We start from the raw sequence: 288,358 nt of genomic DNA on the forward strand, positions 1-288,358 counted from the left end.
ATTTTATTTTGGGAGTAGTTCATCAGTGTCCGCCTCAAAGCCAGTTTGACACACTGTATCCGCCACAGAAGCACCAACTGATATGCATGTTTGCTCCTAAGCATTTCATCAAGGTTTCGGCACAGCAATCTCGATTCCTACATTCAGTTTCCACAACCTTCTGCTGCAACAGGTTGCATGGTGTGCCAGGGTAACTGTGCAGATATATGTCAAGTGGTCTGAAATGATTGTTGGCCAGAGTTCAGACTGCTGAAGATTGGTATGAAGCTTGTGCAACATATATATGTGGTCCAGGCAGCTCGCTGATGTAGCCATAAAGTACATGAACCCCAGCACGTCCCCATGTAGGCAGGTCATGCATCCGGCAAGGCCGTGTCAAATACGATGGTGGAGAGCTCTTGACATGTGTTTTAATTCAGTGTCTGATCATGTGGTGACAGCATGCAGTTGAAGTCACCTCTCAGAACGACATGATTGTACCTGCCCATGAACAGGGGCATCATCTCAGTTCAACAGAATTTGGAGAGGACACGTCTGTTGCTGGAGTCAGATGGAGCATATACATTGATAATTCAGACATCGATGAGCATACGTGCTGTTTCCCTTGCCAAATGTAGAAACTTCATTCCCATAACTTTGATACCCTCTTTGGTTACAATTGCAGTGTCCAGTTTGTGACTGGTACCGGGACAGATATGAGCATAATAAGTGCGTAATGAGTGGAGATCCGACTCCCTTACCTCCTGTAACAAGGTGATATCAATTCCCACTCCCCATAATATGTCACTTAGAAGCTGTAATTTATGCCCACTGCTGATTTTGTTGATGTTTATCATTGCTATATGATATGCCTGTTGAGGGTTCGTTCTGCACAACTCCGCTACATATTCTGCAGCCCAACTTGCCATTCTCTCTCTGAGACATCAGCTGTGATGCTGATGGTGCGTCCGTTGTTCCTGCTTCCTGGTTCTCATGGTCAGCATAATCTGCCAAATTCACAGGACTGTGCACAGGGGCAGCTCAGTACAAGGTTGTAATTTGTCAGTCTTGACTATTGTGTGGTTCAGATTGTTGCACCATACCCGCATCAATAGGTACACACTGTCTTCACTGTCATGGTGAACTCATTTGACTCTTGCTGTATAGGTTCCTGTCCTTTTGCACCACTCACGGCCAAAGTGCTGCGCTGCAGTTTTGCTATTTGTTTGGCCTTTTTCTCAATAAGGGCAAGCTGTCTCATCGGCATCAGAGGTGTGATATGTTATTTCCTGCACTTCTTTTGTGGAGTTTCTGAATCCCCTCTTATCTCATGCACGTCAGTAACCACAACCACTTCTCCTCTTCATATAGGTTCAACATGTGCTGAGACAGTGTGGCTTGGGGCATCTTCCACCGGTCTCAATGGTTGATCCACTACCGGTCCATCCTCACGCTACTGTCCACTGTGGTTCACCAGTAGACACCTGTGCAACGGGGAGCGGTGCTGTAGTTTCTCATGCCTTCTCAACATATGTGAGGGGCCATACTTGGAAACGTTGTGGTTCAGGGCTCTCTCTCACCGGCAATTGCTCAGTTCATCACTGCAGGCACAATGATCGCCCATGACCTTCGCCACTACCGGAGCATGTGCATAGTTGCCCCTCATACATAACAACCACACAGTAGCCACAAATGTATACATAAGAGGGGATGTGTTTCCAAAGATAGATTCTCATTTCACGTACACCACTCAGAACAGGATTCGTCTCAAAGCTCAACCATTTTTCCTCCATATGGGCGAGAACTCTCCTGTATTGCAACAGTGCCAATGTTACTTATTGTGCAGTCACCTCAAATGGTAATTCAAGAACATGTGCCATTCTTATTCCAATACCTGTGGCTCCACAAGGACATTCGCTACATTTTCATCAGAGTGAAGGAACTTATAAGACCTGCCTGGGGTCTGAATGAGTCGGTCACAGTAATCACCATTGATAAGTTTTACATACACGGCACTTGCTACTCTTGTAAGATGAATGCCAATCAGTTCATGAGGATCGAGTTTCACCACTTATATCAAAAAACATTAAACTTCAAGTACTTTTGGTTGGGGAAACTGGTTCTCGAATGTGAACTAGCCATGTTAATGTCGTCTGTGCACTCTGAACGCTACGCAGTTATCACAATATTTACCTCTTTCTCTATGCTGTTTGCTGGAGCTAGGACATAAAAAACATGTTCTCACTGCATGGCTTCTCAAGGCCAACTGAGACTGAGCTACCAAATAACTGATTTGTAGTCAGGTAAAATGATAATTTTCACAAGGAGTTCAATTGCATTGAACTGCACTAATCTTTATTGTAACAGTGGGAGAATATATCTCAGAGGTAAATTAATGTTAACGACACAGTGAAACACATTTTTAATTAAGTTAATGAACTTGTGCATCAACATGGTAGCAATTTGCCGGTACAGTGCAACCACATTTAACGCATCTTCCCTTTCCTGGGAAGACTCAAAAACAACTTTTCAGGAATATTTATACATGTAATTGTACAGTATGGTACTACACACCACTTGTAACCTATTTTCCGAAAATTTAAATTCCAAAACAAGACATTGCTGTGAATTATCATTATGACAGTAGAAGCAGTGAGGTAGTCAATGATGTCACAGGCATCACATGACTCAAATGGAGAGTTTTAGCAGACTTTTAAATTATTTGAATTTCATTTCCTTTTTTGTAGAAGAACACTGAAATTCAAGTGGAAAAAAGCATGTTGGCAGCATAAAATTACACAACTAATCATTGAAGACAATTTCCAGAAAACAAATACACTAGTGTAATGGGAAACTGATGCTTAAGTACAGTAAGCATATTCAAATGTAAGTAAAGTGCAGTGGTGATGCAGATATGAAGTGAGTTGCCTGAGAGAGACTATTGTGGAGAGCAATTGGTTTGTCAGGGCAAGGAACTATGTTAAATTCTAACATTGGCATAATATTTCAAATCTTATCAGATATTCAAAACTAACTTTGCTTTTTCAAAATTTTGTCAGTGATACATTATCCAAAAGAAAATGGAATATTTTTAAAAACTTTCTCAATGTGTAAGCACCTTTGAATCTAATGACACCTCAACAACATACTTTGGGATTTTCTTTCCACATCTTTTTAAAATCATCAATGAAGTTCATTTCAAGTATGTCAATTTTCAGTAGAAAAATCTGTGTAGCTGGCAACTCTGGCTGTACAATGTTATGGCTGAAAATTACATTTCTGAGCACTCGTCAACCATGATGGAAATCGTGTCCATGTCAGTTTTCACGTTGAGTGTGAAGATGGCTTTACTCTCCTTCACTACAAGAAGCCTATTAATAATTCCTCTTCTCTAAAATTGGGAGATGTGTAGAGTAGAGTGGCAAAACATTAACTTTCTTTGCCTGCATGGTTACTTACGCGTAAAGAAATGGAATTAACAAACAAAGAAAATTTGTAGCATACTCCAGTCTGATAACTGATGCTTGACTTAGGACTTCATGTTTTGCACTACCATAATCAGTTTTTGGCAGCTTCATAGTTTTACTTCCTGCAGCAATATGGTAAGTAAAATGTGCACTGCTATCCTGTTATGTTCTTGCAAGTGACATCTAGGACAGAACAGGGAAACTTTAAATCTATTACTATAATTGTATATAAAATTTGACAGTACACGTTGAATATATTGGAAACAAGATATCAATTTTCACCAAATGTTTTGTAAAATGAAACTACGTAGAAAACTATGGAATGGAAGCTGTAAGCAATTTTGTTTCATTAAAAAATATACACATGCATTTTAATTTAAATGTTCCTTTATTCTTTCTTCATATCTTTTACATTAATCTGTTCAAACATTATATGAAAAAGCTAGTTACAACATAATTTTTTGTAAATTTTTCCAGGCTTCCTCACAGTACATGTATTTTTTATACTTTAGACTTAAGATCAGATTAGCCACATCATGCTATTTGCCAATCCTTGTTTTTCATCAGCTTTAGCAATGGGCCCTCATTTAATCATTTTTTTCTGATGACATATGAATACATTATGTTCAATCTGGAAGTTATCACAGCCAGTTTTCTCAGAAATCAGCAGCTATGAAGAAACTTGACGTGACTTCAGTAGCATTCCTGGAAAACAAAAATAAAGTTTTTCACATTTTTACAAAGATAAAATTTCAGAATAGAATTCAATCATTTGTTCAAAATTATTTGCAACTGACAACTGAATTCTATTCAGAAATTTATACTAGAGTTGCTGAAAAATAACAGCTGTGACTAAAGTAATAACGATGGAATTGCATCAGGTTTTTTAAATGCCGGAAAAAGAGTAAAGAAGAATGTGTAAAAAAACTGCCCACTAATTACAAATACATTTTCATTTTATTTGGACACAAACAGGAGACAACTATTTTTAAGCTCTATATTCTTTACCTTAACTTACAACAATTTTAGGTTTGTGTAGCAAAACTATTGTGCGCAAAATAATGGATTGTTAACTTCTATGGTAAATCAATGCATATCAGTTCTCAGGAACAACATGTATTTTGGTAACTCAGCTTGGTGGGCAGCAGAATAATCAAAAGATTTGCAGTCAATCTAAGATTGACATTAAGGATTCTTTTCTGGAGAAAGTCTAATACCATGTATTCACAGTACGTCGTTCTTAAGAGGGAAGACAACCAGATGCAAAAGTAACATCTGTTGTGTACCAAGGTAGTCTGATAAGTCCACTACTGCCACTACTGCTCACAATATACATAAATTATCTTATAGATAATGGATGTATTCCTGTTTGCCTGATGGCAGACATGTACAGGGTGGTGGCATCATTAGAAACTTAATGCAAAAGCCAGTGACACATTCAGGTGATCATTGCCTTATGTAAAGATTACTAGCTTACCCTAACCGCCATAAAGTAATGTGATGCACATAAACAGATGAAAGGATCTAATTTCACTGCACAATTAGTGAAAAGATGCAATACGTATCTACAAGTTTGTATGAGAAGGTTTAACGTGGAATGAGCACACAAATCTAGACATTGGGGAAGCAGATGCCAATCTGATTTATTGGAAGGATTCTATGGAGAATTAATTCATGACATAAGAGGTTTTACAAAACCTTGGTCACTACCCCACTATTAGAGAAATTTTGGACAATACTGAAGGGTACTAACAATCTCTCCCCGAGTACCATTAGCAAAAGGAATGGGACGGGGAGACAATGATACAGAAACATTATGTTTGCAATGCACTACCAAGGTATGGGGAACACCACTAGGTGGTTTCTCTAGAAAATAGCAAGTGGCCAAAGAGACTGGGTGGAAGGCAGCCAATCTTACACAAACCCAAAAGGACAAACCAAGGGGAATTCAAATGTGAAGCCAAGAATTATTAACGGCACACAAACAATACCTGAACAGTAAATTGAGAGAAATAACTGAGAACAAGCATATTACTGTGTGTAAGGAGTAATGTCAGCAACCAGCCTGATGAGCCTCAAGCAGAGGTAGGTGTAGACAGGACACAACAAACTTTCAATAGGAAATTGAAAAAGAATGTAGGAAAGTCATCGAAAAGGAAGAAAGTTTTGTTGTTAGGCAGTTCTCATGCCAGAGGTGTAGGCCAACTTCTGCAGGAGGAATTAGGACCAGAATACCAGGTCACAAATTTTTTCAAACCAAGTGCTAGTCTGGATCAGGTGACAGAGGATTTAGGTTCACTCTGTAAAGGATTTACCAGGGAAGACACCATCGTTATTGTGGGAGGGCCAGGGAATAGCATCGACAGAGATCCTGGATACAGTACAGAGTGTGACCTGGTAAAGATTGCGTCGGCATCAAGACACACTAATGTTGAATTTGTATCTGTCCTGAGACGCCATGACCGGCCTCATTTGAACTCTTCTGTTGGGAGAGTTAATTTGGAGTTGGAACAGCTGCTTGGGTCGGGTGCAGGGGTGGTTCCTGTTGATTCTCTCAGTAGGTGGGACTATACCAGGCACGGCCTACATCTCAACAGGAAAGAGAAGGGGAAACTGGCTGGGGTAATAGCAGGAAATTTAAGGGGGGGAGGCACTGCCATGAATGGTAAAATACCAGTGGTTACAGGTGTTGGAGTAGCACCTTTTTTTAGGATAGGTAAGACAGAATAATGTCAAGTTCTACGAGAGGTCAGGATTGAAACAAATCTTCAGTTTAGGAAAGAAATTAAACAGCACAATTCTAGCACATTGGATCACCAATCACAGCTGTCAATTATAAATTTTCACCAATCACCAGAAATTTTATCTCCACCAAGTTGTATCTCAGTCCTAGGTAATTGCATTGATGAATTAAAGTCACCCAACCCAGTTGACATAATCTGCCTCTCTGAACACCATGTGACCACTGGTATAGGAACTAGGCCTAAGCACAATGAGAAACTCAGACAGGAGAGTACTGCAAATTTTACAATGAGGAAAGGTTCTCATAAAAGTATAATTAAAAATAATGGAAGTATATTTCATCAAAATATTGGGAGTTTAAAGAATAAAATAGATGAGCTTCTGGTTTGTTTAGAAGATTTAGAAGTTGAGGATGAAATAGATATACTATGCCTGTCTGAGCATCACATTGTTACTGGTATGGATAAGGTAAATGTAAGTGGATATAAGCTCTCTGCACATGTAACGAGAGAAAATATGGAGAAAGGAGGAGTTGCCATATATGTCAACAGTTATCTTTGTGCAAAAAGCATAGAAAAAAAAGTTTTGTGTAGAGAAACATATAGAAGCATGTGCCTGTGAGCTTAAATTAAATAAAGGCACATTTATAATTGTAACTGTATATAGGTCCCCATCAGGAAATTTTCATCTACTTCTGAAAAATTTGGACTCCTTGTTGTGCTATCTGTCAGACAGGAGGAAGCAAATTATTATTTGTGGGGACTTCAATGTAGATTCTCTGAAGGAGGGTAATAGGAAAAATGACGAAGTATTACTCGGTTCTTTCAATTTGACACCCATTATTGATTTTCCTACTCGGGTGGTAAAGGATAGCAGCTCACTGATAGTTAACTTCTTTATAGACCAAGATAAGTTTAACCAGATAAATGCTCAGCCTGTTGAGAATGGTCTTTCTGATCATGGTGCACAGCTAGTTACAATATATGACATAGCTCCATTCAGCAATACTAAACAGTCCTCCAAAGTAGTACGTTCAGTCAATGATTTAACAATTGCAAATTTCAGGGAAAGCCTACAGCAGTTAGACTGGGATGAGGTGTACCGTGAACCTGATGCCAATTTAAAATATAATTTATTTCATGACATTTTTGTAAATGCATTTGAAAACTGCTTCCCCAAGAAAATAGTTAAATATACTCGTAAGAAACCTTGTAACAAACCATGACTTACTATGTTGTTGTTGTTGTGGTCTTCAGTCCTGTGACTGGTTTGATGCAGCTCTCCAGGCTACTCTATCCTGTGCAAGCTTCTTCATCTCCCAGTACCTACTGCAACCTACATCCTTCTGAATCTGCTTAGTGTATTCATCTCTTGGTCTCCCTCTACGATTTTTACCCTCCACGCTGCCCTCCAATGCTAAATTTGTGATCCCTTGATGCCACAAAACATGTCCTACCAATCGATCCCTTCTTCTAGTCAAGTTGTGCCACAAACTTCTCTTCTCCCCAATCCTATTCAATACCTCCTCATTAGTTACGTGATCTACCCACCTTATCTTCAGCATTCTTCTGTAGCACCACATTTCGAAAGCTTCTATTCTCTTCTTGTCCAAACTGGTTATCGTCCATGTTTCACTTCCATACATGGCTACACTCCATACAAATACTTTCAGAAACGACTTCCTGACAATTAAATCTACACTCCTGGAAATGGAAAAAAGAACACATTGACACCGGTGTGTCAGACCCACCATACTTGCTCCGGACACTGCGAGAGGGCTGTACAAGCAATGATCACACGCACGGCACAGCGGACACACCAGGAAGCGCGGTGTTGGCCGTCGAATGGCGCTAGCTGCGCAGCATTTGTGCACCGCCGCCGTCAGTGTCAGCCAGTTTGCCGTGGCATACGGAGCTCCATCGCAGTCTTTAACACTGGTAGCATGCCGCGACAGCGTGGACGTGAACCGTATGTGCAGTTGACGGACTTTGAGCGAGGGCGTATAGTGGGCATGCGGGAGGCCGGGTGGACGTACCGCCGAATTGCTCAACACGTGGGGCGTGAGGTCTCCACAGTACATCGATGTTGTCGCCAGTGGTCGGCGGAAGGTGCACGTGCCCGTCGACCTGGGACCGAACCGCAGCGACGCACGGATGCACGCCAAGACCGCAGGATCCTACGCAGTGCCGTAGGGGACCGCACCGCCACTTCCCAGCAAATTAGGGACACTGTTGCTCCTGGGGTATCGGCGAGGACCATTCGCAACCGTCTCCATGAAGCTGGGCTACGGTCCCGCACACCGTTAGGCCGTCTTCCGCTCACGCCCCAACATCGTGCAGCCCGCCTCCAGTGGTGTCGCGACAGGCGTGAATGGAGGGACGAATGGAGACGTGTCGTCTTCAGCGATGAGAGTCGCTTCTGCCTTGGTGCCAATGATGGTCGTATGCGTGTTTGGCGCCGTGCAGGTGAGCGCCACAATCAGGACTGCATACGACCGAGGCACACAGGGCCAACACCCGGCATCATGGTGTGGGGAGCGATCTCCTACACTGGCCGTACACCACTGGTGATCGTCGAGGGGACACTGAATAGTGCACGGTACATCCAAACCGTCATCGAACCCATCGTTCTACCATTCCTAGACCGGCAAGGGAACGTGCTGTTCCAACAGGACAATGCACGTCCGCATGTATCCCGTGCCACCCAACGTGCTCTAGAAGGTGTAAGTCAATTACCCTGGCCAGCAAGATCTCCGGATCTGTCCCCCATTGAGCATGTTTGGGACTGTATGAAGCATCGTCTCACGCGGTCTGCACATCCAGCACGAACGCTGGTCCAACTGAGGCGCCAGGTGGAAATGGCATGGCAAGCCGTTCCACAGGACTACATCCAGCATCTCTACGATCGTCTCCATGGGAGAATAGCAGCCTGCATTGCTGCGAAAGGTGGATATACACTGTACTAGTGCCGACATTGTGCATGCTCTGTTGCCTGTGTCTATGTGCCTGTGGTTCTGTCAGTGTGATCATGTGATGTATCTGATCCCAGGAATGTGTCAATAAAGTTTCCCCTTCCTGGGACAATGAATTCACGGTGTTCTTATTTCAATTTCCAGGAGTGTATACCCGATGTTAACAAATTTCTCTTCTTCAGAAACGATTTCCTTGCCATTGCCAGTCTACATTTTATATCCTCTCTGCTTCAACCATCATCAGTTATTTTACTCCCTAAATAGCAAAACTCCTTTACTACTTTAAGTGGCTTACTAAGGGTATAAAAATATCTTGTAACCGGAAAAGGGAAATGTATCTGACAGCAAGAAAGAGTAGTGACCCAGAAACTATCAAACATTATAAAAACTACTGTGTTATATTAAGAAAAGTTATTAAAAAATCCAGAAGTATGTGTATCATGTCTGAAGTCAGCAACTCTGATAATAAAATTAAAACAATTTGGAATATTATTAAAAGAGAAACAGGTCAACCAAGAGCACAGGAAGACAGTATTACCATCAAATTGAATGAAAACATTATGAACAAAAAGTCAGAAGTTGAAAATATTTTTAATAATCATTTTCTAAATGTTGTGGATATAGTAGGATCCTGGTATTCATTAGAAGATGCTAGGCTGTTAATGGAAGAGGCCATACCTATGCAATTTGATACAATTGAAATCTCACCCACTTTTCCCTCTGAAATTAGGAAAATAATAAACTTGCTTAAAAGCAAAACCTCATATGGAATTGATGGCATTTCCAGCAAAATACCAAAAGCTTGTTCTCAACAGATAAGTAAGATTCTCAGCCACCTGTGTAATAGCTCTCTGGAACAGGGCATTTTCCCTGATAGACTGAAATATGCTATTGTTATACCTTTGCATAAAAAGGGGGATAGATCTGATGTCAACAATTACTGTCCAATCTCCCTTCTAACAGCTTTATCCAAAATTTTTGAGAAAGTGAAGTATTCAAGAGTAGCTTCACATATCTGTAAAAATGAAGTACTAACAAAATGTCAGTTTGGTTTCCAGAAAGGTTTTTCAACAGAAAATGCCATATATGCTTTCACCAATCAAATTTTGAATGATCTGAATAACCAAACACCACCCATTGGGATTTTTTGTGATCTCTCAAAGGCTTTTGATTGTGTAAATCATGAAATTCTGCTAGACAAGCTCAAATATTGTGGCATGAGTGGGACAGTGCACAAATGGTTCAATTTGTACCTAACTGGACGAGTGCAGAAAGTTGAAATAAGCAGTTCTCATAATATGCAAAGATCAGCACATTCCTCAAACTGGAGAACTATCAAGAATGGGGTTCCACAAGGGTCAGTCTTGGGTCCTTTGTTGTTCTTAATATATATTAATGACTTGCCATTCTATATTCATGAAGAGGCAAAGTTAGTTCTCTTTGCTGATGATACAAGTATAGTAATCACACCTGACAAACAAGAATTAACTGATGAAATTGTCAATACTGTCTTTCAGAAAATTACTAAGTGGTTCCTTGTAAACGGACTCTCACTGAATTTTGATAAGACACGGTACATACAGTTCCGTACAGTGAATGGTATGACGCCATTAATAAATATAGACCTTAATCAGAAGCATATAGCTAAGGTAGAATATTCCAAATTTTTAGGTGTGTCCATTGTTGAGATATTAAATTGGAAGAAACACATTGATGATCTGCTGAAACGTTTGAGTTCAGCTACTTATGCAATAAGGGTCATTACAAATTTTGGTGATAAACATCTTAGTAAATTAGCTTACTACGCCTATTTTCACTCATTGCTTTCATATGGTATCATATTTTGGGGTAATTCATCACTGAGGAATAAAGTATTTATTGCACAAAAGCGTGTAATCAGCATAATAGCTGGAGTCCACCCAAGATCATCCTGCAGACATTTATTTAAGGATCTTGGGATATTCACAGTAGCTTCTCAGTATATATACTCTCTTATGAAATTTGTTATTAACAACCAAACCCAATTCAAAAGTAATAGCAGTGTGCATAACTACAATACTAGGAGAAAGGATGATCTTCACTATTCAAGATTAAATCTAACTTTGGCACAGAAAGGGGTGAATTATACTGCCACTAAAGTCTTTGGTCACTTACCAAATAGTATCAAAAGTCTGGCAGACTTAAGAAGAAATTAAAAGAATTTCTGAATGACAACTCCTTCTACTCCATAGAGGAATTTTTAGGTATAAATTAAGAAAAAAAATTATAAAAAAAATAAAAAAAACACAAAAAAATAAAAAAGTTGTTATATTAACTTAAGTATGTTGTTAAATTAACTTAATTATGTCATGTATTGGAAAATTTCACTCATTCCGCATCATTACGAAATATCGTATTCATGATCCATGGAACTAGTATTAATCTAATCTAATCTAATCCAGAAAACTTTGGATGCATCAACACAACCGGCCGTTGAATGCACACACACTTTCCTTGTTGCCTATGCCGCCAGACAGCCTTACCAAGAGACCTGGAGAGTACCTGTGACATCATAAATCTCAGGAGGGTTAATCCTGATACATTCATCTCTAAAACAATGTCCAAATTCAGCGAAAAGTCCTCCTCACTTTAATGGGGTGTAAGGTTGGAAGTGAGCAGACATGCATTTCAGCCACTGAGGCAAGGGGGAACATCGTGCCCTGGCAGTGGCTTCAACGATATCTCAATTTCCAAGACTTCCATCCCTTTGCCACAGTATCTGTTCTCTGCCTTGCTCACTAGGGGCTTCAGTTGCTGCTGATGCACTGAGACAAACAGCAATTGCAGCAATGGAGGAAATGCCTCAACCTCCATGGGGTGCACCAGTTCAGTTGTCACTGCTGGTAATGATGGTGTGGTGAGACATGCATGAAAGAGCTTGGTGATATCTTGTGGGAAAATGGAACCGATATACTCCAGAGAATCACTGAGTGACACACTGAAAAACAAGCACCAAAAATTATCAGGATGTTGTCTGTTCCAAGTTTTAGTTTCTTCAACTTCTAAATTAATTATCTCGAGTCATTTATGTATGTAACAGTCTTTCCCACACATGGCTGGAGCAGAGAGGTCATGTGTTTTGCCAGCTTATACATTTGTGAGCCAGGAGCATCAACAATCAGTCTTAATGGGACGTTATTCTTATGTATCTTTGGTAATCCATAGAGCCAAGGTGGTGTGGCTTCTGTGTTGCACAGGTTCCTCTCTTTGCCTGCCAAGAGAGAAGATGCCTTGATTAACAGATTCCTTTCTGTGTGATCTGCTGCATTGGATCTGCATTTAGTTTTTGGTATGTTGTTAGATCTAATAGGCCCTGGGTCTTCTGCTTGTAATCTTCAGTTTCCATTATGACAGTCACATTTCCCTTATTGAGGAAGATCAACAAGGATCTCAGATTGGCAAAGGAGGAAAGGGACCCACTTTCAATGTCAGGGAATATACCGCGTGCCACATACATGAGGAAAAGTCTGTGTCGGAATGACAGGATGATCAATCAACACCAGTATCACCAAACATAAGTGGCATTGCAGGTTGGTGGAGATGAAGAAATTGGCAATGGCAGAACACGTGCTGTGTGAGACCAATTACATAGTAAAACTTGACAACATGGAAGTTCTTGCTGTGCAGTAGAGGTATTACATCTGCCTGTTCAAGGAAGCTGCAGCAATACACACACAAGACGATAGCTTCAACAAGAAAGAAGAAAGCCTCAAGGTGAATGGATCCTGGGTTCCTATGCTGCAACAGATGACCGTTGCACATAGCAAGGGAAACACCACAACGATAATGACTGTGGAAAAGCCCTTGGATAGTAGGTCCCATGAATGTATAACCTGCGGTTGTGAGCTTGATTTTAGCCCACCATCAGCAATCGAGGATGAACCTTTGACAATGCCAACCACTTTTGCTGCTGAAACATCAGAAAAATAATCAAACATAGATCAGCTGAAGAACCCCAGACAGAAGCCAACAGGAAATTTTAAGAAATAACCTGCCACTGCAACACCCGCAGGCAGTGGGAGTCCAAGTGCTGGTATGTTTCCTGGTTAATAAGAGAAATGACTGCCCCAGTATCCATGTGGAATTGAGTATTAAGAGCACTGATATACAACTGAATGAGGAGTTTATTAGGTGCCTGGCCAGGTTTTGCCAGGATGGGAGTTGGAGCGAACATCAGTGACTGGTCAGGTTCTGCTGCCCACAGTGATTGGCGAACATTGGCGCATCAGCATGCAGTGCTGTTTTCCTGCCATGACACACAGCTGCCCCATGCCATTGCCTGTGACCAGCATAGCGTGTGTAAAAAAAATACACCCACTGGAGACACTCGTAGCATGTCCAACAGTCTGGACAAGGCTTAAGTAAGTATCGATAAGAGTGAATCCAATGCTGAGGGGGAACTTCTCTAATTAACGAAGGAATGTGATCTACATTGAGACGTCTGACTATGTTGCATTTGCTTCTTAAGATACTGAAATCTACTTGTGAGCAAGAGACATTTCCTTGCCTATGATTCCTCACACCCTGAGTATACTCTGGGGAAATAATTTGACAGTATGTGGTGGAGAGCTGAGCAATGTACCAACTACCAGAAAGTGCATTTTGAGCTGCTGCTGACACATCAAACATTTTGGCAATATTTGCTATTATGCTTAACTTGAGGTCAGACAGTTGCTGGTGTTTATCTAACAATTACATCTCTGTTTAAGGAATATGTATGTGAGACAATGCAATTTGTACATTCAAATTTTCATTTACGGATGAGGCCTTGCAAATCCACTCTTCACAATGCTCAAGGTATAAGTGGCACTAAAGATTTGCACATAGGTAACTGCACTCCTGCAATTAATGATCACATCGCAGATGAAAATGAATCACAATATGTTTGGAGCTTATGCATATGTTTGGAGCTTATGCTCGAATAATGTGTGTTGATCACCAGTGTGTGCAGGAAAGTTATTTGTTTTGCATACAGAGTTTATGATTCAAATGAAGCATATCCCCACTCTTGTCTGCTGTACATAGAGTCACTGTGCCTTCAACACTGTGTGTTTCAAGTAGCTTCCACAATATGAATTTGATCCTTACTACCCCAGCAGAAGTAATGTCCATCATAAAATCTTTAAAATCAAAAACATCTAGTGGGTATGATGAAATATCAACGAAGTTAATTAAAGAATGTGATTCTGAGTTACGTAGCATATTAGGCTATGGTGTAACCAGTCATTTATCAGTGGAATATTTTCTGAATGGTTGAAATATTCTGAAGTTAAGCCACTGTTTATGAAAGGAGATAAAGAAATAGCATCAAATTTCCATCCAATTTCACTTTTACCAGCATTCTCAAAAATTTTAGGAAAGTTAATGTACAATTGGGTTTATAACCATCGTATCACAAATAACATACTACCAAAATTGCATTTCAGATTTCCAAAGGGTTCTGATATTGAGAAGGCTATCTACACTTACAGTGAAAATGTACTTAATTTGTTAGACAAAAAATTGCTGGCAACTGGTATATTTTGTGATCTATCAAAGGCATTTGACTGGTAAATCACAATATCCTTTTAAGCGAATTAGAATATTATGATGTAACAGGAAATGCTGCAAAATGGTTCAAATCTTATATCTCTGCCAGGAAACATTGGGCATTATTAGGAAGGAGACACGTATTAAGCTATCAGGCATCATCCAACTGGGAACTGATTACATGTGGGGCCCCACAAGGTTCCATCTTAGGTCCCCCTACTTTCTCTTGTGTATACCAATGACCTTTCATCAGTAACATTACCAGATGCAAAGATTGTTTTGTTAGCTGATGACACAAACATTGCAATAAATAACAACTCAAGTGTAGTCTTAGAAAAATTGGCTAATAAAATATTTGCGCACATTAATCACTGGTTCCTAGCCAATTCTTTGTCACTAAACTTTGAAAAAACACACTACGTGCAGTTCAGAACTTTTAACAGGTGTCCCACGAGTATATGCTTAACATATGATGGAAAGCAGATAGAAGAGGTGGACACTGTTAAATTCTTGGGATTACAGCTTCATAATAAATTCAACTGTGAGGAGTACACCACAGAACTGCTGAAGCATCTAAACAAATCTCTATTTGCAATGCAAATTCTGTTTGACATAGGGGATATAAAAATGAAAAAGCTGGCATACTATGCTTACTTTCACTTCATAATGTCATATGGGATTATTTTTTGGGGTAATTCGTCAAGCCAAGCTAAAGTTTTCCAGGCACAAAAACATGCAATAAGATTTATATGTGGTGTGAACTCAAGAACATCCTGCAGAGGCCTGCTTAGGGAACTTAATGAAATTTGTCATTAAAAATATATCACTTTTTCAAACCAACAGCTCAGATCATGGAATCAATACTAGAAATAAGAATAATCTGCATAAGGATTTAAAGTCACTTACTCTTGTACAAAAAGGTGTGCACTATTCAGGAACACACATTTTCAATAACTTGCCAGCAGCCATAAAAAGTTTAACAAACAATGAAATTTAGTTTAAGAGAAGCCTAAAGGATTTATTGGTGGCCAACTCCTCCTACTCCATTGATGAATTTCTCAGTAGAACCACCTGATTTTTGTGTGTGTGTAAGTATTGTAGTAGTTCTATTATATGTTTATTACCTTAAAAATAAATTTTTAAATTTTTAATTCAGTGCATTAATGCGATCTAATTTCACTTGGGATCTGTGGAATGGTATATTAGCTTATTTGCTTTAGCTGTAAATATTTGTCATGTATTATTGTTTTTCTGACATGTTCTACATCCTGGAGGACCTCCTCACTATGGATGAATTGGAATGAAAGTAAATCTAATCTAATCTTCAGCTGATGTAATGTAGTGGCACAGTCCACCTATTTTAAAGATCTTCTTATCCATGTGCACTTGATAATTTCGTAAATACTGAAAAAAAAAGAATATTTATTCTAGCTGAATGGCTTATGGGTCGTTCTATGTCAAGTTGACCAGTTTTAGTGGTGGTCACCAACCAACCAACCACTCCCAATACAATTAAATTTTTTGAGCAGGTTCAGCAATGTGTTACATGCACACGTGTGAAGTTTTAACTCAGTATCTTCTTTCTTTCCACTTCTCCAGCATCTTGAAGACAGGGGTGCCAAATTTGCATCACCTACACACATCAGAAAGTGCCAAGTGTTGATAACTATTATAAAAACCGCTGCTTTTGCATACTTAAAACAAATTTCTGTGCACAATAAAAATATATTACTGATTAGATTCTCAAATATATTTGGTGACAACTATAATTCTTTAAAAATGGAAGAAAATTCATTGAGATACTTGGAGAGCCCATCTTTAATAAGGCATAAATCATAATTTCATACTTTTATGGATGGTTTCAGCTAAGAATTGGTAATATGACACACAGTTGTGTTGCCTTACTGTTGTCTTTGTGCAATAGCTTCTGTCATTTTCTATCAAAACGTGTGTACCTGCAAATTTGACAGAACTTTTCAGATGCCAAATTTTGGGTAGTTTTGGGGGCCCATATCTCAACTGTATATTATTTATCTGTTTTATCTTGCTATATCTAGAGAGAGTAATCTTTAAGCATCAGAAGGCAGACAGTTTAACTTTTGGACCATGCCTGCTTACGGCTGAAAAACATCACGCAAAGTGATACGTGGTCTACATGCTGGAATATGACTAAACAGTGAGTAAAATCAGTGAAAACTGCTTTTTGGGCCATAAAAATAAAATTTTTGTTAAATACCAATCAACTCCAAGCCGTAATCAGCAATAAAACAAATGACACTCCACAAAGTTAGAACATCAAACACACTTACGACAGGAATAATCCTGTTAACTTTGGACTGAATAAATTGCTGATAGTGTTTTCAGATTCTAAGTACATACGTTACCTTCCTGATGTCGCTTTTATGATTTTAAATATATGTTGCTCTGGTATCCAGCAAGTATCTTTAGCAGATGGTCAGTTGAAGGAAGGGGGCAGGACCATGTAGTGTAAAAACTTTTCTTTAAGTAATAAGTGTAGTGTAGTATACAGTTGAGAAGTTTGTTTTCTTTATGTCCATGTATTCTGGAGTGGAGGGACGTAGTGTACCTGCAAGCTGGGATAATGATAGCAATCTCACTATGGTCACAGTACTGGCTGTCTGGGTAGTTCATTCTGCATTGTTGGGTCCTGTCTTGGAAGAGGAATGGCCATAACATTTGCAGTGATGTAACAGGAATAGGACAGAAACTTATCTATTAGATTTATTTCAATTCTTCTTCTTCTTCTTCTTCTTCTTCTTTTGTCCATACAGATGTACACTACTGGCCATTAAAATTGCTACACCACGAAGATGACATGCTACAGATGCAAAATTTAACCGACAGGAAGAAGATGCTGTGATATGCAAACGATTAGCTTTTCAGAGCATTCACACAAGGTTGGCGCTGATGGTGACACCTACAATGTGCTGATATGAGGAAAGTTTCCAACCGATTTCTCATACACAAACAGCAGTTGACCGGCATTGCCTGGTGAAACGTTGTTGTGATGCCTCTAGTAAGGAGGAGAAATGCGTAACATTACGTTTCTGACTTTGATAAAGGTCGGATTGTAGCCTACTGCGATTGCGGTTTATCGTATCGCGATATTGCTGATCACGCTGGTCGAGATCCAATGACTGTTAGCAGAATATGGAATCGGTGGGGTCGGGAGGGTAATACAGAATGCTGTGCTGGATCCCAATGGCCTCATATCACTAGCAGTCAAGGTGACAGGCATCTTATCTGCATGGCTGTAACGGATCATGCAGCTACGTCTCAATCCCTGAGTCAACAGATGGGGACGTTCGCAAGACAACAACCTTCTGCACGAACAGTTTGACGACGTTTGCAGCACCATGGACTATCAGCTCAGAGACCATGGCTGCAGTTACCCTTGACACTGCATCACAGACAGGAGCACCTGTGATGGTGTACTCAACGATGAACCTGGGTGCACGAATGGCAAAACGTCATTTTTTTTCGGATGAATCCAGGTTCTGTTTACAGCATCATGATGGTGGCATCCGTGTTGGAGACATTGCGGTGAACGCACATTGGAAGCGTGTATTCGTCATCACCATACTGGCGTATCACCCGGCGTGATGGCATGGGGTGCCACTGGTTACACGTCTGTCACCTCTTGTTCGCATTGACGGCGCTTTGAACAGTGGACATTACATTTCAGATGTGTTACGACCCATGGCTCTACCTTTCATTCGATCCCTGCAAAACTCTGCATTTCAGCAGGATAATGCACGCCCGCATGTTGCAGGTCCTGTACAGGCCTTTCTGGATACAGAAAATGTTCGACTGCTGCCCTGGCCAGCACATTCTCCACATCTCTCACCAATTGAAAACGTCTGGTCAATGGTGGCCGTGCAACTGGCTCGTCACAATACGCTAGTCACTACTCTTGATGAACTGTGGTATCGTGTTGAAGCTGCATGGGCAGCTGTACCTGTACACGCCATCCAAGCTCTGTTTGACTCAATGCCCAGGCGTATCAAGGCCGTTATTACAGCCAGAGGTTGTTATTATGGGTACTGATTTCTCAGGATCTATGCACCCAAATTGCGTGAAAATGTAATCACACGTCAGTTCTAGTATAATATATTTGTCCAGTGAATACCTGTTTATCATCTGCATTTCTTCTTCGTGTAGCAATTTTAACGGCCAGTAGTGTATTTGTGGCATTCCAAGTAACAAGGATCTGTTATTAACTGTCATTGTACAAGGAGAGTGCAATACATGTCACATTATTTATGAGAATTGTCATATTTATTTTGAGAATTTGGGCTGTGAATTGGATTCTTGAGTTTCAGCAACACCTGCAGCACTTTGAGAAACAGAGTCTGACCAAGAGTTATTGATGACTGTGAAGAAATAATCAGTTGAACAACTCAATAACAGGGAATTAAAGGTCCCAAACAACTTTACATTATCACTCAATAACATCGGAACACTACAACTACGGGCATGCATAAAGCTGACCAAGGTATCTTTTTGCTCTAGTGAAACTTCACACACATTTCCCACCTAACAAGCACTGTTATACATAAAAGCAACATACTGCCTGGGATCCTCCAGATCCATCACAAGGAGATTTCCTATGGCTGCTTCCAAAGAAATTCCACTCAGCAGAGGTACCAAAGTCCTTTTTATGCAGACATAAATTGATAATATTCTTGTACTGGGGAGCAGATCTCTCACTAACGTAGTGAACGTACTTGATTTCTCCAATCATTATCCTCAAATATTTGACCAGCCTCATTATGAATGCATGATCTGCAGTGGCATCATGACTAAGACCTCTGCCAGGCACTTAAATGTGATTTGCAGAGTATCCATGTAGATGTAGATGAAGGCACTAATAATACAGATGCTCATATTCTGTAGTGCTTTGCCAACAAAGTAAATACAAAGGGTTTAATGTGCTTCACTGCTCTCCCAAAGAAACTCTTGAACAGCATTTTGAATGGTAAGTTAATAATCACTTCACCATCTGCAACATTATTTCAAGTTCCTCAGATATGAACTTTGTTGTTTTGAAACAAAATGGCGGATTGTCAGACTACAAGTTTTTAGAACCTTTTCCTCTATATACTCTCCTACAGTTGCATGCCCTATCTCTAGTGTATTCCTGTCAGTATGAAGCCACTATTTGTTTTCTGCCATTTCTTCTGGATCATATTCTTTGAAAGCATCTGCCAAATAAGCTTCCAAATCAGGTTTTCCAGGGCATTGTTCCTGGTGTTGCAGCATGCAGTCTTTTGATTCCAAACAGCACACAGTATTCTGCATTAGTTCCTTGTAGTTATCATCCTTGATAGGTTCCACAAAATTTTGAGAGAACTGCCAGATGTTTGTAACTTCCTGCCACAATATTTCAGTACAGAGCCTTCTGGCCATCTTCAGTTGATACTAGCGAAAATGCACTGAACTTTGATATTTAACACCTGAAGACAGCCAGACGACTCTGAAAACTCTGCATCAAAATATTGTGACAGGAAGTTACAAACATCTGGCAGTTCTCCCTAAATTCTGTGGAACAATATATATGCTGAGAAAGTTTTAAATCTCACATCAAGCATTTCTATAGGGAGGAACTGATGCAGTGTATTTAAAAATTCGATAAGTTACTTGAAAAAAAGAGTGAGGCTACTGATCTCTCTGATATTTTTATTAAGTTGCAGACACAAGGGTATTATTCCAAAGTTTGCAAAAATAGTGCATTTTATTAATAGTGCTGCTGCAAATAACATCAAACGTAAAGCAAGTATGCCTTTCCTGTGCAGCATAAATTTTATATTGGTGTTTTTCTCTCGTTTATGTTTTGTTGCTGCAGTGTTATTCTGCAGCAGCAGGCTAAAGTGAAATTCTCTGTCCGAGTATCAGTTCTTACCAGTCAAAATTACAAAAATTTAACCCCAAACTAAAGCAATAAAAATTCCTGGAATTCTAAAAAATTCCAAGGTTTTTCCGTTTTCTTCTGGACGAAAAAATCCCCAGGTTTTCCCCTTTTGTCCTGGAGCATATACATCCTGTATAACCAGATACCCTTGGAGGAAGGTTTGAAGTTGGTTATATCATTCATAACAAAATGGAACATGATGCCTCCTTCAGATTAGCTAGAGGTGCCACTATTCTCTCATGGCTAATGGATACCGTATTTTCTGACAAAGTTTAGGTATGTGTACCATTATCTTGATAATTTAATAGCGTATAGTAGCTTGCTTCAGGAGAACATATAGCACCTGCAAGAGGTTTTTGAGTGATTAAGGCAGGCAGGCCTGACATTAAATCCACAAAAGACTGTATCTGCCTGTTTCTCTATCAAGTTTCTAGTGCACGTAATTTCAGGTGAAGGGATTTGTATTGATCAAGAGAGAGTAGATGTCATTAATCAATATTTTTTTAAGGAAGCATAATAGGCTGCTCCACTTAAAGAGTTGTGGAGAGAGGGATGCAAATTTCTTTGGAGGCTTTCACAGGAAGCCTCATTTTTGACACTTAAGAAACCATTAAATTCTGTGTTGGTCTTAGCCCTACTGGACTTCAAAGTGGAATTCATTCTTCAGGTGGAAGTTTTGGCTCTAGGGATTGGAGCCATTTTGTTACTGGAGCTGGAAGGGATAAGAAGGAGATTGCCAATGTCTTGAGGGGATTAAATGAATCATAAAAAAGGTACTCAATTTATGAATAGGAAGCCTCAGCCATTCTGTCTGGGATGGAAAAGATTCAATACTATCTGGGGCATTGAAAATTCATTCTGAAGACTGACAATAAAGCACTCAGTTGGATATTAACCAGACCATGAAAGACTAGTCATAATGGCAGGGAGCTAGGAGAATTCTAATATTTAAGTTCGAAGCTCATTACATAAGGGACTCAGGAGATGTGATTTCATATGGGTCAAGTCATAGGTTTGATTGCGGTGACAGCAACCAAAGAGATAATCAGCTGATGGAAGATGGTGCTTCAGATCCAATGATGACCTTGATTATTACACAAGTGTGTCACCTATTTCGTGACTAGAGAGAAATCCAAGATCAGGACAAAAGTACATGTGACTTTAGGGAGTGGCTTCTGAAAGGTGAAATAATAAAGCCCTACATTTTGAGATGGAGAGTACTATGTTGCAAGTCACATAGGGGCAATGGATTGAAGATAGTGGTTCCTAAGGAATTAGTTCCACTACTGTTCCCATCCTTTCATGAATCATCCATGGGTGGCCACTTAGGAGTGAGTAAGGTGCTTGAGAAGGTACGTCAACAGTTTATATGGTCTGGGATGAATAAGATAATTTGTGGAAGACTATCTGGTTGTGAAGTTCCTGCACTCAGTAAACCAGCACAGAACAGTCCGATCAGATATTTGGCTTTCAAGTTGGCCAAGGAGGGCTTTCAAAGGATGTAAATTGATTTAGTGTGATTATTACCATGGTCGAAGACAGGAAATGATATATTTTGGTTTGTGTGGACATATAAATGTGTATCAGCACAGTTGGTCATTCAGAATTTCCAAGTGATGTTTCGTACCTCTGGGGCTTCACACGCCTTAATCACCTATTATGTGACCTCATTTACTGCCAATTGGTTTAAGGCATTTTGCCTTTGCATGGGAGTCTGCCATGTAACAACAGCACCTTACAATCCCTATTCATCTTACACAGACCACATGAACAGAAATCTAAGATCTGCCCTGATAGCCCTTCATAGCAGTGATCGGAGCGAATGGGACCTGTTAACTGTGATGTTTAACATAGCACTATCCACACCTGCTAATTTGTACCTGGGCTCCCATACAGCAACTCCACTGCATAATTTGTGGTCCACTGGCGACCTACTGCTTGAAAAGAGAAATGCTAGTAGGTGGTTGCAAAATGCATGTTCGCTCGAAAGAATATTAAAGTGACACATAGCAGGGAAGCCATACAATACAACGTGGGCAGCAACCAAATAATTACTGAGTTGATGACAAGGCCTTTATTATGTATTTTCAAGGAGTTCGTAAGCCTCTGAAAAGATGATTAAGAAAATGTTGCCCAAATTTAAGTGTCCCTTTGAGATTAAAAGATTTCTCACCTTAGTCACAGTTAGTAACAGATCTACAAACAGGCAAGAAAATCAGAGCTCACCTTCCTCAGATTAAGAGGTTGTATACAGGGACAAGAAATAAATAAATTGAAAAAAAAATTGCAGATTTTTCTTGGATTTCGTAGCCGAAAATGCACTTTTCCCCAGATAAGAAAATCTTATACCCCAGGTGAAAGTAGATTTTTCCGTGTTAAGTAACGATATACTTTCCCTCAGAGCTGTACAACTTATCAGTTCTTGAATGGTACAAGTTTTATACACTAATGTTGAACTTCCTGGCACTTTAGGAAATGAAACCCAGAAAAAAAAAAAAACAACAATGCGCTTAGGGAAGATCTTTGATCATGGCAACATGTACACTGCATATTTTTGTATTATGAAAGTATAAATATGAATTTCACCAAATTCAACACGGTAACTTCTGAAGCACTGAAATTTAGATTGCAACATGCTTTTGTCAGTCAATCACAATTCACGTCACATGATCTTGCCAGCCGCTGACAGTAGATATTCAGCGCACAGCATATGTGATATCAGCCAGTAGCAACATTATTTAAATAGCATGAACACACAAATAGAAAACGTTGATACTTTAAATTAATATACATACAATGTATACAAGAAAAGTTAAACATGCATAATCAATATTGGTCTTTTTTAATGTGCGTTACTCTTTAAGATACATCAAACACAAATGTGTCAGTAAAATTTTAAATTATGGCATAAATGGTGGGTCTTCTTGGCCTGAAATTCTTCTAGGCAGCTGGTCCTCAAAATATTAAATTTTGAATGAGAGTCAAATGTTTCATATTTTAAGAAATTCATCACACATTCTCACATGTAACATAATTCAGCCTGTGTAAAAGAAGATTTACTTTGAAAGTAATGCTTCTCAAACCACCATTCACAATATTTTCCAGTGACGTGTTAGAAATGTAAACTGTTGTCATGACATGCTCACTGAAAATGGTTTTTTGTTACAAAGTATTGCTTAGTCTTTATCCTAAAGCCTTTGACACATTTTGCTGTTGGTAGATGCTTGTGTATGCACTGCATTTACTTGTAGTAAATAGTGCATTTTCTATGCAATTAAAGTTTTATTTTGCTGTTATTCATTCATTTATGTTTTATAGCTACAGTATTATTCTACAGTAGTGGGCAAAAGTAAGATTCTATGTTAGTGTATTGGTTCTTACCATTCAAAATTACAAAAATTTAACTGAAAACTAAAACAATGAAAAATTTCAAGAATCCCAAAAAAATTCCCAGATTTCCAGTTGCCCTATAGTTTATACACCCTGATTAAACCAAATTCTCCAGGTTAATCTGGTTGTCCTTGTCGGGTTGCTGAACTGAAAGGGTGGGGGGGGTGGGGGTGGGGGGGGGGGGGGGGTGGGGGGGGCATATGTCAAGTGTCACACTATCTTGGTTAGGTTCCTAGATTGGCAATACTTCTTGGGGTTTAGCAACTGCCTTGTCTGGCACAACTCTCTGGTTGAGGAAATATTTACCCAACAGTGTGGATTGCAGAGAGGAACCGTGATCTGAGTGAGCAGGCTTCACAGTACTGGTTGGTCAAAGGCAGCTTGTTAGAGCTGAGCAGACAATAGCCATTGTAACTTCTGGTGGGTGTCAATGTTTCTTCTATGTCAGACACAATGCAGACGCCTTGTACATGCCATGTATGTGGTTAGCTGTGCTATTCATCATTCTTTTCTGAACAGCTACTGTAATCTTGTCTTTGTTAAATCGGCATTATCTGACCACTATTCCTGAGCAGTGCGTCACTATACTGCGTTTATAACTCATGACATTAAGGTGGCTGCTAACAGTGTATTACGTTCACTGTACATGATCCAGATCTCATATTGACTGTGTGTGGTCAGTTGGACAGTTGGTTGGCTAAATGTTTTTTGTACACTGTGGTGAATGGTGATTATGACTGGTCATAGGCACTAGGAGCTGCAAATGTTGTTAATACATTAAGACAAGCTTGTTTCCTGTTTCTAATACTGGACTAATTCACAATTATTGTGTACTATTTCCTTGAATTTTGTATATGCTAAGACGTACCGATGTTCAAGTAACAAGGTACATGTTTATGAGAAGGTGCAGTGAGAGAGGCCCATGGAGCACACAAGGGAAGCTCCTGTTGTCTTTATGACTGTATTATTATATAAACTCACATCTTTCCCAAGGTGCTTTGCACCAACTGTTTTCTTATTGTGGTTTATAATTATGATTTTAAATTTATTTGAATTGTAATTAAATTGAGTTCTGAATATATAACTTTGCTAAAATATCTATTTTAAATGTTTCATCTTTCAGCTCAATATGGTATGGAACCTGCTTTCAAATTGTTTGCTTATGCTTACTGTTATTGTTTTAGGGTACTAAATGCATTTAAATTACATTGAATTTAAGTTTCTGTTAACAATTTGTTACTGATGTGAGCCCATCGATTTTGCTCAGTGGTCGATTTAGAATGCAAAGATATTAATGTTTGGTGCCAGCTAAGAGGGCATGCACCACAGCCATTGGTAGGGTTTTTATCTGACACAACACGTAGTGATGGAAGTGGCTTGGTGATCAACAGAGTGCAAAGCTGTGGAGGGCCAACATTGATATCATATATTGTGTAAATATCGATAGTGGCAGGACAGTGCGAGCAGAGATGGATAGCTGCTGTCAACCAAAGCATGGTTCAGAAGAGTGCTTAAGTCTATTGGCACTGGGCTTATGGACACAGCAATGGGTTTGGTGCCAAGTTGTGATAGAGGCTGTATTTGGCTTTGATTGTGCTTTGTCTGTGGAACTACATCTTCCATGTGATTTCAACATCTCCTGAAATTACCATGTACAGTGTGCTGAGGTATTGGGAACTGCAAAAGGTTATGTTAAAATGGTGCCATTCACTGTGTGTAAAGCTGATGGAAAGTTTGGCGTGCCATGTACGAGTATCACTGATTAACTGTATGAAAAGCTCGTATGCCTTTCTTGGTGTTGCTCTATATTATTATGCTTGTTGGTCCTTGCTTCAAGAGAATTTAGAGCCTTGCATTTAACTGTGTTGCTCTTTTGTTTTTCTCTTGGTTATTCGTGGCCATGTTATTGAAGCAATGTGGCTTTGTATGTTTCAGGACTCCCTTGATTTATTACAGTCCTTCTTGTTGAACAGAGTGTAAAAGTTTTATATTAACTGTAATAGCAACTGTACTTTCATGGGTTATTATGGCTGTCTGTTAGAAAATAAATTGTACCTGACATTTCCTGATTTGTCTAACTGATAGTTTTTCCTGGCCATTAATACCTGGCCATTTCAGTATTAACTCTCTTAAATTATTGTGTGTTCAGCATAACTGGTCAGAGCTGTTCCACATGAGATGTTTAAATTACTTACCTGTTGACAGATATAGTAGCTTGGTTAATACTGTCTGATATTTCCTATTAAATATTTAATCTAACTGCTTTTACTAATCAGTCACGCCAATCTTTGTTAATGAAAAATTTGCATATTTATATACTGATACTGCCAATTAGTCATGGCCAATCTTTTAGAAAAATTATGCCTTGTGTTCTGCTGAAATTATTGGCCTGTTTAAAATTTTGTGTCTCAGCCACTTCATGAAGAGATTTGTGTTATTAATGGTTCTGACTGTTGCTCTTGTAAGGGCGAATGAAATTTTTGTGTTTTGCAACTAACTAAATTTGCTCAAAGGGATTTGAGTTGACCATAGCCATCTTACCTAGTAATAACTACTTTAAATTTATCTTGTTCATGAAAATGTTGGTCAGCCATGGCCATTGGCGTGGGGTGTGGAGCAAGTGTATGTGGTGATACAACTGAGACTGCTCTCTGGAATTAGTGGACTTAAACTCCTTTCAAGAAAAGAGTAATTGTTCTGGATTTGCTTGAGACAAATTTAATGCCAGTACAGATTTAATTGAAAATGTATTCTTTCACACAAGAGCTTTAATGGTAATTGTTTTCTGTTATTAATAGTGCTTGCTTTGATTTCTTTTAGGAAGGAAGTGTTTTAATTATATACATTTCCTGTATTGTTCAAGTATCATCTTATGTACTGTTTACTTTGATGTTAAAATAAATTTGGAAAGATCTCAGTGGCATACCACTCAGGGATCACAATGGCCAGGCAAAGCAACTCCAAGGTTAAGTACCACCCATCAACTTCCCTCCTAGGTCCCTTTCAGTTACCATGCTAAATTACTTATCCAGTTAAACCTGTATCTTTGTGGTGCTCTTTATAAAAGTTGTCAATAAATGTACAAATGTTGTACTAGAAACCAAAGCTCAATCAGTTACACCTTTTTATCGTATGGGCCATAGGGCATGTAACAATATTAGTGCTTCAGCTGAAATACAGACATAACCAGAAGAGATACTGGTTTACAATGACCTAATTAGTTTGGTTTCAATGGCCCATTTGTCTCCCTCTCTGTTTTTATCTGCCATCAGGAAGAATTCCTGAATTTAATAGCCAATGATTTGAGTATGTCATCCAGTGTCCTACAGCTACTGTCCTCTGACTGTTGAATATCGTTGCCTTATTGAGTTCGCCAACTTCATGACTAGCCAGGAAGTCGCACAATATTTGTACGTGAAAAAGTGTGCAATAATGAATAAAATTTTATACCTATGAGAGATGACTCATGACACAAATTCAATTACTGTTAATACTTACTTTTCTTTGCAACAGATGGAAAGAGAAACAATGTTCTTTGTTTCAAACTACTTAAAAGATGGAATGGAAGTATCTACATCTACATTTATACTCCACAAGCCACCCAACGGTGTGTCGCGGAGGGCACTTTATGTGCCACAGTCATTACCTCCATTTTCTGTTCCAGTCGCGTATGGTTCGCGGGAAGAACGACTGTCTGAAAGCCTCCGTAAATGCTCGAATCTCTCTAATTTTACATTCGTGATCTCCTCGGGAGGTATAAGTAGGGGGAAGCAATATATTTGATACCTCATCCAGAAACGCACCCTCTCAAAACCTGGACAGCAAGCTACACCGCGATGCAGAGCGCCTCTCTTGCAGAGTCTGCCACTTGAGTTTGCTAAACATCTCCATAACGCTATCACGGTTACCAAATAACCCTGTGACGAAACGCGCCGCTCTTCTTTTGATCTTCTCTATCTCCTCCGTCAACCCGACCTGGTACGGACCCCACACTGATGAGCAATACTCAAGTATAGGTCGAACGAGTGTTTTGTAAGCCACCTCCTTTGTTGATGGACTACATTTTCTAAGCACTCTCCCAATGAATCTCAACCTGGTACCCGCCTTACCAACAATTAATTTTATATGATCATTCCACTTCAAATCGTTCCGCACGCATACTACCAGATATTTTACAGAAGTAACTGCTACCAGTGTTTGTTCCGATATCATATAATCATACAATAAAGGATCCTTCTTTCTATGTATTCGCAATACATTACATTTGTCTTTGTTAAGGGTCAGTTGCCACTCCCTGCACCAAGTGCCTATCCGCTGCAGATCTTCCTGCATTTCGCTACAATTTTCTAATGCTGCAACTTCTCTATATACCACAGCATCATCCACGAAAAGCCGCATGGAACTTCCGACACTATCTACTAGGTCATTTATATATATTGTGAAAAGCAATGGTCCCATAACATTCTCCTGTGGCATGCCAGAGGTTACTTTAACGTCTGTACACGTCTCCCCATTGATAACAACATGCTGTGTTCTGTTTGCTAAAAACTCTTCAATCCAGCCACACAGCTGGTCTGATATTCCGTAGGCTCTTACTTTTTTATCAGGCGACAGTGCGGAACTATATCGAAAGCCTTCCGGAAGTAAAGGAAAATAGCATCTACCTGGGAGCCTGTATCTAATATTTTCTGGGTCTCATGAACAAATAAAGCGAGTTGCGTCTCACACGATCGGTGTTTCCGGAATCCATGTTGGTTCATACATAGTAGATTCTGGGTTTCCAAAAACGACATGATACGCGAGCAAAAAAAATGTTCTAAAATTCTACAACAGATTGATGTCAGAGATATAGGTCTATAGTTTTGCGCATCTGCTCGACGACCCTTCTTGAAGACTGGGACTACCTGTGCTCTTTTCCAATCATTTGGAACCTTCCGTTCCTCTAGAGACTTGCGGTACACGGCTGTTAGAAGAGGGGGAAGTTCTTTCGTGTACTCTGTGTAGAACCAAATTGGTATCCCGTCAGGTCCAGTGGACTTTCCTCTGTTGAGCGATTCCAGTTGCTTTTCTATTCCTTGGACGCTTATTTCGATGTCAGCCATTTTTTCGTTTGTGCGAGGATTTAGAGAAGGAACTGCAGTGCGGTCTTCCTCTGTGAAACAGCTTTGGAAAAAGGTGTTTAGTATTTCAGCTTAACGCGTGACACCCTCTGTTTCAATGCCATCATCATCCTGGAGTGTCTAGATATGCTGTTTCGAGCCACTTACTGATTTAACGTAAGACCAGAACTTCCTAGGGTTTTCTGTCAAGTCGGTACATAGAATTTTACTTTCGAATTCACTGAACGCTTCACGCATAGCCCTCCTTACGCTAACTTTGACATTGTTTAGCTTCTGTTTGTCTGAGAGGTTTTGGCTGCGTTTACACTTGGAGTGAAGCTCTCTTTGCTTTTGTAGTAGTTTCCTAACTTTGCTGTTGAACCACGGTGGGTTTTTCCCGTCCCTCACAGTTTTACTCGGCACGTACCTGTCTGAAACGCATTTTACGATTGCCTTGAACTTTTTCCATAAACACTCAACATTGTCAGTATTGGAATAGAAATTTTCGTTTTGATCTGTTAGGTAGTCTGAAATCTGCCTTCTATTACTCTTGCTAAACATATAAACCTTCCTCCCTTTTTTTATATTCCTATTAACTTCCATATTCAGGGATGCTGCAATGGCCTTGTGATCACTGATTCCTGTTCTGCACTTACAGAGTCGAAAAGTTCATAATGGAGTTCAGCACTCACCTATGATTTCTTCTTCTGGCTTTCTTACTTTGGAACACACTTTATGTTTGATGCCTCAATTCTGTTTTCCCATAGCACTTCATATACTTGCACACTGCAGATCTGGTTTTTCTGAAACAATAAGTACAGGTAATGAAAAGCTGTTGTTAGTGTCAGTGGGCATATTACAAGTGCTACTACAAATCACACTTCTGTGCTTGTGTCACAGAAGTTTTACAATTCCTTAGCAATATAAATTTTGTGTGCTCACTGTGTTTGCTCTGTAAAAAGTTATGCATCATTATCTGAACGAATATTCTACCTAACATAAAAAATTAGCCCACAGAAGACATGGTCACATGTTCATATAACATTGTAAACATATACACCATCAGAGGGAACGGAAATGAATGAAGTTTCAATATTCTGCGACAAGTAGAATGACCACTACACTGCGTTAGTGTTGTCCACATTTAGTGTTGTTACCAGGTCAGCAGGGTATATAATGAGCATAAACAGACTCCTATGATAAGTGATCACTGAAGAGGACATGGAGATGTTGTGTACTTGTATCAGAGAGCTTTAACAGTCCCTAACAAAGTCTGAAAGGGCCCTCATTGTGGATTTCCATTAGGCTGGCTGATCTAATCAAGCAATATCCAGATTTGTGGGGCATTTGGGTATGACACTGGCCTGTGACCAAATGCTGCACAGTACTGGAACTTGAGGACAGGAATAGTCATTGTCTAGTTTCTGGCCAACCACATCCAACCACCACTTAGGAGGACAGACATACTGTGCACCTAGAAGATCACAGCCTCTTCACATCTGTATTTACGACTGAGAACAATTAATTTACTTCCTGCTAAATTCTGCATCATCGTATACCATTGGTCAGCCTGACTAGGGATTTACTGTCCTATGTATAGGCTGCCATAAACATCACAACACAAATGGTTGTATTTGAAATGTTGCCATGACCAGGAAGCCTGGACTGCTGATAAATGACGCTGCATTCTGTTTAATGATGAATTGTGGTTTTACACTGCTCTGGATGACTACCATCAGCAAATACGTCAGTGACCTAGAGACAAATCCCATTCTTCCAGTGATTGGGAGAGACACCGCAGTGTTACTCATGTCATCATGCAGAGAGGCGCCATCAGGTATGACTTCATATCACAGCTGGTAGTGATTAAGGGAACTCCGATAGCGCAACAGTACATCATGGATGTTCCATGCCCTCGTGCATTACCTGTCAGGTGACAGCCTCACAGTGCCATTTTTCAAGGGGACAGTTCACATCCACATATGGCAAATGTCTCTAAGGAGTAGAACAAGCGGTTCGGCACCTTCCTGAAGAGGCATCAGATGAGGTAAGGCTTGCAACTAGTCGGATTTTAGCAACAGCCAAGCCTCCTAAGTCCAATGTAAGCAGAGTGGAGAAACTGGCATTGAAACCATTGGGCAAGGATGAAGAGTTAGTTGTACTACCAGCCGACAAAGGGAATGCCACAGTTATCCTCAAAGTTACCGATTATCATAAGAAAGTGGCCCTATTATTGGAAGATGCCACATACCGGATTCTTAAATGGGATCCTACAGCAGCACTTAGCAGGAAGACAGGAGAGCTACTGAAGAACTCTGGCCTCCCAGAAGAACTAGTCAAGAATCTACGACCAAGAGCACCAAGGCCACCCAGGTTATATGGTCTACCTGAAGTCCATAAGGATGGGGTCCCGTTGAGACCTATTGTTAGTGCTATTGGACCTCCTACATATCGGTTGGCAAAATACTTAACCAAATTATTAGCACGAATAGTTGGCCACTGTAGCCATCATATTAATAACTCAAAAATGTTTGTTGACATCATAAAGCAGATGAGGATAGGTCCGAATGACATCATGAACAACCTAGATGTGGTCTCTTTGTTTACAAAGGTACCGGTGGATGGGTGCTCATTTCTCTCCTGAAATACTGAAGTTATTTCGACACACTTTGGCGACCACCTATTTTTTGTATGGTGGAAAATATTATGAAATGACTGACGGAACAGCCATGGGTTCGCCACTGTCACCAGCCATAGCTAACTTCTTCATGGAGGATTTCGAAGAACGAGCGTTGAACAGTGCTCCCTTACGTCCATCCTGCTTCTTCAGGTATGTTGACGATACATTTTTAATCTGGCCACATGGCTATGAGGCACTGCAGCAGTTTGTTGATCATTTGAATGGTATACATCAGAACATACGATTTACAGTGACGGTGGAGAAGGATGGGAAGTTACCCTTCTTAGATGTGTTGGTGGAGTGAAAATCAGACGGACGTCTCAGACATTCTGTGTACAGAAAAACGACGCATACAGATTTATATCTAAATGCGCGTAGTTTTCACCACCCAGCTCAGAAGAGAGCTGTGCTGAATACCTTGGTACACAGAGCAAGGACTATTTCGAACAAGGATCGTCTCAGCTCCGAGATTAACCATCTGACAACGGTATTCAGAAAAAATGGATATTCCGATCGTGATACCAGATGTACTCTGGCGAAGAAACCTGGGAAGATTGCTGTTCGAACAGATGAAGAGGACCAACACATCGCACGGCTACCATTCTGCGGTGCAACAACCAGCAAGATCGGCAGAGTCCTGAGCCGGCAGGGAATCAGACCAGTCTTCCGGCCACCCAGGAAGCTTAAGGAGATGTTGCGACCCGTGGAAGATAATCTCGGCCTGAGAGTACCGGGAATTTACAGCATTCCTTCCGAGTGTGGCAAAAATTATGTGGGCCAGTCTATAAGAACTGTTGCCGATCACTGTGTGGAATATCAGCATCACCTGAAAAACAGGTATCTAGAAAAATCAGCGGTGGCTGAGCACAGTTTGTTAAATAAACATAAGATTTTATTCGATGAAACAAGAGTACTTGCTCATGCTTCAAACTATTGGGACTCTGTCATCAGGGAAGCAGTTGAAATTAGACTCTGTGAAAATAATTTCAACAGAGACTCCGGTTATGCACTCAGCAATGCATGGAAATGAGCAATTGATAAAGAAAGAGCGTAGAGGGAGACTTCTCACATTACTCGCACTTCTCCGCCTGTTGCGATGGATGGTGCTGCAAGCAACGCTGGATAAAGCATGCAAAGAAAATCTATGGATATAGAGGCCGCCACCTCAGTACGCGCCATTTTCACCGTGACGTCATCCAGCCAATGAGAAGCCATCCACTGCTTATAAAAGCAGAAGACTCACCGGTCCACGACAGTCAGTTTTACCCCTGACGAAGATGACTGAGGTAGTCATAAAAAGCTTGGGATGTTGTCCAAATTTGATGTGGCAAATAAACCGAGAACTTTTTATGCAAGGACTCCATCGCGAAAGACTTCGTAGTCATGTCTCTAAGCATTGTCAGTGTGATGTTGTGTGCTCCCATGGTCAGCAAGATCTCAAGATCTGTCCCCAGTATGACGTGTGCAACCAGAGTGAGCATCAATTTCATCCCAACAGCAGTTTCCCGAATATCAAGGACCAGTCACTACAGCTGTGGGTCACCTGGCTCAGGAGGAGATACAATGGCTTTATGACACCCTTCCAAACTGAATCAATGCACACATCTAGGCCAGAGGGTATGCAGCATATTGAAAAGTGGGCTCATACTCCAAAGATCATTGTAAATTGGACTAGATTTTGTAATAACTGCCTTAACATCATACAGCCTCTCAGCTTACGAAGTTTCATTTCATTTCATTTCCTCCTCTCCTACCACCTGCTTCACTTTTTTTGTCAGGAAGCCTAATTAACTTCTTTGAATAAATAAGTATTCTCATTATCTGAGCTGAATAGTTTACAATAAACTAAGTTCAGACAGATGTCCCTGATATCATCTTTAGTAGAGATGAGCATGCATGCCCCCTGAATCACAGTGTGCTGGAAAAGTTGTCCAAGGCTGAACACTGTGTAGGAGATGGGCATAAAATACTATCTGAAAAGATGAGAGGTTTTTCCCATACATCTTCATTTGGATATTCAATTATAAAAGAGACAGCCATGCTTACACTAAATCATAATAATTTTAACAATGATCAGGGGTACACACTTAGTAGAGCATGAGATCCATATTGGACAATGAGTGAAACAAAAAGTGGATGCACAATACTCGTAGGGAAGTGGTCCCTCAAGCTATCTGAAAGCACTTCATTGCACAGTGGACTGGAGCTGACAGATGCTCCACAACTCACCTGCTCACAAATGCATCATTTCAGCCTTCTTCTGGAAGGTTCCAAACTCTCCTGCCTCACCTATTTATGCAGAACACACCATGCCAAGCCCAGCATACAGCAGTTACATTGCTCAAGACAACGAATGAGTTGACTTCAGTTACCATGTGTTGTATTTATCGCATAATTTCAAGAAAATCGACTGCATTCAAATCATACAACATGAAACTAGTTTGACTACCCCAGTATCAAGCACGTTTAAATATTCACTTGTGAAGAAACAATACCATGCAACTGATTTTTCCAGTTTTCCAGGATTGGTCAGCTGTCATGCTTCACTCAACTCACTTGCTGTTAGGGTAGGAATGACCAATTTCAGTTTTTTACAGGGGAAATAAAGATAAAGTAATGTTGTATAAGCCAAAACACAATAAAAATAGAAAGTGGGTAGATTCCACATTACTCAAAAGAATGAAATACTGCTTTACTGGAGCACTGGAAGTTTTGTAAGGCTTTTGGTAGACAATGCTTTTGCCTATAGTAAGGTTGCAACACCAGAATACTGTAGGAAAATTCAGAAGTGCCTACAGAAGATTGACAGTTAATGCAGTGGCTTGCAGTTGTCAGCCACACTCAGAAACATATCAACACTTTCATATTCTAGTTTAAAGTGACAAAAATTTCTTTCTCAGTGAGAACATTATGTTGTGAAATGCTGTCCAGTTCCATCAATTGAAGCCATGACAAGAACTGTTTTCTAACATGGAGAGGTATATAACAAGCAAAAACCAGGTGACGTGCTTGCATGCACTTTCACCTTTATGGGTCAAAGTGACATTCAGTTATGCAGCATTGTTTCTTCAACGATGTTATGTATGTGAAATCTGGACTCATTTTGTGTGTCACAGGGTATCTATACATGCTGCTGCAATTCAGACAAGGAAACAAAGAAAGTTCCCAGATTTTCCCCAGATTTCCTGGTTAAAAATACACTTTCTCCCAGGTGAAAACACGCTCTTACCATGTTAAGTGACAGTATATTTTCCCTTATCAATCCTTTGAATGGTTATGGTTTTATCCACAGGCATAGAATTTCCTGGCAGTTTAGAAAACGAAACTCAGAGAAAAAAGACACGTTTTAGAAATATCTTTGATGTGCAGCAACATGTACACAGCATATTTTCATATTACAAACGTATACATTGGAATTCCACCAAACACCACATGCTACTTTCCGAATCACTGAAATCGAGATTGCGATGCGCTTTTGTAAGCCACTCATAGCTCATGTCACATGATCCCACCAGCCGATGACAGCAGATATTCACAGCATAGGACATGTGATGTAGTCAGCCAACAGCAACATCACTGTTAAATAGCATGAACACACAAACAGGGAAAGTTAATAGTTTAAATTAATATACATGATGTTGCTATACGAAAAGCAAAGCTTTCACATATTATATTGGTCTCTAAGGTTAATAAGCTGCGAGAGAAGCTAAGCTTTCGCATATAGTGTTGATCTTTTTTGTGCATGTTACACTTTAAGATATATATCACAAATATGCAAGTAAAATTTTTAATAATGACAAATGTCTGATCTTCAGGGTTCGAAATTCTTCTAAATGGCTCATCATCAAAGTGTTGATTTTTAAACGAGAGTCAAATGCTCTGTGATTTAATAAATTCATCATACATTCTCGCACATAGTTCAACTTACGTAAAAGGATATTTACTTTGAAAGTAACACTTTTCAAACCATCATTGACAATATTTTCCCGTGACCTGTTAGAAATAGGTTCGTTTCAGCAGTTGCCAGAGAGTGCAGATAACAGGCGACACCGCGCTTGCTCAGCTATCACGACATAGGAAGCCTGTATGTACATATGTGTAAAACTTTGAAACATCATACATTATGTCATAAAAGAAACATGACATCAGAGGATACTCCACGAGAAACGGAATTTCGAGAACTATACTAAAATGTGCACATTTAAAGTGCATGTTCATATGTCCAGATTCCCAATGTAGACCTCGACCTGATATTAAGCTTTTCCGTGTGGTTTTCGGGATGTAAATTATCTTGGAACACCTGTACTGTATTATATCGTGTTTGGTTCTTTATTATGTCATAATGCCATACGTGCTAGAAGATGAAAACGTGCACTTGAAATGCAGCGAACAGTTGAAACTAGCCAGTACTGTGGAATTAAACATTTAGTTTAAAATACATAGACTGTCCCTGCGGAAAAGGTTAATGAAAGTCAAATTTCTTTAGCAAACAAACAAAAATAACTTCATTATTCCGCAAGGCGATTAATGCTTGACTGTCAGAAAGGTGGAAATAAAATAAAATCTGGAACTATTAACATATTTTTGCATTCCGTAATTATGTGAATGTATTATAATTCACTTGATAGCTCCTGGTCACAGATATCCATTTTGTTTTCATTTGATGTGACAGAAAACGAAATGGAAACAGCAAAATCACTAAACGTAAACACGGGTCACGTGGAGGCTACCCACTATAACTCAGATTGCTCTGTGCATCAGCCCTGAATCTACGATATTTGCGAACCGGGTCAATACTAAAAAAATAGAATTTTCAAAAATATATTCATCTTATAGTACACGCCTCTCTGAAAAGTCTAAAACATAAAACATATGTGTTCGAAGAAATGAAAGTGCATTGCCACGACTCTTCATAAACCATTCATCTACCGCACATCACTGTATTTCGCTCTGTGTAATTGAATCGTAAATACTTTGTAATGGATGCCACCAGAGTATATTCAGGACAGTGAAAATTGGAATGTCCTGTGGTGCCTCTTCTGCTCCCAGTCAGCCGGTTTGGCAACTTGCCAGTCTTAAAAAAAATCGCGGAATTAATAGCGGATGGAATTATTTGTAATCGGGAGAACAAGAACTCTTCAGTAAATTCGCACTCTTTATTGCCTATTAGCTTATAACTTGCTGTTTTTTGTGACATAAAATTAAATACTGGATACATAAAACCAATAAAGACAAGAGATAAGCAAGAAATTACACATATCTCCAATCCTTAGCACCTAGCATTTTTTTCTCTCTAATCTTGCTACAGCTTTACATGGCGTGTTTTCCTTTCTGTGAAAGAATCTATTACCTCATCAAAGTTTGTCAAACGTTTTACTGCATGAAAAATCGAAATGTCACTATCTAATAGTGAAAAAGCTGTTAACACAAATAATACCCAAGACTAGCGTGGTTTCTCGATCTGATTACGTCTATTTTGTCACTGCCTGCCAGATAAAACAAAATAGGCCTTTCTAATATTGCAGCAGTTTTGTAACACACACCAAATAAATGAGACTGTTTTGGCACAATTGGCCAATTTTATAACAAGACAGAATATAATCCACGAAGTACCAATATCAAATGCCCATTTGGCCTACTACAAGCAAGAAGCTTTATGTTACGAAATAGTTTGACATTTCATTCATACGTACCAGTTTCTCAAGCATGAGATCGAAAAGTAGTATTACGTAATTTTTATATAAATTTGGAATTGTCTTATTCTTCCATAATTTGTGTGATGTTCCTGTTTCTTCTCCTTCCTCGTTCTAACAAACAATCTTGTCATCATCAATTCTGTAGCTATTCCTGTCATCGTCAAAATTTGTTCGCCGATTAACTTCAATAACCCTGCCCGAATCACAGGTTTAGTTATCCCGTGACTATTTCCAGTTAGGCATTATTACGTGTCCGTACAACATGTTTTCTGCGTTACTTCCAGAATATAAATTAAGTGGCTGCCAGCCGGGGACTGTACAACTGGTCCTTACTAGTGTAGCGATCTGGCCAAAAATTTTCTGTTAAAATTTCATTTTCTTGGATACACTGAGAAGATAATATGTAATCTTTATCACTTGTTATTCCTGTCAGTCAGTAGCCTGAATCTACGGATTTCACTAGTAACTGCAACAACGCAATCAATCACATAATCAGACAGTGATTGGCATTCATCCATTCGGCTTTACACTGCTCAGCTCGTATAGCCCCATCCCCTTTTGTCAGTGGAAAGTTTATTTCTAGATGCGACGAGGATTCTCCTGACAGAGACATCACATACACTATGCACACATTCAAAAATCAACTTACGATTATTCAGAAATCAAGTTGAAATGTGTTCAAAAATGTTCAAAAACCAACAGGGAAGAGTTTCAAAATCATATGAATAATCATATATAAAAACAAAGATGAGGTGACTTACCGAACGAAGGCGCTGGCAGGTCGATAGACACACAAACAAACAAACACAAACATACACACAAAATTCAAGCTTTCGCAACAAACTGTTGCCTCATCAGGAAAGAGGGAAGGAGAGGGAAAGACGAAAGGAAATGGGTTTTAAGGGAGAGGGTAAGGAGTCATTCCAATCCCGGGAGCGGAAAGACTTACCTTAGGGGGAAAAAAGGACAGGTATACACTCGCACACACACACATATCCATCCACACATACAGACACAAGCAGACATTGGTCTTTATATATGTCTGCTTGTGTCTGTATGTGTGGATGGATATGTGTGCGCGCGCGCGCGAGTGTATACCTGTCCTTTTTTCCCCCTAAGGTAAGTCTTTCCGCTCCCGGGATTGGAATGACTCCTTACCCTCTCCCTTAAAACCCACTTCCTTTCGTCTTCCCCTCTCCTTCCCTCTTTCCTGATGAGGCAACAGTTTGTTGCGAAAGCTTGAATTTTGTGTGTATGTTTGTGTTTGTTTGTGTGTCTATCGACCTGCCAGCGCCTTCGTTCGGTAAGTCACCTCATCTTTGTTTTTATATATTATTGTTCCCACGTGGAATGTTTCCCTCTATTATATTGATATCATATGAATAATCGATAGACAAACACGCGCTGGATACTAGGCACTTTGTGAAACAAGTTTTTTTGCTCAGGAATATGAATTTTCCCGGTAGCATCTAGCTGCTTGCACAGCCAACAGCCACATTCCTGTAGCCAGAAGCGGGAGAATCTACTACACAAACACGACTCAACTGCACATGCGCAAGAGCCTGCTTGAATCTGCTAAAACGAATATAATTTAAACAGTTGTGACTCACACTCATCGGAGGCAATTTGTTGTTATGTAGCACTGCATAGTCTTCCTAAAGCCTTTGACACATTTTGTTGTTGGCAGATGCTTGCATGAGCACTGTGTGTCGTCGTTGTATATAACGCATTTCCTTCACAATTTAAGTTATTTTCGTTTTTTTCTCTCGTTTATGTTTTATTGTTGAAGTATTATTCTGCAGGATACAGTAATATCCTTTGTTAGAGTATCGGTTCTTACCAGTCAAAATTGCAATACTTTAACTGAAAACTAAAACAATGGAAAATTCCCGGAATTCTGAAAAATTCCCGGGTTTTTCCCAGTTTTCTCCCAGTTGGAAAAATTCCCGGGTTTTTCCCAGATCTCCCAGTTGTCCCGGGTCGTATACACCCTGTGCATCTGTTAATCCAACTGGCATAAAGCAGACTACTCCCCAATTAGTGCAAACAGTGGCCTAAAAGGATCATTGCTACTTTCAGTGACACATGCGTCATTAGTTTGGGGCAGGAAACTCTTGTTCATCTATGACAGGCTATGGTGACTTTAAAATGTCATAATGTTTTCCCATTATTACACAGATGGCTCATAATAGTTGCCTACAGGTGACACCAGCTCATGGCTAGAACTGAATTACAATCTGTTGCAACCCAGAGGCAAAACTAACTGAAGTACTACACAACGCCTTCCTGGAGCCAATGGGGAGAACTTTTCAGCCCAGACTGTAATCAGCTGTCTCAGCATGGAAATTTTAGTCTACACATAACTAGAGTAAATTTTTGTGTATGTGGGGGAAGAATGGGGTGGGAGGCGGGGGGTTTGGAGTGACTTAATGAATTCTAAGCCCTTGCCATGACCCACTTTCCCTTATTACTAATGGATCATTGTCCCCCTTAACTCAAAAGCTGCTATCACTCCCTGCTCAAACTGCACTATAATCTTCAAACAGTACTACTTTTCTGCCCCTCATTGCAAGGTGACACCTCATTCCACCACAGTCCACACTTGCCTGTACAATGATCTGATAATGTTGTGATGACAGCAGACACGCACATTGCGGGCTACTACATCCTGAATTCAGTATCGGTATTTGTGCTCAACTAAATATGGCTGTGCAGTGGCCAGGTCACTCTACTATGCACTCGTTTCATGACTTATTTTCTACAAAAGAACTGTACACAGCATGGGTGGCCCACACGGAATATGGGGGAAGAATACCATTAAAAAGTCTCAGGGCTAGGAATTCACACAGGGCATACAGGAAACAGAGGTAGGGAACCTTATGTAAGTGTCTTAATTAATTGTGCCTGTCTGCAGCTTGACGTGTTTTCTTTACAGTGAGTAGCAATCTGTTTTTTCCAACACTGTTGTTATTTTCTACAATACTCATTCTAAAAGGTGAGCCCCATCACTATAAAACACTTCAAAATAGTGGCCTGTATTTGAATAGCATCAGTTTAGAGTTGGCTTACCGATTTATCCTGCACCGTACACTGTGCAGTGGCAACATCGTTTCCTTTGGTACAGTTGCTCTGTCCAATTTCTAGTTCAAAATTATATAACCTTCCTGCAACAACCTGGAAATACAAATAATTTTTAATTACATAAGCATTGCTGAGTAATATCAAAAATTTTCACACAGTAGTCAGCAGTTTGTGATTGTGCTGAGAGAGATCAAAAGTCTGTTAATGACACTGGCACCACCTGTAAAAGCAGTTGATGTCCAAAATTTAACTTGACAATGTTTCTGATTAAATAATTTTGTGGGCATATAAGAGATTGTACAGTAATAGAAATATGCTTGCACATATTGCAAACTGGGGTGGGATGGAAGAGAAGCAGTTACTTTCAGACTTATGGAAAAGGAATGTATGCAAAATGGGTGACCCACACGGAAGATTGGGGAAAGTACTTTAAAACATTCTGATGGCTAGAAATTCAAGCAGGGCAGACAGGAAACAGAGGAAGGAAACAGACTACAACTATTCATTCTGCAGACCCACAATGAGGAGACCCTCAAAGTGGAACATGTAGGAAAACAAAAATATATAATAAATGTTAAAAAAAAAAACATGTTAATATTTAGTCTAGATATCCTAAGGAAGATGATTGCCAAGGATGTGGAAGAAGCCCCCCCCCCCCCCTACACACACACACACACACACACACAATTCCATTAAATAATTCCTAGGCTACTGTAGCCAAGCATCAGCAAAAACAGTGTGCAGACTTACTTCCACAGATCACATTACTGGACTGAACCTGTGCCTAAATCATTTATTAGATGGCAGTCACACTATATACGATACAGTTAATAGTAAGCACATAACTGGTTCTGCTAAGGAATTCATCAATGGAGTATGAGGAGCTTGTCATCAATAAATCTTCTCCTAAAACTGTACCTTTACAGTTGCTGCAGACTATTGAAAATGTACATTTCTGAATAAGGACAGCTTTTTTAACCAAGCTGAGAGACTTTAATTCCTTGTGAAGATGGGTCTTATTCCTGGTATTAATTCTGTTAACTGAGCTGCTGGTTTGAAAGAGAGATCTATTAATAATCATAAATTTCAAGAAAGAGTGAATATACTGAAAAACAGTAGTCAGTATATCCTCCTCCAAGATGTCACACCAATAATAATTAGTGTCACATACTTTTGTAGCATTAGCTCGGCTTGATATGTTTACCCAAAAAAGATACTGTATGGCATTGTCAAATGAATTCATATTCTAAAGAAAGATCTGCTTCGATGTTTCACCATATCTATTATACGCTCATCTCTAATGAAGTTTTAATAGCAAAACCAAATAATCTTTTGACCTGTCCTGCCTTTATATTCTCATTTTACATATATGTTGTATTGAAATCTCATTCTTGTTGCATAGTGGATATAGTGGGTTCTTCGTCCAAAGTTAAAAGACCATGGAATTGGCTGGAAAAGACTTCATAATGTTAAAGAAATTTTATTAGCAGCTCTTTCTAAAACAGTGTTATATTTGCTATTTATTGCAATATTCATATCATCTGTAAATACAAGAAATTTAGCATCTGGTAATGTTTCTGTTGAAAGGCCTTTAATAAATACAAGAGAAAGTGGGACATCATATGTAATTAGATCCCAGGTCAGTAATACATGAGAGCTTAATAAGCTTAATACAAGAGTCTTTCTTACTGACACCCTTTGTTACCTGTTACACAGATATGATTTTAACCATCTCATATTATTTCATATGATGCCATAATATTCTGATTTACTTGAAAAGATGTTATGATTTATGTAATCACACACATCTGAGAGCTTACAGAGTCTACCAGTAGTGTGTAGTTTGTATGATATATTACATACACTCTCACTGTATTTGTAAATAGTGTTCTCAATACCATAACACTTTAGAAATCCAAACTGTAACTTTGACAATAAGTTATTTGTAGTCAGTGTAAAGAAACTGAAACTTCTCTAAAACTATTGTCAGAACTAGGAAAAGTAAAACTGACTGGAAATTTCAGGATATTTATCCACTACAGAGACCAAAAGATGTAAATGACAAATGCGGAGTTGCTATGGGGAAGAGAAAGCAGGCAAAATTCTGGATCAGCAGCGACATAAAATCCAGAAAGATGCCTCGAGGTCCCTGGATCATGAGAATCCATGTTTGAATTTCAGGGTATCATGACATGGCAAATAAACTAAAGACAAAACAGATCACAGCAGGGAAAAGGGGTAGTCAATTATGATTCCATTACATTATTTATTTATTTTCAACTGGTGTCAGATCATACAGTTTCCAAGCATGTAATCACCTGAATGTAAAAATCCTACATAAAAAGAAGTCAGGTGCTGATATGTATAAATATTTTGAAACAATCAGTTTAGTAAGTCATGGCTGCAAAATGCTGATACCAATTATTTGCAGGGGAATGGAAAAAGAAGTAGAAGCCAACCTCAGGAGAGATCAGTTTGGGTTCTGGAGAAAAGTGAGAACAGGCAAGGCAGTAAGAGCCTTGTGACTTATCTTAGAATATATGCTTCAGAAAGGCAAACCAATGTTTGCAGCATTTGTCAAATTAGAGGAAGCTTTTGACAGTGTTGACTGGAATATACACTTTTAAATTCTGAAGGTAACAGGGTTAAAATACTAGACTGCAGTTGTACTAGTCGAAGGACATGAAAGGAAGCAGTAGTTACTATTCAATTTGTACACTGAGCAAGCAGTAAAGGAAACCAAAAAGAAATTTGGAGTGAAGATTAAAGCTCCAGAAGAAGTGAAAACTATGACATTATAATCTAATGAGAACTGATAAAGGACTTAGAATACTGGTAGAAAGGAATGGATAGTGTCTTGAAAAGAGGTTATGAACAAAAGTAAAACAAAGGTAGAGTATAGTTGCATTAAATCAAGCGATGTCGAGAGAATTAAATTAGGAAATGAGACACTAAAACAGTTTGGCTTTCAAATATCTAACAATGGCCAAAATTAAAAAAAGACATAAAAAACAGGTTGGTATGACAGGAAATGCATTTTTGAAGAAGAGAAATCTGCCAAATTAAAATATCATTTTGAATGTTAGGAACTCTTATCAGAAGATATTTGTTTGGAGTGTGGACTTGTATACAAATGAAACAATGATAAGCTGTTTGGAAAGGATGAGAATATAAGCTTTTGGAATGTAGTGCTATAGAAGAATGATGAAGCTTAGATAGGTACATCAGCTAGTAAATTAGGAGGTACTGAAGTGAACTGGTAAGTGAAGAGATCTATGCATAACTTTACTAAAATAATGGATCACTTGATAGGACATATCCATAGGCAGAAAGGATCCTCAACTTGGTATTGGAGGAAAGTGGCATTTTGCCGTTACATCGTCTTATCTAATTCCTTATGATACTCAGCTTCCTCTTCACAACCTCTATACTGCATAGAATGAAAGAAGAGCCCTGAAAGCTGGCAGCACTGTTGCCAGCTTTCAACTCTCAAACACAAAAAGTTGCTTGTGATACGTTACTGAGCTGCAGTAACACAGAGAAATATACAAAATCACATTACATGGTCGGCAGTGGTAGGCACATGAAGCAGCTACACCACTTCAACTTTAAGGGCTGTTCTTTGTGTGTATAGACTATAACTACTCGTTGCATCATCTGTGGCTACATACCAAAGTGGGCACAAAAATGACTTACATATGCAGACTCAGTTATTGCAGGGATGAGATACCTCTTCTTGGGGTGGGGATAGTGGTTGTGCTGGGCAAGTGGTGGCAAGAAAACACAACTCTGAAATATCTGGAGAAATTTTGAGCAAACTAGCTTCATGTGTATTATTACCTTGGGGAGGGGGGGGGAAGGGTGTGTGTGGTGGTGGTGGTGGTGGTGGTGGTGGTGGTGGTGGTGTTGTGTGTGTGTGTGTGTGTGTGTGTGTGATCTTTAGAACCACTTGGAGTGGGGAGTGAATGTAGGAAGGAAGTGATGAGTAATAACAAATGAAACAACTGATGTTAGTGTTAAATTCACAACTTCCAGGGTCATAGGCTGACTGAAATCAGTTTCCATGACATTTCACCTGTGCGTAAGACTGGAATGAATAGCTAAGTACTGGGTTATCAGCTATTTGTCCATAAAGCTTCTTATGACAAAATGTCTTGATCTAAAAGAATACACTATGGTATTCCCAATCTTTTGCCTACATCTGTGTTTGGCTCTCACTTTCTGGAATAAGAACACAGCTCAGCTAACCTCAAACAGGTGCCAGGCTGAAGCAATCTTCAACCACACCTCAAAATAACTGTCAACTATCCCACTAGTATTACTGTCTCTGTGTTAACAAAGCTCTCACACTGTGACGAAGCACACTGGGATAAATTTAAATCTCCTCTTGTTTTGCCATCTGCCTCTTTAAATTCATTTTTTTTTTTTTCAATTTCAACTAATTACCATGAACATATGTGAATATAATCTGCATTTTCATAAAAGAGAAAGATTGGCTCTTAGTTTTAAAGAATATAACACCAGATCTAATTTTGTGCTTAGTTTTAGATATGTAATTGATTTTCTAATTTATTTCAACTATTCCTACTTAGTATCTTTTGTTATAGGGTGAAATCAGTAATTGTTTCATAACTTAAATTCTATTATTGATGTATAAACAAATATAAATTCTGCACTAGTTATAAACATTTGGAAGACTAAACACTAGTATTCTTAAAGTATCTATTTGTCTCTAGTTGAAAACATGTTAGCAAAACCAGCCCTTCATTAATTCCAAAGCAATTAACAGTTTTGTCAAAAGTATTGTTTACATAACTATATTTGTCAATTTCATGATTTACACAAATAATTCGGCTTAACCCTTGCAGTAAAAGAAACTGTTAATAAGACGGAATTTTTTGATGTAGTCAGTTAATTTAATGAATTAAGTTTTAATTGTAATTTCTGTAAATTTAACTTCGATCAATGTGTAGTTTCAGCAGCTATTATTGTGATAATATATAAGGGCCCAGTTTTTGGCCATGAGACAGTCAGTCCACAGCCGAGTTCCAGACGAGGAAACTGTGTTGGTTAGATCAATAACAATGCATCCATGAAATAAGTGTTACACAATACGCCATGTGTAAAAACAATGACAGTGACTGTTTCCATACGTACGGTACCTTTCTATTCTTCAATAACTGTGAACTTCGTGGTTATGTTTTTACTGCTCGTAGATGCTCAACAGTTAACTATAGTAGCAGTATTTGGAGGTTCATCTGAAAACTATTATGAGGCTTATTGGAAGTTATAACAATAGTGCACTGGCCAAATAACTGCGTATTATCGGGGAGTTGCGAAAAGTGATAATAATAGACTGTGAAATGCAACTATGCATCTGTCAGCTACATCATTTACAGAATATACAACCCATTTTTCAACCAGTGTAGCAATACAGTACGTCAATACCGAGGACAACAATCGAAGATATAAAAGAAGGTGGAACCGCTACAACACCTTGTCCTACTCTCAAATGTAACCTCTTAGCCACCATACGAAGAGTTATTGTGTGAACCCTCCCTGAATAGATTCATCCGTCATCCTACATGGATCCCACATCACTCACCCACAAGCATTTCTTACAGCCACTAAGAATGTCAAACATAAAACTTTGCCTCACTATTTCTTCTCATATCATACGAAAACAATGAATTTGCGTTTACTGAATCATGTTACATCATGAATTTTCCAGCAAATATGAGTTTTAAAAATCTGATGCTTGACTGCACAAAAACCATGCCGAAGGGCCTCTGAAAACCCACTGACAGAAACAGATAGAAAAGATGTAATATATGTCACATGTTCAAGTCAAATGTCTTAAACAGCAGGAATCTCTATGAAAAATCAAGATATCTGCCTATAAGTCACTTGTACAATGAATTATTATTTTTCATGTGAGTTTTAGAATTTTATAAGAAAGAGTGAAGAAACGGTTATATTCTAGAGATAAATAATACTTAATGTGTTTGGGGCAGGGAAGAACTCAATAAGTGGAGAATTGAAAATCCAAGAAATATGAAACTATGTGACAGCTCAAGAACTTGACATTGCGGAAAAACTAAGAGCCAAAAGGAGTAACTGACCTCTCCACATAATGAGATCATAAGTAGACATTCAATTTTTGAAAATTACTTGTTTGTTTTTACAACGTTCTTTCACACTAGTTGGGCAAAATATTGTTCCACTAGCTGCAAAGAGCTTACACAGCTTGCAATTGCTTCATAATAGTAATAAATGTTTCTAATAATAAATATTCTTACCTGTGTTTGAGCACTCACAATCTTAACCAAGACCAGCTTGGACTCTGAATCTTGTTGCTTATCAATTTCGCTTACTGCAAAAGCTGCAGCATTCTTGACACTATCATTTATCTCAGCATCTTGGAGACCTCCTGGAGGGACATCAGGTAGTACCTGTAATTTAAGGTTTGTTATGAAAAAGAGTAAAATGTGTGCAGACTGGAAATAAAATTATCATGACATAATCTATTAAATCGGTAAACAGCTTGCAAAGTAATTAGGAGCAACTAAAACAAAAAGAAATAATTTCAACAGTAAAGAAGAGAGTAATCTTTTATTTATACTAATTAGTACTAACTGCTCGTCTCGTTCTGTCCAACTTGGAAGAGCACTGTATTTCCGTAATCACACGCTTGTTTAGCCATGGCCTGTCCCATATCTTCACATCACAGACTTGGTTATTCTGAAATGACAAAGAAAACCAATGAAAACTTTCAACAGTCATATTCAACAGAGGGAAAGCCAAGGGTAGTTGTAACACTTGGCACAGGAAAATATTTGTTGGACTGGAAAGTTCCAGCCCCACTTTAGGTGCACTCTTGTTAACTGATTTGATGCTACCTGCTGCAACCTCCTCTTTCGTGCCAACCTCTTTACTTCAGATCAGCACTTACACCCATTGTCCTCAATTATTTGTTGGATATATTCCAATCTCTGTCTTTGGCTCCAGTATTTGCCCTTTATGGCTCCCTCTACTCCAATGGAAAATATTCCTTGATGTCTTGAAACATCCTCTAATCTTCTAGCCAATATGTTCCAGATATTCTATTCCTTATCTATTATTTTATGTAAGTGACTTACCCCTAAATATAACTTCCCATTTAGTTTTATTTGCAGACGATATTTGTACTCACTGAACGTGAAAACCATAGAACAAATCCCTTAAAGAGCCAATAATACCCTAAAAAGCTAAGAACACTAATCAAACTAACATAGTCTAAAAATCTACAGTCAAAATCAAATCACTTAAATTATCTATAAAAACCAAGAATTAAGGGAAACAGATTCAAATAAATTTCAGGAACTATTTCTATAAAAAAATTATTATGTTCTTCACCCACAAATTACTTGGCAAACAAGTGAAACAGTCTTGCATTAACAATGACAATATTGTCCAAGTCATCCAATTATTCATTCTTATATGAAGTGACATTAAAAAAATTTTGAATTTGAGAAAAGCTAGAGTAGACTTGATAAGATAGGAACAGATTTGGCAACATAACTAGCACCACACTATCTGTAGTTTTTCCAACAGCCATTGGAAGGAGCATGCCGAAGGATTAACACAGCAATCAAGTTAGTGTTACAATTTTCATTTTCATTAACCCTTCTTTGACACTGCTTTAAAATTTTGTGAAAAATATTATTTTAGTGGTTTTCTTCCCAGGAAATTGGAGTTTCTGATTGAAATGAAGTATCTATATAAATTTGTTTTAACAAATATAGGATTTAGCTCATCAGAAACAGAGCCTAAAGCATTACTTTATTTTTATGTAAATCAATATAAATACACCTGTTTACACTTTATAAAATGAACCTACCAAATCTGTTTGAAAATCTTCCCCTTTGGTGTCCTTGCCAAACTGATGTACATCAGATGAGATGTTCAACATCAAAAGTCAGAGTGATCCGTGACTCCACCGTAAGCAGCACATCTATTGCCTAAATTGGGCAGTGCCCCTGGAGACTTAACATTCTTGGTTTGACACCATGGACTCTGAAGCCAGCTGCATGTTAACAACTGCCCGCATTCTTATTTACTTGGCTTATATGTGCTCAGTTAAGTTTTGTGAATTCTTTGCATTGTTACACTCATATTGTTCTGTGTTTGGACCTGATAGTGCCTTTGGACACATCTTGCTAGTTAGGTACACACATTATTTTTCTCATGAGCTCCACATGTCATAATACTTCATGCTTGTCTCAAATGTTTTTTGTGGTTGCAATCATCTCGCTACAGGAGATATAATAGCTGGTGATGAGAACTCGCTCTTGATGTTAGTGTTGTATATTGTTGCCATCGCTGACAGCATATTTGGAGTGTGGGAGGCAAGAAATGCAGCTGCAGGAGGAGCAGTTCAAACAACAGCAGCAGAACAGTTGCAACAACAGCATGAGCAAATGCAGGAACCCATCCTTTTGCTGTCCCATAGCCAGCGACACACATACAGGCGGCACAGCCTGAACCACCATCAATGGCCCCATTTGCTGGTTTTGATGAGATCCCAGAAATGTGGGAAAATTATTTACTCTATAATGCCAGGTAAGGTGAATCACAGCCAGTGGATCAGAGCATTATGTTGCTGTCAATTAGCAATAGTTTGTAAGAGGTGGTACAGAAATAACAGAGCACTTACAGACCATGAAAAAACAGGATTTTTAGAGTTGTGTACATTACTAATGCACTACTACAGTCAGCAAATGCATGTAGCAGCTGCCCACTTGCAGTTCAATCAACATCGCAAGTGTCCCGCCCAGTTGTATGAGGAGTGGATAGCCAACTTACAAGGGTTAGCATGTAGATGTACACTGGGGTGACGGAAGTCATGGGGTAGCTCCAATACTGTCTCAGGCCTCCTTTTTCCTGGTGTAGAGCAGGAACTCAACATGGCATGGACTCAACAAGTCACTGGAAGTCCATTGCAGAAATACTGAGCCATGCTGCCTCTGTAGCTGTCCATAATTGCTAAGGTGTTGCATATGCAAGATTTTGTGCATGAACTGACCTCTCGATTATGTCCCACAATATTTTGATTGGATTCCTGTTGGGTGATCTGTGTGGACAAACCATTCATCTGAATCGTCCAGAATGTTCTTCAGACCAGTCATGAACAATTGTTGTGAGGAGACATGACATCATTGTTTGGGAACATGAAGTTCGTGAATGGCTGAAAATATCCCCAAGTAGCTGAACATAACCAGTTCCATTCAGTTGGAACAGAGGACCCAGTCCATTCCATGTAAACACAGACCACACCATAATGGAGCCAAGACCAGCTTGCACAATGCCTTGTTGACAACTTGGGTCCATGGCTTCTTGGAGACTGCACCATACTTCATCCCTACCATCAGCTCTTACCAACTGAAACTTTGACTCCCCTGACCAGGCCATGCTTTTCCAGTTGTCTATGGTCCAACTGATATTGTCACAAGCCCAGGAGAGGTGCTGCAGTTAATGTCGTGCCGTTAGCAAAGGCGTTTGCATCAGCTGTCTGCTGCCACAGCCCATTAATGCCAAATTTGGCCACACTGTCCTAACAGATTCATTCGTCATATGTTACACATTGATTTCTCCAGTTATATCATGCATTGTTCCTTGTCCGTTAGCACTGACAACTCTATGTAAATGCCATGCTCTCAGTCATTAAGTGAAGGTCGTCGGCCACTGCATTGTCCGTAACACCTGAAATTTGGTGTTTTCAGCACACTCTTGACACTGGGGATCACAGAATACTGAATTCCCTGACGAATTCCAAAATGGAATGAACCGTGTGTGTAGCTCCAGCTAGCATTCCATGTTCAAAGTCTGTTAATTCCTGTCGTGTGGATGTGATCATGTTGGAAACCTTTTCACGCAAATCACCTGAGTACAAATGACAGTTCCATCAGTGCACAGCCCTTTTGTACCTTATGTACAAGATACTACTGTTATCTGTACATGGGCATACTGCTATCCCATTACTTTTGACACCTCAGTGTAATTTTGAGTGTAAGCAATGCAGCGTGTCCTATGTAGCTCCCTCCTAACTTGCAATGTACTGTTACAGGTGGCGGCAAACAGAGCGTTACAGACTAAAGTGACAACACTTTCAGATCAAACATTAGATGATGTAGCATAAATTGCATAATTGGAGGAGTTAATTTCTGTAGTCAAAATGCATTTCTGGGCAATTTGCAGGTGGCAGGTGACACGTCACTCCAGCAGGATTGGTCCCCATTGGCAACTACTCATATTTTAGCAACCAAGTTGTCGAGTTGGTTGGTCGAGCTTGGTAACAGAATGGGTTCTCTGGTGTCCTGGCACCAGTCTGCTACAGAGGTAGGGGTCACACCAGATTGCAGTCAGTTTCTGCTGCATTCAGTCAATCATGCCGTTCACAGCAGCACAGAGCTCTGTTGTTCCATAGTGCTGGACTCTCACTCACAAGCACAACAGTCTTGCCCTGATTGCTGGTCACTACATGAGAGGAGGTAATGCCCTTTCTTTGGCCCTTATCAAGCCTGCCGTATTCCACAACATTTAGCAGCTGTTTGTAGTAAATGATAGTGAACAGTGGCACAGGACAACTTTCCCATGTTCACAATCGAGCCCCCATGTATGTCAGTGGGCCCACAGTTGCACTGCATCATGGTAGACTTGATGATAGCTGGGTGTTGTACAAAGTTTGAATAAGGCACAGGGGACTCAGCTATTTTGATCACCTTTCAGTGTTCTCAGTACCACATAGTATTTTACAGTAGGTAGCTGATTCCCTTGCACAGACAGATACCAGTCATGGCCCAGTCGAAATCGTGGAGCACCAGATCATACTTTTGGTTGTAAATTCACTGTTTACAGAAAATATTTTTGGACTTGGTGCTCTGGATTCAAATTGGTAGATGAAGTTAACTTCATTTCTCAGGTTGTACAATTTTTGAATGTCAAGCATTGCTGCAGACATTTAATCAACTTTTCAGTAAGGATCTGGGTAGAGCTATCAAATCTGAAGCCCAAATAACTCTGAAACCATCAACAGTTCCAAGTTCTGTCTCACCCACCCCATTGAGTTTGCTATGGAAGACGAAGTGAAAGTAGAACTCGACAGATGGCAGATTCTTGGGGTGGTGTCACCAGTGTCATCAAGCCAATGGGCTAGCCCCACCCCAAAAACCAAACAGTGATGTTAGAATTTGTGGTGATTTCAAGCACACGGCCAATGCACAAAGTGAAATAGAAGATTATCCCATAGTGCATCGCAAGGAATTGCTGGATAAATTGGCTGGCAGTCAGTATATCTCCAAAACTGATCTCAGAGATGCATACTTGCAGCTGCCACTGGATGCCAATTGTTGACAGATATTAATACTGAGTATTCCTCTCTGGTTATACCAGGTTAACCATTTGCCATTCTGGGTAACTTAAGCTCCAGAGTTGTGCTGCATCGTCTATTTGAATGACTTCTGGGTTACTGGCTCCATGAGACAATAGTATTTACAAAATTTGCAGGTGGTTTTCCAGTGACTGTTAGACGATGTGCTCCATTGCAAGCTTGAGAAATGTGGTTTTTTTTTCCTAGAGTACAATACCTGTGGTCCATGTTACGCAAGAGCAGTATCATACCAATGGCAGACCATATTGCACTCACAGGAAATTTGCCTTTTCATATTAATATTGGGAAGTTACAGTCACTTTTAAGGAAGGTAGATTACTGCACAAAATTCAATCTACAGGTTGCTCACTTTGTCATTTGTTGAAACAGCTTCAGAAGAAAGAAGGAAAGTTTGTGTGGTTTGAGGTGTGTCAGTCGGCATTCCAGACATTGAAACATCATCTCTGCTTCACTCCGTGTTTGACCACGTTCATCCTCGGTAAGCCTTTGACTCTGGAGAACGACGCATCTCAATACAGCATTGGTGCCATGATGTCTCTTAGAAATCCAAATGGATTCACATTTGCCTCTAAGATCTTGTAAGCAGCACAGAGCAATTATCGTTAAATTGAGAAGGAGGTACTAACGATTATAAATTGAGTAAAAAAGATCCATGTTTTCTTGTACGGCAATAATCATGCTTTCATAGTCAATGACAGTTGGAAATATTCTACGCTCTCCTTGGCAAACAACTGTCTCAAGTTAAGCAAATCTTTCTACTCATTCATGTAATAAAGTGAACTAATATTTCATCTGTTGCAGTTAAAAATGAAACTTCTCCCAGAGCACTCAAAGAACCCACAGTAGTGTCTAGACAATGTTATCTTGGCTGGAATTTTGAATTGAATTGAATAGATGCAGTTATCTGTTGTGACACACTGTCTGGAAAACACTGCACAAATATTCAGCTAGACATTAATAAGATTTCACAGTGGTGCAAAAGCTGACAACTTCAGAAATGTACAACTGTACAATTCACAAAACAAAAAATATAGTATCCTATGACTTACTACTGTATCAATGACTCCCAACTGGAATCTATAAACTAATGTAAATATCTGGATGTAATACTTTATAGAGCTATGACATGGAACAATCATATAGTCTCAATCATAGCTAAAGCAGGTGGCAAACATTGATTCATTTGCCGAATATTGGAGAAATGCAACCAGTCTACACAGGAGATTACTTCCAAATCACTCAGGCGACCCATCCTAGAATATTGCTCAAGTGTTTGGGAGCCGTACCGAACAAGACTATCAGGAAATATTGAATGTATACAGGAAGGGCAGTGTAAATGGTCACATGTTTGTTTGACCCATGTGAGAGTGTTGCAGAGATACTGAAAAACCTGACCCTGCAGACACTTTAAGATAGACACAAACTGTTCTGAGAAAGGTGGTTGTTGTTGTGGTCTTCAGTCCTGAGACTGGTTTGATGCAGCTCTCCATGCTACTCTATCCTGTGCAAGCTTTTTCATCTCCCAGTACCTACTGCAACCTACATCCTTCTGAATCTGCTTAGTGTATTCATCTCTTGGTCTCCCTCTACGATTTTTACCCTCCACGCTGCCCTCCAGTACTAAATTGGTGATCCCTTGATGCCTCAGAACATGTCCTACCAACCGATCCCTTCTTCTGGTCAAGTTGTGCCACAAACTTCTCTTCTCCCCAATCCTATTCAATACTTCCTCATTAGTTATGTGATCTACCCATCTAATCTTCAGCATTCTTCTGTAGCACCACATTTCGAAAGCTTCTATTCCCTTCTTGTCCAAACTATTTATCGTCCATGTTTCACTTCCATACATGGCTACACTCCATACAAATACTTTCAGAAATGACTTCCTGACACTTAAATCAATACTGGATGTTAACAAATTTCTCTTCTTCAGAAACGCTTTCCTTGCCATTGCCAGCCTACATTTTATATCCTCTCTACTTCGACCATCATCAGTTATTTTGCTTCCCAAATAGCAAAACTCCTTTACTACTTTAAGTGCCTCATTTCCTAATCTAATTCCCTCAGCATCACCCGACTTAATTAGACTACATTCCATTATCCTTGTTTTGCTTTTGTTGATGTTCATCTTATATCCTCCTTTCAAGACACTGTCCATTCCATTCAACTGCTCTTCCAAGTCCTTTGCTGTCTCTGACAGAATTACAATGTCATCGGCGAACCTCAAAGTTTTTATTTCTTCTCCATGAATTTTAATACCTACTCCGAATTTTTCTTTTGTTTCCTTTACTGCTTGCTCAATATATAGATTGAACAACATCGGGGAGAGGCTACAACCCTGTCTTACTACCTTCCCAACCACTGCTTCCCTTTCATGTCCCTCGACTCTTATAACTGCCATCTGGTTTCTGTATAAATTGTAAATAGCCGTTCGCTCCCTGTATTTTACCCCTGCCACCATTAGAATTTGAAAGAGAGTATTCCAGTCAACATTGTCAAAAGCTTTTATCTAAGTCTACAAATGCTAGAAACGTAGGTTTGCCTTTCCTTAATCTTTCTTCTAAGATAAGTCGTAAGGCCAGTATTGCCTCACGTATTCCAGTGTTTCTACGGAATCCAAACTGATCTTCCCCGAGGTTGACTTCTACTAGATACTAACAAAAATTCAAAAAACAGCTTAAAATTATGAATCTAGGAATATACTATAATCCCCTATGTATCACTCACATTGCGATCATAAGGACAAGATTAAATTAATTACAGCAGGCACAGATGCAATTACAGAATCTTTCTTCCTGCGCTCTGTACTTAAATGGAATGGTAAGAAGCATTAACAACTGGTTCAATGGAAGTACCCTCTGCTATGCCCTTCACAGTGGTTGCAGAGTTTGAATGTAGATGTACATAGTCAATGGATAAGTGTAAATGGATTAGGGGTCTTAGCTCTTATACAATGGCTAAGAAAACGAAATTTGATTGAGAGCAATTTGGGGCATTTGTGACCATGGAAGTTATTTGAAACATTTACTGTATTAGACCAACAACTTGTAGACACTTTTAGCCAGTTATGTCAATCATCCCAGTTGCTGTTTTAATCCTGTACCTTATACCAAGCATTCATGTAACTTAAAAAGAAGACTGTCTGGTATGAAGTGTTGTATTAACTGGTTTTCGACACATTATATAAGGAGTGGCTAATAACATACTCTTTTTAATTTGTTTTTTTAATATATTGGTTTCTCACTTTCCTGCCCAATGTCTGTCATCAACCTGTTACAGACATTTGCACCAGAATACAAAACTTCATTCTAAGCCCCAGAAAGGGCCTTATAGTCTGTAAGTAAACAGCATGAAATGGATAGGAAAGGAAACTATTCCCTAAGTGAAGTTAAGTATGATGTGCTAACATATATGCAAAAAAGTAACCAGTACTTTGTAGAGTCAATTGTTTTGATACAGTAGCCAAGACTATGTTTACAGAGAGCCCTAATGTATGAATCATGAAACAGCTCATCAAATTGTTATAATGTAATTGGATTGATAAAAAATCTACTCACAAAGTGGTGGCAGAACACACACATAAAAGAAGATTATAATTAGGCAAGCTTTCGGAGCCAGTGGCTCCTTCTTCAGGCAAAAGGATTGAAGGGGAAGGAAGATGGGTGAAGGAAAAGGACTGGAGAGGTCTAGGGAGATGGGTAGATTTCAGAAAAAACAACCACAACTGCAGGTCAGGGGAGACCTACCAGTTGGGATGAGATGGAAAGACTGGTTGCTGGGGGCTGCGTCGAATGGGATTTGAAATCCCGAGAGGTTAAAGGTGGAAGACAGGGTAAGACAGAGATTACTGCTAAAACATCGTGTGCAAGTTAATAAGAGTGAAAAGCTAAGTGCACTGCATGTAACAGAGAAGGGAAGAGGATGGCAAGAATTAGACAAGTAAGAAAATGAAAGACATAGAAAACTAAAACAGAGTGAAGAAAGGAGTAGTTACTGTGAAGAAATGCTGAGATGGAAGAAATTAACATAAATTAAGGCCAGGTGGGTGGCAAACACCAAGGATATGTTGTAGTGCTACTTCCCGCCTGTGGAGTTTTGAGAAACTCTTGTCTAGGGGAAGAATCCAGATTCCGCGTGTGGTGAAACAGGCACTGAGGTCACAATTGTCATGTTTTACAGCATGCTCTGCAGCAGGATATTGTGTGTTGCCAAGCTGGTATATGACATGTCATTTCAAAGCTGGCTCTCCCCTTGATAGTATATGTTTTGCCAGTTACAGGACTGGAATTGGTGATGGAAGGAGGGTGCATAGGGCAAATCTTGCAGTGGGGATGGTCACAGGGGTAGGGGCCATAGGGTAGGGAGATGGGTGCAGAAGGAGCATAGCGTCTGACAGGAATATTGTGGAGATTGGGAGAGTGACAAAAAGCCATTCCAGGTGTGCTGGGCAAAATGATCACATTTCAAAAAATGATTTTAGGAAGTAATGCCCTTGTTTAAGTAGATGATTAAGGAATTCCAGGCCAGGATAATACTGAGTGACCAGTAATGTCCTCTGAAGTTGTTTTTTGGAGGGGTCAGCAATGCCAGGACTGGATGTGATGGCCCAGGAAATGTGCTTATGAACTAGGCTGGTGGGGTAATTACACCGAGTGAAGGCTGAGGTGAAAATAGTGGTGTATTGCTGTAAAGAGTCTGCATCCGAACAAATACGTTTGCCTCAAATGCCAAGGCTGTGCGGGAGGGAACATTTGACATGGAAAGGATGGCAACTCTCAAAATTTCAGTATCATTCTTTGTTAGTCAGTTGTATGTGGACAGAAGTGTGACTGACTTTTACTGCTGTATCCTACATTACTTTAATTGCCAAGCTAAGTAGCTTACATTTTATCACATAACTTTTTTTCTGTTCACACAGTTTTTAAAATTTTGTCTTTTTTCACAGCTTTCCCAACCAATTTAATTCCAATTTTTTTGTATGATATACATCATTTTTATGGTGAGCAATTCTCACCCACTCATTACCTCTTGTTAACCGTTGTCAGTTCTCACCATTTTTGCATGAATTTGTCTGATTTTTTTCAGAGTGTTTTCCTTGTTTTTCTTCTGTTTTACTATCATTTATCTGCCTTCTGCTTATCTTTTTTGCCACTCCCATGATTTTTGACGCCCTTACTGTCCTGTTTTGCCTTGTTGAATCCCATCACATATTACATCCGTTCTCTTTGGAAACATGCTGAGGTCCCCCATTCTGTTTCTTGAAATCTGCTTTGTTCCTTGGAGTTACTCCAAAAGGCCTAACATTGAAAGTTCCTGTTTCTGGATGTAATCCTATTCTACTCCAGGCTCTTTTACAGTTTCAAATACAGCAATATCTTGCTTCTACACAGCTAATCTGTGACCTATGTGCCTCATCAGCCAATTTCCACTCCACCACACTTCTCTCCTTCTACAAAATCCTGCAGTTATCTGCCCCTCATGTTTCCTTGGATGGTATCAGCCACCAAGCCAACTTCAAACTGCAACACCACCAACACAAGACTTCACCTCAAAAAGCTATCCCACCTTCTCTGAAACTACTTGAACAGTGGCTTTCCCTTCCTGTCCCTCTACAGTTCCCTAAACAGTGACACCATCAATCACCACTCATCTCCTACAAACTAAGCTTGGCCAATCTCCTTACCATCCCAAAACCTTCACCACTGCCTCCCAGACCAATAATAACTCCCACTTACAAGGACCAGTCACAACAGTACAGTGTCCTCGACCTCTCATCTAAAGCACTCTCCCCTTCTGAATTATCTGTATTATCCGCGGGTCTCACTTTCAGCGCTAAACCTACATTTGATCATGCTGCATTGGTGAAGGACCTGCTCTCCTTCACATGTAATGTCACCTGGAAATATTACTTTGCAACCCTATCCCGAAACCTTTCCAACACAGGGTGTATACGCGAACAAGGAAAAAAAATTCCCGGATTTCTCCCGAATTTCCCAGTTAAAAATACACTTTCTCCCGGGTGGAAATATAGCTTTTCCCTGTTAATTGACAGTATATTTTCTCTCGGAACTGTATAACTTATCAATCCTTTGAATGGTTATGGTTTTATACATGGGCATAGAATTCTCTGGCGCTTTAGAAAACGAAACTCAGGGCAGAAAACACCTTTTGGAAAGATGTTTCATGTGCAGTAACATATACACTGCATATTTTCGTATTATGAAAGTATAAATTCGAATTCCACCAAACACCGTATGTTACTTTCCGAAGCATTGAAATCAAGATTTCGATGCGTATTTGTAAGAAAGTCATAGCCCATCTCACATGATCTCACCAGCCGATGACAGCGGATATTCAAAGCTTCGGACACGTGGTGTAGCCAGCCAATAGCAACATCACTGTTAAGTAGTGCAAACACATGAACAGGAAAAGTTAATGGTTTAAATTAATATATATAATGTTTCTACAAGAAAAACATAGGCTTTCACATATAATATTGGTCTCTTAAGGCCAATACGCTGAAAGAGAAGCTAAGCTTTCACATATAATTTTGGTCTTTTATTCACGTATTACATTTTAAGATATTTCACACAAATGTGCAAGTATATTCTTTAATAACGACACAAAAGTATGATCTTCAGAGATATAAATTCTTCTACATGGCTCGTCATCAAAGAGCTGATTTTTAAATGAGTCCCAGATTCCCAGTGAAGTAGGCATCGACCTGATATTAAGCTTTTCAGTGTGGTTTCGGGATGTAAATTTTCTTGGGTACCACTACTTTGTTATCTCATGTCGGGTTCTTTGTTATGGCATAATGCCATACATGCTAGAAGATGAAAACGTACACTTGAAATGTACCGAACAGTTGAAACTAGCCAATAGTTTGAAATTAAACCCTTTGTTTGAAATATATTGACTGCCTCAGCGGGAAAGATTAATAAAAGAAAATTTTTTCAGCAAACTGATAAAAATAACTTCATTGTTCAGCATGGCAATTAATGCTTGACTATTGGAAAGGTGGAAATAAAATAAAATCTTAAACTAATAAAGCATTTTAGCCTTCCGTGAATATGTGAGTGTATTTTAATTCACATGATAGCTCCCGACCAAAGAAATCAATTTTGTTTTCATTTGACGTGAGCGCAGTAGACAAAGAGGAAACAGCAAAATCACTAAATGTAAACACAGGTCACGTTGAGACTACCCGCTTCCCTATTATAACTCAGACTGCTCTGCGCATCACACCCGTATCTACGTTATTTCCGAACCGGGACGATAGTAGATAGTTGCGTCCCTCAAGCGTTTGAGATAGGACGTCAAAAAAAGAAAACCAAATTTTCAAAAATATGTTCATTTTGTAGCGCATATCTTTCTGAAGAGTCTGATATATAAAACATACGTATCCGAGGAATTGTAAGACATGTTATCTGATTTTAAGTGTGCCAAAGTGCAGCGCCACACCTCTTCACACAGCGTTCTTCTATCGCATGTCACTGTATTTCGGTCTGTGGGATTGAAACGTGTGTATTTTGTACTGGACGCCATCAAACTATATTCAGGACAGTGGAAATTAAAATCTCTTATGGTGCCTCTCCTGCTTCCAGTCGGCCGGTCTGACATCCTGCCCCTCTTTTTTTTTTAAAAAAAAAAATGTCAGAAAATTTGCAAACTCTATTCCCTATTAGCTAACAACTTGCTGCTTTGTGTGACGTAAAATTAAGTATAGGATACATAAAACCAGTAAAGACAAGAGACAAGCAAGACAGTACACATTTCTTCAATCCTTAGCACCTAGAATTTTTTTCTCTCTAATCTTGCTACAGCTTTACATGGCATGCTTTCCTTTCTGCAAAAGGATCTGTTACCTCATCAAAGTTCGTCAAACGTTTTGCTACATGAAAAATCGAAATGCCACTGTCTAATACTGAAAAAGCTGTAATTACAAATAGACCCAAGACTGGTGCGCGGTTTCTCGATCTGATTACCTATATTTTGTCACTGTCTGCGAGATAAAACAAAATAGGCCTTTATAATAGCGCAGCAATTGTAACACAAGCCAAATAAACGAGACTGTTTTGGCAGAAATGGTCATTTTTATAACACGGCAGAATATAATTCACCAAGTACCAATATCAAATGCCTATTAGGCCTACTACAAGCAAAAAGCTTTACGTTAGGAAATAGTTTTACAGTTCATTCATACGCTCCAGTTTCTCAAGCACGAGATCGAAAAGCAGTAGTGCGAAATTTTTTTATAAATTTGGAATCGTCATATTCTTGCATAATTTAAGTGATGTCACCATTTCTTATCCTTCCTCGTTCTAACAAACAATGTTGTCAACACTAATTCTGTATCATTTCCTGCTGGTGTCAAAGCTTATTTGCCGGTTAACTTGACTGACTCTTCCAGAATCACCAGTTTAGTTATCCCGTGATTATTCTCAGGTTAGGTGTTATTACGTGTTCGTACAAAGTGTTTTCCGCGCTACTTCCAGAATAAACCTTAAAGCGGCTGCTAGCCGGAGACTGTACAACTGGCCCTTGCTAGTATATCGATCTGACCAAAAGTTTTCTGTCAAAATTTCATTTTCTTGGGCACACCGGGAAGATAATACGTAATCTTTCTTACCTGTTATTCCTGTTAGTCATTTATTCGCACTCTGGTAGTCTGAATCTATGGATTTCGCTGGTAATCATCATTCGTAAACCCAATCAACCACATAATCAGACAGTGGTTCAGTGGTTGGCTTTCTTTCTTTCGGCTGTACTCCGCTTAGCTCGTGTAGCCCCTTCTGTCTGCAGGAAAGTTTATTTCTAGATGTGACGAGGATTCCACTGACAGAGACATCACGTACACTATGCATGCATTCAGAAATCAACTTATGATTAATTCAGAAATCAACCTAGAATGTGGTCAACAATGTTCAAAGTAATACGAATAATTGATAGACCAACGTGCGTTGGATGCTAGGCACTTTGTGAAACAAGGTTTTTTCCTCAAGAACATGAACCATTGATGCCATCTCTTCCTTTACCAACATCCCCCATGTACCTGGTCTGTGTGCTGCTGAACATTTCCCCAGCCAGCACCCAACCAATTCCAAATCTTAATCAACTTTATACTTCTCAACAACTACTTCACCTTTGGGGGGCAGACACACAAACAGATCAGGGGTATGGCCACTGGAACCGGGAAGGCTACTTCCTATGCCAACCTTTTCATGGGTCACTTGGAGAGGGCTTTCCTGGGATCCAAAAAAGTCTTCAGTCCCTCGTTTGGTTTAGAAACATTGATGACATCTTTACCATATAGACTCATGGTGAGGCTGACCTGTTAAAATTCGTGGAATCACTGAATACCTTCTCCGAATGAAATTTCACATGGTCCTATTCCGAATTCCGTGCGACTTTCCTTGATGCTGATGTTGATCTCGCCCTCACCAAAGGCCAGTTACAACTTCTGTCCACACTAAACCTGCTAACAAATAACGGTATTTACACTTAGACAGTTGTCATCCTCCCCATGTCAAATGTTCCCTCCCATACAGCCCTGGTGTTTGAAGCAAACATATTTGTTCAGATGCAGACTCTTGAATAGCAGTACACCACCATTCTCACCTCAACCTTAGCTGGATGTAATTACCCCACCAGCCTAGTTCATAAGTAGATTTCCCGGAGCATCACATCCAGCCCTGGTACTGTTGATCCCTCCGAAAACAACTTCGGAGCACACCACTGGTCACTCAGTATTATCCTGGTCAGGAATGTATCAATTAGCTACTTCAACAAGGCCATGACTTCCTAAAATCATGCCCTTAAAGCGATCATTCTGTCTGAGATTTTTCCCACTACACCTAGAATAGCTTTTTGTTGCCCTCCCAATCTCCGCAATATCCTTGTCACAATTGTGACCTCTGTGCCCGTTTCGTCACATGTGCCATCTGAATTCTTACCCCCATGCACCAGTTTCTCAAAACTCCGCAGGTGGGAACTAGCACTACAACATATCCTTGGTTCTTGTCACCACCTGGCCTTAATTTATGTTAATTTCTTCCGTCTCAGCATTTCTTCATAGTAACTACTCCTTTCTTCACTCTGTTTTAGTTTTCTATGTCTTTCATTTTTTTACCTGTCTATTTCTTGCCATCCCCCTCCCACCTCTGTTACGTGCAATGCTCTTACCTTTCACTGTTATTAACTTGTACACAATGTTTCAGCAGTAATCTCTGTCTTACCCTGTCTTCCACCTTTGACCTCTCAGGATTTCAAATCTCATCCAGTGCAGTCCCCAACAACCAGTCTTTCCTTCTCATCCCGTTTGGTAAGTCTCCCCTGGCCCGCAGTTGTGGTTGAATTTTCTGAAATCTACCCCTTTCCCTAGACCTCCCCAGTCCTTTTCCTTCACCCCTCTTCCTTCCCCTTTCAACCCTTGTGCCTGAAGATGGAGCCACAGGCTCTGAAAGCTTGGATAATTATAACCTCCTTTTGTGTGTGTGTGTGTGTGTGTGTGTGTGTGTGTGTGTGTGGGTGTTCTGCCACCGCTTGGGAAGTGGTTTTTTTTATCTATCCAATGACATTATATTGTCTAAAAATGATTGTTTTCTTTGTTATATATTAGCTCATCACGCTATTAGTTAGGTGCGCATTATGTACTACTGTTTAAAACTCAAGTTGTAGTTTAACATAGTTAGCAGAAGCCTCAAAATGTTCCTGATCGACCTACATCAAATTTTTACACGATGCTCCAATATACATTCGGACAGACAAAGGCCATATATTCCTTACATACATAATATATCAATATGTATATGTAATATATTAAAGGAAATCATTGTTACAAAAAATCTCAAAAATTTCTTGACCAGTTTACATCACATTTTCACACAATGCTCTAAAAAACATTCACACAGAGACAAGCTATATATTTCTTGAAATATATAAAACAAATAAATATATATTTCTATCTAAACTTACTGCATAAAGTCATCATTGATTAATGTTGTAATCAAAAATCACCCAAAAGTACTTGGCCGGTTTTCTAAAGTGTACATACATGTAAAAAAAGTTTTGCGTCACCTCAGTTCCAGGAGTTCCAGAAACTGTACAGGAAATTGGAATAGAGATCAACATAAACATCATTTCCACCCTTTTTATTGCTCATGTTATACCATCATACAGTGAGACCTTCAGAACATGGTGGTCCAGATTGCTGTACACACCGATATCTCTAATACCCAGTAGCATGTCTTCTTGCACTGATTCACGCCTGTATTTGTTGTGGCATACTATCCACAAATCCATCGAGGCACTGTTGGTCCAGATTGTCCCACTCTTCAACGAAAATTCAGCGTAGATACCTCAGAGTGGTTGCTGGGTCATGTCGTCCATAAATAGCCCTTTTCAATCTACCCCAGGCATGTTCAATACGGTTCATGTCCGGAGAACATGATGGCCACTCTAGTCGAGAGCTGTCATTATCCTGAAGGAAGTCATTCACAAGATGTGCATGACGGGGGTGCAAATTGTCATCCATGAAGACGAATGCCTCGCCAATATGCTGTCAATATGGTTGCACTATTGGTCAGAGGATGGCATTCACGTATCGTACAGCGGTTATGGCGCCTTCCGCGACCACCAGCAGTGGACATTGGCCCAACATAATGCCACCCCAAAACAGCAAGGAACCTCCACCTTGCTGCACTCACTGGACAGTGTGTCTAAGGTGTTTAGCCTGACCAAGTTGCCTGCAAAGCACATCTCCTACGATTGTCTGGTTGAAGGCAAATGCAACACTCATCGGTGAGGAGAATATGATGTCAATCCTGAGCGATCCATTTGGCATGTTGTTGGGCCCATCTGTACCAAGCTCCATTATGTCATGGTTGCAAAGATGGACCTCGCCATGGATTTCGGGAGTGAAGTTGCGCATCATACAGCCTATTGCACACAGTTTGAGTCATAACACAATGTCCTGTGGCTGCATGAAAAGCATTATTCAACATTGTAGCGTTGCTGTCAGGGTTCCTCCGAGCCGCAGTAGTAGCCCTCAGGCGGCCTGAGCAAGGCATGTCATCAGCAGTTCTTGTCTCTCTATCTCCTCCATGTCCGAGCAACATCACTTTGATTCACTCCGAGACGCCTGGACACTTCCCTTGTTGAGAGCCCTTCCTGGCACAAAGTAACAATGTGGATGCGATCGAACTGCGATACTGACCGTCTAGGCATGGTTGAACTACAGACAACACAAGCCTTGTACCTCCTTCCTGGTGGAATGACTGGAACTGGTCGGCTGTCAGACCCCTCATCTAACAAGGTGCTGCTCATGCATGGTTGTTTACATCTTTGGCCGGGATTAGTGACATCTCTGAACAGTCAAATGGAGTGTGTCTGTGATACAATATCCACAGTCAATGTCTATCTTCAGGAGCTCTGGGAACCAATGTGATGCAAAACTTTTTTTTATGTGTGTAAATGCTCAGATGGACAAAGGCTACATTTTTTTAATTATGTATGTTATATAAGTATATGTCTGATACCTTGTTAGCAAAAATCTCAAAAAGTTCTTGACTGATATACTTCAAATTTTTACACGACACTCTAATAAATATTCGGACTGACATAGGCTCCGTACTTGTAAATATATGTGGTACATAAATACGTATGTGTTACATGAAGAGGAAATGATGTTAGTAAAAATCTCAAAAAGTGCTAGATCAATTTATTTCCTGTTTTTACATGACGCTCTAATAAACTTTCAGATGGACATTTGTTGTATATTCTTTTAAATATATGTAATGAACAAATATATAATATATTAAAGAGGAAACATTGTTAGCAAAAATCTCAAAAAGTTCTTGTCTGCTTTACTTCAAATTGTTTCATCATACACTACAAACATTCGGGCAGATATAGGCTTTATATTTTTTTAAAAACAATGTATATATTTTCTGCTAAAACCAACAGCAAGAAAGGAAATACTGTGTTGTGAAAAAGTGTGGTTTTATTTTCTTTCTTGCAGTCAGTTTAAACTTAGATATCTGGACATTTAAACCACTTGGCAAACTCTTTATGCTTGTGTATAATTTTAAACAAAAATTATATTTTAAAACAGTATTCTGTTTTGTTTTTTCCATCACAGTCAGTTTTAAGAGGAAATTGGAACACTGTATTCATGGATTATCAATTTATGATTAGGATACTACTGTGGAATCTGAATTGTACAAAACTATGCAATTCCACCCATTCACAGATTAGAACTATGAGAAATACTGTCATAGACGCTACTATCCCCACGGACCTAGCAGATGGAGAGGTCTTTCCTGTACCCCTTATACTAATGATCCCAACAAATTTATGCATTCGTTTTAAGTGACCACATTTCCCAATCAAGGTTTCATTTGCAGTAACAATAAACAAGGCTCAATGTCAGAGAGATGAGATGGACAGAGAGCGAGAGGGGGAGAAAATGGACACAGATGGACTAAGAACTAAGAAAGGAGTGGTGAGGAGATGGAGATTTCTTTCTTTCTTTCTTTTTTTTTGGGGGGGGGGAGGGGGGGGGAGAGACGGACAACGAGTGAGGGGAAGAGGAGGAGATGGAGGAGAACATGGACAGAGAGAAGAGAGAAAGGCAGATCAGGATGCATATACAATTCCCATACATATTTAACAATTTCGAAGCATTGCCAGGTTTATTAGTTACATAAACTGGAATGACTTGACAGAGATTTAGAGCAAACCTACAGGTATTCTCAACAGAACCTGGGAAGCAATATATATAAAGTATGATTAAGAAGGTACAAAAGGAAGAGTCAGGAAACACACATTTGGAATAATCGGACAGTCACGATGCTACAGAGAAATGTTCGTCTTTGGGATGCGGAAAGATTAGGGCTAGAAACTGTGTATACTGTTAAAGATATAAGATGGCGTGTACTCAACTTCACCTACGTATGGGAGAGGTAAAGGGCAGGTGGGCTCACGGAAAGTATGGCATATGTGTAAGTCAGATGAGGTCACAGAAGGAGTGACCTGAACTGTATAATGAATGTGCTGAAGTTTAAAGATTAGGTGACTCTTGTAAGTGATGGCCTATACCTAGGTCAGACCAATCCATGGATGGAAAGTCCTGAACCGTTTTTTATTTATTTTTTTATAGAGGAATTGATAAAGGGACACTTGCACGGAAAAGATTAGAAGGTATTTACACAGTAGTTGACCGTAGAAGAAAGCGTAAGTGCAGCTCTTAAAGAGATAGGAAGCTGTATAGTGACTTCTAGTCACACTGCTGAAGTGTTCTCCAAAACAGTTAAAGGCTAGTAGACTTATCTGGGCATTGGTGACTGTTTGCGAAATTGTAGTGTTTGGTGCCAATTAAACAGTCAACATCCAACTCCTTATGGTAAAAATGAAATTAAACATTTTCTATCTCAATAAATTTGACAAACTTATGCTTTTGTGATCAATGAAACAATGAATATATAAACAAATGGGATGATAGTGCAATAGGAAATATTATATAAAGAGAGTTATAAAATATGAAATGGAAAAGTCATTAACCAGATTCTAAAATGCAGTGAACTACGGTTCATAGATTACATGTACACCTATATTTGGAACAAAGTATGTTACGTATAACCCTATCCTTTGTCTAAGCAAGCTGAATTGCTTGAAGGGGATTTCTTTTTCTTTAAAAATAAAAAGGGGTAGAAATATGGTGACCAGTATTGAAGTGTGTATAAATTGTTAAGTGAAAATTAATTTCTTGGTGTCTGTAAAGTATATAAATTGTTCATAAAGGAATCCAACTTTATTCTACACTACAAAAACGGTACCATACAGAGTGTTTTGGCGCTATTAACTTAAATTACTCAAATTTGAGTGTGGAGTGTTTGCATGTCATGGTCGTCAGTCCGCAACTGAAATGTTTGCCAGTGGTCAAACGGAAAGTGTATTGACTTTTCTACAGTCTGTTGTGGAAAAGTGTGAACAGTATTCTAAAATGCTTAAAAAAATGATGCAAAGCCTTTGCAGCAATCTAGACGGCACTACTAGCAATGAAAGTCATGAACATGTTAGGTCAATGAAACAAGTGCATTGCAGACAGAATGAAAACACGTGTCTTCAAGCAGAAAACAGTCAGTCAATGATACAAAGCCTTCATAACAAGTCAGACAGTAAAGCTAATGACAACAGTCATGAACATGTTAGGTCAATGAAGTGCAAACACTGTGAAAACATTTGTCATTCAGCAGTTAATGGTTGTAGAACTAAGGCAGAAATTGGTGCAGGGAAATCTGAAGTACATACAGAACACAGAAGGCCTACATACAGTCATGTGCTTAAAAACACAATGTGTAATACACAGAGTGTGCTGAAGACAGAACTACCTCCAAGTACAGCAAACTTTACAAACAAACATGTGCAGATAAACATGAACTTCAATTCCCAGATTTCCAGATTTAAAATAATGATATACTCTGATAGCCACTGATGTGGCCTTTCTGGAATCTTACGTGATGATTTTCATGTAAATGCTGCTTCCATTGTAAAACCTGGAGCACCTTTGGATGAAATCTCAAGAAAAATAAATGCTGAAAATATCTCCAGTTCGTTACAATGCACAATATTATTTGTGGGGGGGGGGGGGGGGGGGGTTGCTAATGATGTATATAAAAATGTAATATTTAAAGCCACTAACAATTTGAAAGAAATGTTGAACTCCACTAAAAGAATACCTGTAATTGTCATAGGACTCCTCGTAGACACGACTTTATAACCACTTCTACTGTGAATGATATAATCATCAAGGACAACAGACAGTTTGAAAAGATTTGCAAAGCATTCCAGAACTTACGTTTCTTATCCATAGAGTTCCTTGAGAGAAAGCACTTTACACAACATGGTCTACATCTAAATATTAAGGGTAAGACACCAGTACGCCATAAAATCTGAGACATCATAAATTCAGCAAGGAGAATGACCCCATTATTCTCCCACATCCTTCCTGCCAGTCAACAGCATGCTTCACTGCACAGCAATCATCATCAGAAGCAACAAGACATCCTACGCTACTGACATCAACAACAACAGTGTCTACTAAACCACTTGATAGGCGGGTGATTTTTACTGCTTCAAGCAAAAGAAAAGTGTGACCACCAGGCTACTACAAGGATTATTTATTGAAGACAAGCAGCAACCAAACTCTTGAGGTGAGCAGTATGACAGTTCCCAAGGACAATAAATCATTAGTAATTTTTTACCCGAAGTTCGGGGTATAACTAGTAAAACTGCTGAATTAGAAGTACTTTTGCTTGATCAGCTAAAGGATATTTCAGTTTTTTGTGTGACAGAACATTGGTTAAAGGAACACCAAGCATGTCCTGCTAGAATAACAGGATTTGAAATAATTAGTAGCTTCTGTAGAGAGACTTCTATAGGCGGAGGAATATGCATATCTGTTAAGCAAGGAATTGAATGCTAAGAAATTAAGTTCAGTAACATAAATGACATTGAAAAGTGTTTTAATATTGTGTTTGTAAACTTAAAGAATCCAAAATAATCTTTGTGTGTACATACTGATCCCATCCGGCAACTTTATGGCGTTCTTGGACAGTGTAGAAAAACTCTTTAGTGAATTATGGAATTTTAAAGAAAATATTATTGTAGTTGGAGATTTCAACATAAACCTGTCAAAATGTGTCTAAACTGAACAATTTGCTATATTCACATAATTTATCACCCACTGTCCATGAATACACTAGACTTGGAAAGACCAACTGATCAAACAGTTTTTGACTTGCAAACATTTGATCATAATGTAGAAGTGATTGAAACTGGATTTTCAGATCATGAAGCAATAAAATTTAGTGTAAATAATGTACTCAATACAAATCCCAGGAAAAGTGAGAAATACTTCTACAGAAGAGGTATAAATGAAGACAACATTAGAATTTTTAATACATTGTTAAAAAATTCAGACTAGAATTTGGATAAATATGACAATGCAGATATGAAGTTTGAGTCTTTTTGAGCTTGTTACAAGTATAACTATGAAACAGCATTCTCTCTAAAGAACATTAATGTAAAAACCAGAACTAACACTTGGACAACACAGGGGATAAGAAAATCTGCAGAGCTGAAACAGTATGTAAACTATTACAGAAAAGTGTACAAGAAAGTCATTACAGCAGCAAAAAACTAAAGCAACGATTCATACATAAAAAAAACATGGATAGCAAAAAATGAAATCAGTTTGGAATGTGATAAATACAAACTCCAGCAGAATCAAAGCAAACACTAACATTGTTCTTAACAGTGAAGGCAAAGCTATAATGATCCTTTACAAATTGCCACTATAATCAATAACCACTAGACAAGTTTAGTGCAAAATCTTATAATAAATCAAAGTCACATAAAAGTTAATCATAACATCTCTGTAAATCCTAAAACTTTGGTTTTGCATCCTGTAATAGTACAAGAGGCAGACAATGCAATCAGCAAACTAAAAACTAAATTTTCCTGTGGTTCAGATGTCATTCCTGACAAAGTCATTCAACACAGCAAATATATTGTTCCTCGGCTCATTGATATAATTAATGTTTCTTTCAGCACTGGTACTTTCCATAAAGAACTTAAGCCATCAACAATAAAACCAGTATGTAGAAACAGTGATTCTTATGATGTAAAAAACTACAGACCCTTACCAAAGTTGTCTTGTTTCTCAAAAATTGTTGAAAGTATAATGTACGAAAGACTCTACTTTTTTGAACAAATGTGGAATATTTGCCAATGAACAAAATGGTTTTAGAAAAAACAGATCAAGTGAAACTGCTACATACAATTTCCTAAAACTTGTTCTAAATTCCATTTATCATAATGAAATGAACTGTGGATTGTTTTAGACTTATCTAAGGCATTTGATGTTATTCATCAAAAAATTTTGCTTGAAAAACTATACTGCTGTGGAGTTCGTGGCACTGCTCGTATGTGGTTTAAATTGTACTTACGTGCTACATACCAGAAGTGGAAATAGTTCATGATGGTAAATCATCCTTATCAGGATATGAGAAAGTTACTCATGGAGTACCCGAAGGATCAGTGTTGGGACCCCTGTTGTTCTTGATATTCATAAATGACTTACCAAGTTACTTAACACAAACCGACGCTGCACTGTTTGCTGATGATACTAGTCTCTTTGTTAAAGCTCAGAATGTGACTGACTTACACAAAAAACAGAAATAACAAATGATAAAGTAATTAAATCGTCTATTTATTAATACTTCAAATAACATAATCCCTAACATGATAGCGAAGTTAAGCACGCATGAAATACTACAAGCTTCAAATACTAATTTTTTTAGGGATTTGGTTAGATGAGCATCTTGAATGGGATAAACATATAGAATGACTCAATAAAAAACTAAGTAAATGCTGTTATTACTAAGAAGTGCAGTGAAGAAACAGTGATGAGTGCCTATCATGCATGGTCTATTGAGATATGGTCTCATGTTCTGCAGAACACTCCTTTAATATTCAGAAATGAGCGATAAGAATTATAAAAGGGATTGCACCTACGGAATCCTGTACAGAAATATTTAAAGAACTGAAAGTTATGACACTTCCATCTATTTATATCTATGAAAGTACATGCTTTTTTAAATTCTATCCCTAGCTCTTTTCCTTGAACTGTGATTACCATGACACAGAACTGACTTCCATAGAGAAGTACGAAAGAAATCACTGTATCAAAAAAGTGTACTACATCGTCCCAAAATTTTTTCTTTCCTTAAGACTTAAAAAGATACCAAAGCTGCAAATTTTTAAAAATGAGCTTATGAAAATACTTATAAATGAAAGCTTTTAGTGTTGATGACTGTAAATTTTACAAATTTGAAGACATCCATAACTTAAGTTAAACATAGCCATGTGTCATTGGATATAACGTAAACTTAGAATTTGTTTGGTTTATGTATTGGGTTGTCTGCATGATTTTATACGTATCTGTATGATTTGCTTTTTTTATATACTTAATTATTTGCACGCGTTGTATAGAGACACTATTATTTAAGTTTTTTTGTGTTAATGTATGACACGTTCTATATCATTGTACATGATAAAATGGATGATCAATAAATAAATAAATCTTAAGGAACTCTACATACTGGTAGTAGTACTAGTAATAATAATAATAATAATAATAATAATATAAATGAAAGTACCTATTGTTATTTAAAGAATAATTTTTTTAATGTTATGAGATATTGTAATTAGTTTAGTAAGTTGGGTTACATGACATCCATCATTTCAGTGGGAGCATCTGTGATGTAACATAGTGATTCTATGGTACAACATGTTCCACTTGTAAGCACTTAGGCTGATGAAAGGTGTTTGTGGAAAGTGAAAACGTAGTTTATGTAGTAGTTAAGTGTGGAACATCTCACTGTGCACACCATGATTTGATGTATGTGCAAGTGGATGCAAAAGGAAGTCATCTCAGCATATTGAGAAGGTGCAATGTTGAATGCGCATCTCCACCTGCTGCGGAGGTCCATTAATACTTTGGTGACCTGGAATAGTAATGCCTCTGAAGTAAAAGAGAAAAAGGGTGTGAGAAAGAATGTTAATGGCTGAACAAATGAAGAATACTTGAGAACTGTCATTCGAGTATCTAATGCCAAATCAGTACAGCTGTTGTGAGCTACGATACATTAGTGATCTGTATTATCAGCAGTTGTAAAAGTAATTGTATAGAGAAGACACTGCAATTACAATGCAGAAGAACTGTTGCAAAACAGTTTATGTCATTTAGTAACTTGACTCGATTGGAGGTGTCTTTCAGCACCTGCCCCAACTGCAAAAGGTGAAGTCACATGGCACAGTCTAGTGGCACTGCATAGCAGGACCACTCAAGCAGTTAACTTCAAGAACCATGACCACAAGTTATTTTTTTATGTTTGCCGTCAAGTCCATTTGGTAAAAATATTGCACAATAGTAGTCTGCAGGAGTTCTTTAATGACTTTTTCTCTTTTGGCAATAAAACACAGTCTTTGGTTTGCCTTCAATATTTTTTCTGCTCATTCCAGGTCAAGCTATGAATAACTGTATTTCCTAGATATTTTTCTGAATTTGCATCATTTACCATGTAGCGGAACTTCAATGGTATTCTCTTACTTCTCACATGGAAGACCTCACACATTCTATTACTCAGAGCCAATAGATGTTTTTTTGTGCCACTGAGATATCTTGTGTAAATGATTTTGAGATACATTTTGATGTTCTTTTGACTTCAATAGATGGCAAATGACATTATCTGAATTATTTACATAGATTTTGAACAAGAAATGACCCATCACAGTTCCTTGGGAAATGCCAGCTACAATTATTGTTTCAGATACTAATTCCCATCAGTTACTTCATAATGTGAATATCCTAACAGGGAAACATGGCTACAATCACACAGCTGCAATTATATCCCATAGATACACACTTTTATTAAATACTGCTTATAAGAAAAGATGTACAAAAGCCTTCTGTAGGTATATCCACTTGAGATCTTCTCACAATAACGCTGATGCTTTCATGCAAATAGAGAGGCATTTGTTTCTCATAACAATGAGATTTTTTGAACTAATGCTGGTATGTCATTTCCTTTGAGATAACTTAATGTTTGAACAAATCTAGGTTCCGAAGTTCCACTACAAACCACTGTTTACATACAATGTCATTAGTCACCTACCTAAAACCACAGGCATGTGAATAGTTCAGATTTCAGAAATACTGCCCCCTCTTTCCCCAAAAGTTTTACATCTTAAATAAGCCACTCAGTGACAAATGCACAGAGAGAGCCTGTCATAGCTGTTTTGGCTAGCCAATGTTTTGTGATGTACATCATGAGATACACACATACCTCACTTCTAGGTTTCATAATATTGTGACCTAACATGATGGTCATATTCACTGTTAGGTTTCATGACACAAAATATATAAAAACAAAAAAATCAAAGTTACAAATGATCTGATACAGCAGAGGCACAAGAGGTGTGACATTGCACATTAAAACAGGAAGAACTGTGTACACCCACACTGGGTAATGTGCCCAACTGATTCACCTCAAATAATTATTGACTTGTTACAGATATTTGTAGTCTCTTTGTACCTTTATCATTAGTGATCAGGTGCACATGAAAGAAAGACTAACATCTTTTTTCAACTTAATTGTCTCCTTTTTCATGGGATTAATAGCACATTATAAGAAACAAATTCAGTGATATACCTCTCTTGCTGGTCTGAAAAAGAAATTGCATAGTAATAATGGCTTTAACAGCAGCAGAAAATATTACAAAGGAAACAGAGTAAGCTAAGGAAAGAGAATATCAGAGAGAGAATTTAGAAAACAAATCCAGTCCTCAGAGGTAAAGGGATGTAAATGCCATACCCAAGAGGCAAAGGGATTCAAGTATAATTTCAGCAGTTTTGGCCTTAGACCATATTTGTAATACCCCCTGAATTTGTTGATGTTCAGCTCACCGAATTCTCCCTCAAAGTACATTCTGAAGTTGCTCCACTGTTTGCATTACTACAGTTGCTTTCTCCAATTTCCAGTTTCAAGTGATGTAATGACCCAGCAACAATCTGAAAACAAATATGTGTAGTCAAAGAGTCCAGAAACTTAGCTTTACACAAAAATGTGTAGTTTTATTACATGGTCTACTACTATTACTGTCTATCGGTTACATTAATGACTATCGAAGAATAACTGATGACTGTTACTTACAAGCTGTATAAACAGAGGCCTATCATCATTTTACCACGCAAACAAACAAGTATCATCATCATCATCATATACAAATAAAATTGCCATACTGCACTAAACATACAGAGAAATGACTAATAATTAAAATTCTGAGTTTTTAAAGGACAATAGACCAAACATGGAATGATAATGAATGTTGCTGTAGACTATTCAGTATTCTTGGCTTATTTACAGTTGGGCACAAATATCAGACACAATACATAAAGAACATAAAACACACACACACACACACACACACACACACACACGAGACCACAGCCTCTGGCTGCCAAGGTTAGACCGCGAGCAGCACCACATCGCCAGAGAAGCAAACTGGGGAGGTAGAGGTAAGGAGAAGGCTGGGCAGGGAGAGGGAGAGATAGCAGGATAGGGTTGAGTGACTGTAAAGTGCTTCTTGTGGGAGCACACAGGGACAAGGTAGTGAGGGGCAGGGCATCTAGGTGCCGTCAGGAGGTTAGTTGTAGGGTAGGGTAGGGGGGAGAGGCAGCAGGAAAGGAGAGAAGTGAAAAGACTGTGGGTGTGTTGGTGGAACAAGAGTGCTGTGAAGTGATGGATTGGGAATAGAGAAGGCGACAGGCGGGTAAACGACATTTATTAACAAAGGTTGAGGCCAGGAAGCTTATGGGAATGTAGGATATACTGTAGAGAGAGTTCCTACCTGCACAGTTCAGAAAAGCTGATGTTAGTGGGAAGGATCTATGAAGTTAAAAATAATCTTACCTGAGACTGTGCTCTGAGAATCTGAACCAAGATAAGTTTGTCATCTGAATTTTGCCGATTATTGATTTCAGTCACAGCAAATGCTGCAGCACTTTTTATGTCGACATTCTCAGTGTCAGAATCAAAAAGACCTCCTGGTGGAGTTATGTCAGGTGCCTGTAAGTTCAGTTTTGTTAGAAAAAATTGTAAGAACTTGGAAAAATTGTTCATATATTTACCTTACGATGAAGCTATTTGGAGACCATAAACAGAGAGATGTAGGTCATAGATATGATTGGAGCGGAGAGGGGGAGGGAGATATATATATATATATATATATATATATATATAGAGAGAGAGAGAGAGAGAGAGAGAGAGAGAGAGAGAGAGAGAGAGAGAGCAACCACAAATGGGAAGAGAGACGAGGGGGTGGCCTAGGTAGTCCACATTAAGATATTTAGTGTTTAGCGATTAGAAGTCTATAAAACAGCTGATGCCATAGGCTTATCAAGAGGTAGAATATGATACACTTGGTGAATTGACAAGGAGAAATCTTTCTGAGCAAAATTTACGAGTATGTCAAACTTTCTCCATGTAATGTTTGTGTGTGTGTGTGTGTGTGTGTGTGTGTGTGTGTGTGTGTGTGTGTGTGTGTGTGTGATACAATTTGTTTGATCTGTACGGGAATTGATTCTTAAGGGTACAACACACAAATGAAATACTGATATCTCATATTAATTAGCTACCTATATTTCATGTTAAATTAATGAAACAAAGACATAAGAATACATACAAACAGTCAGTCGAATTTATCGTTTATGTTTACTTCTAACTTACGGATCATGTTTACATTTATCAGTACTTATGATTTTGGATGGGGTCCGCCTTTAGCAATACACAATTTTGTTTTATATCCCAAACATGTTTCACTACAGTTGCAGCCATCATCAGTGGGCTTTTATTTTATGGCTTTCTACCACATGGCATGGTTTTCCTGAGGCATTATGTTTTTATAGTACCTGTTTTCTTTCACAGTTTGTCATGCTTTCTTTTTTCCTCATCTTCTTCACAGTGAAAGTCTGTATATTGAGCTGTTTACAAGCTGTAAAAACATCTTGTCCTCACAACTGGTAAACAGTGAAACAGTGATTGTGACAACTCAATATACAGTAAGAAGATGACGAAAAGAGGAAACATGATGAACTGTGAAAGAAAACAGGCAGTATAAAAATAATACCTCAGGAAAACCATACCATTTGGTAAAAAGCCATGAAATAAAAGCCCACCGATGATGCTGCAACCGCAGTGAAACACGTTTGGGATATAGAACAAAATTGTGTTTTGCTAAAGGTGGACTCCATCCAAAAACATATGTATTGTTAATACAAGCACAGACAAAAGAGCTTCAAGCTCAAGATGATCATTTATCAGTACTCACTGTTCGTCTCGTCCTTGCTGACTTTGCAGTGCAATCAACTTGTGTAACCTCTCTCTTTTTTAGCCATGGCCTGTCCCATACTTTTACAGTACAGATTTGGTTGTTCTGAAATGATATAAACAAGAAAAAATAACAGAATGAAATGAATAATAAACAGGCCCATACTTAGCGAATGAGTGTGGGGGAACCTGTGTCAGAATCTTGCACCACTACTCACAGCAAGGCTCTAGTGGAAGTTATTTTTTGCAGTCCTGCAAATGAAGCATCAAATTGTGTATGTGGCAGACTGTTATGACTGATAGGACAGAGTCTTCTTAGGTTTGTATTGTTGTAGTTTAAGGGAAGGGAGAGTGTGAAACGTGGTGCCAGCACATAGCCAACACTCTTGAATAGCACCAAGAGGGGCTTGGGGCTTAATATCCCCATCCGATGGACAGATGATCAACAGTGTCATGTGCCATCTCTTCATGAGAAACTGCGGAGAGGTTTGGAATTTAACCCAGGACATTGGTAGAGAGACTGGTGATCAGAATCTTTACACCACCACCTCTCCCCCCCTTCGTGGACAAATACTGGCAGTGAAAATTTCATTTACTAAACGAATTTGAACAGGCTTACCTCCAACTGCAGCACCACTGCAAAGGCATGCATTACTGATCTGGGCTATAGAGGTGGTTAACACAATGAAAATGCAGTAATAAATAGGTTTCATATAGCTGCTGTAATACAATGCAAAGGCACATGACACTGGTAAACATTTGGGCTCATATCCAACAGTATAATGATTTTGTTTGCAGCCAAACAAAGGGAAGTTCTGCACATTTTTCAACCTAATTTTTGAAGAGATATTTGCACAAGTGGCCACTTAAGCAATAGGTAAGGCAATAAATGGACAACTGTAGCGAAGTCCTCCAAGACACTTAAATATCTCTTATTTTTACAGTGACAATACATCCAGATTTCCTAAAACATTGTAAGAGTTGAAATAAGGTACAGGAGGATACAGTTTGCTGAAAGGAAATTAAAGTTGTATTGGAAAACATAGACAAGTATAACGACAAACGATGGGAGGTGATTCAATCTCCACCCCTGTTTATTAGGTTTATCTGACAACTTTACTTCAATAGAGTCCTTAATTAAGCAGCCCCAGAAACTTGGTGTTTGCAACACAATACTGGTCTCACTGTATTCTGTTTCACGATTACATTCAAGGCAGTGCTCAGTGACAGCTGATAGATTAGATTAGATTAGATTAGATTAGATTAGATTAATATTTGTTCCATAGATCATGAATACGACACTTCGTAATGATGTGGAACGTGTCAGGTTAATAAAAAATGTCTGTACAAGATATTACATTACACAAAATATTGCATGACACTAATGTTGCTGCAGTCAGATGTGTCACTGATGTTCCTTGGCTCTCTCCTCAACTGTTTTAACAGAGGGGGCAACAACTATTCCTCGATATGTTAGTTAAGTGGAAAACAGACAGATACCTAGCCCACAGGGTATATAGAAAACCTATGCACACTGACCTTCATCTACATGCCTCAAGCTGTCACCATCCATTGCAAAGAAATTTAGTGCTTAAGACTTTTGGTCCATAGAGCTCGATCAATTTCAGATAAGGAGAGCTTTGCTGAAGAATTTCTGCTTAAGACTTTTGGTCCATAGAGCTCGATCAATTTCAGATAAGGAGAGCTTTGCTGAAGAATTTCACCACCTATGAATAGTGAATCAAGAATCATAAAAGAAGGTTGTATACATGGAAGAGGCCTGGAGATACTGGAAGGTTTCAGATAGATTACATGATGATAAGACAGAGATTTAGGAACCAGGTTTTAAATTGTAAGACATTTCCAGGGGCAGATGTGGGCTCTGACCACAATCTATTGGTTATGAACTGTAGATTAAAACTGAAGAAACTGTAAAAAGGTGGGAATTTAAGGAGATGGGACCTGGATAAACTGACAGAACCAGAGGTTGTAGAGAGTTTCAGGAAGAGCATAAGGGAACAATTGACAGGAATGGGGGAAAGAAATACAGTAGAAGAAGAATGGGTAGCTTTGAGGAATGAAATAGTGAAGGCAGCAGAGGATCAAGTAGGTAAAAAGATGAGGGCTAGTAGAAATCCTTGGGTAACAGAAGAGATACTGAATTCAATTAACGAAAGGAGAAAATATAAAAATGCAGTAAATGGAGCAGGTAAAGAGGAATACCAATGTCTCAAAAATGAGATTGACAGGAAGTGCAAAATGGCTAAGCAGGGATGGCTAGAGGACAAATGTAGGGATATAGAGGCTTATCTCATTAGGGGTAAGATAGATACTGCCTACAGGAAAATTAGAGAGACCTTTGGAGAAAAGAGAACCACCTGTATGAATATCAAGAGCTCAGATGGAAAGCCAGTTCTAGGAAAAGTAGGGAAAGCAGAAAGGGGGAAGGAGTATATAGAGGGTCTATACAAGGCAGATGTACCTGAGGACAATATAATGGAAATGGAAGAGCATAAAGATGAAATGGGAGATATGATACTGCGTGAAGAGTTTGAGGGAGCACTGAAAGATATAAGTCGAAACAAGGCCCCAGGAGTAGACAACATTCCATTAGAACTACTGACGGCCTTGGGAGAGCCAGCTCTAACAAAACTCTACCATCTGGTGGGCAAGATGCACGAGACAGTCGAAATACCCTCACACTTCAAGAAGAATAAAATAATTCCAATCCCAAACAAAACAGGTGTTGACAGATGTGAAAATTACTGAACCATCACTTTAATAAGTCACGGCTGCAAAATACTAACACCAATTCTTTACAGACGAATGGAAAAACAGGTAGAAGCCAACCTCGGGGAAGATCAGTTTGGATTCTGTAGAAATGTTGGGACACATGAGGCAATACTGACCGTACAACATATCTTAGAAGATAGATTAACGAAACGCAAACCCACATTTCTAGCATTTGTAGACTTAGAGCAAGCTTTTGACAAGGTTGTCTGGAATACTCTCTTTCAAATTCTGAAGGTGGCAGTGGTCAAATACAGGGAGCGAAAGGCTGTTTACAAAATGTACAGAAACCAGATGGCCAGCAGGTGTGGCCGAGGGGTTATAGGCGCTTCAGTCTGGAACTGCGTGACCGCTATGGTCACAGGTTCGAATCCTGCCTTGGGCACGGATGAGAATGATGTCCTTAGGTTAGTTAGGTTTAAGTAGTTCTAAGTTCTAGGGGACTGATGACCTCAGATGTTAAGTCCCATAGTGCTGGAGCCATTTGAGAAACCAGATGGCAGCTATAAGAGTCGAGGGGGCATGAAAGGGAAGCAGTGGTTGGGAAGAGAGAGAGAGACAGGGTTGTAGCCTATACCCGATGTTATTCAATCTGTATATTGCGCAAGCAGTAAAGGAATCAAAAGAAAAATTCGGAGTAGGAATTAAAATCCATGGAGAAGAAATAAAAACTTGGTAGTTTGCCGATGACATTGTAATTCTGTCAGAGAAAGCAAAGGACCTGGAAGAGTAGTTGAACGGAATGGACAGTGTCTTGAAAGGAGAATATAAGATGAACATCAACAGAAGGAAAACGGGGATAATGTAATGTAGTCAAATTAAATCGGGTGATGCTGAGGGAATTAAATTAAGAAATGATACACTTAAAGTAGCAGATGAGTTATGCTATTTGGGGAGCAAAATAACTGATGATTGTTGAAGAAGAGAGGATATAAAATGTAGGCTTGCAATGGCAAGTTCTGAAGAAGAGAAATTTGTTAACATTGAGTATAGATCTAAGTGTCAGAAAGTCTTTTCTGAAAGTATTTGTGTGGAGTGTAGCCATGTATGGAAGTGAAACGTGGACGATAAATAGTCTAGACAAGAAGAGAATAGAAGCTTTCGAAATGTGGTGCTACAGAAGAATGCTGAAGATTAGATGGGTAGACCACATAACTAATGAGGAGGTATTGAATAGAACTGGGGAGAAGAGAAATTTGTAGCACACCTTGACTAGAAGAAGGGATCGGTTGGTAGGACATGTTCTGAGGACTTTTGTCGCCAAGCAGTGTGTCAGCAGTGCGCAAGTGACAAAGTGGCTTATTTAGCATTCATATATGTGTTGTAGTCAAGTTGAAATTTTTTTGAGTGTTCTTAGCGCAGTCATTTAGTTAAATCCGTCAAATCATTGTGTAGTTTCGTATTTAACAGGGGCAGATTTGCATTTTAATATCTGTGAGGTGTAAAGTCGCGTAGTCTGTCTTTTTTTTGTTTCTTTCAAATAGTCTTTGTACGCTACTGACAGTACAGTTAGCCTTCTGCCGCCGTGCAGTGTGTCAGCAGTGCGCAAGTAGCATAATTACTGCATTTACTAGGCAGTCTTGTATTTTAATAACAGTTAAAATTTTGTGTCGAATTGTGTGCGCTGTCTGTAGATTAGTTCAGACGACCCGCGCATCCCCCGATCAGACTACGGCTGTGGCTGCCCAGTATACTGCCCACATTGAAGCTGGCCCCTCACCCGTGGTAGAGTGGGAGGTCGTCTCTAGGTGTGGCAGTGGGCTAAAGACATTCCAGAGGGCTGAACGGAAGGTCTCTCCAGTTTGTCTGACAAACTGGTTTCAGGCTCTGTATCCAGCTGATACTGATCTCCAGCCGGACATGGCTGCTTGTCCTGTTCCAGAGGTTGCCCTTCAGTCTGCAAGATCCGGGCAGTTACAGAGGGTGGGCTTACTGGTAGTTGGGAGCTCCAACGTCAGGCTCGTAATGGGGCCCCTAAGGGCTATGGCTGCAAGAGAAGGGAAGAAAACCAATGGGCAACCCGTGTGCATACCAGGGGGGGGGGAGTCATTCCAGATGTGGAAAGGGTCCTTCCGGATTCCATGAAGGGTACAGGGTGCACCCACCTGCAAGTGGTCACTCATATCAGCACCAATGATGTGTGTTGCTATGGATTGGAGGAAATCCTCTCTGGCCTCCAGCGGCTATCTGATTTGGTGAAAACTGCCAGTCTCTCTAGCGGGATGAAAGTAGAGCTCACCATCTGCGGCATCGTCGACAGGACAGACTGCAGACCTTTGGCAAGGAACCGAGTGGAGGGTCTGAATCAGAGGCTGAGACACTTCTGTGACCGTGAGGCTGCAGATTCCTCGACTTGTGCCATAGGGTGGTGGGGTTTCGGGTTCCGCTGGATAGGTCAGGAGTCCACTACACACAGCAAGTGGCTACACGGGTAGCAGGCGTTGTGTGGTGTGGACTGGGCGGTTTATTAGGTTAGATGGCCTCGGGCAAGTACAGAAAGGGCAACAGCCTCGAAGGGTGTGGGGCAAAGACAAGACATGCGCGGACCAAGCAGCAATTGGTATTGTAATTGTAAACTGTCAAAGCTGCGTTGGTAAAGTACCGGAACTTCAAGCGCTGTTAGAAAGCACCGAAGCTGAAATCGTTATAGGTACGGAAAGCTGGCTGAAGCCAGGGATAAATTCTGCTGAAATTTTTACAAATGCACAGAAGGTGTTTAGAAAGGACAGATTGCATGCAACCGGTAGTGGTGTGTTTGTCGCTGTTAGCAGTAGTTTATCCTGTAGTGAAATAGAAGTAGATAGTTCCCGTGAATTATTATGGGTGGAGGTTATACTCAACAAGCGAGCTAGATTAATAATTGGCTCCTTTTACTGACCTCCCGACTCAGCAGCATTAGTGGCAGAACTGATAAAATCTGGAATACATTTCACATAAATTTCCTCAGCATGTTATAGTCTTAGGTGGAGATTTCAATTTACCAGATACAGACTGGGACACTCAGATGTTTAGGATGGGTAGTAGGGACAGAGCATCGAGTGACATTATACTGAGTGCACTATCCGAGAATTACCTCGAGCAATTAAACAGGTTTCGAGAGGGTGCGTTTCTGGATGAGGTATCGAATATATTGCTTCCCCCTACTTATACCTCCCGAGGAGATCACGAATGTAAAATTAGAGATTCGAGCGTGCACGGAGGCTTTCCGGCAGTCGTTCTTCCCGCGAACCATACGTAACTGGAACAGGAAAGGGAGGTAACGACAGCGGCACGTAAAGTGACCTCCACCACACACCGTTGGGTGGCTTGCGGAGTATAAATGTAGATGTTGATGTAGATGTAGGCATCAAGGGATCTCCAATTTAGTATTGGAGAGCAGCGTGGAGGGTAAAAATCATAGAGGGAGACCAAGAGATGAATACACTAAGCAGATTCAGAAGGATGTAGGTTGCAGTAGGTACTGGGAGATGATGAAGCTTGCACAGGATAGAGTAGCATGGAGAGCTGTATCAAATCAGTCTCTAGTAGAAGTAGTAGAAGTAGTTGGACTGAAGATCACAACAATAAAAAAATGAACAGTGTTCTGAAGGAATGGGTATACAGATCATCAAATTGAACAGGCATTGCAGTCAAAATCAAGAACTGCCTGAGAAAGAGGTTGAGACTAGGACCAAGGAAGAGAATCTAAAAAATTACTAATCTATCTTATTCAAGCCCCATACCCGGAAAGATCAGTACACTCCTATCGAAATAGGAGCATACCTTCCCACTCAGGAAGCAGTGCATTAAACCACACTGCTAGCCGCGTGGGCCTATGTGGGGCATACCATCAGAACATTTGAGGGGAGATGTGACAAACGTCGCCAACATATCCAACTAGAAAAACCAAACAAACAAATCAGCTCTCTCCGAGCACTGCCTTGAAAATAATCACAAAAGGAAATATGACGAGACCAGTATTGTGGTGCAAATGCCAAGTCTCTGGGCTAGCATTGTGAAGGAGTCTACAGAAATAAAGGAAGGGCACTAAGGGCATTAAATGAGAAAATGACTGAAACTGAGTGCAATTCGTTGCAAACCCAAAGGTTTTTGACGTTTCTAGGCAGGCTAGTGACAGCTCTATAACATTCATCTCATATTGATGGGGGTGTGTTGCAAGAGAGTGACATGTAAAAATAACTGGAAATAACTGGCATTAGAGTAATCCATAGTTTCCAGAGCTACTAGACTAATTCATGGCAGTTCCAATTATTTTCATGTCAACATTTGGTTGAACTGAATGAACTGTACCCTTAGAACCTTCTGGTAGGCAGTAAATTTGCAGAAAAGTAGTTTTCCATCCCTGTGTGTCCTGAATAATCATTGATCTCTGCATGGGCCTCCACATAAATGTACCCAGGAGGAAACATAAATCTACAATTGGCATTTCTGATATGAATCAGTTTGTTAGTTTCTAACGTTATCAAGCCACAAGACGTAAGTCAACATAATGCTTCAATATGCTAAATGAGAGGTTTAGCAGAGTCATGGGAAATCATTTCTAGAAGTGTAAGAGAAGTCTGCAATAAGTGCAAACTCTGTAAAAAGGTGATGGGATTCCAAGATTTCATACTATGATTCAGCGGTCTAAAAATATGGAATTAAAATAACGCACCCATGATAAATGTTCTATTGTTTACTTACAATTTGTTTCTATACTTGTAAACTCACCGATCCTTCTTTCAGACTGCACTCCGAAGCAGGTTTATTGCTTCCTTTGTCACAACTGCTCTCACCAACTTCAAGCTGTAAATGGTACAAGACTCCTGCAACCACCTGAAACAGATTACTTCTAAGCAAACCAGAACAAAATGCAACAACAAATATTATAGTCCACATATTTTAATTATCCCCTTGAAACTCATCTACCTGCAATTGGAGATTACATTTCCTTCAGGAAAAGACACAAACTGTTATATTCTCTAAGTTTTATGGCATGCTTACTTGTAAAGATGTGGGAAATAACAAACCGTCCACATCTTTACCTGTGACCAGCAAATCAGTGAACTGCACAGTAAAAATCACTTCTTACTTAAAGAAATTTTCTTAATACTTGGTAGATTCATTTCACCTATAGGACATCTTTGTGCAGTCTACTGCACACAAAACTCAAGAGATTCTATTGTAATTGCAGCACTGTTATACTGCTCATCAAACACACACATTTTCATCCTATTTTTTATGGTATTTTTGTTCTTTTTTTGTCTGCATTACCTACATAAGGTAAGAACCGTGGACCTTGCATTGGTGGGGAGGCTTGCGTGCCTCAGCGATACAGACAGCCGTACCGTAGGTGCAACCACAACGGAAGGGGTATCTGTTGAGAGGCCTGACAAATGTGTGGTTCCTGAAGAGGGGCAGCAGCCTTTCCAGTAGTTGCAGGGGCAACAGTCTGGATGATTGACTGATCTGGCCTTGTAACACTAACCAAAACGGCCTTGCTGTGCTGGTACTGCGAACGGCTGAAAGCAAGGGGAAACTACAGCAGTAATTTTTCCCAAGGGCATGCAGCATTACTGTATGGTTAAATGAAGATGGCGTCCTCTTGGGTAAAATATTCCGGAGGCAAAATAGTCCCCCATTCGGATCTCTGGGCGGGGACTACTCAAGAGGACATCGTTATCAGGAAAAAGAAAACTGGTGTTCTACGGATCGGAGAGTGGAATGTCATTTCCCTTAACCGGGCAGGTAGATTAGAAAATTTAAAAAGGGAAATGGATAGGTTGAAGTTAGATATAGTGGGAATTAGTGAAGTTCGGTGGCAGGAGGAACAAGACTTTTGGTCAGGTGAATACAGGGTTATAAACACAAAATCAAATAGGGGTAATGCAGGAGTAGGTTTAATAATGAATAAAAAAAATAGGTGCACGGGTAAGCTACTACAAGCAGCATAGTGAACACATTATTGTGGCCAAGATAGACACGAAGACCACGCCTCCTACAGTAGTAAAAGTTTATATGCGAACTAGCTCTGCAGATGATGAAGAAATTGAAGAAATGTATGATGAGATAAAAGAAATTATTCAGGTAGTGAAGGGAGACGAAAATTTAATAGTCATTGGTGACTGGAATTCGAGAGTAGGAAAAGGGAGAGAAGGAAACATAGTAGGTGAATATGGATTGGGGCTAAGAAATGAAAGAGGCAGCCCCCTGACAGAGTTTTGCACAGAGCATAACTTAATCATAGCTAACACTTGGTTCAAGAATCATGAAAGAAGGTTGTATACATGGAAGAATCCTGGAGATACTAGAAGGTATCAGATAGATTATATAATGGTAAGACAGAGATTTAGGAACCAGGTTTTAAATTGTAAGACATTCCCAGGGGCAGATGTGGACTCGGACCACAATCTATTGGTTATGAACTGTAGATTAAAACTGAAGAAACTGTAAAAAGGTGGGAATTTAAGGAGATGGGACCTGGATAAACTTACTAAACCAGAGTTTGTACAGAGTTTCAGGGAGAGCATAAAGGAACAATTGACAGGAATGGGGGAAAGAAATACAGTAGAAGACGGATGGGTAGCTTTGAGGGGTGAAGTAGTGAAGGCAGCAGAGGATCAAGTAGGTAAAAATATGAGGGCTAGTAGAAATCCTTGGGTAACAGAAGAAATATTGAATTTAATTGATGAAAGGAGAAAATATAAAAATGCAGAAAATGAAGCAGGCAAAAAGGAATACAAACGTCTCAAAAATGAGATCGACAGGAAGTGCAAAATGGCTAAGCAGGGATGGCTAGAGGACAAATGTAAGGATGTAGAGGCTTGTCTCACTAGGGGTAAGATAGATACTGCCTACAGGAAAATTAAAGAGACCTTTGGAGAGAAGAGAACCACTTGTATGAATATCAAGAGCTCAGATGGCAACCCAGTTCTAAGCAAAGAAGGGAAGGCAGAAAGGTGGAAGGAGTATATAGAGGGTTTATACAAGGGCGATGTACTTGAGGACAATGTTATGGAAATGGAAGAGGATGTAGATGAAGATGAAGTGGGAGATACAATACTGCGTGAAGAGTTTGACAGAGCACTGAAAGACCTGAGTCGAAACAAGGCCCCCGGAGTAGACAACATTCCATTAGAACTACTGACGGCCTTGGGAGAGCCAGTCCTGACAAAACTCTACCATCTGGTGAACAAGATGTATGAGACAGGTGAAATACCCTCAGACTTCAAGAAGAATATAATAATTCCAATCCCAAAGAAAGCAGGTGCTCACAAATGTGAAAATTACCGAACAATCAGTTTAATAAGTCACAGCTGCAAAATACCTGCAAAATACCAACACCAATTCTTAACAGATGAATGGAAAAACAGGTAGAAGCCAACCTTGGGGAAGATCAATTTGGATTCTGTAGAAATATTGGGGGAAGATCAGTTTGGATTCTGTAGAAATATTGGAACACGTGAGGCAATACTGACCTTACGACTTATCTTAGAAGCTAGATTAAGGAAAGGCAAACCTACGTTTCTAGCATTTGTAGACTTAGATAAAAGCTTTTGACAATGTTGACTGGAATACTCTCTTTCAAATTCTAAAGGTGGCAGGGGTAAAATACAGGGAGCGAAAGGCTATTTACAGTTTGTACAGAAACCAGATGGCAGTTAAGAGAGTCGAGGGGCACGAAAGGGAAGCAGTGGTTGGGAAGGGAGTGAGACAGGGTTGTAGCCTCTCCCCAATGTTATTCAATCTGTATATTGAGCAAGCAGTAAAGGAAACAAAAGAAAAATTTGGAGTATGTATTAAAATTCATGGAGAAGAAATAAAAACTTTGTGGTTCGCCACTGACATTGTAATTCTGTCAGAGACAGCAAAGGACTTGGAAGAACAGCTGAACGGAATGGACAGTGTCTTGAACGGAGGATATAAGATGAATATCAACAAAAGCAAAATGAGGTTAATGGAATGTAGTCTAATTAAATCGGGTGATGCTGCGGGAATTATAGTAGGAAAACAGCAGTAAAGGAGTTTTGCTATTTGGCACGCAAAATAACTGATGATGGTCGAAGTAGAGAGGATATAAAATGTAGACTGGCAATGGCAAGGAAAGCGTTTCTGACGAAGAGAAATCTGTTAACATTGAGAATAGATTTAAGTGTGAGGAAGTCGTTTCTGAAAGTATTTGTATGGAGTGTAGCCATGTATGGAAGTGAAACATGGACGATAACTAGTTTGTACAAGAAGAGAAGAGAATCTTTCGAAATGTGGTGCTACAGAAGAATGCTGAATATTAGATGGGTAGATCATATAACTAATGATGAAGTATTGAATAGGATTGGGAAGAAGAGAAGTTTGTGGCACAACTTGACTAGAAGAAGGGATCGGTTGGCAGGACATGTTCTGAGGCAACAAAGGATCACCAATTTAGTGTTGGAGGGCAGGGTGGAAGGTAAAAATCGTAGAGGGAGACCAAGAGATGAATACACTAAGCAGATTAAGAAGGATGTAGGTTGCAGTAGGTACTGGGAGATGAAGAAGCTTGCACAGGATAGAGTAGCATGGAGAGCTGCATCAAACCAGTCTCAGGACTGAAGACCACCATAACAACAAGAACAACAACAACAACAACACCTTCACCGAGGAGTCAAGCAGTATATTGCTCCCTCCTACGTATATCTCGAGAAGAGACCGTGAGGATAAAATCATAGAGATTAGACCCACAAAGAGGCATACCGACAATCTTTCTTTCCACGAACAATAGGAGACTGGAACAGAAGGGAGGGCCGATAGAGCTACTCAAAGTACCCTCTGCCACACACCGTCAGGACAGTGTTTGCTACAAAATAAAATTATTCAGTAACAAAATAATATAGATTACAGAAAATAAAAGGAAAATAGTGTGGTATATCATGAAATATGAAAATGGAAAAGGCAGACAAGTATAACAACAAACAAATCAAAGTTGGGGGTAGGAAAGCCTCAGAAATTGGCAATTTTTGTAAATGGCTATTTCTCTGGTATTGCAGAGAAGTTGCATCAGAATCTTTCTGAAACACGTGTAGCACCCACAACGACTTATGCAGCAATTATAATGATGATGATGATGATTCCTGCTGTGTCGTCTGAACAAGACACAGCCAGGGGAAAAGCACCACAGGTGCAAAGATGCGAGCTTGTGCCAGTGACAGACACTCGCCAGCAGTTTCAGGAGTGCCACGCGTGGTGCTGAGGATGAAGATATCTACTTCACCTCGGCCAATTGCCGGCCCAAGACAGTCCCCCAATGACCGGACGACAATGGCAGACAGAAGAGCAGCTCTCGCCCACTTGGTTACCGATCACCGTCCAGGGCTGATTTATACAGGGAAAGTCGTTTAGTGGATTCTTAGAAGTGAACTGACAGTAGTTGTACATTACATTTGCTATGTGCTGTGAAGTTTACCTACAAATATTCGCACTTGGCTATTGAGGGCCCCTTTTTGATTACATTACATTCAGTGTTGAGACAGCAAGTCTCAAAAATATGTAAACCTTTTAAACTCATTTGTGTGACTTAGTTACTAATTTGTTGGAGTGTTGTAGAGCCTTTGTTCTCCTGTCTTGTTAACTGGCCCTGGGGCATAGCTGTGTAATAGTGGCAAGCAGAAATTGCCTCAGCAGCGTATTGCCCCAGAAGCCATTTCATAAACTCACAAACTCAGCATACCGTAACACCAGTGGCGTTTCTGTCCACAGCAGTAGCAACAAGGGTTTACGAAATTGGTGACAAGGGTTTACAAAAATTACCACAATAGAGCTTGAAGACAGGAAGACAAGGCAGAAATTAAAAAGATAAAAGATCAGCAGGTATAAATGAGGTTCCACTCCGTATTCTGAAAGACTGCATAGACAGCATATAATCTGTAGTAATAAACACAATGAACGAGTCTTTCAGTTCAAATATTTTTCCAGAATATCTACAGCATACATTGTTTGTGTCCCTACTAAAGGAAGCCAAAGTGGAAAGTACTGAAAATTACAGGCCAGTTTCACTGGTGTCTTCATTCTCAAAACTAATTGACTACATCATTTTAGATGTACTAAACAGTAACATGAATAAATATAAAATAAAACAATCGAAAATCCAGGGTGGAATGTAAGAATCATGAAAAGAATAGTTGCTACTCACCATATAGTGGATATGCTGAGTTGCAGACAGGCACAACAAAAACACTGTCTGGCTGAAGATTTGGCCAACAAGGCCTTCATGGAAATAGACAAAATAGACAAAACACACACACACACACACACACACACACACACACACACACACCAGTGTCTGGCTGCTGAGCCAGACTGTGAGCAGCAGCACAGGATGGGAGACACAATCAAGTGGTGCAGGTAAGGAGGAGGCGGGGGCAGGGAGAGGGAGGGACAGCAGGATAGCGATGGGGCACGGTATGGTGCTGCTTGTGGGAGTGTGTATGGATGAGGTGGAGAGAGGATAGGGAAGCTGGTGCAGTTGGGTGGTTAGACGGATGGCAGAGAGGGGAAGGGGAGATAGCAGAAGAGGAGAGAAGTAAAACGACTGTGGGTGTATTGGTGGAATAGAGGGCTGTGTAGTGCTGGAATTGGAACGGGGAAGGGGCTAGATGGGTAAGGACACTGACTAACGAAGGATGAAGACAGGAAGGTTACAAGAATGTAGGATATATTTTATGGAGGGTCCCAACCTGCCCAATTCAGAAAAGCTGGTGTTGACAGGAATGATGCGAATGGCACAGGCTGTGAAGCTGTTACTGAATGAAGAATGTCATGTTGCTCAGCATGCACAGCAAGGGGATGGTCCAGCTCTTTCTTGGCCACACAGTTTGTTAATGGCCATTCATGCAGATAGACAGCTTGTTGGTTGAAATGGCCATGTAGGATGCAGCACACTGGTTGTAGCTTAGCTTTTAGATAAAATGACTGCTTTCACAGGTATCCCTGCCTTTGACAAGACAGGAGCACAGGATGGGAGAGACAACCAGGTGGTGAAGCTCTTGACAGGGATGATTGTGTTATTCTTAGACTTTTGACACTGTCGGCCATAAAATACTACCAAACAAACCAAGAGTGCTAGATGTAAGAGGAATAATGAACAACTGATGCCAATCTTACCTGGAAAATAGGGTGCAAAAGACAAAGGATGTACACACATATGATGATGATAACACAGTTTTGGTAAAACAATTGTCAGACAAGAAATATACAAACATATGCATCCTTCAGACTTTTGTATTTGGGAGTTCTGTTCTTAATATACACTGATCAGCCAGAACATTATGACTAATGACATACTATCGATACAAACCCATCCAGGTGATAGCAGCATCAGCTGGCGAGGAACTTTCCTAGCCAGACACACACATGGCGCATGTAGTATCAATGAGCGTGCTGTCCGCATGTAGAATGGGGAAAGCACACGATCTATCTGAGTTAGACTGACAGCAGACTGTAATGGCCCAGAGACTTGGCATGAGGATTTCAGAAAATGCATGACTTGCCATGGTTTCAAGAAGTGCTGTGGTGAATATCTTCAACAGGTGGCAAAACCAGGGTGAACCATTTCCCAACATCCTGGTGTTGGGCAGCACATCTCATTTCCGATGTTGGATGTCATAGTCTGGGTGGACTGGTAAAGCAGTGGAGGTGGCAGAACTAGCATTAGACTTTAATGCTGGGCAGAGTACAAATGTGTCTGAACACACAGTGTACTGACCACTCCTAAAAAACGGGACACCGCAGCCAGCAGCCCATGCATGTGCCGAAGTCGACACCACGACATCAGCAACTACAACTGAAATGGACACGGGACCATTACCACTGGACATTGGAGCAGTGGAAGATCATTGTATGGTCTGATTAATCCAAATATGCTCTTCACCATGCCAATGGGAAGGCACAAATCTGTCAGCTTCCACGGGAACAGCTCCTTGACACTGCTCCTTGGGACAGGGATAAGCTGGCAGCAGCTCCATTATGCTGTGGGGAACATTCATTTGCATATCCATGGGTCCAGTGGAGCTCATCCAAGGCGCCTTGTTGGCCAAGGTGTATTGTACACTGGTTGCAGACCATGTACACCCTTTCATGCAGTCATATTTCCTGTCAGCTGTGGCATTTTTCAACAGGATAATGCACTGTGTTACAATGCCAGGAGTGTGATGGAGTGGTCTGGGGAACACAGTGGTGAGTCCAATTGATGTGCTAGCCCCCTCAGCTCACCAGATCTGAAGCTGACTTAACACATCTGGGACATGACAAATTGATGTCAGAGCTCATCACCACCCTCCCTGTAATTTACAGGAATTGTGTGACTTGAGTGTGTAGATGTGGTATCTACTTACTCCAGCGACCTACCAACGCCTCATTGCTTCCATGCCAAAATGACTCACTGCTATTATCCATACCAAAGGAGGACATACTTGCCATTAGGTAGGTGGTCATAACGTTCTGGCTGATTACTGTATATCAAGAACTTTTGACGTAATATTAGATATGGAAGAAAAGTTATCTTCAATTATGACAGCACCATCATAGTCTCTGTACCAATGCTCTCATTAGAGAATGCAAATGAAACCCTCAAGGGTGTTTATGACTGGGCAATTAATATAAGATAAACACACAAATGTACTGGAAAACAGAATGTCATCAGCTTATTATGCTCTTAGAGTTTTTATCATCAGTGTGTAACTGCCAATGTCTTGTGGCGACATACTATTCCTTCATATGCTCAGTTCTCAGCTGCAAGTTTCTTTCTAGTGACTGAGGGCACAAAACACAGACAATTTTTGAGCTGCGGAAAAGTGCCCTGAGGATAGTAACTATAAGCAGTAGTCAGGCTCATTGTACAGAGTTATTTTTAAAAAAATGGGCATGCCTACAGCATCAGGCGAGTGCATCTGCTAATATGTGGTGCATATTTGGGAAAACATTCCAGGGTAAGTATTTCACTAATAGTTCTAAACAACCGCCAGTCTGGGCTTCAATTTACCAAGGAGAAACAAACAAAAAACTCAAAAAGCATATTCTATCAGAGAATAAAATTGTATAATACATTGCCCAAAGAAATTAAAGAGGTTATTAAAATACATCTGATCAAAACGCTACTAAAACATTCTTAAAAAAATTATTCATATTACACAGTTAAAGATTACTTGGAGGTTATTAATAAAAGGCAATAGCTACAATATCCAATTGTATTTCAATACATGACCCCAGTCTTACAAACAGTCATGTGTGAAGATGTAAAGTGCAAGATAGTAATGACTTGTCATTTTCCTGGGTTTGTCCCTTACTCATCATGGAGGGGATGCTGACTCCAAATGGACAGAGGGAAGGAGAGGAAGCCATATATGGAATAAAGTTCAATGTTTTTGGTCCTGGAGCCAGTTTTCCAAACTGCCTGGAGTTAGTGCAAGAGGCATAGTAGCATCTTCATGGCTCTGAAGACTGTTTTTAGTTATTATTCTTATGGCACTCTTCTGCACCTGAAAAACTGTGTCAGTGTTCTGTGCCCTGTCTTCAGCAATTGTCCTCAGTGTGTGTAGCGATGAAGAGTATAACTATGGTTTGTATTATAAAACATCTGAAGCAAAACTGCCTGTAACAGAAAGAACATTGTATAACAGGAACCAACTGAATGAATCAGTGCAGCTATCAAGACAGTGTCCTGTCCTATCCTCATAGAGCATACTTATGTATTTTATGTGTATCTATGTTTTGATCTCATTATTTTCATTGTATTGTCTTGACAATTCCTACTTCATTGTAATATGATCCTTGGTTGAATAAAAATAAACAAATAAATACATAAATGAAATTTCACATTTATTTTGACTTGATTTATTAGGGGCATATAATTGTCAGAGCTTGCTGATTCTCTTTGCAACACTGAAAGTGCCGTCTTGTGTGTAAGTAAACACATCTAAAGAGAAGATGGCAGAAAGATGTAAGAAAGTTGTTGATACATAGGGGTTTATATTTTACTTTGCTTGTAAGAAAAAAATTTACAACCACATTTTGTACATATATCTATTAAATTATTGAGTAGATAAACATATTTCACATGATCAATTGTCTAACGTATTTCACTGGACAATGCGTCAATTACAAAGTGTACAACTTTGCTTCAACCGTTTGCCGATAGGTGGCGACAACGGTAAGTAGCGGTTGAAAGAAACAGATCACAGACGTCGGACAGTTAGCTAGGACCTCTGTCAACAGAACCTCACTGAAACATTAGTCAATTTGTGTCTGCATCACAAAGTTGTTCTTGATTGAAAATGTCAGTTTGCTGGCCTAATTCTCATCATTTTCAGGAGGTGTTACTGTTTTCTTTCAATATGAAGAAAACAGCGGCTGAGTCTCATCAAATGCTCTCAAGTACATAAGGTAAGGATGCTATTAGTGGCCGGCCGGAGTGTCCGAGCGGTTCTAGGCGCTACAGTCTGGAACTGCGCAACTGCTACGGTCGCAGGTTCGAATCCTGCCTCGGGCATGGATGTGTGTGATGTCCTTAGGTTAGTTAGGTTTAAGCAGTTCTAAGTTCTAGGGGACTGATGACCACAGCAGTTGAGTCCCATAGTGCTCAGAGCCATTTGAACCATTTTGCTATTAGTGAAAGAACATGTAGTGAGTGGTTTCAAGGCTTCAAGAACGGTGATTTTAACGTCGTAGACAGACATAGTGGTGGAAGAGAGAATGTTTTTGAAGATGCAGAACTGGAGACATTGCAGAGTGAATACTCACATCAAACTCAAGAAGAATTGGCACAATTAGTGGGAGTGACACAGCAAGCCATTTCAAAACGTCTCAAGGCTGATTCAGAAAGAAGGAACTTGGGTCCTGTGTGAGCTGAAACCAAGAGATGGTGAACGGCATTTGTGTGTTTGTGAGCAGTTGCTTCAGAAGCAAAAACAGAAGGATTTCTGCATTGCATTGTGACTGGGGATGAAAAATGGGTTACTTACAATAACCCTAAACACAAAAAATCATGGGGATATCCTGGCCATGCTTCCACGTCGACAGCCAGGCTGAATATTCATGACTCCATGATCATGCTCTCCATTTGGTGGGACCAGCTTGGCGTCGTGTACTACGAGGTGTTGAAACCAAGTGAAACAATCACAGGTGCTCATTACTGAACGCAATTAATGCGTTTGAGCAGAGCATTAAAAGACAAACGGGCACAATACAGTGAGAGGCACGATAAAGTGATTTTGCAGCACGACAATGGCTGATCCCACATTGCAAAAGAGGTCAAAATGTACTTGGAAACGTTAATATGGGAAGTCCTACCTCACCTGCCGTATTCTCCAGATATTGCTCCCTCTGACTATCACCTGTTTAGATGAATGGCACACTTCTAATCTCGTGAAGAAGTCACAAATTCGATCAATTTGTGGATCGCTTCAAAAGATGAACAATTTTTTCGACATGGGATTCATACACTTCCCGGAAGATGGGAGAAAGTAGTGGCCAGCAATGGAAAATACTTTGAATGATACATGTGTAACCTATTTGTCTCATTAAAAGCTCAAATGTTGGGGAAAAAATGGCAGAAGCAAAGTTGTACACCTTTCATATGTACAGTATACGGTACAATGGTTGTCAAATGATGTAATATTGTTTAGGGTAAACATTATACTTGAAAACAATTCAAGTTATTTATAATTTGATTGTTGTTACAATGCAATCTTTAATAAAATTTCTCATAAGAAGACTAAATTTAGTGTAATTTGTCCATATTACAGGATCTTTCTCTCAGAGAAGTGACCCTTGCAATGCACACGTGATACTGAAGCTACTAGAATTACCTGTCAGATGATTCAGGTGAAACAGAGAACACAGACAGCTATGCACAAGAGCCACATTAGGTTAGTGCCAGGTATGTTGAAGAATTAACCAGACATGACAGAAGTTGAACGTGGTGGTGGTGATGGTGGTGGTTATCGTGGTGGTGATGATAGTTATGAAGTAAAAATGTAAATCTTAGCACACAATATCAGCTTACAGAGAAACTAAAGCTGAGACACACCACTGCCCTATTACTTCTTTAGATGCAGCATACAATTCAGCAAGAAATTACTGGTGTTACCCCTGAAGAGTGTGTCACGTGGTACATACCAGATGAATTACATGACCTTATTACTGAATCTTCAAATAAATATGCCCTTCAGAAAAACAAAGTGTCACTCAGTACTACAACTTATGATGAAGTAACAATTTTATTTGGCCTTCATTTAGCAAACGGTGCTACAAAAACTGCCACATTTGAGAATACACTGTCCCACAAAAAGTGAAACAGCCAGAAGGCATGGCCAGATAGCACTGTAACTCCATACACATACACACCATTGGTGGGTATGTAAATGAGTAGGACTGCAATCCCGTGACACAAACAGCTACCAGAGTGTGTTAGCATTGTTCATTTTTAGCACTGTTATCGGGCCTAATAGGTTATACTAGAGGCATAAACAGAGTCAGGTGTTGAGTGATCATTGTAAAGGTTCCAGAGATGCGTGTTGTAATGGGACACCCTCCTCTAACATTGCCTTTCTTTAATCAGGGTGTATACGCGGACAAGGAAAAAAAAATCCTGGATTTCTCCCAGATTCCCCAGTTAAAAACACACTTCCCCCCAGGTGAAAACAGTTTTTCCCTGTTAATTGACAGTACATTTTCTCTAGGAATTGTATAACTTATCAATCCTTTGAATGGTTATGGTTTTATAAATGTGCATAGAATTTCCCACCCCTTTAGAAAACTAAACTCAGGGGGAAAAAAAACATGTTTTGGAAAGATCTTTGATGTGCAGCAACATGTGCATTGCATATTTTCATATTACGAAAGTGTAAATTCGCATTCCACCAAACACTGCATGTTACTTTCTGAAGCACTGAAATTGAGATCTTACATTATGTCATTAACGAAACAAGACATTGAAGGATGCTCCAAGAGCATCGGAATATTGTGACCCATACTAAAATGTGCACATTCGTATGTCCCGATTCCCAATGAAGTAGGCCTCGACCTGATATTAAGCTTTTAAATTGTAGTTTACGGGATGTAAATTTTCTTGGGAGTACCAGTACTGTGTTCTCATGTTTGGCTCTTTATTATGACATAATGCCATACGTGCTAGAAGATGAAAGTGTGCACTTGAAATGTAGCAAACAGTTGAAACTAGACAATAGTGTGGAATTAAACACTTAGCTTCAAATATATTGACTGCCTCAGCGGAAAAGATTAATAAAAGAAAATTTCTTTAGCAAACCGACAAAACTAACTTCATTGTACTGCAAGGCAATTAATGCTTGACCGTCAGAAAACTGGAAATAAAATAAAATCTGAAGCTATTAACATATTTTTGCATTCTGTAATTATGTGAATGTATTTTAATTTGCTTGATAGCTCCCGGCCACAGAAATCTGTTTTGTTTTCATTTGACATGAGAGCATTAAACGGAGAGGATACAGCAAAATCACTAAATGTAAACACGTGTCATGTGGAGACTACCCACTTCCCGACTATAGCTCAGACTGCTCTGTGCATCAGCCTCTGCTTTACAATATTTCCGAGCTAGGCCAATACTAGATAGCGGTCCCCCCCTCCCCCTTCCTCCCTCGAGCGTTTGAGGTAGGATGCCAAAAATTTGAAAGAAATCGACTTTTCAAAAATATGTTCAGGCACTACTCAACTGTGCATGTGCATGATCCTGCTCGTAACTGCTAAAACAAATCTAATGTAAACAGTTGTGACGTCATGCTCATCGGAGGCAATTTGTTGTTTTGAAGCATTGCACAGTCTTCCTAAATCCTTTGACACATTTTGCTGTTGGCAGACGCTTGTATGAGCACTGTGTTTTGTTGTATATGGCGCATTTCCTTTGCAATTTAAGTTTTATTTTCGTTTCTTCTCTAGCTCATGTTTTATTGCTGTAGTATTATTCTGCAGTAGTGGGATACAGTAATATCCTTTGTTAGAATATCGGTTCTTACCAGTCAAAATTACAAAAATTTAACTGAAAATGAAAGCAATGAAAAATTCCTGTAATTCTAAAAAATTCCCGTGTTTTTCCCGGTTCTCTCCCGGATCAAAAAATTCCCGAGTTTTTCCTGGATCTCCCAGTTGTCCTGGGTCGTATACACCCTGTTAATAGAAACAGCCAATACCAGGAATATTTTCGAATCTTGTATAAGTGAACATTATCTCAGCTGTTGCACTGAAAGAATTTTATATGATTTTGTATATGATGTATTATATTTCAGGCTAAAATTTATAAAAAGAAATTTGTGTGCCTCAGTTGCATTTTTGTGAGTGTGTGTGTATTGTTGACAAAGGCCACTGGCTGAAAGCTTTAATTGTGAAAATCTTTTTGTTGTGCCTATCTGCGACAGCATCTCTGCTATATGGCGAGTGACAACTTTCCTTCTCTTAGTATTCTTACATTCCATCCTGGATTATCCATTGTTTAGCAAGAATTAATTTGTTACAATTGATACATATTATATTAACTCTCTATGTACAGTTAAAATTACTCTTCATTTAGAAATATTTGAAATTACAAAATATCTGGCATACTTAAAATTAATATTATTAATTGCACAATACTGGGAGCTATAAGAAATGATAATGCTGAATACAGGTTAAGACCAAAGAGAGAGCTATACTGGAAAAATGAAAAACTAACTGATGTAATGAGGAAGAGAAGACTGCAGTTTTTTGGGCATATATTTAGAATGGGTCAACAACAGACTAACCAAGCAGATATTCATATTACTCAACACCTACAAATCCAAGCCCGCATGGTTCACAGAGACTGAAAAGATAATGGAAAACACTGGAATTACAATAGACACAATAGAAAACAGAACACATTTCAGAAAGGCAGTTCAAAAGGAAGAATTTCAGGACAGAAAGAAAACAACTCGATGAAAGTGTACTCAAGAAGAAAGGGGACAACGCTCTAAAAGGATGAAAGAAATTTGGAAACCAAGGAAATCTAATACAATGACCAGTAGCCAAAGTTGATTCATCGTAGCCTCCAAATGAGTTATTCGAAAGAAGAAGAAAAATTGCACAATCTAATGCTAATTATTAAATTTATTTCTGGATTCATTTACAAGGTAATGATATAAGTTGGTGATGATTCTTCTTTTGCTGAGAAAGTCTGCAAACTATTTTGAATATCATTAGAACTGCAGATTGAGTAAGAGTAGTGTGCATGCCTCTGATGGAATCTGAAGTGTTTTTATGTTTGGCAATAACAATGTAAATTTCTGTTATATGGAAATGGAGATTGTGACATCAGTGTGATTTAGAAGAATGTGACATAATAAAAAACAGGTGCAATCAGAAATCATGCAAAAGGCTTACTTAAAATTTATCTACTCACCCGGAAACCACAAATTTAAAAAAATTTCAGTCTGAAGAATCTAGCCCTTGACATGACAAACTGCAGCCAAAAATGAGAAAATGATTATAGGTAAATAAGTTCTTTATTCATCTTATGCCTCTTGATACTTTTGAAACAAATCAGTTTTTGTGAAGAGACTAAAACTTTACTGCTGATTTGTGGGAGTGTAACATTACAGAGTACTTGTGTGAGGCACAATTATTAGCAAACACCATGGGGCATAATTTTGAGCCCCCATTTGCCAACTGGACAAACTGTGCAATTTCCAGATCTGACATTCAGATTTGACAGTGGCCTAACATCCGCTTGCATGGAAATGTGAGGGCGGGTGTACTTCTCTTCAAGGTCAGCAGCATCTGACCATCGCAAGGGTGTATCACTATACTGTGCACCGAGCACACCGTATCTCCTTCACACTTGAGCCTGCCATTCCAGAACAAGTAATGGACTCCCTGCAACATTATGTCATCCCAACCCATTTGTTGGAGACTATCGGCAGCTGAACTGGTTAATTACCACACCATGTGTAGGCTGCCATTAAAACCAGAACCCAAATGTCCTTATTTAAAGTGGAGCCACAAGGAATATCAGACTGCTGATGGGTGGTGTTGCATTGTGTTTATCTAAGAATCGTGGGTCTTTACTAACCTGGACAACCATCACCAGTATGGCGATAAACTTGGGAGAGGTCCCATTCTTCCAATGTTTTGGAGGGACACAGCTGTGTTACTCCTGGTGTTATGGTGTGAGGAGTCATTAGGTCTTGGATAGTAGTTAGTGAGCCAACTCTGATAGCACAACAGTCCATCACAGATATACTGCATCCTCATGTATTATCTTTCACGTGACAGTATAATCCCCAGATCTGTCCCTGATACACATATGGGACCAACTCAAATTTCAACTCTGTCCGAATGCCAGTATCCAGAATTTAATGAACTGGTTAAAACAGTTGTGGGCTGGCTTGCATCAGGAGAGGATACAAACCCTGTATGACACTTACACCAAGCAAAACAGTGCAAGCATCCAGGCCAGAGGGCTGCAACAGCACACCGATAAGTGGGCTCATACTGCCAAGTTCTTTGTAAATTTGACTCAGTTTTGTAGTCACTACAATAACATAATGTACTCTCTCAACTTGTGAATTTTCATTCTGTTTCCTCCTCCCCTTCTGGGTGATTTACTTTTTTTGTCATTGTTGTTGTGGTCTTCAGTCCTGAGACTGGTTTGATGCAGCTCTCCATGCTACTCTATCCTAGGCAAGCTTCTTCATCTCCCAGTAGTTACTGCAACCCACATCCTTCTGAATCTGCTTAGTGTATTCATCTCTTGGTCTCCCTCTACGATTTTTACCCTCCACGATGCCCTCCAATGCTAAATTTGTGATCCCTTGATGCCTCAGAACATGTCCTACCAACCGGTCCCTTCTTTTTGTCAAGTTGTACCACATACTCCTCTTCTCCCCAATTTTATTCAATACTTCATCATTAGTTATGTGATCTACCCATCTAATCTTCAGCATTCTACTGTAGCACCACATTTCGAAAGCTTCTATTCTCTTCTTGCCCAAACTATTTATCGTTCATGTTTCACTTCCATACATGGCTACACTCCATACAAATACTTTCAGAAACGACTTCCTGACATTTAAATATATACTCGATGTTAACAAATTTCTCATCTTCAGAAACGCTTTCCTTGCCATTGCCAGTCTACATTTTATATCTTCTCTACTTCGACCATCATCAGTTATTTTGCTCCCCAAGTAGCAAAACACCTTTACTACTTTAAGTGTCTCATTTCATAATCTAATTCCCTCAGCATCACCCGACTTAATTAGACTGCATTCCATTATCCTCATTTTGCTTTTGTTGATGTTCATCTTATATCCTCCTTTCAAGACACTGTCCATTCCGTTCAACTGCTCTTCCAAGTCCTTTGCTGTGTCTGATAGAATTACAATGTCATCGGCGAACCACAAAGTTTTTATTTCTTCTCCATGAATTTTAATACCTAATCCAAATTTTTCTTTTGTTTCCTTTACTGCTTGCTCAATATACAGATTGAATAACATTGGGGAGAGGCTACAACCCTGTCTCACTCCCTTCCCAACCACTGCTTCCCTTTCGTGCCCCTCGACTCTCTTAACTGCCATCTGGTTTCTGTACAAACTGTAAATAGTCTTTCGCTCCCTGTATTTTACCCCTGCCACCTTTAGAATTTGAAAGAGAGTATCCCAGTCAACATTGTCAAAAGCTTTCTCTAAGTCTACAAATGCTAGAAATGTAGGTTTGCCTTTCCTTAATCTATCTTCTAAGATAAGTCGTAAGGTCAGTATTGCCTCACGTGTTCCAATATTTCTACGGAATCCAAACTGGTCTTCCCCAAGGTCGGCTTCTACTAGTTTTTCCATTCGTCTGTAAAGAATTCGCGCTAGTATTTTGCAGCTGTGACTTATTAAACTGTCAACACCTGCTTTCTTTGGGATTGGAATTATTACATTCTTCTTGAAGTCTGAGGGTATTTCGCCTGTTTCATACATCTTGCTCACCAGATGGTAGAGTTTGGTCAGGGCTGGCTCTCCAAAGGCCATCAGTAGTTCCAATGGAATGTTGTTTTGACTCAGGTCTTTCAGTGCTCTGTCAAACTCTTCGCGCAGTATTGTATCTCCCATTTCATCTTCATCTACATCCTCTTCCATTTCCATCATATCGTCCTCAAGTACATCACCCTTGTATAGACTCTCTATATACTCCTTCCACCTTTCTGCTTTCCCTTCTTTGCTTAGAACTGGGTTTCCATCTGAGTTCTTGATATTCATGCAAGTGGTTCTCTTTTCTCCAAATGTCTCTTTAATTTTCCTGTAGGCAGTATCTATCTTACCCCTCGCGAGATAAGCCTCTACATCCTTACATTTGACTTCTAGCCATCCCTGCTTAGCCATTCTGCACTTCCTGTCGATCTCATTTTTGAGACGTCTGTATTCCTTTTTGCATGCTTCATTTACTGCATTTCTATATTTTCTTCTTTCGTCAATTAAGTTCAATATTTCTTCTGTTACCCAAGGAGTTCTACTAGCCCTCGTCTTTTTACCTACTTGATCCTCTGCTGCCTTCACTACTTCACCCCTCAAAGCTACCCATCCTTCTTCTACTGTATTTCTTTCCCTCATTCCTGTCAATTGTTCCTTTATGCTCTCCCTGAAACTCTGTACAAACTCTGGTTTAGTAAGTTTATCCAGGTCCCATCTCCTTAAATTCCCACCTTTTTACAGTTTCTTCAGTTTTAATCTACAGTTCATAACCAATAGATTGTGGTCCGAGTCCACATCTGCCCCTGGGAATGTCTTACAATTTAAAACCTGGTTCCTAAATCTCTGTCTTACCATTATATAATCTATCTGATACCTTCTAGTATCTCCAGGATTCTTCCAAGTATACAACCTTCTTTCATGATTCTTGAACCAAGTGTTAGCTATGATTAAGTTATGCTCTGTGCAAAACTCTGCCAGGCGGCTGCCTCTTTCATTTCTTAGCCCCAATCCATATTCACCTACTATATTTCCTTCTCTCCCTTTTCCTACTCTCGAATTCCAGTCACCCATGACTATTAAATTTTTGTCTCCCTTCACTACCTGAATAATTTCTTTTATCTCATCATACATTTCTTCAATTTCTTCATCATCTGCAGAGCTAGTTCGCATATAAACTTTTACTACTGTAGTAGGCGTGGGCTTCGTGTCTACCTTGGCCACAATAATGTGTTCACTACGCTGTTTGTAGTAGCTTACCCGCACACCTATTTTTTATTCATTATTAAACCTACTCCTGCATTACCCCTCTTTGATTTTGTGTTTATAACCCTGTATTCACCTGACCAAAAGTCTTGTTCCTCCTGCCACCGAACTTCACTAATTCCCACTATATCTAACTTCAACCTATCCATTTCCCTTTTTAAATTTTCTAATCTACCTGCCCGGTTAAGGGAAATGACATTCCACTCTCCGATCCGTAGAACACCAGTTTTCTTTTTCCTGATAACGATGTCCTCTTGAGTAGTCCCCGCCCAGAGATCCGAATGGGGGACTATTTTACCTCCGGAATATTTTACCCAAGAGGACGCTATCATTTATCCATACAGTAAAGCTGCATGCCCTCGGGAAAAATTAAGGCCGTAGTTTCCCCTTGCTTTCAGCCGTTCGCAGTACCAGCACAGCAAGGCCGTTTTGGTTAATGTTGCAAGTCCAGGTCAGTCAATCATCCAGAATGTTGTCCCTGCAACTACTGAAAAGGCTGCTGCCCCTCTTCAGGAACCACATGTTTGTCTGGCCTCTCAACAGATACCCCTCCATTGTGGTTGCACCGATGGTACGGCCATCTGTATCGCTGAGGCGCACAAGCCTCCCCACCAACAGCAAGGTCCATGGTTTGTCAGGCAGTGTATATTGGAATAATATTATGCATTTCCAGAAAGTACGTGTACTCGATTTTCATAGACTTTTGTTGGAAAGAGTGTATTTGAAAAAAAAATTGCGGGATATTGTTGATACACTTGCTGACTATTTTTCTATATAATTGCCGCCCCATTCAATGCATGTGGTGAACCATGGCACAAGCTTCTTTATGCCCTACTCAAAAGAGTCTCACAATATTGTTGAGCATTGATAGTCTCCCCTGAGGCAGAAATCCGACCAAAATGATGCCTTTTCAGTTCCAAAACACGGAGGCCATGATTTTTTTTGCCCTAAATTGGGTTTTGAATTTTTTGACAGTTGTGGAATTGGTGTAATACCACTGTGATGACTTTTTTGTCTCGGGCATGTAATGAGCCACCAAAATTCCATCTCCAATCACAAAGAGCTCAGAAAATAATCACTTCTCAACTCATATTGCTCAAGATACTCATGAGCAGTAATGACCTGATTTTTCTTGTGCTGTTCTGTCAGCTGTTTTGGGGCCCATCCTGCACACACTTTCCAGTACTTCAGCATTCCTTCAAGAGTCTTATATAAGAAAGTTTTGGAAACATCACAAAAATATCATACACTGTCAATTGGCAGTCTTCACAAACAGTTTCCTTTATCTTTTGCACCAACTCATCAGTTGAAATGGAAGGCCTTCCACTCCTCTATTCATCATTACATCTGTTCTGCTTCCACTAAATTTCCAACATGACTTAAGCACACTGATTTTGTTCGTAAGACCTTTGCCATAAACCGTTTTGATTTGTGAAAAAATTTTGGTATACATTGTTCTTTCTACGAGAACAAAGAAGATCTCAGCACATGGTTTGCATCTGGCAGGATTTATTACCAAAATCTTTCGTGCAACCATGTACTACTGTGTTCCTGAAATACTCAACCTGGTCAGGGGATCTCCTCTACCACTCAGTGGTGAGAACCCTCAAAAAACAAAAAACACAGCCCGCTATGGTCACCATACACTTACTTTCTGAAAACGCCTTGTACGTGTAGCACACATATGTTTCAAACAAGGTTTTTTCTCCCCCACATGAGATGTAATTTACACTTGGTAAACAGTTCGGAATGACCAGTCATTTATCAAGACAGGTGTTTCAATATCAGACCAACATACAATTCAGTTATGAAAATGAGCTTACTGTTCCATTTGGGAAGCTAATTTTACATTGTCGTAAACGATTCCATTTCATGGAGTACTACATGTGAGCAATACGCAAGAAGAAAACTTCATCCTTGGGGAATTAAGGCTGGTTCTGTGTCACCCAAACAAGACACAGACAGGGCAAAAGCACCACAGGCGCGAAGATTTAAGCTGATGCCAATGCCATGGAGTCTCACCACTTGTGCGAGTCCCATCAACACCACTGGCGAGGCTAACAATGAAGATATTGACTTTGTCTCAGCCAATTGCCACCCCAGTACAATCTGCCAATGACTGGACGACAATGGACAGAAGCCAACTCAGAAGATAGAAGAGCAGCTCTTGCTCAATTGGTTACAGATCATTGTCCAGGGCTGACTTACACAACTGAACGTTTTTAGTGAACTATTAGAAGTTAATAGACAGTTGTGGTAAATTGCATTTGGTATGTACTGTGAAGTTTACCTACAATTATTTGCACTTAGCCATTGAGGGCCTATTTTGTGTTATATGCAGCTTTGCAGACTTCATTATTCAACAAGTCACAGAGATAACTAAACCTTTTTATCTCATTTATGTGACTTTGTTACTAATTTGTTGGAGTGTTATAGAACCTTTGTTCTCCTATCCTGTTACCTGACACTGGGATAGCTGTGTAATAGTAACAGGGAGAAATTATCTTGATGATGTAATGCACCAGAAGGCTTTTCACGAACTCACAAACTTGGTATACCATAACAACAATGGCAACTTGGCCTCCACAGCAGTAGCTACGAGGCCTTTACAAAACTGCTGACAGGGGTTTAGAAAGTGGAAAAATGGTGCTAACTTATTTCCTATCATATTGAAGCAATACTATTGAAATAAATCACACACATCTTGCCAGGTGTGTCATTCTACTTCTCTGTAAAAGACTATCTTCTTCGGGCTATGAATTATACTTTGATGATTATTTTTCATTAATGGCTTTGTTGCATACACTGAAAATTGAGAAAAAATAGCCAACAGGTATCATGAGGAGGAACTGCTTTAAGCATCTTCCAGTTATATGTATTTGGCAAAGAATACAAAATGAAACCAAGGGACCAATGAAGAAGTCTGGATTATGATTATATAAAATGGCTTGGCAATAAAGGCTCAATGCTGACCTCCAGCTGTGTAGGGATAGGGAACTTGCGTTGCGTGCGTAGATGATATAAGAAAAATGCAAAATATTCTGAAATCCTAAGCCTTGAAAATGCCAAATTTATAACCAAAATGCAATAATTTTCAATTTTTTATAGCAAACTGCACTGTAAAACTCAAAATTCTTTAGATGTTAAGAATAACTGCATTCATTAAGCAACATGAAAGAATTAAACTAAGTTGTACTTGTGACATTTTTTCCACAAGAAACCTACAGGTCCCATGGAGACACTGAATTGTTAAGCAGCACGCCTGTCAGAATACACTGCCTACAGTACATTGAGTACCTTTTATGATGTTAAAAAGAGACTGTTGATAAAATAGGCCTAGAGTAATTTGTGTTAATTCATTTTCTGTGTCTGAAGGGAACAAGACTGCAAAAATCCTTACTGTGTTGGTACAAGTGTAATAGCAACAATGCACTGTCATAAGACAGTAATTAGTTGGTACAGACACTTCCAGTGAGATGAAACAAATATGAATGATGAATTATGAAGTAGCAGACTATCTCTCTGAGGACCCCAAAGTAGAGGCTGTGGTGCTCAAATATTAGCTTATCACAATCAAGGCAATAGCGCAAAAAGTGAGATATCAGTCCTGGGTTAGTTTTCAAAATCTAATATCCTTAATATCTTGCAAGGCATTTCGAACTTGTGCGAGGGTCAATGCCCACTACATTTCTTGGGCTCTCACATCCATTCTTGAAATCGCTATGAATCACAATCCATAGCAGCAAAGCAAGCAGTGGAAATATGTGGACCTACCACTGCAGGAAAAGTATTGTACCCAACTAATATCAGGCAAGGTGATGTTGTTTACATTAATAACTAAAATCATTGTCAATTCTACTGTGGTGCTCAACATGATCAATAGTGTTTTCTGTCCGCCTGGCAAGGCAAAACGAGAAGCCCTAGCAATTCAATGAATTAGAAAAAAGTGGCAACCTGAAGATGTTCTAAGAACATAATAGGTTGTACCACAATAAATGTTTAATGCTCCAGCTGAGCTGGTTTTCATTAATTATTAAAACTAATCACTTTAGTCTTCCAGCCCACAGCTTTTAAGCTGCAATCTCCCTCTTAATTCTATAACATAACTTGGAATTTTATGCAAAACCTTCCAGTATTTCCTTCAAATGTTCTGCCGCTACTGCGCCTGAGGCACCGAGTGAGCTGCCACATTAGTCATCTTACTGGGCTTGCAGTTGGGAGGATAGCAGTTCAAAACCCAATCCAGCCATCCAGGTTAAGGTTTCCCACGACTTCCCTAAATCACTCCAAGCAAATGCCAGGATGATTCCTTTGAGACAGCACAAACAATATTCTTCACCCTTCTTGCTTAATCCAAGTCTGTGTTCTGTCTCTAAGGAATGCATTGTCGACTGGACATTACACTCTGAACTTCCTTCCTTTGCAGCTGAGGCATGAGGTCCATAAAAACATTCAATTATGCCTAAGTTTACAACATAAGGAAAAGATAGATTGTTGCTTACCATAAAGATGTGCCTGTCTGTAAGTTAATGAATCATCTTTACATTAAGTAGAAATCTATGCTTTACTTGTTGACATTCCAACTTAGAGTTTCCTTTGCTTGATTATGCCTAAGTAAGCATTTTTTCGATGTTCCAATTCAGTTAGAATGTGGAGTCTTGTCCTACAGGAGAAGTTATACTGTAAAAATAGTCAACCAGTGTTTATGCTATACCACACTGTGAAGCAATTAGAAAACCATTTAGCAGTCAGGCAGTTACGGTACTCTTACTCTTCCTTCCAGTGAATTAAAATTTGAATCTCAGCTACGACACTGTGATGCCTGCAGCACAATGAATGTAATGACAAATGTTCTCACCTGCTTCTTTGCACTCAGAATCTGAACTAGTGTCTGCTTGTATGCTGAATTTGATGTCTTGTCAATTTCGGTGAGGGCAAAGTCTGCAGCTTTTTTGACACCTTCTTCATTGACATCTGCATCTGCAAGGCCTCCTGGAATCGTCTAGAGAATAATTAACATTCAGTTAGGAACATAAATAGATCACTACAAATGATGATACTGTGACTTACCAAACGAGAAAGTGCTGGTAGATAGACACAATAAAAAACACACAAACACACACACAAATTTCAAGCTTTCGCAACCCAAGGGGGAAAAAGGGACAGGTATACAGTAGCACGCACGCACGCACGCACGCACGCACACACACACACACACACACACACACACACACACACACACACACACACACGTGTGCGAGTGTATACCTGTCCCTTTTTCCCCCTAAGGTAAGTCTTTCCGCTCCCGGGATTGGAATGACTCCTTACCCTCTCCCTTAAAACCCACATCCTTTCGTCTTTCCCTCTCCTTCCCTCTTTCCTGATGAAGCAACTGTGGGTTGCGAAAGCTTGAAATTTGTGTGTGTGTTTGTGTGTTTTTTATTGTGTCTATCTACCAGCGCTTTCTCGTTTGGTAAGTCACAGCATCTTTGTTTTTTAATATATTTTTCCCATGTGGAATGTTTCTTTCTGTTTTATTCACTACAAATGTTGATTTTTATACAAAATTAAATTTAGTAACTAACTGCAAAAATGAGGTAAGTTGGCCTGAGCTATAAAAAGTAAAGTATCACCTTAAAACATAATTAGAAATATGGTAAATGTATAAAATGTGTGCTCAATGCAGGTCAGACTGTTGTGGCTATGACAGTGTAGAAAATAAATTACTGAAATCTCGAACAACTTGTTGATCTCTCTCTTCAGTTTTGCACACAGTGATTATTAGGTATTTATTTATAATTTAAGTAATAAAAATAACAACTCACCAAATAGTGTAGGTGCTGAGTCAACAATAAATATACAAAAAAGTCTGAGAACTTGTTTATGTGACAATAAATGACTCAGCCTCTCCACTATTTGGTGAGCTGTCCCCTTTATTCCTTAAATTATTTATATTACATTAAGTACATTCTTTAATCATTCATATTTATTTGCACAGAAATATTCTATGCTCAATGTTCAATTCTCAACCCAACACAGAAATGGCATACATGTGAATAAACTCTTGATTTGGTTGGGCAGTTGATCTTAAATGTTAATGTACGTCAACTGTGAGATTGGTTGCTGGAGTATTTTCTTTTATCAGCTTTTTAACAAAGTCACATTATGAGTTTCATTCAAATAGATGAACCAGAAAACCAATCAATCATAAAAGTCTTTGTTTTGTACACATTGTCATTAATTAAATTCATTGAGAGTTGGTGAAGGTTTGTAACAAGTTTTCTTTTATTACTATTCTTATATTTTTCAGTCTCAGGTAAGACAAACAGTAATATTACAAGTTTGAAGTTACAAGTATTATCAAGTCATCATCAGATGAAGTATTTTAAAAAAGGTAAAAGGGGATATTAAAACAGAAGGAAACTAAATTATAAATCTACAATTCTACATACAGCTATATGCACTGTAATACATAACATAGTACTCGTCAACTCAACTGGGCGAGAGAGGTGTATCTACTGATAACTCAGTAACAAAACAGCTTTTGGTTGTCCCTTTAAAAAATGCAGACAAAATGGCACACACAGGTAAATATTTTGATACCTGTCTTTATGTTCTTTGAGTTCCAAAACAAAGACTTTTTTTTAAAGTCTTTTCTTATCTGTTATCATGCCTCTCTTCTCCCTGCTTTTTTGTTTTTTCATTTGTTAGGATTCTTTTCAAGGCAGTTTGTACATGTCTAATAATAGTTTGATATGAGTGTTGTTTCATTATGGCAGTTTAGTACACAAACATAGCACCCAGCTAATAGTTTGCTATTCACCATTTTTGTCTGCAGGTCGACATATTCTATCCTGCTTCTGGTGCAAACCTCACTTATCTACACCGGTAGTTAAAAAATTTTGTGGCTTTAGCTTTGAGAAGGCTTTCTCTCTACTAACTTTCATTTTGTGAATTTTTTTATGTCTCTGATTTAAGATTACTCATCTTCTTATCATTATGTAGCTAACTGTAGCCTTCAGTTAGAGCAAATACAATTACATTGTAAATGCCTCTCTGGATCTGTTCAGTTGACAACTTACCATGTAATATGTTCAAATAAGTAATGTTGTGTACAGAAGTTTGTTTGCTTTGTAATTTAGATACCTAGTGTTTTGGTATCACCTTTTAACTTCCTTTTTAAACAGATCAACTGATTCAGTAGTAATTCAAAACTGGTAATATACTACTTACATGACATAAAAACTTTAAAACTGTGCCTATTCTTCCCTAAGGCAGCATACCCAGCCCATATAAGTTTATAACAAGTTTTAGACTTCTGTTTATGACAAGTGTTCTTGTTGTTAAGAAACGAGAATACTATTGTTGTCGTTTGACCTCAACATGAACCAGACTGCAGGAGTGGCAAACAACAGACCCCAAAGGAACATACTTAGAGAGTAACAATGATATTATGACTTTCTTGTTCACAGATGAGTTTCCTGTTAACATTGGATTAATAAGACAACTTACAAACAAATAAAAGTAACAGAAATGAATAAAATACCAGGTACATACAACATCTGAACATCTTGCTGCAGATTAAAAACAATAGCTACACATAGCGAATACTTACAAAGAGCCAAAATAATGTTTAATAAGGGAATAAATTAATTGGTAGCTTCATTTAAATATTTTGGTTGCAATATACCTGTTAATGAGAGTAACATGGACACCGAAGACAACTTTTAAGAAACAGTACAAACTGAATGCATGCATAAAGTGACACTTGGAAGAAATCTCTAAAAATCAGAATAAAAGCATCTCTGTTTCACGGAAGTGAAACATGGGAATTAAAGAAACAAAATGAGAGAACAAATAGTGCATCACAAATGAGATTTTTTATAAAAGACAAGGTGAGTGACTTCAATAATGTGTTTGGGACTGATGATAGCTACAGGGGACTTAATGGTGATACAATGACCAAAGAAGTACATAACTACCGGTCTGTCTCCACGGCAACTACACTTTTATAAATGCGTAGGAAGATGACACAATTGCCAACTGAGACTCTGATAAATTCAACAATTTTATTATTATTTGAATGGTCCACCCCCTAAAAAGCATTACTTGAAAGTAGAAGAAGAAAAAATAAGCAGCAGAACATAACATTACAGAGCTGTTTTAGTGATTATCCACTTGAAGCTGCAACCATAGATGGAAGCTGAAGAAGGGGGATGGGGGAGGGAACAAGGAAGTCTTCATAAAAGCATTAATTGATTGATGATTAAAACTTCATAAAATGGGTGATGCCACAGGCTTACATTTTAATTGGCAAATAAACAATGAGAAAGCTTTCTGAAACAAGTGTAGGTGCACATCACACTTTCTCCATGTATTGTGTGTGTAATACAATTTGTTTGATCTGTACAGGAATTTTTTTCTTAAGAATACAATACATAAAAGCGGTATTGTTTCCACATATTAACTAAGTACCTAAATTCATCATTAAATCAATGTAACTCCAAGACATAAAAACCCATACAAAGAGTCAGTCAAGTACATCATTCAAGTTTATCCGTAACTTACTCCTCCTGTCTAGATTCATCAGTACTCACTTGTCGTCTCCTCCTTGCTGACTTTGCAGAGCAGTGTAAATGTGTAACCTCTTTCTTATTTAGCCATGGCCTGTCCCACACCTTTACAGAGCACACTTGGTGGTTCTGAAATGACAGAAACAAGAAAAAATAACAATGAAACTTAAGCTCTAAATAGCTTTTATATGGCTGCTAAAATATGATGCAAGTGTAGAAGGGGCCTCACACTGGTATACATCTGGGATTGCATCCTGCAGTGTAATGTGAAAGTTGGGGTACTTCCATCTTGTATGCTGTCAAACAGATGTCCTGGTGTGGTATTTATTACGCCTCATATTAAATTCTTTATGTTCTTCAAACTAACTTTTGGAAAACACCTCCACAGTGCCAACATCAGCAACAGGTTAAGATAATAAATGGATAACTTCATGTATTAGAAAGTCCTCCAAAATACTTAAATAGTTCAGGCTTAAGACAGAACACTGATCCAGAGTTCCTAAATTATTAACACAGGTAAAAAAGATAAAGCAGGATGCAGTTTGTTGAAAGAAAATAAAAGTAAAGTAGTACGGGAGAATATAAAACATTAAACTGGAAGAAAACAGACAAGTATAAAAACATACAGACGGAACGAGATAAATAGATAATACAAAGGAAGAAGCAAATTCTGTAAATACTATTTTTATGGTACTGCAGAAAAGTTGTAAGAGCGTTTTTCTAAAACTGATACAGCGCACACGGTTAACTATGTATCCAGCACACTATAACCCCAAAACTAAGTATGCAGTCAGGAAGAAAATATAAAGATTGAAAAGTAATGGATCAGCAGAACCTAGATGGAAGTGACAAACACTTTTCTGAAGACATGTGCAGACAACCTACAAACTCCATTAACACAATAAAAGAATCATACTTTAGGTATTTTCTGCAGAGCAGCTAAAGTTCATGAGCTGTGCCACTAATAAAAGAAAGGTAAAGAGAAAAATATTGAAAACTACAGTTTCACTGCTCTATTCCCATCACCCTCAAAATTAATAGAATAAAACATGAAAGATAGGCTGATGAGTTACCTGAATAAGTACAACCCCCTAATGAAGCACAGTTTAGTTTCTGAAGAAGTAGTAGTAGTAGTAGTAGTAGTAGTAGTAGTAGTATCAGTCATAACAAAAATTACAAAAGTCTTAATTGAAACTCTTGACAAGGACAGCTATATCGCTAACATCTTTTCAGACATGTCCATGGCTTTTGAACTGTTGACAATAAAATAACACTAAATAAAATATAGGTACTAGGTAGGAAAAAACCACAGAATTGTTTTTCCATTTTTCAAAGTCAATAAATGACCACCAATCTAGTTTTCTTAAACTGAGAAATGTGAAGGGAACTTCTGAACATTCCCGTGTGAATCCATAAGCCAGAAGCCAGGAGGAAGCAGCAAGACTACTCTACTTTCGCACATTGAAAACTGCATTTTTCTTTGAGCTGTTGACTACCCTTTCCATTTATAGATCCAGCTTCACATGGCACAAGACTATACAGATTGTCACTCTTCACAATGCATGATCCACAAGTTCTTATATGAATGCTCATACTCTAGAATGAGATGTGATATTTCCCATACCTTCCCAGTTCTTCCTGATGGAACTAGGACTTTGGTGTGTAATGTGATACATCATGAGAATAATGTGCTGATCATGAGGTTCTTCAGTGCCTTGTTAAATAGTTAGCTCATAGTCTATTTTGTGAACAGTAAGTCCGCGAAGAATAAATATGGTTCTTCCTCATTTACTACCCATCAGCTATATCAATGACTGTCCAGACAGATGAGACATGGAGAAAAAATTTCTGATGACAGAAATATTAGAGTCACTGATGAAACACAAGACTTCTAGTAGAGAAGACAAATGAAATCCTCTTGGGTGCTTACAGTTCAGCAGTATGCAACGAATCTATAAGGAACACGGAGAAAAACAGCACTAACTACAGATTACAAAGGGAAAACAACTGTCACATTATACATAAATGATAAATTTGTACCCACTCTATAGTTGAGGTGTTGAGTTGTTGAAAGGCACATAAACAAGACTGACACCATCATTAGATTTCGAACAATGTGTCGGGTAGAGTGGGCAAGGGAGAGAGGAAGCCAGCAAGCAAGTGGGAGGGTTGGGAAGGGTGGTTGATGGCTGGGAGGAAGAGGGCAGCAAATCCATGATATAGGGCATAGGAAGGTGGCACTGGTGAGCTTGTTCTGGTTGCAGGCAATGGAAGTTGTGCAAAATGTGTGATGACATGGAGCAGTTGGTTTGGAGGAGTCATAGGACAAAGTAAGAGGGAGACTGTGGAGAAGAGGCTGGGTATTCAGGATGAGTAAAATAATATTCTTGGTGCAGAGGTGAAGTTGGGCACAGAGCAAAAGCTAGAGGAGATTGTGGAATCAATGACTGTGTTGCAAGAACAATTCCCATCTACATAAATCAGAGAGGGTGGTGTTGGGGGAAAGGATCCAAATAGCACAGCTTGTGAAGCAGTTACTGAAGTTGAGTATGTTATGCCCAGCAGTGTGTTTTGCTACTGGGTGGTTAGTTCTGCTCCTGGCCACAGTTTGGTGGTGGTCATTCTTTTAGGTGGATGGATGATTAGGGCTCAGGCCCAAATACAATATGCTGCAGAAATTACAAGTGGTTCTGTCTCTGATTGGATACTACATGCTTGTAAGAGGTGGATGTTTCAGATAGATCTTGCACTTGTTTCTCCCACATGGTCTGATCCATGTGGCAAGAAATTGGTAGTGAGTGTGGTGTATGGACACTGGACTTCCACTTTGGAGGGGTGAGAAGATTTGAGTAGCATATCTCAAATATCTGTGATTGACTACTTATCATCAGCCAGGTTCACCAGCGCCACATTCATACCCATGTGCTTGCTGCCTCTCCCTCCCAGCCACCAGTCACCTCTCCCCAACTCTCCCTCCTACTCCCCACCTCCTCTCAACCCACGTCCAATGACATAACCTCTCATTTCAACTGAGCTGCTGTACTGGCAGAATGTAGGCAGCCAGGACATATAGCCATGCACGTGTACAAGTGTTCTTTTTTCCTCTGTAGAAAGCTTTGTCTGACAACATTCTCAGTCTGAATCATGTATCTAGTTGTGATTGCGAAAAACTTTCATGGATGAATACTCATAGTGAATTGAAACGGAATGAATACACAAAGACAAAGAGAAGGTCTTCAGCATGGAAACCCCTTAGGGTCCTATCATCAGAATGCAACAGACATATTGCTTCTATTTTATGTACATCCATCTTCTTAAGGATACTGAAACAGCAGCTACTATGTTTATGTGCAATAATAATGCTGCCTTAAGCTGTAAGTATTAGTTTTTCTTTATTTATGAAGGTTTCAGTGTACAGGCCACTGTCGTCAGGCCCGCAGATACATTAAATATGTGACTCATTATAGTATACAAGAAACAAAACCATTACATTATAGTGAAGACATCAACTAGAGAAAGTGTCTCCATTGTAAAAATGTGTAATAATTTTTGGAGAACTAAACAGTCTATACTGCCGGTATGAAGGGTTTTTGAGGACTGTATGCTTTGTGTGTATAATATGACAGTAACAGTCAATTAGGTTACAGTTGAAGATGTGTGTTAGAAAACTATCCAAGTAAGGTAGAAACACTATTTGTAATACCAGAGGAAAAATGCTCCTGTCAGAGCACAAAATAAAGGCAAATATGTTCCTCTTTAAAAGACTGCCAGAAAAGTGGGGAACTAGCTGGTCCTCATTCTGCCTTCCTCCATAAATTTTGATATGTGAACATATTTGCACTCTTTTAACACAGAACATCTTAATTCCTTTTAATCAGTCTCTCTTTGTAACTAAGCCTTCATATTCAGCACCCTCTCTCTTCTAATGTCTCATGGGCATTGATGACAGTCTGTGGACAGCACTGCTACAATCTGCAAGTGCTGCTGTTACTGCTGCAAGGACATGCCCGCTGTGCCCATCTATCAGTGCTCACCTTGGCCTTTTGAAACCAGTGGTGCAGCAGCTCTGCATTCAATCATGATTCATCTGCACTGTTGTACTAACATTTCTACACAACTTTCTACTGGTTCCAAATTTGCTTTGTCTTCAGTTTTGATTTTTGTTTACTTGTTGGACTTATTAATCTGGTGTTCCATTTCACTGTTTGCCATTTTCTTGGTCAAGAAGTTGGCTGTCACACTCATGTTCAAGGAGAAGAGTTTGTTGCTGCCAAATTGTTATTCGCATCAGTTCCATGGGGTCACACTGAACCTTGAGTTCCACCAATACCAAAAGCAACTTGGTCAATCAACCCACTCATCAGTGATGGATTTGCAAGGACTTAGTTTGTAAAACTTTCTATGCAGATTGAGCCAAGACACAGCTGTCCTATTGGCTCTGAGTCCAGAAGTATGCACTGCAGCCCTCAGACTAAACAATCCTTCCTTGTATGATATCTTGAAAATTGCGCATTCTTTCAGGATCACACAGCCACCCCAAGAAGTGGTGGTCCAGCTGCTGTCTTGGGGCTGGAATACTCATAAGCCTTTTTCCCAATGGTAGCATCATGATTCATCAGTTTCAGATGTGCCAGTGGTCTCTGAACAAATGTCACACCCTGTCGGCATAAACAGTGAGGTCTCCCATCAAGTCATGACTGCTTCACAGCACATCTGCATGTGGACTGTATGGATCACTGGGCACACTTCACCCATTCTGGAAAAGATGAGCATGTCCGAGCCGAACTGTCAGTCATCAACAATCTGGAAAGTTAGACACTACTTCACACATGCGTCAAGGGACTGAGCATGAACTTCAGGCAGTTGTTTCTCCTCAGGGCAATCCTTCCATCACTAAGTTGTTTACCACCCTAATAATTGTGAACCAGGATGTCCACTACCAGGTGCACAAAGGAGCTATCGTTTCCTTGATTGACCTACAGACGTATGCTTCCTTGGTTCCCCTGCACTGGCCTCCCTAAATGTTGGGGGATGGGACATGGAAAAGTGGTGGCATGTAAGCATAACTAACATCTGCAGCAATTTTAACTGACATGTTACGTATATGAAGTACTATTAAAAAAAAAAAAGACTGTTGCGACAAGACATCCACAGCCCCTTTAGAGGGTGCTACGAAACTGCGAATGCACTGAAATTAAAAATGAACAATTTTACTGTCAACTCTGCAGTTTTTGTTACTGACCAGCTAGTTGGCAGTGACATTTGTGGTGGCATTTGACTCACAGCAGCAGATGTGGGAGTGGATGGGGGAGGGAGTTGTCATGAAAAAATATTCTAAAATAGTGACTGCTTGAGTGACTGATGGCCTACATTCCTGATGACATCTCACCTTCACTAGAGTGATATGCATGAAAGGGCATTACATGAGAAAATAACTGAAAATGAATAAAATTAGTTTCAATTCAAAGGTTTTTGAGGTTGTTAGGCAGATTAATCACAGCCACAGTGACATTTATTGCCTTTTGATGGAGGTATAGTGCAGAGAAGTGATATATAAAAATAACTGGAAATCACTGGTATTAAGAGTGTAATCTATAGTTTTGGAGTTCTAGACTAATTTGTGACAATTTTTTTTAATTGTATTGATCACAAAGTTTTTTTGAACAGAATTCAGCTATTTAATAGCCATCATAATCATCAGAATCTATAATAGAAGTAAAAGAAAAAAAGCATCACTATATATTACATTATGAGATTAAAAAAACCAAGAGGAAGAAATGATAACATAAATACAATTTACCTATAACATAAATACAATTTACCTACATTCTTGGTTGTGTGTAAGTATGCAGAGTATATACACATTTTTAAATATATAACTGAAAGAAAAATCTATTTATTTTGGTAAAAACAATACGTAATGAAACAAACTGCAAAGCAAATCTAACATGAAGTAACAAAAAGAAGTAAAGTAAAACATTTAAAATAACATACAAGAGACCTATATCAATGAAAATGAGAGATAGCACGATTTATACTGGGAAAGTAGTGAAGTGGAGTGGTCATCACTAGGATGTGCAGGCTACTCGCAGTTCCATGTTAATTTATCTTAGCTGTATTTCTTGTTGTGCTATTCAAGGTAGTGGATGTTCCTGCAGGAACAGGTGCACTGCCCCATATTATGTGTCCACACAGAGCTGTAGATGACAGAAGCACTGCTGACCTCCAGAAGCCTTTGACAGCATGTGATGAGGCTTCACACTAGGAATTCAAATATCAGAAAATAAGTTCTTCAAAGATTTCAAAATAAAAGTTTTGGCTTAAATCACTTTGGTTGTTAAGAACATTATCAGGATGATTTCTCTTACTGCCAAAAGTCTCAACTTCCTCCAATATGCTGAGATACATACTTTTGGGAATGGTGTGCAAAATTTTCAAATTAAGTGTTACATCCATTAGTCTATGTTTTTGATTTTTTAAGCGATCAGCAAATGCTGTTTTATTGCAGTTACATGTGTGTTCCTTAAATCTTATTTCAAAAGTATGTCCTGTCTGCGCAATATACACTCCTGGAAATTGAAATAAGAACACCGTGAATTCATTGTCCCAGGAGGGGGAAACTTTATTGACACATTCCTGGGGTCAGATACATCACATGATCACACTGACAGAACCACAGGCACATAGACACAGGCAACAGAGCATGCACAATGTCGGCACTAGTACAGTGTATATCCACCTTTCGCAGCAATGCAGGCTGCTATTCTCCTATGGAGACGATCGTAGAGATGCTGGATGTAGTCCTGTGGAACGGCTTGCCATGCCATTTCCACCTGGCGCCTCAGTTGGACCAGCGTTCGTGCTGGACGTGCAGACCGCGTGAGACAACGCTTCATCCAGTCCCGAACATGCTCAATGGGGGACAGATCCGGAGATCTTGCTGGCCAGGGTAGTTGACTTACACCTTCTAGAGCACGTTGGGTGGCACGGGATACATGCGGACGTGCATTGTCCTGTTGGAACGGCAAGTTCCCTTGCCGGTCTAGGAATGGTAGAACGATGGGTTCGATGACGGTTTGGATGTACCGTGCACTATTCAGTGTCCCCTCGACGATCACCAGTAGTGTACGGCCAGTGTAGGAGATCGCTCCCCACACCATGATGCCGGGTGTTGGCCCTGTGTGCCTCGGTCGTATGCAGTCCTGATTGTGGCACTCACCTGCACGGCACCAAACACGCATACGACCATCATTGGCACCAAGACAGAAGCGACTCTCATCGCTGAAGACGACACGTCTCCATTCGTCCCTCCATTCACGCCTGTCGCGACACCACTGGAGGCGGGCTGCACGATGTTGGGGCGTGAGCGGAAGACGGCCTAACGGTGTGCGGGACCGTAGCCCAGCTTCATGGAGACGGTTGCGAATGGTCCTCGCCGATACCCCAGGAGCAACAGTGTCCCTAATTTGCTGGGAAGTGGCGGTGCGGTCCCCTACGGCACTGCGTAGGATCCTACGGTCTTGGCGTGCATCCGTGCGTCGCTGCGGTCCGGTCCCAGGTCGACGGGCACGTGCACCTTCCGCCGACCACTGGCGACAACATCGATGTACTGTGGAGACCTCACGCCCCACGTGTTGAGCAATTCGGCGGTACGTCCACCCGGCCTCCCGCATGCCCACTATACGCCCTCGCTCAAAGTCCGTCAACTGCACATACGGTTCACGTCCACGCTGTCGCGGCATGCTACCAGTGTTAAAGACTGCGATGGAGCTCCGTATGCCACGGCAAACTGGCTGACACTGACGGCGGCGGTGCACAAATGCTGCGCAACTAGCGCCATTCGACAGCCAACACCGCGGTTCCTGGTGTGTCCGCTGTGCCGTGCGTGTGATCATTGCTTGTACAGCCCTCTCGCAGTGTCCGGAGCAAGTATGGTGGGTCTGACACACCGGTGTCAATGTGTTCTTTTTTCCATTTCCAGGAGTGTAGAAGCAGCTGCAATCATCATTGTTATTTTATAAACACCTGAATTAAAAAACTGACTGTGCTGCTGGCCATTTTTATGGGAAAATTGCAGTTGTAAAGCATTGTTAGTTCAGAAGCATAATTTGTGAAAATAATTTTCAGTTATATATACTGTAGCCATTGTCAACCGAGATACAAAGGAATTAAAGACATTAGATAACAGGGGCTTATAGTAGCCACAGCAACACAATGGTGTCCTTTCTTTTGGACATGTCCGAAAGAACAGGCAACATATACATAATTAAGGTGAGGACAGCCAATGATCCCTTCAGTGCATATGCACACCATGCTCGTATTCTCACAGTAATCGGTGAAATGCCACAAGCAACGGGGAAATGGGCAAAGGCCACTACACCTGTAGTGTGTGGGTAAGTTGAGAATTTGGATCTGATGGGGTGAGTGCAAGGGCAGTCCATGCATTTTCAATGACCACTGTGTCCAGATGGCATAATGGTTAGCACATCTGCCTAGTAAGCTGGATACCCAGGTTTGAATCCCGGTTCAGCAGAAATTTTCGACTTTATCCATTGATCTAAACCTATGCCCACTGGCAGCTAATGTCTTATAATCCTTCATGGTTTAATTTTCAATTGTTTGAGACATTACCGACATTCAATCACGACATATTTTGTTTTCTTGCCATCAACATTCTTACATTTGTTTCCATATGCTGTGTTCCACTTTTTGGTCTTGTAATAAACATTCATTATGCCTTTACTTTTATATTAATTAGCACAGGTTATTTGTTTAAGAATTTTGAGTTCTTTATCTATTTCTTCTTGTGACAAAGGGATTCGTGCATGTAATGGATCATCAAATTCAAGAATTATTTTTTATATTATGAGGATGGCATGATCATGCACGATCTGTCTGTGGTGGTGGGTTTTCTTTAAGTTAGTAATGTCGAGAAAGGCTAATATCTAACCTCCATATATCATCGTCCCAGACAAGGGCATACTGATCATTAAAGCAAGTTTGCTTATGAGGGAAAGTCAAAAATTAAGGAACTTTTGAGGAAAGGAATATTTATTTATTTATTTAGCCTGGCAAGATTAGGGCCATCAGGCCCTCTCTTACATCTAACCAGGCATTCTACTTATTTTACATTCATATGTTTTAGTAGGCATGTTAAACTACATCTAGTACAAAAAGTGAAATAAACAATTTGAAAGGTACACCTGGAAAAATACATACATATAGAGTTTATATTCTTAGGTCACAAGTACTGTTATAATTAGACATTATTGAAGAGACAGATTTTAGATAGGAGTGCTGGCAGCAGGGAGTATGAGGGAGACTCATCGTGAAGGGAGGAGAAGAATAGAGACGTAATGAAACATAATTAAGGAAATATAAAGGAAAAGAAGATTGCGTGGCTAATAGAGATAGATGAAGAGGAAGGCATCTCAGGAGCAAGATATGAGACGCTAGCTTTGCTATTTGACAGATGAGGGGATTGTCCTTGTACATTAATTTTGTGGAGAACTTTATGAGGATGATAGTAGGAAATGCTTCAACTTCTTCTTAAAAGCAGCAGGAGATCGAATTTTGCGCAAGGTAAGGGGCAGTTTGTTCCAGAGGCGGACAGCGGCAACTGAGAAGGAGTTTGCAAAAGTTTTTGTTTTGTGAGTGGGCACAGTTAGGATACCAAATAAGAGTGACCTCGTGTTTCGATTATGATGACATGACAGGTTTTTAATCTCTGAAGCAAGGTACTGGGGTGCTTGCGCGACGAGGAGTCGGTGGAGTAGACATAGAGTGTGGTAGTCACGCAATTTGTCCGGCTGCAGCCACCCTAGCTCGGAGTATGAAGCACTAACATGATCATATCGGCGAATGTTGCAGGTGTAACGCACACAGGCATTCATGGTTAGCTCTAGCCGTCTTTTGTTTTCACTACTCATGCCTTGTTGAATCACATCACAATAGTGGAGGTTCGGTAGAACGAGTGCTTGCGCGAGCTGGCATTTCAAGTCCTGTGGACATATGTTCCGAAACTTTTTGAGAGCATAGAGACAAGCAGACGTCTTTCGGCACACTGCGACTGTATTCTCCGCCCAGTTGAGATGCTCATCCAAAGTTACACCCAAGTTCTTCACTGTTTTCTGATATGGTATTGGAGTACCGTCGAGCAGAATAGGAGGTAGCCGTTCGCGGAAATCTGAACTTATTAATTTCTGATGGGCTATTAAGATTACTTGCATCTTTTTTGCATTTAGTTTAAGCCCCAGGTTTTTCGCCCATGTCACTACTGAAGACAGATCATCATTCATCTGAGCGATTGCAGTGTTTACATCTTCAGGTCTGACGCTTAGGTAGAGCTGGAGGTCGTCGGCATAGAAATGATATTTACAGGAGGACAGAACCGACGAAATATCGTTGACATATAAAGAAAACAAAAGTGGTCCTAAGACTGATCCTTGTGGCACTCCCGAGGAAACATGTTTCCAGGAAGATTTTTCATTTACGCAGACAACACATTGCTGTCTGTCTTTTAAGTAGCTTTCAAACCATATCATTGCACTATCAGAGAAATTAATCTGTTGCATTTTTCTGAGCAATATGTCAAAGTTAACAGTGTCAAAAGCTTTGCTGAAGTCCAGTAGCGTCAATATTGTTGCCTTTCGATTGTCGATGGCATATTTCAGGTCATCAGTTACTTTAATTAGAGCAGTGTTTGTGCTGTGATGTTTACGGAAACCGGATTGAAATTTGTCATATAGGCTGAATTCATGCAAGTGTTCAGTGATTTGGTCATGAACAATATATTCAAGTGCTTTGGAAACAGCAGGCAGTATGCTAATTGGTCGGTAATCACTAGGCAGTTGCGGGCTTTCGATCTTAGGGATGGGTCGAATTAGGCTTCTTTTCCATGCAGTGGGATATATTCCGTTCACGAGGGAAAAATTAAATATGTCAGTTAAGACAGGTACTAAGATATCGGCAACATTCTTAATCATGGTTATACCGATACTGTCGTTGCCTATTGCATCAGAAGAGATTCTCGTTATTGCTTTTCTTGCCGTATTTGTTGTTACATGTTTTAGATGGAAGGTATCGTTGTTAGTTATCCTGTTTGGGGATTCTTGTGGACGGTAATTATCAGCTGTGTTGGTATTCAGAGGTGCAGAGAAGAATTCATTTAATTCGTTAGCTGACACATGAAAAGTAGTTTCCGATTTTGCCTTTCTGACCCCCAAGCTACGGAGATTCTTCCATAGAGTCGTGGGCGTCAGATCGCTGCATACAAGGGAGCGAGCGTGCCTGATTTTAGCATTGCGAATGCATTGTTTCACTCTGTTCCGTAGCTTTCCATATTCTTCGAAACGCTCGGGTTTCGGATCTGCCTTGAAACGCCTGTGGGCAGCATCCCTATTAGTCATCATTTGACGTAATTAAGCTGTCAGCCATGGAGCAGGAGATTTTCTTACACGGATTGTGCACACAGGTGCATGTTTGTCATAGAGGGCAGTGAGTTTATCACCAAGTTCATTAATTCTGCCGTCGATTGTGGGTTTTCTGATTATTTGATGCCATGAGATTTCTGAGCAATCGGCTGTTAGAGTGTCAAGGTCAATACGTTTCATTTTCCTACAAGTTATGTAACGCGATTTGATCCTTGGGGGCTGCACAGAGTAGGCCAGGAATATTACATCATGTGCTGAGAGGCCAGGGGCCAATGTTTGACCAACATCTCTTAGTTTGTCAGTCTGTTTCGTTGCGATTACGTCTATAAGAGTATGACTGTGCACCGTATGGTGTGTAGGTTGTAATCGAAGAATGTTCATGCTATTGCAACTAAGCAGTCTTCTTAGGTTTATTGCGGAGGGAGTGTCTCTTAGCAGGTCTATGTTCAAGTCACCCATTACGATGACATGTTCGTATTGACACTGAAGTGAATGTAATTCCGACTGGAAGGAACTCATTGAGCTTATTTTTTGCGGCTTGTACACGACGCCAGTCAAGAATTTCCGACTTTGTATATTTATTTCAATGAACATGAATTCAGCCTCTTTTTCTTCAGCAGGATTTGACGTACGTAAGACTTTCGCTTTGAGATCTGTTCGTATATACACGCCGACCCCGCCACCTCGCTTTTTTGATCTGTCTGCCCTAAGAAATGTGTACCCTGGGAGATGAAAAGATGCAGAGGATATGTGTGGTTTCAACCACGTTTCGGATAAGAGGATTACGTGGTAGTTTAGTTGGTTGAAGAGGAGGTTAAGTTCTTCGTAATGCGCAGGTAAAGACTGGATTTGCAATGAGCTGCTAAAAGCTCTGACGCGTTCCGCTGAGCAGCCTGGAGTAGGGTGGCACACTGGTTTGTCCCTTTGTTAGGCACTACCTGCCGCGAGGGGCACTGGCCGCTGCTTCCGCCAAGTGACATAACACAGGGGTGTCCGAGATTTTGCGCGCCCTGTTTGTGACGCCGCGAGTGCCGAAAGAAAGGCGACTGCTAAAGATTTCCTGAGGTTGCGGGAGTACAGAAAATGGATTAGTGGCATTCGGTGCAAGGAGAATATGACCAAAATAGTGACGGCTGTGTGTCACTGTGTATCCTTTGTCGTAAGAAGAGAAAAGTTATTAGCGTATTTGAAACAGCTTAGGGTGGAAATAAGGGAGAAGGGAGTGATTTAAGAGGCCGATGCTGCCAGCAGAGAGAAGTAAGCTTAATAATTAATAGATTATCGTAGGAAGCTAGAATTAAACTGAAATTTACTAAAGTGATACTGGTAGTGATTTTTGTTATGAACAATTTATACCGAAGAGATGGGTGATTAATGAACTAAAGGAGAGACTAATAGTTGCAATAGAACTATTTCAGAACGGAAGAGAATAAACTGAGAAAATGAAAAGAGTATTAGCAGTAACTAAAATTAAGTAATGGTTAGAGCTACAGACACAAAAAAATAGTGAAAAGTTAATACAGTTACAAAAACAATTAGTTGAAGGTACAAATATGGGTATAATTAAAAAATTAATAAAATTACAAGACTATATCTGAGTATTGGGGCTGTTACAATTGCAAATGGTGTTAAGTTTGCACTTTTGGCTCGAGTAGCTTCACTTAATACTATTCAGTTCTGTCAGGTTTGTGACTGTCTTCTTTCCAGCTGCTGTCTTAATGATTACTCTGCCATCCTGAGTCCACACATTCTGAAGACCGAAATGGAATATGGCACTGTTTAAAATCTTCAGCCGTTCGTGTGTCAGATCTTCCCTTATTGTAAGCCCTGTCCTTGCTAACTTCTTCTTCTGGGTAAAGATCTCTGCCCTTTTTCGGTACGAGACAAATTTATTTATTATTGGATGAGGTTTGGTGGCACCTGGTAGTTTTCGTCCCACCCGATGGCTCCTGTCAATGTCTGCCTTTGTCACTTCAACGCCTAATTTTTCACGCGCAACCTGTATAAGCAGGTTGTCCGTGTCTTCTTCCTTATTTTCTACTACTCCAAACAGTCTTAGACTATTTCGCCTTTGGTACTGTTCTAGTTCGTCAGTTGTGGCAGATAGGTTCACTTCCAACTCTCGTGCCTTTTTCTCGTATTCAGACACAGACTTTTTTAGTGCTGTAATTTCGGCAGTATTGGCCTCAACAGTTTCACGCATTTTGGCCAATACTGCTGCCGTTACAGTATCTGATATAGTGCCTGCTATCAGATCGAGATTGTTTTTATCGCGAAGTGCAACGTTTACCTCAGAGCGGACCAGCTCCGCTATACCGGGAGCCGCGGCCGCACCTTCCGCCAAGAGCGGGCCAGCCGCACCTGCTGCTTCCCCACTGCTGGACGCGCTGCTGTTCACTCTTCTGTTTACCATTTTCTCGAAGATATTGGCGGAGCACAGAAAAACAAATAGCACTACTGCACAGAACACTGTTGTTTATTCTAGTGATAGGAAACTAAAACATACATTATTTTTCTACATAACCTCCCTGCACTCCAACACTCTTTGTCAAGCATTTCAAGAAGTTTTTTTATTGCACATGTAAACAATTTTGCACCATATAAGTGACATCTGCATTGGTTGCATATCATCTTCCCTTGAGCACTATCTTTAATGGTCCAAGCATATGAAAATTCACTTGGAGCCAGATCTGGACTGTATGGCCGGTGTTTTAGCAATTTGAATCCCAATTCCTTTATTGTTTTGGCCGTCCATTTGGCAGAATGTGGCCGAGCATTATCTTGCTGCATGATGACATCTTTTCACAGTTTTCCAAGATGATTGTATCGCATTGCAGGTAAATACTAGGAGATAAGTACTGTAAAAATCATTGAATTTATTGAGACCTTTCAAATAACTTTACCTTCAATTGTTCTACTTATAATAACAAAATATACTAACAAAAGAAAGGCGTAACTATGGCAAGCAGCATGGCAGAAATTTTTATTAATTTTTGGAAAATGAGTTCCTTATTTTTAAACAAAGTACTATATATTTTAAAAGACATGTGGGTGATGTAATTTTTCTGTACAAAGACAGAGTGTCTCAAAAAACTGAAAATTATTTTCGAAAATTCGATGTAAAATTAGTCTACCATACTAACAACACTTTGCAATTTGGTCTTTGCCATAAAACAAGCCACAATCGTGGTAAATTTTCTAATTCAGGCATTTATAAAACTATATGTGATGATTGCATCTGTTTGTATATTGGGCAGACAGGACATAGTTTTGCAATAAGATTTAAAAAGCACGCATATACTTGCAGTAAAACAGCACATGGTGATAACTTAAGAAATCAAAAACATAGAATAACAGTTGTAGCACATAATTTGAAGATTTTGTGTCCTGCTCCCAAAAGTAAGCATTCTGATCATGTTCATACCAAGAAAATTGATTTAAGCAAAAGCTACTATTTTGAAATCTTTGAAGAACTTATTTCCTGATATTTGAGTGCCTAGTGTGAAGTGTCATCATGTGCCATTGAAGGCTTGCGAAGGTCAACAGTGCCACTGTCATCTACAGCTCTGTGTGCATGCACAGTACACAGGGCAGTGGCCCAACTCCTAGAGGAAAATACCTTGAATAGCACAACAAGAATTACACTCAAAATGAACTAATGTGGAGTTACGAGTAGCCTGCACTATCTAGTGATGACCACTACACTATCTTTCCAGTATAAATCATGTTATTGAAAAGTTGTCATAATTTACTTAATTTTGTTATTTCATGTCCAATTTCCTTTCTATTTTCATTTTCATTACTTGTTCTAATCACAAAATATATTGGAATATAAGGAACAAACTCAAACATTTCCTCAAAGTTTTTTCCCCCATTTTCTTCCTATATAGTATTAGTTCTAGAGCCATCACAACAATTCAATTTTACAATGATTTTTGTATAAGGGCACATTTGTGTGGGAAGACCCTAAACCTCGAAGGTGTTCTCTAAGTTTTTGAAACAGATGAAAATCAGATGGGACCAAGTCAGGACTGTACAGCGGATGATCGATGACAACGAGCCCAGTGTGGTTAATTTTTGCAGCTGTCACAGTGCTTGTGTATAATCTGGTATTGTCATGTCGAAGGAGGAACGAGTGCTCCACATGTGGATGAACTCTTCCGATTCATGCTTTCAGTTTTCTCAATTACAGCATATTGTTTCTCATGCACTGTCATACTTACATTACACACTGCCATGTTACATGACAATCTGAAATCCTCTAGCAACAGAGAGTTGCAACTCATGTCAGCGAAGTAGGAAAGGTGAGACATCCAATATCTCAATCGACATTGAGAACAGAATAAAAAATTTGGCGGCATTACTTATCAGCACACCGTCACAATCAGTTTTATTTCTTGAACATTTTGCTAATTTCTGATCAGCTATAAACTGTCAGAATTCAAACAGGTTTTTCATAAGGCTAAATATAAAAAAGAATATTTTTTGCCTACTTATATACTAATGAGAATGTTTAGACAACTGTAGTTTTACATGACCCTCCTTTTAATTACTTTGTATAATTATCTGTACATTATACATGTATCAATGACCGCTAGGATACCATTTGCATCATATACATACTGGTTGAATCATGCATGGCAACCCCGGCTGGTTTTATTTTTACATGGTTATGACATACTGCAGTGCAGCAGAGTGAGAGATGTACTGGGTTTATGTTATAATTTTTATTTCTTTTTTTTATCTCTTAAAGTAATAGATAGTAAAGCTATTTCTTTTAATTACGTTGACTATTTTGAGGATGGCTATTGTATCCAAATTGTCATTTTATGTCAGATTCTATTTTGTGGCACTTCCAATGATGTTCATGTGGAAGTTTTGTTGAGTTGAACAAATGGAACTCTTTAGAACCTTCTGGTAGTAACTAAATGTGCAGGACAATATTTTCCCAGCCCTGTGTTTTCTGAACAGTCATTCATCTCTGCAAGGGTGTCCACAGAAATTCATCCAAGAAAGCAGGTTTACTTTATGTTTTAAGTTTGGGGTAAATTAGTAACCAGGCAATGCTGGGCAACTGACAAGTAATTTTATAAAACAGTATAACAACTATCAGACTTGTTTCCTATGAAGAGAGATGACTTCTTTCTTTATTTTTCTGAAATTATGTTTTATGTTTCATTTTATTCTGTTATTTTTCTTATTAATTTCTCCACTTTTAATTTATTTTTATTGTGAAGTGTGTATGAGAAACTTGAGAAAAAAATTTACTCCACAGTTAATTGCAAGTAACATTTTAAAATATGATGCAAGTACAATATTTACACATTACTATGTCAGATATTCCAGTTTATACATTCTCAAAAAATGTGCAAAGGCACGGACACCTGTCACAAAATGTGTGCAAGTAAGCTAATAAGTTGTTAAGTAATGAGTATGAAACTTCATGTACCCAAATAGATAATAATGAAATGTTGTGTTCCTTAAAATTGTTTCCATTGCATCTCAGTGTACATTGCACATTCAATGAAGTGATTGTAAGCTCTAACATACTAATTTCCCTTAATGCAAGGTTATTTGATTACAATAACATCACAGTGGAATTTTGCATGCTAATATAAACTGGCACAAGAAAGGATGGGAAAGTAATGCACAATAATTTTTTTCTCTACTTGTATTGCAGCTAGAATTTTGAAATTTCATGGCAATGTAGTTTGATGTTTAAACTACAGAGAGTATTTTGTTTTCATTTGCAGTTCTAGCAACAGAAGCCTGAGCTATGAAACAAGCATGGCGCACATATTACCGTTGTCAAATTGTGAAGAGCAGCAAAGTGTAGTTTGATATTTGTGGGCTAAAGTGCATAAACCAAGTGAAATTCACAGAGACACGCGTGGCACTTATGGGGACAGCTATATGTGGCATAGCAATGTCTCCTTGTGGTTTGTATTCTTCCACGGGGGTCATGTGAACCTTAGTGATTTGCCACATTTCAGTATGTCTGTAACAGCTGTAGCCCCATACAATGTTGGGGCCATTGAGGCAGCAATCTTGAATGACTGTCACCTGCAAACGTCAACCTAATCACAGCGGTTCAACATTTCCTATGGTGATGTGTAAGGTACTGTTCATGACACATTGAAATTGGGTGCCTAAGACCCTGACAGACAACCACAAGGGGCAGCAAATGATGACAAGCTTAGATGACTTTACACATTACCCTACAGAAGGGCATGACTTTCTCAAATCATTACTAGTGATGAGTTGTGGCTGTACCACTACACATCTGAAACCAAGCAGGCCTTTACAGAGTGGAAACATGCTGGCTCCCCAATATGAAAAACATTCAAAGTGACTCAATCTGCTAGGAAAGTGTTTGTGACAGTGTTCCGGGATAAGCATTGTGTGTCATTGGTGGACTATGCTCAACATGGGACCACTGTCAATGCTACAGCCTACATTAAAACTTTGGTTAAGCTGCATCATGCCCTTCATGACAAATCACAACATTAATGCTGACAGTGTCAAACTTCTTCATGACAATGCTCATCCCCATGTTGCTGAATCTGTTCATGAGAAAATCACCAAATTTGGGTGGGAAGTGTTCCAGCATACAGCATACATTCCAAATCCTGCACTGTTGGTCTTTCATTTGTTTGGTTCCATGAAGAAATTCCTGGCTTCCCTATGCTTTGTGACGGATGTGGAAGTGGCATCAGCAGACCACAGATGGCAATAGCCCAACTAAATGGACTTCTACAAAAAGGGCATACTGAAACTGGTACCACGTTGGGAGAAATGTGCTGAGAACTTGGTGACTATGTAGAAAAGTAGGTAAAAGATTCAAGTTCATTTGTGATTTTTTTTTTTTTTGTTTTGCTCCCTATTGAATCTTTTGGTAATAAACTTATTGTGCCTTACTTTCCGATCTTCCCTTGTATTATATTCCACTGGCCTTACTGGACGACAAATGCAAAACAAAAAGAGAACACCTTTGTGAAGATTTCCCTGATACTTCCTTTCAATCTGTTTCATTGTTGCAAAACTCACCGATCCGTCCTTCAGACTGCATTCTGTAGCAGCTTCGCTGCTTCTTTTATCACAGTTACTATCACCAACTTCAAACTGCAGATAGTACAAGGTTCCAGCGACCACCTGAAGCAAGTTACTTATTAGTAAAACTGATTAAAGTGCGGCGTACAAAGCACTGCTCCAGATCTTTCAATTTATATTTAAAAGTTAGCATCAATTACAACTTCTCACAATTGCAGTAACTACTTCTATACTACAAAAAAATATTCCACGGATTCATCTGCTCACATATACAATGTGGAATTGAGATTTGGGGGTGTAGCATTTGTAATGCACATTGAAGAGCCAAAAAAACTGGTACACTTGCCTAATATTGTGCAGGACCCCTGGGAGAATGAGGAAGTGCCACAACACAATGTGGCATTGACTCAACTAATGTCTGAAGTAGTGATTCAGGAAACTGACACCATGAATCCTGCACAGCTGTCCATTAATCTGTATGAGTACGAGGTGGTGGAGATCTCTTCTGAACAACATGTTGCAATCCATCCCAGATACACTCAATAATGTTCATGTCTGGGGAGTTTGGTGACCAGCGGAAGTGTTTAAACTCAGAAGAGTGTTCCTGATGGAGTTTCATATTGTCCAAGTCCATCACAATGCACAATGGACATGAACAGATGCAGGTGATCAGACAGGATGCACACGTATGTCACCTGTCAGAGTCTTATCTAGATGTATCAGGGGTCCCACATCACTCCAACTGCACATGCTCCACACCATTACAGAGCCTCCACCAGCTTGAATAGTCCTCTTGTGACACATAGGATCCATGGATTCATGAGGTTGTCTTGATACCCATACACGTCCATTCACTCGATACAGCTTGAAACAAGACTCATGTGACCAGGCAACATGTGTCCAGTCAACAGTCCAATGTCTGTGTTGACAGGCCCAGGCGAGCTGTAAAGCTTTGTGTTTTGCAGTCATCAAGGTTACACGAGTGGACCTTCGGCTCCGAAAGCCCATATCGATGATGTTTCATTGAATGATTTACATGTTGACACTTCTTGATGACGCAGCATTGAAATCTGCAGTAATTTGCAGAAGGGTTGCACTACTGTCACAATGAATGATTCTCTTCAGTCGTCATGGGGCCCATTCTTGGAGGATATTTTTCTGGCTGCAGCGATGTCGGAGATTTGATGTTTTACTGGATTCCTGATATTCACGGTACGAGGAAAATCCCCACTTCATCACTACCTCAGATTTGCTGTGTTCCGTAGCTCACGCGTCAACTATAACACCACATTAAAACTCACTTAAATCTTGATAACCTGCCATTGTAGCAGAAGTAACCAATCTAACAACTTTGCCAGACACTTGTTGTCTTATATAGGCATTGCTGACCACAGCACCATATTCTACCTGTTTACATATCTTTGTATTTAAATACACATGGCTAAACTAGTTTCTTTGGCACTTCAAGCTCTAGAATAAATTGATAAGAATGACTGTCAATCTAAGCTGATGTCAGCCCTTTAGAGAGTATTTTATTAAATATATTTTGTATTTTGTATTTTATTAAAACACTCACAGTCATATGCACAAAAATATAGAAAATATCATGATGAGTAGAGACATTCACCATTACAATATATGAACCAGAGATGATTATTGTTTGGTACTGAATAATGAAATGACAACGGGTCACAGTCCAGTTACTGTTGGAAGAGATTACTAAAACAGCCTATCATGTGGTATAAAGCAATTTCCTGTCAACTTTAGCTATAGTAAATATTTAAGGATTTATTAACCATAATATCTAATGTCCCATGTATCCTTTATATTTCTGATGTAATTTTATTTACGTGGATGTAAAATAAGTGAACTCTGAGACTGCAAAGTTATCATAGTCAGATAAATATGGTGGTACTGGCGGTGGTGATGGTGGTGGTGACAATAATAACAATCAGCATGTTACACAGTTTTTCCAGCTGTGATGGACTTTGGAGGCTTGCCCTACACGAGATGATGTAATGTAAAAATATATACTGCCAGTGTTTATACTACACTGAATGATGCAACAATTAAAATACATTATACTAAATGCTACTAGGTTCTCTTCTGACATAAAAGCTGGATGTGTGACATTTACATGCCAGTTAAAATTTGAACCTCAGCTTTGAGAATTCATTGCCTTCAAACTCACAAAACAACTAACAACTGTCAAATGTTTGATAAACATGTTATTGTGGAGAAATAACATAACTACGTATTCTCACCTGTTTCTGGGCACTCAGAATCTGAACTAGTGCTTGCTTGTAGGCTGAATTTGATGACTTGTCAATTTCAGTGAGAGCAAAATCTACAGCATTCTTGACACCTTCTTCATTGACATCTGCATCCGTAAAGCCCCCTACAAGTGTCTACAGAAGAGTTTACATGTAGTTAGGAGCATATATTGCTGTTTGTTCCAAATTAAAGCTACCAAACACGTAAGTCTGAGTTATAAAAAGTAAAAGATCACCTTAAAATCTAAAGGGTAAAAGTGAAATGTATGCCAAAATGTAACCACACTAGGAAAGGTACATTGAGATGTTCATTGATAATTCAAAGTAAGAACAAAATAAATCTTAGAATTGTAAGATTAAATCTGCTGGAGACTGATTTCACCACTATCGGTCCTTATGCATGGCTAATAACAGCATTAGGAAAATTACTAGATAACTAGAAAAATACTTTGAATATGTCTTACTAATGAAAATTTGTGCCAAACCAGAGCTTGAACCTAGATTTCCTAGTTATCACGAGCAATCGCCCTAACCTTTAGGTTATGTAAGCATGCCCACAGGTATCAAATGGTTCAAATGGCTCTGAGCACTGTGGGACTTAACATCTGAGGTCATCAGTCCCCTAGAACTTGGAACTACTTAAACCTAACTAACCTAAGGACATCACACACATCCATGCCCGAGGCAGGATTCGAACCTGCGACTGTAGCGGTCGCGCGGTTCCGGACTGTAGCGCCTAGAACCACTCAGCCACCCCGGCCGGCCCCACAGGTATCGTTCAAACTTACATTGTCACTGGTGTTTCCACCTATGAATCCCTAACCAATCACAAGTACTCCCATGGGTTTTGTAAGAATAGCGCACCTGGAAGAATTGAGTCTTGAAGACTATGGCTTACCTTGACACAAGGAATGTATTTCAAACAAATTAGATTCTCCCAATTCAAATTTATGAAGATCTTTTGCTACTGTCATTTCATGGCATTTTATCTTCATTGTAATGCATGTTATGTACCACATTTTGCAACTGTAAAAAAAAGTCTTGTTTGAACCATATGTACTACACTTCATTTTAAAGCATCTTCAGAGGTCAGATTTTTGGCTTCTTACTATGTGTGGAAGAACATTAGGAATCCGGTATAAAGTTAAATAAATCCAACCACTGCAGATGCTTTGAAATAAATTGAAACACGTTTGGTCTAAATAAGACTTATTACTTTTTTAGATGGTATGTTACCAGTATTACTTGCATAACTGTGAGCAAAAAGACACATATGTATATCTTAGACCCAGATGCAAGACCTGTCCCGTATATCCTCCCACAACCACCTACTCAAGTCCGGTCACACACATCACCTATTCCATCAAAGGCAGGGCTACCTGTGAAACCAGTCATGTGATCTACAAGCTAAGCTGCAACCACTGTGCTGCTTTCTATGTGGGCATGACAACCAACAAGCTGTCTGTTTGCATGAATGGCCACCGACAAACTGTGGCCAAGAAACAAGTGGACCATCCTGCTGCTGAGCACGCTGCCAAACATGACATCCTTCATCTCAATGACTGTTTCACAGCCTGTTCCATATGGATCCTTCCCACCAACACCTTTTCTGCACTGTGCAAATGGGAACTTTCCCTGGAATATATCCTACGTTCCTGTAACCCTCATGGCTTCAACATTCATTAGCCATTGTCCTTACCCATCCAGCTCCTTCCCTGTTCCCATTCCAGCACTACACAGCTCTCATTCCACCATCGCACCCAGTCTTTTTACTTCTTTTCCGCTACCCCTGCCCCCTGCCCCCTGCCTCCCCCTCCCCATCTCTCCCCTGCCCCCAGCTAACCTCCCGACTGCACATAGCTGCACTACACCCTCTCTCCACCTTGTCCCTGCGTGCTCCCCAGGAGCACTGCACTGTCCACCACCCCTACCCCACTATCCCTCCCCACCCCAGCCTCCTCCTTACCCCCACCTGAGACTGCAGTCTTGTGTGTGTGTGTGTGTGTGTGTGTGTGTGTGTGTGTGTGTGTGTATTTTGACAAAGGCCTTACTGGCCAAAAGCTTTTACGTGTGACAGTCTTTTTGTAGTGCCTATCTGTGACTCGGCATCTCCACTGTATGGTGAGTGGCAACTTTCCTTTTCATAATATTATATCTTCATTGTATTCATCTCTCACCATCCATTCATTTCATTTCAGTGCGTGTAATTCAAATGAGAACAAAATGATTCTTCTAGTTCTGAAAGGTTAATAACAGACTAATGAAATGTTGTGCCCATTTGTTGGGTCTCATTTTCAGCTATCTTTATATTCAGTGACTCAACAGTTCTTTTCTAAACAACATAAATGAAAAGCTCCTGCGCTGTTGCAGAGATGATGAATATGTCAATAAAACTTAATTCCTTTACACTAGTCCACCTCGTATATTCACACTAGTCAGCTGCCAACTAGACATATGAAGTAGATTCATTTACAGCAGTCACACTATGTGTGTTTTTCAAATGGATTAAGTGGGATAACAGTTCATCATAAAATACTTTGTCTTTGGTGGTTTACTACCAACAAAAATACATCCAAAGCAAAGCTGGTCAACAGAGCTCATTAACTAGTGAGCAGGTCAGAATTTTCAACTTGTTCACTCCTTCCAGTTATATCCGATTCTGCTTAGGAGGGTAGGAGGCGGAAAGCAAATGGGAGAGGCGGTCATCTGATGAAAGACAGCAGCAGGACATTGACACTGTGTGTCCCAGTATACTGTTGCAGAACTCATCCAGAATTATTACCATATTTACTCGAATCTAAGCCGCACTTTTTTTCCTGTCTTTGTAATGCAAAAAACCGCTTGCGGCTTAGAATCGAGTGCAAAGCAGGCGGAAGTTCTGAAAAATGTTAGTAGGTGCCGCCACAACTAACTTCTGCCGTCGAGTATATGTAGCATGCTTTGTAGACTCAAAGATAAATACTGGCGCCAAAACCTCTGCGTCAATAAATAAATTTTAAAAAAGGTGGAAGACGAGCTTTTTTTCTCCGTCCCGAGTTTCCACCATTTTCATACATTATCCAACAAAGTAAATACAAATTCCGTATTGTTCATCTTCGAATGTAGCAGAATTTCAAAGTACTACGAACATACGACTCGCAAGACTGTTTGGGATGTTTGTCAATATGGCCAACTCTACGTTCTGAATTTTTTCCTACCTGTGAGAAGAGATGGTTGCTAATAGGAACCTGATGCAATGTGAATCACATGCACTATTCTCTTCACCATAAGAATAATACGAATATAAACATTTTGCCATGTATTCTTTCGTGTTTGCTGCTATCTCATTTAAATCCTGTCTGCCTAATAAACTACGAAACTAGAGCGAGACAACAGCAAACACGGAAGAATATACGTATCGTGTCATGTTTATATTCGTATTATCTTTATGCCTAATAGTGATACAGTCAGAAATGAAGCACGGCAACTGAATAGATTTTTAAATCTAAGATGACTAATTTCTGTGCAGAATTTGATGTACTAAAGCAGCGGCCGCAAAGATTTTCAAACGGAGAAAAATTTTCGCCTAACTCTCGTTCAGAACATGTTCTATCATACACAGTCTATTATTTGGTTCTTGTTGATCATTGTCAAAGAAAGCAGCAGTGTAAGTGACAAGAAATAGCAGTCTCTTGCCATTGTTTCGCTAATGAGACGATTCCTCTCTCTCTCTCTTTTTTTTTAATTGTAAGCGGCGGTAGAGCGCACAAAAGCAAGCCATGCCGCGATCGGCGACAGGCCGTAAACACGCACTATCAGAATGCGACAAACAGTGCATGACACAGTACAGTAATGCATTTTCAGCTTACAGTGGCGTAAACACCTATAACAAAGAAAACAGCACTTATCAGATCAAAGCAAAATAAGCAATCGATTCAAACCAGACGAAGCACGTGAAAAAGGAAGGGTACCGGTATAAATACTGACGGAGCGCCTGACGCATAGCAATGGCTACCTGGTAAAGCTTAACTGCTAGGCTTACGACTCGAGCCAAACTACTGTAGCTGTATCGTCATTCATTCGACCTAAATTGTGTCTCATATTACAATGGACCAACTTTGTTTCAATTTCGATGTGCGGCCTAAAACTTTTCTCTCCCCTTGAATTTCGAGTCTCAAATTTCAGGTGCGGCTTAGATTCGGGAAATTTTTTTTTTCCTTTATTTCGAGTCTCATTTTTCAGGTGCGGCTTGGATTCGAGTAAATACGGTATCAAAAAAAAAAAAAGAGAGAGAGAGAGAAGGAGAAGAAGAAGAAGAAGAAGAAAACTGCACACTTCCATTCGAAAAATCTAATTTCATACCTGCTTCTCAGTGGTTAATACTGTTACAAAGAAATGCAGCTATTATTTTACGAGGGCGGTTCAGAAAGTAACCTCCGATTGGTCACAGTGCGGGTTGTGGGGGGAGTAGCAACGCCATCTGTGCGTTCACGCACTCAACAGGTCAGTCGGCATCAAGCCGTGGTCGAGTGAACGTCGTACCTGCGCTAGTTTAGTTTTTGTGGCAGTTTGAAATGTGTGCTGCAATAGAAAACCCCGCCAAATGTGAAGTGCGTGCTGTCATAAGGTTTTTTACAGCCAAAGGATATTCAGCAGCAGCTATTCATCGTGAGCTTTGTGCCATGTACGGACCAAGAGTTATGAGTGAAGGAGTTGTCCGTGAATGGGTATGTTTATTTAAAAGTGGACGAGAAAACGTTCATGATGAAGAGGGGAGTGGTAGATCATCATTAGTGACTGACGAACTCGTTCAGACAGTTGATGCAAAAGTTCGTGAAAATCGACGTTTCTCAATGTCGGAGTTGTCTACTGGTTTTCCACAGATTTCTAAGACTCTCTTGTACGAGATAGTGACAGCAAGATTGGGTTACCGTAAGTCCTGTGCACGATGGGTGCCCAAAATTCTTACCGACCACCACAAAACTCAAAGAATGGCCTCTGCATTAGACTTTCTGTCACGTTATGAGGACGAAGGAGAACCATTGTTAAACAGAATCGTGACCGGTGACGAAACCTGGATTAAGTACGTGAACCCTGAGACAAAAGAACAATCAAAGATGTGGGCACATTCAAATTCGCCTACCAAACCAAGAAAAGCCTCGCAAGATTTTTCTGCCAGAAAACTGATGGCAACGGTGTTTTGGGATGCCAAAGGGGTGTTGTTGGTTGAATTCATGGAACGTGGTACGACCATTAATCATGACGTGTACTGTGAAACAATAAAAAAGTTGCGACGGGCTATACAGAACAAACGCCGTGGTATGCTGACTTCCGGTATCATTTTTTTGCACGATAACGCCCGTCCTTACTCTGCTCGCAGAACAACGGCCCTTCTTGAGTCCTTCAAGTGGGACGTTATCAACCATCCACCTTACATCCCAGACCTGGCGCCAAGTGATTATCACCTCTTCATGCATTTGAAGAAATGGCTCGGGTCACAGCGGTTTGATGACGACGAAGAGCTCAAAGATGCGGTCACAGGCTGGCTCCAGGCACAAGCGGGTGATTTTTATGCAGAAGGAATTTCAAAGCTTGTGAAGAGATACGATAAGTGCCTCAATCGCTATGGAGACTTTGTAGAAAAATAGTGCAAAGATGTAGTTGTAAAATGTATATATTAAAATATTTTTATTTAACTTGGTGTATTTTTTTAAATCAACCGGAGGTTACTTTCTGAACGGCCCTCGTATGATCCCATTGTGTCTATTTCTCCAAGTGAAAGTAGATTTCTACATCTATACTCTGCAGACCATCATAAAGTGCATGGCAGAGGATAAGCCCCATTGTACCAGTTATTAGGGTCTCTTCCCATCCCATTCACATATGGAGAGCAGGAAGAGTGACTGTATGAATGCCTTGTGCATGCTGTAATTGTTCTACTTTAGTCCTTGACATCACTGTATGAGCAATACAAAGGGGGTTGTAGTATATTCCTAGAGTCATCATTTAAAGCCAGTTCTTGAAACTTTGTTAAGAAAGTTTCTTGGGTTAGTTTAGAGCTATCTTCAAGAATCTTCCAGTTCAGTTTCTTCTCTCTCACAGATCAAACAAACCTGTGACAATTCATGCTGCTCTTCTCTGTATACATTCAATATCACCTGTTAGCCCGATTTGGTGCATGTCCAGCACATTTCAGCAATATTCTAGAATGGATCACACAAGTGATTCATAAGCAATCTCCTTTCTAGACTGACTTTGCTTCCCCAGTATTCTACCAATAAACTATGAACCATGAGGTAAGGGATTGGGAGCAGGGTTTGTGTAAGGATGGACGTGTATATTGTGTAGGTTCGGTGGACGGCAGAATACCATGGTAGGAGGGGTAGGAAGGATAGTGGGTAGGACATTTCTCATTTCAGGGCACTACAAGACGTAATCGAAACCCTGGCGGAGAATGTAATTCAGTTCAGATGCAAGACCTGTCCCACACATCCTCCTACCACCACCTACTCCAGTCCAGTCACTAATCTTACCTATCACATCAAAGGCAGGGCTACCTGTGAAAACAGTCATGTATCTACAAGCTAAGCTGCAACCACTGTGCTGCATTCTATGTAGGCATGACAAACAACAAGCTGTCTGTCCGCATGAACGGCCACCGACAAACTGTGACCAAGAAACAAGTGGACCACCCTTTTGCTGAACATGCTGCCAAACATGATATCCTTCATTTCAGTGAGTGCGTCACAGCCTGTGCCATATGGATCCTTCCCACCAACACCAGCTTTTCTGAATTGCGCAGGTGGAAACTTTCCCTGCAAGACATCCTACTTTCCAGTAACCCTCCTGGCCTCAACCTTCATTAGTCACTCTCCTCACCCATCCAGCCCCCTCCCTGTTCCCATTCCAGCACTACACAGCCGTCATTTCAACGCCACACCCAGTCTTTTAATTTCTTTTATTTTTATTTCTCTCGTTTCCGCTACTTACCTCCTCCCCCCTCCGCACCTTCTCTCCTACCCTCCATCTAAACTGCAACACTTCACTGTCCGCCACTCCCACCATACTATCCCTACCCCTCCCCGCCCCAGTCTCCTCCTCCCCCTACGCAGTCGCCACTCCCATCATGCACTGGTGCTGCTGCAGATGCGTGTGCAAGTTGCTCTTGCATGAGAGTGTGCGTGTGCGTGTGTGTATGTATGTATGTATGTCTACTGCTGACAAAGGCCTTAATGGCCGAAAGCTATGTTTGTGTGAATCTTTTTATTTTGCCTATCGCAGCTCAGCATCTCCACTATGTGGTGAGTGGCAACTTTCCTTCTCTCGTATTGTTACATTCCATCCTCGATTTTCCATTGTTTGACCAGAATTTCTTTGAGTTTTGTGAAAGACCATTTGTCAATATTCTGCTACAGTGATCACTGAAGGTTTTATGCATAGCTCTCTTGACAGTGAGACAAATGCATTTCATTCTGCATCTCTATGTCTATATAGTCCTACACATTGTTTTATAACTATTATGCAATTACCAATATTCTTGGCATATCAAACAAAACACCTACACTAAATGGATGCCTCACCCTATATTTCGTATTTCTCGAAGTGATGCTACCCTCTATCCCGGTTTTCGCTTTACTTAGACAAAACACCTCCAGTTGTTTTGATAATAGTACCTACAGTAAAAATCAAGAGGTCAAATTATGGAGACTGGTAATTTGTTGAATTGTTTTTGGTTAATACTTAGTGATTCAAAACAAGAACAAACATCTCAATGAGCTAAGGCATCAATTAATGCCAATGCAAGTGCAGTCAAGACACCTGACAGGAACCTTAGAAAGCAACTGAGCCAGCAACCAAATGTCAAGAATATGCTAATTACTATCTAATTACTACCCACTGAATGCACTGATAAAAGGTAATGTAACAATACTAGTGCTTACTGGAAAGGTAAATGGCAATCAAAGCAGTGGACGGAATCCACTGAGCATGCACAATAAATTATGAAGTCCATTTCATCTGCTGGAATGTGTTTGGTCTGTATTTCTCAGATGCAAATTGAATCCATCTTGCTGCTTGTCTTCTGCAATTGCATAAAAAGAAACTGGTGGACACTACACAAATGAAGCCACAATTCCAAAGGAAAGAAATCATAGTTCATCAGGACAGTGCACGTCATGACAGAGGACACTTTGGCAATCCGAGAACTGAGAAATCTGAAGTAAAAACAACCACACTTTTTTGATGTGGGAACACACATTGTGTCAAATCTTGTAAAGACGTCTGTGGTGAGGAAACGTCCCAAGATCAATAGATTATTTTGCTAACCTCCAGAATCACACTTCAGGAATGCTACCAGTTCAGTAGAGAAACATTAGCTAATGTACATTAACCTAAAATGGGACTACATCAAAATTAAGAGCAAGTTTTTTGTAAACAATGTCAAGTTTTCATAAAAGGCTTTGCAAAATTACGATACATAAAAGTGATGGCGAAAATAATAGAGAGAAAGAGCTTAAAAGGAAGACGGAAGGAAAAATAGCTGTACATACACACTAATTTCATACTTTACTGTCTTAAAAATAATAATAATAATAATAATAATAACAATGTTAAAATGTAATCTCACTTTTCACTTGATAAATGATCAGTTTTTTTGGTTATTTAATTAATTAATTAATTAATACTACTCTCAGATTCAATTTTATCTAAAATTTCAATTACAGCATTAATGTAAATTTACTGCTTTCATAAGTCAATGCAGCTATGTACTGGAGAGCTAAAATCAATTTAATACCCACAATATTGTTAGCCAGAATTTACATCTCTGAGACTAAAGATGAAAGCAAGTCAAAAAGTAAAGGAGTTTTTTTAAAAAAGAAACTTTTCATTGGGGAAACAACAGTGCATGTAACATCATTTTTCCACATAATCTCCTCAACTTTATGCACTTGGAACCATCTCTTGACAAACTACCTAATTCCATCCTGGAAGCCACTTTGTATGTCTCCACAACCTCATCATCAGTGAAAATGAGTAATGACAGAAATGCTCCTTCACTGAATAAAAAGTGTAAAAGTTACTTGGAACTAGGTCAAAATTGAAAGGTGAGAATTTCAGTAACTCGAAAATGCAAGATTTTGAATGTACCATTTGTTTTCTCACTTGTATGGTGGTGAGAATTTTCTTTAAACAGCGTCATACTTTTTGAAAGTTCCTTCTCCTCTTTGCTTTGTTTATGGGTTTAAAATGTCACAGTAACTCACTGTAGCTGCCGCTATTCAGCTCTAGGAGTGTAATGAATCAGCACTGGAACTTCCACGTCCCAAAATAGTGTCATTAAACATCCTGCAAAACTTGGCTCAAACTTTTTTGCTACATGTAAAGATGGATTTCTCCACACCAAGCTCTGCTCTGCCATTTACTCTGTGCTTCACAGTGACGAATCCATGGAGTCTTCTCTTTCCTCTTCAGAATGCCTTAATGTGATTTTGACATTTCTAAATATACTTCTTTGTGTCTGTCTGGCAATTTAATGGTACCAAACAAGCACAAACTTAGCAATAGTTTAGAGATTCTCGAACTATTGCAGTAACAGAACAGTGGCTGATGTTCAGCCTGTACACAAAGTCATCATTCTGGCATTATGATTATCAATTATGATGAATCATTTGCTCAGCTGTCTCTATGTTTTTGAAGTGGATGATGTACCCTAGCACTTTTCATGTTGTTGTTGTTGTGGTCTTCAGTCCTGAGACTGGTTTGATGCAGCTCTCCATGCTACTCTATCCTGTGCAAGCTTCTTCATCTCCCAGTACCTACATCCTTCTGAATCTGCTTAGGGTATTCATCTCTTGGTCTGCTTAGTGTATTCATCTCTTGGTCTCCCTCTACGATTTTTACCCTCCACGCTGCCCTCCAATGCTAAATTTGTGATCCCTTGATGCCTCAAAACATGTCCTACCAACCGATCCCTTCTTCCAGTCAAGTTGTGCCACAAACTTCTCTTCTCCCCAATCCTATTCAATACCTCCTCATTAGTTACGTGATCTACCCACCTTATCTTCAGCATTCTTCTGTAGCACCACATTTCGAAAGCTTCTATTCTCTTCTTGTCCAAACTACTTATCGTCCATGTTTCACTTCCATACATGGCTACACTCCATACAAATACTTTCAGAAACGACTTCCTGACACTTAAATCTATACTCGATGTTAACAAATTTCTCTTCTTCAGAAACGATTTCCTTGCCATTGCCAGTCTACATTTTATTTCCTCTCTACTTCGACCATCATCAGTTATTATACTCCCTAAATAGCAAAACTCCTTTACTACTTTAAGTGTCTCATTTCCTAATCTAATTCCCTCAGCATCACGCGATTTAATTTGACTACATTCCACTATCCTTGTTTTGCTTTTGTTGATGTTCATCTTATATCCTCCTTTCAAGACACTGTTCATTCCGTTCAACTGCTCTTCCAAGTCCTTTGCTGTCTCTGACAGAATTACAATGTCATCGGCGAACCTCAAAGTTTTTACTTCTTCTCCATGAATTTTAATACCTACTCCGAATTTTTCTTTTGTTTCCTTTACTGCTTGCTCAATATACAGATTGAATAACATCGGGGACAGGCTACAACCCTGCCTCACTCCTTTCCCAACCACTGCTTCCCTTTCATGCCCCTCGACTCGTATAACTGCCATCTGGTTTCTGTACAAATTGTAAATAGCCTTTCGCTGCCTGTATTTTACCACTGCCACCTGCAGAATTTGAAAGAGAGTATTCCAGTTAACATTGTCTACAAATGCTAGAAACGTAGGTTTGCCTTTTCTTAATCTTTCTTCTAAGATAAGTCGTAAGGTTAGTATTGCCCCATGTGTTCCAACATTTCTACGGAATCCAAACTGATCTTCCCCGAGGTCCGCGTCTACCAGTTTTTCCATTCGTCTGTAAAGAATTTGCGTTAGTATTTTGCAGCTGTGACTTATTAAACTGATAGTTCGGTAATTTTCACATCTGTCAACACCTGCTTTCTTTGGGATTGGAATTATTATATTCTTCTTGAAGTCTGAGGGTATTTCGCCTGTCTCATACATCTTGCTCATCAGATGGTAGAGTTTTGTCATGACTGGCTCTCCCAAGGCCGTCAGTAGTTCTAATGGAATGTTGTCTATTCCCGGGGCCTTGTTTCGACTCAGGTCTTTCAGTGCTCTGTCAAACTCTTCACGCAGTATCTTATCTCCCATTTCGTCTTCATCTACATCCTCTTCCATTTCCATAATATTGTCCTCAAGTACATCGCCCTTGTATAAACCCTCTATATACTCCTTCCACCTTTCTGCCTTCCCTTCTTTGCTTAGAACTGGGTTGCCATCTGAGCTCTTGATATTCATACAAGTGGTTCTCTTCTCTCCAAAGGTCTCTTTAATTTTCCTGTAGGCAGTATCTATCTTACCCCTAGTGAGACAAGCCTCTACATCCTTACATTTGTCCTCTAGCCATCCCTGCTTAGCCATTTTGCACTTCCTGTCAACCTCATTTTTGAGATGTTTGTATTCCTTTTTGCCTGCTTCATTTACTGCATTTTTAAATTTTCTCCTTTCATCAATTAAATTCAATATTTCTTCTGTTACCCAAGGATTTATATTAGCCCTCGTCTTTTTACTTACTTGATCCTCTGCTGCCTTCACTACTTCATCCCTCAGAGCTACCCATTCTTCTTCTACTGTATTTCTTTCCCCCATTCCTGTCAATTGTTCCCTTATGGTCTCCCTGAAACTCTGTACAACCTCTGGTTCTTTCAGTTTATCCAGGTCCCATCTCCTTAAATTCCCACCTTTTTGCAATTTCTTCAGTTTCAATCTGCAGTTCATAACCAATAGATTGTGGTCAGAATCCACATCTGCCCCAGGAAATGTCTTACAATTTAAAACCTGGTTCCTAAATCTCTGTCTTACCATTATATAATCTATCTGATACCTTTTAGTATCTCCAGGATTTTTCCAGGTATACAGCCTTCTTTTATGATTCTTGAACCAAGTGTTAGCTATGATTAAGTTATGCTCTGTGCAAAATTCTACAAGGCGGCTTCCTCTTTCATTTCTTCACCCCCAATCCATATTCACCAACCATGTTTCCTTCTCTCCCTTTTCCTACTGACGAATTCCAGTCACCCATGACTATTAAATTTTCGTCTCCCTTCACTATCTGAATAATTTCTTTTATCTCGTCATACATTTCATCAATTTCTTAATCATCTGCAGAGCTAGTTGGCATATAAACTTGTACTTCTGTAGTAGGCATGGGCTTTGTGTCTATCTTGGCCACAATAATGCGTTCACTATGCTGTTTGTAGTAGCTTACCCGCACTCCTATTTTTTTATTCATTATTAAACCTACTCCTGCATTACCCCTATTTGATTTTGTATTTATAACCCTGTAATCACCTGACCAAAAGTCTTGTTCCTCCTGCCACCGAACTTCACTAATTCCCACTATATCTAAATTTAACCTATCCATTTCCCTTTTTAAATTTTCTAACCTACCTGCCCGATTAAGGGATCTGACATTCCACGCTCCGATCCGTAGAACTCCAGTTTTCTTTCTCCTGATAACGACGTCCTCCTGAGTAGTCCCCGCCCAGAGATCCGAATGGGGGACTATTTTACCTCCGGAATATTTTACCCAAGAGGACGCCATCATCATTTAATCATACAGTAAAGCTGCATGTCCTCGGGAAAAATTACGGCTGTAGTTTCCCCTTGCTTTCAGCCGTTCGCAGTACCAGCACAGCAAGGCCGTTTTGGTTAATGTTACAAGGCCAGATCAGTCAATCATCCAGACTGTTGCCCCTGCAACTACTGAAAAGGCTGCTGCCCCTCTTCAGGAACCACATATTTGTCTGGCCTCTCAACAGATACCCCTCCGTTGTGGTTGCACCTACGGTACGGCCATCTGTATCGCTGAGGCACGCAAGCCTCCCCACCAACGGCAAGGTCCATGGTTCATTACAGAATAAAATCTTCTCGGTTTTCACGCTGTGTCAATTCCAATATAATTCTCAACCTTTTGATGGCTAGCTCTGCCATTGTTGCCAGGAGTATTGGAATTGACAAGGCTTGAAAACCAAAAAGATTTTATTCAGTCATGTCACCACAAAGAACTCCTAGGACACTTTTCATCATAGCCATATCTGTCACTTAAAACAATGTATCACTCAATTTTTCTTTGTTTACAAAGAAAGCTGTCACCTACTACACCTACATCCTGTGAATAATCTTCCCAGCTTTAGACTCTTCAGAATACAAATTTCAGTCACCCCCTCGTTTCTTCCTTGGCGCATGAAGTTAACAGGGTACTCATAATAAATTGCTCTGAAACTGCTATTAATAGAGTATCTGGTGAACCAACACAGCTTTCACATAAGAACAACAGTGAGATTGGGGTGTGCCACTGCTGAGTCGGTGCTGTCAACTTATGTAGGAGAAAGAAATACTTTTATTTACTGACTTGCCTTCACATTCTAATGAACTGTACAAAGAGTGGCTAACAACGCAGTTTTTTTGCTTCGTTTCTTATTACCGTATCTGAGGATTTTCAGTTTCCTGACTTCTACTACCAGCTGTTACAAGAGCTTTTCACCAAATATAAAACTATGGTCTGAACCCTGGATAGGGTGCATAGTCTACATAGAAATAATTTTCATTTCTAATACTGTGAGTGTGAATTGTACAGTTAATTCCATCATAAATTCACCCTTGTTAATAACCAGAAACACAATTAGAAAGCATATGTTTTAGCATGTAAGATAACAATTCCGGGGTCAATATTATTCTTATTGGGTGCATCTGTAAAATAAATACTTTTGACCTTAATTGGATTGTTCCAGTAGGACAGAGTGGGTATGCAAAATATACTAGCAATCGCATCTGCAAGTCAAGGCAATGAGAGTTATTTGTAATTGCAAAGCAGGCAGAAATGAGCCTTTCAATTAATTAACCAAATGTCATCACACAGCAGTTTACTATCCATCTGAATGCCTAAGAACTTTGTATGTGGAGCCTCACAGAGTGTGCCCATTGATTTAGACTTTTTGGGCCTGTCAATCATTTTTATTGGTTTGATATAACAGATATTGCATCATGGATTTCACTTTCTGAGGCCCTTCCCCCAGGCAAAAATCTGCAGTGGAAAATGCGGAAGTCCCTCAACAGACTAAGAAGTGGGGTGGGTGGAACAAAGGATAATAAGGCCAAATGGAACTGTCTTGGGGACCCATCAACTTTATGAGAATGTGCAGCCAAACAAACCACCAATACCTGTACAGATGTTCTCAGTGGCCAGTTTCCTGCACGTTAGAGGACCTATTGTGGGCAAGGGTAATGTTGTCGAGGTCGCTAAGTTCTGGTGTGATTGTTTAGTGTTTGTAATCTGTTTATACATAACTATTGTTATATGACTCTAATTGCCTCACATTGCGTCTATATTTCCTTTGTATGTATTAATTTTATATATTTAGTCTGTTTTTTTTTTCTTTTTGTCTATTTTGTATGTAACACTTTTGACACGAATAAATAAAAGTCTTTGTACCATAAGATAAAGGGTCGGATGTGAATCAACTGTAAGCCTATTTCCATTACTTCCTGGCTGTCTCATATGTATGTGTCTGGATCTTTTATCTGTATAACTCTGTCTTAACCAGACACCACAATGTTCAAGAGTCCTCCAGTTTCTCAAGAAAACCATGTATGTAGGTCAAGAACAAGAGCACCTAAGTGCCAAACCTTGTGGGACATCATATTTAGTGTTTCCCATTCAGAAGTTGGCCTTATTCCTGTCGCACATATTGTAGTATTTTAGTAGTCTGGTTGAATTACCAAATGCTATTGCTTTTTGAAGACCTAATGATTTTTACGACCACTATAGCAAATTATTTGACAAAATTAGTGCCCAGTAGTGGAGATTGCAGTGTGTGTCCATGTAAGTCTAATAGGTGTGCATTTGACGGACCATTTCTTGATGCACTATTTTCAGCTACCATTAAGAAGAATTCATGAATTCAGTGACTGATGATCTGAATAATATTATCTGTCTCACTGCTACTTTCACAAGGGAGTAGAATATCATTTGTCTTAATGAGTTTATTTGTATCATGCTAAACAATGCTCCAAACTGCTCTTACCTTGTTCCTGGACTTTTGAATTTTTTATGCGTAATGTGTGGTTAAAGCCTTTTTGATAATATGGTGAAGAATTTTGGAATACTACTTGCAATACATTTTTAGGTCTTGGTTAAAGACATTACTCTGCATCAAGTAAAGCTGCCTCAAACCAGCACAAGATACTTTGATTCCAGATGTCACACAGCCCCTCTTAGATTTCACTAATTATACCTAACTTGTTGTGAAGAAAAACTAGTTTTATAATTTTTTACAGATATTGTTAAAAAAATAATGAAATTTTTCATCTACTATGTGCCCTTGGTAAACTTCTTTTCACAGTTCATCCTGTTAATTCTCTCTGAACAGTGTAATTAACTTAGTATTTGTGTTCTGTTAAATTGTGTTTCTTTTCTGCTCCATTCTTAATTAAACTTGATGGACAGATTTGCTCTATCGCTACCATTGGACCATCATAGTCAGATATAATTTATTATGCAGCTCACAACTATTTCGTAAAGGATAACTGAATTCAGAAGTAAATTATCAACACTGTTGCATTATTTATTTCTGTTCTTGTTGGTAATGTTACTGTGGATGTCAAACCAAAGCTGGACATCAATAACTTTAGCTGCACACAATCAAAGCTACACAAAATGAAATAAATACTGAAACCTCCCCCACACAGTGTCTTTTGCAGTTATTCCTGGTAAGTGTTACTGGTGTTTAAAACATTTGTCATTTTGAACCTTACACTGTCAGGATCACTATCTTATATATTTCCAAAACTATTACTGAAGTGCAGCACTTCAGGACTTTTCAGTGCAGTACCCATTTAGGTCTAAAAGTACATGTAGTCACTGTCACATTCTTCATGTTACATCTGTAGTAATGTGATATTAACTAGTATCCAACAAGTAGTGGATCAGATTCCTTATTTAACAATTTTCTCATGATGTGATGGAAAAGTCCAGATGCATGACTGTTACCGTCTGAAATGTCCAAGTTGACATTTTTTTGTGTTCAGCAGCTTGAAACAGGGCAAGGTGGAATAACTCCCTTTATTCTGACATTGTTTTAATAATGCTATTTTTTTCTCTTATATGGGGCGGTTCTACTAAATGGAGACGAAAGTGAAATACGCGAGGTAGTGGAAAGAATGGGTGGAATACACAAAAAAATTAAATACATTGTGGAATCTGAAGAAGTAGGAAGTATAAGTTTTTTGGATCTCAGGTTAACTAAAAGAGATGGAAGACATAAGATTAGCATACTTAGGAAGACAACAGCCACTGACACTATTATAAATGTGAAATACTGTCACCCCAGGAAGCATAAATGGACAGACTTCAGGGCTATGATCAACAGGATGCTAAAACTGCCACTTACCCCTAATGACGAGGTGGAAGAATTAAGCGTGATTAGTCAAGTAGCTAAGTCAAATGGATATAAAGATTATGATGTAATGAAACATTATTACAAACTGAAATCAAAAATGTGGAATTCGTCAGGCATTGGAAAAGGTAGTGTTCAATAGCAGTAAGACCATGGGCATTACGAATGTTAGTGTACAGGGAGGTGGCATCAATAGTGACGAGCAGGGCACCATGTGGTAAAGGGACAGGAATTGTGGAGAGTCAGTGGAGGAAATGGTTGGTATCTTTTATATGGGACGGTAGGTTCCAGGCAATAGGTTGAAGGTGTTGGTCTATGAGAGCAGAGATTCTCTCAGTGGGGGCACAGTAACTGGCCACAATGGGGCATCCTGGGAGGTTAGGCTTACGGACTTAAAAAAGCATGTAAAAGGTAGGAGTGCAGGGTGGTAGGGGTGAGTAGAGAGATGGACTCCGGGGAGAGGTTCTGGGATGGGCCTAAGGATTTGAGTAGTGACTGGAGATCCTGCTGGGTTACTGGAATGGGGTCACTGTGGCAAGGATTGTAGGTGGAAGTGTCTGACAGCTGGCAGAGTCCTTCCGCCACATAATCCTTGCAGTTCAGAACTACAGTGGTGGAGCCTTTGTCCGCAGGTGGGATTATAATGTTGGGATCAGTTTTTAGATGGTGGACTGTGGTTCTTTCTGCAGATGTAAGGTTAGTCTGCACATTGAGGGATTTGGGGAATGATGGTGAGGCAAGGTTTGAGGTTAAGAGACTCTGGAAAGTTAACATAGGGTGGTTTGGGGGCAATGGGGGTGGATCACAGTTAGATGGAGGAGTGAAATGAGTTAGGCAAGGTTCAATATTGGTCTTTGGTTGAGTCTGCTTGGTAGGGTTGGTGGCAAAAGTGTTTCCACTGTAGAGACTGGGAGGAGGAGAGAAGGTCTTTAACAAGTCCTGCATGACTGAATGTGGAAGTGGGGCAAAAGGTGAGGCCTTTGGAAAAGACTGATTTCTGTGGGGCTTGTGTCTGTGTATGTGTGTGTGTGTGTGTGTGTGTGTGTGTGTGTGTGTGTGTGTGCGTGTGTGTGCGTGTGTGTGCGTGTGTGTGTGTGCGCGCGCGCGAGAGTGTATACCTGTCCTTTTTTCCCCCTAAGGTAAGTCTTTCCGCTCCCAGGATTGGAATGACTCCTTACCCTCTCCCTTAAAACCCACATCCTTTAGTCTTTCCCTCTCCTTCCCTCTTTCCTGATGAAGCAACCGTTGGTTGCGAAAGCTTTAATTTTGTGTGTATGTTTGTGTGTCTATCGACCTGCCAGTGCTTTCGTTTGGTAAGTCAGACCATCTTTGTTTTTCAGGGAAACATTCCACGTGGGAAAAATTTATCAAAAAACAAAGATGATGTGACTTACCAAACGAAAGCGCTGGCAGGTCGAAAGACACACAAACAAACACAAACATACACACAAAATTCAAGCTTTCGCAACAAACTGTTGCCTCATCAGGAAAGAGGGAAGGAGGGGGAAAGACGAAAGGATGTGGGTTTTAAGGGAGAGGGTAAGGAGTCATTCCAATCCCGGGAGCGGAAAGACTTACCTTAGGGGGAAAAAAGAACGGGTATACACTCGCGCGCGCGCCCACACACACACACACACACACACACACACACACACACACACACACACACATCCATCCACACATATACAGACACAAGCAGACGTATACCCATCCTTTTTTCCCACTAAGGTAAGTCTTTCCGCTCCCGGGATTGGAATGACTCCATACCCTCTCCCTTAAAACCCACATCCTTTCGTCTTTCCCTCTCCTTCCCTCTTTCCTGATGCGGCAACATTTTGTTGCGAAAGCTTTAATTTTGTGTGAATGTTTGTGTGTCTTTCGACCTGCCAGCGCTTTCATTTGGTAAGTCACATCATCTTTGTTTTTTGAGATATATATATAATATAGAGGGAAACATTCCACGTCGGAAAAATATATCTAAAAACAAAGATGATGTGACTTATCTTTGTTTTTTATATATATATATATATATATATATATATATAAAAAAACAAAGATGATGTGACTTACCAAACGAAAGTGCTGGCACGTCGATAGACACACAAACAAACACAAACATACACACAAAATTCAAGCTTTCGCAACAAACTGTTGCCTCATCACGAAAGAGGTAAGGAGAGGGAAAGACGAAAGGATATGGGTTTTAAGAGAGAGGGTAAGGAGTCATTCCAATCCTGGGAGCGGAAAGACTTACCTTAGGGGCAAAAAAGGACGGGTATACACTCGCACACACACACATATCCATCCACACATATACAGACACAAGCAGACATATACAGAGGCAAAGAGTTTGGGCAGAGATGTCAGTCGAGGCGGAAGTACAGAGGCAAAGATGTTTTTGAATGACAGGTGAGGTGAGGTATGAGTGGCGGCAACTTGAAATTAGCGGAGATTGAGGCCTGGTGGATAATGGGAAGAGAGGATATATTGAAGAGCAAGTTCCCATCTCCGGAGTTCGGATAGGTTGGTGTTAGTGGGAAATATCCAGATAACCCGGACGGTGTAACACTGTGCCAAAATGTGCTGGCCGTGCGCCAAGGCATGTTTAGCCACAGGGTGATCCTCATTACCAACAAACACTGTCTGCCTGTGTCCATTCATGCGAATGGACAGTTTGTTGCTGGTCATTCCCACATAGAATGCGTCACAGTGTAGGCAGGTCAGTTGGTAAATCACGTGGGTGCTTTCACACGTGGCTCTGCCTTTGATCGTGTACACCTTCCGGGTTACAGGACTGGAGTAGGTGGTGGTGGGAGGTTGCATGGGACAAGTTTTACACCGGGGGCGGTTACAATGGGGGGGGGGGGGGGGGGGGGATGAAAGGATGAAGGGATGTGGGTTTTGGGGGAGAGGGTGGGGGGATGGGTGGGAGGGGGAGGGATGAAGGGATGTGGGTTTTGGGGGAGAGGGTGAGGAGTCGTTCCGGTCCCGGGAGCGGAGGGACGTGTGTGCACTCGCACACTCACGCATGTCCATCCACACATGTGCAGGCACGGGCAGGTATATTTGGGGGCGGGGAATTTTCAGTTTTCAGTTTTCCTGGCGGGGTGGCCGCCGGCCGCGAAAGCCCGAAATCCTGTGTTTGTGTTTTTTTTATTGTGCCCATTTCGAGCTTTCACGGCCGGCGGTTGCTTCGTCGGGAGGGTTGAGGATTCTTTGCCTTTAGATGTGTCTGCTTGTGTCTGTGTGTGTGTGGATGGATGGATGGATGGATGGATGTGTGTGTGTGTGTGTGTGTGTGTGTGTGTGTGTGTGTGTGTGTGTGTGTGTGCCTGTCCTTTTTTCCCCCCTAAGGTGAATCTTTCTGCTCCCGGGATTGGAATGACTCCTTACCCTCTCCCTTAAAACCCACATCCTTTCGTCTTTTCCCTCTCCTTCCCTCTTTCCTGGTTTGTTGTGAAAGCTTGAATTTTGTGTGTATGTTTGTGTGTCTGTCGACCTGCCAGCACTTTCATTTGGTAAGTCACATCATCTTTGTTTTTTATATATATATATATATATATATATATATATATATATATATATATATATATATATATATATTACTGTGGTTAGCAGGCCTGTGGGTGGATAAGGTGAGGAAGGGGGATAGCATATGTGTCTGGATGGTGAAATTAGTGGGTGTGATCTGGGACAGAACAGTGAAAGTGGGGGGGGTTCGTAGGATGGGATACAATATCGTGTGACACTGGAAAGGTATGGGAGTAAACATGCAAAAATATATGAAATGAATCAGCAGGAGAAATGTGGGACATAAGGTGCCACACCAACAATCAGCTTGGTCTTGTAGCTGTCCATTTTGCGGGGCCGAGACGGTTGATACAGTGTGACTTGTAAGTAGAGCGTGCAGTGCGATTTGTAAGGCAACAAGAGAAACACATGAAAGAAGAGAAAGAGGACAAACATTGAGTATAGTGATGCAAAAAAAAATAATAATGGAGAAGAACAGCACCGGGTTAGGATAGAAGAAAAGCTGTCAGGCAAAACTCAAACAATGGAAATTCAGGATGGAATGTAACAATATTATTAGAAGAAAGTTGCTACTCAGCATATAGTGGAGATACTGAGTCGCAGATAGGCACAACAAAAAGATTTTCACACTTAAAGCTTTCGGCCAGGACTTTGTCAACAATACACACACACACACACACACACACACACACACACACACACACACACGACTGCAGTCACAGGCAACTGAAACCACACTGCGAGCAGCAGCAGCTGCTGCTGGGAGTGGCGACTAGTTGGGGGAAAGGAGGAGGCTGGGGCAGGGAGGGGGAGGGATAGTATGGTGGGGATGGTGGACAGTGAAGTGCTGCAGGTTGGGCAGTGGACAGGGTAGACGTAGGGGAGGGGGGGTGGGGGGAAGTAGTGGAACAGGAGAGAAATAAACAAAAATAAATAAATAAATAAAATAAAAAAAGAAGAAAAAAGGCTGGGTGTAGTGATGGAATGATGGCTGTGTAGTGCTGGAATGGGAGCATGAAAGGGGCTGGATGGTTGAGGCCAGGAGGGTTACAGGAACGCAGAATGTATTGCAGGGAAAGTTCGCTTTTTTATTTTTATATCAGATATGTCTGACAACATTCACACTGCAAATACAGATTTGTTTCAACATTTCAGCAGTTTCTGTAATCCCATGAATTTAACACAGTCAACTTCTTCCATCTGTCATCGTCATATTTTTTACGCATATACTAGCAGGAAACAAGTTCTAAGCTATATGTAGTGTGTTTTTTTTTTTTTTTTCCTCCACCCCCCCCCCCCCCAAATATCAGTAACAAAGAATTGGCTAGAAACCATTTATTAATGTTCATGAAAATTTCATTAACCAATCTGTCTAAGACTACACTTGATTTGCTGTTTGTTGCAATGTCTGTATCATCCGCAAACAAAACAGACATGGCATATGGTGCTGTTAGTGATGAAATGTCATCACAGGCACATAAAAAAGTAAGTTCCCTAATATGGAACCTTGTGGGACATCCCACGTAATTCGTCCCCAGTAGGATGTTGCCTGATAGCTTAATACATGTTTCTTTCCTATTGACACCCTTTGTTTCCTGTCAGATATAAAGTATTTGAACCCTTTTGCAGCATTTCCTGTTATACCATGATATTCTAATTTACTTACTATTGTGATAAACACAGTCAAAGTCTTTGACAGATCACAAAATATACAAATAGCCTGCAATTTATTGTCTAATGAATTAAGTACATTCTTGCTCTGTATGCAGATAGCTTTCTCAGTATCAGAACCTTTTAGAAAGCCAAACTGTGAATTTGACAATATAGTATTTGTTGTCAGATGATTCAGAAGCTGATTCTACATTACCTTTTCATAAAATTTTTGGAGAATGCTGGAAAAAGTGAAATTGTAAAGCATTATTATGGTATTTCATTACCATCTTCCTTAAAAAAAAAGTTTAGCTTCAGCATTTCAACCATTCAGGAAATATTCCACTGGTAAATGACTGGTTACACAGAATTTCATTTGTTACTAAACTCAATGAACAAATTCATAATAATCATGACTAAATTCAATATATTAATTTTATTTATATAAAAACTGAACTGCTCAACACTGTGAGCAGGAAAAAAAGCATTGGTACCAACAGGAACTGAACGTAGGTCCACAGATCACAACTCTATTCATTTGACCACTTTTTTTTTAATTATAGAGGGCAGCCAGTCCTGCGAAAATGCCGAGCTGCCGTCCTGGCGACCACTTTGCCACTCTCGTGTTATGACAATAGCTCCTCAAAAATCCCTTATACTTTTTGCACAGACCTTTAGAGAATGTTTTACCGTTTCCTATGGCCCACTGCCCCCCCATGAACCATGGACCTTGCCGTTGGTGGGGAGGCTTGCGTGCCTCAGCGATACAGATAGCCGTACCGTAGGTGCAACCACAATGGAGGGGTATCTGTTGAGGGGCCAGATAAACGTGTGGTTCCTGAGGAGGGGCAGCAGCCTTTTCAGTAGTTGCAAGGGCAACAGTCTGGATGATTGACTGGTCTGGCCTTGTAACATTAACCAAAACGGCCTTGCTGTGCTGGTACCGCGAACGGCTGAAAACAAGGGGAAACTACGGCTGTAATTTTTCCCGAGGGCATGCAGCTTTACTGTATGATTAAATGATGATGGCGTCCTCTTGGCTAAAATATTCCGGAGGTAATATAGTCCCCCATTCGGATCTACGGGCAGGGACTACTCAAGAGGATGTCGTTATCAGGAGAAAGAAAACGGGCGTTCTACGGATCGGAGCGTGAAATGTCAGATCCCTTAATCGGGCAGGTAGGTTAGAAAATTTAAAAAGGGAAATGGATAGGTTGAAGTTAGATATAGTGGGAATTAGTGAAGTTCGGTGGCAGGAGGAACAAGACTTCTGGTCAGGTGACTACAGGGTTATAAACACAAAATCAAATAGGGGTAATGCAGGAGTAGGTTTAATAATGAATAGGAAAATAGGAATGCGGGTAAGCTACTACAAACAGCATAGTGAACGCATTATTGTGGCCAAGATAGATACGAAGCCCACACCTACCACAGTAGTACAAGTTTATATGCCTACTAGCTCTGCAGATGACGAAGAAATTGAAGAAATGTATGATGAAATAAATAAAATTATTCAGATTGTGAAGGGAGACGAAAATTTAATAGTCATGGGTGACTGGAATTCGTCAGTAGGAAAAGGGAGCGAAGGAAACATAGTAGGTGAATATGGATTGGGGGGAAGGAATGAAAGAGGAAGCCGCCTGGTAGAATTTTGCACAGAGCACAACATAATCATAGCTAACACTTGGTTTAAGAATCATGAAACAAGGTTGTATACATGGAAGAACCCTGGAGATACTAAAAGGTATCAGATAGATCATATAATGTTAAGACAGAGATTTAGGAACCAGGTTTTAAATTGTAAGACATTTCCAGGGGCAGATGTGGACTCTGACCACAATCTATTGGTTATGACCTGTAGATTAAAACTGAAGAGACTGCAAAAAGGTGGGAATTTAAGGAGATGGGACCTGGATAAACTGAAAGTACCAGAGGTTGTAGAGAGTTTCAGGGAGAGCATAAGGGAACAATTGACAGGAATGGGGGAAAGAAATACAGTAGAAGAAGAATGGGTAGCTCTGAGGGATGAAGTAGTGAAGGCAGCAGAGGATAAAGTAGGTAAAAAGACGAGGGCTAGTAGAAATCCTTGGGTAACAGAAGAAATATTGAATTTAATTGATGAAAGGAGAAAATATAAAAATGCAGTAAATGAAGCAGGCAAAAAGGAATACAAACGTCTCAAAAATGAGCTCGACAGGAAGTGCAAAATGGCTAAGCAGGGATGGCTAGAGGACAAATGTAAGGATGTAGAGGCCTATCTCACTAGGGGTAAGATAGATATTGCCTACAGGAAAATTAAAGAGACCTTTGGAGATAAGAGAACGACTTGTATGAATATCAAGAGCTCAGATGGAAACCCAGTTCTAAGCAAAGAAGGGAAAGCAGAAAGGTGGAAGGAGTATATAGAGGATCTATACAAGGGCGATGTACTTGAGGACAATCTTATATAAATGGAAAAGGATGTAGATGCAGATGAAATGGGAGATATGATACTGCGTGAAGAGTTTGACAGAGCACTGAAAGACCTGAGTCGGAACAAGGCCCCGGGAGTAGACAACATTCCATTAGAACTACTGACGCCCTTGGGAGAGCCAGTCCTGACAAAACTGTACCATCTGGTGAGCACGATGTACGAGACAGGTGAAATACCCTCAGACTTCAAGAAGAATATCATAATTCCAATCTCAAAGAAAGCAGGTGCTGACAGATGTGAAAATTACCGAACTCTCAGTTTAATAAGTCACAGCTGCAAAATACTAACGCAAATTCTTTGCAGACGAATGGAAAAACTAGTAGAAGCCGACCTTGGGGAAGACCAGTTTGGATTCCGTAGAAATATTGGAATACGTGAGACAATACTGACCTTACGACTTATCTTAGAAGATAGATTAAGGAAAGGCAAACCTACGTTTCTAGCATTTGTAGACTTAGAGAAAGCTTTTGACAATGTTGACTGGGATACTCTCTTTCAAATTCTAAAGGTGGCAGGGGTAAAATACAGGGAGCAAAAGGCTATTTACAATTTGTACAGAAACCAGATGGCAGTTATAAGAGACGAGTGACATGAAAGGGAAGCAGTGGTTGGGAAGGGAGTAAGACAGGGTTGTAGCCTCTTCCCGATGTTGTTCAATCTGTATACTGAGCAAGCAGTAAAGGAAACAAAAGAAAAATTCGGAGTAGGTATTAAAATTCATGGAGAAGTAGTAAAAACTTTGAGGTTCGCCGATGACATTGTAATTCTGTCAGAGGCAGCAAAGGACTTCTAAGAGCAGTTGAACAGAATGAACAGTGTCTTGAAAGGAGGATATAGGATGAACATCAACAAAAGCAAAACAAGGATAGTGGAATGTAGTCAAATTAAATCGGGTTATGCTGAGGGAATTAGATTATGAAATGAGACACTTAAAGTAGTAAAGGAGTTTTGCTATTTAGGGAGTATAATAACTGATGATGGTCGAAGTAGAGAGGAAATAAAATGTAGACTGGCAATGGCAAGGAAATCGTTTCTGAAGAAGAGAAATTTGTTAACATCGAGTATAGATGTAAGTGTCAGGAAGTCGTTTCTGAAAGTATTTGTATGGAGTGTAGCCATGTATGGAAGTGAAACATGGAGGATAAGTAGTTTGGACAAGAAGAGAATAGAAGCTTTCGAAATGTGGTGCTACAGAAGAATGCTGAAGATAAGGTGGGTAGATCACGTAACTAATGAGGAGGTATTGAATAGGATTGGGGAGAAGAGAAGTTTGTGGCACAACTTGACTGGAAGAAGGGATCGGTTGGTAGGACATGTTTTGAGGCATCAAGGGATCACAAATTTAGCATTGGAGGGCTGCGTGGAGGGTAAAAATCGTAGAGGGAGACCAAGAGATGAATACACTAAGCAGACCAAGAGATGAATACACTAAGCAGATTCAGAAGGATGTAGGTTGCAGTAGGTACTGGGAGATGAAAAAGCTTGCACAGGATAGAGTAGCATGGAGAGCTGCATCAAACCAGTCTCAGGACTGAAGACCACAACAACAACAACAACAACAACAACAACAACAACATGGCCCACTGAAGCGAAATATTCTAAGAAGCTGAAAGGGGCAGCAAGTCAATATCCATACTCACATATTTTTATTTTATCTGTAATTTCTGTCAGTGGAAACAAAGGCCTTTTGGAGATCAACAAACCTCTACTGAATTCAGCAATCTGTGGCAAATGATTGACTACAGATTAAATATTTGTTCAAAACTTAATTTGTGCTTCATAAAACCACCTGGATATTCAAACAAATTACTCTCCAGTGTTGTTCCTAGTCTGTTTAGTATTATCTTGGAAAATATATTATATGTAACTGGTTGCCATGAAATTCATCTGTAGTTGTTAACATCCTGCTTATTGCCTTTCTTACGTATTTTAATAATGGATAACTCAAAGGCCACCTTCCACCCTCCTGGGAGTTTCTGTTTTCCAAGTTTTCTCAAAAACAAAATTTTAATTCATTTTTTATTTTTGGTGGAGACCATTCCAAAATTCTGCTGTAATAGAATCTTCTCCACTAGCTTTATAAAGTTTTAATAGCTTTCTCAATTTCTTTTGTAGTTGTGGGTAAATCATAATCTAGATTTTATAGTTGTGAGTATTGGTTCTGGACAGTTTATTTTTCAAATGTTTATTTTTCAAATACTTCAAAATTTTCAGTGTTATGTAAGCCAAAGCCGTGAGCCCCATTAGATTTACACTAGAAGTACATCTACCAAACTCTTTAAATCACATTTTATCTTCCAAAGATCAACTGGAAAACTATGTCTTCAGCAAAACAACAACAGAAAAAAATCTTTCATACTAAATTTTCTCAAATATTTACTTTTTTTTACCACCACCCAGCCTATACCCTTTTGAGTTACAAGGGCAGTAATTGCAACTAATTCTGAAATATCAGGTACACCAAGATTGCTTGTATTTCTTGTTTTAGTGAACTGTTTGACAGATGTTTGATATCATCATCAAATCTTGTACACATTAAGAGAAGTTCATGATCTTTACAGACTTGCAAGTCACATAGTAATGCAAATGTGTAAAGGTAATGAACTTCTGCAAGTCACACAGTTATGCAAGTCTGTGAAGATCACAAACTTCTGTTGATGTATTACAAAATCTGATGATGACATTACAGATCTATTAAGACCAGTGATCAATAAAAAGATTTGCAAGTGATCTTGGTGACCTTATATTTCAGACTAGTATAACAATTTGTGTCACCCCAGCAGTTGACACAATGTCAAACATATATAATTGCAACTGAACTGAATACATGATGTGAAGCTTCCTGGCAGATTAAAACTTTGTGCGGAATGAGACTAACTCAGGACCTTTACCTCTTTAAGGCAAGTACTCTACGGCTGAGCTACCGAAGCACATCTCATGACCCATTCTCACAGTTTTACCTTCAACAGTACCCTGCCTCCTACCTTCTTCCTTTCAATAAGCCAGGAAGTTTCATAGTGTTACTGGATGACATTGCACTAATTCATTCTTAAGAGCACTTCACTCACCTCTCTTTTCCTCTTTGAAGTTTTTTCAGAACAAGATAATTCTGTAACTTGACGTGTAGGCAACCATGGTTTATCCCACACCTTTACATCGCACACTTGGATATTCTGGAATAACACCACAACATACAATGAAAATTTGTGGATTTAATTTAACACATATATACACAAATAATTAAGTTGTATGAAAAGAAGAATTCACATGAGAAAACTTTAAAACTTCAAGAAGACTGATGTCTGGCAAGTGCTTACTTTCAGGAGGCAAAATTCCATGTGCTGCTGATGGACATGAAAGTAGAAAAAAACTATACAAAATTTTTGGAGTGTTTACTTCCTTCCTCAGGCAATAAAGAGGCGCAGGTTGCAGATGTTGGCAAAGATGGTAAGGCATCAGATATTAACAATTTTGAAATACTATGAAGATTTTTGTTGGGTTTTCTTTCTTTTTCAGTTTTTGACGTGCACATTTTTATATTCTGTAACTTAGATTAATGCTGATTCTCAGAAGAGAACATGGAGACATCTCATCAGAGACTGATATGTAACAAACAAGTTTAGGAAGCATATTGTACTGACTGATACCATAACTCTTAGTTCTTCAAGGGCAAGTGATCACCCAGATTCCAATTAATATCTGAAATTATCATATTCTGTTCTAATTACTATATAATGATTACTCAGTTTTCATCTGTTAGCCAAAATACCTGAAACAGAGTTTGATAGAACCTGTAAACTGTTATTATCCATGTGTATAACAAATGTATGTAATGAGAGTCACTAATTTTCAAAATAATCAAGACAATTTGGTATTATACAACCCAAAATCCAACAACTACTCATCAATAGATACCATCTGTAAAAAATACCATTATTGTTAATAATATTAGAAAGCTCTATTCAAATATATGTTGAAAACATGGGAGGAGAGTTCTGCTTAGTTCTGTCTTCACACAATTAAAGAAAATATAAAATTCACTGTTTGTTCTGAATATTTTATGTAAACTTGTGTGCCAACATTTTTCTGGCTGAATTGTCTGTCTGAAACTGATACGAGTATTTGAAACAATTTTGTACGTATGTCAAAAAACTTAATGTCATGATTTTTAACTGTAATATCTAAAAACTGTACTATTAACAATAGATCAATTGTTCAAAAGCCTATATATGAGTGGGAATTGATTCACTACAGAGGGCGGTTGATCAGAGGTTTGTGACGGACCACTTGTGTCACTTTGAACAATAAAAATGTAATGAAAAGTACTGGGAAAAATTCTAGGACAACAAGCAGAAAACAAGATAAGTACCTAAATACACTACCCATAAAAACTGTTCACATTGTGTTCAGTTTAAAATTACAGCAAGTTTATATAATTTTTTACTGTTAAGAATGGAAATACATTTATTATAGAGGACTGAAAGATTATGTTGCATTACAACATGACAGAGGAGCTGGGATCCACTGAAATTAATCAGAGTGGTCACATTAATAGTTTTTAAATTTCAGGTATTATCACATCACATGTACAAAAGCCAAAAAAATTTCTCCAAAGTCAAAGTCACACACAGCACTGTGTGTATCTTCTTACAAGACACAAAATTGAGTAATGGATGTGGAATAAACTCAAGTTTGCTGCCTGCTGTTATCAAAAACTGAAACAGAAATATGGAACAGAAAAAATGCGACAACTAGCACAACGAATGTGGAATGCCAGAACGGATGAGTACTGTACAAAGTTTGTATCCTACTTTTGTAGGTGCTATGCAGAGTCATTGCATGTGGTGAAATTTTTTTGTGATATTTTGGACTATCAGTTAACTCAAAAATGTTGAAATTGGACTGAACGTCGGAACAGAGGACAATAAGAACGGACAATTTTGGGCAAACATAAATAGAAACTAAAAGTTATTCAGTATCTGGGTGTCGATCATGTGAAGAATTTATAGAATGGCTTAAAGCGCACAAAGGTAACAATATAAGAGGACAGACTACCAAAACAGACTGAAAGTGTGACTCACGGGATCATAAATTAGTGATAATGAATAATGAAACAGTTGTGTTAAATAATGAACCACAGAATCAAAATTTGCAGCCAGAAGACAACCTGACAACTGCCAATATAAGCAGTATTCAACTTGCTGAACTTAAATTAAAAATACATGAATTGTTGGCTATTGACAAATCTGAAGTAGAACAAGAAAGTGATCAGGCAAATCTTGACCTTCAGAATGAACTAAGTGGTGCAGTTACTGCCAAAAATGTTATTGTACCTAATAATGACAGTGTAATTAACTTGTGTGATGACAGTTTCAAGTGATATAGATGACAAGATTAAATGATTTCTGGTATTAAAAGACAAAATTTAAGTGAAGATCAGGAAGACATCATATTTGAAATTTTGTAAGTGACCAAGTTTACATCTTTAAGTGATGCTTAGCTTGTGCATAAGCTAACTGTCAAATCTGAGACAAAACAGTCATGTGAACAAGCATATTCAGTTTCAAAAAACTGATCACAGTACTGTGACTTACATGAAGAATAGCCAGGCATCAGATATAGTTAATGAAAATCTAATTATTCCATGCAGTGACTATGTAGAAAAGGATATTTCAAGTGAAAAAGATGACCAAGTGTTGTGACAGAGTTGCTGAGCTGTCTGAATTAGTCAGTTTTCCAGCAGACTGTAGAAAAAGCTTTTTGAAACCTCTCTCTCTGTGTGTGTGTGTGTGTGTGTGTGTGTGTGTGTGTGTGTGTTGAGGAACACACAAAATATATGAAACTCAAAAACATGCTAATGTGTGGGAATGTTTATTAGAATTTCATGAACATTTACAACTTGACTGGTAGAAGCAATACATAAATAAATTTCACAATCAGTTCAAAAAGGTGGAAGACAAGTTTGTAGAAACATAGTGAACGATGTAGACTTGTTCAAGACACTTGAATATGTGGAGAAACAACATATGCAACTCTGAGACACCTACTTCTTGAGCTGCCCAAAAGCTACATGGTATTGTATTGAATGGTTTTGATCCATTACGTGTTTCAAGTTAAAAAGTAACAGTACTTTGTAAATGCAGAACTGTGAATGTCTAAAAGGTCAAGTAGCTCAAACATGAAAGTAGATGTGGAGGAAAAATCTATAGCAAAGTAGAGAGACAGAAGTGGGTTCATTACTGCAGAAAAGATTCTCAAATTGTACTAAATGAGAAGTCAAGGAGACCACCTGGTAGAATAAATATAATACAAGATCATTAGTGATGTACAGAAGTGTGTCTCCGAGAGGAAATAGTATTAGCTTTTTTTTTTTCACCCTGTTTTCTGTATGGACTAACTTTGGACACTGATAATGTTTGTGTCTGGAATTTATGTAGGACTCAAATAATTTGATTACTATTTGATGCTTTTGATTATTTTGTATTAGGAGATACACTAAAATGCGAATACTGAGGACTAAATAGGAGTTTACTCATTTTCCACTTTCAGTAATTAAGTGATAGGATTAAGCCATGTTTGGAACAGTTAATATTTTTACTCTTCTTTATGTCTTTTTCCATAAAATGGTTTTGCTTCTTGTTATTTTCATGACATGTGCTGAGAAATGTGATTAGCTGTACACATTAATTTGTGGATTTCAGTATACAGTAACTAATGCTAGGAAATAAAATGCAGCAATGCAGTCCGTTGACTCAGCTGCTATGTTGGGAGATTACTATTATTACATATAATAGCTGGTATAGGAAGTTCTGCTGAAATTTCACTGGATGAATTACTGATTTTTGATATGAAGAAACATGTTACGTTACGAATGCCTTGTGTTATGCTGCTAGTGAGGATAATTTTGTACATATACTTATCAAATAGACATTTGTAAATCTGCTATATGGTTAACCTTACTTTGTAGTGATCAACATCAAAGATTAGGTTGCATTATGATGTGTAGATGAAGTAATAATCAAACCTGTTCATATTAATCAGTAGTCAGTGAAATGTGTTCTAGTATGCAAAGCTAATGATTGATTATAGGGAAGGTGATGCATTGTGATGATTCAATGATTCGGCTATATATCGTACCATGGGCAGATTTGAAACTGAAATATTTTATCTTTGTCTATAATTTATTATGTTTGAGGAATGATATACTAACCTGTAGCATCTAAAGTTGATTCCACATGATGTTTTTTAATCACTATACTTCTAGTTAAAGCATAATTTAGCTCGTACAAACACCTGCATTAACCCTAGGACACCTAAGGGGGGAGGGGGGGGGGGGGTTCGTTGAACCCACAATTTTTTTATGTCCCCTGCTTTTGCCCAAGTAACTTTCATACTACATATTCCCTTTTGAGTAAGGGACAGAAGGAAACATAGTAGGTGAATATGGATTGGGGGGAAGGAATGAAAGAGGAAGCCGCCTTGTTGAATTTTGCACAGAGCATAACTTAATCATAGCTAACACTTGGTTCAAGAATCATAAAAGAAGGTTATATACCTGGAAGAATCCTGGAGATACTAAATGGTATCAGATAGATTATATAATGGTAAGACAGAGATTTAGGAACCAGGTTTTAAATTGTAAGACATTTCCTGGGGCAGATGTGGATTCTGACCACAATCTATTGGTTATGAACTGCAGATTGAAACTGAAGAAACTGCAAAAAGGTGGGAATTTAAGGAGATGGGACATGGATAAACTGAAAGAACCAGAGGTTGTACAGAGTTTCAGGGAGAGCATAAGGAAACAATTGACAGGAATGGGGGAAAGAAATACAGTAGAAGAAGAATGGGTAGCTCTGAGGGATGAAGTAGTGAAGGCAGCAGACGATCAAGTAAGTAAAAAGACGAGGGCTAATAGAAATCCTTGGGCAACAGAAGAAATATTGAATTTAATTGACGAAAGGAGAAAATATAAAAATGCAGTAAATGAAGCAGGCAAAAAGGAATACAAACGCCTCAAAATTGACATCGACAGGAAGTGCAAAATGGCTAAGCAGGGATGGATAGAGGACAAATGTAAGGATGTAGAGGCTTGTCTCACTAGGGGTAAGATAGATACTGCCTACAGGAAAATTAAAGAGACCTTTGGAGAGAAGAGAACCACTTGTATGAATATCAAGAGCTCAGGTGGCAACCCAGTTATAAGCAAAGAAGGGAAGGCAGAAAGGTGGAAGGAGTATATAGAGGGTTTATACAAGGGCGATGTACTTGAGGACAATATTATGGAAACGGAAGAGGATGTAGATGAAGACGAAATGGGAGATAAGATACTGCGTGAAGAGTTTGACAGAGCACTGAAAGACCTGAGACGAAACAAGGCCCCGGGAGTAGACAACATTCCATTAGAACTACTGATGGCCTCGGGAGAGCCAGTCATGACAAAACTCTACCATCTGGTGAGCACGATGTATGAGACAGGCGAAATACCCTCAGACTACAAGAAGAATATCATAATTCCAATCCCAAAGAAAGCAGGTGTTGACAGATGTGAAAATTACCGAACTATCAGTTTAATAAGTCACAGCTGCAAAATACTAACGCAAATTCTTTACAGACGAATGGAAAAACTGGTAGAAGCCGACCTCGGGGAAGATCAGTTTGGATTCCGTAGAAATGTTGGAACATATGAGGCAATACTGACCTTACGACTTATCTTAGAAGAAAGATTAAGAAAAGGCAAACCTACGTTTCTAGCATTTGTAGACTTAGAGAAAGCTTTTGACAATGTTAACTGGAATACTCTCTTTCAAATTCTGAAGGTGGCAGGGGTAAAATACAGGCAGCGAAAGGCTATTTACAATTTGTACAGAAACCAGATGGCAGTTATAAAAGTCAAGGGGCATGAAAGGGAAGCAGTGGTTGGGAAAGGAGTAAGACAGGGTTGTAGCCTCTCCCCGATGTTATTCAATCTGTATATTGAGCAAGCAGTAAAGGAAACAAAAGAAAAATTCGGAGTAGGTATTAAAATTCATGGACAAGAAGTAAAAACTTTGAGGTTCGCCGATGACATTGTAATTCTGTCAGAGACAGCAAAGGACTTGGAAGAGCAGTTCAACGGAATGGACAGTGTCTTGAAAGGAGGATATAAGATGAACATCAACAAAAGCAAAACGAGGATAATGGAATGTAGTCAAATTAAGTCAGGTGATGCTGAGGGAATTAGATTAGGAAATGAGACACTTAAAGTAGTAAAGGAGTTTTGCTATTTAGGGAGTAAAATAACTGATGATGTTCGAAGTAGAGAGGATACAAAACGTAGACTGGCAATGGCAAGGAAAGCGTTTCTCAAGAAGAGAAATTTGTTAACATCGAGTATAGATTCAAGTGTCAGGAAGTCGTTTCTGAAAGTATTTGTATGGAGTGTAGCCATGTATGGAAGTGAAACATGGACGATAACTAGTTTGGACAAGAAGAGAATAGAAGCTTTCGAAATGTGGTGCTACAGAAGAATGCTGAAGATAAGGTGGGTAGATCACGTAACTAATGAGGAGGTATTGAATAGGATTGGGGAGAAGAGAAGTTTGTGGCACAACTTGACTGGAAGAAGGGATCAGTTGGTAGGACATGGTATGAGGCATCAAGGGATCACAAATTTAGCATTGGAGGGCACTGTGGAGGGTAAAAATCGTAGAGGGAGACCAAGAGATGAATACACTAAGCAGATTCAGAAGGATGTAGGTTGCAGTAGGTACTGGGAGCTGAAGAAGCTTGCACAGGATAGAGTAGCATGGAGAGCTGCATCAAACCAGTCTCAGGACTGAAGACCACAACAACAACAACAACAACCGTGTCAATATATTTTATAGAAAATTCCTGCTTTGAAAGAAAAAATGAACTTATTATGGGTCCAACAAACGCCCCCCCCCCCCCCCCCCCCTAGGTTTCCGTGCTATAGATAATTTCCCTTAGTAGGATTTCGTATTTCTCATCTCTACAACAATGCACGTTAGTTTCTTGTTGGTTGGTATTCTTGATATTCACAACAATCTGTTTACTTTCAGAGGAAGTGATTGTTGATGTCAGTCAGCTGTTATTTATCTTGTAAACTTGCAGTGAGTTAGTGCAGTTCCCAACACGTAGGCCTCCAGTTACTTTGGTGCCCTACACAGCAAAAACGAAACCAAGTAAAAACTTACTGATGTTGTCAACAATGCACCAAGATAAAGTCACTGTTGGAGTTGAGAAGAATAAAACCGAGATAAATGCATATTATAATTCCACTAAATGTGGAATTGATATCATTGATCAAATGGTGCGTATGTACACCTGCAAGAGGGGAACAAAGAGATGGCCTCTATATGTATTTTACTCTCTCATCGACATTTGTGCTATCAATGCAACCACCATATTCATCCCGCAACATCCAAGAGGGAATGAAAAGAAACACAACAAACGGGAACTCTATCTTCTGCAAGCTGGGATGGAACTAGTGAAATTGCAGGTAGAAGAAAGAAGTGCCAATGCAAGAGGGTTATCTAACCAAATTGTTCAATCAATGGAGACTATTCTACAAAAGAAAATCAAAGAAGTGACAACAAAGCACGTCAGCCTCCTGCAGGGAAAGGTCGGTGCCATATTTGTGCAAGAGAAGCTAAAACAAAGAAGCAGAAGTACAACAATCTAAGTAAACCGAAACAGTATTGTGGACAGTGTCATAAACATGTGTGTAACACACATTCAGAAAAAATTGTGAGGTGTGTCTCTTGCCTTGAAGTTGAGGACTCGGAGTAGTCTATTGTATATGAACACATCTGTATTTTGTATTGTAATATGTCAATTTTTTATTCACTCAATACAATATTTATAACAATTAACAACATTTATAAACCAGTGCCTTAGTTAAAATACATAAACAATTTTGAAAGTTGTAATTTTTCGTCAGTAAACTTATTTAATACCTGTGGGCTTGCCGAACCCCCCCTTAGGCATCCAAGTTAGAAAAAAAAAAAGGCTTGGGCGTCCTAGGGTTAAGATTATGTTCTGTATGACTGTGTAATTTTATTAGTGTTAAGTACTATCTAGTTTTAGTAGATTTGGAAGCATTGGCTACTCACTTTGCAGTTTATCTGATTACATGTCGTGTAACCTTACATATTAGTAAGAGATTTAGAGACATTTTGGCTTTTCTTTGTAAGCAACTAGTAATGGAAGGATTACAGAGTGTTAGTGTAATTTTCTGAGATTATATTTTGGGAATTTTCAAATTATTACTCATTATTCATTGGTATGAAGTCAAGTGTTATTTAATTTGCATTATACTGGCACTGTTGTATAAGATGTTTCTGTAAGTTGGTGCTGTATGAGCACACAGTCATTAGTAAGAAATAAGTTAGGTTGTATTTCACTTTTCCTGACAAATTAAGACTTGGGAGAGCAGAGTACAGTATGTGTGATTAATAACAAATGTTGCAGATTATTAGTACTCTTATGGATACATGACTGCAAGAAGATTATAAGGTGCAGTGATGATGCATTTAACTTTTCCTGATCAGTTAAGGACACAATTATTTCGCAAAAATAATGAACTCCAAAGTAGCTATGTTTATGTGGACAGTAAATCTGTTGCCGTCATTACTGTTCATTCTATGCAAATTTGAAATCACTGGCTAAATAGTTCACTGTTTAACGAATAGTTGCATTCTGTTCAGTTTGTGACATATTTTGTGAAAGTTGTTGTTGTTGTTGTTGTTGTTGTGGCCTTCAGTCCTGAGACTGGTTTGATGCAGCTGAAAGTTACGCAGTAGAAAAGGTTCAGTGTGTTAATGTAAGCATGACTTCTGAAATGTTACGATGATGATGATGATGATGATGATGATGATGATATTCATGCAAAACTTATAGGATACTATGTCTGTGATAACTAATTATATTTTAGTTACTGTATGGTGAATAATTTCTGTATGGAATTAATTTAATTAACACTTATACTAATTATGCACCCTTTTACTGAGTTTTCTTATCTGCCTTTCCTAATGATGTGCTATAGGTGACGTGTAGCAATTGACTTGAAGAATGATGTTCCATTAAGTTGACTGATAATTAAGCTGCCATTAACAGAATAATTTATGTATATATGCAGACTGAAGCAACAAATGAAAATTTTTACAAAGCCAGGATTATGCAGACTAAAGCAACAAATGAAAATTTTTACAAAGCCAGGATTTGAGCCCAGGTCTCCTGCTCACTAGACAGACGTACTAACCATTACACCAACCTGGCACAGTTGCTTTGCACAACTGCTTGCACTACCCTAGCACACCTTCTTCCTCAATTCAAACGCCCATTCACCCCTCATTCCACTTAGCATTCACCCTAAACTCAAACAGCATTGCAGAGACTCTCCAGATGTATAGGAATAGCACAGCAGCATTGAACAAAATGCAATACTGTTTGAGTTTAGGGGGGATACTAAGTGGGCAGAGGTGGGAATTGGAGTTTGGAATGAGGAGGTAGGCATGTTACGGTGGTAGGTGTAGTTGTGCACAGCCATCATGCCAGGGTGACGTAGTGGTTACCGCATCTGCCTAATAGGCAGGAGACAGGAGACTAGGGTTTGAATTCTGGCTTTCATACAAATTTTCGTTGTCGCTTCAGCCTGCTATATGTACATCGTAGATTTCTGAGACTTGAAATGGTCTCTGGATCCATATACTTTCAATCAAACAGAATAATTAGTGTAATTAACAAAATTAACTAACAAGTAATTCTAATTAACTATAATTATTAATTATAGCTTACAGAAAAGAAAGGAATGATTTACACTTTTAAGAAAAAGCAGAACTTAATTACATTTATCATAAATACATAAATTTTCAAGATTTCTTGCTGTAGGATTGCTTTCTTGTTCTGTTGGAAGAGGAATACTACTGACAGGGTAATGGGAAGGGAGATCAGTGATTAACATTAATATTGCTAATCAGTAATTAAAGAAATTTAACATGTAGCTGCCTTTTATAAAAAATGTTTCTTGCTAACTTTAACAGAAGGTGTCTTTATGAGAATAGTCATAGGTTCAGATTTACTGTAGTAAGTGTAACAACATATGACATTTTAACTGTTAGTGGATGCTAAAACAAATCTTTGAAGATATTCATTTAATTGTGCTTTCTTAATTCTCATTTCATCATCGGAAGGGAGGAGTCTCTTGTGCTGTAATTTAATTTTATGTGGGTTTACGAGTTCATTCTGTCACACATTTTAGTTGCACTTCAATAGTTATTACAATGTATCCTGGAACATTGTGATTATAATGAAACATTTTGCAAAATTTTGTAAAACTATGGACTGGCAGGGGGGTTGATTTTTGTTATCTCTACTGTCATGGTATTGTAATGAAAATTAATAACTAACGGAAGAATATAGAAGTAATTAAGTTCTACATCGGAAACAGAGAGCTAAATGGAAATATTTGTCATCTGTACCAGCTATTTTTGCTCTTTCCATTCAAGTTTTATGACTTTTGTAGACCATAGAGAAGAATAGTTATGTAAGAAGTAAGACATTGTTATTCAATGAAAATCTTGTAAGAAAGCAATTACTGAAGTAATATCTACGCTTTTCATTCTTGATCTGAATGAAGTAATGTTGGCTAATGTGGTTCAGAATGTTGCCTATGTTGCAATGGTCACAGGTTTGTTCAACCCAGCGAAGAGTGTCACAGAGATACTGAAGGAACTGAAATGGCAGACTCCTGAAGACAGATGTAAACTATCCCAAGTAAGTCTATTAAAAAGATTCAAGAACTGGCTTTAAATGACTGCTCTAGGGACATAACACAATTCCCCATGTGCCACCCACACAGGGATTGTGAGGATAAGATTAGAATAATTCCTGCACACACATTCAAACAATCATTCTTCCCACACTCCATACATGAATGGAACAGGAAGAAACCCTAATAACTGGTACAATGGGACATATTTTCTGCCATGCCCCTCACGGTGGTTTGCAGAGTATAGATGTAGATGATGATCAAGCGAATACTGTTTTGCTACTTTCATGATATTGTAATTATGTGAGTGGTAAATATTCTGAGATTTGAAGGTCTTATGCATTTATTGGGAGATGATATGAATATAGTTATTTGTCAGGGATTGTATAGGGCATTTTATGATGGAGTTTGGATTCTTCAAGGATAAAGATTGGTGTATGGATTATTGTGATGATGTTTATGATGATGATACGAGTCTGATGATAATTTAGTAGATAGGATGATGAAGCTATGGTTAGGGACTTTATACTATGGAATTTGGGTCATGTACATGCAGTAACATGGAGTGGATTAATGGTAAAAGTATCAGTAATTTTGTGCAAGTAATTAGTGAAATAATCTGTGACAAGAGAAAACGTAAATGTTGTGAGCAGCTTAGTATGCAATGTCTGAATTTAACTGTATATTGAATACAGATGATTGACTGAACTATTGATTAAAATGAAAATGTTGTAATTGCAATATACAAACCATAACACCAAAAGTGAAGTAGAAACCCACACTGATGGAGAGGAGTTGGAATGTACAACGACGTAATATGAGAAATGGAGGGTTACTATTACTGATTATGGCAAACATTAATTAAAAGTAAAATTTGACATATACATGAATTAGGAGAAAGAAATTAGAACATTCTCCTACGTTAATTAAGGAAGTATACTTCATGACTAGCTATTAATTTATTATCATATTCTATGTACCACAACATTTAGTTATTATTTCAAATTTTACAATGGTAGTGAATTTTTTGTAGGGCTTGAAGTTTATTATTAGTTTCTGCATGTAAATCTGTTCTGATGCATGCATGCCATGACAAAGTCTCACCCATGCTTCTATGTGCGATACTTTGGGGGGAGGAAGGGGCGGGGGTGCAAAGTGACACAGAATAGGATGACTCTTAATGAAAACTGCAATGCCTCCTGACCAGCTGAACCATTCGTCACCACTTTGCAACGTACCAAATCTTAATGAAGACGTGTTATAATGTCACTAAATTCATGAGATTATGATACTTTGAGCACAGTTCTGATGAATTATAATGAAACTGTTATGAAACATAGTTTTTATTCAAAGATGTACTCAATGAATGTGAACAAACAGCAAAACACTCATTTAGAAAATTCTTGCAGTAAAACCTATTTGTCATTACTGTTCACTTAATCTCGGCACCAACACCCAAATTCAGTCAGTGTTGTTTAAGATTTTGTCAGAGTCAGTTTTGTATCTTGTGATGCAATAATAATGTTTTAAAACAGACTTATATGTTTCAGTTACATCATTTTATAAAAGAAGATTAACTATGAAATAAATTTCCTGCCCATTTGGGAAGTCTAGAATCTAATTTTCAGGTGGAGCAGACCACAGCGAAGAGATTCACCTCATCTACAAACATCAACAATGAAAGCTGAGTATTTTGAGTTGAGTTTCCAAATTTAAGACGTTACATTACGAAATGAATAGCCTCACTTCAGAATCCACTATCACTTACTCCTTGTGTAGCTGCATTTAAAATTTCTGTACATTCAGTGAGGACACCTGGAACAGTGTGATAATAGAATCCTGTTATTGTAAATTTAACTTTAGGGAAACTGGAAATCTGATGAAGTTTAATTCAACAAAAGCAGAATTTTATCAATACCTATATTTGCTCCTATGGGCATCTTTGATTTTTGATCTGGGGCATTATCAGAGGAATGACCGGAACGGAAACCTTCCTCTCAATATGTACTGATGATGTCTGGTACACGTAACAGCAATCTGATAAATGTGGCTACAAAACAATTTTATTCGGCGATGATCAGATACAATAACACACACATTAAAGGTTGTCATCGATTATTGCCATCTTCTGACATGGTGGTTTACACACATACACCCATTGTGCCACATTGTGACTCACCAGATGACGGGTATAATGAGCTAATCCAGCATTCTATGTGTACCTAATGTGATCCTACTGTGAATAAAATTGTTTGCTATTTCAGTCCAACCTGAATCCACAGATACACCTAATTTTCCAACCACCACCACAAATAAGTGGCAAAGGTGCACCCTCATTTTTAACCAATACCGTAAGTGAATGAAACAACTGGGACACGTCCCTACCAGGTTTTCAACTATCTTTCCTCATGTCCTGCAATTAGGATCATCCTTTCCTTCTCTCCTGAACTGGTAATCTACAAATTATCTGGGCTATACTTATGCCACACCTACTCCCAAAAACCCTTGTTACATGGGCCATACCCATGTGGAACACACCCACGCAAGACCAGGCATATACACCCAAACAGTGTATCCTGTCTAGTACATCCACCCGCATTCATTCTTTCACACATCATTCATAAATCCTATCATAAGGGAGAGCCTCCAAGTACATTCATAATACAACACAAAATGCACAACATTTTTCAAAACCTCAACGCTTGTTGTAGATCTTTGGTATTCATGGAGGTCACAGAAATATTCTTCTCACTTGTATTCAAATTTAACTCAATCTGTTTCCACAAGTCGTGCTGTTGTAGCATTCTGTCAAGATGGCTGCTGCACTTTATATTCGTCTGAAGTAACACTCTGTTATAGAGTTCCTGTGACCCGAGAACAAGACAGTGACAACCATTTATAAGAGCTCAAAAAAGGTGTATAGGGATGATGCTGTTGACCACAGTACAGTTAGTTGTTGGGCAAGCAGATTGTCTGGTGACAGTGGGAATGCCAATAGTCAGGACCTTCCGCTCAGTAGCAGACTGAGCATTGCACAGATTCCTAACAATGTGCAGCATCTAAGCATATTCACAACCTGATTTCTGCTCAAAACACACAACAGTGAACAAACTGTTGATATGAATGGTCATTTTCGACAACATTGGTTAAAACATGCTTTCTGTTATTACATAGAGGCAGAGGGTGTTTTTTATTTATTCATTCATTCGTCCAAAAAAATCTTTCGAGATTGTGGGACACAGAACAAACACAAAGCAAAACAGTAACACAACACAGTAAAAATACAGTACTATTGTAGTAGATACATAAATTTTAGCTTTATCCACAAAAGAGCTTGCACTACTTGCAGCAACTGCACTGTCTTGTTGCAAGTCTCTTGTATCTCAAATGTTATAAAAATTCTACTAGTGAATAGAAGCAATCATCTAATAAGAATGCCCTTAAGATTTTACAAAAGAGTGTGAATGATATGATTTTTCCCTTATGTGCAAGACTATTGTAAATTTGTATACCACTGTTTATTGAGGAAGTTTTGCAGGCTGATGTCATTACTGACTGTACATTAAGCTTTTCCTTTTGTCTTTTATCATGCTCATGGATTTTAAAATGTGCATATCTTTTAAGTTCTTCCAACACAACAGATTCCTAGTATGTACATACAGAGAAGTGGGAGGACTGATGACTTTTGGAAGAGGGGTTTGGGTTTGCAAGACTGTTTGTCGAGTATGTTGCATTGCTCTTACAGAACTTTTCTGTGTTTGGAAAATGGGTGAACTGGGTGGTGTATTACCCCACAATATACTTCCGTATAGTATGATGCTAAAGAATTGTGCAAAGTAGGCAATTCAGACAGAGCTAAAACTTGCTTTAACAGAGAGTAACTGTAAATTGTAACATATTTTATTTTGTGTTCAATTTATTTTGTTTATATGTGTATGCCATTTGAAGTTATTTTGAAGCCATACGCCTACAATCTTTTTTCCCAGAGGAGACAAAATTTTGTTGGAGTTCACTGTCACACTAGCGTTGCATTCCTCATCTTTTGAACAGAAATTTAGGAATGTTGTTTTTTTGTGTTCATAAGTTGTTTATTCCAAGTACACCTTGCTTTCAGTTTCTGCCACCTAAGATTTGACAATATCTCTGTTATACTCTTTCATCAGTACAACAAGACTATGGCTTTTTGCACCATCCTTCTTTGTATACACTCAATGTTTCTGCAATGATATAAGTCCCATAGTCTTGAGCAGTCTGCAATCATGGGCCACAGATATGTTTTGCATGCAGTCTTTTGTAGACAAACTAAACCTGATACCCTATCTGTAGCCTGCCATTTGTTTCACCTGTTACTGAGGTTATATGGTCGTTCCACTACATGTCTCTGTGCATCGTTACTCCTAAGTATTTGTATGACATGACTCATCGTAATTAATTAATGCTGTAGTCAAAGGATATCACACTTATTTGTCAGAAAGTGAAAAATTTAACACATCCCAGCATTAAGAACTACTTGTCAGTCTTTGCAGCAGACTGATATTTTGTCTAGATCTAAACAAATACAACCACAATCTCACTGGATTGCATTTGCTCATATATAACTGCATCATTTGTGAAAAGCCCAAGATTGCAACTAATACTATCCATCAAAGCATTGTGTATAACTTGAACATCAATGGTCTGATTACAGTGCTTCAGGACAAACCAAACCACCTTTAGTTTCTGCAGATTACCCTCAATTCAGGATAATGTGCTGTGTCCTGTTTATCATGAAATTTTCAATCTCATTGCAATCCTGATTTGATGTCCTACAGGAATGTGTCTGTCTTAGAAGACATCAAGACAATCATCCCTACTGTCATTTTGCTCAGTAAGGTGGAGATGAGTGGGATAGCAAATTAGGGAAGGAGAGGAGAAAAGTAAACACAAAAGTCAGGTTACAGCCAACCCCATTACAGCCGTATATATGAACCCACAGTAAAATGATGGTAACAAGATGCAGAGCAAAGCAAGGTTTGATATTAGATTTGAATACACTGGAATACAGGGAACATTCCAAATGGGAGAATACAGGATACATGAGGCAAGGCTCAAATAGTAATACTCTATACATATATGAAACTTAAATGTCATAATAACTATTCACAGTGGAAAAAAAAGATTAATAAGGTACACTTTCAAATATAGGTGTCAATGAGCACAGGAACTACAAAGGGAAATCCGTATACATGAAATATGAACTGTTTTTATTTGAAGTGTCGATGATAGAACTCTTACCGATCCTGCCTTTAAAGTGCATTCAGAATTGGCATCATCTTTTCCCTTACGGCAGTTGCTAGCACCAACTTCTAGCCGGAGGTGATAAAGAGTACCTCCAACAACCTAAAACAAATGTGCCTTTTTATAAATCAAAACCACAATCGAGTCCAAATCTGAAGGCAGGTTCATCAGTGAAGTACAACACTTAAAAGAGAAAGTACATTTATTTCTGACACCAACATATTGCCAGAACAGAACTGACCTCCTGGACAGATAGTGCAGCTATTTATACAAACATCAAACATTGCTGAATGCTGATCGTTACACAAACAGCAAATATTCCTGAATGTACAGAAACTACAAACTTAAGATATTTCAAGAACCTTTCAAAAATGACAAATACTAAATCTGTGTGTGTGTGTGTGTGTGTGTGTGTGAGAGAGAGAGAGAGAGAGAGAGAGAGAGAGAGAGAGAGAGAGAGAGAGAGAGAGAGAGAGAGACATCTTCTCCCAAATCCTCAAATGTGGCACAGAAACAGCTGGCCTCAGGTCTCATGAGTATCAGCACTGTAGGGTTAATAATCTCCTAGCTCCAATAGGAGTGGAGATACAGGCAAAAACACTTTTTTTTCCAGCCCTTGGCATGTAGCATCCCTGCACGACAGGCACGTGTGGGAACAGTATGTGCCTGCCAAATCAACCTGCTTTGCAGGGCAGCATACTCTTCAGGAGCAAGAAACAGTGTTACAGGCCCCGGTACATAGATTGTTCTGTGTGAAAGGTATGCAGTACTGGAGTAACATCAGCTTCCATTACCAACTTGCTTCGCATGTCAGCCTGTACATTAGGGGCAAATAAATGATTTTCAAGCCTCTGATGTGTATCCTATCCCACATGTTGAGGGAGCAAATCAGCCTGCTTCACTGAACTGTATGGAAGGGGTTAACATGACAATGAACATGGCTGGGGACAGTTTGAGATGGATAGCAGAGAGTATGGACAGAGTGAGAGGATGAGCGGGAATGTGGGAGGTGAGGTGGAAGGTCTAGAGGGGTAGTGGACAAGTAGAAAAGGAAGAGGAGGAGACAGAGATGGAAAGGAATTGAGGAGGAGGCTATAGTCAAAGGAAGGGGAGAGGAGGATATAGTCAAAGGAAGGGGAGAGGAAGATATGGTCAAAGATGGGACGGAGGAAATGGACAGAGAGAGTAAGGAGGACGAGGTAAGCACATAGAGTTGGGAGAATGGGGTGTACACAGAAATGGGAAGAGGGACACGTGTTCAATATACATGTCTGAACACACATGCAGGTAAAGCCAGGTGGAAAAGGCTAGTAATAAATAATTGCTGGTGATCAAGTTTCAACTGGCAACCCATGTCACACCAGCAAGTGACGCTAACCACTATGCGACGCTGCATGCCCCACAGTTCACTGTGTTACTCACTGACCTAGAGAACCAGCGACTCATTGTTTCGTATGTTCTCATTCGAGCTGACTACAGCACACTAGTCTCTTAGGCTTGTCAATGGTCCTCTTTATGGTGGTGCTGGTGGATCTTCACATTCTGGTCAAGTTGTTACATCCTCTTCATTATGATGTGCGTCGAAGGTACCGCTCCACCAAAGCTTCACAATTGTGAAGTGTTGACTTCATTTCCTTGAACTTTCCATTGTCAGTCTGTGCCTCTGGACTGTAGGTAGGCTTCATAGGGAGGACAAGGATGAAGGGTGACAATCCTTGACTTCTTATATGACATCTGAGAAGTAATGAAGTATATGAAAAGGTCCCAAGTAGTGCTTTAGTAACTTTTTTCATAGTCCCACTGCCCACACAAGCACAAAAATCCAGACCAAGTCTCCTAGGCTCTATGTGACTGGCTCGGGCTTTGCTGAATACTGAGTGCAGGTTTTGACTGGGGTAGACTGACACAGTTTGTTAAGAGGGATTTAGCCAGTTGACCATTGTGAGAGGCAGGCTTTTTAGTTAGACACAATATTAAAATCCCTGGGGTGAAGGTAAAGGACTGTAAGGTGGTTCGAAATTAAACTTGTTAGAGGCACTTAATACTTGTAAGTTTATTACTAAAATACTACAAGCTCAACCTATCTGCATTGATGGAGGTGTCTCCATGAAGTGATGAAGTCTCAAATACAGACAGTAACAGATTCTTTCTGTTCTGCCTCCTACAAGTGAACCTGCCCATACAAACAAGACCCACACAACCAACACACAGGGTCCCACAGCTCACTAACAGCTCTCTATGGTCCCATCAGATCACTGCCTCCCTGCAGCACCCTCTGACTAACTATTCCTGCAGCTTCCTGATGGCAAACCCACCCACAGCGCCTCTGCTCACTTAACTGCTGTCTATAACTGTCCAACTTCTCTTATCGGAGAGTTTAACACCAACTTTTGTTCACATTTCTCCTTCAATCCTGCCGGCTATTGCCATCATGTAATGTAAAACAGCTCTCACCACCTTATGGCTCTACATTTTTAATTTCTTCACCAGTTCTTCAGAGGCTGGGTGGAGGGGAAAAGGTGCCTCTCTTCATATGGTCAGATGCTGACTCTCATGACTTAGCATTGTCCCCACCAAAGGCCCTCTCTCTGCCTCCCTCTCATCCCACAGTGCTCTCTGTCTAACAAGAATTGTTGCTCTTATCATTGTATTATCATTATAAGCTGAATGCACTTTGACTCCATGCCTATGAATGGACCACTGACCAGTAATGCCCTGTGGACACACTGTGTGTGCTTATATCTTATCTTAATTGGACCTTACCAGAGGACTAGCATTTGGCTCGTCGCTTTGCTTCCCAGTGGCTCCTTTGGCCCGCCCCATTGTTCGACTTTATTGTTACTTTGTCAATAACATTAACATGAGGCTTCATTTTTTCATGTGGACACAACAGCTTGTTATGTAGCAATCTTGGTCTTTCTCCTGGATGTCCAGTGTCTAGCCGGCTGGAGTGGCCGAGCGGTTCTAGGCGCTACAGTCTGGAACCGCGCGACCGCTACTGTCGCAGGTTCGAATCCTGCCTCGGGCATGGATGTGTGTGATGTCCTTAGGTTAGTTAGGTTTAAGTAGTTCTAAGTTCTAGGGGACTAATGACCTCAGATATTAAGTCCCATAGTGCTCAGAGCCATTCGTCCAGTGTCTATGTGCAAGCCAGCTGCCTTGCTTTTTCGATGCTGGTGATGAGGTGTTTCATGTAATCATCAGGAGTATCATCTGAAACTGTAACAGGTTACCTATTGTTGATTTGGCCTCGCAACAGTGGAGCAGAAAGTGTGGTGTGATGCTTGCAGTGTTTTAGTTTGCTGTGTTGTATGTGAATGTCATGATGGGCAGTATTGTATCTCTGTTATCTCTGTTCTACATTAATGTATACTGAGAGCATATCTGCCAACATTTTATTAAAGTGTTCCGTGGAACTACTCATCTGTGGACTGTAGGCAGTTGTCATTCTGTGGATGATTTAACAATCTGATATCACCTTTGATGCTAGTCTCAACTGCAAAACTTTTGCACCATGAGAGATCATCACACAGGGTGCTTTGTGCTACCAAATTATGTCTTCTATTAGAAACTTCATAATGTGCAGAACTTCAGAAGTTGGCATAGCAGGTGATGTAGCTGGTGCAGTTCCTGTTTGTGCAATCCCTGTTTGTTGACTTCAGGAACTTCCATGAGAGGTCTGTTCCGATTTGCTGCTACAGGTGGGATTGGTACTAGATGCCCCATAGGTAATGCAGCACATTATTCTATCATTGACACCCCTTACAGTCGTTCACAGCATAACTGACCTGTTGAGTCCTCACCAGCGATTCCTGTTTCCGTCTAGAGTCTTCATGAATCCCTGGTCACCTGATATTGGAGTGTCATGGAAATACTTGAGGACAGCTGGCCAAAGATGATCTGGAATGTCTAGCAACATTTCCATCCAACTGGGTCATAGTTCCTCTTATACAGTGCCCCATTTATTAATTAGAATTCCCTTTTGTCATTTCCTGCTCCTTCAAGACCTCTACAGTTTTCAGGAGTGCTGGATCTTCCCTCTGTTCAACGTAATGGCATTCAATGCAGCAATGACAAATTTCATCCACACTGCTGTGTTTCATTAAAGAATTACCTAAAAGGCAGTCGGCGACCTTGTGTTTGCATCCACTTTTGTACACCACTCTGACATCAACTCCCAAAGCTCCAGTGTCCAGCTCTATTAGCAACCCGATAGATCATTCAGGCTTATCAGCCAGCACAGAGAATGGTGGTCCATCACAGTGGTGAATGGTGGGCTGAACAAATACATCTGGAACTTGTTGTAGCCCCAAACAGTTGCAAGGCACTCTCTCTCAGCTGTAGAGAAGTTCACCTCTAACTTGTAGAGCACTCAGGAAGCGTAAGCTGTCACCTTTTAGCAGCCTTCCTGAATTTGCACTATTCCACAACTGACAAAGTCATTGTAAAGTTCTTTCTTGACATTCTCACATAAAAAAAAAGGTTCAAGTGGCTATGAGCACTATGGGACTTAACTTCTGAGGTCATCAGTTCCCTAGAACTCAGAACTACTTAAACCTAACTAACCTAAGGACATCACACACATCCACGCCCGAGGCAGGATTCGAACCTGCGACCGTAGCGATCGCACGATTCCAGACTGTAGCACCTAGAACTGCTCGGCCACCCCGGCCGGCTCTCGCATACAATGCTAGGACTGAAGAAGTTGCTACCGCATTCTTAAGGGCGAGTAGAGAGCTTTCTTCTTCCTCATGCCATGAAAATTTGTCGGCTTGCTGCAGTAGTTCTTGCAATGGATGTGCCTCAGTGCAAAAGTCCCTTAGTAATTGCCAGTAGCATGCGCACATTCCAAGAAAAATTCTCACATCACGAATGTGCCCGAAAGTCAGAAAATCTGTGACTGTTCTTATTTTCCCTGGATAGGGACAGACTCCATCGTCATTCGCTATACACCCCAAGATTTTAATTTCTTGGTTGCCAAAGATTGAGGCGGAAGCCTGCACACTGAACACACTCATTGTGGTCGTCAGGTGGCTAAGATATTCTTCAAATGTCTTCAACAAATGACAGTATTATCCGTATAGCAAAGATACATTGTCCAGTTAATATGTTGAAGCACGATGTGCATCATACACCATTGCATTACACAGTCCAAACAGCATAACTGTAAATCAGATGTTGTCGAGAGTTCTGAAGGAAGTTTCTTCCCAGTCAGCTTATCAATCTTAGTTTTACATCCTGTTGACAACAAGGTCATTTGAGCTAATCAATCTAGAGCTACCACTAGCATGTCACCATGTTCATAGTTGAGAAATATGTAGTTTGCTCCCTTCAATCAGTCTAGGATGTCATCAAAGCATGGCAATGGAAAGACACCTTTTTTCATGATTTTGTTCGGTCGTCGGTAGTCACCAAATGAACATCATGTGCCATACTTTTTCAACAGAACCACTGGAGATGACCAAGAACGCTCTGAAAGTTCAGTGATGTCATTTTGCAGCATCTTCTCCACTTCCTCCCAGAGTATCCGTCGTTCACCCGTCGACACTCTATATAACAGCTCGCTATGTGATTTATGACCCTAGTGTTTATGCAGTGTTTTACCATGGGCTGATTGGTTGTCCCATCTCCACTCTGAATCTGAAAGCACCGAAAAATTGGCACAGAATGGCTATCACTTGCTGACATCATTTCTTGATCAGGGCAGATTCTAATGGCAGTTCAATAGAAGGATTTTTCATCAATGATGCCCTTTCTGGACTGGTTTGGCTCTCCTTAAGCACATACCTTTAGGGAGGAGTTGTGACAACTCATGATTGTGATCCAAAGTTCTCCTTAACCACCTACAATACTTACAACTGTGGCTGGCACTTAGATTTTCTTAGAGAGCCTGAGGAGCTTTCTGTAATCCACAAAAGCTTGACAGTTTAACTAAACATCTTGACTGACAACTGGGACTCATCTCATTGATGATGGTGTGATAGGCAATGTCTTCAATGACAAGCAACCATTCAGAGTAACCTTTGTTATGTGTGCTTGTTGGAATAACTTCGTTAATCTGAAGCTTTGATATTTCAGTCTATGACTGCTTGTGGTGCCTGCAAGAAGTTCCATCCAAGAATAACCATACGACTACATTCTGTTAAAGTGACAAATTCAAAGGACTGTGTTCTGTCATCGACAGTTATTCTTGTAATACATGTTCCTGTCAGCTGGGCATATTATCCATTTGAGACTATCCGCACATGTTTCATATCACAAAACAAAGTATTCTTTTGCTGCTGATGATAAGCACTATATATTACAGAAAAGGAAGCTCCTGCATTGGCTAGTAGCCGATGATGAAATCAATGAGAGTTCCAGACATATTATGCATCGTGATTGTCATCACTGGAGGATTTGCATCTGTGGTGGGCCCACCTCCATAGATGGCCACCTCACTTGGCTTTCCAGAATTCAACAGCTAGGTGAGCAGCTGGTACAATTGTCAGGTGACAGGAATGGCTGTGGTGTGTTGGGGAGTAACCTCATTCAGGGTACAGCATTGGGCTTTGTCCCACATCACAACTATAATCATCTGCAGTTAACTGGTGTGAGTACAACTTTTGTGATGGCCGACATCTGGTGGTAGTTGTTGAAAATTTACTTTCTTTTTCTGCATCAGCATCCAGCACGTCCAGGGCATCCATGGTGAAACCACACCAATGTGTTGTTCTCTGTCCTCCAAATGTCCGTTGTTCTGTGGAGTATTGTACTTGGTGGAGGAATTCGTTACACCTGTATTGGTCAAAAGCTGCATAAGTCTTAGTTGGTCAAGTCCATTCCTCTTGCACATTTGACTAGTGGAGGAGATGGGTGCTAATAATTGATACAACTCTTCTTTCACATTCTCCATTACCTCCTGACTTATTGTGTCAACATTCATTACTGCTATCTCTTGTGTACATGGTCCAATGTTTGTGGCTGCCATGCACTGCTGTATCTATTCTCTTCATATCTGGTGTACGAGAGAGGTGAACTCATGGTGGTCTTCCATAATTGCCATAGAGATCACATTCAGCAATTTGTCGTACATCTTTCATTCAACGCTTTTTCTGTGACATTTCCTCGATTCACTGGCACTTCATGAATTCCTCTGTGATCATGATACCTCTTACCAGAAGGCCTTGGTGCATGTCTTCTTTGGCCCCTCTCATCAATGTATGATTTTTTTCATCTTCTCTCATATTTTGATTCAAGACGTGGCATGGGGCCAAAACTTTCCGCATATATGACTGTCTCGTTTCCCATAAGAGTTGGCATTGTTCTTCAATTGTTCATCCACTATGCAGACTTACTGTTCATTGTTGCCCCATATTTTCCTCAGTTCAGGGTGGAATTTGTCCCAATACTGAGCTTCACTTCATTGTCCTTGAAACATTGCTGGGTTGCTCTGTCCAAGTAAAAGTGCACATTTGCCAAACACATCTTGGAAACCCACCTGTTCTAACTGGTTAACAGTCAAACTCTTAGCAATTTCATCATGTCCTGAGTAGCATCTCCCAAAAATACTGATGGACGCCTGATGTGCAGCTGACTTACAGTGCTGTATATCTTCTCGTATGATCTGGTGTATGAGTGTCTCCAAAATATATGGATCTTAGGAACCATGTACAGATTGTATTCCAGTTTCTGTCCATGCAGGTGACAGTTTTTACACTGCCTAATTGCAACCATGGTGATGTTGATGTTCTGAAGTACTCAGCATCTCCACCAAACAATGCCACATTATAACCACGATCAAGTCCAAATCCAAAGGCAGGGTCATCAAAGAAGTACAAAACTTAGAAGTGAAAGCACATTTATTCCTGCCAGCTGAAAAAGAACTGATGTCCTGGATGGAGAGTGCAGCTATTTATACAACCATCAACTATCCTAGAACACACACAAACAAGAATCTTCTAGTAAAGATAAATACTAAATAACAAATAACTGTTGTGGTATGGTTTGAACTGGTGACCCATAACGCATCAACCCCATTCTTTTCTCTCCCATTGCCATTGTCTCTTTCTTTCTCACTTACAGTCTGTTGTCTTTCTCTTCAACAACGATTGTCTCCTCTCTGCACATGCCCTTGGGGATGGAATTCGGGAGGGATGGGGGGGGGGGGGGGGGGGGGTCAACTTTAACACGTGGGTATGGGGGATGGAGATACATGGGAAAATTTTTACGTTAAAGTTTGCTCGGCTGGGTGTGTCCAGACCTACACCCCTCCCCCCCCCCCCCCCCCACCACCACCACCACCACCACCACCACTACCACCACCACCCCTCCCAAGGCTAGATATGGCCTCCACTTGTCTTTATCATTTCCACTATCTCCTCTCTCTTTGGCTCCCACTGCTATTGTCTCCCTCTCCCCCCTACTGTCAGTGTCTCACTGGGTACTCTTCTTTCAGCACAAAAAAGCATGAATATGTTCACACACCAAAATTTTTGGTGAAGAAGGTGGAATCAGGGTTGAGGCAGCTGGTTTCTGTCAGAATCTTTTAAAGAGGACCATATTCATCTTTTTGTGTTTCAACAGTGGCATTTTACAACTGGTTCCCTCTTTTCAGCAGCGAATGCTGCTTACATAAAATGAATTCTGTAGGTCAGTAAAGTTTTGACAGTTTATTTATATACTTCAACACATTAACAGACTCTGACACACATAAACAACAAATAATGAAGCATAATACAAGATTAACACAAAATTGTTTCCCATCAAACACAAGTTCACTTTACACTACTTTACATAAAAATGTGAAAATTTGTAGACTACACCTACCAAAAAATGCAGTGTTTGGTTTGCAAGTACAAATGATTTTGTATGAGAAAATAATTTGTTGTTTGGTGTTTAGTCTGCCAAGCAGCACCATTGACTAATTTCCAGGTCAAGACAGCCTGTGTAGGCATCAAGTGCCCATTATACAGAAACAGTGTGTTAAAACTTTATTTGTGAAAAAACAGCAACCAGTAACATAGTTTTCTGATCTCAAAATCGTTGCAGTGAGACAAGAACCCTTGCCATTTGTTCCTTACATTGGTTAAAACTACATTTACACCTCAGCCCTGATATTACCATGTATATTTTATGTGTGTAAGTATGGTAACTTTGAACCTCTTGATCTCTGTAACAGATAACGATATCGAAAAAACCCAAGATCACCATCATAAGAATGTATGTTGAAATTTCTATGATTTACCAAGAATAGAAATTATGAAAGTGGCCATCCCCACAATTAGTACTTTTGATACTCAAAGATAATGATTTTTTGGGGTCTTTTCACCAACCGTCCATGAACAAATTGTGATTTTATAATCACCTAAAGCCTATCCTAGGCCACATCTGATGCAAAAGAATATAAATGTGAAAAAGTCATGCAAATATTTGTTTCATATACAACCAAAAATGCCTGATGCTTGTCTTTTACCATTGCAACCCAGTCAGCCTGAGTGCAGAACTATAGATAATTATAGTACAAAAGAACCAACTAATTTGCTCAATCTGGCTGTGCTTGAGGGAGTGCGTAACGTTTAAATTTTCGCCTTGTACTACATATAACTACAGTATGCCCATTCTTCTGATAGGTATACATATGGTCGCTAGGCCAAAGGCTTTCACAATTGACCTCTTATCTCTGTGGTCACTTGAACCTGACATATGACTCCCTGAAAAACTGCATTTTTGTGTGTACCTATTTGACACATAATGTACTGTGCACTGCCATGCATGGACCGATAAGGCTCCACTGTGTAGGTGTGTCATCATTTCAGGATCACTGAGAAAACTAAATGTCCTGTTGGAGAGAAATTTATGTTCCAGAGTACTGGCTACAGATGGTTGCTAAAGTTTCCTAAGCATTTTCTATCATACCGACACAAAAACATACTTTGAAACAGATGAAACCTTGAGACTGTACATTTAGAATACACTAAATGGCATACACTATATCTCATGTATGCTATTCAAGAGATGAGAGTCAATAAAACCATTTTATAAGCAGTCAGTTAACATAACATTGGATTTTGAAGAAATAGATCTGAGGTCACTGCCATGTGGCAGGCATACACGAGTTGTGCTTCCAAAACCAAAGATAAAACAATTTAAATACAAGAACCTCGTGGGCCTAATGTGATTCATACCACCAATCTACCATCCATTGAACATAAATCTGCACCATTAATGCCCAACCACACTACTGGGGCAACTCTCACCAGGGTAAAGAGACCTTTTGAGCATTGAATTAGAGAAAATGACACAATTTAAGAGTACAGAAAGCCTTACAACTTCATTGTGATGTTGTTATCCTAAGTCCAGAGACTGGTTTGATGCAGACCTCCATGCTACTCTATCCTGTGCAAGCTGCTTCATCTCCAAGTAACTACTGCAACCTACATCCTTCGGAATCTGCTTAGTGAAATCATTTCTTGATCTCCCTCTATGGTGTTTACCCTCCACCCTCCACGCTGCCCTCCAATACTAAATTGGTGATCTTTTGATGCTTCAGAACACGTCCTACCAACGTTCTTCTAGTCCCGTGCCACAAATTCCTCTTCTCCCCAATTCTATTCAGTAACCTCCTCATTAGTTACATGAACTACCCATCTAATCTTCAGCATTCTTCTGTAGTACCACATTTCAAACGTGTCTATTCTATTCTTGTCTAAACTAGTTATCGTCTGTGTTTCACTTCCATACATGGCTACACTCCATACAAATACTTTCAGAAGTGACTTTCTGAAACTTCAATCTATTCTGTACAAATTATAAATAGCCTTTCGCTCCTTGCATTTTACCCCTGCCAGCTTCATAATTTTAAAGAGAGTATTCCAGTCAACATTGTCAAAAGCCTTCTGTAAGTCTGGAAATGCTAGAAACGTAGGTTTGCATTTCCTTGATATATCTTATAAGTCGTAGGGTCAGTATTGCTTCACGTGTTCCAACATTTTTATTGAATCCAAACTGATCCTCGTCAAGGTTGGCTTCTACCAGTTTTTCCATTCATCTGTAAAGAATTCGTGTTAGTATTTTGCAGCCGTGACTTATTAAACTGATAGTTTGGTAGTTTTCACACTTGTCAACACCTGATTTCTCTAAGATTGGATTTATTATAGTCTTCTTGTAGCCTGAGGCCATTTCCCCTGTCTCATACATCATGCACACCAGATGGTAGAGTTTTGTCAGGGCTGGCTCTCCCAAGGCTATCAGTAGTTATAATGGAATGTTGTCTACTCCTGGGGCCTTGTATCTTTCTTTAGTTTGAGAAGTGTGATCACTCTGAAAGTTTACGCAGCCTTTGTAACTAAGAAACTATGATTATGTTGCAGAAAAGGGTTGGCAAATCTATTGACTTATACAGCTTAATTCTTAACATTACAATTTTTCATGCAAATGATCCATGGAACATGATACTAACCAACCACTATCGATAACACTATTAATTAATGACAAACAGTGGCATTATTGATCTTTCACCAATACATTCATCTTTACAACTGTTCATGTTTAAAATTATTGCATTTAGTTGATCCTTTTTTGTGACAGAAGCCAACATCACATGCACAGCACAAGATAACTCTAATTTTAAACATGAACAGACATCTGAGGATGCATCTGTCAGCTTGAAACCAAAGTGATACTACATGTTTTTAATAAATAGAATTATTAATTTAATATTAATTTTACTTTTTAGAATAATTAACTTTTATTTTACACTACCATAGTCCTACTATGGCACTTTTCAACAAAATATCATACAAACATACATGCTTTTGTTTAAGTGAATTTAAAATACACACATTAAAAAAAGTTTTGCATCACCCCAGTTCCCAGAACTCCTTAAGATAAGACATTGATTGTGGATATTGTATCACATACACAGTCCCTTTGACTGTTCAGAGATGTCCCTCAACCTGCCCGAAGATGTAAACAACCATGCACAAGCAGCGCCTATTAGACGGAGGGGGTCCAACAGCCAATCAGTTCCAGTCATTCCACCAGGAAGGAGGTACATGGTTCGAGTTGTCTGTAGTTCAACTATGCCTAGACGGTTACTTTGTGCCAGGAAAGGCTCTCAACAAGGGAAGTGTCCAGGCGTCTCTGAGTGAATCAAAGCAATATTGTTCGGACATGGAGGAGATACAGACAGACAGGAACTGTCGATGACATGCCTCGCTCAGGCTGCTCAAGGGCTACTGCTGCAGTGGATGACCCTTACATTTGGATTATGCCTCGGAGGAACCCTGACAGCAACACCACCATGTTGAATAATTCTTTTCATGAAGCCTCAGGGTGTTTTGTTATGACTCAAACTGTGTGCAATAGGTTGCATGATGTGCAACTTCATTCCCGCCGTCCATGGCAAGGTCCGTCTTTGCAACCACGATACCATACAGCATGGTACACATGGGCCCAACAACATGCCGAATGGACCGCTCAGGATTGGCATCCCGTTCTCTTCACCAATGAGTGTCGCATATGCCTTCAACCAGACAATCGTCAGAGACTTGTTTGGATGCAACCCAGTCAGGCTGAACACCTTAGACACACTGTCCAGCGAATGCAGCAAGGTGGAGGTTCCCTGCTGTTTGGGGGTGGCATTATGTGAAGCCAATGTATGCCACTGTTGGTCATGGAAGGCACCATAACAACTTTACGATACATGAATGACACCCTACAACCAATAGTGCAACAATTTCGGCAGCATATTGGCAAGGCATTAGTTCATGTACATCTTGCGAATGACTTCCTTCAAGATAACGACATCGCTCGGCTAGATTGGTCAGCATGTTCTCCAGACTTTTACTCTATCAAACATGCCTAGGTTAGACTGGAAGGGGCTGTTTATGGACAATGTGACTCACCAACCACTCTGAGGGATCTACACCAAATCGCCGTTGAGGAATGGGACAATCTGGACCAACACTGCCTTGATTAGCTTGTGGATAGTAATGAATAGAAGCATGCATCAGTGAAAGAGGACGTGCTACTGGGTATGAGAGGTACCAGTGTGTACAGCAATCTGGACCACCATCTCTGAAGGTCTCGTTGTATGGTGGTACAACATGCAATGTGTGGTTTTCACGAGCAATAAAAAGGACAGAAATGACGTTTATGTTGATCCCTATTCCAATTTTCTGTATAGGTTCCGGAACTCTTGGTACCGAGGTGATGCAAAACTATTTTTTGATGTGCATACTAAAATACGAATGACAACAATGGAAAGTGGAAAGCTTCAGAAGCCTATCAAAACCGAAGGAAAACACATGCTTTGGAAAAGAGTACTAATAACCCTGATGTTATATAAAAACCAATTCTGTTGTAATATTTTGAGCAAGATAAAAAATGGGGCTTTTTAACAATATAAATTCATCTATGCACCTATAATCGAAGACATACACAGTCTCTCAGAAATTTAAGGGAGTGGAAAGATTCTCGCAGGATGCCCAGTTCTAAAAAAAGAGGTAGCCTAATGGTACCACTAAAGAACTCCTCCAAATGAACCTCATCACTTCAGTGAATATCACTGACATACATGTGCAAGAAGTATAATTTCCAGCAGCTCATTAATACAGTAGCAGCAAAATTTTCATAATCAGACTCAAGGGTATCAAGTAAAGGAACTTCAACAGAATTTCTGCAGTAATAGTTTTTATGCAATTAGCTCTAAAGAGTTAGAAAGCTCTTACTTTTGTTGATCATAATGACAACTATTCAGTAACACACTTGAGTATTTCATGTTATGAGTTTATGTAGATATGTTCTTGTAATTAATAATGTGTTCTTCATAATTAATAGAAAGAAAAAGGACAGAAAAATTGCAGCACATTAACTGCAGCAGTTCCAAATGTTAGTATCACATTCTGGAGTTTACTTTTTTTTTACCTGAGTTTTAGCACTGACAATCTGAACTAACGCTTGCTTGAAAGCTGAATTCTGTCTCCTATCAATTTCACTCAATGCAAAGGCTGCTACATCCTTGATGTGTGGATCATTGACATCAGCATCTGAGAGACCTCCATCAAGTGTCTGCAAAATAAAATAAGATTTCAATAAAGGTGTCAAACCTGGGACAGGATATATACGATGCCATGCTGAAAAGTAATGCCTCTGAATTTTTTGTGGAAACTCGGAAAGGTTTAAAAAATAAAAAACTTTATTAATATTCTAATTCTACATCTTTATTCTTCATGTCTACATTGTTATTTCTTAACATAGTAGCACTGGTGACAAACATATACCTCCCAGTGAGAGACCAGGTTGTTGATACAGTCACTGTAGAATGTTTTACTTTGTTGCTGGAGCCACAACTTCACCTCTGCTTCCATCACTTCACCACTACCAAAGTGAAGTCCTCAGAGGTGTTCTTTAAGTTTTGAAAACAGATGAAAATAGGGTGGGACCAAGTCGATCTGTATGATCGATGACAGTGAGCTGAAGGCATCTGATTGTTGCAGATGTCACAGCACTTGTATGTAACCTAGCATGGTCATGCTGAAGGAGGGGTGCTCCATGTGTGGATGAACTCTTCGAATTCACGCTTTCAGTTTTCTCGATTACAGCACATTTTTTTTCATGCACTAATACAGTTACATTACAGTCAACAACGTGACAATTCAGAGTCCTGTAGCAGCAGAAGGTTGTAGCTTGTGTCAGTGAAGGGGGAATCTCAGCCGAGTAATATGCACGACTTGTAATGCCTCAACTAATATTGAGAATGTCCATGTATTACAAACATGACATGGTCATGAATCACAAAGAACTTTAATGTACATGGCTGTGCAAAATATCTCATTTCAAGTTATTTAAGTGTTTAACAAAACACAGCGGGCAGAGTAAAATCTTCAACCAGGTCCCTTGAGATTTTTCTCATAATTATATTAGCTAGCTGGGAACACACAACTTCAGTTCCTCTATTTACCTCATAGTTTCTTTTTTTGTCAATACTTTGCCCTCTGTGTCTCTCTCATTCATGATATTTTTCCTACCCTCAAGACCTAAATTATAGACTTAGTTCTAAATGAGTTGCTGTCTGTTTGTTCTGATTATATGATTTGTTTTTCAGTTTCTTTGCCCACAGTTTTGTGATCCATGGTAGTCGACTTCTTTTTTCAGAAATTCAGAAATATTTATTTTCTTAACCTGACCTAACAGGTTTGGTGGAAAAGTTCAAAAAAGGTTTGTCTTCAACTCAGATAGTTTACACATATTTCTGTTGGTTTATTCATACATCTGCAGATTGTTTCATTGTTTCTCATTTTCCAACTATTCTGTTTGTTAAAAACAATTTGTCTTTATAGCACCTTTAGTCCACCCATCTTGCAGTTCTGATTTATGCCTTCAAATGCATATAAACGTCCTGACCTTACAACTGTAGTATAGTGTTTTAGTTTTGTTATTTCTAGAGTTGAAATACTTGTTGCAAATGTTTTTAGACAGCCTGTAAGCTCTTTGCTTTTTATTAACTACCAGTAAACTCCCAATTCCTTAAAAAATTGAATCCCATGCATAAAGCAGATTCACACTTCTGATCACTTTACTACTTAGAGTATTAATTGTATGACTAAGTGTGTAAGTAAGAGAAAGTTTAGAAAAGTTTTGATATTATGTGTAAAGTTGATAGAAAGTCTAAGTGCTCCAATGATCAAACACAAGCTGAGTATAGTCTGGGTAATCTGCACTGTGTTTTAAGCAAAAGCTAGTTTGTCATGCATCTCGACATTTATGACTCCATATGACATTAAGTATGTGACGTACTATTACATAATTTTGCAGGTACAGTTAGTGGCATATGTGAATAATATCTGCAAAATATTATGTGAATAGATTTAGTAGTAAAGAAATAATAAATTAAACTGTCATGACTGATGTGACAGTTTTACAGCATGAACAGTGATTTTTATTTTATTTATTTTTGAGACCAGTAGATCCTTTTTCCTCGTGCTTTGCTAGGCTGTAGAACATGTAAGATTATATTTAAAAACATTTATAAATAGTCATGAGATTTACAATCTAAATTAAATGTTAATAGATACATGAAAAGTGAGATGAAAGTGTCAATATGACAACAGTAACAATAGTCACACATATAAATTATAAGGCTTATATTCTAATTCACAAATAAAGCATTTTGTAAATAAGTGATACAACAGAGCTACACAGTAAGTTTTCTTGGCAATGCTTAAAAGTAATTGCAGTTCACAACGTATTACACATTGTCAAAAAATTCCTGTAAACAGTAGAAAGAGCTACCCAAAAGACACAAGTCGGCTGTTCTTTGGATTTAGTCAGATCCCTAGTGACTGATTTGGCATGAAAAATGATTCAAATGGCTCTGAGCACTATAGGACGTAACATCTGTGGTCATCAGTCCCCTAGAACTGAGAACTACTTAAAACTAACTAACCTAAGGACATCACACACATCCATGCCCGAGGCAGGATTCGAACCTGCGATCGTAGCAGTCACGTGGTTCCAAACTGAAGCGCCTAGAACCGCACGGCCACACCGGCCGGCAATTTGGCATGAATCGGAAGTTTATTGTACATTTTATGGTTAAATAACGTGCTCCTTTCTGTGCCATGCTGAGATTTTTTACATCTCTGTGAAGATCATATTTACTTCATAATCATGATAGGCACTGTTTACTTCATAAATTATATGATTCTTGTTGAAAATGTAGTAAGCAAAAACATTTTTGCTTTCATCATTTTATGGTGGTGTCAGTGGAAAAAAGTATTGTAAAGATTCAAAATGATGTGTTGCGCTTCTTAAGTGCTCTCATTCTCAAGTACTGGAAGAATATAATCTGGGTATTTGTGTGCACTGACTTATGTTGCCCCAGTTGTAACAATTGTCTCAGTGTGTTGAACCTTTAACATAACACCATACCTCTTAATAAGTACTTAATGAAAGCACTCTAAATTTTTAAGTTCTATCAATAATCACACAAAATATGAAAACCAAGGTTTGGTTGCCCTGGAAGCTGTTAGACAGGCAACCTGCTACTGGATTCATGATCATCTACCGGGATAGCCATCCAGCAACATAGATTAAATCATTTGCTGGGCTTTGGATCCACTCTCTTGCATTGTTTCTCCAAGATATTAAAATCTGCTAACCCTTTCAATTTTAACAGTTAGTTTTCTGTATATTTTTTGTTTATGTTTGCCATGAATTTTAGTTTTTTCAGTTAAAATGCTGGGACCAGTTCTGTGTGCTGTTTCCACAATAAAAATTATTTGTGTGATTGTTTCTGTCAGATTTGCTTTGCAAATGCTAGGCAGCTGACCTATTTCCTCCCCACATTTTTTAAATTCTTATTTATCTACCTTCTTTTTCTAAAAAAAACCTCCATGTGTTTTTTTTTTCACTCAATCATTAGAGTTTTAAATGGTAGCAACAGTCATTAGAGAAAGAGTACAAACACAGTCTCCACAGTAATGTGTTAATAATGAAAAGCTTGTCCTATAAACTCAGTGGGCATGCTGAAAAGTAATGCCTCAGAATTTTTATAATGTTCTCAATAGCGACTGAGGCATTACATGTAATGGATATTACTCAGTCAACTTTCCCGATTTGCTGACACAAGTTGCAACCCTCTCCTGCTACAGGCCTCCAAACTGTAGGATATAACATGGCAGTAAGTAATGTTAGTATGTCCTTGCATGAGAAACAGCGTGCTGTAATTGAGTTTTTAACCACAGAAAACATGCCTCCAACTGAAATCCATACGAGACTGAAAATTGTGTACAGCAATGATTGTATCGACATCAGTAATGTATGACATTTAGTTGTTATGAAGCTAACGGCTGACAAGACCCAGTGGAGTAGGGTTGACGAACTCATCAGAGAAAATCATCAGATAACACAGACACAGCTGTCAGGTAAGTGTGGCATATCATGAGAGGTGATGCTGTGGCTCGGGTCAATCAAGTCAAACATTCAACAGTGATGGTATTAACAAAGCGGTCTTTTGTTGGAAGAAATGTGTTCACTTTCAGAAGACTATGTTGAGAAATTAATACGTAGACGTGAAAAATAAAGATGTAGCACATTAATAAAGTTTGTTTTATTTAGAGACCTTTAGAAGTTTGCACATAAAAAATTCAGAGGTTTTACTTTCCACCAAGTCCTTTTACTTACACAGAGATTTGTTGAAATTGTAGAAACACTAAAATGAACAACTTGGTCAGAAATTGGAATTTAGTCATCCAGACCTTGAGTGCAATGTTTCTTTACAGTCTTACCTACATATAATTACCAAAAATCTGTACAAATTGGTAATTGAGTTTAGTTCCAATTAATGCTTTCTAAGACTATTATTTTCACACATGAGAAAATATGAGGCTACTTTCAGAGAACATCTTAGCTGATTTCTATAAGAGAGATTTTTGAAGATGGTTTATTTTCCAGCACAATCAGATATATTTTAAGTAAGAAATTACTGATGTTTCCTGGCACTGACCATTTTGAGATCGCAAGGGGGAAGATGGGTGCTGACCTTAATTTCCTTCCCAGATCTTTTAAAATTTTTATTTATCTACTTTCTTTTTCTAAGCAAACCTCCAAGTGTATTTGTTCACTCAGTCATTAGAGTTTTATATCCAACAGTTGTTAGAGGCAGAGTACAAACACTGTTCCCATAGTAATGTGGCGCACTTGATGAGAATCACATTGAGGAAGTGATTTTCTCAAAATGCTTTGGAGTGAACTACTGTTTCCTTCTTGTGATCTGAAAACTAGAGCCAGACAAAACCAGTAATTTCTACTTGAAATTGTATGTGACTGTGCCAGAAAATACACAATTTAAACAAAACATTTCAACAGTCAATGATATCTCCAGTACAATATACTTTACAGAGATTTTTATGCTTGATATGCGAAAATTGGTCATTTATACCTGATGTAATGCTTCATTTAATTATACTGATATATCAAAACTTAACAAGAGTGGATTTATGATGAGATGTAAAATTAACAAAAAGTAAAAGTAATTGCTATATAAACTATAAATCTAGCTAATGTTTAAAATGGAGTTTTATATCATAATGAAAATTTATTTTACAGGACATTTATGAATTGAAAATTCCTATATACCAAAAACAGGGTTCCTTATTAATCACTAATTCTACAATTTATTACAACATTTTGGGGGTTTCTATTCCAGTTAACACTAACAATCACATTAAACAAGTCTTAATTTTACTGTATTAAGGCAGCTGACAGTGTTCTTAGTAGCAAATATTAAATAAAAACAATTGCTGAGTAGTGTGAAGTATAAAGCAGTGGTTTTTTTTTTCTCGGAGTAGCTGTGTTTCATGTATTTATAAATTAATCTAGAAGTAATGTCCATAATAATTATCAATGCGAGTCATTAATTCCATTCATTAATGTTCTACAGATTATATCAAGTATAATATCTAATACTCTTCTTTCAATGTGCCTGTCTGCCACTCAACACTGCTTCTACGAGGGGCTGTTCACATGATATTCGTTGGACTATTGCCTGTAAACACGTGCCATGTCAGTGTTCTTGGAAGAGAGCTGTTGCAGTGACATGGCTTTTGTTGTTGTTCCCATGTAGTGATTTGCGAAGACAGAAAAAAAAAAAAAAATTGAGATTCGAGCAGTGATTAAGTACTTTGTAAAAAAAGGCATGAAAGCAAAGGACATTCAGGCCGATTTCCAGAATACAGGGGAGGGCTTCATATTCAACTGTTGGCAAGCGGACAAATGAATTTAAATTTTGTCGGGAGAGATTACATGATCTGCGCAGTGGTCAGAAAGATGTATCACTATCCCAAAAATCATTTCAAAAGTGCACAAAATGGTCATGGAGGATCACCGACTGAAAGTGCGTGAAATTCCTCATGCTTGCCAGATGTCACCTGAAAGCATATAGCCTATCACATTTTAAATGAAGAATTAGAAATGTAAAAATCATCTGCACAAGTGGTGCTACGACAAGACAATGCATGCCCGTGCACATGTGCCATCGCCATGGCAAAGTTACACGAACGAAGGTATGAATTGTTGCCACATCTGCCTCATTCATCTGATATGGCTCCGTCAGACTTCCATCTCTTCCCAAAACTGAAAATTTTTCTTGGTGGACAAAGATTCACTTCAAATGAAGAATTGATAGCCGCAGTTGACAACTATTTTGCAGGCCTGGAGGAAACTCATTTGCAAGATGGGATCAATGCACTGGAACATCGTTGGACCAAGTGCATTATTCCACAAGGAGACTATATTAAAAAATAAAGTTTCAGTGATGTAAGTACCTTTATTCTATTCCATTTTGAGTACTTTTCAAACCACCTTCATATGTGGCAAATCTATATATTTTATATTGATGACTGACTACAAAGATAGCATGGAGGTCACTACACAATTTTAACATTCTACTGGAAATACCCTCATAGCCTGCAATTACCACTTTTTTGTGAATTAGGTAAGATCCTCTGGGGTGGTATGATTGAAACTAATATCTGTAGGTCGTGCCTGCAGTGATTTAATACATCTGTATGTACTATATTTGCCACCCATGTAAGGAAGTAAGAACGAATTTCAATGCATCAACTGTTTTGCCAAGTACTTTTGGGAACTCAGTATTATTCACATTAATACATTTGTTCAATAATTGTTTAACAACCCTCAAATCGATTTATGATTTATTTTTGTCTATAGTGCCTGTGCTTCTTTTAAGTTAGGCTGAAGAATGTTATAACACTGGTGATAATGCAACTTCAACTCTTTATTACAATTTGTCCATCAAGTTACATAGAACTCTCTCTCACTCTAACACAAGACACTTTAATCCAAAGAGTTATACATTCCCTGTTCTTGCTTCCGCTCAAATTCATCCTTGTTTGTTCTAGGGGTAAACAAAACTCTGCAAATATGTTTAAAAGGAAGCTTAATTTTGCGTCTACACTGTCAACTTAGAAGAAAAGGTTCCCATAATTTTTCTCCAAATACTATGATTAGGTCTTGTTTATGATTTTGTAATACAGTATTTCTCTTCTTTGATGTGAAATTAACAGCTCAGTGTATTTTATTGTTTATGTTTTACCGTCAGCATCACGTAAACCAGTAACTATCACTTTTACATTTAAATCACTGAAGGGGTTGGGACTATCACTAAAATGTCAGTTGCTGTAGCAGTAAGTCCCTGAATCCTCAGTGGGGGCTTCACGGTGGCAAATAAAAGTTGGACACCAACAACTCCAGGTGCCCTCATTCATCACTGTTTCTACACATTTTATGAAGCTTAATATATCCCCTGCTGGTGAGCTGTAAACTATAAGTACTATACAAGCTTGGTGGTTTCTGACACCTATTGGGACACACCATTCAAAGAGCTGGACCTGGTGTTTTCTTGGAACAGACTAAATTAATAAGATCTGTGGCTGGGTCCAAGATGACGCATTTCGTTTTGCTAGTAGCCAATTCATGTGTAACTATATTTATTCCACCTCTGTTTTAGATGAATCTGAGCATTTTAGCACTTGTCATAGATAGTTACCAGTACCTATACCCATACTCCACAAGCCAAAGTGTGTGGCAGAGGCTACTTCTGATACCACTTCCATTTCCCCTTTCCTGTTGTGTTTGCAAGTGACAGCCTATACGGGAAGAATAAGTGTTAGTCAGCCTCTGCACGAGCTCTGCATTGTCTGATCTTGCCACGGTCATTTTACAAGAGGTTTGTGGGAGGAATTAATACAGGGTTTGACTCTCTCTGGAACAAACTAAGAAATTTAACAATAAACATACCCATGATCCACAACACATCTCCTATAATGCCCTCCACTGCAGTCTGGTAGGCATTTCTGCTCTACTTTAAAAAAAAAAACCTATTACTCTACCTCATAATGGCTCTGGACTGCCAAGCATATACAGAAGCTGATTCTGCTAATTGATGGGTGTGACTACTATTCCACATCCCTAGACACTCTCCTTCATAATGCTGTTTATTGACACAATAGGTGAATGAATCAATGAATAAATGGATGGATGTCTAACAGTAAAACTGTAGGCTTCTGACAAATTTACTGCCCTCAGCCTAGTATATTTACATTTACATCCTACAAATCACTACAATGCGTGTCTCAAACGAATTTCACATTGGTAAGCACATTCACCTGTGAATACTGAAGCAGAATAAACAAAATGAAAAGCAACATTATGCCACTTTCAATTGAGGCAGGTTAATATAAATTAATGAAATACATTGCATAAAATTTTTTAGTTCGAACTTAAATACACATCCACACACGTTTCAATTTATATTAGTTGAAGCACCTTAAATCATTGTACACACTACTGATTTTGGCATAGATTGAATAATGAAAATAATGCACGTCAGATAACAGTAAAATACTGCATAAGAGGTAAATAACAATAAAACCATACAAATTTATAAACGGGTCGAAATGTAAGGTTCTCTAGTATATGATTCGGGGACTCTCAATCGACTAACTCTCATTTTTTAAAGTCAATCTTGAACAACTTTTCGATAATACTGAGACTGCTGGTGAAGGATGTGTGTTAAAACGATTAATGTCCAGGTATAAACAATTACTTTGTTTTTTGCTAAGTCTAGAGCGGACGTGTAAACTTTATTTTTTCGTTTTGACATTATTCCAAACCAAATAATTAGTGAAACAAATATAAACCTAACAATTTCTAAACTCCCCTTTTATTTTATTTTTCATCCACATTCAACGTTGTTTGCTACATAGTTGCTAGCAACGTCAGTACAAAATTGTATACCGGTGTCTGAAATTTTTGAACTTACCTCTGTCACATTGGAGACCGATTCCGAAACAGGCTGTGCATTTGATGATATGCATAAACAATATAACACCACGATATAAACCAATTTCATGATAGAAAGATTTACAGCTGAAGCAGCGTAGCTACATAGTCTCCCTCCGCTCCCCTCGTGACAACTAACGATACGAACAGGGCGCCGCGAGTATTAAAGTGTGAGTCATTGGCGGTGACGTTACGATGGAGGGGGGCTTGACAGTAGTTGAGCCGCTATTGGCTGTACACCCACTTGTTATTACCTCATGCCTCGAAGCGCTGATGTATATTGTATACTGCGTACTTCGTAATTGTGTGTATGTAAAATGAAGCGCGAGATTATACCGAAGCAAATTATCCTGCTACCACGTAACAACTGTACAGCAGCAGAAAAGAAAACAAACAAGCTGGCGAAAACTTTCATAAGACGAAAAAAGGAAGTTAAAACCATCAGTGTTGTCGCTCTCCAACCATCTACACCAAGGCACAAAACCATTCGGCAACGGATATTGTTCATTAAAACTTAAACTGCTCTGTCATTTCAATAAATGAACAGTGGCTTAGCAATGATGAACTAAAGTGTACCATTTAGATATGAATTGGCAACCAGCTACTGTAGAACAAGTATTAAACATGGTGGCACATGTTAAAAATAGTGTGAACATAATCCATGAAGTTATAGGTGAAGTGGACTGTATATAGAAGCAAAATTTGAAGCTGCAGCCATAATGTTGCCAAACCAGGAAATTATAATAGCTTCAGTATACTGCCCCCCCCCCCCCCCCAAAAAAAATACAATGAAGACCCGGTTGTGGAGCTTCTGGAGAAGCTGATACTCTTGCTATTCAAATACAAAAATTACAGAATACTAATATTTGGCGATATCAATATAGACATTAGGTTTAAGAATAGAAATGTTGATCACTTGCTAAATACATTAAGATCCCTTAACTTCAGTTGCGTAAATGGCAAACCCACAAGACAGGAAGCATGTCTAGATAACATAATTTCTAATTTTCATCTAAACAAACCAGTATTCAACACAATCAAGCTAGGCATTTCAGATCATGAGGGACAATGGTTCAGACAAACACTTAACAATAAAGCAACTGAAATTTCCACAGACTGTAGAAAAATTATAAGGTCAATTAACGAATCAAAGCTAAACAAGTTGATAAGTAAATTGAATTTAATAAAATGGGATAAAAATAATAACCACTGCAGGTGCAAATGAATCTACCAACAAATTTCTAGAACTGTGGACTGAAAATTTTGAAGCATGTTGTCCTAAACACTGCAAGAAAATATCAAAGCAAAATTGTTGCACCAAACCACAAATTTAAAAAGCTGGTATACCTCGCATCTAAGTAGAATAAGAATCATAATGTTACTCTATCATGAAAGGACCAAGCACAATAATGCTAACAAGGAAATGTATATGAAAGTGAAAAAGACTTACAGGTCTGAAACCAAGGCAGCTAAGTGCAAAGCAAATCTTACATATATACTGACATCAGCGAGTGAATGCAAAGCTCCACGGGAAATTATTAAAACAGAAACTAACTGTGATGATAAAGTTAACCAGACGCCAATTGAACCTGATATTCTAAATGTGCATTTTGTCAGTCCTCAGTCAGATAACAGCATAATGGAGAATGTGTGTAAGGCAGAGGCACTGCTGCCAGAAATGAAGAGAAAGCAGACAGGCAGCTTTCACTGGACTTGTGCAACTGAGAAGATGCTCAATGAATCAATAGCTACACTCAGTAATTCCAGAGCAGAGGATTACTATGGTCTCTCAAATTATGTTATTAAATATATCAGAAATCAAATTGGAAAGCCACTGACTAAAATAATCAACAAAATTTTAAATGAAGGTAATTATCCAGAATGTTTAAAAATATCTGAAGTTAAATCATTACATAAGAAAGGAGATACAGCATCACCACATAACTATTGATCACTTATACCCATAATATCAAAATAATAGAATACCGAATGCATAAACAGATGAGTCAATATTTTGAGCATAATGATGTACTCAACTCCTCACAGTATTGCTAAGATCCAGCCTTTCTACAGTCAAAGCAGTTTAGAGTATGGTAGCAAAAATATACAATTGTTTTGGAAATAGAGAAATATCTGTGCAACACTGTTCGACCTCAGGAAAGCTTTTGATATGGTCTCCCACAATATTCTCATAAAAAACCTCTACCACTACGGAGTGAGAGAAAATGTTCTATGCCAAATGCAGTCATACTTGGACAATAGAAAACAGTTAGTTAAGGTAAATAATCAAATGTCAGAATGTCTCCCAGTTGTAAAGGGCGTACCTCAAGGATATCTTCTTGGACCAATCCTTTTCACTATTTATACAAATGATTTACCTGCAGTTGTATCATGTGATGCAGTGCTATATGCTGATGACACTACACTCATCACATGTGATACCAATCTTGAAAATGTGCAACACAGCATGGCAGTGGCAATGGAGAGGTGCACTACTTGGTTTGAGGCAAATATACTGCAGAAGAATGATAGTAAAACTGAAGCTATTGTATTCAATCTGAATGCTCCCAGTCATGATAACAAAACAGTAAAATTATTGGGATTTCATATAGATCAAAAGCTCATCTGGGATACCCATACAGGAAAGATATGTGGCACATTGGTACGTGCCATATATCTGCTGTATAAGCTGTGGAGCAGTGTCAGTAAAGAACTTCTGTTATATGCATATTCTGCATTCTTCCATTCGCACCTGAGTTATGGAATGCTATTATGGGGGAATTCTGTAGGGTCAAAATTAGTGTTCAAATGGCAAAAAAAGCCTTAACGTGCATAGCAGAACTTAGCCCATATGAATCATGTCGAGATTATTTTACGAAACTAAATGTAATGACAGTGTCTGGCCTGCATATTTACAACTGTCTTGTCTTCATCAAAGACAATTTGAGTAAATTTGACTTAAGGAGAACAGTTCATGATCATAACATAAGAAGTGGACATACAATTAATATGCCATATGCTAAGCTTGCAAAGGCACATTCGATTATTTATTTGTCATTCACTGAACAATGCAGTTCTTTTATCTTGTAATTGAACTGTTAGGAAACTTCTTGTTGTTATTGACATTTGCACAAATACGTACTGTTGTATCCATCTTGGATTACTATACTGTAGTTCAGGGCTTCCCACCCTTTTCAGCTGGCGGACCTCTTCTTCAGTCGAAAATCCATGGCGGACCCCTAGTCAGTCAAGAGCACAGTAACTTCACATTTCAGAGCGAAACTCATGGGAACTGAAAGCTTCTTAATGCAAGTGCCATGTTCCCAATGACCCTCCCCCCCCCCCCCCCCAACCCCCGAAGTATGAATAGTCTTTGGTTTAGAGACGACTGAAAACAACTTGAAATTAACGATCCAGTTTGAACTCCCACTGTATCCAGACGCTTACTAATGGATTTACTCCCTTTGTTCAACACACTATAGCCTGATTAAATTACTTGGTAATTATATTTCACACGTTGGAGCTGCCTTCCTCCAAGAGCAATCAACGTCACGTCCAAACTGTTCGCTGTTGACAAGCTGCCGCTTGTGGTCTGTTCAGTTCCCTGTTTGGCTACTGTTGTGTAAGGAGCATGCATATTTCGTAACAGTCGTGTGTGTGTGTGTGTGTGTGTGTGTGTGTGTGTGTGTGTGGTTTTTCGTGAAATCCGAAGAAAAATGTTCAAATGTATGTAAAGTGTATGGGACTTAACCTGCTGAGGTCATCAGTCCCTAGTCTTACACATTACTAACCTAAGTTTAACTTCCGCTAAGGACAACACACACACACACACACACACACACACACATACTTACATACATACACACACACATGCCCGAGGGAGGACTCGAACCTCCGGCGGGAGCGGCCGCGCAATCCACGACGACATGGCGCCTGAGACTGCGCGGCCATTCCGCGCGGCTGTGAAGAAAAGAGGCAGACCCATGATTCGGGATACGAACACATCACAAAAGAAAAGAGGCCAAGGAATTGCCTTTAAAGAACTATTGTGACATCTGTTGTGCAATGTGTGGGAATACATTCACCCAGTTTACATACGTTTCCAAAACCGGATTTCGTAAGCCGATGTCCCAGTTCTGTTTTTGTTTGGTCAGGTAAACACTTCAAAATCGATTCTGGAAATCTGCTTTTATAAAGCCGTTTTCCAGTTCCACAACCGATTTTCGTGCCCATGTAAATAGCTCGGAAAGTCTAGTTATTTTTACGTCTTTGCGTATCTACTGAACGGCAGCTGTCAGTCCATAGCCGGCAACTAGCAGGCGGCTTTGCAACAATGTACTGTCGGTTGGTAGCTGGCAACTGGCAGGCGGCGTGGCAACAGTCTAGCCGCAGCTGACAACTTCAACTACTACTTGGACACTATATCGTGGCAGTCAACCTCGACTGTAAACAAACTAGGAAAAAAAAACAAACAGAGTCTCTTATTTCTATATAAGAAAACAAAGCATTTCACAGAACGTAAGACTTTTTTTCTCAACGGAAACAATTCTGGCAGAGGAGGTTAACCTTTTACAAGATGGCACGTGAAAAGTCCTCATTTGTTTACGCTCACAGTTTGTTGCCACAATATAGCGTCAGAGTAATTGTAATTGATGTATAGACAGGCCATATTTTTAACTGAAAGGACGGAATATATTATAAAGAAAAGAAATTAGCTTTAGAGATCATTTTAATTTTCGTAACAAAAATATCAATTCCAACAGAATTCAATTAATAATTATTTTGTAAATGAAGACAGAAACAAAATTCCTACAGAGTTATAGTTCACGTACGTTCACTGAGCATCTACAAAGAAAAATGCTTTCTTCTTTACTATAGATGAGTTGGTAGGAATAATAATGGAAACCTAATGTGATGGTTGAGGGTGCTTCTGCTGACACAATTTTGAAAAGTTGGGTTCAATTCTTGACAACTGGAGACGGATGTCTGGTCCCGCATCTAGACAGCTTCGGTACTCAGTTTTGTGGGGAGCATAGATCGAGAATCCAGATTCACACATGTATGTTGTGGCAAATGGAAGAAGTACACCTTTTGCCTTTTCAGCAAGGGGGTAGTATTTCTTGTTATCCAAACGAATCCAAAAGTGTGAGTAACTGTCAATGTCAAAACTTGATTTCAAGGTAGGGTCTGTGGCAATTTCTATCAACAACTCATATTCATTTGATGATAGAATGTTCGTCTTTTTGGATACAGTGAACGGGTTGACCACCCATTCGTATTTTTGCAGCTTCTCATCTTCAGCTGTTGTGAAATAATGCTCCAACAATGACATCAAGCTTCGGAGATGTTCCAGGATTTGATGAAACAAATTCTTCCCAAGTGCAATGTTTTGTTTTTCAAAAACTTCTTGAGAAGAGGAAAACACTCGACCGCCCCCTCCTCGACACTCTCTGCCCAAAAATTGATTTTCCTCTTGAATGCTCGAACTTTGTCGATAGCAGTGACCTTTGTTTCACTTTATCCTTGGAGTGAAATATTCATTTCGTTCATTTTGGAGAAAATATCTGACAAATAGGCAAGTATACACTGCCAATTTTCGTCATTAATAAGGTCTGCTAATTTGGTGTTATGCTCCAAAAAAGGAAAGCTAAGACTTCCAGCCTTACTTCGTACAACCGAGAGAGTGTATTCCCACGTGAGAGCCAACTCACCTGTGTGTGGAGAAGCAGGGAACGATGAAGGCTTCCCATATCTTCACACAGTATTGTGAAAAGTCTTGACTTCAACGGCCTTGATTTTATGTAGTTAATGGTTTGAATGGATTCGTCTAAAACTCTTTTGAACGAAACAGGCATTTGTTTCGTAGCTGAAGTGTATCTGTGGAGAGCACAATGACAACTGCTGCAATTCTTGGCGTTTTCTTTTATTTTCGTTATTGCTCCGACTGTAGGACCCGTCATAGCTTTTGCACCATCTGTGTACACATCTATGCAATTAGACCATGAAACTTCGTTAGCCCTTAAAAAATCATCGAATAGACGAAATATTTCAGCATCTGTTGCGTTGGCAGGTAGTGGTCTGCACAATAAGAGGTCCTCCTCAAAACATCCAGAATATTCATAACGGACAAAAGCCAGTAAAATCGCTAATCCTGCAACATCAGTGGATTCATCTATCTGCAGAGAAAATGAATTGTGTTGGATGCGAGAAACAAGAGTGTCTTTCACATCATTTGACATGTCAACAATGCGTCTCTTGGCAGTATTGTTTGATAATGGCAACGAAGATACAAGCTTTACTGCCTTTTCGTCTAGCGTGCAAGAAACAATGCTGAGAAGCACTCTTCCTTTTGAAAAAATCGATGTCTTAAGCCTGGAAATCCGGATGAGTACCTTCAAAACGATGGCGCAATTTAAAAGGAACCATTGAACTGTTCGGAAGGACTCGCGCTCAAATTACACACTGAGCTTTACCCTCCTTTGTCTCCATAAAGCCCATTTCTAAATAGCTTTCGTTGTACTTACGCTTCTTGGTTATTCCACTTGCACAGGATATTGCAATCAATGGAGTACTTGCAGCGTTTTCACGTAATAAATCCGTCTGTGGAGCTTCTTTTGATTGTACTTCCTTTGGTCGTCCTCTCTCCTCATTCATTTCAACTGGAAACTTCCCTTGTTGTGAAGGCGATGGAGAAATTGCACCCTTCTTCAATGATCCTGACTTCAGCCACCGATCCATGTTAGAGGTAATAAACCGGCCAAAGATCGACTTATGAAATAGGTAGTGCACTAACAAAGCAAGTTTAACATTTAATGATGCCTGGGGCCGCATACGTGCCAGCGAGCGCTGTGATTTGTCGACAAAGCTCGCTTCGCGCATGCGTAAAAGGTTTCAGCGCATCTAGCGCCGTGAGCCGGCGCACAAACGAACCCCGTATTGTTACGAAATAGTCGATCAGAGAAGCCACATTCTCCCGCAATAAACTGTGTATGCGTTCACGCTTAGGAGCCGCAAAGGCTGCTTGGGAATACGACCTGAAGTAAAAGTACACATGTTTTTCACACGAAAAAAAATTGTGATGAATTTGATTTTCACGTTTTTATTCAATATTTTTACTCATTGTTTTACACGATTTTGTGATAGGTGGCCGCGGACCCCCTAGAAAGAGCCAGCGGACCCCTAAGGGGTCCGGGGACCACACGTTGGGAAGCCCTGCTGTAGTTAATAACATTTGTCATATCGAAGTTTATATTATTATTGTTATTATTATTGTGTTAACACTGACAACACCAACTGCGTGTAAATACGCTCAACGGTGGAATAAAACATTTGTATTTGTAATGTTTTTTGCGTTACACTGATGGACGCAGCGAGTGAAGAATGAATGATTTCTTACAGGCCTCCGTACGAACTTTCAGTAGCAATTTCGTGTTCTCTGTTTTTAGACAATATTCGTAGATTTCAGTCTGAAGATAGTTTTTTTTACTAGATTTCGCCCGAGATATTACTCTTGTTTTAGCAGTGTCTGCTAACCAAGATGTTTAACCAGTTATCCGACTTCCGCGCGAAGCAGACACGTCAGTAAGAAATTCACGTCGCCCATCAGTGCAGACGCTGCACGCCTATTGTCATTCCCTTTTTTTCTCGCACTTGGAAACGTAGTGAGTGAAAAACGATTGCCTGTGTGCCTCCTTTACTGTATACGAGCGGCGATCGAAAAGTTTCTAGCCCGAGATAGTTATCGTTATGTCTCGCACTAACAACACCACCCACTTATACTGTGACCCTTTGTGGGCATGCAAGTCAGACTGCGCGAGTCCAGCTTCGTTAGTTTTGCCGCTAGGATGCATTGTATACCGTAGTGTAAGCAAAATGGCGAATATCAAGAGAATCAAGAACTGTGCTTTGATTGAATATCTTCATTTGAAGGGAATGACGCCCAAGGAAATTGCGGGGGACATGCAGAATACACTTAAGGAGAGTGCTTCGTCTTACGCAACAGTGAAAAACTAGATGTCCGACTACAAACATGGAACAATGAGTGTAGAATATGCGCCAAGGAACGGAAGACATGTCACAGTTGAAATTGATGAAACAGTGACTGCAATTCACGATACGATTTGTAGGATCGTCGAACAACATTGCAGCAAATTGAAACCACATTTGGAATTTCCCATGAGCGTGCTCGTGACATTGTTGTGAATATTTTTGGAATGCGAAAAGTTTCATCTCGGTGGGTCCAGAAAGACTTGAATGCAGATCGGAGACGGGAGCGTGCGCACTGTTGTGAAGAAATCGTCCGCCAATTTGAAGTGGATGAAGATGACTTTTTTGCAAGGTATGTGACAATGGACCAAACGTAGGTTCACAAAACAACACCCCAAAAAAATTCCAGGTGCAAAAATCAACCGGTAAGATGCGAGGTGACGGCATCGGTCTTCTGGGATGCACAAAGGATTACTTGCGAAAGGGCGTAACCGTCAATGCATCATATTAGTGCACCCTCCTACGCCTTTTGAGACAAGAGAAAAAGGCGCGGAAAACTGGTGCGCGGAGCTCTTTATCGCCAAGACAAGGCGCCGGCGCACAAAGCCCTCGCAACACTGGAAACTGCGTGACAACAGGTTCGGATTGTTACGTCATCCACCATATTCTCCAGATTTGGCTTCATCAGACTTTTTTCTTTTTCCAAACCCGAAAAAAAGACCTCGAAGGATGACTATTTGACAATGATGATGCAGTGATCGATGCTGTGAACGCTTGGTTGGACTCGAAATCGAAGACCTTTTATTTGAATGGTTTGGAGAAGTTAACTGAGCGTGCCTGCAAGTGTATTTGTATTCACTGGTATTATATTGAAAAATAAATTGGCATTACGAAATTTCTGTCATTATTTGTTAGGCTAGAAGCTTTTCGACCTCCCTCGTACTGTTCTTACCGCGAGAACAGTTCTTACGTTGGCGACAGCAGAACTGTGCAGCAGCCTGTATCAAATGCTGGTTCTCACAAACTACTCAACAGCGTTTCGTGAAACGATCGACTTCTAGGGATTCTAAGCTCACGGAGTATTTCCGTAACACTCTTGCATTACCCAACCGCGAAGAAGCAAACCTAGCAACACGCCTATGAACTGCTTTGACGTCTTCGTTTACACCGACCTGCTGCGGATGTTAACACTCTGGGGTATCCAAAATTGGGTCGCGCGAGTTTCTTATACCCAGTGTCCTTTATGGGTGTTTAACTGGCTCAGAACTCCCAAAAAAAATTCGTAGTCAACCATTCGCCATCTCTAAAATTGAATCTGTATGGTCGTTCCGTTTCGTTTCATAATCTTACTCCTCGATATTTAATCGACGTGACAGCCAATCTACGTGGCATTAATACATAAACGGTTGCTGTTCTCACAGCTCATCAGTATATCTATATGTGTATGTGAGAGTAGTGGGCAATAGCGTTGGCAAACGGCCCATACACGGCCAGTATTACTACGGTATAAAATAATGATGTGCAATAATATTGAACTTCTTCCTAGAATGTTCAATAAAAATGTGCAATATTTTAATAGTGTTTGAAATTGTGAACGTCCAGGATGCTGCTGCTGTGGCAATTGCTCTACTTGAGGCGGAACGAGATAAATGTCTATCACAATGTTTTACTTGATGGTCCAACATCTGATACATTAAGGTGGTTGTAGCTATACTTGTTCTTAAACGAGTTCTTTTAGAACATTTTTTCCTTGTATCTGTAGGCTAGCGTCTCTGTCTTTCGTGAGCAAGAACGCAGAAAAATAATGCTTCATTTTCCAGTTTTATATTCATCTGTTCTAACATCTCACAATGCCTGCAGTGATTTATACATTTCGATGCATTCTAATATGAATAACCTTTCTTCTTGTTTTGAACTCATTTCAGGGGATAAGCAGGTATTATCAATACTGCCCACAACGGCACAATATTTCTCATATAGCGCAATACATTTCAAAAGTTTTCGAACTGTGCAACTGCTGAATCTCTCAACCTAACACTTGCACATTTAATATTTTTGGACAGGCGGTAATACTGAGCATAAAGAATGACTGTCTACGTAGGGATCGTTTACATCTCTGGCACCAACATGGGTTTTGCCAAGGTTATTTAAAAGGGGGTTTTGCTTACCCTGTGTTTATCGCGGCAGGCAGTGACAGTAAATTTGCACAGTCGTTAACGAGCTGTCGTCGTTCTTAAATGGTTATATGGATTGGCCTCGCAAGTTTTCGGAAATAGTAGCTGGTACATGGGTGAATTTAGCTATTTGCCACCCGCATGCACAGAAAAATACTTCCGCCCCTGATTTCGACAGACCAGGCAACTTACATCTCTACGTAACTGAATACTACGACTTTTACTACTACTATTAATCAGTACTATTTTTCTGGGGGAACGCTGGGGGATGCGTACCCCTAAACTTTTCATCGACTAAGTAGTTTTTTTTACGATGTTGAGAACTTGGAAGAGTGCCTAAGATTTATTTCATGGACGTAAATTTTTTATTTCATTTTTTCGTGTTGGTAATTGCAATACGAACGATACCAGTGCAGTTTTTGGTGGGAAAAGCGATGTCATTGACTGTTTTAAGCATTTCGAAGCTGCGGTAACCGTTCTCGACAACTGAATCGCTGGCAGCCAGTTCGACAAACATGTAATGCCCTAATAGTGCGCGATGGTAGTGCTAAACGGATATGCGTACGCTCAAACGCCGAGCTACCGATAGATGTCTCTGCGGTCCCGCTACCATGATCCTTCGCGAGTCATTGCCATCTTTGTTTTGTTGTTCTTTATTCGTTTGTGTTTGCTGTTACATTCTTGTCGGTTGTGCGAAGTTTTACAGTGTGTCTTGTCTTTCGTTGCAACTTGTAAGTTAAGTTGGAGGTGAGAGATGAGCAGAAAACTAACAAACTATTTTACTTGTTCTCCTGCTATAGTAATGTCAACTGAAGAGTCCGATACCATTTTTTTATTCTTTTTTTTAGTTCGACATGTTGATGACGTCATGGCTAAAAGCAGACGGATTTCATCCCATGCTTCAGTTATAAGTAATTTTCGCTGCATTATATCCATGTCGGAGTACCCTGAAACTTTTTTTAGAAAAATTAGGCACTGCTATTAATAATAATAATAAATAATAATTACGAGCGTATTGAGCTCGCCACACCCAAGCCAGGAAAGGCTTGTTTAGCACGTGCTTTCTTTGTAGCAAATTTTCGATTACATAGTCTAGTTGCTGTGTTATGCGAGAACTCAGGGAGACGGCGTCAAGACTGTTGGCTCTATCTTGCGGCACGGATGACCGAAAATAATTCCTATGTCTTTTGAGGAGTTTGAAAGAGCGATCAGTTGGACAACTAGTTGCAGCGGTTGACAAAAATATTTGTATTGCTGTCTCCAAATTAGGAAAGAGTTCTTGAGCGTGGTTTTCACGCAATACTGTTTACAAAGTACTTAGGGAGGAGGTTTTCCAAAACGGCAGGGAAGACGATTGGCGAATGAAGCGCTGGGTGTTTGCGACTGATGGCGATTGGGATGAATTTCTTTTTTTTTCAATTTTTTTCTTTTTTTTCTTTTGCTTTTATCAAATTTCAGAAGCAAGTCCCCGGATGGGCGACGCCAGCTGGGAACGCCCGTGTCCTTGGAGTGAGCCAGGTGCCAGGTATGAGGACCAGTCCCAACCGCACTAGGGTGGCGTTTGTGGCACTGACGCCGCGCACCCCTCAACTGCTGGGAGTGAGAGGCCAATGTATGACGTCCCATGCCCCAGATTAGGCAAACTATAAATTCAGAAATAATTTTCCACGATATTGGGCAATTATACACTACTGGCCATTAAAATTGCTACACCAAGAAGAAATGCAGATGATAAACGGGTATTCATTGGACAAATGTATTATACTAGAACTGACATGTGATTCCATTTTCACGCAGTTTGGGTGCATAGATCCTGAGAAATCAGTACCCAGAACAACCACCTCTGGCCATAATAACGGCCTTGATACGCCTGGGCATTGAGTCAAACAGAGCTTGGATGGCCTGTACAGGTACAGCTGCCTATGCAGCTTCAACACTATACCACAGTTCATCAAGAGTAGTCACTGGCGCATTGTGACGAGCCAGTTGCTCGCCCACCATTGACCAGACGTTTTCAATTGGTGAGAGATCTGGTGAATGTGCTCGCCAGGGCAGCAGTCGAACATTTTCTGTACAGAACCTGAAACATGCGGTCGTGAATTATCCTGCTGAAATGTAGGGTTCCATAGGGATCGAGTGAAGGGTAGAGACACGGGTCGTAACACATCTGAAATGTAACGTCCACTATTCAAAGTGCCGTTAATGCGAACAAGAGGCGACCGCGACGTATAACCAATGGCACCCCATACCATCACACCAGGTGATACGCCAGTACGACGATGACGAATACACGCTTCCAATGTGCGTTCACCGCGATGTCGCCAAACACGGATGCGACCATCATGATGCTGTAAACAGAACCTGGATTCATCCGAAAAAATGACGTTTTGCCATTCGTGCACCCAAGTTCGTCGTTGAGTACACTATCGCAGACGCTCCTGTCTGAGGTGCAGCGTCAAGGGTAACCGCAGCCATGGTCTCCGAGCTGATAGTCCATGCTGCTGCAAGCGTCGTCGAATTGTTCGTGCAGATGGTTCTTGTCTTGCAAACGTCACCATCTGTTAATTCAGGGATCGAGACGTGGCTGCACGATCCGTTACAGCCATGCGGATAAGATGCCTGTCATCTCGACTGCTAGTGATACGAGGCCGTTGGGATCCAGCGCGGCGTTCCGTATTACCCTCCTGAACCCACTGATTCCATATTCTGCTAACAGTCATTGGATCTCGACCAACGCGAGCAGCCGTGTCGCGATACGATAAACCGCAATCGCGGTAGGCTACAATCCGACCTTTATCAAAGTCGGAAACGTGATGGTACGCATTCCTCCTCCTCACACGAGGCATCACAACAACGTTTCACCAGGCAACGCCGGTCAACTGCTGTTTGTGTATGAGAAATCGTTTAGAAACTTTCCTCATGTCAGCACGTTGTAGGTGTTGCCACCGGCGCCAACCTTGTGTGAGTGCTCTGAAAAGCTAATCCTTTGCATATCACAGCATCTTCTTCCTGTCAGTTAAATTTCGCGTCTGTAGCACGTCCTCTTCGTGGTGTAGCAATTTTAATGACCAGTAGTATTTATCATATGTAAAAGAAAGTCTACTGACAGCCAAGGTATAACGTTATTACAATGAAAAACTATTATCTGTAACATAATTATTATTATTATCTTTGTTATTTTTGGTATTGGCGTGAAACAAAAACGCCAGACATTCTCTTGCTTGTTCTTGTTCAGATAGGACACCATTGTGCGCCGTCTACGTAATAACGTGTGTACATGTTTTATTATTTGAGCAGTGAGCTCTAGTACAGTCTTAAGTATTGCTGTTGTTAATTTTAACTGTAACCTGCACCACATATCCCGTTTGCTTGTTCCATCATTTTTAAAAGAACTTCAGACGCCGCGCCGGCAGCAAGCTGAACATCGCTGGACGGCGACAATTGGCCGCCATTAAGCGGCAATTTCAAATGGTTCAAATGGCTCTGAGCACTATGGGACTCAACTGCTGTGGTCATCAGTCCCCTAGAACTTATAACTACTTAAACCTAATTAACCGAAGGACATCACACACACCCATGCCTGAGGCAGGATTCGAACCTGCGACCGTAGCAGTCGCACGGTTCCGGACTGCGCGCCGAGAACCGCGAGACCACAGCGGCCGGCACGGCAATTTCAAATTACCGTAATTATTATCCCGTTCTTTCCAATCGCGACTCTGGAGATCGGCGATATAATTTCCTTCATCCATGATCTGACATTTTCAAAGTACTGAACGATATATTAAGACGATTTATGCTACGTGCAAAAGGACACAGAGTTGACCTGCACTAAGACGTAATTAAAATTCACGTAGGTCCTTACGTATTGAAAATGGTGAAATACTTTTTTGTATGTGTATCTAGTATATAACGATTAACTGTTTTAGAGCATGAATTTGTCTAAGTAATTTCAGTAATTATACAGGATCCCACGCTACATTTTCGTGTCAGTAAAATCTAAGAACGATCCGTGCCTCCGCATATCTTTGCAGTGGAACCCAAAATCAAATTAAAAATAAAAATAAACTACAGATTAAATAAAATAAAATAATAAAACACACTCATTAATATGTTATAGATAGATGTACGACAACTTGCGCTGGCGCCCTTTGCCCGTGGGACCAGAATAATAGAAAATAGACGTAATTTCAAACATACTTTCTTAGTAATATTTGTATTTTTGTGGTTTTATGTCTGTGTATGTATCCATAATTTGTATACTAACCAGAACCCAAACTTCTTTTACACGAAAATTACGAGCATCTAAGGAATGTTATATGGATGTGAAGAAAACCGATCCTGAGGTATAGGAAAAAGAGAGTTGCCAAGCTGAAAATAAACCAATACCGAATACAGTAATAAAAGTAAGGACTACCATGCATACTACCCAGTTGTTGCACTAAAGTTTGACAAAAAAAATGGTTCAAATGGCTCTGAGCACTATGGGACTTAACATCTTAGGTCATCAGTCCCCTAGAACTTAGAGCTACTTAAACCTATCTAACCTAAGGACATCACACACAGCCATGCCCTAGGCAGGATTCGAACCTGCGACCGTAGCGGTCGCGCGGTTCCAAACTGAAGCGCCTATAACCGCTCGGCCACACTGGCCGGCTAAAGTTTGACATGCACTCCTAAACTAATGACTCATGGTAAAGCAGAAATTCATTTAAAGTTAAAATTTTAGAACAATTACTGATAGAAAGACAGTGTAATGCTATAGAGCTTAACTTTCACTTTACCACAACAACCAAGGTTAGCATTGTGCATTTGTAATAGTACTTGCTTTTAACGTGTGTGATTGTAAGTGCATATGATTATGTGCTATGTCTAAGCGTGTGCAGACTTGTTACAGTAGCAAAATCAAGTTATGGACAAAGTGGGTAGAATTATGGATGCCAAAATCAAATACACATTTTGTTCAGCATGATAACGTGCAAGACATGAGTAGATATGTTGATGATATTACAGCCACTGCAGGTGAGATGCTGGGGGCATGTGGCAGTAGTTGTCAGGTGGAACACCTGACACCAACAAATATGTTGGATGTAGAGGGCCAGACCGTTAACGGAAAATGTTTTGACACCGAACAGGCATGTGGAGAGATAGACAGTTGTTGGAAAAAGACGAAAAGTTAAAACGAGAATTAGAAGAACGCGATCTAGTGCAAGCTGAGAGGGATAGGCAACTGTTATCACATGTTAGCTGAGCGAAAACAAACTAATGAAAAAATGCTGTTGGATTACGTTGAGAAAATTTCCTCAGAGTTAACCGAATTATAGAATTCCTACCAAGGGCTGCCTGAATTAGACATCAACTTAGCTTTGGAGGTAAAGGATATACAGGCAGCACAAATGACTTTGAAGAAGGAGGTAGATTTAATAACGACTCGCATGGAGCATCTAGAAATTTCACAGCGAGAGTGTAATGAAAATAATTTAGCCGCTCAGGCTGACAAAATCGAGCAAGAATTCCAGGAATGGCTGGAATTGAAAGAACAAACAATAGTACAACAGGTAGACGAAAAAGTAAACATTGCGATACAGCGTGTGACTGGGAGCGTTGACCTTGCTAACAATCGAGTAATGGAACGGTGCAAACGGAAGTCGTTCAGCTGAGCGATAAGTTACGTGCAGAGCCGCCACACTGGCAGCGCGAAGTGAGAGAGCGTATTGCCAACTTCAGCGCAAGGCGCTCGGCTGTCAGAACATTAGAGAAAGTATATCACGCCTACTCGTTAAATGTATGGTAATGCACCGAATATGGTTACTAATTATGATCAACCACATGATAGTGGCCGGAACAGCCACAGTCCTAATAGTGTATCGACAACGCTACCTAGCATTCCGGGGGCGGCGGTACAGGCACCGAACCTGATGGTAGAGGAAAGCCTACTTAAACATAAGCAATTCCAAATTTTTAATAACGAAAAGAAATCAGGTCACCCAGTCATTTTCATTAAAAGTTTTAGAAACATCTTTCCCAGTATGTGAACAAAAAAGCAAAAAGTTCAGTTTATTGTGTCTCATATACAAGGAGTTGCTGGACTCTGGGCAAATGACGCAATGGATAGGTGTCACAATACCGAGCAATTTAAAAAGGCTTTCTTAGGCAAGTATTGGTCACTGGGTATTCAGGAGAGATTAAGAAATGAAGTCTTTTGTTCAGAAATGTATAATCCCAGATACGGTAGTCTAAGGAGATATTTTGAGAATTACATTAGGAAGACCAGGTACTGGGATGAGCCAATGGCTAGTAAAGACGTGATCCGGCTGCTAAAGTTGCGGCTGTCCAGACATATCAAAGATAATTTAATTAATGTTGTCGAGGAAGATTTGTATGTATTGTACTGTATGATAACCGGGAACCTAGAAACGAAGGAGAGACTCCGTCCCCGCCGCAGCCGCAGTGGTCCACAACCCTACGACGACTACCGTAGTCTACTGCACCCCTCCGCCGCTCCACACCGAACCATGGGTTATCGTGCGGTACGACCCCCGGTGGCGTTCCCCCCCTCCCAGGCAACACCTCACACCAGACGAGTGTAGCCCCTACGTTTGCGTGGTAGAGTAATGGTGGTGCACGCGTACGTGAAGAACTTGTTTGCGCAGCAATCGCCAACGTAGTGTAGCTGAGGCGGAATAAGGGGAACCAGCCCGCATTCGCGAAGGCGGATGGAAAACCGCCTAAAAACTATCCACAGACTGGCCGGCTCACCGGACCTTGACACAAGTCAGCCGGGCGGATTCGTGCCGGGGACCAAGAGCTCCTTCCCACTCCGGAAAGCCGGGCGTTAGACCGATCGGCTGACCGGACGGGCCGAGGAAGATTTAGACAAATACCTATCAGTATAGATAAGACTGATTTGGCACCAGAGGAGATGAAGAGAGAAAAAAAGTGATATAAATCACTCGTCTTCTCCTCAGAAAAACGGCATTAGAAATAACAAAAAAAGCCACAATAATAACAGTGGTAAAGGCTATGATCAACCAACCAGTAACAGAAGGCAAGCGAATGGCGTAACAACCGAAACCAGTGGCAGAGTAATTTCTCGCCGCAGTGGAATCGAAACACAGGTCCCCCACTGGGATCGAACAGTCAACAAAGAAATGAAAATCGCGGAGGAAACGTAAATCAACAGCATTGGCCAGCACAGCAATCCAATGTTAGGTAGTGGAAGTGTCGGATGGCAACCATCCAGGCCCCTCCCAGACAACAAATTAGTTTCAACCGCAATAAGCTCCACATTAATGGTCGGCTGGCGAAGTGGGGCCACACCAAAACAGACTCGAGAAAACGTTGACCTGCTGCGGTATAATGATGATATCGCAACGCAGGATGAATTATTAAACGAACCTAGTAGGTGCAAAAGCAGTCATCTAGAACAGATACATGCTGTGATTAAAACGCAGATAGAAGATATTCCAGACGACGCGTACATTGATACTGGCGCGACTAGCAGTGTTCTGAGTTTGGAGCTGTTCAAATGGCTCTGAGCACAATGGGACTTAACAGCGGAGGTCATCAGTCCCCTAGAACTTAGAACTACTTAAACCTAACTAACCTAAAGACATCACACACATCCATGACCGAGGCAGGATTCGAAACTGCGACCGTAGCGGTCGCGCGGTACCAGACTGAAGCGCCTAGAACCGCTCGGTCACTCCGGCCGGCGTTTGGAGCTGTATAAGGCATCATGTAAGAAAAATAAAATACCAAATAAGCAGCAACCAGTCGCCAAATCATGTTTTATTTATTTATGATTTTGCGACTGGTTGCTGCTTATTTGGTAATTTTGTGGTTTACGGTCACTGCACAACTTGGGAACCACATGAAGCCTACCATTCAAATAAAATACCGACTTACCCCGTACAAAACATTCGGGTGTCTGCAGCTATTGGGGCACAGCCACAAATAGTTAAATTCCAGGTGCAGGTGACCTGAAATTTAGGGAAGGAGCGATCAAATGCACTTTCCTAGTAGTAACAGATTTATCAGTAGCTTGTATCCTGGGCTGTGATTTTCTGAGGAACAGAAACGCAATTAACACACATTAAAAGGTTGATACACTACAAATACAAATACAATACAGTACAAATGGCAAAGGGAAGCACTCTTGCTCTATACAGACACTTGAGTAATCTACTTGACCTCACCTCAAGCAATAAAACCACTGACTGAGGACATTTAAAATCATACCAAAACATTCAGGTGAGTAATGTCCTAAAATTCAATCAGGAATACGTAAAATAAAACTTCTGGCGTCAAATATTAAACGTGAAAGCAACATACACATTGCTTAAGAAACAAGGGTTCACAGTCGAGCAGCTACATAGTCAACATTTTTCCATTTACCCAGTTAGTAATAAAGGCTACTAGACATTAGAGGTCAGTAGCAACCACTCTAAGCTATACCCAAAGCCACTGGAGCTGGACGCTGACAATTTGTTGACTCCGACAAGCCTGACGTCAATTAGAACTTTGCCAATAGGCCTTTCTGATAAACTATGAATCGGGGCCGGTTGTTACTTACACTGTGTTTTCGGTTTAAGGCGAAGAGCAGTTACCTTCATTGTATTTGTGTCTGTCTGTTCAACATCTGTATCTGCCCTTTTTAGAGATGCCCATTCTTCTTCCACTGATCTGCCTAGTTTGGTGTTCATTATCGTATCCTTAGCAAACTTCAAATACGTCTCATCATACCTCGGCACTTCAGTATCACACTTCTTTCCACAATGCTTCCTGGCTAGCCTCTTAAACGTCGGCCTACTTTGCATCATCACTAAATTGTGGTCTGAGCATATATTTCCTCCTGGGTACATCTTACATTCAAATATCTGATTCTGGAATCTCTGTCTGACAGCTCGAACCTTCCTGTATCTTCAGTCTTTTCCAAGTATACCTCCTCCTCTTGTAACTCTTGAACAGAGTGTTCACTATTACCATCTGAAATTTATTCCAGAGCTTAATTAGTCTTTTTCCTCCCTCATTCCTACTGCCAAGCCCATATTCTCCCATAACTAGAGATTCTGAGGGGCAATCCCGCAGTGGTGCTTGTAATTCCACATTGGAAGAATTAACAAAAAAAGTCCCGCAGAACACTTAATACGTCACGCATTCCGTTAATTTTCACATTCCACCAATCACATTGTTCTTTCATATGCCACAGGAACCATCAGTCAACTTATCAGCACAGCATCTCTGTGTGACTACGTGCAAATGAGTGTGTGTGGCTGGGGCTCTCGTCACGTAGACCAGTCGCCTGGTGCAAGTCTTCTTTGCTGACGCCACTTCGGTGACTTGCGTGTCGATGAGGATGAAATTATGATGAAGATAACACAACATCAATCACCGACTGGAGAAAATCTTCAACCCGACCAGGAATCGAACCCAGACCCCTCAAATGGCTTTCTGCCGCGCTGACCACTCAGTTATGGAGACGGACGACTATGTACTATAGCATTTGCTGTCAGGTGGAAATGAAAGAGAAAGAAATATAGCGTAAGTATATTTTAGGCAAGGTGAAAAAGCGCCAGTACAGTTCCTATGAAAAGTTGGCCGATTAGTCTGTTACGCGTGGGATACGGAGGGGAATTTCTCTTGTTTGCTTGGAGCGGGAATGTGAGAGGGAAAATGCTGACACTTGCGCAACAACCTGCGGTTGCACCTCCTCATACCTAGGGTTGCCGTATCTAGCTGGGACCTCGTCGGGACACTCTGGGATGAGGGTTTAGAAATGAAGTAAAGAATTTATTTAATATAATCACAATTCCAACGGGCACAGGATCGTCGAGATTAGACCATAGATGAATGGAAACATGTCGCCTGGTTGGACGACTCAAGTTTCATGCTACACCAGGTCAATGATAATGTCTGGATACGTCATCCCGGCGACCAGGTGCTCGAAACACGCGCTGCACTACGGACACAGGCAGGTGGGTTTAGTATTAGGCTTTGGAGGACATTCACGTGGGGTTCCCTGTGTCAGTAATCGAAGGCACCGCGACTACTGTGAGCGACATGATCATTACTGCGGACCACCAACACTCCTTTATGCTTCATCATCCCAGGCGACGATGGATCATCCGGTAGGATAACTGTCCGTGTCACAAGATCAGAATCGTGCTACGGTGGAATAAGGATCACGATAGCGAACTCACGTTGATGTCTTCGCCACCAAATTCGCGTGATCTGAACCCGATGGAACACATCTGGGACGCTATAGGGCTCCACTTGCGTGCCCACGAATGACCGGGGGCCGATTTTCACGGGAACTACATGACTTGCGCGTAGACGTATGATGCCACGCTCTTTCGGAAACCTATTAAGGACTTATAGAATAAATGCTACTTAGAATTGCTGCTGTATTGTGTTTCAAAGGTGCACAAAATGCTACTCCTTTGGTGGTGATAACGTTTTGGAACGTGAGTCTACATCTAAATAAACCAGCAAAATGCTCACGGAAATTGTTTATTGAAATGACGTATAAACTGTTCCACAATAAATAATACAGTTTTTTTCACAATAAATAATACGGTTTTTATTTTCCATTGGATATTGTCTAAATGTCGACTTCATTGCAGTTTACTGCTTAATACTGTATAATTCCTATAAAATGTACAGTGATCACTTCTTCCAGTCTTTTTTCATCTATACCATGTGATCAAAAGTATCCGGACACTGCCGGCCGAGGTGGACGAGCGGTTCTAGGCGCTACAGTCTGGAACCGCGCGACCGCGTACGGTCGCAGGTTCGAGTCCTGACTCGGGCATGGATGTGTGTGATGTCCTCTAAGTTCTAAGTTCTAGGGGACTGATGACCTCAGAAGTTAAGTCCCATAGTGCTCAGAGCCATTTGAACCATTTTTATCCGGACACCCCCCAAAACATACGTTTTTCATATTAGGTGCACTGTGCTGCCACCTGCTGCCGGGTACTCCACATCAGCGACCTCAGTAGTCATTAGACATTGTGAGAGTGCAGAATGGGGCGCTCCGCAGAACTCATGGACTTCGAACGTGGTCAGGTGATTGGGTATCACTTGTGTCATACGCCGGTGCGCGAGATTTCCACACTCCTAAACATCCCTAGGTCCACTGTTTCCGATGTGATAGTGAAGTGGAAACGTGAAGGGACACATACAGCACAAAAGCGTATAGGCCGACCTCGTCTGTTGACTGACACAGACCGTCGACAGTCGAAGACGGTCGTAATTTGTAATAGGCAGACATCTATCCAGACCATCACACAGGAATCCCAAACTGCATCGGGATCCACTGCAAGTACCACGACAGTTAGGCGGAAGGTGAGAAAACTTGGATTTCACGGTCGAGCGGCTGCTCATAAGCCACACATCACGCCGGTAAATGGCAAACGACGATTCGCTTGGTGTAAGGAGCGTAAACATTGGACGATTGAACAGTAAGAAAAACGTTGTGTGGAGTACGAATCACCGTACACAATGTGGCGATCCGATGGCAGGGTGTGGGTATGGCTAATGCCCGGTGAACATCATGTGCCAGAGTGTATAGTGCTAACAGTAAAATTTGGAGGTGGTGGTGTTATGGTGTGGTCGCGTTTTTCAGGCAGGGGGCTTGCAACCCTTGTTGTTTTGTGTGGCACTATCACATCACAGGCCTACATTGATGTTTTAAGCACCTTCTTGCTTCCGACTGTTGAAGAGCAGTTCGGGAATGGCGATTGCATCTTTCAACACCATCGAGCACCTGTACATATTGCACGGCCTGTTGTGGAATGGTTACACGACAATAACATCCCTGTAATGGACTGGCCTGCACAGAGTCCTACAGTACACCTTTGGGATGTTTTGGAACGCCGACTTCGTGCCAGGCCTCACCGACCGACATCGATACCTCTCCTCAGTGCAGTACTCCGTGAAGAATGGGCTGCCATTCCCCAAGAAACCTTCCAGCTCCTGACTGAGCGTATGCTAGCGAGAATGGAAGCTGTCATCAAGGTTAAGAGTGGGTCAAAACCATATTGAATTCCAGCATTAACGATGGAGGGCGCCAGGAACTTGTAAGTCATTTCCTGCCAGGTGTCCAGATACTTTTGATCACATAGTATATAAATGTACCTGTTTGATGTTCTTTTGAACACTGTGAACATTACCTTTTTAGATTTACAATGAACAGAGTTGCTTATTGAAATAAAAATACTTTTTTCAAGAGTTTCTAGATTTCTTTCTACATTTATTAACGTCGCGTCATCGCCATACAGTACTTTTGCTCCTTCTCCAATGAATATGTGCTGAATCGAATGTTTTATGGCACAACTTCACTAAAAGAATGGACCAGTTGACTGGCTACGTCATGGGACACCACAGAATCATCTATTTAGTTGTGAAAGGAAATTGAGGGGGGAGGTAACAGTAGTAGAGACCATGGCTTGAATACTTTAAGCACATTCATCGTGATGTAGACTTTAGTAGCTGTGCAGAGATACACTACCTAACAAAGGAAGTGAAGCACCCAGAAGACAAGGGCGAATTCCAATGCAACTTCATACACATACACACCATCGGCGGATATGTAAATGATTTAGAGTTCAAATCTCTGTGACAGAACGGCCACAAGAGTGCATCAATGTTGTTAGAGTTTAGTGTTATGACCAGGCCTGGTAGGGTACGTAAGGGGCATGGACAGTGTCAGATGTTGAGTGATCGCTGTGAAGAGCACGAACACGGAGATGGCGCCTAGTCGTGCAAGACAGACAGAGTTTGGTAGGGGCCTCTTTGTGTGCCTCCGTTTTTTCAGGTTATCGGATCGTGCATTATCCAGATTTGTGCGCACTCGGTTGTGACAGTGACCCAGTATGGGACTGTGTGGGAACATGGCGGTAGCCACACTTGTTGTCAAGGTCCCGGTTGACCACATCTGCTGCACAGATGTGCTTGCTGCACACCTGTGCTGCAAGCACATCATAACACCTTCACGTCTGCACCTGCAGCCCAAGAACAAGTAATGGACTTTCCGCAACATTCTGTGTCATCCTGCACTTTAGGTCAGTGACTAGCATCAACCAGACTAGTAGTATTACTGTCTCACGCCATTAACAGTACGACATGAACTGCTGGGGTTGTAGTGATGACGTGACCAGGAAGTATGGACATGGTGCTGCATTGAGTTCAGCGATGAATCATGGTTATGTGCTACCCCGGATGACCATCGTTGGCGAGTATGGTGGTGACCTGAGGATATGACCCATACTTCCAAAGTTTTGGAGAGGCACAGTAGTGTCTCCCGGCGCCATGTGTGGGAAGCCATTGGATATGACTTCTGGTAGTGATTGAGAGGAACTCTAATCGCACAATGGTACGTCACATGTTCCTACTTGTTATCTCTCATGTGACACTGCCATGGTGCCATTTTGGAACAGGACAATGCTCCTCTGCACATGGCACATGCCTCAATGAACTGTCTACATTACACTGAGATATTCTCATGATCAGTAAAATTCCCAGATGTGTTCCAGACAGAACCAGTTCGGATGTCAACTCTGTCTCAGTGCTAGATCAAGGACCAATTAACACAACAGTTGTGGATCAGCTTGCCTCAGGGGAGGGTACAACGTTTCTACAATATGATACCTTTCCCAACCGAATCAGTCCATGCATCCAACGGCATCAAGGCAACCTCCCCAACAGAACCTGGTGGAACAATGTCACAGTGATACTTCATCTCGTACTTCGAAGTTCTTTGTAGATTTTATTCGACACTGTATTCACTGAACTAACAACACGTACCATTTCAAACCGTGAAATTTCATTCGGAATTTCTCTTCCGCTTCTGCATGCTTCACTTTTTCTGCCAGGCAATGTAGACTTTCATGGGCATCTGGATCAAAACAGTCCCTTGACTAAAAACCAAAAAACATCCAAACTCCTCGCCGTACTGCGTTTGTTGTTTCATACCTAATGTCTTTATTACTGTCTTCAGAATTCTGACAATTTTTGATGAGAGGTAAGGAAAAAAAACAGTATTTGGTCTTTTTATTTGTTACTGTGACCCACACATGTAACGACTGTTTCAATTATAATAATAACATCAAAATTGTTCAAATGGCTCTGAGCACTATGGGACTCAACTTCTGAGGTCATCAGTCCGCTAGAACTTACAACTACTTAAACCTAACTAATCTAAGGACATCACACACATCCATGCCCGAGGCAGGTTTCGAATCTGCGACCGTAGCGATCGCGCAGCTCCAGACTGTAGCGCCTAGAACCGCTCAGCCACCCCTGCCGGCAATAATAACATCGTGAATATTAATTTTAAATGCGAGAGAAACGAAACCAAATTAAATTTAACCTTTTTGATTGTAAATGTGAACCACCTTTATTGAGCATGTTTGTGAATGGGAAATTTCCGCTTCCTTTGGAGCCCGTGACAAGCTCTTTGCAAAAGGATCATAGGGAGTGAGTCGGAACGTGTTGAGGTGCTACTGTTAGCCTGGGTGACTCGGCGTTTAACTTTCACGAGTCCTTGAGTGCTTAGCACATACAGCGACGACAGCTTCGCTGATGATGAGTGCGTAGCAGGTACTGCGACAGCCACTTCGCCGAAGAGGAGTGGCTTCTAGGAAAACTCAGTGACGCCCATTAAAACAGGTAATTCCCCTGTTCAGCAGACACCTAGCAAACAGTGCTAAAAGTCAGGGCTAGTTGTACGCTGTGTTCAAGAGGCGAACTGACCTTGCAGCATGGGACAAACATACTTATTACTCAACAAACATCTTATTCGGTAACCCGACGTCCAAATTTTTAATCAGAATGTGAATACTTTGTTCTAATTATATTACTAAAGTATGAGGCCTGTTGTAACACTAAAGAGGTGTCGTAGTGAAGAAAACAATTCTAGTGGTTCAAATGTAGATTGTACTTTCGTATAATGTTTGATCGACCTTCACTGACCAAAATGACAGAGTGGGCCGAGTGAATAAATGACAGAGATGGCGATGTGAAGGCGTGTGTAGCGTCTTGAAGCCTCTTCTGGAGCTCTCAAGAGGAGGCAAATGAGCTGAAGAGAAGATACTGCTTAGCTTCTCTGTCATAACACCCAGTGGTTAGACCGAGGTCCTCCGTGTCCCAACACAGAGCTGTCTCTTTCGCTTTGTCGGTATGCATGCGAGTGCATGCGTATCCTATGTGTTCCTAAATGCCGCGCAGTGAAACGGGATTTTTCGCTGCTCATACCTCGGGTCTTTTAGTGATAAAAAGGTAGGATTTTCATTGCGCTACGGGTTTGCACACCCAATAGAAGCATCATCTTAGTGTCGCTGTCATCCAGTAAGGGTAAAAGTATAAATATTACACACTTCCTCATGCTAAGGCAAATGGAGCCAATTGGTTGGTTCTTTTTGAATTTGATGTGGTGTTCTTTGGGCTTGATGGGACTTATGGACGGTTCCTCGGAAAACCCCACAAAAGGGATGTTTTACTATATTTTCACTGTCACCAGCGGACTAAAACCCAGCCAATAATTTCAAGACAGATATGCACAGAAAACGCTGAAACTTTTACGATGTATTCCTAAGATCCCGATCTCGAAAGATGGCTATGCACAGCAAATGGCTGTACTTTTTACGTCGTGTTCCTAGGTCCCGATCTCGAATAACTTTGAAAATTTTCTTTATATCTTTATCCGTTTCCGAGATACAGAGGTTCAAAGTTAACCCAACTGTGCACACAAAGACACACGTAAAATCTGGTGTGAGGCGAAAACGTAGTTTATAAAGTGACGTAGCACGGAGAAATATGCTGTAAAATGTCTCCGTTACCATTTGGGAATGTCGTGTTGTAGCACTGAAGCCCATGAAAAAATTTTTTGCACGTAAAATTCGATCTGAGGTGTAAATTTAGTTCTGCATTGTTTCAATGTCAATTAAGTATGCTATCTAAGTTTTACTGATCAATACATTTCTTTTTATTTGAGTTACATGCCATGCCGCATCACACAAAAGAAGGGAACCAGCGGAAAAATGCTCCTATTGGAGCACAAAAACTGCGAATATGTTCCTATTTATTAAAAGATACTGACTCAAAAGTGAAGTACCAGCTGCCTCATTCTACCTTCCTCAGAATCTTTAAAAAATACCCAAAAATTTTGGCCTGCAAGCATATTCGCACTTTTTCTATGCTGAGAGAGAAGAAGACAGTGGCTGTGGCAAAGAGACAGAAAAGTAATAAACTCTTGAAGATAGTAGACAGTGGTTTTATTATACAAGGAGCAAAGGAGACAATTGCAGAATGAGAGGAAGAGAGGGACACAATGACAATAGAACATTGTTGGGGGTGGAGGGGAATAAAGAGGAAGAGAAAGTGGAAGAGGGTGACAGCCATGATAATGAGATACAGAGTATATGGTACTGACAGTGAGAAAGAGAGAGATAGTGACAGTGAGAAGAGACGGCAGCAGTAGGAACGAAGGAACGAGATAGTAGCAAGAAGAGAGAGCAGGAGTTAGACAGTGACAGTGAGAGGAACCTGTATAGTAGGGCAGAACGAAGGGGACTGTGGCTGTGACCCAGGAGACAGTGACAGAGGGACACAAAGAGATAACGACAAATGAGTTGAGCTGAATGAGTGGATGAGAAAGGGCGGTGTCGAGTGGAGACTCCTGAGGAAAGCTAGCCCACGTGTTCTAGTAACAAGGACTCTACAATAAATATGCCAAGGAATTCTAATACCCTTTTGACAGTGGTGAAGCCTGAGGATGACGATAATGTGGTTCCATAACTAGTCGTGTGAGACAATAAAGACATTCTCAAGAGTCAGCTGTGGTGGTACTTTTTCTCATATACATTGAAGAGCCAAAGAAATTTGTACACCTGCCTCATATCGTGAAGGGCCCCCGCAAGCAAGTGGAAGTTCTGCAACACGATGTGGCATGCACTGAATTAATGCTGGAGGGAACTGACACCATGAATCCTACAGGGCTGTCCATAAATCCGTAACAGTATGAGGGACTGGAAATCTCTTCTGAACAGCACGTTGCAAGGCATCCCAGATACGCTCAGTAATGTTTATGCCTGGGGAGTTTGGTGGCCAGCAGAAGTGTTTAAACTCAGAAGAGTGTTCCTGGAGCTACTCTGTAGCACTTCTGGACGTGTAAGGTGTCGGATTGTCCTGCTGGAATTGCCCAAGTCCGTTGGAATGCACAATGGATATGAATGGATGCAGGTGATCAGACAGGATGCTTATGTACGTGTCACCAGTCGGAATCGTATCTAGTCGTATCTGATCAGGAGTCCAATAACACTCTCATTACACATGCTACACACCATTATAGAGCCTCCATCAACTTTGAACAGTCCTCTGCTGACATACAGGGCCCATGGGTTCATGAGATTGTCTCCATACCCATACACATCCATCCACTCACTGCAATTTGAAACGAGGCTCGTCCAACCAGGCAACATGTTTCCAGTCATCAACAGTCCAACGTCAGTGTTGATGGCCAGGCGAGGCATAAAGCTTTGTGTTGTACCTCATCAAGAGTACAAGAGTGCGTCTTCGGCTCTGAAAGGCCATCGATGATGTTTTGTTGAATGGTTTGCACGCTGACATTTTTTGCTGGCCCAGCATTGAAATCCGCAGCAATTTGCACTTGCAGGGTTTCACTTCTGTCACGTTGAACGATTCTCTTCAGTTGTCAGTGGTCCGGTTCTTGCATCTTTTTCCGGTCACAGCTATTTGATGTTCTACCAGTTTCCTGATATTGACGGTACACTCGTGAAATGGACTAAGGGGAAATCCCCACTTCATCGCTACCTCTGAGATGCTGTGTTACATTGCTCCTGCGCCGACTATAACACCACGTTCAAACTCAATGAAATCTTGATAACCTGTCATTGTAGCAGCAGTAACTGATCTAACAAGTACACCAGACACTTTCCGTCTTATATAGGCATTGGTGACAGCAGTACCGTATATTGCCTCTTTACATATCTCTGTATTTAAATACACATGTCTATTCCAATTTCTTTGTACTTAACTGTGTAAGGTGTCAGGCAAATCCAACACCTTCCATGAAAACCCTGACATGATAAGCAAATCCAGTAGTATGTCACATAGCTCCGAATAAATCGTGACATTAAATTAACCAAAGTAATACGAGTAACGAGTAAGCAAATGGAATACCACAGACTAACACAAGAATGCCTAGATGCATGTCATACCTTCCCACCGTGAAACAGGCGCAGTTCCGAGGGGAGAAACGAGAACAGAAGCCGAGAGCAGAACCGTGATAAGCTAGAAGGCCCTACGATAAGGGACGGACACCCACGTCGCCATCTAACCACCAGGACCACCCCCCAGCCCATGTTAAAAGATAGAGCCCTCCAGAAGAACAGTATAGATCTTACTGTAACACTAAAAGGGGCACACCAGCCGCAAGTTTTAGCGTGAGACTTTTTCGCGTCCCTGTTACGTTGCAAACCTAAAAAACATTGCCCCACCACGAAAAGTAACCGCCAGGACTACCCCCCAGCCCATGTTAAAAGATAGAGCCCTCCAGAAGAACAGTATAGATCTTACGATAACACTGAAAGGGCCACACCAGCTGCAAGTTTTAGCATGAGACTTTTTCGCGTCTCTGTTACGTTGCAAACTTTAAAAACATTGCCCCACCACGAAAAGTATAACGTTTCTCATTGGATGGACTGAATTTTTGTAGGCGGAGCTTAAGATTAACATTGAGACCCTGATTGGTCAGATGAAAACACAGCCAGATAGTTTTTTTTAAACCAACTTCGGTAAATTGTAGTAAGGAGAAGTTAGGAGAGAGTTGCTTCCGAGACGGCGAGATGCGTGGAGCTGTGCCGACCGCCGCTCCCTGACGCTGACTAACCACCGACAAGGTAATGAACGCACGCGATGCCGCATAAGCGCGCATAAAGCTTCACTCAGAACTGCAGAAGTCTCATCTGTTACATCCCCTTTTTACGCAATACTAGTGTCGATCGTCAATTAAATCTCATGCTGTTCACATTTGCCACTTGAAGTAAAAATCTGAAACGCGATGATTTTTCTGTTATATAATTATTAAGAAGCCACATCAGCCACTTAATTTACGACAAGATAGATAAGTAATTATAGATAATTGAGGGTCACTTTAGACCATTTTGATAGCTTTCTCTTTTATGAAACTTAACTTAAAGCTAGGTTATAGATGTGATATGGCATAGGTCATCCTTCGATCCATTGTAGAACTTGGAAACCCACTCAGGGAATATTCGTTCACATTTTTGTTGACCGCAGTTGGTTTTTATCATCCTGTATTAAAATATTTCCTTTTATCAATAGTGCAATTTATAAACAATGTTTTTTGAGTAGAATAAAATTTCCAATGGTAAACTTAACTGCTTTTTCGACGCTATTTTACCAGCTAACTAAAAATAGGAAAGCCTTGAACCCCTTCCACTAAATTTAGTTAGTATTAAGATTCTTCTACAAGGAGTGCAGTGAAGCTGACGCTGAAATCATTAAGTATTTGGTTATATCATCGCTAGTCTCACTGAACTCTTCTGAACTCTACATGTCATGTGTGGTCTGGCGTCTCCTTACCAGCAACAGGTCCCAGGTTCAGACTAGTCAATTCCCTAAAAAACACGCTCAGAGCGTCGTTGCGCGAAAGTGGTAGGGAGACACGACTTAGAACAAACAGGCACCACGCAGAATGTTAGAGAATGGCGACCCTGCCAGGATGGTAAAATACCATGATTGAAGGGCGACCACATGCCTAACTAGGTCAAAAAAATATCCTGTTGAAAAATTTTCGTAATAAATTTTTCTTTTTTGAAAGGCATAAATAATTGGAAACAGTAGCTGCAGCGATAGATAGTAATAAAGTATTCAATATAAAGTGAGACATTCTAGCAGAGACAATAGCATAATTTAGTTATGAATTTTAATATTGTTAGAATTAAGTTGTCTCTTCAATGCAAGCGCACAGGTGGCGGATACATCGTTGACAAGTTGGTTCTGACCCAACAAGTAAGTGAATGGATTGTCAAGTCGTGTGTGCAAAAAAGTTTATGAAACGCGTGAGATCGTATGAGCGCATGTTGACGCGAAGTAGGGCGCGTGAATTGCTTTTAAAACAGAAAATAAGGGATTCGGAAAGATTAGCAATGGCAGATCGAGACCTTGACCGAATTGAGGTAGAGACCCAACATGAAGATGGACAGAGAATAGAGGACAGTACAACAGACGATGCAGTATCGCGAAAAATAGGACAGATAACGCACCTTAACGAGGATAATGTACGCCAAGGCACAGAAAACCTAAGTCAGCATACGACAGAGGAGCAGGAAAGTAGAGAGACAGCCGATGAGGATTCTAACTTGCGTCTTGAATACGCAGAACCCATAGTACAAGTAATCAGAGCTCCCTCACCACAGAGTACAAGGAATTCGAGCAGAAACGTGTCACCGCACAGTTCAATGCAATCGGTTGCAAACCAACAATTAGGCGAAAATACAGAGCGTAGGACGTCGGAAGAAAACGCAATAGGACCCACCAATCTGGCAGAATTATTACAATTAATGACGGAAACCATGACAAGACAAAATAAAGAAATTGCGAACCAAATTAAAATTCAGAATGCAGAAACCACGAGACAAATGCGTGAGATTAAAGAACAAAACAAAAAAACAGTTACACCTAAGTCGTATTGAAGACGAGGCAAAAGAATCTCGAGAAGTGATAGGAAACTTAATAACAGGTCACAATCAATTGAAAACAGACATTGACAAGGTACAAGTGGACGTACAAACATTGCGTAATGACACTCAGGACGAGATCAAAACATTACGTAACAACACCCAGGGAGAAGTCAAGAAACTAAAGAAACAGATAAACGTAATTACTAGACAAGCAGCAGGTACAGCGCGCGAAATTGTTGAAAACAGTGTCTTACACAAACGTATCACAAAAGCAGCGCTGAAAAGATATGATAACCGCATAGTCAAAATAGAAGCGCAAACGAAGCAACAATTTCAGAAATTGCGAACAGAGTTGTTGCAAACCACTGAAGAGCGTAGTGAACAGGATCGAACAAGCACTGAGTCTGCAACCACATCCGTATCTGTAACAGTACCGGAAAAACAAACAATTAACGAAGATATCATGCATTTGCGATTCCAATCACAGGCGGAAAGTAACATACGTGATATCAGACAGCCTGCACCGCGGGTACGCGAAAGTTACAGTGGACAATATCCAATGGATCTACCACAACCGGAAAGAACGACGGGAGAAATGATCAGAAACAAAAGTGGCGAAGAATCGCGAATTTCATATGGAACTATGACGAAGTACGACAACGATCATTTCCTCACAGTCAGAAAAATTCAACACTTTCGAGAAGGAAACTCATTACATCCACGAACTTTTATTGATCAATTCCGAGTAGGATTACCAGAACACTGGACGCTAGTACACAAATTAGACTTTATATGTGCACACATGTCAGGAACAGTCGCAGAAACCATGCAGAATGTTGCAGCGACATGCCGATCGTACGAAGATTTCAGAGAGAAGTTTCTCTCACGATATTGGTCCAGCGAAGCACAGAACAGAGTGAAGTACGAATTATTACAGAACCCATATTTTGAAAATTCAGGAGAGAAGAGTCCCGTGAAATTTTTCGAAGTAATGGCAAACAAAAATCAATGCTTAGATGTACCATAAAGTGACGGAGAGTTGATTAAATTATGCGCGATGAAGTTACCATTGAAATACCAGTAATCATTAGTAGGTCGCGGAGGCAATGACGGCGAAGCATTTAAAGGTATTCTAAGGGAACTAGAGTTCATATTTTCGGAAGATGACGCAAGAAAAAGACGAAGCCCACGTGAAAACGAAAGCAAAAAGCAGTGGAATCCACAAGATACATTACGAAGAAACAATAATTACGAACCACGTGATAACTTCGCACCAAGAAACGACAATAGATTTCAACAAAGAACCGGTTACGGATTTAGAAGAAAATATGGCAATAACTATAATTCACCCAGGAACGGCAACAACTATTACAGAGGGAATAACGACAACCGGAACGGGTATTGGAGCGCCAATAGACCGACAAATCAACAAAGAAACCAATATCAACAAGCGGAGCAAGAAAAGAGAATACAGATAGAAGAGGTGGAGGTAAGACCACCAAACCCCGAAAAACGTTCGAATTGACAGCTAAGCACCCATGCCAAAGAGAATGACGCACCGACCCAGGACAAGTGCAGCACCTTGAACAGAGAAGTAAATACCTTATCACGAGAAAAGAAGAAGGAAGAAACAAATCCGCAGGGACCAGATGAAAAAGAAGACAGGAAAATAACAATATCGTGTTGGGACGAAATTAATTGGGAGAATACTGACGAGGAAGATGAATTACCAGAGGCATGCACAACGAATGTAGGAGGAAAGGACGAAATAATGAGTATTGCAGAGCTATTTGAGATGGAAACCAGGGAAAGCGAATTCAATGAGGATAATGCGCAGTCGACAGAAGTTGAAAATAAGTTATTAGTGGGCACACAACCCAACGTATATAATGAAAGAAGTTATGAAGCGATAATTAGAGCATTTAGATGCGATTATGTGGAAGTAGCGAAGAAGAAGGAGAAGATAGACAAGGATGAGGAAAAAGTAGAGGATGTTGAAGAGAGTGTAAATGAAGGAAGAAATAGAGAAGAGGAAATAAAAGAGAGAGAAGTAGCAGTCGAAGCTTATCCTACAGAAAGTTCGAATTCACAAGGGAAAAGTCCTGAAAAGACTCATGTATGATTCAGTGGAGGATTCGTTGATGCAAGAAGAAGAAGAACAGAACCAACCCTTTCAAATTCAACCAATTGTGAAGGCCATGGTAAAGCATATCCCAGTCAATATTGTAATTGATAGCGGAAGTGAACTGACTGCGATCTCAGAAAATTTATTCATGCAGTGTAATGCCAATGAGGAATTGCCAGTTCTGAAAACACATAAGATTAAAGTAAGAGGTCCTATTAGAAACAATGCTGCGGAAGTTACAAGACAAACAAGGTTAACTCTTCCGTGTCAAGGTCAAAAGATCGAAGCCAACTTCGTGATTATACCTAAACTACACTCCTGGAAATGGAAAAAAGAACACATTGACACCGGTGTGTCAGACCCACCATACTTGCTCCGTACACTGCGAGAGGGCTGTACAAGCAATGATCACACGCACGGCACAGCGGACACACCAGGAACCGCGGTGTTGGCCGTCGAATGGCGCTAGCTGCGCAGCATTTGTGCACCGCCGCCGTCAGTGTCAGCCAGTTTGCCGTGGCATACGGAGCTCCATCGCAGTCTTTAACACTGGTAGCATGCCGCGACAGCGTGGACGTGAACCGTATGTGCAGTTGACGGACTTTGAGCGAGGGCGTATAGTGGGCATGCGGGAGGCCGGGTGGACGTACCGCCGAATTGCTCAACACGTGGGGCGTGAGGTCTCCACAGTACATCGATGTTGTCGCCAGTGGTCGGCGGAAGGTGCACGTGCCCGTCGACCTGGGACCGGACCGCAGCGACGCACGGATGCACGCCAAGACCGTAGGATCCTACGCAGTGCCGTAGGGGACCGCACCGCCACTTCCCAGCAAATTAGGGACACTGTTGCTCCTGGGGTATCGGCGAGGACCATTCGCAACCGTCTCCATGAAGCTGGGCTACGGTCCCGCACACCGTTAGGCCGTCTTCCGCTCACGCCCCAACATCGTGCAGCCCGCCTCCAGTGGTGTCGCGACAGGCGTGAATGGAGGGACGAATGGAGACGTGTCGTCTTCAGCGATGAGAGTCGCTTCTGCCTTGGTGCCAATGATGGTCGTATGCGTGTTTGGCGCCGTGCAGGTGAGCGCCACAATCAGGACTGCATACGACCGAGGCACACAGGGCCAACACCCGGCATCATGGTGTGGGGAGCGATCTCCTACACTGGCCGTACACCACTGGTGATCGTCGAGGGGACACTGAATAGTGCACGGTACATCCAAAACGGCATCGAACCCATCGTTCTACCATTCCTAGACCGGCAAGGGAACTTGCTGTTCCAACAGGACAATGCACGTCCGCATGTATCCCGTGCCACCCAACGTGCTCTAGAAGGTGTAAGTCAACTACCCTGGCCAGCAAGATCTCCGGATCTGTCCCCCATTGAGCATGTTTGGGACTGGATGAAGCGTCGTCTCACGCGGTCTGCACGTCCAGCACGAACGCTGGTCCAACTGAGGCGCCAGGTGGAAATGGCATGGCAAGCCGTTCCACAGGACTACATCCAGCATCTCTACGATCGTCTCCATGGGAGAATAGCAGCCTGCATTGCTGCGAAAGGTGGATATACACTGTACTAGTGCCGACATTGTGCATGCTCTGTTGCCTGTGTCTATGTGCCTGTGGTTCTGTCAGTGTGATCATGTGATGTATCTGACCCCAGGAATGTGTCAATAAAGTTTCCCCTTCCTGGGACAATGAATTCACGGTGTTCTTATTTCAATTTCCAGGAGTGTAACTGTAGATTTGATTATAGGTGCAGATTTTTTAAATGAGAGACGAGCGATAATAGATATGGGGAAAGGTAGCGTAACATTCAGGAATGTCACACTTCTCTTTGAGCAAAAGCTACAATTAGAAGAAATACCAGTTATAAACAAACAATTAAGAATGACGCGAGATAAAGAGGATGAAGAATTAGAATGGTATGCACAAAAGGGGGAATCGCCTCAACTCATGTTAGAAGTCCATAAAGAAATCGACGAAAAATTGCAAGAAGTTCAAGGTATTTCGGAACACAGTAAAAGAGAATTAGAGGGTATTTTACGAGATAAAGCAGAGGTATTTTTACCTAAGACTGGCAGTATTAAACACTTTCAGTACAAGTTTGAAGATTAATTTTATTAATGGTAAATAATCAGCACAATATTTCAAGATTATGTTGCAGATAAGATCGTCAGGAGAAAGAAGAATGAAGAGAGAGGAAGGTGGGAAAAAGAAAGTAGTTTCAATAAAAACAAAAACAAAAATAACACCAATAGTACCATAGATTAAGGTGAAGGGATAAAGCATAGATAGTCTAACAGCATGAAATACTAAAATGCTATACAACACGACACTACACAAAAATAAAAAACGAATTTGAGGATTCTTGTAGAAGTGAAGACTCAAAATATCTTAGAATTGTAACATGGAAAGGGCGCCGAAATTTGTAAAGCTTTTTAAGAAGGCATAAAACAATGTAGGTACTAGACATATGTTAGATGATTATAAGTAAAACTTTTTGTAAGAACCATTGTAAAAACTCCAGCAAAGACCAGATGCAACAACCCACAACTTGAAACGCGAGAAGTATCAAGAAAGAAAAGGACGTAATTAGCAAGACTGTGCTGATGAGTCATGCAGAATTAATATTGTTAGCCGGCCGCGGTGGTCTAGCGGTTCTAGGCGCGCAGTCCGGAACCGCGCGACCGCTACGGTCGCAGGTTCGAATCCTGCCTCGGGCATGGATGTGTGTGATGTCCTTAGGTTAGTTAGGTTTAAGTAGTTCTAAGTTCTAGGGGACTGATGACCACTGTAGTTAAGTCCCATAGTGCTCAGAGCCATTTTTTAATATTGTTAATACAATACTACACTGACTACACACAATGAGGTTTCTTAATTTCACATGCACACACACCTCTTTAATGTGTTGACTTTTGGAGGATCCCAGCACTGCAAACCTATCAGTGCGCTCTTTTAAGAAAACGTCTTGAGAAACTTTTTTTATGAAGCACCAGCGTGGTCTTTTAAAAAACCTCTTGAGATCATTTTTGTCTGAACGCATTCCATTCAGAACACATCACATTGGTCTGGGTTGAACGGCCCAGTTGCCAGCACATGGATTGTTATTTTTCTGCTGTAGCCATTCGTCTCCTAAGCAAATCACGTATATATATCGTTTCACTACTGGAATAGCGATTGCATTGATTATTTTCTTCCGTTTGCTTTTCTGTTCTCTTTCATTCCTTTGGTATTGCTCAGTTTTTGAATTACCGTTTGATGCTGTCTCCTCTTTCAGAACAAAATAAAATATTGTTGAAATTGCAAAAGAAGCGAGTAAAAGACGTCACTTTCTCTTAGATGCATGAAATGCCATCACATATGTTTTTAAGCAGCCATCATATTGACGCTCTTCATTAAAGAATCCCAAAAACACTGACATGACTACAAAAAATAATTGTCTTAATTTGATGTGACTGTCACGTCAATCGCATGAAACTCAAAATAAGATGATGATGATGATGTTTTGTGTGTGTGTGTGTGCGCGCGCGTTTGGAGCTTACGGGCGCTCAACGGCGAGGTTAGGTTACCAGTGTCTGAAAAGATGATGGTGCTGTGAGCTCCTGGTAACAGATTCTATGTGACAGTTTGGATGTGGATGGAGTTGGAAAGTAAATGGTTTGAAGATGGAAGTACGATTTGTATCAGGAGCGTCAAGACGAGGGATGTAGGCTGCAGAGCTCAGATTGGATTGTAGTTGCAGTAGTAAGAAATTGTGATATAAATTCTATTGAACTCGACTCTCTTTACATAAATGCGAGATCGGTTGTGACCACTCGATCAATTTCAGATCGTCTGCTTTGGATGAAAACTGCTTTGTTCATCGTAAGCCAAATTGAAATTAAAAGTAAAACTTCAACAGCCAAGATGGCCATAATACAGCATTTATTTTGATTACCGGTTTCAGCAAGCTATGTTGTCACCTTCGAATCTATGAAGGATTAGAGCGAAACTGAAACCACAGTGAGGTCAAATATAGTTGTATCTGATACTTTTTACATCATATGGATATACTTTTTTTTTCTTATTGAGTTTCAGTTCCCCATCCGGGGCGGGCTGGCAGCAGCATATGCGCTGCTCTTCAGCCAAAAGACAATAAGGATACAACAGAAGACATTTAAAACGACAAAGGAGAAAATATGTCGGACAAAAATATAAAAAAGGGGGAACATAATGGACGAGAGCAGACAAAGAGGGAGTCGCTGTAAAACGGAGACAAAAACCTTAAAAAGTAGTGAGCACACAAAAAACCACACAATGGGACACTTAAAAGAACACAAGGCGCAGTATGGCTGCAGCATAAATGTTTTGAGGGACGACATAGCACATAACGATCACTGACAGTAACACTACGTTCAAGTCCAGCACACAATTAAAACCACGGCTCTTGACGCACAGGAGAACAGCACCAAACACAACACTGATGTAGCACACTGATGACGATGAGCAAAACACAGCATCTGCCAGGGGCATGGAGATAACGGAGAAGGGAGGGAGGGGGGAGAGGGGAGAGGGGGTGTGGATATACTGTATACTACATAGTTTATGCATACATTTCAACGAACATGATCATGAGCACATTACACCTTGTCACATCAAAAGCTCATTTTAAGAACATGGAAACCATAGTACATCGGCATGTCAAGTATAAAACAATCATTACATAAAATGACATGCTTATTGCTCCTACTATATGTGCTCATACAGTAGCTGAATGAAGACAGAGTTTCTGAAGTAAACACCACAGATTTTGCAATCAACCACCAGGTGACACTGTAGTAGTATTGGACAGTAATACTACACAGAGTCCGTGCGGTCTACGGTGGCCGATGAGCAGTGATCGATTTTCGTCCAAAGCGCAGGATGAGTTCATTCGTTTGTTCTGAAGGGGAGGCCAATATCGCTTGTCTGCTTTCGGCTGGTCAGTGATGCACTAGGATGACAGAATCGAGGAATACGCCCTGCAATCTTACTCAAACGATTTTACAGAAACCATCTGGTAAAAAAATATATATATTTGCGTTACTTATAGCTTTGTATGTCAGTTTGATGATGACATGCCTATTATTTTGTTAATGGTCATAGTTATTGTGACATTTGCACTTAAGTAACACTGCGCGAATTTCGAAAACGTTTGCAATGAAAAATATCCAACGCTATAATTTTACGTTTGGTGCATATTACGTAATATGTTGCTGCGAACGAAATTTATCTGACACATTGAAGTTTTCCTTAGACTTGAGTGGAAGGCTCTGCCATCAGTCTCGAGGAAACTGATGTGTAGCACACTCACTTGCGATCGCGCGCGCCGGCGAAAAACCCAGAATGAAATATTCACAACATTCCTCATATTGCATAAGCAGTCTGAGATATCAAAATGAGATTATGGCAAACGATAGAGGAGAGTATTTTGCTATATGGTTATCATGCAAAACCTAATTATCTACCGTGTTATTCCACTAATTACAGACTTTTTCGATGAAAGAATGTAATTTGTAGCCCGTGAAACGAAAAATGCTGTGCGTTTTGGAAGAACGTAAGTGAAGACATTACACGTTTACTTTGTACCGAGGATGGTCTTTTTCATGACATCAACCATAGTTTTCCTGTGTTCCTCACTTAATAAACTAAATAAATCACTGTTTCAAAACTCTCTCACAATTGAATCTGCACAACGTGTTCGTGAGGTGAGACTGTGTAAACTCCGCTGTGTTCTGCAAAAGAAGCAATTTTAACACGACAACAAGAGAAATTGGTAGGTTTTACTCAAAATTTGCCAATCGTGACACTTCTCTGAAAGGCAGAAATGGTCAACAAACCAGGCGAAAATAAATCAGTGTATTTTTCGGCGGAATTATTTTTAGATGCTAACCAAAGCAGAGGTGACAGATCTTTCTGAATGGTAACCATGCAAGTGTGGGCGTGGAGGGACCCGCTTAATATTTACAAAAAAAAGTGAAGATAGGTTTCAGCTTAGAACCGCACTTCCCTCTAGCGCTCGACATTTTTCCTAAAGCGCCTACCTGCAGCCCACAGCACTACCGCTCTCGCCACACGTGCCCTGCCGATTGCCCATGTGCCAACCACGTTATTCCGCATGCACTGTATCATATAAAGCATAAGGGCAAATGACATCCAAGAATTGTGCAATGCCACGAGGGGTAGCCGTGCGGTCTTGGCGCCTTGCCACGGTTCGCTATCGGAGGTTCGAATCCACCCTCGGGCATGGGTGTGTGTGTTGTCCTTAGCCTAAGTTATTTTAAGTTGGATTAAGTAGTGTGTAAGCCTAGGGGCCGATGACCGTAGCAATTTGTTCGCATAGGAACTTACCACAAATTTCCAAAATTGTACAATGCAATTATACAATTTGTTCTTTACATTAACAAGGAGTAATCTGAATCAGAGAATGTTACAAAATGATTCTGTTTAAATGTTCTGAACTTTTAAAAGTTTTTATAAAAAAAATTTAAAAATTTTAAAAAGCTCCAAACTTCTGTGCTGGATAGCAGAAATTCTGTGTTTGTTTCCCAAATGTGTTCTGTAGTTTAATTTTTTTCGTTTGAATTTTTTTCCGTTTTGAAACTACTAGGGAAAGAAGGCTTAATAAGGTAATCAATAATAATAAAGAAGCAAATAAATTTCTCAAACGACTTGGATTATTAAGGATTTAAAATTTTTATCCTGGTTGCCTTAACAATAGTTCTTTCACTCTGTTACGAGTACTCAATGTCCTTTGAAGAGCTGCGTGGACGGAACTTGTCATATCAACACTCTAAGCAAATAAACTCGTGGCACGAAGAACTGCTAATAAATACAGTCTTCGAGCAACTATGTCGTTCCTTCCGAAAATTTGGTGGAAAACAGACTTTTTTTTACATTTAAAAATATTTCTTCTTCAGGAATTAATTTTATTTGAAACCATGCATACGATAACGTCGCCTATAAAATCGGTGATTAAAGCTGTTCATGAATTATAATAAGAATCGTTGTTGCATCAACGCGGTTGTACAATTTCCTCTTGGTTCCAGAAGCGCATTACAATTCTCAAACCTCCAAATGAAATTCTTTACCGCTCCTCGCTGTAAACAAGCGTCGTGCAGTCGGCTGACTATGGTCCCTCATGACAAATGCGCAGCAGTCTTACTCGGAATTGTTTTCGTACAACGATGCTCAAAATTTTAATTCTTTACTAATCCATGTCGTTTGAGACATATAATTGCCTATCTTGTTATTACTCCTTATTGGTTGTCTTATTAATTCTCATATTCCTACAAATTTCGATAAGAAAAATAATAGAAATAAAAAAAGCTGCAGAACGTACACTCCTGGAAATGGAAAAAAGAACACATTGACACCGGTGTGTCAGACCCACCATACTTGCTCCGGACACTGCGAGAGGGCTGTACAAGCAATGATCACACGCACGGCACAGCGGACAGGGCTGTACAAGCAATGATCACACGCACGGCACAGCGGACACACCAGGAACCGCGGTGTTGGCCGTCGAATGGCGCTAGCTGCGCAGCATTTGTGCACCGCCGCCGTCAGTGTCAGCCAGTTTGCCGTGGCATACGGAGCTCCATCGCAGTCTTTAACACTGGTAGCATGCCGCGACAGCGTGGACGTGAACCGTATGTGCAGTTGACGGACTTTGAGCGAGGGCGTATAGTGGGCATGCGGGAGGCCGGGTGGACGTACCGCCGAATTGCTCAACACGTGGGGCGTGAGGTCTCCACAGTACATCGATGTTGTCGCCAGTGGTCGGCGGAAGGTGCACGTGCCCGTCGACCTGGGACCGGACCGCAGCGACGCACGGATGCACCCCAAGACCGTAGGATCCTACGCAGTGCAGTAGGGGACCGCACCGCCACTTCCCAGCAAATTAGGGACACTGTTGCTCCTGGGGTATCGGCGAGGACCATTCGCAACCGTCTCCATGAAGCTGGGCTACGGTCCCGCACACCGTTAGGCAGTCTTCCGCTCACGCCCCAACATCGTGCAGCCCGCCTCCAGTGGTGTCGCGACAGGCGTGAATGGAGGGACGAATGGAGACGTGTCGTCTTCAGCGATGAGAGTCGCTTCTGCCTTGGTGCCAATGATGGTCGTATGCGTGTTTGGCGCCGTGCAGGTGAGCGCCACAATCAGGAGTGCATACGACCGAGGCACACAGGGCCAACACTCGGCATCATGGTGTGGGGAGCGATCTCCTACACTGGCCGTACACCACTGGTGATCGTCGAGGGGACACTGAATAGTGCACGGTACATCCAAACCGTCATCGAACCCATCGTTCTACCATTCCTAGTCCGGCAAGGGAACTTGCTGTTCCAACAGGACAATGCACGTCCGCATGTATCCCGTGCCACCCAACGTGCTCTAGAAGGTGTAAGTCAACTACCCTGGCCAGCAAGATCTCCGGATCTGTCCCCCATTGAGCATGTTTGGGACTGGATGAAGCGTCGTCTCACGCGGTCTGCACGTCCAGCACGAACGCTGGTCCAACTGAGGCGCCAGGTGGAAATGGCATGGCAAGCCGTTCCACAGGACTACATCCAGCATCTCTACGATCGTCTCCATGGGAGAATAGCAGCCTGCATTGCTGTGAAAGGTGGATATACACTGTACTAGTGCCGACATTGTGCATGCTCTGTTGCCTGTGTCTATGTGCCTGTGGTTCTGTCAGTGTGATCATGTGATGTATCTGACCCCAGGAATGTGTCAATAAAGTTTCCCCTTCTTGGGACAATGAATTCACGGTGTTCTTATTTCAATTTCCAGGAGTGTATTTGAGAATCGAACATAGGTTCTCTGCCGTCCCGCTAAATGCCTTGGTCGCTACATCAGCGGCGTCTTCATTGAAAAGTGTTTAATGAAGCAGAAAATCATGTTCAGACACCAGACTTGGAGGAAAATGCGATTAACACTGGAAGGCGACCATCGTGCAGAACCAGACAGTTGGCCCGCCGGTACAGGGTAAGCCAGACGACCATGTGGAACATTCTCCATGACAATTATTACTACCCTTATCACTCACAGCATGTGCTGTGCTTACTAGCGACAGACTTTCCATATTGGGAACAGTTTTGTCACTGGTTTCTTCACCAGGCAACCACGATTCCGGGATTTGTCTCATACATCCAATTCACGGATGAGGCCACGTCTACGCGGATAGGTATCTTCAATTTTCATAACAGTCATCTGTGGGATTGTATGCAAAACCCTCATGGTATGGTGACAGCGAATCATCAGCATCGGTGCAGCCGGAATGTGTGTTCAGCGATAATTGGCGACCGTATTTTGGTACCAGTCTTCCTTCCACGTAGCCTAAGAGGCTGCAACTACCGTCGTTTCTTGTGTGTGACTTTGCCTCCCCTGCTGGAAGAAGTGTCATTGATGATTCGAAGTGTTATGTTGCTGCTACGTGATGGCGCTCAAGCTCACTTCGCCGTTAACGTCCGGACACATGTCTATCGTGTTTTCCCAGGTCGATGGATCGGATGAAGGGTCCAATTGCATGGCCCACTCGTTCACTGGATCTTAACCCGTGCGATTTCTGGTTATGACGCCATCTCAAAAGTATCGTCTATGAAGAGCTCATTCCAGATGTGGAGACAATGGAGCAGTGTATTCATGCTGCCTTGGACACTGTTCGGATGCAGCCTGGGCGGTGTGAAAATGTGAGACAGAAGATGCTACGGCGCGTATATGCATGCGTTGAGGCACATGGTAACCATTTTCAACACATACTGTAACTGTGGCTTCATGGTACAGCGTGAAATAGACTGCAGTCTCTGTAAGAATGTATGTTTGAATAAATAGTCTCTAGCACGGAAACCATGAATTTCTGGACATACGTTCATTAGAACTCTTTTCTTCGGTATCCTCTCATCGATCAATCCCTAGAGTTTGTGCGCGGTGGAAAGAAACCACCTTGTATAATGATGAAAAGTGCTCTGTTGTCAGTTATCTATCCATCCTGTCAATTTTCAATCGATTGCGCGTCATGAAGTTTCTGTAAATGGGAAAGGGGGGGGGGGGGGGCATGAGCCAAAATATCTTACAGTGTTACGCTCTACGTTGCACACTAGCGATCTGCAAAATACAAGCTGAATAGATTGACCGACCGTGTCTGAGGTCTCCCCTTGTGAAGCTTGAACATGAAACTGTTGCTGTGTTCCCTGCCTTATGAAACAGTATTACGGAAGGAACGGAGGAAGTCATTTTCCCCAGACAATTACGAGCCACACTATACAGGTTACAAGCCTCAGTTTCTTTCCAGATTTGCGGAGATTACAGGGAGTCAAACTTCAGGGAATAAATCCCGGCTATTTGCTGTTACTGTGGGAGAACTGCTGGAACTAATGTATAAATGCTTCACAAATCATTTCTGCACTAGGCGGAAACTGTACTTGTGATTCTTTGACTTCGGCTACTTTCTGTGGCTGCCATTTTCTGAACAATGACATTTAACGTGCTAACGGCGGTAGGTACTTCCAGCTACCCTGAAAATGGAGCCATTCGAACAGAATATAAGGGTGATTCACGAAGATATGCAAATATTGTAATATGTTATTCTACAAGTAAAACTAAAGAAAAAGTTCATATAAACATAGGTCTGCAAATGTTTAGTTACGGAGTTACGGCTAATAAAAGATTTTGCCTGAAATTTAGCAACTTCGCTAATATAAATCCATCGCAAAACTGTACGAGGTTAAAGTAAAGCCCGATTTCCACTTATTTTGGTGTATCTGCAGTAGTTTTCCAGAAAATCCATGCAATGTGTGACTACAACAGCGCTGCTGACAACAATGCTGCAATGTTGCTGCAGTGTACGGCCATACCTACCTTTTTCCTTGGCTTTAAATGATTTTCAGCTTTGCTTCCTCTTTCTTACGCTGACAGCGCTGCAGTGCCAAGTCACGTAATCTGAGCGGTGAAACGGTCTCATTTCGCTTCAGTTCGAAAGGCAGCGCGTGTACGCAGAGCATTCAATTGGTTTGCTGTCTAAGTTATGCTGAAGTGGACAAACAAGTATGAATTCCTTAAATATGAATCGTACATTGCCACCAGAGTTAAGGAACACAAAAAGTAAATTTATAATTACTGTTCGCGCAATCACTCGGTGCGGTGACTGATGGGAGAGACTGTAAATGGCAGAATCCTTTATGGCAGGGGTCCGAGACCTTTTGTCACTATGACCATTTGACATTTTTTTACATTTGGGTGTACCACTATATCTTGTACACTTTGTAACGAATCCTGAGATTGGGGAGGGGAATTCGGAAGATTGTTCTACGTCTGCCGCAGGGGCGAGGTTGCTCAGAGCTGATAAGACACGTACGGTTTTTGCGTGGTGCCGGTTAACTAATATTTGTGGTAGCAATGTAACACACACAAGTAATAAGGTTTCGGGGAAGCACGTTTTTACTTAGTCGTTTATGTTCCCATGTGGTACTTATATGTAGCACATTGAATTAATCCCGTTCTGACACAAATATTCAATGAGTAAGAGAGGAATGGCATTTAGAAATTTTAAATATTTATTAAACTTTTATAAGTTTTCTTTCATTTTATAAGGCATTCGCACTGCTACCATTGTAATAGAATTCGTAAATATCGATGAGTACTAAACATAACTCGAACGAATTCCGTAGTGGGACTCGATCTTGGAACTTTGCCTTTCTCGTGGAACGCTCTTACCGACTGACAATACTTCCGCTGATGCCTCTCAACTACCTTCCAAACTTAACATAAGTCCTTCTATGTACAATGCGCGACTAGTACACTCGCAAGAAAGAATCTTCTCTCTCTTTTCCTGCGTTATCCCGAGTGGTCACGGGGTCAGCATGTCATCTGGATTTGAAAATGTTGCAGATACCGTTCTTGTCGCCTCCCCTTCCAGCCCGCGACGGAATTTGTGTACCCCATCTGTCTACGTCTAGTGCTATCCAACGCGAAAGTGTGGGAACGTTTCCGAACTGTGTAATTGAGGCAGGACGTGGGTATCAGCTCAGTTTTCACCTGGTTGCATGTGGGAAACCGCCTGAAAACCACAATCAGTCTGGCCAGCACACCCGACCTCGTCATTAATCCGCCTGGCGGATTCGATCCGGGACCGGCGCATCCCACCGAATCCCGGAAGCGACGTGCAAACGCGCTTGGCTATGCCCAGAAGAAAGGATAATGTGAAGAAATGTCTTAGCCAAAGCCAAGGGTCGCGTTTTTTAACTTTTGTTCCTCGGGACACATCAAAGTGCGATTCAAACTTTCCCGACACTCCTACATGTAGTTTGTTTTCCTAGAAGCAAAACAGCAAACACATAAAGTACATACAAAATATTTTTTATTATTTTACTATGGAACGATTATGAGATACAAATTTATCACTCTAAGGAACGATTTGGCGACAAAATTTTTATGTTCTCGATGTTTTACGTGCGGAAGATTAGAAGACATAAAAAATGTATTTGCGACACACCAGTGGGTCGCGACACGGCGGTTGAGAAACGCTGGTCTAGGGAATTCTTCCCAGAATGAATCGTTCACCATGCAGTGGAGTGTACGTACTCTGTTTTGAAACTTCCTGGCAGGTCGAGGGAATTCTTCCCAGAATGAATCGTTCACTCTGCAGTGGAGTGTACGTACTCTGTTTTGAAACTTCCTGGCAGATTAAAACTGTGTGTCGAACCCGGTCTCGATATTCTTTGGGTTGTGGCTAAGCCATTTCTCCGCAATATCATTTCGTCCAGGAGAGCTAGTTCCACAGTGTACACTTTCGTAGAGTTCTGAAGATAGAATAGAGGTACTAGCAGAAGTGAAGCTGTTAGGAACGTAGATACAGGAACCATCGGTATAACAGTTGTAAATTGTCGTAGGTGTATTGGGAAAAGTACCAGAGCTCCAAGAGCTAATAGAAAGCACTGAAATGCTCAAAGCGTTATAGGCACTAAAGCTAGCTAAGGCCGGTGAAACATAGTTGGCGGTGGCGTGTTTGTTGCTGTTAGAAGTAGTTTAGCTTGTCGCGAAATTGAAGTAAATAGCTACTGGATCCTTCTATCTACCTTCCAATTCAGATGACACAGCTGCCGAAGTATTCAAAGAAAACTTGAGTTTGATTTCAAACACGTATCCGACTCATACAATTACAGTTGGTGGTGATTTTAATTTGCCCTCGATGTTGTTGTTGTTGTGGTCTTCAGCCCAGAGACTGGTTTGATGCAGCTCTCCATGCTACTCTATCCTGTGCAAGCTTCTTCATCTCCCAGTACCTACTGCAACCTACATCCTTCTGAATCTGCTTAGTGTATTCATCTCTTGGTCTCCCTCTACGATTTTTACCCTCCACGCTGCCCTCCAATGCTAAATTTGTGATCCCTTGATGCCTCAAAACACGTCCTACCAACCGATCCCTTCTTCTAGTCAAGTTGTGCCACAAACTTCTCTTCTCCCCAACCCTATTCAGTACCTCCTCATTAGTTACGTGATCTACCCACCTTATCTTCAGCATTCTTCTGTAGCACCACATTTCAAAAGCTTCTATTCTCTTCTTGTCCAAACTAGTTATCGTCCATGTTTCACTTCCATACATGGCTACACTCCATACAAATACTTTCGATATGTTGGTGAAAATACATTTTTAATTACAGAGGTACACATAAAACATCATCCGAAATTGAGCTAAAAGCATTCTCTGAAAATTATTTCGAGCAGTTAGTTCATGAACCCACGCGAATAGTAAACGGTTATCAAAACACGCTTGACCTCTTAGCAACAAATAATCCTGAGTTAATAACGAGCACCAAACGGATACAGGGATTAGTGAACACAGGGTTGTCGTAGCGAGACAGAATATTGTAACCCCCAAATCCTCCAAAAGTAAACGAAAAATATACCTATTCAAAAAGCAGATAGAAATTCACTTGGCGCCTTCCTGATAGACAATCTCCTCTCCTTCCAAATTAACAATATAAGTGTAGACCAGATGTGGCTTGAATTCAAAGAAATAGTATCGGCAGCAGTTGAGAGATTTATACCAAATAAATTAACAAACAACAGGGCAGATCTTCCATGGTAAACAAAACGGGTCAGAACACTGCTGCAGAAACAATGAAAAAAACATGTCAAATTTAAATGGACGCAAAATCTCCAAGACTGGGGATCATTTACTGTAAGCTCGAAATTTAGCGCGGACTTCAATGCGAGATCCTTACAATACTTTCTACAACGAAACTCAGTCTCCAAAACCCGGCAGAAATTCCAAAGAGATTCTGGTCGTAAGTGAAGTATGTTGGCGGCAAGACACAACAATGCCTCCTCTGCGCGATAGCAATGGAAATACTATCGAAGACAGTGCTGCCAAAGCAGAGTTACTAAACACAGTCTTCAGAAATTCGTATACCAAAGAACACGAAGTAAATATTCCAGCATTCGAATCAAGAACAGCTGCCCACATGAGTAACGCATAATGGAGAAGCAATTTAAATCACTTAACAAAAGCAAGTCTTCCGGTCCAGACTGTATACCAGTTAGATTCCTTTCAGACTATGCTGATACAGTACTCCATACTTAACGATCATGCACAACAGTTCGCTCGACGAAAGATCCGTTTCCAAAGATTGGGAAGTTGCACAGGTCACACCAATATTCAAGAAAGGTAGTAGGAGTAATCTGTTAAATTACAGGCCCCTATCATTAACGTCGATTTGCAGCAGGATTTTGGAATATATATCGTGTTCGAACATTTTGAACTACGTCGAAGAAAATGTTCTATTGACACACAGTCAACACGGATTTAGAAAACATCGTTCTTGTGACAGACAACTAACTCTTTATTCACAGAAGTGTTGAGTGCTGTTGACAAGGGATTTCAAATTGATTCCGTATTTCTAGATTTCCAGAAGGCTTTTGACACTGTACCACACAAGCAGCTTGTAGTGACATTGCGTGCTTATGGAATATTGTCTCAGTTAAGTGACTGGATTCGTGATTTCCTGTCAGAGAGGTCACAGTTCGTAGTAACTGGCGGAAAGTCATCGAGTAAAACAAAAGTGACTTCTGGTGTTCCCCAAGTGTTAGAGCCCCTTTGCTGTTCTTCATTTATATAAACGATTTAGGAGACAATCTGAGTAGCCGGCTTAGGTTGTTTGTAGATGCGCTGCCGTTTATAGATTAGTAAAGTCACCAGAAGATCAAAACGAATTGAAAAACGATTTAGAAAAGACATCTGTATGGTGCAATGACGTCATTTACATGAGTGCTAAAAGAAATCCGTTAAACTTAGGTCACACGATAAATCAGTCAAATATGAGGGCCGTAAATTCAACTAAATACCCAGGAATTACAATTACAAAAAAATGAAATTGGAAGGAACACATTGATTGGCAGGACACTTAGAAAATGTAACAGATATACTAAAGAGACTGCCTACACTATACTTGTCCGCCCTCAATATTGCTGCGCGATGTGGGATATCTTACCAGATAGGATTGACAGAGTGTATCAAGAAAGTTCAAGGAAGGGCAGCGCGTTTTGTATTGTAGACTTAGAGAAAGATTTTGACAATGTTGACTGGAATACCATCTTTCAAATTCTGAAAGTGGCAGAGGTAAAACACAGGGAGCGAAAGGCTACTTACAATTTGTACAGGAAGCAGATGGCAGTTATAAGAGTCGAGGGACACGAAAGGGAAGCAGTGGTTGGGAACGGAGAGAGACAGGGTTGTAGCCTCTCCCCGATGTTTTCAGTCTGTGCACTGAGCAAGGAGTAGAGGAAACAAAAAAAATTCAGAGTAGGTATTAAAATCCATGGAGAAGAAATAAAAACTTTGAGGTTCGCCGATGACATCGTAATTCTGTCAGAGACAGCAAAGGACTTGGAAGAGCAGCTGAACGGAATGGACAGTGTCTTGAAAGAAGGATATGAGATGAACATCAACAAAAGCAAAACAAGGATAATGGAATGTAGTCGAGTTACCTCGGATGATGCTGAGGGAATTTAGGAAATGAGACACTTAAAGTAGTTTTGCTATTTGCGGAGCAAAATAACTGGTGATGGTCGACGTAGAGAGGATATAAAATGTAGACTGGCAATGGCAAGGAAAAGCATTTCTGAAGAAGAGAAATTTGTTAACATCGAGTATGGATTTAAGTGTCTGGAAGTCGTTTCTGAAAGTATTTGTATGGAGTGTAGCCATGTATGGATGTGAAACATGGACAATAAATAGTTTAGACAAGAAGAAAATAGAAGCTTTCGAAATGTGGTGCTACAGAAGAATGCTGAAGATTAGATGGGTAGATCACATAACTAATGAGGAGGTATTGAATATAATTGGGGAGAAGAGGAGTTTGTGGCACAACTTGACTAGAAGAAGGGATCGGTTGGTAGGACATGTCGTGAGGCATCAAGGGATCACCAGTTTAGTATTGGAGGGCAGCGTGGAGGGTAAAAATGGTAGAGGGAGACCAAGAAATGAATACACTAAGCAGATTCAGAAGGATGTAGACTGCAGTACGTACTGGGAGATGAAGCAGCTTGCACAGTATACAGTAGCATGGAGAGCTGCATGAAACCAGTCTCAGGACTGAAGACCACAACAACAACAACAACAACAACAGACAAACAGACATACAGATGAAAAACGACAAAAATATTTTTTCGTGTTATATAATTACAAATCAACAATTTTCGAATTTTTTCCCTTTACTTTTACTGTGAAACCTTGTTTCTTGTCGAATGTCACGATTCCAGGTAACGTGTAGAGTCCTATATATTTTGATGAGTGAGTTTTCGAGTGTCAAAATATGCAATATAAACGGCCGTATGTTTTGACTGAACTGACTTGCAAGGTTAAAATGTTTACATTGCCAGGGAGCCGTAGACCTTAGCATGTGACGTAAATTTTAACTTTACACGTCTACCCGTCCTAAGGAAAACCGTTCTTAAGAGTCGCACAGACAAACAGACAGCCAGACAACAAAGCTATCGTATTGTGTAAGGTTTCTGTTTTTCAAACTGCAGCATGGAACCCTAAAAACAAGAATTTAACATACTGAAATAATCAGTTTCCTGTGATCCCGATTAGCATGTCTTTTATGTACGACACACAAGCGTTCATCTGCATTACTTCTGACGAATTCATTTCCGCTTGGAGTTCCAAATAAATAATTATTTTGTCCAGGTGCGTTGTTACATCTGTATGTGGCATAATGTCTCCGGATTGTGATCCAACTTCGTCAGCTAATCCATCATCACTGCCATCACTGTCTGCAGACGACCAATCGCCGAAAATTTCATCATCAGAAATCATATCCCATGCAACGTGACTGTCATTTCTAAGTCATTTGTTTACGTCTGTAACACCCATTTTTGAGCGTCCTGGAATCTTAACAAATGTATCAACACCAAATTCAGCACCAATGTTTTTCGGAAATTCTCTTTTATCCGTTCTACACAGTACATCTAACATTTTGCACATAAGAACTACCACCTTAAGCCCTCCAATCTGGGCCCAACATCGGGAAACCGGGCTCTGCTTTCACAAGGCGGGACAAAGGGTGAGCCGGCTGGTAGTACGTTGTAAGGGCCTCACGCCAGGATTTCAGATGAAGATAGTTAATGATTTTGAAGCTGGAAGAGAATTATCTGTCTCACTGGTGGGTAAACCGGAGGGACTTTCTTCAAGAAACTCAAGAAGCCCTCTGAGCTGCAAAAGAACTGGAAAAAGGCCGGACTGGTTTCTGAAGTCCAGAAAGACACGAAACAGCAGTGCCTGTGTTACAAGGAATGCCGGACATTTGCCATACTTGCCTCTTCACCAGGTAGCTTGAGTAGCGGTCCCACTGGTAAGGGACGCCCTTCCCCGCACTACCTTTGTCCGCTTTCAAACCGCCGTCTCCACATCTTACTCGATACAACCAGTACGTAAGGGACCTTCTTCCTCGACATATTGGCCAAAAACAGAGCTTCTTTTCCGAAATCGAAATATTTATAACTTTTGGGAAACGAAAGCAATACCGACAATTATGTCAGTATGTAATTAGTTCTGCCAAGTATAAATGTAGATTCCTCTGTCTGTACGGTAGCTTCCTTTCACGCTTACTGATTGCAATAGAAACAGTCCATCGGCATGGGAGCAACAAGAAAGGAACGATGAAACGAGAATGCGAATGTACGCTAATCATTTATTTTTTTTAACACTGCATTTGTGCCTACTTTAATTACTACAACTGCATACCCAAAAAACAATAGGGAAAGAATAAATGGGTTTGTGAATGTTTGAAAAGAAGAACGACATAATCCATATTAATTTACTCTCTAAAAACATTAGTTAATTGTAGTGGGACAATGTTCAAAATATAACTGAAAATACGTTCACTAAATAGAGATCACATAGTGTACCTACAAAAACATATCATTATACGACACATAGTTCAGGAGATATTACGTCAAATAAAGAGATGCAAAAAAAAAAAAAAAACCAACTACCGCATCATGCATGATGTTTAAATGTATCACTTCCTTACTACTAGCTCTATTCGCAATACATTTAGCATTTAGTAGACTATACGCCTATGATTGACCTGTCATCTAAAGTCGACTTACAATTTTAAAATGTTAGAAATGAGGAAATTAGAAGTAATACAGAATGCTACGCTTGTAACGTACGTTGTTGTTTTACATTGTTTAGCTCTGGTATTTACAGGGTCACAGAGGAAGCATATTAGGTTCTGGAGGGGAAAGCCGTAATTGTAATGATCTGCACTACAACAGAAACAAGAAGGACAACTTAAGGAAAAATAATATAAACTCACAATTGACTTTGAAGCAGATAGTTCCTGTGACTTGGTGTGAGCAGAGGTTATATTCGACAACCGGAATAAATTAATAACTGGCTCCTTTTACCAACCCCCTGTCTCAGAGGAAACAGATGCTCAACAGTTCAAAGAAACGAAAACTTGAGGCTCATCACAAATAGGTACCCTACTCATACAATTATAGTTGGCAGTTACTTCAATCTACCTTCCGCATGTTGACAAAAATACATTTTCATACCCTACTGCAAACAGAAAACAACTTCCGTAATTGTTCTAAATGCTTTTTTTAAAATCATTTTTAACAGTTAGTTGACAAGGCCATTCAAACTGTAAATGGTTACGAAAAGACACTTGACCTCTTAGCCACAAATAATCCTGAGCATCATGATGATACAGGGATTAGTGAACACGCAGTCGTAGCGAGGCTCACATCCGTAACAAAGAAATCCACCAAAACTAAACGCAAAATGTATCTATTTATAAGAGTAGCTAAAAATTCGGATGACGTCTTTCTAAGAGAGACTAAGTAAATGAAGACCATATGTTGCTTAAGTTCAAAGAAATAGTATCAACAGCGCTCGAGATATTCATAAAAAATAAATTAATAAGAGACGGAACTGATCCCCCATGGTACACAAAACACGACAGAAAGCTGTTGCAGGAGCACCGCAAAAGGCACGTATAATTTAGACGAACGCAAAATCTCCAAGATTTACGAAGTTTTACTGAGGCTCGAAATTTGGTGCGGATTTCAATGCGAGATGCATTTAATAGTTTCCACAAAGAAACTCGCTCTAGAAATGTGGCGGAAAATCCGAAGAGATACTGGTCCCATGTTAAGTAAACCAGCGGAAAGGCTCAGTAAGTACCTTTACTGCGCGACAGCGACGGTAATGTTACTGATGACAGTGCCACTAAAGTGGAGTTAGTAAATACATTTTCCGAAATTCCTTCACCAAAGAAGACGAAGTAAATATTCCAGAATTCGAAACGAGAACAGCTGCAAACATAATTTAAAAGTAGATATCCCTAGTGTTGCAAAGCAACTGAAATTACACTGTCAGTGACAGAGGAAATGCTCAAATATTTTTTTCAAGACGTCTCTAATGTATAAGAAAAGTACGTCTAATACATTTGTTTCTGGTGTTCTTTAGTAACAATTAATTTTCAGTGGTATGCTCCTCGCTTTTACCCGTCTGTTTAAAGATAATCAACAATTTAGTAAGAAATTTAAATTTTTAAAGGACTATATCTGAATGTACTTGAGTAGATTTACATCTACTATACATGTTTGGAGCTAAACGTAAATAAAAAAATATTTGAGGTTCCAAAATTGTCAACCTTAGGATCAGAACAGTTCTGGGATGTCAATTTTAGGTACAATTCAAAGGTTCAGTTCCCATTTTCTTTTACAAAAGCGTATACTAGCAGTTTAACAAACCATGATATTTTAGGTGATAGTTGCGATTCTAAAGCTTCAGAAAATTATTTTAGAACTCACAATTATTTGATAGTATTGCCATAATTTTGGAAGGTAGAAAAAATTTATCTTAACGGGACAACAATAGGGATACTTTTGTGTGGCTTGAAACACTTTTTAGTTTTTAAATTAATGGCTGATTCGCATCACACTTTGCACAGGCTTTGGACCATGAAAATGATAAATGAACATCTACCATTCTGGCGTGCGTAAAATCAGCCTAAACACGCTTACCTAGTGTACACTCTATTTACAATTACAACTTAATATTAGCTCCGATAATGCTGCTTCAATGTTTTAACACTATTTACAATTACAACTTAATACTAGCTCCGATAATGCTGCTTCAATGTTTTAATAATTTTATGTCAGTAATCTGCGAGGGCTCAGTGGTCTTCATAGTTTTTAATACATAATTTTTAACGTATTTTAATCCAGTTTCTGAATATGGGAAATGGCTTTCAAGCAAGGCCTAATGTTGCCAGTCTCTTCATAATTCTTTACGATACTCTCTATCCTGTCGTCCAGCTCCAAGTACTTCTTCCTCTTCTTACTTTCAAGATTCATTTCCAATTTCATGTGCATGCAGTTTGTGAGCTCTGATTCCTTTTTCAAGCACTCCACCAAATAGTTGATTCTAGGGTGAGGGTTTCCAATAATACTATTTATTTTGTTGTGCCACCCTTCAACAGCATTCGTCGTTCGGTGCCTTTTTCCGTATCAGTCCCACATTTCTATTGCGATATCCTCATTCTCTAGCCAGTTATCCACAAAGTAGTCAAAAAATTGAGAGGACCTTCCGTTATCAGGAGCTTCTGGATAAATCTCAATCCATCCATTGCTTATGTCCTCCGGTTTTACAACTGCCAGCGCTGCACACATGCTGACGTGAAGTCTTAAATCCTCGTTCTGGCGGTACTCCTCAGTTAGACCGAGAACTCGAATTCTTCTCCATAACTCTTCTTCATATGGAATTAGAATCTATTTATTTCAGTTGTGGGAAAAACTTGACGAATGGCCGATATCGCAGCTGCCTCAAAGTCCACCTTTTCTTGTTTAGGACACCACTCAGAGACTGCCTGTTTTATAAGACCAAACAAACGAACATATGTGTCTTTCTTCTTATTAGGTAGCAGTGCAAATACAGTAGGAAGAAAGTTTGTTTCTTTAATAGGGACTCCTAAGTCTACGTGTATGGTGTAGATCTGTGCAAACTGCTTACTCCATCTCTTAAATGTTCCATCCATAAAAAATGGGAACATGTTTTTAAACTTTCTTTTCCTTTGCTTCCACTAAAAATCATTATTCTCACCTCTAATCTATCGTCTTACAGAAGAAAACTATTGCCATCTCCCATTTTTAATAGATCTTTAAGAAGATCAATTTCGTAAGAGTTCTTAGGCTCTTGTTGGTTCCCCCGCTCTTGACTCCATCGACGACGCACGGTTCTCTTCATAGATTCTGTATTATGCATCACTGTAACAAAGTCATAAACTTTATTATGTGGATTTCCCATTTCATCCGCGTATATCTCCGATAACTGTGTAGTTTCTTCTCTAGATCTTATCTTCGCTCTTTCCACTTGCTTTCTCACTTTCAGAGCTGCATCGTCAGGTGGTCCACAGAGATGTTCTAATACGCTCAATACTTCTCCGTTCCTTGAAAGCAGCTTTCCTTTGCAATGATCCGCTTTTCGGCGTAAGCACATCCATGTAACAACACCTTCTTTAGATTCCCTCTGTTTAAGATACGCGTAACCTTTCTAATGAGCAGGAGGCCTGCCCTTGTTCGTTGTAATAACTTCCATACTGATGGTTACGTTAGGAACTTCGAAAGCAAACTGGGCAGGTGGATGAGGAGGAGGAGGTGGGTGGGGGGGGGGGGGGGGGGGAGAGAGAGACAAGGGACCCAACCCTTCGGAGCTGGTAAAACCGTGGCAAATGTCCGGCGTGGCAAATGTCCGGACACCGTTACAAGAAGTTAGCGAAGTTACTTCGGACGTGCATACATATTTGAAGGAATGGGCACTGCAGTGACTGCTACCGTCAAGAAATACAGGAAATGAATTTGTAGTTGCGAATATGAACCACCTTCGGCTGTATATTAGAATGATAACATGAAAATTTGTGCCAGACGGAGACTCGAAAGCGGATTTCCCGCTTTACACGAACAATCTCCTTTAACCAATTCGACAATCCATGCACGAATCCCTCTCAGACCCAAACTTCTATATGCTGTCGTCCATGCGTCACAATCTGCACTCGTATGTTACGTATATTCTCGGCCAGGAAGGGCATACACTGAGTTGACAGAAGTCATGGGATAGCGATATGCACGTATACAGATGGCGACAGTATCGCGTACACAAGGTACAAAATGGCAGTGAATTGGCACAGCTGTCATTTGCACTCAGCTGATTCATGTGAAAAGGTTTGCGACGAGATTAACGCCGCACGACAGGAATTGACGGACTTTGAAAGCGGAATGGCAGTTGGAGCTAGATGCATGGGACATACCATTTCCGAAATCGTTAGGGAATTCAGTATCTGAGATCCACAGTGTTAAGAGTGTGCTGAGAATACTAAATTTGAGGCTTTACGTCTCACAACGGACAACGTAGTGGACGACGGCTTTCGCTTAACGAGCGAGAGCAGCGGCGTTTGCATAGAGATGTCAGTGTCAACGTACAAGCAACACCACGTGAAATAACCTTAGAAATCAATGTGGGACGTACGACGAATGCATCCGTTAGAGCAATGAGGCGAAATACGTATCCTTTAGAACAGTGCGGCGAAATTTGCTGTTAATGAGCGATGGCAGCAGATAGCACAACGTCGCCTGCAACGTCTCTTTTGGGCTAGTTACCATATCGGTTGGACGCTAGACGACTGGAAATCCATGGCCTAGTCAGATGAGTCCCGATTTCATTTGATAAGAGCTGAAGGTAGGGTTCGAGTGTGGTGCAGACTCCACGAAGCCATTGACTCAAGTTGTCAACAAGGCACCGTGGAAGCTGGTGGTGGCTCCATAATTGTGTGAGATGTGTTTACATGGAATGGACTGTAGTTCATTAAGTCCTCTGGTCCAACCGAGTCCACCATTGACTCGAAATGGCTATGTTGTGCTACTTCGAGATCGTTTGCAGCCATTCATGGACCTCGTGTTTCCAACCAACGATGGAATTTTTATGGATGGCAACGCGCCATTTCACTGGGCACAATTGTTCGCGATTCGTTTGAAGACCATTCTGGACAATTCGAGCGAATGATGTGGCCACCCAGATCGCCCGATATGAATCTCATCGAACATTTATGGGACATAATCAAAAGCTCAGTCGTGAATGACATCCTACACTGGCAAGACGTTCGCAGTTGTGGACAGCTATAGAAGCAGAATGGCTAAGTATTTCTGCAGGGGACTTCCAACGACTTGTTGAGTACATGCCACGTCGAGTTGTCGCACTACGCCAGGGAAAAGGAGGTTCGACACGATTTTAGGAGGTCTCCCGTGACTTTTGCCACCTCGGTGTATTTATTGAGCGTCGGGGGCCTGGTATCGAATAAGTACGAAACTGCAGTGCCTGTGTTATTAAGAAGTATGGCGGAATGTTCCTCCAGACAAGTATGCATGAAATTTTCACTGTCGTCATTGTAATATACAGCTGGTTCATATTCGCAACTGCGAACAGCTTTCCTCTGTTCCAGAAAGGCAGCCAATGTAGGGGAAGATAACCTTGAACCAAAATCACGTAATCCTCCAATTTGGTGGTTGGGCCATCAGGCCCTTTCCCTGTCACTTTGTAAAATACGTACATTACCAAAAAGCCAAATATTTGCCTCTGACGAAGATCAATGAGATGACAGAGAATCAAGGAAATTAGGCATGGGATAACTCCGAAGGTGATCTAAAACCAATGTTGAAACCTTCCCGTCTCCCCTATACCTCTTTTGTTATTGATAACCTTCCCTTTTACAATAACCTATGTTACCTTCCCTTAGGACTTCTATCTCTTGCTTAATAATAACAAATGAAATCTTCCCTTTGAAATTTATTCTGTTTCTCAATCTTCGCATACAAATTTAATTGCTGCTTATTAAAAGTGATTTTCTGATTATTTCGACGAAACATAGAATGTGCCGTCGTCGTGGCCCTCAGTCGTTATCTGCAATAACCCAAAATTGTTCCTTACCTTTTTTACTGTTACTGGATCGCCATCTGACTGCTACATCGAACTGCGACATGAATATACTTACTCTGGTTTACTATACTCTATTAACTGCTGGTGGGCTGTCATAATAAGTGGCTGTATTAATTACCAAAGCTGACGTTATTCTTTATTAGCGAAGCTGACGTTATTCTTTAATTAATTTGACTGAAGTTACGTAATTCATAGTTACACTTTTTCTTGACAACAATAAAACTTTTGCAAAGTTTTATGTTGATGGTTTTTGGGATGGATTATAATCAATAATGCAACATTGCTGGCAAAAATTAATTATATTCTGAAAACACTTCAAATATTTACTGTTGGTAATGAAATGATTTTACAAACTTTCAAATGGGACTTACTTTTTACAATAATCTTACAACTAGCATTGCGCAAACATATCTTCAGTAGTCTTGAGTTTCGCAAAGAAAATAATTCAATAATATTAGTTCCTCTTATGATAATAGTTACTTGATGTCTCTGTACATCCGTTTATAATCTCTTGTAAATCATAGCTGGTGGCTGGCAGGCACACTACTCCTCTCAACCTCTCGCTTCAGAGCTGCTACCGACTCGCTTCACTTCTCGCTTACTACAGACTTCCTATGAACGCTAAAGTGCGGTCTCTCCTGCCAACAATGCTTTCTGGTGCAGACAATCCCTGCTACCATTACAAAATGTATCAATGCGCGGTCTTTCCCGCTCTTTTCTTAAAATGTATCCATACGCGGTCTCTCCCGCCCTTTTTAAAATTATATCAATTTGCGGCCTCTCTTGCCAACAATACTTTGGTGCAGACATTCCCTGCTACCACAATTACTTCAAACATGACAATTATTTATTATTCCTACTTAATCCTATTAATAAAATATAAACATCTTTCATAAAGTGTGGTTTGACAATAGACAATAGAAATACACACGTCTTACAATGTATATACCACCTTATTTCTCTTCAAAGTAATTTTAGATTCACAACGAACGGGGCAGCAGAGCAACATACAGCCCATTTTCCGATGTTAACTGACACCTTGACATCATTCGTTTATTGCTGTTGGCTGAATTCAAATGCAATGTTTCTTGCCGATATTACGTCCCGTATATTAAGTAACGTACAGTTATTGCAGGAAAAAAGAATGGATTAATGAGGTCGGATAAACAAGGAGCCACTCTATACAAAATGATTATGTTACAAATTATCAGGGCTGGTGGAGAAGAATTAATGTATCAGTTTGAGGTAAGGGACCCTGGACCAGAAACGACCGAGTCGAACGGTAGAAGCGGAAATCGTTCTGATAAACCTGACAGTAGGATATATGCACTGGTACTGTTGTTGCTAAGGTCGTAGGCTAGGTAACTGTCAGAGGTGGTGGTAGGTACCAAAACAAGGAATACATGTCCAGTATATGTGGGTTCTAAGATGCCTACCTTAGAAGCTATGAGCACTTCTTCACCTTCACTACTGTGAGAAATATCGCCTCTACTGGATAAATCCCATAGCTCTTAAGGTATGCATTTTACAGCCCATGTTTACTCCATTTTTGTTTTGTTTTGGTCCACACTACCTTCAAAAATATAGAAACCAAAGAGCTTTCAGCAGAAAAGAAGTGTTTCACAGCATCGAAGATGAACAAGTGCTTATAGCTCTTAAGGTATACATTTTAGGGCTCTTCTTTACCAGACATTTTTTGTTGTTTTGGTCCATACTACCATCTCTGAAAGTTGTCTACCCTGCAGTATTCGCAACAATAGTCCCTGTACGTGTATTCCGCTGCCATAGGTATCAGAACGAGTTTAGCTTATAATATTCGACTCGCTCGTTTCCGTACCAGGAGACGTTACCTCAAACTGATATACAGGTTGAGTCACTAAGTATTGCCACCTAGAATATCTCTGAAAGTATGATAGGAGCTAAAACGTTTTTGGAATAAAAGTTGCATGGAACAACGGGGCCCGTAATATGACGTTGGTTTTGTTGTTGCTAGGTGGAGTCACGTCAGCGATATGAAGGTCAACTTTGTTTTTTTTATTTATTTATTTATTTTTTAAATGCGATGCTATAGTTTGGTACTCATTTTCTGTTAGCAGCTATCGAGACGAATCCTGTGATGTGTAAGAGTAAGGTCTTTGAAGGTTCATTTCGAACACCTTCTGTAAATGAACGTTCATGCCACTTTTTTGACCTTCAAAGAACTTACTGTTACATAACATTGATTCGTCTTGATACCTGCTATGAGAAAATAAGTGCCAAACTATTCCATCCCATTAAACAAAAAAGTTGACCTTCATATCTCTGACGCGGCCCCACCTAGCAAAAAAAAAAAAAAAAAACCAACGTCATATTATGGTCTTCGTTGTCCCATGCAACATTTGTCCCACAAACTTTTCAGCTACTATCATACTTTCGGAGTTATTCTAGGTGCCAATAGTTCGTGACTCACCCTGTATTTACCCTTCTCCGTCATCGCTGAGAGTTTGTAACACAATAACGGAATCACCCTGTACAAATAAATTTAAATTGTCCTGTCCTAAATGAATCAATGTATAGGAGACCTATGAATGGCGTTCGGTATCGCAAAGAATCGTTTTGCGTCGAGAGTTTCTCTGTGCGGATAGTCAGTGTGAGAAGTGGGCGAAGCCGGGACCCGGCCGCGATGGTCAGTGCCGCCGACACGTGACTTGCTTGGAGATTGGCTCCTTTAAGGCCTGGCCGTCCGGTCTGTGGCCTTGAACCGCAGCCGGCAGGCCGCACTGCTGAATGGCTCGTTATTGTATGGAGGCGGACACAGAGTGCGGCTCTGACGCACCGGCAACCAGCCTGCCACAGCGGCCGCCGCCGGGTTGTCACAGATTACAGTATCGCCGCAAGCCGGAGCGGCTGCTTGCCTCTGTTGGCGCATTCAACTGCTCTCTTGTCACACTGGAAGCAGCGGCGTGAGGCAGTTTTTGTCTTGCAGCTCCTAGTGCACGCATCATGGACGCAGAAAGACTTATAGAGGAGGTGAGAGAATACAACTTTCTGTATACAGGGTGTTACAAAAAGGTACGACCAAACTTTCAGGAAACATTCCTCACGCACAAATAAAGAAAAGATGTTATGTGGACATGTGTCCGGAAACGCTTAATTTCCATGTTGGAGCTCATTTTAGTTTCGTCAGTATGTACTGTACTTCCTCGATTCACTGCCAGTTGGCCCAATTGAAGGAAGGTAATGTTGACTTTGGTGCTTGTGTTGACATGCGACTCATTGCTCTACAGTACTAGCATCAAGCACATCAGTACGTAGCATCAACAGATTAGTGTTCATCACGAACGTGGTTTTGCAGCCAGTGCAATGTTTACAAATGCGGAGTTGGCAGATGCCCATTTGATGTATGGATTAGCACGGGGCAATAGCCGTGGCGCGGTACGTTTGTATCGAGACAGATTTCCAGAATGAAGGTGTTCTGACAGGAAGACGTTCGAAGCAATTGATCGGCGTCTTAGGGAGCACGGAACATTCCAGCCTATGACTCGCGACTGGGGAAGACCTAAAACGACGAGGACACCTGCAATGGACGAGGCAATTCTTCGTGCAGTTGACGATAACCCTAATGTCAGCGTCAGAGAAGTTGCTGCTGTACAAGGTAACGTTGACCACGTCACTGTATGGAGAGTGCTACGGGAGAACCAGTTGTTTCCGCACCATGTACAGCGTGTGCAGGCACTATCAGCAGCTGATTGGCCTCCACGGGTACACTTCTGCGAATGGTTCATCCAACAATGTGTCAATCCTCATTTCAGTGCAAATGTTCTCTTTACGGATGAGGCTTCATTCCAACGTGATCAAATTGTAACTTTTCACAATCAACATGTGCGGGCTGACGAGAATCCGCACGCAATTGTGCAATCACATCATCAACACAGATTTTCTGTGAACGTTTGGGCAGGCGTTGTTGGTGATGTCTTGATTGGGCCCCATGTTCTTCCACCTAGGCTCAATGGAGCACGTTATCATGATTTCATACGGGATACTCTACCTGTGCTACTAGAACATGTGCCTTTACAAGTACGACACAACATGTGGTTCATGCACGATGGAGCTCCTGCACATTTCAGTCGAAGTGTTCGTACGCTTGTCAACAACAGATTCGGTGACCGATGGATTGGTAGAGGCGGACCAATTCCATGGCCTCCACGCTCTCCTGACCTCAACCCTCATGATTTTCATTTATGGGGGCATTTGAAAGCTCTTGTCTACCAAACCCCGGTACCAAATGTAGAGACTTTTCATGCTCGTATTGTGGACGGCTGTGATACAATACACCATTCTCCAGTGCTGCTTCAGCGCATCAGGGATTCCATGCGACGGAGGGTGGATGCATGTATCCTCGCTAACGGAGGACATTTCCCGTAAGAAAGTGTTTGAAGTCACGCTGGTACGTCCTGTTGCTGTGTGTTTCCATTCCATGATTAATGTGATTTGAAGAGAAGTAATAAAATGAGCTCTAACATGGAAAGTAAGCGTTTCCGGGCACATGTCCTCATAACATATTTTCTTTCTTTGCGTGTGAGGAATATTTCCTGAAAGTTTGGCCGTACCTTTTTGTAACACCCTGTATAAACGCGATCCTGATTACAAGAACATTCTGCAGAAGGCTCAAGCTTGGAGGGATATAGTTGCTAAACTGGATCAAAATGGTAAATATTTTTTAAAATTTTTAAATTCAGCAGAAGCAAAAATGTAGTAAAATACTGGAATTCACCTAGTCTATATTACAACTTAAAGCATCTGGAAGTAAGTAAGCAGCAATGCCATCAAAATGGAAAACTACACATAGAAAGTGGAAAGAGAAAAGAACTGTCACGTTTGTTAAAATCGGTCTCGATGTATGGTAATTGTGTTCCATGTAAACGAAAATTCATTGTCTCTCCCCACATCCAATATTTTGAGGTCGTGTGTTTTTCCCATGTTTGTTTTTAACACTGACAACAGCAGATGCTATTCCACGTAACTCTTTCATAATACAAATTAAAGTAATATTTCCGATATTATGAAAAATATATTTCACATAATTCTGCCAATGATCCAAAACATTGTTGTTTGCTTAACATTTACAGTCACTAAAGAATTTACCGACTGAGTTTGTATGGATAATACAGAAATAGGATATTGTATGTAGCTTCACAGAGGTGTCGCTTGGTTATCTTTCCTTTAAAGCTATTCTGTTACTCAAATGTGATATTGTAGTAACAACAAAACTGCCCTTTATTGAAAATGCTCTGCAGTTAATTGCATTATGAGATACTACAGTGTATGTCTCCATGGCTATGACAGGCTCGGCTCATTAAGGGTTCACATGGAGCATACAATTGCTTATATAGTTCCATATTGTAATACCCATTTGTTTTACTGCCATGAAATGGTAGAATGTTCTACTTCAGGTGTAAATTCTACTGTTCTGGTTTTGTCAACTTGACAAGTATGTGAAAAAAGTCATTGAGGACAAAGAAAATAATTAGTAGCTAGAATAATTAAAAACTGTCACAGGACGAATACTCAGTACTAGAGGACCATATACGAAAAGAGAATTTCATATTTGAATGGGAATAGCAGCATATCATAAGAAGCATTTTCATATGATACTAACATTAGAGATCTCTTTGAATGTGATTTTTTCAGATTCAGACAACTGCCACAATTATTATTTTGTTTATACATTCTACAAGAATACATTACCGGTAAATTTTTCCATTTGCAGCTGCGACCTTGAAAACGAAGTGGAGGAACTTGAGAGATGCCTACGTCAAACACAAGAAGATGGTAAAAGGTACCACTGGCCAGAGTTTGAAACGGTACAGATCATGGCCATGGGGTGAATACAAGAGGTTCATGGACTGTGCTCTGGAAGCAATGAGCAACAACATCACATATTCCTGCTCAAGAGAGGCAGTCACAAGTGACAGCGAAAGATACTCACAGTCTTCATACTTTTTTCTCAGCCAGAGTTGCTAACATATGAGTATGAAGGAAAATCTCAGGAGCAGTGCACAGAGGTTTTGGAAAGAAGCCAACCCTAAAAAAAAGATAAAACAGGGACCAAGTGCTGATTTGAGTGTATAATTAATTACTTGCAAAAGAAACATCAGTACAAGAATAAGCATGACGAAGTTGATCATTAATTTTAAGCTATGCAAAAACTTACAAACGTCTTACAGTTAGATCACAAGCTAAGCTTAATGTGCAAGTGGCACAGTTGTTTGCAGAGGCTGAGCTCGCGGAGTTAGATGAGCAACAGCCAACACATGTCTCTCAAAGTCTTTCAGTAGACTCGGCTCACGTTGATTTCCCTGAACCCGCTGCATTTGGTGGTGCAAATACTGGCTCATCAGCTGACGATGTAGGTCAGGACAAGAATCCCGATAAAATCATCCTCACACAACTTTAAGCACTTCAGATTTTTCACATGTAAAAACTCTGTACGTGCGTAATTTATACTTGTATAGAAATAATAATAACATTGCTGCAGTAAATGGAATACACAAAACAATGAACTTTTCTAAAGAATCTGCCAGTCTTTCTATTCTCACATACTGGCCCTTTTGCAGTTTATCATAACTTCATTGCTTTTGATACAAATGCGTTGTGTTGACAGACTGGTCGAAACACTTGGTAGATATTCAAAAGTAATCGCACAATAATGTGTTTATAAGATAATTAGTAATTAAAATTTGAGGTAATAAAATTTATGTCCATGTCGTGCAGCTTATCTTCTGTTGGAATAACCAACAAAATGTTCACGAATTTGAATTGCAGCAATAGGTGACCTTCGATTAGTTGATCCAATATCTACGAATGCACGTATTGGCTTGCACTCCACTTTCAGAAGGTGGGTATTCTTTGTTATTACTTGATGTAACGTAATTGTGCAAACAGCAAGCCGCTTTAACAAGATGTTCTGTAGTTTCAACATCGGTTTCTATGGCTCAAAAATACGCGCCATTTCATTGCCAACATACCACAGGCATTTTCCACTACACGATGTGATCGGCGCAACCAGGCATTGAATTGCTTCTTCTTTGCATTGTTGATTGCTGCAGGTTTTGGATATGGTCTCAGTAAATAAGTCTGAAGTGCAAAATCTTCATCACCAACGAAAACACGAGGAACAGGGATGTCTGTAACCGGCAGCGGCGTTGAAGGTTGAATACTTTTGCCCTCGATATACTCTTGATAGAAAGCTGAATTCTCAAAAATAGTGTTGTCACTGTGACGTCCATAGCTTTCAATATCAACTACTGTAAACTTGTAGTATGGATCAACGATCGCCAGGAGAACTAGGGAAAAGAATTGTTTTTAACAGAAGAACTGGGATCCACTAACGTTCGGGCATTTTAACTTGATATGCTTTCCGGCAGTTCGGAAACCCCCAAAGTTCCAGAAATCCTTCTTCAAATTTCTTCCACATCTCTGTTGTAGGAGTAGGTAAATACTTGGGTTGTAGAACAGTCCATATTGCCTGCCACACTTCTTTCACAATTTCTCAGACTGTTGAACGCCCTAACCGAAAAGAAAAAGCCATGGTCTGGTGACTGTCACCTGTAGCCAAGTATCTGGAAAAGATTATAATAAATCATGCCGATAGAACGAATAGATAAGTTAACGACCAAAGATGTTGTTGTTGTTGTGATCTTCAGTCCAGAGACTGGTTTGATGCAGCTCTCCATGCTACTCTATCCTGTGCAAGCTTTTTCATCTCCCAGTACCTACTGCAACCTACATCCTTCTGAATCTGCTTAGTGTATTCATCTCTTGGTCTCCCTCTACGATTTTTACCCTCCACGCTGCCCTCCAATACTAAACTGGTGATCCCTTGATGCCTCAGAACATGTCCTACCAACCGATCCCTTCTTCTGGTCAAGTTGTGCCACGAACTTCTCTTCTCCCCAATCCTATTCAATACTTCCTCATTAGTTATGTGATCTACCCATCTAATCTTCATCATTCTTCTGTAGCACCACATTTCGAAAGCTTCTATTCTCTTCTTGTCCAAACTATTTATCGTCCATGTTTCACTTCCATACATGGCTACACTCCATACGAATACTTTCAGAAATGACTTCCTGACACTTAAATCAATACTGGATGTTAATAAATTTCTCTTCTTCAGAAACGCTTTTCCTTGCCATTGCCAGCCTACATTTTATATCCTCTCTACTTCGACCATCATCAGTTATTTTGCTCCCCAAATAGCAAAACTCCTTTACTACTTTAAGTGCCTCATTTCCTAATCTAATACCCTCAGCATCACCCGACTTAATTAGACTACATTCCATTATCCTTGTTTTGCTTTTGTTGATGTTCATCTTATATCCTCCTTTCAAGACACTGTCCATTCCATTCAACTGCTCTTCCAAGTCCTTTGCTGTCTCTGACAGAATTACAATGTCATCGGCGAACCTCAAAGTTTTTATTTCTTCTCCATGGATTTTAATACCTACTCCGATTTTTTCTTTTGTTTCCTTCACTGCTTGCTCAATATACAGATTGAACAACATCGGGGAGAGGCTACAACCCTGTCTTACTCCCTTCCCAACCACTGCTTCCCTTTCATGTCCCTCTACTCTTATAACTGCCATCTGGTTTCTGTACAAATTGTAAGTAGCCTTTCGCTCCCTGTATTTTACCCCTGCCACCTTTAGAGTTTGAAAGAGAGTATTCCAGTCAACATTGTCAAAAGCTTTCTCTAAGTCTACAAATGCTAGAAACGTAGGTTTGCCTTTCCTTAATCTTTCTTCTAAGATAAGTCGTAAGGTCAGTATTGCCTCACGTGTTCCAGTGTTTCTACGGAATCCAAACTGATCTTCCCCGAGGTTGGCTTCTACTAGTTTTTCCATTCGTCTGTAAAGAATTCGTGTTAGTATTTTGCAGCTGTGACTTATTAAGCTGATAGTTCGGTAATTTTCACATCTGTCAGCACCTGCTTTCTTAGGGATTGGAATTATTATATTCTTCTTGAAGTCTGAGGGTATTTCGCCTGTTTCATACATCTTGCTCACCAGATGGTAGAGTTTTCTCAGGACTGGCTCTCCCACGGCCGTCAGTAGTTCCAATGGAATATTGTCTACTCTGGGGGCCTTGTTTCGACTCAGGTCTTTCAGTGCTCTGTCAAACTCTTCACGCAGTATCATATCTCCCATTTCATCTTCATCTACATCCTCTTCCATTTCCATAATATTGTCCTCAAGTACATCGCCCTTGTATAGACCCTCTATATACTCCTTCCACCTTTCTGCTTTCCCTTCTTTGCTTAGAACTGGGTTTCCATCTGAGCTCTTGATATTCATACAAGTCGTTCTCTTATCTCCAATGGTCTCTTTAATTTTCCTGTAGGCGCTATCTATCTTACCCCTAGTGAGATAGGCCTCTACATCCTTACATTTGTCCTCTAGCCATCCCTGCTTAGCCATTTTGCACTTCCTGTCGATCTCATTTTTGAGACGTTTGTATTCCTTTTTGCCTGTTTCACTTACTGCATTTTTATATTTTCTCCTTTCATCAATTAAATTCAATATTTCTTCTGTTACCCAAGGATTTCTACTAGCCCTCGTCTTTTTACCTACTTGATCCTCTGCTGCCTTCACTACTTCATCCCTCAAAGCTACCCATTCTTCTTCTACTGTATTTCTTTCTCCATTCCTGTCAATTGCTTCCTTATACTCTCCCTGAATCTCTGTACAATCTCTGGTTCTTTCAGTTTATCCAGGTCCCATCTCCTTAAATTCCCACCTTTTTGCAGTTTCTTCAGTTTTAATCTACAGGTCATAACCAATAGATTGTGGTCAGAGACCACATCTGCCCCTGGAAATGTCTTACAATTTAAAACCTGGTTCCTAAATATCTGTCTTACCATTATATAATCTATCTGATACCTTTTAGTATCTCCAGGGTTCTTCCATGTATACAACCTTCTTTCATGATTCTTAAACCAAGTGTTAGTTATGATTATGTTGTGCTCTGTGCAAAATTCTACCAGGCGGCTTCCTCTTTCATTTCTGTCCCCCAATCCATATTCACCTACTATGTTTCCTTCTCTCCATTTTCCTACACTCGAATTCCAGTCACCCATGACTATTAAATTTTCGTCTCCCTTCACAATCTGATTAATTTCTTTTATTTCGTCATACATTTCTTCAATTTCTTCGTCATCTACAGAGCTTGTTGGCATATAAACTTGTACTACTGTAGTAGGTGTGGGCTTCGTATCTATCTTGGCCACAATAATGCGTTCACTATGCTGTTAGTAGTAGCTTACCCGCATTCCTATTTTCCTATTCATTATTAAACCTACTCCTGCATTACCCCTATTTGATTTTGTGTTTATAACCCTGTAGTCACCTGACCAGAAGTCTTGTTCCTCCTGCCACCGAACTTCACTAATTCCCACTATATCTAACTTCAACCTATCCATTTCCCTTTTTAAATTTTCTAACCTACCTGCCCGATTAAGGGATCTGACATTCCACGCTCCGATCCGTAGAACGCCAGTTTTCTTTCTCCTGATAACGACATCCTCTTGAGTAGTCCCCGCCCGGAGATCCGAATGGGGGACTATTTTACCTCCGGAATATTTTACCCAAGAGGTCGCCATCATCATGTAATCATACAGTAAAGCTGTATGCCCTCGGGAAAAATTACGGCTGTAGTTTCCCCTTGCTTTCAGCCGTTCGCAGTACCAGCACAGCAAGGCCGTTTTGGTTATTGTTACAAGGCCAGATCAGTCAATCATCCAGACTGTTGCCCTTGCAACTACTGAAAAGGCTGCTGCCCCTCTTCAGGAACCACACGTTTGTCTGGCCTCTCAACAGATACCCCTCCGTTGTGGTTGCACCTACGGTACGGCTATCTGTATCGCTGAGGCACGCAAGCCTCCCCACCAACGGCAAGGTCCATGGTTCATGGGGGGGAACGACCAAAGATATGTTTGTTTAAATTCAATGACAATGTTATGAATACAATGAAACAAAACAATCTATTTAGTAGAAAGTTCTCTCTAGCGGGACATACGGAACTAGATGTTACTATCGTTTGCTATATTTGTAAAGACTGAAAATAAATTTTTCACTTCACTCGTAACTACATTGTGGGATAGCACTTTCTTCCGCCGAACCTTTCATATGATACAGCAAAACTGAAATGGAATAATTTATTTGACCTCTGTATGAAGCACAAATGGTGAAACTTACCTCAAACAAATGGCTAGTCTTTGCCTTGTATCAACTGGCTTTCTCCAGTTCGTTGTGCACTTCTCGGTGCTCCCTTTTATCAGGAGATGCAGTTCCTCGAAACATTCTCGCAACATACGAAAATACACTCCTGGAATTTGAAATAAGAACACCGTGAATTCATTGTCCCAGGAAGGGGAAACTTTATTGACACATTCCTGGGGTCAGATACATCACATGATCACACTGACAGAACCACAGGCACATAGACACAGGCAACAGAGCATGCACAATGTCGGCACTAGTACAGTGTATATCCACCTTTCGCAGCAATGCAGGCTGCTATTCTCCCATGGAGACGATCGTAGAGATGCTGGATGTAGTCCTGTGGAACGGCTTGCCATGCCATTTCCACCTGGCGCCTCAGTTGGACCAGCGTTCGTGCTGGACGGGCAGACCGCGTGAGACGACGCTTCATCCAGTCCCAAACATGCTCAATGGGGGACAGATCCGGAGATCTTGCTGGCCAGGGTAGTTGACTTACACCTTCTAGAGCACGTTGGGTGGCACGGGATACATGCGGACGTGCATTGTCCTGTTGGAACAGCAAGTTCCCTTGCCGGTCTAGGAATGGTAGAACGATGGGTTCGATGACGGTTTGGATGTACCGTGCACTATTCAGTGTCCCCTCGACGATCACCAGTGGTGTACGGCCAGTGTAGGAGATCGCTCCCCACACCATGATGCCGGGTGTTGGCCCTGTGTGCCTCGGTCGTATGCAGTCCTGATTGTGGCGCTCACCTGCACGGCGCCAAACACGCATACGACCATCATTGGCACCAAGGCAGAAGCGACTCTCATCGCTGAAGACGACACGTCTCCATTCGTCCCTCCAATCACGCCTGTCGCGACACCACTGGAGGCGGGCTGCACGATGTTGGGGCGTGAGCGGAAGACGGCCTAACCGTGTGCGGGACCGTAGCCCAGCTTCATGGAGACGGTTGCGAATGGTCCTCGCCGATACCCCAGGAGCAACAGTGTCCCTAATTTGCTGGGAAGTGGCGGTGCGGTCCCCTCCGGCACTGCGTAGGATCCTACGGTCTTGGCGTGCATCCGTGCGTCGCTGCGGTCCGGTCCCAGGTCGACGGGCACGTGCACCTTCCGCCGACCACTGGCGACAACATCGATGTACTGTGGAGACCTCACGCCCCACGTGTTGAGCAATTCGGCGGTACGTCCACCCGGCCTCCCGCATGCCCACTATACGCCCTCGTTCAAAGTCCGTCAACTGCACATACGGTTCACGTCCACGCTGTCGCGGCATGCTACCAGTGTTAAAGACTGCGATGGAGCTCCGTATGCCACGGCAAACTGGCTGACACTGACGGCGGCGGTGCACAAATGCTGCGCAGCTAGCGCCATTCGACGGCCAACACCGCGGTTCCTGGTGTGTCCGCTGTGCCGTGCGTGTGATCATTGCTTGTACAGCCCTCTCGCAGTGTCCGGAGCAAGTATGGTGGGTCTGACACACCGGTGTCAATGTGTTCTTTTTTCCATTTCCAGGAGTGTATTTGAAGAGCCTATCTTCATCAGACTCCAGTTCAGTACACAGACGATGGCATTCTACTAAGCTTTCTCTCTTGCTATTAATGTCGTGCACCCATCATCTCCTCTATGTTGCCTGTGGGGCGTCCCTGGCCGCTGACGGGCCCGGCCTTTAGCTTCTGTGAAGACCGGCGCACCTGCGAGTGAACTCGGCGACTGCGTCAGCACCTGTCTCCAGCAATGGCACGATTAGATCAGGCTAGCTACGTTGTTGGTTCCACACACCCGTAGCGAAAGTATCCTCAAGGAATACGGAACATGTCCGAAAACCCACGATATAACGAGCAATGTTCTTATCGACTAAACTGTCCAGTTATCTACATCTACGTGGATACTCTGCAAATCACATTTAAGTCCTAGCAGAGGGTTCATCGAACCACCTTCACAATAATTCTCTATTACTCCAATCTCGTACAGCGCGCGGAAAAAACGAACTCTTATATCATTCGGTGCGAGCTCTGATTTCCCTTATTTTATTATGGTGATCGTTTCTCCCTATGTAGGTCGGCGTCAACAAAATATTTTCGCATTCAGAGGAGAAAGTTGGTGGTTGAAATTTCGTGAGAAGATTCCGCCACAATTAAAAGCGATTGTGTTTTAACCATGTCCACCCCAAATACTGCATCATTTCAGTGACACTCTCTCCCCTATTTCGCGAAGTCTGAGGGTATTTCGCCTGTCTTATACATTTTGCTCACCAGATGGTAGAGTTTTGTCACGACTGGCTCTCCCAAGGCTGTCAGTAGTTCTAATGGAATGTTGTCTGCTCCGGGGGCCTTTTTCCGACTTAGGTCTTTCAGTGCTCTGCCAAACTCTTCACGCAGTATCCTATCTCCAATTTCATCTTCATCCTCTTCCATTTCCATAATATTGCCCTCGAGTACATCGCCCTTGTATAGACCCTCTATACAGGGTGAGTCACCTAACGTTACCGCTGGATATATTTCGTAAACCACATCAAATACTGACGAACCAATTCCACAGACCGAACGTGAGGAGAGGGGCTAGTGTAATTGTTTAATACAAACCATACAAAAATGCACGGAAGTATGTTTTTTAACACGAACCTACGTTTTTTTAAATGGAACCACGTTAGTTTTGCTAGCACATCTGAACATATAAACAAATACGTAATCAGTGCCGTTTGTTGCATTGTAAAATGTTAATTACATCCGGAGATATTGTAACCTAAAGTTAACGCTTGAAACCTTCGACGTTCAGTTGCGTGTTGTAACAAACACGGGCCACGGTCGGCGAGCTGCAACATACATCGCGTTTCTACAGAATGATCTGCCAACGTTGCTCGAAAATGTCCCACTGGAAACGCGTCGACGTATGTGGTATCAGCATGATGGTGCACCTGCACAATCCGCAATTAACACTAGGCTGACCCTTGACAGGATGTTCGACGGGCGTTTCGTAGGACGTGGAGGACGCATAAATTGGCCAGCCCGTTCTCCTGATCTTACACCTCTGGACTTCCTTCTGTGCGGTACGTTAAAGGAGAATGTGTACCGTGATGTGCCTACAACCCCAGAGGATATGAAACAACTTATTGTGGCAGCCTGCGGCGACATTACTCTAGATGTACTGCTGCGTGTACGACATTCAGTACGGCAGAGATTACCAATGGTGAGCACACGGATGGGCAGAGCCATTTCAAAATGCCCACCAGTGGACATTTGGCGTTCAACGTGTAAAAATAAGTAACTCACGACACAGCGACACAAACCAGCAAACACATACACTATGTGATCAAAAGTATACGGCCACCTGGCTGAAAATGGCATACAAGTTCCTGGCACGCTCCATCGGTAATGCTGGAATTCAATATGGTGTGGGCCCACACTTAGCCTTGATGACAGATTCCACCTTCGCAAGCATACGTTCAGTGAGGTGCTGGAAGGTTTCTTGGGGAATGGCAGCCCATTCTTCATGGAGTGCTACACTGAGGAGAGGTATCGATGTTGGTCGGTGAGGCCTGGCACGCCATCCCTGTGGCAGAGCGGTTCTAGGTGCTTCAGTCTCGAACCGCGCGACCGCTACGGTCGCAGGTTCGAATCCTGCCTCGGGCATGGATGTGTGTGATGTCCTTAAGTTAGTTAGGTTTACGTAGTTCTAAGTTCTAGCGGACTGATGACCTCAGATGTTAAGTCAAATAGTGCTCAGAGCCATTTGAACCATTTTGAGGCCTGGCACGAAGTCGGCGTTCCAAAACATCCCGAAGGTGTTATATAGGATTCAGGTCAGAACTCTGTGCAGGCCAGCCAATTACAGGGATGTTATTGTCGTGTAACCAATCCGCCACAGTCTGTGCATTATGAACAGGTGATCGATCGTGTTGAAAGATTCAATCGCCATCCCCGAATTTCTCTTCAACAATGGAAAGCAAGAAGATGCTTAAAACATCAATGTAGACCTGTGATGTGATAGTGCCACAACAAGGGTTGCAAGCCCCCTGCCTGAAAAACGCGACCACACCATAACACCACCACCTCCGAATTTTACTGTTAGCACTATACACTCTGGCACATGATGTTCACCGGGCATTAGCCATACCCACACCCTGCCATCGGATCGCCACATTGTGTACGGTGATTCATCCCTCCGCACAGCGTTTTGCCACTGTTCAATCGTCCAATGTTTACGCTCCTTACGCCAAGCGAGGTGTCATTTGGCACTTACTGGCGTGATGTGTGGCTTATGAGCGGACAGTCGACCATGAAATCCAAGTTTACTCACCTCCCGCCTGAATGGATCCTGATGCAGTTTGGAATGCCTGTATGATGGCCTGGATAGATGTCTGCCTATTACACATTACGACCCTCTTCAACTGCTGGCGGTCTCTGTCAGTCAACAGACGAGGTCGGCCCGTACACTTTTGTGCTGTACGTGTCCCTTCACATTTCCACTTCACTAACACATCGGAAACACTGGACCTAGGGATGTTTAAGAGAGTGGAAATCTCGCATACAGACGTATGACACAGGTGACACCCAATCACCTGACCACGTTTGATGTCCATGAGTTCTGCGGTGCGCCCCATTTTGCTCTCTCACGATGTCTAATGACTACTGAGGTAGCTGATATGGAGTACCTGGCAGTAGGTGGCAGCACAATCCACTTAATAAGAAAAACGTATGTTTTTGGGGGTGTCCGGATGCTTCTGATCACATAGTGTATTTGAGAGTGAAGCTTAAATTCTCACTCACAGCTAAAATGCATTTCAACTTGATCACACCACCGTAAAGGTTGCGCATGCACAGTGTTGTAATGTGACAACATGCCGTCTGGTCAATGCCAGGCATAGTCAAGGCGCAACAGTAGAGAAAGTGGACGCTTATTCCATGTGTGGGCCAGAATCGAAGGCAAAGCTCCGCCTGGTGGCAGCTAAATTAAAGGACGCTATGTGGGAGACAGTGTCTGGCTTTTGCTGCACTCTGACAGCGAAATAACAAAAGAATTAAACTAAATAATATTGTTACATGTAGCAAAAATATAAATGTAATATTACTTTAATACATGAAAATGACTGTAATTGAATATTGTAATGCTGTGGTACGTTTAATTGTAAATGGAGAACTTGGCATAATGTTAAATAATGTTTAGGTGTGGGGGCAATCCCCGAGAAGGAGAACAGTGTACAGGTTGACGCGTAATATTGGCGGTAGAAGTAAGTTGGCGTAGCCCTGAGGCAGAACAAGTGTTACGTGGCGTAAAAGTGACTGCTGGTGTGTATTACAGTAACGTTGCTAATAAACCATTTAGAAGTGAGCTGAAAACAGATATGGACTTTCTTTATCGCATGGCTACAAGCAAAATGGACACAAAGGCTTGTAAGACGCCGTATTTCGACGGAGATGGGCTGTGAGCGGCAAAATAGTACGGTTTCCCGCTCTGAGGTACATGGCACTGCATGGTGCAATGCTGTGTTAATTGCGACGAGTTGCTTGTGCCAACGGCGAGGTGTGAAAGGACCAGTAGCCACATCCAACGGCGTATTGTGATCTCAATAACTAATGAGATCCATTGGTGAGCTAGAAGTTATCTTACAAGAGTATTATTATGAACAGTGGTGGTTATACCGACGCCATTACCAGTACATTCATATTTTGTGAATCAGTTTGTGTAACAGTCAAACCAAGTTCTCTACAGTGTGTAAAGTTTGGAGGAAATAATAATTTTGTGGTTTAAATTGCATTCCCCAAGCGTAATCAATTATTTACAGGAAATAGCACATTATTACCCCATATCCAGTGATTTCTATGTGCTGCAACATCAGTGGAAAATTATGGTGCGTGAGTATCGTTGTAGCTATATTACAAGAGAAAATAGTTGGAATTAACGCCGAAATTGCCAGCAGACGCCGCTTCATGCAACGGATGGAAGATGCCAGGTACTGTGCCACCTTAATTACTATCCAGCTCGATGTGGTGGCTATTCAGTACATTGCCATAGTCAAAAATTTCTCGGTTCCTTCCGAGCAACCTGATTCTCAATTTGTGTTTTCAGTAACTATATTGACAAGCAGATATACAGGGTGATTCAAAAAGAATACCACAACTTTAGGAATTTAAAACTCTGCAACGACAAAAGGCAGAGCTAAGCACTATCTGTCGGCGAATTAAGGGAGCTATAAAGTTTCATTTAGTTGTACGTTTGTTCGCTTGAGGCGCTGTTGACTAGGCGTCAGCGTCAGTTGATGCTAAGATGGCGACCCTTTTTCTTCGAAGGTGCTACTGTAGCTGGACTACAGTATCTGGAAATGTTAGAGAATTGGCTGTTCCCTCAGCTCGAACAAGAAGCACAACAATTCATATTTCAGCAGGATGGAGCGCCACCACATTGACACTTATCTGTCCGTAACTACCTGAACGTCAACTACCCGAGGCGATGGATCGGCCGCCAGGCAGCCCGTGACAGAGCACTTCATCACTGACTGGCCTCCAAGAAGCCCTGATCTTACCCCCTGCGATTTTTTCTTATGGGGGTATGTTAAGGATATGGTGTTTCGGCCACCTCTCCCAGCCACCATTGATGATTTGAAACGAGAAATAACAGCAGCTATCCAAACTGTTACGCCTGGTATGCTACAGAGAGTGTGGAACGATTTGGAGTATCGAGTTGATATTGCTCGTGTGTCTGGAGGGGGCCATATTAAACATCTCTGAACTTGTTTTTGAGTGAAAAAAAAACCTTTTTAAATACTCTTTGTAATGATGTATAACAGAAGGTTATATTATGTTTCTTTCATTAAATACACATTTTTAAAGTTGTGGTAGTCTTTTTTAATCACCCTGTATATTGTTCGTTAATTAAGCGTTCGAGGAAATTGCTGCCACCACAATACACATTGTGCCTTCAGCAAAGTGCTAGCTCAATAACATTAAATTCAGTAGTTACAATTTGTGTAGTTTACATTAACCTAAAACAAGTTCAAGTGTTTATCATGTGTGTTTATGTATTGTGAAACGATTTCAGGCTGTGGTATTGTTTTAAATTAATAATGTCCTCCTGCTAGGAAATATCGAACATACAGAATTAAGTGCTCCCTGTTCAGTCACTTCAAAGAGATTATCAATGCTACTAATAATCAAATACAGACGTAAAAATAAGTTTGTTACGCGCCATTATCATTATTTATTCCAAAAATTCCGTGTAGTAGTTGGATCACCATAGGGTGTCTATTCAAACCTATTACACGAGAGAGCCGCTTTCCGGAAGTTCGATGCCGCATGATCTAATAATAATACAGTAAATTCGGGTAGTGGCATCGCAGTGTGCAGGACCTTTGAAATGACCCTCGCAGTAGATTTCTTTTAACCAGGAGTACTCTCTTTCCGCGTGCTAGTCCATTTATCATATCCAACATTTCTTCGTCAGTTACTGCTAATTTTGCGTCGAAGTTCGCAGAATTTCTGCACATCATCTGTTACGTGATGCCCAATTCTGATATTAAGTCCGTCGCTAATGCCAGTTCTTCTGCTCCTCAGTACTTTAACCAGTTTACTATCTATCTTTATTTCTGCTCAGTAGAGTATTCGTCCTATTGAACAGATCCTGCTACTCTTCTTTATTTTACAGGGGATAGCAAAGCCTTCGGTGAATGTTATCACCGAATTATGGTATCGTTTCCTCTGTGAAAGTGAGGAAGACTTATGGGACTTGTTCAGTGAATCTTAAAATCCATGTCGGGCATAGTGGTCCTGTGGTAAAACCTGTGCCTGAAATACAAGAAATTGAGATATGGAATACTGAGCGGACCACGGAAATTTTCAGTCTGTCTGTAATACAGTCTTCATCTTTCAACGATGTTAAGAGTTGCCAGCAACGACGCGTGGTTCGATTTCCATGTTGAACTGTAGGTTCCATTTTACCGGATAGATAACAGCGTTAGATTAGAGACAGAAAGATCCCCTAAATGGCGTTGAATTCAAAGACTTTCAACCCCCCCCCCCCCCCCCCCCCATTGAATCACATGAAATTATTATTAGCAGTTCTCCCAATAAATGGAAAACATTTAGCAAGTAAATCAATCAGCTTTTCTTTAGGACACCTCTTGTTGTTCCAATATACTTTCCCTCGTTCCGAGAAGGTTTGTTTATGTACTTCCGACTACCGTGGTCTGTACTTTTTTTGTTTTTATTTTTCTGATGTAACTTCCCATGTGTCTACTTTGTGTCTAAATGTGTTTCTTTCTAAAATGTCGGTTGGTCTTATGTTGGCGTTTTTGAGCTCCTTTCGAATTTGGTTTAGCCAAGAAGTTGAGTTCTTAAGTGATCTTACATAATCTGTTGCCCTTTTTCTCAATCGCTTTTCTTCGTAGTCTATTGACATGACCATAGAATTTCATTCGCCTCTTCTTAATGTCAGTATCGATGTTTGATAACTTTTCTGTTGTTGTGATTGATTGTAGCCTGCAACCACCTTGGTTATGTCTTGCTCCTAAAATGTTTCCAGCGATCATTCTCTCTTCTTTTTTGATTTCTTCAATTTCGTGTGTTCTGTCAAGTATCAGTGTTTTGCTTGTGTGCAGGACTGTTGGTTTTATAGCTGTGTCTTTCTTGACAAATTGTAATTATTATTATTATTATTATTATTATTGTTATCACTGGCTGTTACCCATGTCAGTACTTGCATATCAGTAGTTTTGTTACGATGATTGAGGGTGAGTAAGTAACTATTGTACATCCAATAACCTCAACTGCCCTCACTTGGCTGCCTATTCGGATAAGTACGCTCGTGACGTGCAGGGGATAGAAGCGCGCATCTATACATCGTGCTACTGAATTAGCTATACGCGTACATCATACAAAGTGTACATACTGCAACAGATTCAATAATTTTTAGCGTGGTTTATGGACACTCATATTATACATCATACAAAGTGTACATCATGCAACAAATTTAATAATTTTATGCTCACTGACTTTAAAATTTCTTCAATTTTTCTTTTACTTTCTAAAGTAGCCTGTCTTCTTCCTCAGGGTTCTAGCTGTGTCCATACCAAACTTTACCGAAATAGGTTCAGTGGTTTGGTCGTGAATAAATAACACATTATTTTCGCTTTTAATAATATTAGTTTGAAATAATGGATTAAAAACTATGAGGACTGTATAGGCATTGCATTTATTACATTGAATCGTATTATGTAGAGCATATCAACCAATTAGATTAGGAAATGAAACACTTAAAGTAGTAGTTGTGTTTTGCTGTTTGAGGAGCAAAATAACTGATGATGGTCGAAGTAGATAGGATATAAAATGTAGTCTGGCAATGGCAAGGAAAGCGTTTCTGAAGAAGAGAAATTTGTTAACATCGAGTATAGATTTAAGTGTCCGGAACTCATTTCTGAAAGTATTTGTATGGACTGTAGCCATGTGTGGAAGTGAAACGTGGACGATAAATAGTTTAGACAATAATAGATTAGAAGCTTTGGAACAGAAGAATGTTGAAGATTAGATGGGTAGATCACGTAAGTAATGAGGAGGTACTGAACAGAATTGGGGAAAAGAGGAATTTGTGGCACGGGACTAGAAGAAGGGATCGGTTGGTAGGACGTGTTCTGAAGCATCAAGGGATCACCAATTTAGTGTTGGAGGGCAGCATGGAGGATAAAAACCATAGACGGAGATCAAGAGATGAATACACTAAGCAGATTCAGAAGGATGTAGGTTGTAGTAGTTACTTGGAGATGAAGAAGCTTGCGCAGGATAGAGTAGCGTGGAGAGCTGCATCAAACCAGTCTCTGGACTGAAGATCACAACAACAACAACATCAACCAATAAAAGCACTTTCACAAACAAGTTACAATGAAGTTGAAAAGTCAAAGAGTAAATAGCTTTTCCAAGAGTAAATATTTTTTCCTTATTTGCGTAATATTCTTCATATCAATAAACATCTCATATTCCGCTTTCTAAAGTAGCCTACTTGCATGTTCGTCCTCGACGTTTAAACCGTCTCAGTACTAAATTTTATGGAAATCGGTTCAGCAGTTCAGTGAAAAAGTAACAGACAGAGCTGCGTTTGCGTTAAAAATGTTGTTATGGTTTGTTTTCTACATCCATTCCCTCTGAATTTTAATCCTACCCTTGAACCTTGCTTTTATTTATTTCATTGCTTCTTCGATATGCTGGTTGAACAACGGCGGAGAAAAACTGCGTCCCTGCCTCGTGTGTTTTTAATGTGAGCATTTCTCTTTTGGTCTTCATCCTTACAGCCGTCCTCTCACAGGACGTGAAAACGCAACTGGGCGACGAGCTGGTGACGTCACAGTGTGGAATTCCACGTTCCATTACACTGCTGAGTGTGAAATGAAGAATCCGTGATGTCAGATTTTTGTCTCGTCTAGAGGAACGTGGCTAACGATATGCGACATCGTTTATGTCACAAGCAGAACATACGAGCCGCCATAAACGAGGGTTGAATGAAAACTAATGCCTCCACCTTCGTTAATTGGATTTGGATAGGAATATTTTAATAAATAAAACGCAGAAATACTTCTTAGTATGTGATCTTTAATTACCAATACTCACTTTTCCACATAATCACCAGCCAATTGGATACATTTGTGTCAACGATGAACAAGTTTTCTGAAGCCGTCACGGAAGAAGCCGACCTCTGTTTCCGCAACCACAGTCTCACAGTTCTCTCAACATCTTCATCAAAAGCATAATGATGTCCCCGCAGATCGTCTTGCATTATCGGGAACAGATGGAAGTCAGACGGTACTAAATCTGGACTGACTGGAGGATCTCGTACGGTGGTGAGATTCAGTCTCTTGAAGTTCTGCTGTGGTGGCACGTGAAGTGTGTGGTTTGGCAGTGTCATGCTGCAGGAAAACATTTTCCTTTCCCTTTCGGACCCTTGTTAACTGCCGCAGCATTGTGATGTAACGCTCTGAATTTATTGTTGTTCCAGGGTCAAGGAAATCAACATAGATAACACCATCCCAGTCCCAGAACACTGTGGCCATGATTTTTCCAGATGAGGGTTGCGCCTTGAATTTCTTTTTCTGGGGCGAGTCTTTGTGTCGAGATTCCGTAGATTGACGTTTCGTCTCCGCGTCGTAATGTTGTACCCATGTTTCGTCTCCAGTCACAGTTGAATGGAGAAAGGCGTCACCTTCATTCTCGTAATGCGAGAAGAGTTACTGGCAAATTTCAAGTCTTTGCGCTCTCTTTTCAGGAGTCAGCATCCGGGGTATCCATCGTGCACAGATCTTCCGATAGCCAAGCAAAGCAATAATGTGACCCACACGTTCTTGTGAAATGCCGATTGTGTTGCAATTTCTCTCTAAGTGATACGACGATCATCGTGAATCAATCTGTCATTTTGCTTGTGAAACTCGGTGGTTGCTGTCACAGGATGTCCAACTCTTTGTTTGTCACGACGGTCAGATGTTTCCGCCTCAATATATTTAAACTTACTTGCCCAACGACGCACAGTACGCACATCAACACAGTCACCGTAAACTGCTTTCATTCTCTGATGAAACTCCTTTGGGGGTGACACCTTCTGCTGTCTAGAATTCAATGACTGCACGTTGCTTAAATCGCGTTGACCGACCGTCCGCACAGGGTTCCATACTTTACACTGTAACAACACAACCGTTCAATGCTTAAGCTTCCCGCCAACTGGAGCTGTAGAGAAGAGGCTAAGGAACAAGCCAGTACCTGCCACATACCAATGCTGCCAATTGTTGAAGAGTTACGCAAGTGGAGGATTTACTTTTCAGTCAACCCTCGTAGTATGGAGTTAAACATCGCATTTTTTTTTTCTCATAGAGTATGCAGTATGAAAATCCCCGACAGATTAACACTGTGTACCGGCCCGAAACTCGAACTCAGGACCTTTGCCTTTCACAGGCAAGTTCTCTGCCAACTGAGCTACCCAAAAACGACTCACGACCCGTTCTCACAGTATCAATTCCTCCATTACTTTATCTTCTACCTTCCAAACGTCACAGAAGCTCTTCTGTGAACCTTGCAGAACTAGGACTCCCAGAAGAAACGACATTGCGCCACAGCCTACGGGATGTGCCACAATGCTGTCCATACATACATACCACATCTTGGTATAAAGCAATGGAAAAAGTCCAAAGAGTACTTGTTTATTCATTTTTGCCCTAATAATTTAGTTTCTATGTAATTAAAATATAATCAAGAAAACCGTTGATGGCTCTTAATAAATTAAAATATCATAACATAATAATAAGATATCTAACACATAAGTAAGGACCTACTTCCAATAGCGTAATAACACCACTCTGCATGCGAGTGCTACGGCTGCAGACCAAACACAGTGTTTGTTTTGTTTGTATCAGGATTGTTCTTATGATGAACCAAATATCCGTCTGCTGCATGCGGACTTAGCCCGGCGCAGGATAGCCATCCGTCCTGATACAACGGGACCTTCACCTTTATGGAACTTCTTGTCCCGACAACCCGACGCGACCTAATTTTGTCCCGCTTCTTCACAATACTGTTACGAGCTTGGCTCAAGTACTTAAATAACATGTAAATGCAGCCTCAGTCAGTTTTACCTTACAGTGCCAATTTAACTGCAAGCTGACTTGCATGGAGTTTTATAAATAAGTAAAAGCGGAAAAAAGACATTCTGAAAAAGGTGAAATCTTCCGAAAAAGATGGTACACCAATTCCTTCTCCCGCAACAGGTTCCACGTAATTGTGTTATAAATAAAAATTAATTCTATTAAATAATTTTTTCAATTCTTTTCTACACCCCCGTCTCAGAGCGGCCCGATGAGGTCCCTGCTAGATGTGGCAACCCTAGTTTGCGGTATTGCCGGAGTTTTGCCGAATATTATTATTTCATTCTCGTCGAAAATTGAATTAAATTTGAAGCTATAATGTTTCTCTGCTCGTCTCTTTGTAAGTCGTAACTGCAGCTGCTCAAATCACTGCAGGTTAATTGGACCAGCTGGTTACCCAGTCGTGTGCTAGTCAATTGCGCCGGTAAGACTGTTGTGCCGTATTATCACTCACAAGGTGAGGGTGTGACCTGTGGGTCACCGATTTTGATCAAGTTTTGCTAGGATATTCTGTACTGAAAATACAGACACCTATTTCGGATTTTTGCTAGACATTCCGTAGTTATTGAAAAAAAAAACGAGACCAAATGACAGAAAATGGTATTTTCCACACTATACATCGAAAGATCATCAAAAAACAAACATTTTTTTACTAATGTAATAATAGATGGTAGGAAATGAAAACCTCGTAACTCCATTTTGCTAAATTTTGCAGGTGAAGCAAAAACGGTTTCTTAAAAAGCAATATAAAGTGATTCTGAAAGTTGCAGCATCTATAACTATGTAGTAGAAGCCTACTTATAGACAGATTAGAGAAACCCACGCACTTTCAAATCCTTCTTTCATTATTGAGTTACTGGTTACTGGAATCACAAGTTTTCACAGACAGGCGGAGTTACGAGGTCTTCATTGCCTACCACCGATATAGGATCCGAAGTTAATAAAGTTGGAGTTAGGCCTATTAACCCTTTTGTGTTTTCATGCTGCTGCTTGGGTAACCGCGTCCTTCATTACCTCTAGCAGAGCGCCGTCGGCGGTCGAGTGTTCAAGGTACTAAGACTACCAAACTGATGGTCCATGTTCGACTGTTTTCAATCGATATTTTATCAGTGTATCTGATGATGTTCTGATAATTGGAGTACTTTTATTTACCTTTTTTTAAAAGTAAAACATCTGGATGGATGATTAATAACCAAATAAGTTTCTTCTTCTTCTTCGCGGATGGAACACTTAGGACCACGCGTAATCAACATTTGTTGGCCTTCCTTTTCGCCCAGTATTCCTTCATAAACAACGAATGGGCTAGCTTTCGTTGCGTAGACCATGTATGTCGGTTAGTTTTTCTCTCTTCTTCCTCAAAACCCCGTGTGTTTGTGATTTTTCTGATTTCATTTCTATCATGTAGATTTGGAGACCCTAATTCTCTCAGGTCTTTTTCCGTCTGTTTGTACCAGTTCGATCTTGTAGTTTTGTTCTTTAAAAATGTATGGATTTTGTACGTTAACCTGTTTGAGTCCATTCTTTCTAAGTGCCCCATGAATTGGATTCTTCTCATGCGGATTGTGTCTGTTATTTTGGAGATATTTTTATATATTTCTGCATTAGGTTTTGGATAATGTACCCCATCTTTAGTTCTTGGTTCTAGGATTTTCCTCATTATCTTACGTTCTTTCACTTCTAATTCCTCTTTTAGTGTTCTGTGTTGAAGGTTTAGTGTCTCAGATGCGTAGAGAGCTTCGGGTCTAATTACTGTTGTATAGTGTCGTATTTTGCAGTTCCACGAGAGACTCATTTTGTTGTAAATGTTTCTTGCTGACTGAAATGCCGTCTCCATTTTCTGGACTCTTGATCTGACAGATTTCTTTTCATTACAATTTTCTGCAATCCATTCACCTAAATATTTAAATTCTTTTACTCGAGAGATGTAGTTATTACCAATTTTGAGATCAGAAGGTGCATCTTTGATGTCAGTCATAAATTTTGTTTTTTCAAATGAAATTTATAATCCTATTTTAGCTGCCTGTTCTTGTAATAATTCTAGCTGTTTCTGTGCATCGGTAATGTCTTGTGCGAGCAGTGCCATGTCATCAGCAAATGCTAAACAGTCTAATTCTATGCCCTTATGTCTTGGTCCCAGTCTGTGTGCTGGTGCACCTGCTTTTTTCCATTCTCTAACTTTTTCAAGAGCACAACTGAAGAGCACTGGGGACAGTACATCTCCTTGTCGTACTCCTGTGTCTATTTCAAATTCTGCGCTCAATTCTCCCATAAATTTTACTTTGGATTTGGTCTCCGTGAGTGTTTCTTTGTTTGTTGTCTTTTGATCTAGTCCAAATTCTGCTAATACTTCAAAAAGGGATTCTCGGTCCATACTGTCATATGCTTTTTTAATGTCGACAAACGTGATGACATAACTTTTGTTTGAAGTACTACGTAAATATTTCATTGAGTTTTTCAAGTTAAGGATTTGTTCTACGCATGATCGACCTTTTCTGAACCCACCTTGGTATTCGCCTAGTTTTGAATCCAGCTGAGGTTCTCCGCGGTTTAATAGGGCTTTAGACAGAATTTTGTATGTTATTGACAATAAAGAGATTCCACGATAGTTGTTGGGGTCTGTTCTACTTCTTTTTTTGTACAGAGGATGTATGATTGCAGTCTTCCAATCTGTGGGGATTTTTTCAGTTTTCCAGATTTTAGACTTTCTTTGAGTTTTGCAATAAGATTTTCTCCTGCATTTTTCCATAATTCTGCGATGATTTGGTCTTCTCCTGATGTTTTGTTATTTTTCAGTGACTGAACTATCTCTTTAATCTCTTGTAAACTTGGTGGCTTTGAGTCTGGGTTTCGTTGTGTACGATGGAACTCAAATTTTTCTGCAGGCTTTTCACAATTCAGTAATTTAGAAAAGTATTTTTCAAGAATTTCACAGTTTTCGGTGTTGGTATGAGCAATTTCCCCATGGTAATTTTTGAACTGGAGTGATGGAGGAGAGTACTTTGTTAATTTTTGTTTGAATACTCTGTAGAAATTTCGGGAATTGTTTTTCTTGAAATTATTTTCTATGTCTTGCAATTTTTTGTCTTCGTGTTGTTTACGGACTGTTCGTATTGCTTTTGTGACTGTTTTCCTGGTATCTTTGAGATCTTCCAGGGTCTTTTGATTTTTGTTGCACAACCAATTTTGCCACGCTTGTTGTCTGAGATTTATCAGTTGGTCACACTCATCTGTCCACCATGGGTGTTTACGTGTTCTTGTTTGCGGTGCTACAGTTTCAGCTGCATTTAAAAGTCCTGCTTGCAGTTGTTGCCAATTTTGTGGTTTAAAATTTTGCGTTTCTTTTGTAAATTGTTCATTGCCATTTATCTTTTGTACATCATATTTACGGTGTGGAGATTTCTTAGTGAATTTTCTTTCTTCTGGAATGACATCCAGGGAGAATTTTGTTGGGTAGTGGTCGGAATCTAGGTATAGTCCATTAAGGACTTTAAGTTTCATGATTTCTACTGTATTTACGCGGGAGATCATTACATGATCCAACTGATATTCACCTAGTAATGGATTAGGTGAGATCCAAGTTTTCGTTTCCGAGGGTCTTTTCTTGAACAATGTTGATTTGAAAAATAGGTCATGGTTTTTGCAGATTTCAATGAGTCGCATGCCATTCCGGTTGGTCTGTGTATGCCCTGACCATTTACCTACCCAATATCGATATTTCTTTTCTTTACCGATTTGTGCATTGAAATCGCCCATAATGATTTTGACATCGTTATTTGGGATTTTTTGGAGAATATTATCTAATTGGTTCCAGAATTCTTCTACTTCTTCTATTTTGTTTTTGTTAGTGATGTTAGTTGGTGCATGTCCGTTGATTAGGGTGTATATCTTATTAGCTGATTTTATTGTCATCGTGGAGAGCCGACCCGAGTAAGATTTGAAAGTTGCGACTGAATCAAGTATTGATGTATCTACTATAAATCCAGTTCCAATTTGTGGACAATTTGCCATGGCTCGTTTTCCAGGTTTTCCTTTGTATATCCTGCATCCTTCCGAATTAAAAGGATTTTCGTCTGTATATCATGATTCCTGAAATGCAATAATTTTGATTTTATGTTCTCTGGATTTGTCCAGGATGTTTTTTAGTTTTCCCATTTTTAAGAGAGAATTTACATTAAATGCCATTAGCCAAATTCTAGATTTTGGTTTGATTTTGTTATTACGGGGTTTTGAGGTACTCCGATTTACCTCCATGCACATTTCTGTGGTCTCCCCAGAATCCGAATAGACCAGTTGCGGTTAATATTATTTATATTATAATGCTTTTTATTTTTGAGTTATTAGTCAAAAATCTGACTGGTTTGATGCGGCCCGCCACGAATTCCTCTCTTGTGTCAACCTCTTCATCTCAAGAGTAGTACTTGCAACCTACGTTCTCAGTTATTTGCTTGTTGTATTATAATCTCTGCCTTCCACTACAGTTTTTGCCCTCTATAGCTCCTTCTAGTACCATGCAAGTCATTCCTTGATGTCTTAACAAATGTTCTACCATCCTGTCCCTTCCTCTAGTCAGTGATTTCCATATTTTCCTTTCCTCGTCGATTCTCTGGAGGATCTCCTGATTCCTAACTTTACTAGTCCGCCTAATTTTCAAAATTCTTCTGTAGCACCACATCCCAAATGCTTCTATTCTCTTCTGCTCCTATTCTCCCCCAGTCCATGTTTCACCACCATACGATGCAGTGTTCCACGCGCACATTCTAAGACATTTCTTCCTCAAATTAAGGCCTGTGTTTGATACTAGTAAACTTCTATTGGTCAGTAATACCCTTTTGCCATTGATGGTCTTTTTATATCCTTCTTCCCCCATCCGTCATGGGTTATTTTGCTGCCTAGGTATCAGAATTTCTTAACTCCGTCTACTGCGCGATCGCCAATCCAGTTGTTAAGTTTCTCGCTGTTCTCATTTTCACTACTTCTCATTACTTTTGTCTTTCTTAGATTTGCTGTCAGTCCGTATTCTGTACTCATTAGACTGCTAATTCCACTCAACACATCCTGTAATTCTTCTTCACTTTCACAGAGGATAGCAGTGTCATCACCGAATCTTATCATTGATATTCCTCCACCTTAGGTTGAACAGTAACGGGCGAGAGACTACATCGCTCTCTTACACCGTTTCTAATCCGAGAGCTTCATTCTTGGTCTTCCACTCTGATTGTTCTGTTTTGAGTCTTGTGCATGTTGTGAATTACCCATCTTTCCCTATAGCTTACCCCTATTTTTCTCATAATTTCGAACATATTGCACTATCTGACATTGTCGAACGCTGTTTCCAGGTAGACAAATTCTATGAATATGTCTTGATTTTTCTTTCATGTTGCTTCCATTATCATTCACAACGACAGAAATGCCTCTCTGGTGCCTTTACCTTTTCTAACCCCAAACTGATTGACATGTGATACATCCTATATTTTCTTTTCCATTCTTCTGTGTATTACTCTTGTCAGCAAGTTGGATGCTGTTAAGCTGTTGTGCCATAATTTTCGCATTTGTCAGCTCTTGCTTCGGAACTGTATGGATGATGTTCTTCCAAAACTCAGATGGTTTATCGCCAGACTCATATATATTCTACACAGAGACGTTAATATGCGTTTTGTTGCCACTTCCAGCAATGACTTTAGAATTCTAATGAAATGTTAACTATCCCTTCTGCCTTATTGATTCCTAAGTCTTGCAAAGCTCTTTTAAATTCTTCTATATCGTCTTCTGTTTCTTCTTCAATAACGTCATCAGACAAGTCTTCACGTTCATAGAGTCCTTCAGTGTACTCTCTGCACCTATCAGCTCTCTCCTGTGTATTTAACACTGGAATTCCCATTGGACTGTTAATGTTACCACCATTTCTTAATTTCACAGAGGGTTGTTTTGAGTTATCTATATGCTGACTCACGTCAGTCCTTCCCACAATAAATTCTTTTCCGATTTATTCAAATTTTTCATGCATCCATTTTGCCTTAGCTTCCCTGTACTTCCTATTTATTTCATTCCTAAGTGACATGTTTCCCTGTGTTCCCGAATTTCCTTGAACATTTTTGTACTTCGTCCTTTCATCGATCAACTGAAGAATTTCTTTTGTTACTCAAGATTTCTTCACAGTTACCTTCATTGTACCTATGCTTTTCTTTCCACCTCCCTCTTCACCTAAACTGCCTGCTGAACTATTCCTTATCGCAGCATCTATAGCCTCAGAGAACTTCAAGCATGTCTTTACGTTCCTTAGTAGTTCCGTATCCCGTTTCATTGCGCATTGATTCTTCCTAACTACCATTCCTAACTTTCATTGATTCTCTTAAACTTAGCCCACTATTCATCAATAGTAAATTGTGATCTGAATTTATATCTGCTCCTGTGTGAGTCTTACAATCCAGTACCTGATTTCGGAATCTGTCTGACCATGATATAACTGAAGTCTTCCCGCATCTCTCGGCTTTTTGCAAAGTATACATCCGCCTCTTGTGACTCTTGAACAGAGTATTCGCTATTACTAGCTAAAATTTATTGCAGAACTCAATTAGTCTTTTTCCTCTCTCATTCCTAATACCAAACTCATATTGTCCCGTAACCCTTTCTTCTACTTCTTCCTCTATAGCCGCCCTCCAATCTCCAATAACTACTAGATTTTCATCTTCCTTTACGTATTGCATTACCCATCAGTATCCTAATACACTTCCTCTACCTCTTCATGTTTTGCTTCCCATGTCATTATGTATATCTGACCTATCGTTGTCGGTATTGGTTTGCTGTCCATTCTGATGATGAATTGTCCACGTGTTGACTGAACTGAACTGTTCAAGTATTGACAGTTGGTTGGTTGATTTGGCGGAGGGACCAAACAGCGAGGTCATCGTTCCGATGGGATTAGGGAAGGATGGGGAAGGAAGTCGGCTCATTCAAAGGAACCATCCCGACATTTGACTGAAGCAGTTTAGAGAAATTACGGAAAACCTAAATCAGGATGGCCGGACGCGGGTTTGAACCGTCGTCCTCCCGAATGCGAGTCCAGTGTGCTACTTGTTGACAGATATTTTCGTCGTGTCACATAGTACAGTAATACACCTAAAATATATTATTGTGTCATCCTAATGGAAGGTGTATTCGTGAGCGTTCTCGCAATCAGTGCGGCGAAACTTATCATAGAAACAGGCAACCCATAAATATTTCTCGCATCATGTGCAACACTCGAACGAAATCTCCTCGTCCTAAATATTTTCCGGTGCCTCCCTATGTTTTACTGAAAAAAAGGCAAAGAGATAGATTTCAGTTATCAAGTACACCGAAAAATATATCCAATGAAAGAAAAGAAAGCGAAGACTTAGAATCGAAAACAGACCAACAGTTTTTTAGTCTAATGTCTTTACCGCTATACCGTCGACCCTGCTCTGTTAGACACATTGAATGATGGGTACCCACGCTGCAACATGAAAATACAAAACCGTTAATAATTCTAGCATTATTAACATTGGACCCCATATTATATGGATAATAAATATTTGTTTGTAGATGATATTTCGATGTTTAGCACTGAAAATATGATCTTCCGTTATCAACTTTGAACTTGATTTTTCAGAAACTGGGGAATGTCTAGAAAAAAGCCGATACACACGTCTCCTTACTTTCAATATAGAAATTCCGTGCAAAGCTTGATCAAAATCGGTGCCCCACATGTCATACCGTCTCCTTATCAATTGACGTGTGCGAATCGCACAGCATAAAACATATTATTATCATACTTGACTGCACTCGAGACAGCTTTTGGAAATTTGAGGTAAGGCCTTATGGGACCAAACTGCTAAGGTCATCGGTCCCTAAGCTTACAAACTACTTAATCTAACTTAAATTAACTTACGCTATGGACGACACACACAACCATGCCCGAGGGAGGACTCGCACCTCCGATGGGGGAAGTCGCGAGGACCGTAACAAGACGCCCTATAACGCGCGGCTTCCCTGCGCGGCTCGAGACAGCTTGGCTTCCTCTCCACGTGAAAGGAAGTTCAGTGAGAGTCCAGAAAACACGGGATAATTCGTGGTGTAATGTTTGCATCATGTTTATTCATATAATGAACACAGTACAGCAACAGTGACACACGCCCTCACTCGGGCGCTGATAACTTCACCGCTGAACGCCGGTATGTACATCTACATCTACATGGATACTCTGCAAATCACATTTAAGTGCATGGCAGAGGGTTCATCGAACTACCTCCACAATTCTCTATTATTCCAATCTCGTATAGCGCGCGGAAATAACGAATACCTATATCTTTCCGTACGAGCTCTGATTTCTCTTATCTTATCGTGGTGATCGTTTCTCCCTGTGTAGGTCGGTGTCAACCAAATATCTTCTTTTAATGATGTCCAGCCCAAATACTGTATCATTTCTGTGACACTCTCTCCCATATTTCGCGATAATACAAAACGTGCTGCTCCTCTTTGAATTATTTCGATGTACTCCTTCAGTCCTATCTGGTAAGGATCCCACACCGCGCAGCAGTATTCTAAAAGAGGACGGACAAACGTAGTGTAGGCAGTCTCTTTAGCAGATCTGTTACATTTTCTAAGTGTCCTGCCAATAAAACGCAGTCTTTGGTTAGCCTACCCCACGACGTTTTCTGTGTGTTCCTTCCAATTTCAGTTGTTCGTAATTGTAATGCCTAGGTATTTAGTTGAATTTACGGTTTTTAGATTAGACTGATTTATCGTGTAACCGAAGTTTAGCAAATTCCCTTTAGCACTCATGCGGATAACATCGCACTTTTCGTTATTTAGGGTCAACTGCCAATTTTCGCACAATTCAGATGTCTTTTCTAAATCGTTTTGTAATTCTTTTTCTTCTTCTGATGACTTTATTAGTCGATAAACGACAGCGTCATCAGCAAACAACCTAAGTCGGCTGCTCAGATTATCCCTCAAATCGTTTATATAGATAAGGAACAGCAAAGGGCCTATAACACTACCTTGGGGAACGCCAGACATCGCCTCCGTTTTACTCGATGACTTCTCGTCAATTACTACGAAGTGTAACCACTCTGACAGGACTTCACAAGTCCAGTCACATAACTGAGACAATATTCCATAAGCGTGCAATTTCACTACGAGCCGCTTGTGTGGTACAGTGTCAAAACCCTTCCGGAAATCCAGAAATACGGAATTGATCTGAAATCCCTTGTCAATAGCACTCAACACTTCATGTGAATAAAGAGCTAGTTGTGTTTCACAGGAACGATGTTTTCTAAACACATGTTGACTGTGTGTCAATAGACAATTTTCTTCGAGGTAATTCATAATGTTTGAACATAATATATGTTCTAAGATCCTGCTGCATATCGACGTTAACGATATGAGCCTGTAATTTAGTGGATTACTCCTACTACCTTTCTTGAATATTGGTGTGACCTGTGCAAGTTTCCAGTCTTTGGGTACGGTCCTTTCGTCGAGTGAACGGTCGAATTTGATTGTTAAGTATGGAGCTAATGCATCAGCGTTCTC

The 288,358-nt window shown here is 40.3% G+C and overlaps 1 protein-coding gene across 1 annotated transcript; it reads right to left on the minus strand.

Annotated features, from left to right (window-relative positions):
• Positions 1 to 3,815: 3,815 nt before the first annotated feature.
• LOC124614069 (T-kininogen 2) lies at positions 3,816 to 197,545 on the minus strand. The gene is made up of 17 exons (XM_047142905.1): positions 197,379 to 197,545; positions 188,459 to 188,602; positions 174,548 to 174,652; positions 158,571 to 158,675; positions 131,310 to 131,453; positions 129,043 to 129,147; positions 110,588 to 110,692; positions 106,849 to 106,992; positions 83,488 to 83,592; positions 75,989 to 76,093; positions 74,572 to 74,727; positions 73,566 to 73,670; positions 47,242 to 47,346; positions 46,905 to 47,057; positions 40,594 to 40,698; positions 29,841 to 29,951; positions 3,816 to 4,151 (listed from the first exon to the last, which is right to left on the minus strand). The coding sequence occupies exons 1-16, from the start codon at positions 197,466 to 197,468 to the stop codon at positions 29,865 to 29,867; spliced, it is 1,863 nt and encodes a 620-aa protein (XP_046998861.1). The 5' UTR covers positions 197,469 to 197,545; the 3' UTR covers positions 3,816 to 4,151; positions 29,841 to 29,864.
• Between the last annotated feature and the right edge of the window lie 90,813 nt (positions 197,546 to 288,358).

This window comes from Schistocerca americana, chromosome 4, assembly GCF_021461395.2.
Source record: "Schistocerca americana isolate TAMUIC-IGC-003095 chromosome 4, iqSchAmer2.1, whole genome shotgun sequence".
Lineage (NCBI taxonomy): Eukaryota > Metazoa > Arthropoda > Insecta > Orthoptera > Acrididae > Schistocerca > Schistocerca americana.

What these genes read in the sequence shown, in the direction of transcription:
- LOC124614069 (XM_047142905.1), bottom strand. Translation starts at nt 197,468, where the DNA reads ATGAAATTGGTTTATATCGTGGTGTTATATTGTTTATGCATATCATCA. An exon ending in CAGCAAGGACGAGACGAACA is followed by an intron (nt 74,728 to 75,988) that starts GTGAGTACTGAT and finishes CTGAACTTACAG; the next exon opens with GCACCTGACATAACTCCACC. An exon ending in TGGACAGAACGAGACGAGCA is followed by an intron (nt 47,058 to 47,241) that starts GTTAGTACTAAT and finishes CTTAAATTACAG; the next exon opens with GTACTACCTGATGTCCCTCC.